Genomic DNA, 260,064 nt, shown 5'->3' on the forward strand with positions numbered 1-260,064 from the left:
TTGCAGAAAAATATATGGCAGACAAGATCATGGGCATCCATGTAGAAGTGCAGATCAAGCTACATGCCTCGAATGAGAAGTACAAGGAACAAGCGGACAAGCATCGGCGACAAAAAGTGTTCGAGGTGGGCGACCGCGTTATGGTCCATTTGCGCAAAGAGAGATTTCTGACCAGAACGTACAACAAGTTAAAAAATAAGAAGATTGGACCGGTACCAATCATCCGAAAGATCAATGACAACGCTTATGTTGTTGATCTTCCAGATGACATGACAATCTCACAGACTTTTAATGTCGTGGACCTGACCGAGTATCATAAACCAGAACATGACGAGAACTCGAGAACGAGTTCTTTTGAAGTGGAGGAGACTGATGTAGAGCGGGTCGTGGATAGTTACATGGCCAAGATGGATCAGAAAACGCCCGGTCGACGACAGAAGTGATCTAGACCATCGAACCTTAAATCGGGCATATCTTGCAATCCGGAATGAGTTACCTGACGTAAAATATATGATTTTGGGGTAGAACGAGCTACTGAAGCCAACCAACCTCGCTATGCCGGGTTGCGCAGCCCGGAATTGTGCAAAACCCCTGGATCGACGGTCGTTTCCCTGTTTTAATTTCGTTTTTACTATAAATAGTAAGTTTTAGTTTGATTATAACTCTTCATCCGTCGGGCTTTAGGAGTTGCGCCCAACATGAAAAGAGCTTAGAATAATTAGGAGAACGGTTTGGTGAAGCCAAATAGGACACTTACTATTTTTGGCCGAAAACCTCGTGCACTAGTAGACATCACGAGCGTCTATAAATAGTAAGTTTACTATTTATAGTAAGTCGCGGATTCTAGGAGTTTGAGTTGTAGTTTGATTCTGATTTCTTTCCCATTGCTTGGTACCCCTATTTAAAGGGTTGTGAACTCGTTTTTAATCATCAATTAATCAATTTCGAATTTATTAGAATTTATTTCTATTTTCTGCTTTCTTTCCTCGTGGATTCGAGAAGTCTCTGTGAGGAGTCCAGAGAAGCTTCGTGGATTCGGAGTAGTTATTCTCATCACGTTCATCCCTACGCCACGAAGGGACCAGAATCGGTTCCCTCATCGGCAGTCTAATAGTTTTTTTTTTTTTTCAATATCTCCTCCCTGCCCTGTTTCATTAGAGGCCAGGTTCTCCTAAGATAAAACTGGGTTAAGGACCATCCGTGCTCGCGCTCCCCCTCCCCTGGTTTAGTGCTGGTTTCTTCTCTCCCCCTGGGATCAAGGTCTTGTGTTTCGCTTTTGGTCTCTTTTCCGTCTCAGGCCCTCTTTTGTATAGCTTATGATAGGTGGGGCAGATCATTTTTCTCTGCTTCCCGCCCGAATGGCTTAGGTTGTATTTTTTCTATGTGAATGAAATCTCTTTTGTTATATATATATATATGTGTGTGTGTGTGTGTGTGTGTGTGTGTGTGTGTGTGTGTGTGTGTGTGGGAAAAGGTACTATGCGCTTGACCTCACGATAAGCTCCCGTGAGGTCGAGCTGTGTGGGCCCCACCGTGATGCGTGTCGACCATCAACACTGTGCATTTGATGGGTCCCCTTTAAATTATGGGATATCCCAAAAATCAGCCGTATACGGAACTTAGGTGGGCCATACCATCTAAAATCATGTGAGGACATGCCAAAAACATATAAAAACACTTGGTGGGGACCACCTGAGTTTTGAATGCTGCTGAAACTTGGTCTGAACCCTCATCCAAGTGGGACACACATAATGGATGGGCTGGATTTGCAAACCACATCTCGGTGGGCCCAAAAAATGATTATGAATGTTTTAATGGTGCACAGCTCCTCCCCACTTCTGTATGTGGTGTGGCCCACACAAGTCACGGATTGACTTGATTTTTGAGACCTAGGCCCATGATGGAATGGTGCATCTGACTGGTGGGGTAGATGTTCGAAACGCATCACGGTGGGGCCCACACAAGTCGACCTCATGGGGCGTTCCAAGCAGCTCTAGCGCATAGTACCTTTTCCTATATATATATATATATATATATATCAATTTGATCCAAAACTTTTATAGCCTACACAAACTTTTTTATTGTCTATTACTACCATTTCTTATGTGCTGAGGGAGTAGATATTAGGTGTGGCTCCCGCCTCATCCAAGAAGGCATAGTCCTTATTGTGGGGCCCACCTTGATGTATTTAATTAATATCCATGCTATCCATTCATTTTGCTAGATCATTTTAGGGCATGAGCAGAAAAATGAAGAACATCCAATTCTCAGGTGGACTATACCATAGGAAATGGTGGTGATTGTACCCCCTACCATTAAAACCTTCCTAGGGCCCACTGTAATGTTTCCATAATGTTTGTTTGCCATCCAACCTATTGATAAGGTGACACAAGCCTAGATGAAGGGGAAAGGCAAATATGGATTGATCCAAAACTTTTGTGGCACACTAATAGTCAATCACCACTATTTCCTATAGTATGGTCCACCTGAGAATTGGATCTTCTTCATTTTTGGGCTCATGTGCTTAAATGATATGGAAAAATGGATGGACAAATTAGATATAGAATACATAAATCAAGGTGGGCCCAATGGTAAGGACGACACGGTTGAGCCGGCCGGACCACACCTAATCCACTCCCTTGTGTTGAGCGCGAGTTGGCTGCAACCCTGGAACCAGCTATGTATGTTGATCCATATGCTTTTCCAGCTTATTATAGGGCATGGTCCAAAAAATGAAACATATACAAATTTCAAATGGACCACATGGCAGGAAACATTAGTTATTGACAATTAAAAATCTTTTGTTGGTGACAAAAGTTTTAGATCAAGGTGATTTATGTTATTATTATCAATATTATTATTATTTTCTTTTCATCTAGGTTTATGTGACCTTATCAACTGGTTGAATGGTGAATCAACATTATGGTGGATCATAGGGAAGTTTTTAACGGTGAGCGTTCAATGACCAATATGCCCAATTACTGTTTTTTTTTTTTTTCTTGAATCTGGGCTGGATTTAGCTTGGTTGCATTTTATTATGAACCAAAATTAAAATCAGGCCCATTTAAAATCAGGGTCCAAACTGGGTTGGATCAAGTTGATTTTGAGAGGACCTAGGCTTGACTTATTAATTAGGAACTTTTAGACTTGGAGCTGTACCATGGTCCAAATATTTGGACATAGACCCACTCAGGTCCAATGACCCTTGTCGATTCAATACATTTGCACCCCTACTTCTATTTAGGTAAGGTAGAAAATATTCTGGGCCAGCTGGCTGAATCAAAATTCTGAATAGGGCCTGCCCAACAAGCCTACCTAGTCAAATTATGTGTCTAAACCAACCCAATTCTGAAACCATTGGGCACTTAAATCCAATGTTGTGATGAGTCGGAAGTGGGCTAGGTGAAGGTCGTAGAACCACACATTCTATCACAACACCTTTCATTATTTAAATACCTATGGAGAAATGATAAGGTGGGTTGTATGAATGGAAACCTTGCCATGAACATAGTTGTACTTGGAATCGTTGACATCCACATCAATAATCCGGACCGTCCATTAGGTATAGCCCACTCTTCATAGACAACCTTAAAAGCTATTATAAGGATCAGATGATTTAAACTGTCCATTCAATGGCTTGAAGAGATTGACTAACACAGGGATGAACGTGATGAGGTTGATCACCGTCTTCCTCGAGGATAACTAATTCGAATCCATGAAGCTTCTCTGGACTACTCAGAGGAAAAGCAAGAAAAATAGAAATAAATTCTAAAGAAATTTGATTGATATCTAAATAAACGATTTTATACCCTTTTAAATGGGGATACTAAGCCATGGAAGAAGTTTCGGAATCAAATTACAACTAAAAAACCTAGAAAGACTTACTATAAATAGTAATTTTACTATTTATAGACGGTCGTGATGTCTACTAGTGCACATGATTTTTGGCCAAAAATAGTAAGTGTCCTATTTGGCTGCACGGTGACGTTCTCCTAATTATTCTAAGCACTTTTCATGTTGTGCGCAACTCCTAAAGCCCAACAGATGAAGAGTTATACTCAAACTAAAACTTACTATAAATAGTAAAAATGAAATTAAAATAGGGATTCGATCGTCGATCTGGTGGTATTTCGTAATTTCGTCATGCGCAACCCGGCATAATGGGGTTAGGTGGCTAAAGTAGCTCATCCTACCCCAAAATCATATACGGTACGTCCAATAGCTTATTTTTGTTTACGAGATATGTTTGTTTTAAGTTCTAATGGTCCAGATCACCTTTACTTCTGATCGGGCCTTTTCTGATCCATCTTGGCCATAAAACTATTCGCGACCCACTCTATATCAGTTCCCTCCACTTAAAAAGAACTCGTCCTACTTTGGTTCATGATACTCAGTCAGGTCTGCGACGTTGAAAGTCCGTACGATTGTCATGTCATCCCAAAGATCAACGACGTAAATTTGTCATTGATCTTTCATATGATTGGTACCAGTCCAATCTTATTATTCTTCAATTTATTGTATGTCCCAGTCAGAAATATCTCTTTGCATAGATGGATCATAATGTGGTTGCCCACCTCCAACACTTTTTGTTGCTGATGCTTGTCCGCTTGCTCCTTGTACTTCTCGTTCGAGGCACGTACATTGGTTTGCACCTCCGCATGAATGCCCATGATCATGTATGTCATATGTTCTGCTACAATGCTGATGCCTAAGAGCTTGGGCAGAGGGACCATCAGTTTGTGGGTGGTAGGCGCTGATGAATGGAATAAAGTGCGCCATCTTAGAGAATTGAACAACCGCCACGAACACTGAATCCACGCCTCGTTGTGTCCGTAAGAGGCCAAGCACAAAGTCCATAGATAAATCTTCCCAGGGTTGTCAGGCACATGTAATGGGGTATAGAGGTCCGTATTCTGTGATTGTCCCTTAGAAGTCTGACAAACGTGACAACGTTGCACTGCGTTTCCCACATTACGTGCTAATTACAACCAGTAATATCGCTCCTCCACAAGAGCTCGTGTCTTATCTCGCCCAAGGTATCCACTTCCATGTAGCTCCTGAATAATTTCCTCCCTCATAAAACTTTAGGGGATGCACAATTGATTCCCTTTGAAGAGAATTTCGTCTTGTATATGTAGGTCATTGGGTTTACCTTCTTGGCACTTCATCTAAGAATCTTTGAAGTCATCGTCCTTAGCATATAGCTCCTTGAGACAGTCGAAGCTGACTACCTCATTGCTTATTGTAATAAGTAGTGATGCACAACGACTAAGTGCATCAGCTACCTTATTTTGCTGCCCTGACTTGTGCTTCAAAACGAACCTAAATTTCTGTAAAAATGTAACCCATCTAGCATGCACACAGTTCATGTTAGTCTGATTATTAATAAATTTTAATGCTTGATGGTCAGTGTACAAAAAAAACTCTCTTTAAATCAGATAATGTCACCAATGTCGCAACGCCTGAACAATTACGTACAACTTAAGCTCACACATCAACCACTTCTTTCGGGCTTTACTGAGCTTCTCACTATAGAAAGCTACTATCCTGCCTTCCTATGATAATACTCCAATTTCGACATATGAAGTGTCACACTCAATCTCAAATAGTTTGTCGAAATTAGGAAGAACCAAGACTAGTGTGCGGACAACCGATGCTTGATCTCGTAAAAGCTCTTGTCAACCTCATCGGTCCACTGAAACGGTCCTTTTTTCATGCAATCTGTAATAAGTGCGACTATCATGCTAAAATTTAGCACAAATTGATGATAAAAGTTCGTCATCCTGTGGAAACTCCTCACTTCATGAATGTTTGTATGAATCAACCACTCCCTAATGGCCCGCACCTTTTCATCGTCCACACAGGTGCCCATAGACATTACAATAAACCCTAGGAACAACAGGTTGTCCGTTAAAAAGATACACTTCTTCAAGTTGAGGTACAACTTGTTAACTTATACGACCTGCAACACCTGCCTGAGATGTTTCCTGTGCTCTGTCTCATCCTAGCTATATGTCAGGATGTCATCAAATATATTAGCAAAAATTGGCCAGTGAACGGTTTTAACACTTGATTCATCAAATGCATAAAAGTGCTTAGTGCATTTGATAGATTGAAGGGCATGACCAGTTAATCACACAACCCTTCCTTGGTCTTGAATGCTATTTTCCACACATCACCAGGTCGGATACAAATCTGATGGTACCTGCTCCTCAGATCTAGCTTAGAGAACACCTTGGCCCCTTTTAGTAAGCATGTTGTCCAACCGTAGTATTGGGAACTGATATTTGATGGTAATTTTGTTGATTGCCTGGCTATCGACACACATGCGCCATCTTCCATCTTTTTTTTTGGTATTAATAACGATGGTATGGAACATGGGCTCATGCTCTCTCTCAAAAGACCCTTACAGATCAATTCCTCCACCTACCCCTAAATGATCTCACACTCTTTCGGACTTATCTAATAATGATGACGGTTAGACAGGCTAGCCCTAGGGATGAGATCTATGTGATGTTGGATGTCCCTCGTGGGGGCAATCTATCAGATAAATCTTTAGGACAGACTTCTTTGAATTCGTTTAGTAATAGTCTTTAACTTGGAGGAATGTTTGAGGGCTCTGATTCCTCGCCCTTCACCAATATGGCATATACCTCACCGATTTCCTTGAATTCCTTCATGAAATCCCGAATGGTCAGGAGGGAACTCCCCTCCACTTTAGAAGCCTCATGGTGGTTCTCTGGTGCCATAGGGGTAAGGATTATTTTTCGACTATCCTTGACGAAGACGTAAACATTGTCTCGTCCTCTCGGTGGGTCGCATCACGGTTCGACTGTCATGGTCGACCGAGTAACATATGGCATGCTTCCATATCGACCACGTCACAAAGTATTTAATCCTTATAAGTTTTGCCAATTAAAAATGAGACATGCATTATTCAGTTACCTTGGTCTCATTCACTTTTCTTATCCAACCAATTGAGTATGAGGAAGGATGTTTTGTCGTTGGTAGGTGTAACTTGTCCACTATCACTCATGAGACAATGTTCTCGCTGCTGTCACTGTCTATGATTACATCACAGACTTTGCCATTGACAGTGCACCCCGTACGAAATATATTGTGTTATTGTGGATGTAAATTCTTCCGTGGGATGTACAGTAATCTCCTCACAACTAGAGATTCGCCATGATCCTCGCCCGTCTATTCAACGCCACCTGCGCATTCCTCAGTACCTTGTTCATGTTCATCAAAGTCAGGGTCTTCTTCTGCGACATCATTTTCAATGCCCCCTTCATTTCTGATTAAGTGGGTTACAAGGCATTAAGGACATGTGTTTGATAAGTGGCTCGGTTGGTCATAACAGTAATAATTGTTCGATCTTAGATGAACGTAATGATTTAGAATCCTACTCGGGCTCGCTGTTGTGGGTGCTACATGTTGAAGCATAGATGAGCTGCTCCTCATATCATGGTTTACAGTTGGAAGAGGTTGAGGACGTTCTCCTACTGGTTCTTTTCCTCATGCCAGCACTGGATCCTGTGTGAGACTTGTCATCGGGGGTCGAGTTGAAGGATACGATGGATAGAGACTCTTACAAGCTGCGTTTCTGCCCTTCCTGCCAACTGAACTGCTTTATTCACGGTCCCGACTGGGTGCATCTGAACTCGATCCTAAATTGTCGATCACAACCTACCTATAAATTGTGATACCTTCTGCGATTCAGTTTATGACAGATCGTTTCATTTTGCCCATCGCTGAAATTCTTCGATGTTATCTGTGATGGTTCAATTTTTCTGCCTGCAATTTTGGTATTGTTGGAATAATAATATATACTTGTAATCACTAGGGAGGAATCATGATCGAAGAAGGCGTCTCATCCATGGCTATTATGATATAGGCGCCTTGTTATGTCGAGCACGTGAGAGTTGTAATTGCTCCCACCATGCGACAGTACTAGATTTTAATTTAAACGCTATTAATTTCACATTTTTATGCTCTAGCACGTTCATGTAATCAAAATATACTTCTACTTCGGCTAGCCAGTCGAGAAAATCTTCTAGGCGTAATAAACTGTTAAACCTAAGAAGTTTGGCCTTACCTCAATAATCTCTTTTAGCACGATCTAGATAATCGCCTCCATGGATTGGTCATCAGGAAAACCCTTCATTAAGGTCCTCGTTACTAGAGCTCGAATCATCTGGTGTAGCACTACGATTTACCACTGGTAGTGCTCTACGAAAATTAAAGTAGTGTCGTACAATAACTACAGGCGATGAATTATCGCCCAGGGCTCGGGGGGGGGGGGGGGGGGAAGTAACGCATCCATAAGACGGTTGAGGGTTGCTTGCAACCCTTGCATGTCAATTGACTCTCCCAGTGGAAAGCTTACATTCTTTTTGAAAGATAATGAATCCCTGGATTACCGTCCACAGGATTTTGATTTATACCATCGTTGTTTGCCATCGGCCCGAGAAAAATCCTCACTCTGATACCAATTGATGCAAGGATGAACATAATGAGGTTGATCACCGTCTTCCTCAAGGATAACTACTTCGAATCCACGAAGCTTCTCTGGACTCTTCACAGAGACTTCTCGAATGTATGAGGAAAAGCAAGAAAAATAGAAATAAATTCTAAAAAAATTCGTAATTTGATTGATATATGAATAAACGAGTTTACACCCCTTTAAATAGGGATAATAAGCCATGAAAGAAGTTTCGGAATCAAACTACAACTAAAACTCCTAGAAATTGCGACTTACTATAAATAGTAAACTTACTATTTATAGACAGTCATGATGTCTACTAGTGCACATGGTTTTCAGCCAAAAATAGTAAGTGTCCCATTTGGCCACACCATGATGTTCTCCTAATTATTCTAAGCACTTTTTATGTTGGGCGCAACTCCTAAAGCCCAACGGATGAAGAGTTATGCTAAACTTGAAACTTACTATAGATAGTAAAAACGAAATTAAAACAGGGATTCCGTCGATCTGGTGGTATTTTGCAAATTCAGCATGCGCAACCCGGCATAGCAATGTTAGGTGGCTAAAGTAGCTCGTCCTACCCCAAAATCATATATGGTACGTTCGATGGCTCATTTCAGTTTGCGAGATACGTCTGTTTTAAGTTTTGATGGTCCAGATCACCTCCGCTTCCGATTGGGCCTTTTCTGATCCATCTTGGCCATAAAACTATCTGTGACCCGCTCTACATCATTGATGGACAAGATTGTTCATTAAAGATGAGTCGGGTAAAGGATGTTTAGGACCACCTGATTGTTGTTGTAGTTTTCGTACAGTAAAGAAAGAGTATTAGACTAGATCTAATGGAATTAATGAATTCGGACATGTTGGACAGTCCATACATGAAACAAAATAAGTTAAAGATGCAAGAATGACATTAATCAGATGAGTGAACCTTCTGATCAATAGCATGGAAGATTGGAAGGTCAAGATCACGCGGAGAAAAGACTCCATGCATTTACTAATGGGGAGCTGCCTAGGGTTGTTTATGTTTTTTAAAAATCACTTTGGTTAGATGATGCTAGCCACTCAATCGATAAATTGTAAAATGAATAGTTATTAAAATTTAAAATAAAAATATTAAAAAAATTCCGGCAATTAAAGGGTTAGGATCCCTTCCCTTATAAGTCGTGATAAAGCATTACAAAGAAGCATACCGGAATGAATGGAGAACTTGTAAAAAGAGAAAGAAGGCAGATGGTTTCTGCAATCAATAGGAGAAAGAAGCGCTTTGGTCAGACGATCCTAGCCACTCAATTATCAGTCCCTTATAAGTCATAATATATATATATATATATATATATATATATATATATATATATATATAAAACAGTAGAAAGAAGTATACCGGAAAGAAGGGAGAGCTTCTCAAAAGAGGAAGATGGAAGATGGATTCTGTAATCAATCGGAGAGTTTTAGAGAGATTGGAGATGGCCAAGGCAACATATAAAGAACTTTCTACTTTAAAAACAAAAAACAATCATATAGATTAAGTCATTTTAGGGCACGAGCAGAAAATTGAAGCAGATATCAATTGGACTATACCACAAAAAGCAGTAGAGATTAAACACCTACCATTGAAAATTACTTGGGAATCATAAAGAGTTTTCAATGAAGCTATAATATTTGTCTTTTCCCTTTATCCAGGTCTATGTGACTTTATGAATAGATTGGATGGCTTAATTTAAACAGTCCATTCACTGGCTTGTAGAGATTGATGGACAAGATTGTCCGTTAAAGATGAGTTGAGTAATAGATGTTTAGGACCACCTGATTGCTGTAGTTTTTGTAGAGTGATGAAAGAAAAACTAGCCTAAATCTAATGGAACAAATGACTATTGGATGGCAAAAATATCAAACGATATCAGCTAAATAGGCATGAATCACATCAAGCAAACGATATCGTATCAACAGCATGGAAGATTGGAGGGTGGAAAACTGTTGGAAATTATACAGATTAATGTATTTCTGTATAATGTGGAAACCGAAAATTGTAAAATAATCAGAAATCAGGACACGCTGAAGCACGTCTGAAACGCTGTCCTTAAAGCGTTATTTGCCCCCACTCAAGTGAATTGAGTATGTTGATAAGTTACAGGCAAACAACTTCTAGGATACGATGAGCCTGGTGTGGGTCTGCATTCAGCAAACATGAAGGCCCACCAAATGGAACTCAATTACACGCTTTTTGGCAGTATTACAGTATAAAGGAAAAAATTTCAAAAGAAGAAGAAAAGAAGAGAAAAAGAGTTCTGACTTCTGCACAGGTCAGTTCAAATCTTCAGTCACTGGTTCAGTTGAACCATTTTAGACCACACCGCTGGTCTGTTCTTCAAGCTAAGGTTTAAGCCTTGCAATGTTGCTGGAAACACTAGAATATATGAGTGGAGAGAGGCTGGCTGTCTCAGTTCGTATGGGTTTGCTGGAGTGAGTTGAGATTGTTTCATATGACGATATTTTATATTTTTTAGATGAAATTCTGTTTATTATATGGCATGCTGCAAGCAATGCCTCTCCCCATAGACTTAGTGGCAACTTTGCTCTTATCAGCATTGAGTTGACCATTTCTACTAATGTTATATTCTTCCTTGCAGCTATTCCGTTTTGTTGAGGTGTGTATGGCGCTGTACATTGATGTATCAGTCCATGTTCTTCACAGAAGTTATCGAATTCATTGGAGAAGCATTCTCCTCCTCTATCGCTATGAAGAATTTTTATCTTCTTATTCAGTTGATTTTCTACTTCTGCTTTATATATTTTAAATATGTTTAATGCTTCGTCTTTGCTCTTTAATAGGTACACATACACATACTTAGAACAATCATCTATAAAGGTTATGAAGTACCGTTTATCTCCACGAGTAAGAATGCCGTTTAACTCACAGATATCACTGTGCATAAGATCCAATACTTGAGACGATCTTTCAACACTTGGAAAAGGTTTCTTTGTCATTTTGGATCTTATGCACACTTCATATTTTTTGGTTTCATTATCTGTGTATGAGATTAAACCATTCTTAACCATGAACTTCAAGGTACTATACCTTATATGGGCTAGTCTATCATGCCACAGTCCAGCGGTTTCAACCATATACGCAGAAGTGCTACTTTCATTCAGAGAAAACTTAACCATTCCATTACAAGCATATCCCTTTCCGACAAAATTCTCATTTTTGGACAGAATTAGTTTACCTAACTCATACACCACCCGTATTCCTGGTTTTCCCAGAAGATCCTGAGAAACTAAGTTTCGCCTCATGTCTGGGACGTGCAGTACATTAGTTAGAATCACTTTCTTTCCAGATGTGAATATCAGTTCGACAGTCCCTTTGCCGACGACCTTCGATCGGACTTCATTACCCATTTGGACTTCTTGACCATCGGTCAATTTCTCATAGGTTTTGAAGGCCGATTTGTCGTAGCACACATGTACAGTAGTGGCAATATCATACCACCAACCTGGAACTTTACCTTGGATGGTATTCACCTTAGTGATCATAGCCACAATATCGCCTTCTTCTACTGCACTTGCCTCTTTTTTAGATTTGCGATAGCGGCATACTCGAGCATAGTGCCTGGTTTTTCTACAGACATGGCATGGGCCCTTGAACTTTCTGTTCTTCTTTTGGGTGTTCTTCTTGAATTTTCCTTTATTAGGTTTCAGGGAATTGTCCTTCTCGGGATGTTTGTTATTAGTGTTTTTTACAGCATGTACCTTGAACGAGGTATTCCCGTTTTCATTTTTTCTATCGCAGTTACGGGATTCTTCCTCAATCCTGAGGTGTTTCTGGATTTGTTCCAGTGTATAGTCCTCGGTTTTATGCAGTAACTTCTTTCTATAGTCTTTCTACATCAGTGGCAATTTGGCGATTATAGCCCCGACTTGGAATGATTCAGGAAGATCGATTTTTATCGCTTTGATTTTGTTTACTATTAGCTGCAGTTCTTGGATTTGGGGTAGCAGTGGTTTATTATCTACCATGCTGAAGTCAAAATACCTGGCGATGAGAAACTTGTTGGTATCTTCTTCTTCAGCCTTGTATTTGAATTCTAGAGCGGCCCAGATCTCCTTTGCTGATGACGTCTGTTGGTACAGATCGTACAGGCAGTCGAAGAGAGCGTTCAGAATATGTCCTCGACACAAGAGTTCGTCTTCGGCTCTTTTAGTGCTGGCAGCTACTTGTTCAGGTGTGTCCTTGTCAAATGCTTTAGGTAGTGCTTGCAAAGTTGGATCTAATATGTAATAGATCTTCAGCGCCATCAGGAGAAATTTCAGCTTATCTTGCCATCTTGTAAAATTGGTTCCATTGAACCGATCAAGACGTATCAAGTCCTGATTCATCAACTTGATGGATGAAACACTGTCGGCTTCCATCAGAATAATAACGCTTTAAGAATGTTGGAAATTATACAGATTAATGTATTTCTGTATAATGTGGAAACCGAAAATTGTAAAATAATCAGAAATCAGGACAGTCTGAAGCACGTCTGAAACGCTGTCCTTAAAGCGTTATTTGGCCCTACTCAAGTGAATTGAGTCTGGTGATAGGTTACGGGTAAACAACTTCTAGGATACGACGAGCCTGGTGTGGGTCTGCGTTCAGCAAACACAAAGGCCCACCAAATGGAACTCAATTACACGCTTTCTGGCAGTATTACAGTATAAAGGAAAAAATCCCAAAAGAAGAAGAAAAGAAGAGAAAAAGAGTTTTGACTTCTGCACAGATCAGTTTAAATCTTCAACCACTGGTTCAGTTGAACTGTTCTAGACTACATCGCTAGTTTGTTCTTCAAGCTAAGGTTTAAACCTTGCTATGTTGCTGGAAACACTAAAATATATGAGTGGAGAGGGGTTGGCTGTCTCAGTTCGTATGGGTTTGCTGGAGTGAGTTGAGATTGTTTGGAAATCCATTCAGGTCCTCCTTTTATAGGCTATGGTGGCTAGGGGGTTATGGTCCAGAGACTTTGTAATAACCCGAAAAATTTCGTGTAAAGACCCGAGTACTACCTCAAATTCTTTAGAAGTTTTATGTAGGTTAATTAGCGCTAAACTCGATTGCTTGTGAAATTAGCACCATCACTTTAAATTTAATCTGTAAGACTTTAAACCTGTAGAATCGTTAGCACTATGTTATCCTGAAATCTAGGATTTAACGCTAAATCCAGTTGCTCTCGGGAGTACTTGGAAACTTTGTATCGGACCTGGACCGCGCGTCGAAAGTCCGATAGCGATGATGTTAAACAATTATGATCACCTTGTTGGGCTTGACAATCACCTCAAAAATCAAGTCCAGATGATGTCCTGAGTCGATTTACTTCAGTCCGGAGTAAAGAGTGTGAGAAATGTGAGAAAATAAATATGAATTTATGAAATCCGAGTCGTGTCGCTTGCGCGCCGATTTTAAGTAATCTGACCGTTGGATTCTGACCCAAATTTACCCTCGGATCAGGGAAGATGGCCCAGGCATGTCATAGTGCCGGTGGACCTGATCGAGTTTCGGTGACCGTTGAATTGAGATTGGTCCGCCATGAGTGATCTGTAAATCCGATCGGTACAAAAACTCAGCCTGACCTAGATCCATGGTCAGTGAGCTTAAGTCCGACCGCACATGGAAAAGGGACCACCAGAAGTGCTCCGTTGGACCGAAATAGACCCGATTTGGTTATAACCTAAGTATACCTTGGCCCTAGGGCTAATTTCATCAATTTTAGGCCTATATAAAGACCTTAAACCCTCACTCTCAAATTTCATACGAATTTCCTAAACCCTACCTAAAAGAGAGAGAGGAAAAGAGGAAGAAAGTGAGAGAGAAGTTGGTGAATCATCTTGAGATTCTTCTCTGTTTTTCTGCGTCCCTAAACCATCACTTCTGAATCGTTATTCCGGTGATTCTAAGTTCATTCTTGGGTAAGTCAATCAAACCCTAACCTGTTTTGGAGCTTAGAATAGTCTAAGTGTTGATGTAGCTCTTTTTATTCATGCCTTAGGTTATCTAGTCGCCGTTGACGAAGACTTATCGTCTGAATCTGATCTGTTGCGCACTTCCTGATTTAAGGTACGAAATATATTCGTATAAGTTATGGTTTTCAAGGCTTTCAATGTCGGTTAATGGTTTATTATTGTTGTGGGTGCAATTTTACATGCCAAATGCGATGTTTATATTTCGTTCCTGATATATATGAGCTATATTGAGATTTGTGTATTCCTTGAATATGTAGAAAGTATCATATATGTATGAAATACGAACATGTATTTGCCATGATTAATTGTCGTGTATTTGTGCTAGTTGCATGTGTATCAACTCCTTGGTGAAAGAAATTGTCCAAATGTGTATTATCACCTGTAAGACCCGTATCCTAGTCCGTATTGTTCCGTCGACTGCCGCGATCATTCCCGTCGAATTCCGGTATCATGCGACCTATAATCGACGTTTGCACGCGATCCTAGGTCATATCCTGTAGATTTGAGTCAGCTTAACCCGAGACCCGTACCATTACGATCGCACCGTCACCGCGGTTCCAACGCCGCGTCTCGTGCGCCAACCCGACGCTTAGATCATAAGATGTGGACCGTGCATTTTAATGGTCGTGGACCGCATATTGCGGGACCCACTCATCCCATGTGGCACCAATCTCTAGGTAATCATGAGGGTGATGGATGACATCACCCTAGCTATAGCCACCCTACTCTAGCTATAGCCACCCTACCCTATCTATAACCACCCTACCCCCTAGCCTTCTCACAAGCATTTATTGCTAGCCACCCTCTCTTACAAGTAATCATGGCCTACCTAAGCTACCCTCTCTCTCTTTTTATAACCCTCTCTCTCTCTCTCTCCCATTTCTCATCACTTTTCCCAAGCAAGGAAAATCCCACGTCCAAGCCATCCCATGGAGAGAAAAATGTGATTTGGTGGCCCACTTCCCATCCCAAAGATCCTTCATCCAAGCCATCCACTTCTCATCTCCCTCCATCAAAGTGAAGCACAAGGAGATCGGCTTTCCAACGGACCAAGGAGATCGACGGTGGGTGCTTGTTAAGATAGATTTTTCATGTTTTTTGATGATAGACCAAGTGAGGCCTACCGATTGATGGTATGGATCTCACTTTGGACCCTAGGTGTGGCCGATGGCCCACCTTGATGCTCATGATCATTCCATGATGGGACCATTCTCCATGGACCCCATCATGATGTTTATTTTCCTTACATAAAAAGAGGTCATCTAAACCTTACATTTGGTGGAGAAAGGATCTCCACCATTGATTTTTGTTTTAGTGGGCCGACATGTATTGGGACCCACTTGATGTATGATTGAATGCAAGGAGGGCCCATAGTGTCAGGGTCCCTCCATCACACGTGTCTTTCTTTCTCTCTCCCTCTCTTTTTATTTATTTATTTTTGTGAGTGATGATGTGGCCTTATGACCCACCCGAATGGACCCCACGATGAGGCATGCATTTTATCCAAGTGATCCATAAGTGGGAGCCCACTTTATATGTGTAGCCATGTGGTGGCCCACCTAAGCAGGGCCCACCTTAACTTTATTTGTATGCCCAAACAAAAAAGAAGAAGAAGAAGAAGAAGAGAGTCCAGCGTCTCTGGACGTGAACTGGGAAGCTGGGAAGGCACAAATATTAGCTTTTTATTTTTCAAAGCTTATTGGTGGGCCACTTGTGTAAGCTCCACATTGATGTATGAGTTCAATCCATGCCATCCATCGTATTTACCAAATCATTTTAGGCGTTGAGCCGAAAAATGAAATCCATCCGATCTTTGGGTGGGCCATAGCATGCAAAATAGCGATTTCTACCGTTGAAAGTCTCCCTGTCATTTTTATGCACCGAAAAACATCAGATATTGGACTCGTTGGGACGGTCTTGAGCCATAGAGAGTAATGGATGGGCTGGATTCAGTTGATGCGGGTCCCATACATGAAAAACCACAGAAAAACTCGGTTTCCAAAAAAAAAAAAAAACAATTTGCGTGTAGCAGACGTTGCTGCTGTCAGAGGCGTAGGCAGCGCCTGCTGCTGGCGGGCGGGCAGACGTTTAGGCAGGGACCCACGGTCCCAGCCGTGGGCCCCTCCATGGTGTATATTTGTCATCCAATCCATTCATTGGGTGGGCACTTGCTTGAAGTGGGCCCCTTCCAAAAATTGGCCCTATCTGAAACTCAGGTGGCCCACATCATGAGAAACAGTGGGATTGAACGTCTGCCCTTGAAATCCATTTTTGGGTCCACAGGAGTTTTGGATCAAGATGAAATTTGTTTTTCCTATTTGTCTGGGCCCGCACAACCTTACCGGCGGCTTGGATGTAAAGTAAACGCTATGGAGGGCCCCATGTGGGACCCACAGTGAAGTATGTGTTTCTTTAGCACCGTCCACTGATCGTGGACGGTGGAACCCATCTCTATGTTTGTGTTCTGCCCACACCGTCCAGGAGACTGGACGGTGTGTGTGTATGCGTGTGTGTGTGCATGTGTGTGTGTATATATATATACATATATATATATATATAATATTATATCATATATAATATTGTATATATATACTGTAGATAAATTATATATTATATCATACCTAATATATATATGATGGTGGGCCTTCATGTGGACCCCCACCATGATGCTTGTGTTGCATCCAAATTGTCTAACCATTTTGAAAGCTCAATCTATAGTCCAATTAGACCCCACCTTGATATATATATATATAAGGCCATAGGATTAGGCCATCTTGATGTATTATGGCCCGTTGTTGGGGCCCACTTGAGTATAGACATGGGGCCCAATTGGTGTGGCCCATCTAATGTACATAAAGCCCATGTGATTAGGCCCATTGTGCTGTATTCAAGGCCCATGGGTTATGGCCCATTGCAATGTGCACAAGGCCCATTGATGCGGCCCACTTGATTTATATAAGGCCCAAATGAGGCGGCCCATTTGATGCATCTAAGGCCTATGGGTCGAGGCCCAATAAGATGTATATAGGTCCATTGCAATGTGTGATTCCCTATGGTTTGGGTAATGATATTTTGTGACAGGCTATGCCATGGGAGCAATGTTGGTTTGACGTCCACGTTGTAAGAATAATGTTGGTTAAATGTCTGCATTATAACTCTCCCTAGGGCCCATTAGTAGGTCCATACTTGTTGATGGTTCATCACTTTGTAACATGTTTAGTATATCTCCATGATTCATGCCCATACGCATCATATGTATGCTTGATATGAGGAATGTTTGATCATTGCATAAGCCATTGGGTTGAGACATTTACGGGACTCCTTATGAGATAGAGTGCCCCACATGAGCGCGTGGTACGCGCGAGATTGCTGCATGACTGACGGTGTGACTCATGCATTTCACATTGTGTGTCGTGATTCACTGCACGCCCTAATGACATCAGAGCCGTGGCCTTCACAGACACCTCGTGGATGGTCGTATCGGATACCGAAAATATTGGCTTTAGCATTGTGGGCACTTAGGATGTCCTTGGGTGAAAATCCCAGAACCTTTTTGGTACCAGGAGATGCTCCAACGTCTAGACCGAGTGGATACATGAGTGCCCGAGTGCCGAATACCAGTAGGCCGCGTCTCCCACTGTGTCGTGGTTAGTTGGAAGGGGGTGTGGCCTTATTCGCCCGAGTGAAGGGGCTATAAGCTAGGCTGAGTTTGACCAGCTCGCAAATGAGTCCGCTATCGACGAGCCGGGTAGGTATTGGCAAACTACTGGTCAGGCGGATAGTGTGGTCTCTTCCACTTGCTTGACTGTGCAGCTAGGGAGGAGGCAGTCAGTGTGAGGTGTATTAGACCCCGGTGATATCCAGAGAGGAACTGTACTGATATGTGTACTTGACGAGTACTGGCACGCTTGCTTTGCATCTCGCATATGACATTTGGTTACATAGGCCTTGAATCACATGGCCTTGGTATGGTCGATAGCATACATGTCTTGCATCATATAGCTTTAGTACAGCTGATAGCATTCATAGACTTACCGCATACTTCTGTATTACTCTGATATTGTACACTTGGCGCTTGCCTTGCTCACACACTTACACCACCCTCTAAGCTTTTGTAAGCTTATGCACGACCGTTGCGTGTAGGTGTCGTTAGACAGCAGCAGCGTTGAGGTAGGAGCACGTACCTGATCATTTTGGAGCTTTTTGATCACCTTGTATTTCCCTTTTCCCATTGTACTTAAAAGTTTTTGATATAGTGGATATGTAGTGATGTTGTTTTATGACTTGGTTATGCTTGTGGTTATGCTCCATTATATATTAAAAAAAATCATACTGAAAACCCTCCTTGTAGGATCCCAGGATCGAAATCTGGCATGTAAGTGTCGGAATCCGAGAATGGGGTACTACGGAGGCTGTCGGCACCGGATTCGGCGATCGAAAATTTTGTGAGCCCGTTTTCCGAGTTTGGGGCGTGACATCACCAACATACATCATGTATGTTGGAATATGTAGTCTAAGTGTTTATAGAAATGTCTGAATGATCAAGTGTGTGATATATTATCCTATTTATGGGCGTTGAGAAGAAATTCTCAACTATCTTATTGATGTGTATGATTTCTTACATGCAATTTACATTTTTTGTTGTTTAAATTCAGGCACTACTTATGTGTAAATCCATGTTAAGTTGATATTCATCAAATACTCACATACTGTATGATTAGAATTGTTGATCCATTACCGTTTGAATTGCTAGTATGAATATTTGTTAAACCTGAATGTGTTTGGGACTATGAAATAGTCTAGGGAATCGGTAACAAACCTTAAGTTCGTGGTTGAGGTTGTTTTCGCCACGTAGGACGTGTTTGACGAACCCGAGTCGTATTAGGGTTGTCGGCAGTGGTTTGGCCACACAGTGTTTGCGTACTATATGTCGTTCAACTCAACGTGCGCTCGTGCTGTCGAGCTCGTCAAGTAACTCGCTTGTCCCGGTGGATGTGCACAATGTATGGACGCTATTGTTTGAATCTAGGGTACCAAACTTACCAATGCAATCCCGTTAACCATTGTACCTTGATCCGCTAAGACTCATGAGCCGGGCATGGTGGTATGGGACACCGTGGTTGAGCTGTCGGCCTACGCTGGGGTGACGAGCCTCCCCGTAGTGACCAGTAAGCACACTAGACTCGTGAGCTGATTATGGTGGTATGGGACACTATATTCATGCTGTCGGCCTACATTGATTGGTGACGAGCCCTTTGTAGTGACCTCGAGCATACCTTGATACTGCATTGAGGCGACGAGCCTTAGGGTAGTAATTAAGGTATGATAGGTATACATTAATTGCTGACGAGCCCTTTACAGCGACCTAGAACTATATGATCGTATGAGATTGTCTAGGACTGACGACCCTAGAATGGATCATCGTTTGGAAATTGATATGAGGAAAGTACCTTAGCTTCCCAATCCTACTGTATGAAAAGGACTAATAACAACTTGGTAATCATATTCATGCACCGCATTGTATGTGCTTTGGCGTCGTGGGCACTGCGGGAGGTTGTCATGCGTACCGTAAGATGAAGATGCTGAGAGAGTGCAGGCGAGAGTATGCATCATTTCTACATACATCCTTGCATTAACAAGAGTAATTAGGACGTGTTTGATTGTATTGCCTTATCATTACTGCTTAATTGACTTGATAACATGTTAACTTTTACTGTATAGTTCCACTGAGTTGATCACTCACTCCCACATTCTGGGACGGTGTTTCAATACCAACCAGACTCTGTCTTATATGCAGATGATGATGCGACCCCTGAGGCAGAGCAAGAGTATGAGAATGACGAGGACGGGTTTTCTTTTATACAGTTCTCAGGCGGGTTCACGTGAGTCGTGTCCTGATCTACGGGGATTCTGGATTTTCTTTGTAATAAATGATTTTATTTTAATACTTATATTTTGAAAACTAACACTTGTAATTATGACCTGCCAGAGCATACATATCTTAGGGACTTACATAGCTATACATATATATTTCTTTAAGTCTTCCGCTTGCGTCTTTCACTTATCCCTAGATTATGTTTACAGTTTGGTTTAATCTACTCCATATTTTATGCACTCATACAGACAACATACATCCATCATTAACATAAGTGATGTTTTGAAACTCGGGAGCTGAGTTATGCTCGACCCCTGAATTTCAGGGCGTTACAGACTTAAATTCCATTAAGCCATTTCTGGCTATTGAAAAACTAGCTGTTTTATGGCCGTTTTCTAACTGTTGTGTATGGACCATTAAGCTGCTGCATGCTGACTGTTGTGAGACAACAGCTAGCCGCTTTCTAGCTGTTGGACTAGCCATGCAGCAGTTACAGCTGGACCCTACACTAATGGTTCAGCTGTTATAGTTTCTATTACAAAGTGCGCCACTAGTGCCTTACATGCCCACGCCCTCGCACCGACCGCGAGCACGCGTGCGGGTGTTCCAATGCTACGCACTGGAACACGCAAGGTCCATAGTCCACGGACTAGATAGGTAAATATTATAATACTCCATATCCTTCATATAAACCACAATTTTTTCTCTTCTCTTTTCCATGTGGGACTATTCCCAAAAACCCATAGAAAAGTGTTTTTCAAAATAACTTTTTATATTATATATTATTTTATTATTAAAATATTTTTTATTAAAATCAATATTTTTTGCAACAAAAACAACTGGAGAAAAATAGGTCCCTTCACACATGTACTAAAAGAAGCTACTTAGATAATTTATGCTTTTAAAAAAACACTTTGGTCATGACAATGCAAGCCACTTAAGTATATATATTGTAAGATGGACTGTTATTACAAATTATACTCCCAGATTTCAAGTGGTAGGATGATCTGATCGCTCCATGTGTACAAAGCAACTAGTTGCGCCATGAGCCTCCAATACAACTAATAGCACCTGCAGGGAATGTCTCCCCTGCAGCTAGTTGCCACAAGAAGAAACTTCATAACTATATATTTGAATGTGGGGTCCAGCATTTAACCAGTTCATCAGATTTTCCCCACCGTTAAAATGAGACAGCCCAAAAATCATCCTTACCATGAGAATTTGGAGATTTATAGGTGGTTGTCCATTGTTTCCTTTGGGGGTAGTGTGTGGACCACCTGATGAATGGAGCCGCTGATTTTAGAGGCATGTGATAACACTTCCATGCTGGTCGCATTTCTTTAGCATTGCCGCATTAAATGCAGTGTGTGATGATGTGGTCCAATTAGATTACAACAAGCATGATTTTCCTTCTTGCAACTAGCAGGGGATCCGGATTCCTCATTTAGGGTTTAGTTCCAAAACTACCGCACACCTAAGTCTCAATGGGACCACTCCACATGAAGGCGTGATGATAATGACACCCACCATTAAAGCTTTCTTAAGGCCCACCATGACAGGAAATTTCCATCCAACCTGATTATAAGGTTCAAAGTAGACCTGGATGATGGGAAAACACAAATATCAGCTTGACCCAAAACTTCTGAAGCACCTAAGCAGTTTTCAATGGTAAGGGTTTAATCCCAATTGGGCGGTTCACTTGAGCATTGGAATTGCCTCATTATTAGACTTTTTACTCTAAAATGATATGGCAAAATGGATGAATGGTGTGGATAAAATCCATATCTCATAATAACCCCTTAAAGCCCTTGTCCACTCATATGTTCACTACGTGAAAAATGAGAAAAAATGACGGATTTAGAGACGGTTCTGGACCGTCTCTAAAATTGCTTGGTTTAAAGACGCTTTCGAGACGGCCGTAAACCGTCTCTAAATTTTTAGACGGCCCTTGACCGTCCTTATTATTGTCTTAAAATTTTGAACGTTGACAAATCATTTAAGACAGTCAAAAACCGTCGTTAACTGCAGATAAAAGACGGCCATTGACCGTCGGGAATAAGAGACGGTCCCTGACCGTCTTATATGGGAGAATTAGAGACGGTCAACAACCGTCCTTATTAGAGACGGTCATTGGCCGTCTCTTACTGGTAATTTGAGACTGTCAAGGACTGTCTCAATTAGAGACGGTCGTTGGCCGTCTTTTCCAATAATTTGGGACTGTCAAATAGAGTTTATCTTAGGGACGGTTCTCAGCTGTCTCTGTTTGAGACTGTCAAGGACTGTCTCTATTAGAGACGGTCATTGACCGTCTCGTATTGGTAATCTGAGACTGTCATTAACCGTCTCAGTAAAAGACGGTCATCGGCCGTCTTTTACTAGCTTCGGTAGACGGTCAAAAACAGGTTGTATTAGGGACGGTCCTTAACAGTCTCTATTTGAGACTGTCAATGACCGTCTTTATTAGAGACGGTCCTTAGCCGTCTTATTGTAGTTATTTGAGACTGTCAAAGACCGTCTGCATTAGAGACGGTCCTAAACCGTCTCTAATGCTCAAGTATGAATTTCGAAAAAAAAGGTTAAAAAACTTAGAAAAATAACTAATAATGTTTAAGAAAAAAATTTAGATTTTGAAAAAAAATGTAATTTTATAAAAATCTAGATTTTGAAATAAAAATTAAGAACTTTTAATAATGTTGATAATTTTGAAAAAAAAATTCGATAAGAAAATGATATTTTGAAAAAGAAAATTTTAAAAATTAAACAAAATTGTAAAAAAATTGTCAAATTGCAAAAAAATATATATTTTAAAAAAGAAAACTAGATTTTGTATTTTGAAAAGAAAAATTAAAAAGTTGTATAACAAAAGTGATATTTAAAAAATGATCTTTTGAAAAGAAAATTTAAAAATTAAACAAATTTGTAAAAAAATTGTCAAATTTCAAAAAATATATAATTTAAAAGAAAACTAGATTTTGTATTTTGAAAATAAAAATTAAAAATTTTATCTCAAAAGTGATATTTAAAAATGATATTTTGAAAAGAAAATTTAAAAATTAAATAAAATTGTGAAAAAATTGACAAATTGTAAAAAATATATATTTTAAAAAGAAAACTAGATTTTGTATTGTGACAAGAAAAATTGATAATTTTGGAAAAAAAAAATCGATAAAAAAATGATATTTTGAAAAGGAAAATTTAAAAAATTAAACAAAATTGTGAAAAATTGACAAATTGTAAAAAAATATATTTTTAAAAAGAAAACTAGATTTTGTATTTTGACAACAAAACTTAAAAAGTCATATAACAAAAGTGATATTTAAAAAATGATATTTTGAAAAATAAAATTTAAATAAATAAACAAAATTTTGAAAATATTGACTCTTGTAAATTTTTTATATATATATATATATATATATATATATATATATATATATATATATATATATATATTAAAAAAGAAAACTAGATTTTGTATTTTGAAAAGAAAAATTAAAAAGTTATATAACAAGATTTTGATAAAAATGATATTTTGAAAAAGAAAATTTAAAAATTAAATGAAATTGTGAAAAAATTGACAAATTGTAAAAAAATATATATTTAAAAAAGAAAACTAAATTTTGTAAAAAAATGTTAAATTTATTTATAATAAAAATGATATTTAGTTAAAAGAGTTTAAAAAAATATACATTTTGAAAAAAAAATGTTAAATTTATTTGTGAAATATAAAATAACTAAATTATTAGGCACATCCACTAATTGAACCTTTAATCGTTATTGGACAATCTAATCAGTTCAAATTGAATAGTAAATAACTTCAGATGTTTAAATCAAATTTCACTGAATTGTTGATCAATATTGTATGCCTAATATCTTTCTCATATGTAGACATGTAAAATGAGCCAAATATTCTGGTTAAAATTGAGGCGAGTAACTAGTCAAATTGAGAGTATTGATAGTAAAATAGGGTGAATGGACTAGACATGTAAAATGGGCCAAATATTCGGTTAAAATTGTGACCCAACTTACTAACCTCGTGAGAACCTAAGAATTGATGTTAGTAAATTTTGTGGGCCCCATCATGATGTTTGTCGAACATCAACACTGTGGATTTGATGTGTCCCCTTTATGTTATGAGATATCTAAAAAATCATCGGTAAACGAAACTCAAGTGGGCCATACCATTTAAAACTATGTGAAGACATCCTAAAAAATATAAAAACACTTGGTGGGGCCCACATGAGTTTTGGATGCGGTTGAAACTTAGTCTAACCCCTCATCCAAGTGGGATACACATAATGAGTGGGTTGGATATGTGAATCACATTTAGGCAGGCCTAATATATGATTATGAATGTTTTAGGAAAACCTTTCTCCATTACATTTAAGTGAGTTACTCGTTACCTTTACCAGAGTAAACTCTGTGGGGTTCACCGTTATTTATTTATTTTTTCCACTCCATTCATCCATGTTAGCAGATAATTTGAGGTCTAAAAAACAAAAAGGAAGCATATCCAAAGCTCAAGTGGACCACACCACAAGAAATAGTGTGATTGAAACTCTACCATTTAAAATTTCTTAGAGGCCATAGAAGTTTTGGATCAAGCTGATGTTTGTGTTTTCTATTAATTTATATATTTTTAATATTATGAACAACCTTTAATTGTTTTTAAACAATTTGATCAATCCGGACTTGAAGAGTAAATAACTTCAGATGTTTAAATCAAAATTCACTTAAATTGTTGATTAATCTTGTTTGCCCAATATCTTTCTCATATGTAGTATGATCGAGGCGAGTAACTAGTCAAATTGAGGGTAATGATCAGTAAAATAGAGTGAATGGACGGTGTCGATATACATAAAATATATCAAGGTGGGCCCTACACGGTTAGAGTAACACCCATGAAGGAGTTACCTAAATACTGAAATGGTACTATAAGGCACCTCATAGGAACTTCCCATGAGGTTAATCTGCGTGCGCCCCACCATGATGCGTGTAGAACATCAACACCATGCATTTAATGTGTCCCCTTTAAGTCCAAAAATCAGTCATATATGAAACTCAGGTGGGTCATAGCATCTAAAACTATGCGAAGACATCCCTAAAATATATAAAAGCATTTGGTGGGGCCCACATGAGTTTTAGATGTGTATGAAACTTGGTCTAACTCCTCATCCAAGTGAGACACACATTATGAATGGGCTGGATCTATGAACCACATCTAGGTGGGCCCAATAAATGATTATGAATGTTTTAATGGGAGAGTAACCCTCTCAACTATAGTATGTGGTGTGGCCCACCCAAGTCATTGATTGACTTTATTTTTAAGCTCGTGGCCCACCATGGAATGGTGCATCTGACTGACGGGGCAGATCCAAAGTTCAAGTGGACCCACCATAGAAAAGAGTGGGATAGTGAATAAATGAATAAATCATGGTGGGCCCCACAGGATTTACTCAGTGCACTTAGGGTACCGAGTTACTCTATACGCAATCCGCTTCCATCCAGAAACATACGTGGTTTGGCTAGTTACACTGCCACTAGCCAGGTTGCTAGTAGTCGATGCAATGTAGACCCCACCACAATGTATGTGTTTTATTCACGCTGTCCATCCATTTTAAAAGATAATTTTATGACTTAATCCCGAAAATGAGATAGATATAAATCTCAGGTGGACCACACCATGGAATTTTTTTTTGATTGAATGTCCATTGTTAAAAACCTCTTAGGGCCCACTGTAATGGTTATTTGACATCTTACCTATTGATATATTAGGTGTAAAAAATTGGATGAAGTGAAAAAATATATATCAGCTTGATCCAAAACTTTTGTGAGCCCTACTATGATGTATATGTTTAATCCATGTCGTCTATCTATTTTTAAAGATCATCTTACGGTATGAAACCAAAAGTGAGATATATCCAAATCTTAAGTGGACCACATTCCAGGAAACAATGTTAAATGAGCGTCAACCATTAAAAAACATTTTGGGGCCATAAAAGTTTTGGATCAAACTGATTTTTGTTTTTCCCCTTCATCTGGCCTTGTATGACCTAATCAACATATTGGATGTCAAATAAATAGTATAGTGCGTCTTAGGAGGATTTTTATGTGGTTCACAAATCTAACCCGTCCATTATGTGTCCCACTTGGATCAAATTGATTATTTCTATTTCATTTCAACATGCATTATTTGCATTTGATGTATTTTATTTATTAGATTGTTGAAATTTGTTGGGGTATTTTGTGAATCTGTTTAGATTATCTATATACATTAGCATTTTTTTGTGTATTTGTTGTTACATTTGGGCTTGCTTTGCATGTTATTGTTGCTATTTACAATTACTGAGTGTTGGAGAATTTTCACTAAGTAAATGCTGACAGTGGTTTCTAAATGGTTAGAGAAAAGATGATGGATGGTTCATATTTAGCATGAATGTGTGACCACCTGATGAATGTATCAAACTGATTTTGGGGTATGATAGACATTATATGGTGATCTACATGAGTGGCCTAGAACTCACATGTGCCATCCTTGAATATCCTTATGTATGTGTTGAGTATAGACCATTGTGTCTCTTTTCTCCAAAATTATATGTTATAATGGATGGATAGAGTGGATAAAATGAATAAATCATGGTTGGTCCTACAGGATGTATAAAAATAGATGGGCTACATGAATAAATCATGGGAACGGATTGGCTACTACCCTTCACACCAGCCATTGGCTGGTGGTTGGTGCTCTGTGGGGCCCACCATAATGTATGTGTATCATCCATGCCCTTCATCTATTTTTATATACATTTTATTATATGACAAAAAAAATGATTATATCTCAATCTCAAGTGGACCACGTTATAGGAAATAGTGTTAAATGAATTTTGACCATTAAAAACATTTTGGGGGCCATGAAAGTTTTGGATCAAGTTTATATTTATTTTTTCCCTTCATCTGGGTCTTTGTGACTAAATCAATAGATTGGATGTCAAATAAATAGTACAGTGGGCCTTAGGAGGATTTTAATTGTGAATATCCATTCATTATTTTTGTCCTGTGGTGTGGCCCACCTAGGATTTATATCGCTATCAATTTTTGTATCAAGCACTAAAATGATCTTTAAAAATGTATGAACGGAATGGATGAAACATGTACATCATGGTGGGGCCCACAATGCACCCAATCTCCCTCCCTCAAAATTGGGCGCGCGCTCAAAAGAAGCCGCGCCCAATCTCCCCCTCAATTTGCCCTAGCTCTGCCCTCTCTCTCTCTCCCTCTGCTCTCGCCGCCATCCCTCTGCCCTCTCTCTATCTCTCCCTCTGCCCTCGCCGCCATCCCTCTTTCCTCTCTCTCTCTCTCTCTCTTCTCTCTCTCGCCGTCCCGATCCCAGACACCAGCGCGACTCTCGCCGTCTCGGCCCCAGACACCCGCGCGACTCTCGCCGTCTCGGTCCCAGACACCCGCGCGACTCTGAGCTTCTTCCTACCCCCAACTCTCTCTCTCTCTCTCTCTCTCTCTCTCTCTCTCTCTCTAGTGATGGAGAGAATCCATCCTGGTGTGGCCAACAGCCCCTCCCTCTCTCTCAACCTCTCTGCCACTCTCCGGAGGATTTCTTCCCCAAATCTGACGACGCATCTTTCCGGCGAGCATAATCTTTCCAGCAAGCATCCCCTAAGTCAACCTCTCGACGTTGTTGGTATCTCTCTCTCTAACATTGAATGTTCAAGCCATAATATAAAGATTTTCATTTTTTTGTTATTCATTTATTTATTTATTTCCTCATCTGTAGATCTAGATATTATTATTTTTTCATATATTTTGGATTTTTATTTTTTTATCTGTTTGGGATTAGTTTATAGGTGGATGCCCTAAATCTCTTGGTGAATGGTATGATATGCCAAATCCATTTTTAATCCTTGGTTTTGTTGTTATATCTGTTTGAATTATTTTTGTTTGATTGGGAAAGCAATGGAAAATACATTGTGGACATGCACACCCCCTGTTTGATGGTTGGTGTATGAGAGAGAAATGTGGGGACCAAGAAGGAGAGAGGGAAATCACCCATCTAAGCGGGTCTATCTAAGCAGTCCATGCTGAAGCAACTGATTGTATCTTTGGTAAATGCACTGAACTCTAATCCATCCTCAATGATTGAAAAAAAGATTGTTGGATTGGTAAGCATTTTATAACCTGAGGGAATAGAGAATCCTGATGTCTATTTCTCTGAAAGGGCATTTTTCTCATCATTTATGCTTCTTTAGAATTGATTCTTAGTTACCATTATATGTATTTCGTTTTTAATCGCACAGTTAATGTCCACCAATTCAATGGTCAGATAATCAAAATAATCTTCTTCTTCTTTTTTCTGGTTAATGATACATCTAGACTGGAATATATTATTTGGATAGTTTAATTTGAATTTCTTGTATGGCAGGTATTCAATTTTAACATCAACTAAATCCACTAAATTCTTGTGAGGTTCTTTCTCTTTTTTGGGTGTTGTTGGGTTATGTTAACGGGGTTGCTTTTGCTTTCGTTTGCAAGTTATAACCAACTTGCTGCTTATCATTTGATTCATTTCTGCCTTTAAATATCCTCCTTAATCCTGGCCCCTTGAACCTAGCAGCAGCCTTAGAGAAGAAGAAAAGGAACACATGAGTTTCTATGAACACCATGAATCTAATATCCAGAACTCCCAAGAAGCACCAGATGCCGTTTAATAAAAAGAGAAAGGAACTTCAATGTATGGTGGACTATACCATGAGAAACGTTGGATTTAATATTGCTCAAGTCATTAGGGTATAACCCATGTATGGAGGATTTCATGTTTCCATGCTTGGGCCACCAATCAAAAAGAGTTCTCAACTTGTGGCTGGCCATGATGTGAGTTTTTGTGTTATTTGGATGGCAAAGAACCATCAATTGAACAAAACAATTGTTAACATATGTCTAGCAGCCCCTCAACATCTACAGTCCCCTTTTTCTGCAGGACAGGAAGCCAAAATAGGACAGGATTTTAAAGCTCAGGCTGAAATAGGTGAAATCAAGGACATTACTTGAATGCTACTGCAGGTAAATGCGAAGAAATGATCCAAAGGGCCATATTTGCTAGGGAATTGGGAGTTCCAACATGGCAGGAATCTGAAATTTAAGGCTATATCTGTTTCCTTTTGTTTGCAGCTTGATTTTGAGTTTTATGATCGATTTTCATAAAATGTGTGTGAATTTCAACATTAAGTATTTGTTTTTGAAATCTTTAACTGCACGTAATCCTAAAATTTGAATGATCCAAATGACTTTTAAGATGAATTTCCATGAAAATATATATGAATCTCGATGAAATGTATGCTTATAAAACAATGTTGAAATCCTAGGCTCTGCTTGTTACTATATATGTGCAACCTAATGGTCTTTAATAGAAATGATGTCACCTAATTCAGATTCAGAGACCAGATCATTCTAGAAGCTGTGCACCCTATGGTAAAAATCAGAGTTCCTAGATAACTTTTCTGGTTAAAGAATTATATTGCTGATTGTAACAGGAGAAAAATTTACAAAGAAAATCACATGACTTGGGAGTTATTTTTTAGAGATGTTCTTTTCAAATAAAAACAAATTCAAAACCATTAGCATCGAACATTTAGGCATTTTTCAGAAACTGAGTTATTTATTTTCTTCTTTTTGCAAGTTACAGTCTTTGTCTAACATCAATGCAAATCAATAAAAAGGAAAGAAAGGGGAAAAATCAATATTCCAATTAATCACATGACTAATATTCTTTCCCATCCTAGGATACTTGATGTTTCTTTGAATAAGAATCAAGAGAAAGCTTCTAGACCAAACCCTTCTTTTGCTTATGCAAGCAGAGAAGCTAACAAGATTGCCAACACCCTAACTAAAGTTGTAACTTGTAAGATTCTCTTGGTGGAAGATTTTGACGGCTTTTGCATAAGAAAATATTAGCTTTCTGCATTTTAATCTAGTATTATGGGACAACATTTGATATATCGGCAGGCTCTTTCTTAACAAAACTGCCCCCATTAGTAATTTTTAAAATCTGCATGCAAACTGTGTTCCTTATGTTGGTCAGTGGCATTTTTATTCCAGTAAATGCATGCCTAAACCTAAACCTAGAACCCAAATGTAAACCTAATCTCGAACCCGAACCCGATTTCCTAAACTTAAACCTTAACGTATTCTCAAATCCCTAAACCTAAACCTACACCTAATCCTAATCTCAACTCCATAACCTAAAACCTAAACTCAATTCCCTAAACCTTAACCTATAACCTAACCTAAACCTAAACCTATAACCTACACTTATAACCTAAACCTAAACATATAACTTAAACCTATAACTTTAACCTAAACATAAAACCTAAACCTATAACCTATAACCTACACCTATAATCTAAACCTAAACTTATAACTTAAACTTATAACCTTAACCTAAACATAAAACCTAAACCTAAACCTATTCTTATAACCTAAACCTATCCTTATAACCTAAACCTATTCTCAAATCCCAAAACCTATAACCTAAAACTTAACCCGAACCCGAACCCGAACCCGATTTCCTAAACCTAAACCTACACCTATTTTCAATTCCCCAAACCTTAACCTATAACCTAACCTAAACCTAAACCTATAACCTACACTTATAACCTAAACCTATGATCTTAACCTAAACTTAAAACCTAACCTAAACCTTAACCTATAACCTATAACCTAAACCTAAACCTAAACCTTAACCTATAACCTAAACTTATAACCTTTACCTAAACTTGTAACCTTAACCTAAACTTATTCTCAAATCCTAACCAGAAACGATTTGAGACGACATTCAGTGATACTTTGCTAAATATGAAATTTATGACCTTTAGTAACTTGGTTAATTAAAAAGAACTACGTAGTGGCTTGATCCCAATTTGACTTTTTGGATACGTAGGCAGCCGTTCGTAATGTACTAGAATATCAGTGCAGCTACAAATCTTTTTTCTCTTTTGAATTGTAATAGACTGTATCGGTTGCATTTTTCTCTGTCATACAGGTTGTGGCTATCAAACATATAATATCACCTCCTTATAGGAAAACATTTAATGATGTGTATAGGTAAATTCATTTTTTCTTATTCCTTATATTGTTTTCCAGTTCTATTTGTGTTGGTTTCAGAGTACAGGTAGTAATAGAAAGTGTTGGTCGATTGTCGCTTATGGACAAAGGGATGAGTAACCAACAATACGAATATGAGAGGCCTTCCCCAGGTATCTAAATGCTTTTAGATATAATTATGTTGTTTTTAAATGTATTAGATCGAAATTGATGGAGCAGACCCGGATGTGCGTCGGAGCTATCCGGATGTTGAGTGGGGGTCCCTAGAAGGTGGGAACCGCTATTATGACCATGATGAAGCTGTCCATTTCCTATGGACAGCATTGGAGTGGCCTGACCATTTGGACAGGCCATGTTTATATATTAACTCGAAATTGATGGAGCAGACCCGGATGTGCGTCGGAGCTATTCGGATGTTGAGTGGTGGTCCCTGGAAGGTGGGAATCGCTGTTATGACCATGATGAAGCTGTCTATTTCCTATGGACAGCATTAGAGGGGCCTGGCCATTTGGACATGCCATGTTTATGTATTTGATCAAAAATAATGGAGCAGACCCGGATGTGCGTTGGAGCTATTCGGAAGAGCGGGGTTCCCTGGACAGAGGGAACCGCTATTATGACCATGATGAAGCTGTCCATTTTTTATGGACAGCATTGGAAGGGCCCGGATGGCCGTGTTTATATCTGTATTTGCAGGGACCATACCCTTAACCTAAACAAAAACCTATGACCTAAAACCTTAACCTATAACCTAAACCTCAACCTTAACCTAAACCTAAACCTAAAACCTAAATGTATTCTCAAATCCCTAAACTTAAACCTACACTTAATCCTAATCTTAATTCCCTAACCTAAACCTATACCTAAACTTGAAAACCCAAATATAAACCCAATCCCAAACCCGAACCTAAACCTTAACCTTAACCTATTCTCAATTCCCTAAACCTATATCTTATAACCTAAACCTAAACCTAAACCTTAACCTATACCTATAACCTTAACCTAAACCTAAACCTAAACCTTAACCTTAACCTAAAACCTAAACCTATAACCTAAACCTAAATCAAAACATATAACTAAAACCAAAACCTATATCCTAAACCTGAACGCATTCTCAAATCCTATAACCCATAATCTAAACCTAAACCTAAACCTAAACCTATAACCTATAACCTAAACCAAAACCTATAACCTAAACCAAAGCCAAAACCTATAGCTTAAACCCGAACCCAATCTCAAATCCAAAAACCTATAACCTAAACCGTTAACTTATAACCTAAATCAAAAGCTATAACCTAAACCAAACCAAACCTAAACCTAAAACCTAAACCTAAACTTATAACCTAAACTCAAATCCCTAAACCTAAACCTATACCTAATCCTATAACCTAAACTGAAATCCCTAAACCTTAACTTATAACCTAGCCTAAACCTATACTTATAACCTAAAACTATTCTCAAATCCCAAAACCTATAGCCTAAACCTAACCTTTCCCTAAACCTATAACCTAAACTCAATTCCCTAAACCTAAACCTAGACCTAAACCTATACCTATAGCCTAAACTCATATCCCTAAACCTTAACCTATAACCTAACCTAAATCTATACTTATAACCTAAACCTATTCCCAAATCCCAACACCTATAACCTAAACCCAAGCTTTCCCTAAACCTATAAGCTAAACTCAATTCCCTAAAGCTAAACCTACACCTAATCCTAATCTCAACTCCCTAACTTAAACCTAAACATAAACTTGAAAACTCAAACTTAAACCCAATCCCGAACCTAAACCCGATTTCCTAAACCTAAACCATAACCCATTCTCAAATCCAAAAACCTATAACCTAAACCTAAACCAAAATCAAAACTTATAACCTAAACCTGAACCCATTCTCAAATCCCAAAACCTATAACCTAAACCTGATCCCGAACCCGAACTCGATTTCTTAAACCTAAACCTTAACCTATTCTCAATTCCCTAAACCTATAGCTTATAACCTAAACTTAAACCTAAACCTAAACCTTAACATAAACCTTAACCTAAACCTATAACCTATAGCATAAACCTAAACCTAAACCTAAACTTGTAACCTATAACCTAGACCTAAAGCTAAAACCTAAATGTATTCTCAAATCCTTAAACCTAAATCTAAACCTAAACCTAAACCTTAACCTAAACCTATAGCCTATAGCCTTAATCTAAACCTATAACCTCTAACCTAAACATAAACCTAAAACCTAAATGTATTCTCAAATCCCTAAACCTAAACCTACACCTAATCCTAATCTCAACTCCCTAACCTAAACCCGATCCCGAACCCGAACCCGATTTTCTAAACCTAAACCTTAACCTATTCTCAATTCCCTAAACTTATAGCTTATAACCTAAACTTAAACCTAAACTTAAACCTTAACCTAAACCTATAGCCTATAGCATAAACCTAAACCTAAACCTAAACCTAATATCAACTCTCTAACCTAAACCTAAACCTAAACTTGAAAATCCAAACCTAAACCCGATCCCAAACCCGAACTCGATTTCCTAAACCTAAACCTTAACCTATTCTCAATTCCCTAAACCTATTGCTTATAACCTAAACCGAAACCTAAACCTATACCTAAACCTAAACCTATAACCTAAACATAAACCTAAAACCTAAATATATTCTCAAATTCCTAAACCTAAACCTACACCTAATCCTAATCTAAACTTTCTAACCTAAACCTAAACCTAAACTTGAAAACTCAAACCTAAACCCGATCTCGAATCTGAACCCGATTTCCTAAACTTAAACCTTAACCTATTCTCAATTCCCTAAACCTATTGCTTATAACCCAAACCGAAACCTAAACCTATACCTTAACCTAAACCTAAACCTATAACCTATAACCTTAACCTAAACCTAAACCTAAAACCTAAATGTATTCTCAAATCCCTAAACCTAAACCTAAACCTACACCTAATCCTAATCTCAACTCCCTAACCTAAACTTGAAAACCAAAACCTAAACCCGATCCCAAACCCGAACCCGAACCCGATTTCCTAAACCTAAACCTTAACCTATTCTCAATTCCCTAAACCTATTGCTTTTAACCTAACCTATACCTTAACCTAAACCTATAACCTATAACCTAAACATAAACCTAAAACCTAAATGTATTCTCAAATCCCTAAACCTAAAGCTACACCTAATCCTAATCTTAACTCCCTAACCTAAACCTAAACCTAAACTTGAAAACTCAAACCTAAACCCGATCCCGAACCCGAACCCGATTTCCTCAACCTAAACCTTAACCTATTCTCAATTCTCCAAACCCATTGCTTATAACCTAAACCGAAACCTAAACCTATACCTTAACCTAAACCTATAACCTATAACCTAAACATAAACCTATAACATAAATGTATTCTCAAATCCCGAAACCTAAACCTACACCTAATCTTAATCTCAACTCCCTAACCTAAACCTAAACCTAAACTTGAAAACTCAAACCTAAACCCAAACCTGAACCCGAACCCGATTTCTTAAACCTAAACCTTAACCTATTCTCAATTCCCTAAACCTATAGCTTATAACCTAAACTTAAACCTAAACCTTAACCTAAACCTATAACCTATAGCCTATAGCATAAACCTGAACCTAAACCTAAAACCTAAATGTATTCTCAAATCCTTAAACCTAAACCTAAACCTTAACCTAAACCTATAACCTATAGCCTTAACCTAAACATGTAACCTATAACCTAAACCTAAGCCTAAAACCTAAATGTATTCTCAAATTCCTAAACATAAACCTATACCTAATCCTAATCTAAACTTTCTAACCTAAACCTAAACCTAAACTTGATAACCCAAACCTAAACCCGATCTCGAACCCGAACCCGATTTCCTAAACCTAAACCTTAACCTATTCTCAATTCCCTAAACCTATTGCTTATAACCTAAACCGAAACCTAAACCTAAACCTAAACCTAAACCTAAACCTAAACCTATAACCTAAATGTAATCTCAAATCCCTAAACCTAAACCTACACCTAATCCTAATCTAAACTTTCTAACCTAAACCTAAACCTAAACTTGATAACCCAAACCTAAACCCGATCCCGAACCCGAACCCGATTTCCTAAACCTAAACCTTAACCTATTCTCAATTCCCTAAACCTATTGCTTATAACCTAAACCGAAACCTAAACCTATACCTATACCTATACCTATACATAAACCTAAACCTATAACCTATAACCTAAACATAAACCTAAAACCTAAATGTATTCTCAAATCCTTAAACCCAAACCTACACCTAATCCTAATCTCAACTCCCTAACCTAAACCTAAACCTAAACTTGAAAACTCAAACCTAAACCCGATCCCGAACCCAAACCCGATTTCCTAAACCTAAACATTAATGTATTCTCAAATCCCTAAACCTAAACCTACACCTAATCCTAATCTCAACTCCCTAACCTAAACCTAAACCTGAACTTCAAAATTCAAACATAAACTCGATCCCGAACCCGAACCCGATTTCCTAAACCTAAACCTTAACCTATTCTCAATTCCCTAAACTTATTGCTTATAACCTAAACCGAAACCTAAACCTATACCTTAACCTAAACCTAAACTTATAACCTATAACTTATAACCTTAACCTAAACCTAAAACCTAAATGTATTATCAAATTCCTAAACCTAAACCTAAACCTACACCTAATCCTAATCTCAACTCCCTAACCTAAACCTAAACCTAAACTTGAAAACTCAAACCTAAACCCGATCCCGAACCCGAACCAGATTTCCTAAACCTAAACCTTAACCTATTCTCAATTCCCTAAACCTATAGTTTATAACCTAAACCGAAACCTAAACCTATACCTTAACCTAAACCTAAACCTATAACCTATAACCTATAACCTAAACATAAACCTATAACCTAAATGTATTCTCAAATCCCTAAACCTAAACTTAAACCTACACCTAATCCTAATCTCAACTCGCTAACCTAAATCTAAACCTAAACTTGAAAACCAAAACCTAAACCCGATCCCGAACCCGAACCCGAACCCGATTTCCTAAACTTAAACCTTAACCTATTCTCAATTCCCTAAACCTATTGCTCATAACCTAAACTTATACCTTAACCTAAACCTATAACCTATAACCTAAACATAAACCTAAAACCTAAATGTATTCTCAAATCCCTAAACCTAAACCTACACCTAATCCTAATCTCAACTCCCTAACCTAAACCTAAACCCGATCCCGAACCCGAACCCGATTTCCTCAACCTAAACCTTAACCTATTCTCAATTCCCTAAACCCATTGCTTATAACCTAAACCGAAACCTAAACCTATACCTTAACCTAAACCTATAACCTATAACCTAAACATAAACCTATAACCTAAATGTATTCTCAAATCCCGAAACCTAAACCTACACCTAATCCTAATCTCAACTCCCTAACCTAAACCTAAACCTAAACTTAAAAACTCAAACCTAAACTCGATCCCGAACCCGAACCCGATTTCCTAAACCTAAACCTTAATGTATTCTCAAATCCCTAAACCTAAGCCTACACCTAATCCTAATCTCAACTCCCTAACCTAAACCTAAACCTAAACTTGAAAACCAAAACCTAAACCCAATCCTGAACCCGAACCGGATTTCCTAAACCTATACCTTAACCTATTCTCAATTTCCTAAACCTATAGCTTATAACCTAAACCTAAACCTAAACTTAAACCTAAACCTAAACCTTAACCTAAACCTATAACCTAAATGTATTCTCGAATCCCTAAACCTAAACCTACACCTAATCCTAATCTTAACTCCCTAACCTAAACCTAAACCTAAACTTGAAAACCCAAACCTAAACCCGATCTCGAACCCGAACCCGATTTCCTAAACCTAAACCTTAACCTATTCTCAATTCCCTAAACCTTTATCTTGTAACCTAAACCTAAGCCTAAAGCTATACCTAAACCTGTAACCTATAACTTAAACCTAAACCTAAAACCTATTGCTTATAAACTAAACCTAAACCTAAACCTAAACCTAGACCTTAACCTAAACCTAAATGTATTCTCAAATCCCTAAACCTAAACCTACACATAATCCTAATCTCAACTCCCTATTCCAAACCTATAACCAGATCTCGAACCCGAACCCGATTTTCTAAACCTAAACGTTAACCTATAACCTAACATAAACCTAAACCTATTACTTGCACTTATAACCTAAACCTATAACCTAAACATAAACCTAAAACCTAAACCTAAACCTAAAATCGAAATATATTTTCAAATCCTTGAACCTAAACCTACACCTAATCCTAATCTCAACTCCCTAACCCAAACTTGATAACCCAAACCTAAACCCGATCCCGAACTCGGACCCAATTTCCTAAACCTAAACCTTAACCTTAACCTATTCTCAATTCCCTAAAGCTATAACTTATATACATAACCTATAACTAAAACCTAAACCTTAACCTAAACCTATAACCTAAGCCTAAACCTTAACCTAAACCAAAACCAAAACCTATAACCTAAACCTTAACCTATAACCTATACCTATAACCTAAACTTATAACTTATAACCTAAAACCTAATCCTAAACCTAAACCTAAAACCTAACACCTAAAACCTAAAACCTAAACCTAAACCTATTTTAATGATCGGTTTTATTTTTAAAAAGTGTTCACTTTTTTGGAAGAAGTTTATGCAATTCTTCATGATTCTGAATTATAATGTTTTGTTGGTTTAATATTTTTTTTTCAGGTGAAAGACACAAAAAGAAAATTGTTGCTGATTTTTTTTCTTTTTTTATTTATGATGTTAAACTTATATGTATTTATGTGTGGATGAATGTAATGTGGATAAGATTGCTTGTGTTTGGATGGATGCAGTTTATGTTTGGATAAATGTAGTTTATGTTTGGATAAATGTAGTTTATGTTGGATTTACGTAGTTTGGGTTTAGATGGATGTAGTTTATGTTTGGATGAATGTAGTTTATGTTAGATTTACGTAGTTTAGGTTTAGATGGATGTGAATGTGAATATGATGAAATATATTATATAACAGGTGTATATCAGGAAGAATATGATGATGTAGCAGGTGTATAATGACCCTTTTATAAGGGACGATTTATGACAGTCCTCTTTAAGGACGGTTCATGAACTGTGGCCGTCCTTTGAAGGCCCATAAGAGACGGACCCTGACAGTCCCTTTTAAGGACGGTCATGGACCGTCCTTAAAGAGGACGGTCTATGGCCGTCCTTTAAAGGCTCATCAGAGACGGTCTACGACAGTCTTTTTTAAGGACGGTCAATGGCCGTCCTTTAAAGGCTCATCAGAGACGGTCTACGACAGTCTTTTTTAAGGACGGTCCACGACCGTCCTTTTAAAGGACGGTTGATGGCCGTCCTTTAAACGCTCATAAGAGACTGTCCGAGACCGTCCTTTTTTAGGACGGTTCACGGCCGTCCTTTTTTAGGACCGTTTATGACCGTCTTTTTTTCGTTAATAAAAATGACGGTTTTCGACCGTCCTTTAAGTAATACGACACGTCAAAATTTGACAGTCCTTGCGACGGTCCATGACCGCCTTTTTGGTCATTTGAGACGGTTTTGGACCGTCTTTTTTTCGCAGTTTTGGCGTAGTGGTTGGGATGGCGAGGGTAGTACCTAGGGTTGCTGCTCCTAAGTGCTGTGGGTCCCACCATGATGGTATGTGTTTTATCCATGTTGTCCATCCATTTTAGTGCATGAGCCCAAAAGTGAGGCAGATCCAAATCTCAACTTGACCACACCGCAAAAACAGTAGTGATTGAATGCCCACTCTTGAGAGCCATAAAAGTTTTGGATCAAGCTGATATTGGACGGCAAATAAACATTATGTTGGGTCCTAAGAAGCTTTTAATGATGGGTATTCAATCACTACTATTTTCCTGAAGTGTCGGCCACCTGAGATTTGGTTTTGCCTCATTTTTGGGCTCAAGTCCTGAGCTGGAAAAATAGATGGACAAGTGGATTAAAACCGAAAGAAGAAGATTGGAGTTAATGGAGTCATATGATACTCAGAGATTGGAAATGACACGGATTGGGTACATGGGCATTCAATCCTATGTGACTTTATAAATACATTAGATGGCAAATTAACATCATGATGGGCCCTAGGAAGTTTTTTTTGGGATTTGTGTTGTGGAATCACACAGATTTGGATCTAGGATAACAATCCAATAACGTCAAGCAATCTCAAGAGAACACAAAGATTTAAGGTGGAAAACCCTTTCGGGAAAAAACCATGGCACAAAGCGATAAAAATTCACTATGAAAATAGAAATTACAAAGAGAGAGGACTTACTCAATTCGAACAACCTCGAATCTCACCCTTGCTACAGCCTTTGATAACCCTAGAACCCTTTTCGAAGCCCTTTAGAATACTTTAGAAAGCCTTAGCATTGTTTTAGAAAGGCCCTAGGGACTCCTATTTATAGTTTAGGAAACACCCCTTTCGCACCGACTTGGAATAATCTGGAAACCGCCTCAAATTTAAGTAGTCCGCACGCAGTCTGCGTAACCTTTGATTAGTCGAGCCAGGGCTTCGATTGGTCGAAGGACTCCTTCGACTGGTTGAGCCTGTCCCTCGACTGGTCGAAGACCTCGGGAATTTCAGATACATTGTTCCTGGATTTCGAGTCAAACTTTTTTCGACTAGTCGAGGATAACAAGATTTAGACATCTTTTTTACAACAATTTCCACCATATCTTTAATCTTCAACAGTGTAGCTTCTTGTCCTATTCTCTTATCTCTGCATCACATCATAGCTTCTCGTGCATACTTCGTCTTTCTTTTACATCATCGCCAAGCCCAAAAGAGTTACACATAACTTGAACTTCTCTGTAGGAACGACCTTGGTAAGTATGTCTGCCGGATCTGAATCCACATGCCCAACCACCTTTGCTCCTGTCTTCCCAAAAGTAAGACGTAATCTTCTGTACCTCGAATGTATCAAAGAAATCATCTCACTGTCATCCAATGTTGCTTGCCGGGGTGTTTGCTCGCAACACCGATAACCTATGAAATAACCGGTCTAATAGAGACCATCGCATATATTGCCAACCGAATTCTAATAAGGCTCATAAGACATATCCAGCTTTTTCTCATCTGTTTTGGGACATATCCTGAGGAAAACTTGAAGTGAGCCACGTAGAGAACACTCACTGGTTTTGCCTTGTCTATCACATACCTATTCAAGGTATTCTACCTGTGATTAACAAAGCCTGCTCCATTTCTTTCCAGCCAAAATGTATGTCTAGAGAATATTCGATCGGTGCAAAAGGTGGGTCAACTACCACTATTTCCTGTGGTGTGGTCCACCTGAGATCTGGATTTGCTTCAATTTTGGAATAATGACTTTAAATGAATACCACGCGCCTCACGCGTGGTATTAAATTAGCTTTAATACCAAACATTAGAGACCATTTGGGCATATTTGAGAGGATTTGCATGTGGTTCCTTGCTCTTGCTCCAGTGGTAGACTCTTAGGAGTTTCAACACCTAATCAAGGGATCGAGTACTCATAGGTGGTGAAATCCCACTAAGGCGTGAGTGTGTGGTGGTGTGTATGTGTGTTTAAAAAATAAAATAAAATAAAATAAAAAAGAGAAGATTTGCATGTAAACATAATTAAATCACTCATTCGGCACCTTGTATTTGAACATAAATGTACGCAATTTAATTATTAACCACAACACTAAAATTACATCGACAAAATTATCTAAATTGTCAAAACATTGGCCATCCAAATGGAAAGTTAAAAATTGCCGGTAAGTTACTCGTTTGTGCTCCCTACATTTGTGACTCAACCAAGGCTTGAAAATTTCTCATTTTTGGCCAAAGTATATATTTTAAAGGGCTAATTAAAATCATTCCGTCAAATATAACACATATGGCCTGATTCAGAATATTAAAGATGATTTAGTTAATCAAATTTATGACCTATGAATATCCTAAAACATTTGAATGCATTCCAAATACAAGCTCCCAAAATACACATATCCGCGTCAAGTCAACTCAACATGACCCAAAAATTTCCACTAACAAAATGGTCTGGACCGTGTTCCTTAAATCACGGCCATTGATTTTGGTCCCACTGAATAAGTGAACCATGTCTGATATAAATTATTATTCATATATTGCTTAACCTAGAATAATACAAGTGAGGCCCGCCTTTGGGATCTAAGCCTTTCAACCGGTAGGCCCATCATGACACAGGTCATGCCCCACTCTCCCTCTCCCATATCATCATACCTAGGAATCAAATTGAAGCCTGTGCAAATGAATACATACAACCATCAATCCTCACTTCATGATAAACTTATTGTGTGGTCAGGATTGCCCTAATGAGGGAGATTTTCTGCTGGAGAAATGATCACGTACAGCTGCACTGGAAGTAAACTTTCACATTGCCATTTTTTCGGACCGCGATTGCTGAAGACTCTGTGGGGCCCACTATGATGTATGCATTTTATCCCTTCTGTCCATCCATTTTGCCCGATCATTTAAGAGTATATGATCATGAAAATATGGCAGATCCAAAGCTCAAGTGAACCACACCAAATGAAACATTAGAGATTGAGCGTCTATCATTGAAAGCTGTAGGTCATAAAACTTTTGAATCAAGCTAATATCATGGTGGGCCCTAGTAAGTTTTCAACTATGAGTGTCAATATCTCCATTGTTACCCGTGGTGTGGTCCACTTGAGCTTTTTATATCCTCATGCCCTAAAATAATAGAGCAAAGTGGACGAAAGGTATTGATAAAACACATACACTACAGTGAACCATAAACCTTATAAGCAATCCCATTGATGGGCTTGTTTGGCCGGACCGATCCCACAGTATTAGGAGGGATGGGATCGCGATATCCGGGGATATGCATAATAAGCCAAATAGACCCGGTGAACTTATAAGCAATCCCATGGATCTTAAAACAATCCACTGACATCATTATCATTACCTTAAAATTGATCCCATCCCTCGGTTGGATGGATTAGAAGGTAAAATCCCAGGATATGCCGGGCATACCAAACAGACCCAGTGAACTTATCTCAGGATATAGCAATCCCATTGATCTTAAACCAATCCATTGACACCACCATCATTACCTTAAAATCCATCCCATCCCTCTTAATCCCATGGGATTCGCTCAGCCAAACAGGCCCTAAACCTTAAACCCTAAATCCTAAACCATGTGAGTCAGGTCACAATGGCAATCCACCTCCATTTCTTTCCAGCCAAAATGTACGTCTAGAGAATATCCGATCTGTGCAAAAGGTGGGCCACACAATGATGATTTCAGTATGGACGAAGGTCGGATCCTGGTGAATGTCACCCAGCATGAGAGAGGTGCGTGGGCAACAGGACGAGACGAAATCACAACCCGGATGTGGAATGATTCGTATCTACTGAGTCGTTGAATTTAATTTCTTCAAAACAAACCTCCTACTGTGAGTGCCAGAGGATATAGGATCCAGATGATTAGACAAATCACACAGTGAATCTAATCAAAGACACGGTCATTCTCTTATCTGAGGACTACGGTGATAGTGATCCAGACATCCTATGGTCGTATGAAATTAAGTTGGGAAGGAGTGAATATGGCCTATCAAAGACCAACGACGGTGAAGGCCAATAACTCGAAGAACGCATCCAACACTATCAACTCTAAGAAGAAGGCTAAAGTTTCCCAACCATATGATCACATTAGAAGTGGGATAATTGAATAGTGCAGATTATTCCAAAACTTGGTATGGTAAAAGGATTAACTTCGGAACATGTACTTTTAGTGACAAAGTTACTTTCGTAGAAAGAATTATATGGGGCAGCTTTTCTCACCCTACGGGAACATATGAAGAATCACGAGGATGAACGGCATGGATGTTTTAAGATACCAAAATAACAATCTACTCAAGGATTTGAATGACATGGATGTCGATGAGGCAGAGTAATGATCCTCATGCGTATAAGGAACCTGATTATAGGTACTATTGAGAAGAACATAACACATATGTGGCGAAGAAGGAATGTAAAGTTGAGGATAATGCCTACTTATGTGTTTCCTTGCTGATTTCTATTTGCAATCACATACTCACCTTCCCCAGTATGTTCATGTTATATCTACAACGTTCATCCATTTTATTTTATTTTTCCATATGAATATGGGGTATGAAACCAAAAAGGAAATATGATCCAAATCATGTGTGGACCCCACGACAGGAAAGAGTGGTAACTGAATGCCCACCATTAAAAAGTAAAATCCTCTTCAGGGCTAGAAAATGGGGTGCGGCTTCAGTGGATTCCCTAACTGATGTAGCTTACATTAATGCCATACGTCCATTTTAACGATTCATTTAAAGTCATTATTCCAAAATTGAAGCAGATCCAGATCTCAGGTGGACCACACCACAGGAAATAGTGGTAGTTGACCATTAAAAACTTCTTATCGGCTACAAAAGTTTTTTTAATTCATTCCGTTGGATCTCAAGAAGTTTTAGTGGTGGATATTCAATCACCACTGTTTCTTGTGGTATATAGTCCACCTGAGATTTGGATCTACTTCATTAGTGGTGATCATGCCCTAAAATCAGCTTTCAAAACAGATGGACAGCGTGGATGTAAGTCTCATATATCATGGTGGGCCCTGCAGTCAGGGGTCCACCCACCTCGGTGGATCCCATGATCCACCCAAACTGGACCCCAGAAAAAGATCCATCCACTGTGGAATTATCTCTTTGGTCCTTCATGTAGGTTTGTATGACTGGGATGAAAAGCAAAGATGGCTCACAACAGGACAGTGGACTGTATAAAAAGTGTAATGGTTGGTGTTTAATCACCACATTTTGATGATGGTGTGGTCTTCCAGGGATTGTGATCTCTTTCATTTTTGGGATCATTTATTATACGAAGCTTGCAAAATAGATGAATGGCATGGATAGATCACATCATCATGGTGGGGCCCCCAAGCACTGTCCGGTATTCCACCACCACTTCAGTAAGCAATCCAAGGACGCGGTTTACTAGTGACGCTGCCACTAGCCAAGTGGCTAATAGTCGGTGCTCTGTGGGCTCCACCATGGTGTATGTGTTTGATCCATGCCGTCCATTAATTTTTTTCAGATCATTTTATGGCAAGATCCAAAAAATGAGGCAAATCTAAATCTCAGGTGGACCATACCACAGGAAAACAGTAGTGATTGAATGTCCATCATTAAAAATCTACTGGGCTTATTATAATTTTTATTTGATATCCAATCTATTGATTTGGTGTACAAACCTAGATGAAGGGAAAAAACAAATATGAGCTTGATCCAAAACTTTTCTAGCGCCATAGAAGCTTTTAATGGTGCGCGTTCGATCAACAACTATTTCTGGTGATGTGGTCCACTTAAGATTTCGATATACCTCATTTTTGGGCTCATACCATAAATTGGAAGGCATGTATGAAACACATACATCATAATGTATGGGGCCCACAAAGCACCAACCACTCGCCATTGACGACTCGACAGGAAACAACGGTAATATATGGGTCAACTTACTTTGACATTTTGTATTGCCCATTTCCTAAGATTTATCATAAATCATAGATTTGAGAAAACAAACAAGGTAGGATGCAAGATTGCCTCGTGTGCCACACAACACCAACTTAGTGGTGAGTTGACGTGGCAAAGTTTTGTGCCCCCACCATGATGTATGTGTCATATCCATACCATCCATCCATTTTTTGAGATCAATTTTAGAAATGAGCACAAAAACGAGGCAAATCCAAACCTTAAGTGGATCACACCACAGAGGATAATGACATCCACCATTGAAGCCTTACTAGGGCCCAACAATATTTTTATTTTCTATCCATCCTGTTCATAAGGTCACACACCTGGATGAAGGGAAAGCAGAAAAATCAGGTTGATCCAAAACTTCCTGTGGTACCTAAGAAGTTTTCAATGGTAAGTATTCAATCTCCACTGCTTTCTATGGTGCGGTCCACTTGAGGTTTGGATCTGCCACATTTTTGGGTTCTTGTAGTAAAATGATTTTACCTCAATCACAACAATCCATTTATTAAAATCTAAATCACAAAACCACACATTCTATCACGACAACTTTCATTATTTAAATAGCTATTGAGAAATGATATAGTGGGCTATATGAATGGAAACCTTCCCATGCACATAGTTGTACTTGGAATCGTTGAAATCCACATCAACTACCTGGACCGTCCATTAGGTCCAGCCCGCTCTTCATAGGCAACCTTTAAAATATCATAATGGTCGGATGATTTAAACCATCCATTTAGTGGCTTATAGAGATCGATGGACAAGATTCCCCATTAAGGATGAGCCACAGTAACGGATGTTTCAGACCATGTGATAGCTTAGTTTTTTTTTTTTTTGATGAAAGACCATTAGACTAGATGTAATGGAATTAGCTACTTTGGAGATGTCGGTCAGTCGAAACATGAGTACAACAACAGCTAAAGAAGCAAGAATCACATCAATCAAAATGATTGAACCTTCTGATCAATAGCAGCATGCAAGGTTGGAAGGTCAAGATCGAGCAGAGAAAAACGGGTCGAATGATAAACTGGATGCATCTACACATCTACTAAAGGTGAGTTACAATGAATTATTTATGTTTCTTTAAATAAAAAAATAGAAAAACGGTTTGGCCACTCAATCTAAGAATTGTAAAATGGACGGTTATTTAAAAGATAAAAAAGAATAATTCGGCATTTAAAGGGATAGGATCACTCTCCTTATAAGCCATGATAAAGCAGCAGAAAGAAGCGTACCGGTATAAATGATGAGCTTGTAAAACGAGAGAGGAAGATGGATTCTTCAATCAACAGAAGAAAGAAGCAGTTTGGCCAGAGAATGCTGAACACTCAATCGTCAGCTCCTTAAAAGTTGTAATAAAACTGTAGGATTAAAAAAACAAAAAAAAAAAAAAACAACCAGTTATCTACCATCTGTAGTGTAATCTATTAATTTCTCATGAAAGAATAATAAAATTTCAAACTGTTCAATAGGTCCAACACAGCAATGTCACACCAATTTGACAAATATTAGCCATTTGATCCTTGGCCTTTAATGTAGACGGTTAATATTGTTTATAAAAATATAAATCAAATCAACGGTATGATACATCTACTTAGTAGGGGCCATCATGGATTGCTTGTGTTTCTAAAGAATCAAACTTGAGAAGCCCATCCACTGTTATGTTTATTCTCCATCCAACCCGTTGGTAAGGTCACACGTACCTAAACGAAGGGAAAACACAAATATCTACTTGATCGATAACTTTCCTGGTGAGAAGTTTTTAATGGTCAATCACCATTGTTTCTTATGATGTGGTTCACATGAGATGTAGGTCTGGTTAATTTTTGGGCTCATGCACTAAAATTAACTGAAAAAATAGATGGACGGCATAGATCCAAAATGAGCACATCAAGGCGGGCCCACAGTCAGGGCAGCACTGTGTTGGGAGAGTCCACAGGACCACAGGTCCACAGCCAACTACTGTCACCGCCACGCTGGAGGGAGCTGCGCTACAGTACCAAATCCGCATGTAAGCAAGAACGGGAGACTAGGTGAGTCGGTGGAGCTGGGCCATGACTACAAGGCCCACCTTGATATATATATATATATATATATATATATATATATATATATATGTTGCATATCCACACCGTTGATCCTGTTTGCTATCTTATTTTAGAGCACAGACCCCAATCTCAGGAAAATCACACCACAGTAAAACAGTGGTAATTGAACACCACTATTAAAAACTTCTTATGGGCCACAACATTGTTGGATTAAGCTTATATTTGTATTTTCCTTTTATCTAAATCTGTGTGACCTACTCAACAAGTTGGATGAAAACTAAACATTACAATGGCCCTACGAAGTTTTTAATAGTAGGTATTCAATTTATCATTGTTTTTCTATGTTATGGTCCACGTGAGATATTGATCTGCCTCAGTTGTAGACTCATGCCTTAAAATGGATCCTTGCTGTTGCTCGGGTGGTAGACTCTAGGGAGTTTCAACACCCAGTCAAGGGTTCGAGTATCCATAGGCGGTGAAATTCCTCTAACGTGAGTGTGTGGGGTGTGTGTGCATGTGTTTTAAAAAAAAAAAAAAAGGCCTTAAAATAATATGAAAAAATAGATGTACGGTGTGGATAAAACATAATTTTGGTGGGCCCATATTGCACCGACCAGCAGCTAGGTTAGTTGTGGTACGCACGGTCAGCATGCAATCCACGCCCGGTCAGATGTAAGAGAAGGAAGATGGCTTCTAGAGTCATTCGGAGACTCAGAGACATTATACATGGGAGCGGATTAGGTGTGGCCCGGCCTCACCTGGCTCGGTCCGGCCCTTATCATGGGGCCCATCTTGATGTATATATTTTATATCCACATCATCCATCTATTTTTCCATATTATTTTAGGGTATTAACCCAAAAATAAAACAGATCCAAATCTTAGAAGGACCATGTTGTAGGAAACAGAGGCGGTTGACCATTAAATACTTCTTGTGGGCCACAAAAGTTTTTGATCAAGTAGATACTTAGCTTTTCCCTTCATACAGATTTTTTTAACCATATCAACAGGTTGGATGGAAAATAAACATTACAAAATAAGACGGTGGGCCTTAAGAAGTTTTTAACGGTGTGGCACTCAATCACCACTGTTTCGTATGGCATGAGATTTTGATTAGTTTCATTTTTGGGGCTCATTAATTAAAATGATCAGGCAAAAATGAATAAATGGCATGGATACAAAATACATACATCAAGGGGGGCCCACAGTAAGGGTCACATCATCTTAAGGCAAGTTTGGGACACACTTACTCCACTCCCATCAGAAATGGGAGCGGATTGCCTGTGACCAGGGTCCAGGCTGTGTGGGGTCCACAGAGATATATGTGACAAATCCACTCCATCCATCCATCTATTTTTAAAGACCACAATAGTGCAGGCTTCTAAAAGTCAGGCAGATCCAAGACTCAGGTAGGCCACATCAACAAAACAGTGAGAACAGCAACATCCACCATTGAAACCTTCCCACGGCTGATCATGACGTTTATATGTCATCCAAACCGTTCTTAGAATTATAAATAGGGCTGTTAATGGGCCGGGTAGTCCCAACAGTCCTTCGGGCTTGGCCTAATTGGGCTGTCAATGGGCCGGATAGCTCTTTTCTAAACCTAATTTCCCCTTTTTCTTTCATTCTCCCCCTCTCTCTCACACATGAGACACACCAAAATATCATTTATCAACTGAGAGACTCGAGGCTCAGGCTCGGGCGGACTCATGCCGGGCTTTGTGTAAATGTCTCAGGTCGGACTCAGGCTGGACTATTTTCAGCCGGTCACAGGCCCAGGCTGGATTTAGGTTTAGGTTCAGAATTACAGGCTGGGCTTGGATAGAGCTCGGCCCAGTCCTAACCCAGCTCATTGACAGCCCTAGTTATAAACATTCAGATAAATTGTAGGAATACATATTATCCTGATTAAAATAAAAAACAAAACTTCTGTTACTGCCAGGCATTCAACCCTCTGTTTTGTGTAATATAGCCCACCTAAGTTTTGGATCCGCATGATTTTTAGAATTCCACCCTAATGTGGTCTTTCAAAATAGATGGGTGGAGTAAATTTGTCACTAACATCTCATGAGATATATGGGCAATCCGCTCCCATAAGAAATGGCAGAGGTAGCGTATAAAGCAAGTTTAACTTTCCAGTAGAAAAAAGAAAAATGGAAAAGACTTTTTACTATAAAGAGAGAATATAAAGCACTTCTTGCAAAAATATTTATTTGCAAAAATAAATAAATAAATAATAAGACATATAAAGCACTTCTTAAAGGAGAGCCGCCGCATTTCATTGGGGCATGAGCGAATGGACCCAGGTTGATGTATGTATTGCATGGATGTAGATTGCACACTCAATAACCTAATACAATCTATGGGGTCCATTGTGATGTATGTCTTGTCATGTTGTCTATTCATCTCTTGAGCTCATTTTAAAATATAAGCCCAAAATTGAAGCATATCCAAAGTTGGAGTGGACTGCATCATAGGAAACATTGGGGATTCAAAAAAAAAAAAAAGATTCCATGATGGAAACCTTTTTAACACCCACCATGATGTTTATTTGTCTTATAACTTGTTTATAAGGTCACACGGATATGGACGATGGGAAATTACAAATATCAACTTATCCAAGACTTTTGTGGCCCCTAAGAAGATATCAACAGTTCTGTGGTGTTGTCCACTTAGCTTTGGGTATACTTCAATTCTGGGACAATGCCCTACAATGAGTTGGAAAAACAGATGGACAGCCTACCTAAGACACATACATCCACACCATCTATTCAGTTTTTAGCTTATTTTAGGATGTCCAGCGCAAGTAGTAGATCCAAATCTCAGGTGGACCACACCATAGGAAAAAAGGTGACTGAACACCTACCATTAAAAACTTCTTAGTGCCCACCATATGGTTTATTAGCCATCTGGCTTGGGTAAGGTCAAACATGCTTGGATGAAGGGAAAACACAAATGTTACCTAGATTTAAAACTTTTGTGGCTCAAAATCACCACTATTTAATACATTGACAACTTTGGACGTATCGGATACTTGAAACATCAAACAACATCAGCTAAAGATGCAAGAACCACATCAATCAAATGATTGAACCTTGTGATCAATAGCATACAAGATTGGAAGGTCAAGATCAATCAAAGAAAACAGGTCCGATATCATAAGCTTGATGCATCTATTAAAGGGAATCTGCCTAGGATTGTTTATGTTTCAAAAAACCAACTTTGGTTCTTCCTGCTCAGGTGGGACCCAGACTATGGATGTCACTTTTTTCAGCTCGTCTCCGATGCATTGTGAGTCTTTGTATTCTTCCTGCTCAGGTGGGACCCAGACTGTGGTCCAGTTAATCAAAGACAATTCTTGCTCCTTACCCGAGTCCTTTTTAAACAGCCCAATTAAGCTCATTTTGCTCATTTGATCCTCGAGGGTGGATCTTGGCTTGCCCACCAGATAGATGATCCCCTCTTTAAAGGATCTGATTGAGGCATGGATGAAGGGATCATTATCCTCTTACCAACCTGTAACGCCCTGAAATTCTGGGGTCGAGCAAGATCCCAACTCTCGAGTTCCAACACATCACTTATGCAAGATAGAAAATGATAATTAAATGTTGTCTGTATTAGTGTCTTAAACATGAGTGGGATTATACCAAACAGCATATCATACTTCAGAGACAGTTAAATTTCATAAGCGGAAGACTGTGATAATTATATAAAATGTATAAATTGTTGTAATCTCCAAAGTGTGAACATGTTACCAGGTTAAATATATACATGTATACTCCCAAAATGGACAAAATGAATATACATGGGTGCTCCAAAAATGTAAAATGATTAGTGTAATGGCATCTAGACAACATCCCTGCAACCCCGTCGATTAGTACACGGTTTACAAAGACCCGCCTGATAGATGCATATAGGAGAACTCCTCATCATCGTAAAAGACCGGATCTACCTCAAAAGCATCGCCATCATCTGCATCTACAACAAGGTCTAGTTGGTGTTTAAAACACCATCCCAGAACGTGGGAGTGATCAACTCTGTGGAGCTATAAAGCAAAGGTTGACATGTTATCAATTCAGTTAAGCAGTAATGATAAAGCAGTACAACACTCATATCCTAAATACTCTTATTAATGCAAGGATGATATGCGATAATGATGTATGCCCTCCCCTGCACTTCCTCTGCGACATCATCTCACGATCGCGGCATGCAACACTCTCGCTTTGCTCAACTCCAACGCCAAAAGCACATGCAATGCGGTGTATGTGCACGATTAACCAAGTTCTTAATTAGATATATTCATATAGTAGGATTAGGAAGCTAAGACAGCTCCCTTTATATCATATACCCAAACATCCATCTGGGGTCGTCAATCCTAGTAGTCACATATGATAGGTAGTTTTTAGGTCGCTACGGAGCGACTCGTCACCTTAGCGTAAGCCTGGTTTATACTCGAGATCACTACGGAAAGGCTCGTCACCTTAGCGTAGTCTCAGTGTATACTCATGGTCACTACGGGCTCGTCACCTGATCGTAGGCCAACAGCTTGATTACAATGTCCCATACACCACCATATTCGGCTCACGAGTTTGGGTTGCTCATTGGTCACTACAGGGAGGCTCGTCACCCCAGTGTAGGCCGACAGCTCGACCACGGTGTCTCATACACCACCATGTCCGGCTCATGAGTCTTATCGAATTGAGATACCAAGGTTAAACGGAATCTTCACTGGTAAGTTGGTACCTTAGATTCAAGCAGTAGCGTCCATACATGGTGAACATATAATGGGTTAATCGGGTTACTTGACAAGCTCGGTTAGTATGAGCATACATTGACTTACTTAGTCGACATAGAGTGCGTAAGCACTCCGTGTGGCCTAACCACTGTCGGCAAATCTGCGTACGACTCGGATTCCCTGATCACATCTGATGTGGCGGAACGACCTCGGCCACTAACTCGGGAATCTTTACCGATCGCCTGGACTATGTAGCAGTCCCAAACATACTTAAACATAACAGGAAAGCATATATAATAGGCATATCAGCAATAAACAATTAATTCAAACAAGGGAACCACTTGAACATTTTTTTTATGAAGTACAAATAAACATACTTTCATACCTATACATTTCATACGTAAATCACATCAAATAATCTAAGTTACATGAATGGATTTATACACATATCTAAGGTAGTTGAGAATCTTATCTCAATACCCATATAAAATACAAATTACCAAATATTTACTCATTCAGACATTTTTACAAACACTTAGATTACACACTACAACATATATGACGTATATTAGTCATAACATGTATTAGAGCAAATCCTTTCACCAAGGAGTTGTCACCTATACAACAATCATATATCCACGACGGATAATTATGGCAAGCAAGAGTCCAAATTCCATACTCATTCAAACATTTCAACAAACACATGGAATGCATTATAAATCAACATAGTCTATATATAAGCATATGTACGAAAAACCTCATATCTAAGCACATGTGATAGCAATCAAGTCAGTCATGAATCATTACCGACATTGAAAGCCTTGAAAACCATAACCTAAACATTTATAGTCCGCACCTTTCGTCGATAAATGAGTATCGAACTCAGTTTGTATACCAAGTCTTTGTCAAAGGCACGACAGCCACCTATTGTATGAAATAGGTTAGCTATTTCATCACTTACATTATTTGAAACCCTAAAACAGATTAGGGTTATATTTTATTACCTAAGAACGGAATCAAAATTTCCGGAATAGCGATATAGAAGTGGTAGTTAAGCATGTGGAGTGGTGGGATCGAATCCCAGGAACAAACACCAACTCTCTCTTACTTTCTCTTTCCTTCTCTTCTCTCTTCTCTCTCTTAAGGTTTTTCTAAATTCGTATGGAATGAGAGAGAGAGGGTTTAAGGGGCTTATATAGGCCTAAAACTGAACTCAATGGCCCCAAGGCCATGGTTTACTTAGGTTATAACCAAATAGTGGTCGTTTCGGTCCAACGGAGCTGTTATGGAGGCCCCTTTTCTACATGTGGTCGGACTTAAGCTCTCTGACATTGGATCTAGGTCAGGCTAAGTTTTCAGTCCGATCGGATTTGTGGATCGACCGTGACAGACCAGTTTCAGTTCAATGGTCACCAGTACTCGATCAAGGTCACAAGTGCACTGACATGTGTTGAAAATTTTTCCTGATCCGAGCGTGTATTTGGGTCAGAATCTAACGGTCTGAATCCTTAGATTCATCCTGCAAATGAATGACTCAATTCACTTAAGTTTCAGTGCATTTCCTAAAAATATTCGCGTTTCTCACATACTTCGCTCCGAGCTCATGTTATGCATTTCTTAATACCTTTAGGACTTGATTTCTAAGATAGTTGCCAAGTCCAACAAGGCGGTCATAACCGTATAGATTTGGGAAAATCGGATTTTCGACGCGCGGTCCAGGTCCGATACAGAGTTTCGATGCGCTCCCAAGAGCAACTCGGTTTTAAGATGGATCCTAAGTTTCTAGGCAATATAGCGTTAGCGATCCTGTAGATTTTGGATCATACAATTCGTATTTAAAGTGATTAGTGCTAATTTCACAGATAATCTAATTTATCACTTAGTTAATTTTGTCTAATTTCTAAAGGATTTGGTCCTGAGTGATTTCTGCTTGAGGTGGTACTCGGGGCTTTGTACAAATTTTTTCGAGACGTTACAATTTACCCCCCTTAAAGAAAAATTTCATCCTCGAAACTAGTGCATTTTCGTACTTCTTGAGAATCTGAGGGTAGTTCTTACGAACCTTGGCTTCTGTTTCCCAAGTAGCCTCTTCCTTAGTGTGGTGTGTCCATAATACCTTCACTAGCGGAATAACCTTACTGCGTAACACCTGCTCCTTCCTGTCCAGAATACGCATTGGTCGCAGAACATAAGTAGCATCTTCACTCAACTGTACCTACTCTCATTTGATAATGTGGGAAGGGTCAGGAACGTATTTCTTCAACATAGATACATAAAATACGTTGTGCACGCCAACGAGTAGTGTGGGCAAAGCAAGGTACCACACCCGCTCGATCAAGTATCTGCAATGGGCCAATGAATCTTGGCATGAGCTTCCCCTTCTTTCTAAACCGAAGAACTTCCTTCATTGGGAAAACTTTCAGGAATATATGGTCCCCAACCTCGAACTCTAGCGATCGCCACCTCGTATCAGCGTAGCTCTTCTGCCCACTTTGTGCTGACAGGAGTCGACGCCTAATAATATCGATATTTTCTGAAGTCGCCTAAACTAACTCTAGGCCAATCAAGCTCTTCTCACCAACCTCTGCCCAGCAGTGCGGTGCTCGACAGAGACACCCATACAATTGCTTATAGGGGGTCATACCAATACTCGCCTGGAAGTTGTTGTTATAGGCCAACTCTGCATAAGGAAGACAGTCATCCCAACTGTCCTTAAAATCTAGCATACAAGCTCGCAGCATATCTTCCAACACCTGATTCACCCGTCCGTCTGCCCATCAGTCTGTCGATGCAACATGGTACTAAACTACAACTTCACACCCATTGCTTCCTGGATACAGGTCCAAAAGATATATGTGAATCGCATGTATCGGTCCGACACGATCTCCATACGAACTCCATGTAGACGCACTATCTCTCTGATGTACAATCTGGCCAAGTCGTCTGCCGAGTTCGAAACTCTAATAGGGAGGAAATGGGCCGATTTTGTCAACCAGTCCATAATCACCCAAATGGAATCATGACCCTTCCTCGTCTTCGGTAGCCCAGAGATGAAATCCATAGAAATGAAGTCTCATTTCCATTCTACTATGGGCATGGGCCGAAGTAATCTAGGAGGTCGGCGATGCTCTGCCTTAACCTACTGGCATGTGAGACAATGAGACACATAATCTGCTATGTGGACCTTTATGTTATCCCACTAGTACGACCTCTTCATATCTCGATACATCTTTATACTGCCAGGATGCATCGCCATCCTCGAATTGTGAGCGGCTTCGAGAACTTCCTTTCTCAAGTCATGAAGATTTGGCATGTATAGGTGGCCACGATAACGTAAGCCTCCATCCGTACTAATTCTCCACTAAGAGTCTTCTTCGTCACTATCTCGCCTCCTCATCTTCACTCCCACTATGATTCGGTCATCGATAAGTGGCTGCGCACGAACATGAGCGACGCTCTCGAATGACTCATCAACAGTAAGCTTCAGCTCAAAGTCTCGCACAAATTCCACCATGTTCCACTCGCCTATCATCAGCGGAGCTGCAAATGTTATAGCCTTCTTGCGGCTCAATGCGTCTGTCACAAGGTTAGCCTTGACGGGATGGTAAGAGACCTCGAACTTGAAGTCCTTCAAGGTTTCCATCCATCGCCGCTGCCTCATATTCAGGTCCCTCTGCGTGAATATGTACTTGAGGCTCTTGTGGTCACAAAAGAGCTCGAACTCCTCTCCAAAGAAGTAATGTCTCCAGAGCTTTAATGCAAAGATGACGGCCGCTAACTCTAGGTTGTGCGTAGGGTAGTTTTCTTCATGTTCCCTCAACTGTCATGATGTATAGGCAATAACTTTATCCTTCTACATCAGAACGCAACTCAAACCCACTCGAGAGGTATCGGTGTATATAGTATACTTGACCCCTTGCTCTTACAATACTACCACAGGGGCGGACATCAACTTGTCCTTCAGCTCCTGAAAAGTTGCTTCTGCTTTCTCATTCCAGGCGAACTTGAGATCTTTCCGAGTTAACTGAGACAACGGTCTGGCTATCTTAGAAAAATTCCAAATGAATCGTCGGTAGTAACCTGCCAGGCCTAATAAACTCCTCACCTCAGTAACTGAACCAGGCTACTCTCAGTCCTGAACTGGGCTACCTTAGCAAGGTCCACAACTATCCCTTCCTTGGACACCACATGTCTAAGGAACTTGACTTCTTCTTTCCAGAAGTGACACTTCTTGTATTGTACAAACAATTGGTTCTTCCTAAGAGTATCGAAGACTGCTCGCATGTGTTTCTCGTGCTCCTCCTGACTCTTAGAGTATATCAGGATGTCATCTATAAATATGATGATGAATCGGTATAAGTATGGCTGAAACACCCTATTCATCAGATCTATGAACACAGCCGGTGCATTCGTGAGTCCAAACGACATCACCAGGAACTCGTAGCGCCCAAAACTAGTCCTGAAAGCTGTTTTTTGCATGTCCTCTTGCCTGACGCACAACTGGTGGTACCCTGACTATAGATCAACCTTTGAAAAATACTGTGCTCCCCTCAACTGATCGAACAAATCATCAATCCTGGGCAAAGGGTACTTGTTCTTCACCGTCACTTGGTTCAACCCGCGATAATCAATATACAATCGTAGAGATCCATAATTCTTCTTTACAAACAACACAGGTGCTCCCCAAGGAGACACTCGGTCGTATGAAGCCCGCATCCAACAGATCATCGATCTGTTTCCTCAGCTCCTCCATCTCACATGAAGGCATACGATAAGTCGGAAGAGATATAGGTGTCGCACTAGGCATTAGATCGATGGTAAAATTAATCTCGCGTTGAGGTGGTAATCAAGGTATCTTTATGAATATGTCTGAGAACTCTTGGATTATAAGGGTGTCCTCAAGTGCTGGACCATTAACATCCTTTAGTAATGAAGTGTAACAACTAATACGATAGGGCCAACTGACCTGTACTGGGAATGTAAATGTCATGCCCTCTGGTCCATGGGCTGTCACCACTTTAGTATCGCAGTCGATCTCTGCCTTCACCTCCGAGAGCTAATCCATACCAAGAATGACATCATAATGGTGCAACGGAGAGACAATTCGGTCAATGCACACTATTCTGCTCTCTAAGTCTATTGAATAACCCTTACACATCCTCGGAGCGTCTGAGGAAGTCCCTGTAGCTGTAAGGATTCTCACCCCAACCATAGGACTAGTTTCCAACCCCAGTCGCTTAACTACTGTGCATGATATTATAGAGATATTGGACCCGATGTCCACTAATAAGAAGACTAGTGTACCTTGAATATGCGCAGTGACTTCAAAAGCCAGTGGTACTATGGTTGCTTTCTCGAATGCCTCAGCTGCAAGTGAGTGCACACGAGCCTGCTGAGAACGGTTTGGCTAAGGTACCATGGGCCGTTGAGGCGGTCTAAATCGAGGTGTAGGCGGCCGGAAAGATGGATGTGGTGGTGCTGACCGTAGGGGTGGAATGAGAGAGGTAGTGGCATCTGATGGTTGATCCTCTGAGGGGGTGTAAAGCCGTTGTCCCTCATCCTGGCGAAACAGTACGTGTCAGCATGGCCCGACCTCTGGCAGTAGGTGCACCATATATCAGGTCACCTCGACTGTGTCGGTGGAGCCGTAAGCCTAGGAGGCGAGTCTGTATGGGGCCTCTTACTGAGGAACGGCCTGCACGGCAACTCGAGTCGCTGCCTAGGAAGCATAGGAATACAAATGCTGGATAATCTGTCCCCATCCTGCTCCGCTCGCAAAGACATACCCGCTAGCTCAACATAGATGGATATGCTAACGCAACACATCTTCAAGCGTATCTCAGGTCGTAAGCCCTCAGAAAACTGCCGCATCCACATCGGTTGATCAGCCAATATCAGGGGAGCATATCTAGCCAGCTCTGTGAATCTGTTCTCATACTCTGCCACTGACATCCTTCCCTAATGGAGGCGAAGAAACTCATTCTCCTTCTCATTACGGTAAGTGAGAAGGAAATACTTCTCGTGGAGGCGCGTCTCAAAGACCTCCTACATCCATATATACCCCATGGGAATCGTCCGCAGGATGCTATCCCATCATAAGCTGGCTTCCTTCTCAAACATGTAGGTGACCAACTCCACCTACTCTGCTTCAGTGCAGTGCAGCGGCTTTAGCATCTTAGAGATGCGGTCTAGCTAATACTCAGCCTCTTCGGGTCTATGAGTACCCGCAAAGGTAGGAGGTCAGAAGCGTTGGAATCATTCAAACAGACCACTAGCGCTCATATAGCCAGCAGGCTGCACAAGAGGTGCAGGTGGAACCACACACATGCTCTGGGCAAAGACCCCTGCAATGGTGTCCAAAAACTGTTGCTGCTTCTATTGCTGTTGCTGTATTGCTGTTACATCAAGAGCATCATCTGTTTTAACCTATCAGTAGAGGGAGCCGACTGAGGCACGTGCGGTATCGAAGTAGACGCACGGTTCTGCTCAGGAACCGATGGTGCAACAGGTGTCGGCCCATTAGTAGGGCCAGTGGCCAGCTGAGAATCTGGCATAATGTCGTAAGTCGGGCCTAAACTGGGGTCCATATGGCTATCCCTTAGGGTAGGTGCCCCGTCAATCGAATCGCCAAGTGTGAGACATGTCGTGCTCCTTGTGGCCTTAGGTGTCATTCCCTATATACAACATAGGGTGCGACCCAGGTCAAATTCAGCATACTTACAAACTCAACAACACAACATTTACATTATAGCTCAAAGAAACTTCATGCATTTCATTTAACAAAATTGTCGCAATACATGAGATACAACGTTACATGAATCATGATAGAAGATGCATGTGAGCTAATACAATCAAGGCTTCAAACACTAAAACATACTACCAAACTACCACACTACTAGGCCTATCGAGGCTACACATAAAAATAAGAAAAGAAAGTAAAACCAAAGATAACTACATGTACGACTAGTCGTCCGAATCTGGCTATGGTGGAGGTGCACCCTTATCCTGCAAACAGCACATAATAGCTCTCAGGGTGCGAGACACTTTGCGAAGGCCTGATGCTCCTCAACCTTGGCTCGGGTCTGTGTGACCTCCTGTCACAGGGCGGCCTGGCCCTCCTCGATCTAAGCCAAATGGACTTCTAAAGTAGCCCAATCACTGCCACGCTCATGTGTAGCAGGAGGAGAGGCCACATCAGGGCCTTGGGCCTCCACTTCTTCCTCTTCTTGCCCTTCCTCCTCGCCACTATTGTCATCTCCATCGCCATCCTCGCCACTTCCTTCTTCTTCACCGCCACTTTGTTCCTCACCCTCTCTCCTTGATCTCATCACTTTCCTCCTCGGTATCGTCACTCTGCTCTCCAAGGCGGCCTCGGGGTTGTCTTTCGTCAATTCCCATATTGTCAAGTGTGCTTGCATTGATAATATGGATTGGGGCGACGTCATCCATATGGAGTCAGAAGCTGTAGTGGTGGACGATCTTGCAAATCAGTCGGCCGAATGGCAGCGCAATGCTTTCCCTATTGGACCTTGCCACTTTGATTATCTGCGTCAGGACGAGAGTGGGCAGACATACTTTGTCTCCTTTTTCAACTCGAAACAAGAAGTCTATCATGAACCTCGTGCACTCAATGCGGTTACTTGATCTGGGATACATGTTATACGTGCATATGTTGTGGAGCAGACGAAAGTCATTTAACATTTTGGTTGAAGCGAGGTCAGTCCCCCGCCTCCAATGCTCGAGCTGGCCATAGAGGAATCGCGTGCGGAGTCTCTTCTCCCGCTTACTAGCGCAATCCTTCTCGCTAGCATGCACTAATCCCTTCTCAACACCCATGACACGATCAATATCATCCACACCAATCGTAATCTCCTGCCTACCCAGATGAATGGTAAACTAGAGGGGCTTATATATCGGATTCCGAATGAGGGCATAAAAAGTGTGCACAGTGTTTGCACTCGTAGGAGCTTTTCCCTCGAATATGGGACCCCACCCATTTTTCACGAGAAAGTTGATGACTGGGTACGTCCCAAACATCTTCTCATCGACGTGTGCTTCAAACACGACCTTGCGGTTGTGAAACTTACCGAGACTAATGTTCGGTAGTAAGGATCTTTCTAATAAAATTCGAGGATCGAGGTCCCGCTTGGACCTCCGTTCTTACTCGGCACTGGCACTTGCTGCGGCGTCCGCCCTCCTCGTAGGACGATGTAGTCGACTTGAACCGGCCTCATCCGGGGCCGCTCTTTTCCGCATCATGAGAGACAAGAGCGTAGAGATGGAGAAGATGGCGGTGACCACTTCAAAGAACCCTTGAGAATAGGAGGCTTCTAGGAGAATAAAATGGGTGGGTTGGTCTTGGAGTTTTGAGACACACAAGTGGGTTTGTGTTCTCAAATGGGAAGAAAAGAGGGAGATGGTGTGAAAAATGAAGAAAAAGGTGGTGTTTGGAAGATATGAAAGAAGATTTGAGAGGGATTGTAAAAGTTAATGGGGTTTGAGCCACTTGGAAAAGGAGATAGAAAGGTAGTGATGATGAAGAAAGGAGATTTGAAGCTTTGAAGATGGGTTTGTGCAATGGGTTAGAGAGGAAGAGAGATTTAAGAGACTTGGGAGAGATATTGGAGTGGAGGGGGTTGGGATTTTGCAAAAACACCCTAAAATGGGTTTTTAGATGGAGTAGAGGGGTTCCACACGTGTGTGGAGGACCCCACAGTCGGTTGGTTGGCGGGGCCCGTCTGTCTGGCCAGCGGTGGCTCTGTACGGGGACGGTGTTCACACCCCCCCCCCCCCCCCCCGTGCATTCGTCCGGTGCACGTTCGCACTCCAACTTGTGAGTATTTAGGCTTTTGGCGTGTTTTACGAATGGAATTTACTGAAATAACGTCCATACTCGTCAATTGATGGGCTAGAGGGAGATTAAGATCGTTTTACACGATCAAAGGTACCTACAGGGTGAACTACGATGGTCAGTTTTGGTTGAATCCAACGACCGACGAAACTGGAAATCCTATAACCATTTCTACGTTTTATCGCACCCTCCTAAGTCAAAGTACATCAGTGGGTGTCGTGTGACCATAACCCAAGTCCGGTTTAATCTAAATCATGCTCTGATACCAACTTGTAACGCCCTAAAAATCGGGGGTCGAGTAGGAGCCCAACTCTCGAGTTCCAACACATCACTTATGCAACATAGAAAATGATAATTAAATGTTGTCTGTATTAGTACCTTAAACATGAGTGGGATTATACCAAATAGCATATCATACTTCAAAGACAGTTAAATTTTGCAAGCGGAAGACTATGATAATTATATAAAATGTATAAACTGTTGTAAGTCTTTAAAGTGTAAATATGTTACCAGGTTAAATATATACATGTATACTCCCAAAATATACAAAATGAATATACATGGGTGCTCCAAAAATGTAAAATGACAAGTGTAATGGCATCTAGACAGCATCCTTGTAACCCCGTCGATCAGTACACAATCTACATAGACCTGCCTGATAGCTGCATATAGGAGAACTCCTCATCATCGTAAAAGATCGGATCTGCCTCGAAAGCATCACTATCATCTGCATCTATAACAGGGTCTAGTTGGTGTTTAAAATATCGTCCTAGAACTTGGGAGTAAGTTATTAACTCAGTGGAGCTATAAAGCAAAGGTTAACATGTTATCAAATCAGTCAAGCAGTACAACACGCATGTCCTAAATACTCTTGTTAATGCAAGGATGATATGCGATAATGATGTATACCCTCGCCTGCACTCCCTCTACGACATCATCTCACGATCGCGGTATGCAACACTCCCGCTGTGCTCAACTCCAACGCCAAAGGCACATGCAATGTGGTGTATGTGTGTGATTAACCAAGTTCTTAATTAGACATTCATACAGCAGGATTGGGAAGCTAAGGCACCTCCCTTTATATCATATACCTAAACATTGATCCATCTAGGGTCGTCAATCCTAGTAGTCACAAACAATAGGCAGTTTCCAAGTCGCTACGGAGCGGCTCGTCACCTCAGCGCAGGCCTGGTTTATACTCGAGGTTACTACGGAAAGGCTCGTCACTTTAGCGTAGTCCCAGTGGATACTCGTGGTCACTACAGGTTCGTCACCTAATTGTAGGCCGATAGCTCGAATACAGTGTCCCATACACCACCATATTCAGCTCATAAGTTTGAGTTGCTCATTGGTTACTAAGGAGAGGCACATCACCCCAGCGTAGGCCGACAACTTAACCACGGTGTCCCATACGCCACCATGTCCGGCTCATGAGTCTTATCGGATCGAGATAATAAAGTTAAACGGGATCTTCACTGGTAAGTTGGTACCTTAGATTCAAGCAATAACGTCCATACATGGTGAACATATAATAGGTCAATCGGGTTACTTGACAAGTTCGGTTAGTATGAGCATACGTTGACTTGGTCGACATAGAGTGTGTAAGCACTCCGTGTGGCCTAACCACTGTTGGCAAATCTGCGTACGACTCGGATTCCCCAAACACATTTGATGTGGCGGAACGACCTCGACCATTAACTCGAAAATCTTTACCGATCGCCTGGACTTTGTAGCAGTCCCAAACATACTTAAACATAACAGGAAAGCATATATAATAGGCATATCAGCAATAAACAATTAATTCAAACAAGGGAACCACTTAAGCATTTTTTAATGAAGTACAAATAAACATGCTTTCACACCTATACATTTCATACGTAAATCACATCAAATAATCTAAGTTACATGAATGGATTTATACACATAGCTAAGGTAGTTGAGAATCTTATCTCAATACCCATATAAAATAAAAATTATCAAATATTTACTAATTCAGACATTTTTACAAACACTTAGACTACACACTACAACATACATGACGTATGTTGGTCATAACATGTATTAGGGCAAATCCTTTCACCAAGGAGTTGTCACCTATACAACAATCATATATCCACGATGGATAATCATGGCAAGCACGAGTCCAAATTCCATACTCATTCAAACATTTCAACAAACACATGGAATGCGTTATAAATTAACATAGTCTATATATAAGCATATGTACAAAAAACTTCATATCTGAGTACATATGATAGAAATCAAGCTAGTCATAAATCATTACCGACATTGAAAGCCTTGAAAATCATAACCTAAACATTTATAGTCCGCACCTTTCGTCGATAAACGAGTATCGAACTCAGTTTGTATACCAAGTCTTTGTCTAGGGCACGACGACCACCTATAGCATGAAATAGGTAAGCTTTTTCATCACTTATACTATTTGAAACCCTAAAATAGATTAGGGTTAGATTTTCTTACTTAAGAGTGGAATCAGAATCGCCGGAATAACGATATAGAAGTGGTAGTTAAGCACGTGGAGTGGCGGGATTAAATCCCAGGAACAAACGCCAACTCTCTCGCTCACTTTCTCTCTCTTTCCTTCTCTTTTCTCTCTTCTCTCTCTTAGGGTTTTTCCAAATTCGCATGGAATGAGAGAGAGAGAGAGAGAGGGTTTAAGGGGCTTATATAGGCCCAAAAATGAACTCAATGGCCCCAGGGCCATGGTATACTTAGGTTATAACCAAATAGTGGCCATTTCGGTCCAACGGAGCTGTTCTGGAGGCCCCTTTTCTACATGCGATCGGACTTAAGCTCCCTGACATTGGATCTAGGTTAGGCTAAGTATTCAGTCCGATCGAATTTGTGGATCGACCGTGGCGGACTAGTTTCAGTTCAACGGTTACCGGTACTCGATCAGCGTCACAAGTGCACTGACATATGTCAGAAATTTTCCCTGATCCGAGGGTGTATTTGGATCAGAATCTGACGATCTGAATCCTTAGATTTGGCCTGCAAGCGAACGACTCAATTCACTTATGTTTCAGTTCATTTCCTAAAGATATTCGCGTTTCTCACACACTTCGCTTCGGGCTCATGTTATGCATTTTTGGATACCTTTAGGACTTGATTTCTGAGGTGGTTGCCAAGTCCAGCAAGGAGGTCATAACTATATAGATTTGGAGAAATCGGACTTTCAACATGCGGTCCAAGTCCGATACAAATTTTCGATGCGCTCCCAAGAGCAACTAGGTTTTGAGATGGATCCTAAGTTTTTAGGCAATGTAGCGTTAGCGATCCTGAAGATTTTGGGTTATACAATTCATATTTAAAGTGATTAGTGCTAATTTCACAGATAATCTAGTTTAGCACTTAGTTAATTTCATTTAATTTCTAAAGGATTTGGTCCTAAGTGATTTCTGCCTGAGGTGGTACTCGGGTCTTTGTACGAATTTTTTCGAGATGTTACACAACCTTGCTCTCCTCCGATACATTTATGCTTTATCTCACCCATTGGAGGCAGATATTTCAGTCCTCTCATGCCTGCATTCTCTTGATATTCGAGCTAATAATAAAAATGTTGATGCTTGACTGGAGGGAAGACATAGTTTGATCTGATGGGACATGCAAGAGGTATGCAATTCACTATTTCAAACTCAAGACTATGGTATGGAATGTCCTCGTCAGCGCATTGTATGTCTATGATCGGGATATCTAGCTCTTGACAGTTGACTGCTTCTATCAAAAAGATTTGTTAAGGATCATCCAGAATAGTCAGCACCTTGTCTTTGAAAATATACTTGGCCTTTTGGTGAAGAATTGAAGAGAGAGCCTTGACTCTATGGATCCAAGACTGATAAGGGAGGAGATGAAATGAAGCTGTGATGTCAAAGACCTGAAAAGTGATGGTTGATGTTTTGGGGCTAATCAGAATCTTAACTTCAATCTCTTCCTCGACTTGTTTCCTAGAGGCGGGGACCAATCGTCCTAGACTCTTCTCTTGAAGGATCAAAGACTGAGTAGAGCTAGGCAAATCCCTTTGAGTAGCAGAATGTCCTTCTTGGAAAGTTACCACATGATTAAAGTTAAGCCCTGATTTTGTTAAGGCATATGGTATGTTGACTGGGGAAGGAGATTTCTCTTGGAGCATGACAGTTGAAGCAAGGGTTGGATAGGTAGATGGTGCCCCTTACGAGACAGAGGATGTATGGATTGAATTGATTGGGGGTGGCTCTGAGGGCACGGAGACTGGACTGGCTGGAGATGCCCCTTGCATATTTAAGGGCGCAGAGATTGGATTGGATGGGCATACCACATGCATATTTGGTGTCGAGTTGGTGGTGATTGCATGAATGGATTGAACCGGATGGTAAGGTGATTCTCCCTGAATGATATCGTTAGTAGGGGTTCCTAATGAGCTGGGGCATACTTGATACAGTGGCAGGGAATTCTAGAGGATGTAGCTGGTGGTGGCGACAGCAGGAGAAGTAACCACAATCCTTTGGTTATCAATCAGATCTTAGACCGCATGTTTCAGGGTGAAACAATGGTCCGTTGTGTGGCCTTGGGATTTGTGGTATCCACAGTACTCATTCTCATTATAGTTTGGCAGCAGAGGGTTTGGTGGGGACCTAGGCAGTAGCGGAGTAAGTATTTGCCTTTGGACTAGCATGGCTAGTATCTCACTATAAGTTTGGGCTATCGGTGTAAACTACTTAGGTTCTCGGGTCATCCTCATCTGCTGACCATGATTGGATTACTGGGGAATCTCCCTTTTCTGTTGTTGTTGCCATTGTACTTCTTGAGGAACGAATTGAGCACCTTGGGTAAAGGCAACAAGATTGTCTTCTTCTATTGGATGGAGGTCAGGAACACTTTAGTTACCATTCTTGTATCCAGTAAACCTTCCTTCCACTATCCGTTGTACTGGGGAGGCCTGATGAGGCCACCAAGAAGAGATTATCTCAGCCCTTATTCCGGCTTTGACTTGTTCCCCGGTGCTGATGAGTTGGGTAAAGTTGGCATATGGATACAAGACGAGGTATCCAGAGATACTAGGGTTTGCCGAGTGGATTATCATGTAGATTTGCTCTTCCTCATCAATGGGTATTTTCATTCTAGCAGTCATTACCCGCCACTGTCCAACGTAAGCTGACAATGACTCATCATTCTTCTGCCTTAGGGCAGCAAGATCCGCCCTTTTGGGTGCTACATTAAGATTGTACACGAAACGATCAATGAAAGCTTGAGAAAGTTGTTTCCAAGTCTTAATTCGATGGTAGTTTAATGATGTGTACCAATCTAACGCATTTGAAACAAACGAATCAACGCCCCATCATTACCTACCATAGTATTAAGCTCTCTAGAGAATGCTCTTAAATGGTCCATAGGACACCCCATACCATCATATCTCTTGAATTTTGGTACCTCAAAGTTTTGAGGTACCATCGCATAAGGGAAGGGACAAAGATCCCTGAACTTGGTGGATGGTTGATCCACTCCTTGTTGTCTCTGAAGCTAATTTTACACCATTTGCAATTGCTTTCGTAATTCCTCGATTTCTGACTTGCCTCGCTATGGATCTCTTGCCCCTTGCTGTAGGGCTTGTGCTGCTTCCTCTTTGTATGGATCGAGAATGGGGGTTGCTGGAAAGACGGTGGACTCCCGGTGGTGGGAGGTAGCTGGAATTGAATGCTGCTCCCTTTCGGAGGAGGGTGTGATTTTCAGAAATGGCTCCCACCTGGAGTATCTTCCAATTCCGGAATGTCACTCCCATTAGGGGGTGTGAATTGGACTCGAAATTGGCCCCCTTCATGGGCATCCGCCAGTTCTTGTCTGTAGTTCTTGTTAGGGGGAACTTGTGTTGTAACCTGATTGTTGTGATGTACTGAGTAGAAATGTGTGGGAGGGTTGCTCCCATTTGCTGGCTGTTGTTGATCCTGTGCCGACTCTTCTAGGAGGGGGGGAACAGGATTTGCTGGAGAAATGAGGGGGAAGGCGAAAGGGGTCTGAGGGAGTGAACTGTTCTGTACACTAGGTTGGGTTGCCTGTGAACTCAGTATGGCACTTGGTACTAGGCGAAGCAATAGCTATTGCATTGCTCGAAGTAGTAACTCTTGTGTGGTTGTATTGGCTTGTGGATCTGTTGGAGCTACTGGTAGCAGCGCAGATGTTGGTGTAGGTGCGGGTGACGATGTTTCGGGAGCTGGTTGAATTGCCAGCTCTTCTTCATGGGTAGCTTGAGAGGTCATGGCTGCGCGAGATCGGGTGGTCATGGTTCTAGTTTGTTCCTAGAAAAGTGCCAGCTAAAGATTTTTTTTTATGAATGCAGTGATGTCCCTAGAGATTAAAGTACCACCCACTTTTGAGTCGGGTCTCAGCTAGTGTGAGCTAGCAAGTCCCCAGCAGAGTCGCCATTCTGTAGACAATGAAAATCGGCACCCACGTTGATTTGTATGTTATGTTTTTGGTTTGTGAGGGTGATTAGGTTGATTTATGGATGTTGGAGTCGCCACTAGCCGAATAATTTCAGAATCCCGTGGTCGGCTAGAACTGTGGAATACGTAAGGTTGGAGAAATCTGAAGACTCTCCTACCTTAGGTTGACTCCTGGTCTGCGATCCAAGATTCCGGGTAGGGGACCTCGATTATAAAGAGGGAAGGTGTTAAGCACCCTTTTTACCCGTACGAACGTACGGTCTCTACTTTGTGTGGTAAATAATCTCAAGGGATGGATGATGTGGTCGAGATAGGACTACGCACACGTGGATTTTTGATGTGGAAAGATCCAAGATTTCGATAAACCACAGAGCATACGTCCAAGAATGTGTCTAGAGGGTGGATGTAATGATGCTTATGTATAAAGGTAAAGAAAAGTGGACTAGATCGTTATGAATTTCTGATGTGACAAGATCCGATGTACGGTAAGTCACAGAGCATACGTTCACTAGAGATCTAGAGAAGCAGGGGGTTGAGAAAGGAATAGATGTCATGATGAATGCTTGTATGTAAAATGAATGGATCTTTGGCTTGATCTTGAGTAGGCTAAGACATAGACCGAACTATGACCAATCTAGGCTAGACTTGTGGGTTGGAAAGATCAAGAGGAAGGGCTAGGAGGTGGCCAAAAGATTAGAACTTTGGAGGCTTGGGAGCTCCTTCCCTTTCCTTCACTCTCTTCCTCCCTCTCTCTCTCTCTCGGATGAGAAGGTGTGTTGGTGTGTGTTGAAATGAGAAGAGGAGAGGGCTATTTATAGCCTTCTCTAATGGCTCTATGGTAAATAGGGGGTAGGTAAGGGTTAAAATGGTGTAATGGAGGCTTGTGATTGGTTAAGAAGAGAGGAGCACCACGTGGCGCGCTCCCATTGGCTCTTGAGGCTGGTAAAATGGTGAATAGTGAACCATAGGGGTAAATTCAGAGAAAAGTTGACTTTCGGGCTAAGAGAGAGTTGTTGCTCGGAGGACACGGGCGTCTAACGAGCGACGGTAATTGGAGTACTGTCGGCGGTAGTCCGATTACCGCCAGTGGTAGTCCAACTACCGCCCGGGCTGGGTTTGGTCCAAAACTAGCGTGGCTAGCTCCGTGCATGTTTTTTGAGAGGAAGCGGTAGTTTGACTACCGCCGCCGGTAATCAAACTACCACTTCGGGTACAGTTTCTCTTGAAATTTGGCCGGTGGGTCCTTTTTTGGGTCCTGAGAGTGGAACAAAGTCCGTTTTGGATATTTGGCTTGAAAATTGCTCAAAATTAGCTCGATTGTGACCTAAAAATGGACTAAGAAATGGGTTGATTGTGGGTGAAGGTTTGGGTATGGTTTGGCTTGAATGATGGCTTGTGATGGCTCAGGTTTGGTTGGGGTTTGGATCACGGTTCCCGGATTGTCCTAGCTTTCTCAAGATAATAGCCTAGGTGGGGTGTCTACAGTAACATGTTTTGTCCATTGCGAAAATAAAGTCATACATGAAAGGTGATTTTCATTTCCATAGCTTTTCACAATTAACAAAGTGTAATTTCTATTTCATAAATAAATAAATAATCTAAAGAAAGTGTGTTTTCTATTTCTTCAAGAAACAAAACGTCTAAATGAAGTATGATTTCTATTTCAAAAAAAGAAAAAAACATTCTTATTATATTGAGATTTTCATGTGTTTTAAAAATGACTCTACCATTTTTACTATTAACCTTTCTACATTATCATGAAAAGCACCCGTGCTAAAACAAATGAGGTTTTTTTACTTTTTAATTTACTGTGATTTTTTGTTTGCTCAACAACACATATGAACAATACCGGGATTTTTGTTTTACCCAAATCAATGATAAATTGACTTGACTCACCCTATAAATGTCCCCTCCCCCTTTTTTAATGCATTTGATCAATGCTACAAAAGCTTGGAAATGAAGCCACAAGAAAACCTATTCTATAACCCAAGTGGCCCATTAATTACCACCTTAGGGAATTGTAGAGACCCCATGCAGGTGTAATTGGCAGCCTGCGTGGAAAGGGGCTAGGCTTTGTTCAGAGCCAATGTAAGGTGAATGGGTTTTCAGGACACCTGGCACACCCACCACTGGTTTTAGGTGGAGATCAAAGTTACGTGGCCCCACAACGAATCCACACCGTTCATCCATTTAGTGAGATCATTTTAGAGCATGAGCCCAAAGTGAGCCATATCCAAAGCTCAAGTGGACCATACCACAAATAACATTGGGACAATAATTTCTTAAAACATTCATAGGGCCCATCATATTGTTTATTTTCCATCCAATCTATTCATAAGGTCACACATACCTTGATAAAGAGGAAAGGCAAATATCATATTGATCTAAAACTTCTATGACCCCCAAAAGGATTTTAATGGTGGATGTTCAATTCCCCGCTTATTTTTGCAATATGGACTACTTGATCTTTGGATCTGTCTTCTTCTTTTTTTTCTTTTTGTTCAAGCCTTACAAGGATCTCCCTAATTGGTCGGATAGTTTGGATATAACACATGCCTTATGATGGAACCCACAAAACTTGGTGATGTCAACCCACCAGCCAAGTGTCCTATTCTTTGGCCCCAATTCTGCTTTAGCTTGAAATCAGGCTCAGTTTAGACAAACCTCATTTTTAAGCAATGGGAAGGCTCTGTTCATGAAAGCCTAACTCCTAAAACGAGCCTTTGGCTTGAGAGAGCCAAGCCTGGCCATACATCTCTCCAGAACTGCTATAAAAGGTCTCTGCTTTCATAAGAGAGGGAACTAAAGCGAGAGGCTGAAGCGAGACAGATTGCGAGCGAGCTCTAAAGACGGCATGAGAGAGGTAAAGTTTCTGCCCTGACCTCTTCCATCCAAAAGCCAAATCTCAGCTTCTATTTATTCTTAATCTCTTTTATTATATTTAAACTTCAAATCCAATGTTGTATTCTTAATCTATCCTTTTTCAGTCTGTATATTTCGACCATACTGCTTTGAACACCTGTGGTGATAGACTCTGCTTTGACATCATGTAAAGTATGCTCTACCATTACCTCTCTTGAGGATATTCTATATCAGAATACGTGACTTGAAGGAGTAATCAAAAATTCTGCGTTATTTTTCATTTTCGTACTTCTATCGGAAAACCCTTTTCTACCATTGTCGTTTCGTTTTCGATTTATCTTTTATAGTGTAGACATCTAAAGTTTAGTATTTTATTGGAAGTTCTTTGAATCACCTTTGAAAGCATACAGCCTAGCAAAGTAGAGACCGAGTTTGACACGGGCGGAAAAAGGGTGTTTAACCTCTTCCTTTTTTGTAATTAAGGCTCTTATTCGAAACCCATGGCGCAGATCTATCTAAGAGTTACTCAAACTGAAAATTCTTCGATTTTCCCAATATCTAAGAGATTTCACGGATTCTAGGCAACCATGAATCTTGAAACGTTCCCTTTGACTAGTGGTGACTCTGGTCAATGCATAAACACAAGTTGCATAAGGTATTATGAACAGTATAAGTATAATTACTAGCTTCTCTTCTCAACCCTTTAGTGAAGTTCGGTATGGAGGTCTTAGTTATAGGTTTCACTGTTTCTGGATAGACATCGGATATAAGCCTTTATATGCTACTGCCTATATCAACCTAACATGTAAAACCATTAATATTCTCTCTCAACCCATTCGCGAGGTTCAGGTTTAGAGATCTTAGCTATAGGTTTCACTGAATTTAAATAGACTAAAGATCTGGACCTTAATATGTTATCACATGTATCAACTATACAAGCATATAATATTCCTATATCTACTACTATATACCGAATTACAGGCTTTATTATAAAATATTATAAAATAGCAGATTAAAGCTTTATTTATTATTTTTTAAAGAAAAATATGAATGCTCATTTCAAGCATAACATGCATACAGTAAGACCTGACATGACTTGAACTCGACCATTACCACCCTGAACTATACGCAGTACAATTGAGACGACTATACAAGCATATAATATTCCTATATCTATCATTATCTACTGAATTACAGGCTTTATTATAAAATACTATAAAATACACAACACTAAAATCGTGAATTTACGATGGACCAAATCCGTCGTAAAAACGATGGATTTCGTCTGACGCCGTCGCTGTTTACTAGGTCATTTTTTTCTGACGGATAAAATCCGCCGTTTAATCTGTGACGGATAAGGTCCGTCGCATACTAGCAACGGATAAGATCCGTCGTAGATCTATCGAAAAAAACCGTACATTAAAAATATTCACGACGAATAAAGTCCGTCGCTAATATGAGGAGCGACAAACCCAAATCCGTCGTTGATTTTCAACTTGTTCAGAAATTAGCGACGGATTTGGTCCGTTGCTAAAATATCTATAAATTAAACAAAATATCATCTAAATCTGTAAATTTTAAAAAAATATATCGTCAGAATTTTTTAATTTTGTATCTTACACTTGATAGTCATTCAAAAAATAATTCATACGATTGTTTAATAAGATTTCTTCTATTCACAAAATAAATCCTATTCATCAAACTAGAAAGTTCAATCATACTGAAAATAAACTCCCTGCCAAAGCATTATATGATACCTCATGTGAAAAATACATGCACATAAATGGAATCCACTAAATATGATACCTCATATGACAACATATAACCATTGACTTGCAAAAGCCTGCAATTCCCTAATGAAATCTAATATATACTTGCATACTTCTAGGAGACGGGAGCTTTTGATGGGACACTTTTTTCTTCCAGCTTGAATCCATAGCTTTGTCTACCATGGGAACATATTCATCAAACTCTTGAGAACCCTGCCCTTCCAAATTAGAGAAGCATGTCAAAAACAACTAGAAGAAAAGCCTCATTGAGAATACATGAATCTTTGAAGTGGTTTTTCTATCGATAAAAGACTTCACTGTCCTCCACGGCAGCCTAAAACTAGGGCCAGCATTGATGATAAACATTCAGCACAATCTCTGTACAAGAGCAAGTCCAATGTTATAGGCAAGCACTATCTAGATGCACATTTCCATTAACAACTCGAATTCCTATTTAATTTCTGGTCCGAACCAAATAATGATTATAAGTGACATCAGGACTCCATACTCAATTAAGACTGCAATTTCTAATACAATTCTGCTTTATAAAACAATGTATATGGAAAGATGTTGAGCAAATCAAGACATACAAATTTCTTTTCTTGGCAATATCTGTTGGTGACTTCCTGAAAGTGTGCCAAGGCCTACACAAATACAATTCTAGCAAATCAATCATGGTGGGTGTACATATCAATTCCCAAACAAGAATTAGGAACAGAGCACAACAGAGGAAATCAAGATTTGAAAACCTGAAGTCTCGTCTGTCTAAGATGTCCAACATCTGAAACTGCAAGTTACTGAAATTTAGACTCCCAAGCCTTGAAGTAGACTCTGATTTTGCAACTAACATCAATAGAAGATAAAAGAATAAGAGGAAAATTTTGGATGGGATAAAGAGACATAGGAAGAAAAATCAAATGAAATCAATGCATACCAGATAAGCTTTTTCGGAAGGATGGTGGGGTAGCTGAAAAAGTCAGGGTTCTCTCAAATTCCACTGTTATTTCTTGCAAGAAAGAACTACAAGATATAAGGAGGAAAGCTTGGAAGTGGATAAAGACACAGAAACTTCATCCAAAATCACCCCAAGTTTCTTGGGTGGGGTTATCAAATCCAGAAGTTGCTCAAGCTTTAGATACCACGTGTGTGGGACCCACAGTTAGGCGATCCAAACTGTTGATATGATGGGCTGCTCTTTCATCCCCCATCTCCCAAAAAGTCTTCAAGATTGGAAGACCCTATCCACCCAATCTTTGGCTCTTTCTTTTCCATTGAAACTGGTCCTATATTTTTTTTCTTAACCGTCAATCTCTAGGCAATCAACTGATTTTTAGTATCTTAAAAGGTGGAAGATTTTTGGGAGCATGGTCCATCCACTGTAGGCTCAACATCTCAATGGCCTAGATCACTAGACAACAGGCCCACACATAAGGAATTGAAATCCTCAGTAAAATCCACATTTCCTGAGGCTCAACATTCCATAATTCCTCACATAAAATGCCATTCTTACATCCCAAGTTAAAGCTTAAAAGGATATCGAATTACCTAAGTTCAAAAATCTATCTACAATATTCTCCTTTGTTGTTTTCATTTACAATGGGTAGTTATTTTTCTACTGTGTGGTCTTTTTCTCAGTTTGTTTCCTTGAATATGAAGTCTCAGCTAAAAGAAATGGGTTGCAATAAATTTATATTGGGGCCATCTAATTATTTTTTTTTAAAAAGGCAACGAAACTGAAACTGCATTAAAAAGAAAGAAAACAAAGAAACAGAAAAACAACAAATCAAAGGGCCCAACTGCTGAGGTAGCAGAAGACACCTAAGGACCTAAGAAGCTAAAATCCGTATGAGTTCAGTGAGTAGTTCTTGTGCCATCTGTTTTGACAGAGAAATTCTGATGTCAATATCTTTCATTGAAATACCTTATCCACCACTAAAAATCAATGCAATTTTTAAATTCTCGAATTAATAAATCATTAGGTAAACTTGCCCGAAAAATTTTCGAATTTTGGGTACTGATTTCCTTGGAAAACGAACATGAATTACGGATCTAGCAGAGGGGCATTTGGAAAATTTAGCACGTTCTTGAATTGAAGGAAAAAGGCAGTTTTGCAATCTGCAAGAGTCAGCTTGGTAATTTCTGCAAAATAAGGCATGTAGTAAATTTTAAAAAATAAAATAAAAAAAATTGGTAAAATGATTTAAGAGATTTTGTTGGATTTAAAAGGTAAAGAGATGCTTATCACTTACTGGAAGAATCAAATGAATCTTCGTCAGTTTGGCTTATGGTCTTCTCTTTGGATGAAAATATTCTTGGAAGAAAACACTACAAGCATCATGTATAAAAAAATAATTAATTAAAAAAAAAAAAGCCCCACTATTTCAAAATAAAAATAAAAGAAGCAGACGAGATTCTTCTTCCACCAACCAAGAAATGTTCTAGAAAATTGGATTCTCAGGAATTAAAATCTAAGAAAAACAAAAGCCCTCTGAAATTAGAATCTAACAAACGATAGAGGATATACCTTCCTGAAGGTCATCCCTAAAATCTCTCCTCCTTTCAATGGAGAATGAAAAGTCTAAACTTTAAATACAATCAGACACCCCAAAACTTGAAACCTGTTATTCATGAATAAAGGATTCAGAAGAAGAATTTCCAATGAAGAGATGGGAATTGGAGAACACCCAATTTGAACAAGTTACTTTTAACTGGAAAATACGAGAAAAAAGAAAGGGAATCCTTTCAGTGCCTCCAGATTACAAGCCTTGCAACCACAAGGCATTAAGATGAAAAAAAAACCATTAAAAAAGACCAAATAAAATTATAAATGCAATAGATTTCACAGACTTCACAGCATAGACAACAACTCAAACCAATTACATAAAGTAGGAAAATGATGTGTGTGTGTGTGTGTGTGTGTGTGTGTGTGTGTGTGTGTGTGTGTGTGTGTGTGTGTATTCATGAAAGAAAATCCAGCTCCACCAATCATAAAATGCTCCAAACTGCTTATTTTGAAATGGATAATCAATTTTGGAAGATGTGGTTGGCTGGTTGCAGCTGGATATTTGGTGTAGATTCTGTTTGGTATTTTATGGAGCTATTGCTTTATATAAATAAACTAGTAAAATGCATGTGTTGCACGTGTGAGTATATCGTCGTAATTACATGGACTAATGTTGTTGATTAGTTTAATACTGACATTTAAAAAAATCAATTCAACGTAAAAATGTGTAGAGTACTAATGGGAAGGGGAAGAGCTCGTCCACCGCTCAAGTGGTGTACATGTGCAAAAATTTAGACCTTATAATTGTTGACTCCATTTTGAATAGAGATTGCATTAACACCAATCAAATAAACTATTCAAACCAGAAATAGAACATAATGAGCCCCATGGGACATTAAATGGAAAAGGAAAAATTCCATACACGAGCCTGATTTTTCTTCATTTTTCCTCGAGACGTCGCAACACCGACTCTGTGAAGATTTGTTGCCTGAAAATGTGAAACAACAGTGCTATGATATTTCCAATATTTTTGTATTAGATTGTCATGTTGCTGGTATGCTAAACTCAAGAGTCAAGACCTTCCTTTTCTTCATAAGTTGTATGATAAGCTTTATATCTATCAGATTTTCCAAGGCCACAGGCGTGCATACGAGAGCCCATCTACAAGCTGGGGACACATGCAAAGACTACACATGGTGAACAACCAAGCTGACCATCTGGTGTGCCCCACTGCATAACCACCATCTCCCAAAAATCAGACCGGTCCACTCATCCAGTAACAGGGTATGAAACGAATAGACAGCTGAAAGAACTTGTTTCATAAGTCCATTTGTTTTGTACACTGGCCCACCTGATGAATTCACTGGCCTCATTATTGAGCCCTGGGAATCCATGCCATGGGCCTACCTGAGAGATGGGTCAGATCTTGCAGTGTTCCACCATGGGCAGGGCTATACACCACAAACCTCTATATTTAACTAAAATCAGGCAGGCCATGACTGTCCATGCCAGATCCTCTATAGGTTTTTAAGAGAAAAAGATACATCTAACATACTTCTGTTCAGTGTGCTTTGGACCAGGACGAGAGTATTTCAGATATCCATCCCAAGGAACCTTTTTAAGACCAGCTCGAACAGATATTATGTCCCTAATTCTGCAACAAGAGCCATTTTATCAGACAAAAGGTTATTCCAATTGCAAGAAAGAACCAACATAGGCTTTCTTTTAGAGATTAGAACAAAGAGTGACAAATGCCCAGGATCATCTCATAGGAATTGCAAGGCAGTAAAAAATACCTTTCTGCAAATTCTATTGGCGTCTCGTCAGGTTTTAGATTTTGAGGTTCCAAGTAGCACACGTCATAGACAACAGCCCATGATGTCATAAGAGGAGCAAATGCATTGTAAATGATTGCCTGCAAGCAAATAGCTCAATGAAAGACAATAAGAATGCAGAATATAGATTTAACATGGACAACCTAAATAACTGCTTGTTCGGCTAATTTCATTGATCCTTGTGTTTTGAAGATCCATACCTGTTGGTTTTGAAAATCAGTTACAGTATAGCCGCATTGGCCACGCCCATTATGTAATGCAGCGTTTAACCAGTCCATTCCAAAATCAATGGGTCCATATCAGTGCCAATACACCCACAAAGTCTCCAATTCATTTTTTTTTTTCCAAGTTTCCTATTGTTTTATTATTATTATTATTATTATTTTCACTTGCTTCTTCATTTCAACCATGGAGGAAGTTCTAAAACTCTTTTTATATTTATATCTATTTTGGGGATAAAAACACAATTTAAATGAGATTGATGAATCAAAGTAGAATGAACCATTTTTTGGAAATTTTAATGGGAGAAAAAAAATTGGGTGAAATAAAAAAGTCTATCAGCTGATACAGGGGAACATAACGATTCCTATCCAATAGTCATATTTAAAAATAATAATAAGAAGAAGACAGGAAATACAGCCCCCCATATCCAAATCAATAATCATGGCTTTCTGGAATACAAGTTCAGCAGTGAATGTGGGCCAGGTTGGATGTTTTGGCTAGAGCTTAAGGCCCATGGGCTGGGCCCACATAAGAGTTTTGAGGCCTGATAATTAATTGGACCAGAACAAAGCTGGGATAATTTAGCAACGCCATAAGGTTATGCACTTGGCTATCATCCTCGCCTAGATGGTTTGACAGCAGGATCTGCCATGAAAAACAACAAAGATGAGAATGAAAACAACAATGATGATGATGAACGATAAGGCATAAGTAGATGCTGAAGCATGCACCTGAAAAGTGCTTTTTCGGCACCAAGGATCTGAAGTGTAGAAGCAGGGCACTTAGCTAGATTTGTAAGACTTCCAGCACGGGAAATCAAACGGGCACCAACAACTTCACCAAGAATGATATCATAAATTTTTTAAAAAATTTAAAGATAGTGGACCTTTGGAAGGTTTAAACAGTGGGCATCATTCTCTCCACTGTTTTCTGTGGTGGGGTCCACTCCAGCCTTGGATCTGCCTCATTCTTTGTATCATACCCTAAAATGACCTCTCAAAATGTATGGATGGTGTGGATACAAAACATACATCATAGTGGGGCACACAACTTGGTGACGTCAGTTCGATCTCGATCAGTCTCCCACTCTCTCTCCCTCTTCCTCTCCAACTCGGAGCTTGACGAAGAGAGCCTCAACGAGCACAACCCGGTAATTCATGGTTTGCGTCTTCTAGTGTTTTTTTTCCACCTGTTTCTCTCTTGGCAAAACCCTCTGCAGCGAAAATGGTGAAAGGGCACAAGGGTTTTTTGTCCACCTGTTTCTCTCTTGCGGCATGAGGATGTCATACATCTACAAGGCCAAGGTCAAGAAGGATGAAAACCCTCTCAATCCTTTCGATCCCTCTGCCCATCTCTCTCTCTCTCTCTCTCTCTCTCTCTCTCTCTCTCTCTCTCTCTCTCTCTCTCTCTTCCCCTCTCTCCCTCTCCCTCCCTTCACCAGAAACAGCGAGCCATTGATCTGATCGAGCTTCTGACGATCGGATTTCGCAGGTGTGGATCGACTGGAGTTCGGATCTGGTCCGTACGCTTAGGGATTGCATTCAGTCCATCCATAAGGTTTGAATCCACTTTTCCCTGATTTTTCTTGCTCAGTTTCTGTTTTCCCCCAAATTTCTGTAGATTTTGGCCAATGAAATCTCTAGTACTATTTTGATTTGTAATGGCCTTATTCACTGAACCATCGACCAAACTTGTCACATCTGAAAGCCTTCTTTGTGTTGTAAAATGTACCTCGAACGTGGCATCTCTTGTATAATAGTTGTAGTGTGCATTACCATATGTCAATCTTGATTTTCTTTTGGTTTTGTAATTAGTCTAAGGAATTCTGGAAAAATCTATGATCTACTGCCCAATTTGCAGTTCGATTCACTTTGACATCAACTGTGATTTAAAATCTGATTGAGTTTTTCTGAGCATTTCAATGTATTTATTTACCTGTTGCCTCTTTTGCAGCCGAGAAAAGCAGAAGAGAAAAAGCAGTAGTGTGCATTACAATATGTCAAGATGTTGGCTCCATCTTCAGTAGAAACTGAATCAGGTATCCATGTGCCTAGGCCCTTCAGTTTTTGGAGAAAGTAGGACAATCTTGAGCTTTATTTTTATTTTTTGAAAAGCATGATGTTGGGCTTTATCTGTTTCTTCTCAGTAGTAGCAATTTATTGTGTCAGAGAAACATCTCTACCAATATAGATTTGAGAGGCTGACTTGTCATCAACCATGAAATCTTGAACATTGTTATTTGTGATTTGGCTCTGGAAATTGGGCTGTTTGGATGCCTTGTTTCCTACCGTTGACAAGGGAGTAGTGCACGTACAAAGTGAAAGTAACAGAATTGCAATTTGGAGCTCAAGCTAAAGTGAGGAAGACATTTTATACAAATGTTCCTGATGAATGCATGCAAGCTGTTGAAGATCTGGTTGTCCCAAGGACTTATCCTCTTCTTGTTGCCCTCTTCTTATTGTCTTTTCGAATTTTGATGTTTGGAAAAAAATAAGGGCAATTTAAATAGCAAGAGAGCAATCAGATGCGTTTTTTGGCAATGTAGGAATTTTTCTGTGGAAATAGGAAATATGTGCAGTTACTCTTTGTTTTGTAGCGATCAGTTTCAATTGAGGCAAATAAACTGATTAAATAAGTGTAGTTTTTGGTTCACGGTGCATCTAAAATGCGACCTTACAATTTGGACTATTTGATTGGTTACCTGCTTTGATTGCTTGCCTTTGGTCTTGAGGGCCATATCAGCTAATTGGTGGGCAGCACAAGTGTCATTGTGCTGTGATGGTTGGTGAATAGAGGATTCTATGATGTACCTGTTTGGATTAATTGTTGGTTGCTGGTCTGCATGTGTAGAGTAATTGGATACTGTGATGTGATGGGTGCAGATTGGAAGAGTTGTGTAGCCTGTTTGGATGACTTGCATTCTGTGTTGGGATGGTTGTAGAATGGATGAAGAGTGCTTATTTGGAGGAATTGTTGGTTGCAGGTCTATAAGTTTGGAGGGGAATTCTTGCGTTGGATGAAGAGTGTTGTGTGTTTTCAGGTCTGTATTGTTGGCTGCCTTGGCTGCTCCCCACCACAGAAAACAGTGAGGAAAGAGTGACGCCCACCATTAAAAAGTTCTAAGGGCTACGAAAGTTTTCAATCAAGCTAATATTTGTGTTTTCCCTTCTTTCATGACGTGATCAAGTTCCGTAGGTCATATCATGAGGTATGTGTTATACCCAAACCGTCCATCCATATTGTGAGCTCGTCATAAGGCTTGAGACAAAAAAAAAAAAGACTTGGATGGAAAATATACCTAATGGTGGGCCCTACGAATTTTTTAACGATGAAAATCATCCCCTGGGATTTTTTATGTACTTATCCAAATAAACTCCATTACCAAATGCAGCTGTAGCTCTACTCTTCACTTGCTGCACAAAAAGACGGAAAGAAAAAAAAAAGGACAATACAGTGAATTTTAAAGACAAACATAAACAGAATTGTAAGCCGGATCATGTCAATGCATCTTACATTTGTATTAAGCCCACCTGTTCATAATATCAAAAAGATATGGATGAAAAGAAAACACAAACATCAACTTGATCCAAACTTCTGTGGCCTTCAAGAATTTTTCAATGGTAGAGGTTCAATCACACTATTTCCTGTGGTGTGGTCCACTTGAGCTTTGGATATGCTTCATTTTTGTTCTATAGACCTAAAATTATCTGTTAACATGGATAAAATGAGTGGATAAATTAAATAAATAACGGTGGACCCCACAAAGTTTACAAGGGTACTGAGTAACTCACCTAAATGTAGTAGAGAGAAGTTTCCTTAAAATATTCATAATCATATATTGGGCCTACTTAAATGTGATTCACATATCCAACCCACTCATTATGTGTGTCCCACTTGGATGAGGGGTCAGACCAAGTTTCAACCGCATCCAAAACTAATGTGGGCCCCACCAAGTGCTTTTATTTTTTTTAGGATGTCTTCACATGGTTTTAGATGGTATGACCCACCTAAGTTTCGTATACGGATGATTTTTGAGATATCTCATAACTTAAAGGGGACACATCAAATGCACAGTGTTGATGTTCAACACACATCATGATGGGGCCCAAAAAACGTACTAACATCAATTCTTAAGCTCTTGCGAGGTCAATAAGTTGGGCCACAATTTTGACTAGAATATTTGGTCCATTTTATATGTCTGGTCCATTCACTCTATTTTAATGATCAATACCCTCAATTTGTCTAGTTACTCGCCCCGATCAAGCTACACATGAGAAAGATATTGGGCATACAAGATTGATCAACAATTTGAGTGAAATTTGATTTAAACATCTAAAGTTATTTACTCTCCAGTCTGAACTAATTAGATTGTCCAAAAATGGTTAAGGGTTCAATTAGTGGATGTACCTATTAATTTATTAAAAAATATTTTTTTTTCATAGATAAATTTCAATTTCCATTTTAAAATAACATTTTTTTTTCAAAATGTATATTTTTTCTCTTAATTTTTCTTTGAAAATTTTTAACAAAATATCATTTTTATTATAAAATATTTCAAAAAAATTAAAATACAAATTCTAAATTTTATTTTTAAAATCTCAAAAAAATTCTCAAATTTTAATTATTTTTTTTTCCCAAAAATTCCATAATGTCGTTTTTTTTTCATCAAAAGCATCATTTTATTTTCAACATTTCAATTTTCTTTTTTAAAATGATAATTTTTTTTTTTCAAAATCTCAGTGTTTTTATAAATAACCTTTTCTTTTAATTTCAAATTTTGAACATTTTCAATTATTTTTCAAAATCATAAATTTTTTCAAGTTCTTTATTTTTTGTTTCAAAATGTTTGTTTTTTGTTGAAGTATCGATTTTTTAATATCGTTTTATTTTAAAATTTTCAATTCTTTCTAACTTCAATTTTTTTTTAAAGCATTTTTTTCAAACTTGTCAATTTTTATTTAACTTGTCAATTTTATTTTATTTATCAAAATACAAATTCTCATTTTCTTTTTCAAAATATTTTCATTTTTCATCATTGTGAAAATTTTCACATATTAAAAAATCTTTTTAATTTTCTTTTTGAGGATATTATTTTTTCTCGAAATCAAATTCTTTTTTTTTTCAAAATTATCAACTTTATTCAATATTCTTTTTTGTTCCCACAAAATAGATTTTTATTAAATCACGATTTTTATTTTTTCAAAATCTAATTTTTTTCTCAAACATTGTTAAATTTTTTTTAAACTTCTTAATATTCTTTTTCATGTGATATTACAAATCATTTAAATTTTAGTTTTAAATTAAAAAATAAAAATAAAAATTCCACTCATTTGATATAAAAACAAAATAAATTTTCTTTTTGCATTCAATCAATTGTTAAAAGATAATCTTATACACAAATATGTATAATTAAACAACTGAAATTCTATTAAAAAATAATTATTAGACTACAAAAAACTTAAATTTCCTCCATATTCTAAAAAAATGAAAAAAAAAAATTTAATGTTTTAAGGCGAAAATCCTTTTATGATGGACGTTCCGTCGCAAAAGCAATTGAAAAGCGTTGCCATTTGGTATTTTGGGCGGGAATTTGCAACAGATCTTATTCTGTTGCAAAATCAAGTTTAGCGACGAATTTAGTCCGTCTCCAAATTATGACGGACCAAAATCCGTCGTAAATCAGATTTTAGTCGTAAATCAGATTTTAGCGAAGGATTTCGTCGCGACGTTTGGATTGGAGGTAGGAAATAGGGACTTAGCGACGGATTAAATCCGTTATTAAACCTAGAGTTTGTCCGTCCCAAAAATACATCACAAAGTCCCGATTCTGGCGCAGTGATAGCAGATTAGAGGCTTTATTTATTATTTTTAAAAGAAAAATATGAATGCTCATTTCAAGCATAACATGCATACAGTAGGACCTGACATGACTTCAACTCGGCCATTGCCACCCTGAACCATACGCAATACATTTGAGATCGGGAAAGAAGTTGGCCCTACCACGAAGATCACTTGGTACAGAGGATAGGTGGATCTAGCGTGAGTTTTGGAGTGTTGACCATACAAACTAGGGCCCAATGGATGAACGGACTGAAAATCTTTCTTCTACGCAGTGACTCTTGTATAATAATCAACACCACTAGCATATGAAATCCCATGTGAGCTCTATGTTGGGAAAAGTATAATAAACACCACTAGCATATGAAATCCCATGTGAGCTCTATGTTGGGAAAAGTGTAGCCAACCGTAGGATGAGATTGGACGTATACATGATGAAGTTCCTGTTGCATGGAAACCGATTGTGTATTTTCAATGTATGTAGTTTATCCACGCCGTTCATCCATTTTTTTTCAGATCATTTTAGGGGTCGAGCCCAAAATTGAATTATATCCAAAGCCCAATTGGACCACACCACAAGAAACAATGAGAATGATGATTTCCCCTGTTGAAACCTTGCTAGAGCCCACAGTGATTTTTATTTGTCATCCAACCTGTTCATAAGATCACACAAACATGGATGAAAGTTTTAAAATAATAATAATAAATAAATAAATAAATATACAAATATTAGCTTGATCCAAAATTTCTGTGGCCCCAAGAAGTTTTCAACAGTAGATGTTCAATACACACTGTTTCCTGTGGTATTGTCCAATTTAGCTTTGTATATGCTTCATTTCTGGGCTTCAACCGTAAAATTATATGGTAAAATGGATGTACCGATTGGATAAAACATATAAAACACGGTGGACCCCACAGAGTTTACTCAGTACGCAATCTGTTATATGGAGCTGGATTTAGTGCCTCACGACGGACGGGAGGTAATGTGCCTTCATGTTGCTTCTACAAACGTGGCTTGCATGGGCAAGATCGGAACCGTTAACTTTAGAGTTGAAGTAGGTAACAGTCCATAGTCCAAAAATGGCAACATTTGGATATTCCCATCCCTTAAGCCAGTGGCACACAGAAATGGCTCACATTGATGAGAAAAGGGCCACTCATTTGATGGTGAGAATGGTCGGAAGAAAGTGAAATTTGATCAGTAGTCAATCAGTGCTGGATTCAGTGGGATGCCTATTTCGGATTTCTATCCCGATGAGCCACGTGCGTCAGACATAATTAGGAAATACTATTACTTAAATATTTTCGATTATAGAGTATTAATGGTTAAATAAAGCTTTTTTTCATGGCCGAAACTCAGCTTGGGAGTTGGGAGTGTGTGGGATTCCTGAATGTGGGCCGGCCCAACGTGATATATGTGCCTTACATTCACGCCGTCCATCTTCATTGAAAACTCATTTTAGGCCATGATTATTTTTTAATTTTTTTTTTTTAAAAAGCAAATTCAAATCTCAGGTGTACCATAGAACAGGAAGCAGTAGTAAATGATCATTAAAAACTTCTTCTGAGCCACCAAAATTTTGGATGAATGTTATATCTGGGTGGTCTCACGTTTTTGTGAGCTTATCAGTAGGTTTACATATCCCGGTGGACCCCATAAAGTTTTTTATGGTGGGGATTCAATCACAACCTTTCAACCATCATGATGTATGTGCTATATCCACTCAGTCCATTATTTCACCAGATCATTTTAGTACATTAGCCCAAATACAATGCAGATCGAAATCTCAAGTGGACCACACCACAGGAAAAAGTAAAGTTTGAATGCTTGCCATTGAAAACTTCTTGAGCCCACAGATGTTTTGTATCAAGCTGACATTTGTGTTTTCCCTTCATCCATGATGGAATGACCTTAGGAATGTGTTAGATGGCATATAAATATCACGGTGGATGCTAGCTTGAACAGTTTCAATGGTGGGCATTTTTATCCCCCACTATTTTCTTTGATGTGGTCCACTTGAACTTTGGATGTGCCTCATGTTTGGGATCTTGTCCTAAAAGGAGCAGGCCAAACTGATGGACACAGCTGATATAGCACATAAATCATGTTGGACCACATAGAGTTAGGATTGCAAGACCTTACAAGAGGCAATCAATGGTACTATGCCTGAATATCATTCAGTCATGCTATCCTAAATGCCATTGGTTAAATCTACACCATTAAAAGTGTCAGCAAGTCTCCCTCTAAGGCATAGTTTAAAATTGCCGCCATGACAAAAAAAAAATAAAAATAAATTTATATATATATATATATATATAAATATATATATATATATATATATATATATATATATATATATATATATATATATATACACACACACACACACACACACACAACAAATACAAATAGCTGAGCCATCAGGGTATATGCAACAGTGGGAGTCATTACTTCTTGCTGCTAGTGGTGGGGTTAATTTGATGGACAGTGTGGATTCCTCAAAATTATGGTGGGTCCCACTATCGCACGTGGTGGAACCCACACTCAAAAGGATCTTGAGAAAGAGACGTTTCAGCGGCACGTAGGTGCTTGGTCACCATCATTTGCAGTGGGGTCCACAAACTGGTGGCCCCACCGTTGATACATTAAGCTGCTGTTAGTTTTCACGTCAACTGGGTTTTTATGCCCAGCACCAAGTTGGGTTGCAATCAACCTATTATGCGACAAAAAATAAAAATTGAAGGAAATAAGTTGCCTTAGGAAGTTAAAAAGTTTTTTTTTTTAAATAAAAAATTTGTTGAAAATACTTTTGTAATTTTCAATAAATAAGTAATTGATATTAATTTTTAACCAAATTTACTTATCCTATATAAGTAACTTAACTCCTGCTATTAGCAGAAAATACATATCTGATGGATCAATTGGATGGAATACATACACTACATGGCCCCACATCTGCCCCGTACCACTATAAGCCTATGGTAGGTATTGGTACCACTAGAGGGATCCTCCCCATCAGAAAAATAAAAATAAAAATCCAGCCGTACATCCATCCTGTTTTAACAAACAAGTGTCCCATAGCAGAGGCTGGGATTGCTGAACCAATCTGAACTCAACTGAGAATCTCAAATTCTTTCAGCCCTTTTCCTTCTTTCTTTTTAAAAAAAAATAAAAAAATTTAAAAGATACAATTCCTACTTAAGTCAATCATGGGACTCATATTATTCATTCTCATATTATATCACATACATTAATACATATGGACCAAAAAGGCTAAAATTTCATTTCAAGAGACTTGGGTTAGATCTTCCAATGCGCTCTACACCCCATCACACATGTTTATTATGAACATATGGCAAGAGTGCACATGACCCAAATACTTGGCCACACTAAAAGCTTATGGACCAGCCAAGCCCTTTAATAACCCTAGTGATTGTGGTAGTCCAATTAATATGATTTCGGTATATTTTGGACCAACAAAGATTTGTAAGTCCATATTGTCACAAATAGTGAATTGGAAATCTTGATTTAGAAAAAGCTTGTGGACCATTGTTGTAGTCTAGCCCACAAGAAAAAAAAAAAAAAGCCATAGATGCTCAATGATAGCTTTTCCTTGAATTTGGGTGGGGTTGGTCAGGTTTAGTTTAGTCTTTTAACCCAAAAGGTCCATTTAATAACTATTTCCCAACCATGTTGGATCAAGTTGATTTTGAGAAGACCTAGATTTATTAAGTAACTCAGATAAAACTTTTAGACCCAGAGCCACCTCTCGGGTCCAATGACCCTTCGGTCCATTCAACACATTTGCACCCCCATATATACCTAGGTAAGGGTGAAAAACATGATGCGCTGGGCTGAGTTGAATTAAAATTTTGAATAGGGCTGGTTCAACCGGTCTAGCTGGGCAAATTATGGGTTTAAAGAAACCCAAGTCCAGCCCATTAGGCACTGATACCATGGTTGTCAGTGATGGGAAATGGGCTAAGTGAGAGTTAACGGGGACCAGCCAAATAATAGAAGGCCTATGGTTAAGCTCAATCTGAGCCCTCGTGTATCTTAATGGTCCAAATCCAACTTTTGACTTATCTGGTCCAAAACATCATTTTTTATTTTCTGAATTTACCAATCTATTATAAATATAATGAATGAAAATTCTTATTATAATGGTCCACAAATGGCCAGACTCATGCTCAACAAACAGGTCCAAGCTTGGCCCACCTAAGCCTGCTCAAGCTTGGGTCAGTTCGTTGGGTGTGCCCATCATGCATCATATGTTACAAAAATGACTTGAAATCTAAATGGGCGACATCGGGACATACTCTGGCAATTCTCGTGGTCTCTTAGCCATGGGCTTAAACTTTTGGCTAGGCTGAGTCCTTGGGCCTAATATTCCAACCCGAGCGTGGGCTGAAGTGGGCCAGGTTTGTAGCTGAAGGGCCGAGCCCGCACCAATGGCAGCCCCAGAGGAAGGAATGCTAAAACATTGTCTCAATTTTATCAATCATGGTTGATCTAAGACAGCCTATTATGTGAATGGTCCGAATCCCTTTTCACCATTGACCCCTTCCCATTGACGGTGATGATATAAACGGGGAGTTGTCAGGGACTTGGATTGCCTAGTGTATCAGACAACACCTGCTGGAAATGCTCTGCTGGCCTACCATGTATGTGTTTTATCCACGCAGTCCATCTATTTTGCCAGCTCCTTTAATGGCATGGGCTCATCAAACCAATATCAAGTGAACCACAGGATAGGAAACCGTGGTGATTGACGTGTCGTACACTTGAAATTTGGATCTACCTTATGTAATTTTGAGCATGAGCTTTCAAAATTGATAGATGGCGTGGATGAAATATGGATGCAAATTAGCTACTGACAGGTTAAGTAGCAAGACTCGATCCTGAAGTAACGTCACCAAGTCATGTAGGCCTTACTATAAGGTATTTGTTGTATCTACACCGTTAATCCATTTGAAGAGGTCATTTTTAAACACGGGAAATTTCTCACTGTATGACCTCTTTATGGCCCATTCCAAAAAATAAGCTCACTTATTTTGAGCTCCCAAGAATAAACCCCAGCTGTACGGCTGCATATCTCCAGTTTAGCTCGCTTTTACTACGGATTATAACCGTAGCCATAGCCGTAGCTATAACCGTAGCCATAACCCCACGATTGCAAGAGGGTGGACAGCGAGTCGGGGTCGACCGGGTCAACTCGGTCGACCGGGTGAGTGGGATAGAGAGTTGAGGTTGACCAGGTCCAAACCCGGTCAACCCCGCCTCGCTGTCCCACCTATTGTTTTTTTTTTTTTTTTTTGTTGAATGAGAACTTTTTCTCTCCTACACTTTTCTCTAATACATATTTATATAAATATGTATATTTATGCATATAAATTTTTTTTTTCTCTCTCTTTTTACTCATTTCCTTCTTTATTTATTTAATAAATATATCTCTTAAACTAGAATGAGTTACTTGACGTACCATATAGGATTTTGGGGTAAGAAACGCTACTTTAGCTAACCTACTTATTTTCTAAGATGCCATTAGGTCAATGGTAAAAAATCCATTTCATTCACTTCGTGGTCAATTTTAATCAGTTCATTTCACGGTCAATTCCATGCATTTCACAGCTAATTCCCCTCACTTTCACGGTCAATTCGCTTCACTTCACAGTCAATTCGCTTCACTTCACGATCAATTTCATGCATTTCACGGTCAATTTGCTTCACTTCACGGTCAATTCCCGCGACCGTGAAGTGCATGGAAATGACCGTGAATCTAAACGGAATCACCGGAAATAGCCATGAAATGCATGAAAATGACCGTGAAATGAAGTGAATTGACCATGAAATGTGTGGAAATGACTGTGAAGTGAAGGCAATTGACCGTGGAATATATGAAAATGACCGCGGATCTAAACAGAATCGCGGAAAATGACCGTGAAGTGAATTGACCGTGAAATGCGTGGAAATGACCATGAAGTGAAGGGAATTGACCGTGAAGTGCATGGAAATGACTGTGAATTTAAACGGAATCACCGGAAATGACCGTAGAATGCATGAAAATGACCGTGAAGTGAAGCAAATTGACCGTGAAATGTGTGGAAATGACCGTGAAGTAAAGCAAATTGACCGTGAAATGTGTGGAAATGACCGTGAAGTGAAGGCAATTGACCGTGAAGTGCATGGAAATGATCGTGAAGTGAAGCGAATTGACCGTGAAATGCGTGGAAATGACCGTGAAGTGAAGGAAATTGACCATGAAGTGCATGGAAATGACCGTGAATCTAAACAGAATCGCCGAAAATGACCATGAAATGCATGAAAATGACCGTGAAGTGAAGCGAATTGACCTTGAAATGCATGGAAATGACCGTAAAGGGAAGGGAATTGACCGTGAAGTGCATCGAAATGACCGTGAATCTAAACGGAATCGTCGGAAATGACCGTGAAATGCATGGAAATAACCATGAAGTGAAGCGAAATGACCGTGAAATGCATGGAAACGAGCGTGAAGTGAAGGGAATTGACTGTGAAGTGCATCAAAATGACTGTGAATCAAAACGGAATCACTGGAAATGACCGTGAAATGCATGGAAATGACTGTGAAGTGAAGCGAAATGACCGTGAAATGCATGGAAATGAGCGTGAAGTGAAGGGAATTGACCGTGAAGTGCATTGAAATGACCGTGAATCTAAACAGAATTGCTGGAAATGACCGTGAAATGCATGGAAATGACCGTGAAGTGAAGCGAATTGACCGTGAAATGCATGGAAATGAGCGTGAAGTGAAGGGAATGCATTTCACGGTCATTTCCAGCAATTCCGTTTAGATTCACAGTCATTTCAATGCACTTCACGGTCAATTCCCTTCACTTCACGCTCATTTCCATGCATTTCACGGTCATTTCCAGCAATTCCGTTTAGATTCACAGTCATTTCAATGCACTTCACGGTCAATTCCCTTCACTTCACGCTCATTTCCATGCATTTCACGGTCATTTTCATGAATTTCACGATCATTTCCAGCGATTCCGTTTTAATTCACGGTCATTTCGATGCACTTCACGGACAATTCCCTTCACATCATGGTCATTTCCATGCATTTCACGGTTATTTTCGGCGATTCCGTTTAGATTCACGGTCATTTTGATGTACTTCGCGGTCAATTCTCTTCACTTCAGAGTCATTTCCATGCATTTCACGGTCATTTCGCTTCACTTCACGGTCATTTCCATGCATTTCACGGTCATTTCCGGCAATTCCGTTTAGATTCACAGTCATTTCGATGCACTTCATGGTCAATTCCCTTCACTTCATGGTCATTTCTACGCATTTCACAGTCATTTCACTTCACTTCATGGTCATTTCCATGCATTTCACGGTCATTTCCGACGATTTCGTTTAGATTCACGATCATTTCGATGCACTTCACGGTCAATTCCCTTCACTTTACGGTCATTTCCACGCATTTCATGGTCATTTTGCTTTACTTCACGGTCATTTCCATGCATTTCACGGTCAATTCCAGTGATTCCGTTTAGATTCACGGTCATTTCAATGCATTTCACGGTCAATTCTCTTCGCTCACGGTCAATTCCCTTCCCTTCATGGTCATTTCCACACATTTCACAGTCATTTCGCTTCGCTTCATGGTCATTTTTCCATGCATTTCATAGTCATTTTCAGCGATTCCGTTTAGATTCATGGTCATTTCGATGCACTTCACGGTTAAATCCCTTCACTTCACGGTCATTTCTCTGCATTTCACTGTCAATTCGCTTCACTTCACGATCATTTCCATGCATTTCAATGTCATTTCCGGTGATTCCATTTTGATTCACCGTGAAGTGAATGAAATGGATTTTCGACCATCGACCTGATGGAATCTTTGAAAATAAGTAGGTTGTTAGCTAAAGTAGCATCTCCTATCCCAAAATCCTATATGGTACGCCAAGTAACTCATTCCAGTTTAAGAGATATATTTATTAATTGAATAAAGAAAGAAATGAATAAAAAGAGATAAATTTTTTTATATGCTTGTATATACATATTTATGTAAATATGTATTAGAAAAAAATGTAAGAAAGAAAAAATTCTCCTTGCAAAAAATAAATTCTTAAAAAAAAACAGAAAAAAAAAATACACTGGTTTGCATGCGAGTTGGGGTCAACCGGCTTTGGACGCGGTCGACCGGATCAAGCTGCTTTTTTTTTATTCCTTTGTAATTCTCATCGCTTTTTGCAGGTCCCATTAAAATGTATGTGTTATATCCAAACTGTCCATCTGTTTGGAGAACTCATATCAAGGCTTGAGACAAAAAATTAGACAGATCTAGGTATCAAGTGGACCACACTGTAAAAGGCAATAGAGGATTGAAAGTCTATCATTGAAACCCTTTTATGGGTGACAGAAGTTTTAGATCAAATATGAAATTTGTTTTTCCTCTTCATCCAGATCTTCGTGACCTTATGAATAGATTGGATGGAAAATATATGTTATGGTGGGCCCTATGAAATTTTTAACAGTGAAAATCAAGTTTCCTGCTGTTATTTGTGGTGCGGTCCAATTGATCTTTGGATATGATTTTCTTTTTTCTGATAATGCTCTGAAATTATCTTCAAATATGGATGAACGGTGTGGATATAATAAATACATCATTGTGGGGCCATGTCGAGGAGCGTCAGCACTCGTCTTCGCACACCAGCGAGTCGGCTTCCGGAAGGAAGGAATGACGGGGGTATTTTGGTCCGTTGAAAAGTCCTCCGTACCTAGGTGAGTATTCCTGGAACCTTAAAAAGAAGTGGGCTTCAAATGGCTGGTGGGCCATAAATGGGTCGTGCAGTAGGATATTTCTCTTTTAAGCACGTAAGCGGAAGAATGAAGCAGATGCAAAGCGCTAGTATACCTCACCACAGAATGAACTGGGGAGAATGACGCTGAGACCTTCCTCGGGTCCCCATGTTTACTTAGATCCAACCTGTTCATAAGTTACCACAGACATGAAAGAAGGGATTGATTGAAAACTTCTGTGGCCGTGGGAAGGTTACAACGGTGGATGTCACTCTCCTCTCTGTTTCCTGTGGTGGGGTCCACTCGAGATTTAGATCTTACTCATTCTTTGTCTCATGCCCTAAAATTATCTCTCCAAATGGATGAACAGTGTGGATATAATAAATACTTCACAGTGGGGCCCACAGAACTTGGTGACGTCACTTCAGTAGCAAGTCTCGCTACTCTTAACCTTTCAGTAGGGGCTTTTCCAATTGCACACAGGAGGGAAGAAGGTGTTGGTGTGTGCTACCTACGCAATCCTAGTCCGTCATCTCCGCTTATAAATCCCCCTCATTTTTTTATTTTATTTTATTTTAAACACACGCACACACACCCCCACACACTCACGCCACACGCACACATACCCCGCACACGCACGCCGTGGGATTTCACGGCCATGGGTATTCGAACCTTGACCCGGTGTTGAAACTCCAAGGAGTCTACCACCCACGTAAGAGTAAGGACCCAAATCCCCCTCATTTTTTAAGTTGCAGGTTGTTATGATTTTCGGCATGTTTTAATTCTCAGCAGATCTCTCTGATCATGACGATATCCTCAATGTTCCTCTCCTTCTCTTCTCTCCCCCGTCCATCATCTCTTCCTCCATCTCCATTCATCTCTCCCCAAAACTCTCCCTTCTTCAACACCTCCATCGTTCTCTCTCTCAATCCCCCACAAGAAAGAGTCCCACCACAAGAGCTTTAACACGTTGGCAAGAATACGAAGAAGCCATAAAAGACAAGGATCTCGCCCAAACACTTCGCTTGTTGAAATCCGTCCAATCCCTTCCCCTATAATCCTCTCTCGATGGCGGCAGCAGCGCCGGTCTTTTGCAGCTACATTGGCCAAAGAGGGACTGGGAAGTCCTCGACGCTTGCTTCAATGCTGATGACATGAAGCTCATCAGCAGCGCATACAAGTTCCCCCACTACAGGGGCTTCCTCCCTAATATTGGGAAGTGCAAGAACATAGGTAATTCTGTGAATATGTTTGTTTCGGGGTCTTGAATTTCTGTTGGAATTATTTTATTGTGGTGATTAAGATGGTAATTTGATGATTTTGTGGGGATTGTTTATATGAATTCTGGCGATTTTTTGTTTATTTATGCGAATGCTGAGGTGGGTTTGTGGGATTACTTTCTTTTGCATATTTGAGGGCCCTGAATTCGACTAATTTGAACAAGAACTTGTTTATGTGATTCAGGAAATGTTGAAATGCAAATGACTCGAGTAGAAGCTTGATATTTTCATTAGGATCTGGATGATTATTTAGTTAGGTTTTGCGAAATTTTAAAGGGTTGTTTGTCTCCTTGGAATCAAAAGGGCCTAAGGGGTCCTTTGGCAACCTTGAGAAAGAGATTCTGTTAGTCATGGTTGGGTACTGGGAATGTAATTCTGTGGAATTCAGAAACTGCATTTGGGTAGTGGGAAAGAAGGTGGGTTGTGCAAGTCTATTTTAAAAAAAAAAAAATTAAAATTAAAAAAGAAAAAAAAAAGTGATTGTTGGAAGAGAACTCATTTGCCTGAAATTTGCAAACTAGCCCTTTGCTAGGGCCTCAAAATTTGGAATTTGCCCCTAAAGGGCCCGTTTGCACCAAAATTGAAGCTTGGATAGCTGTATAGTCAGGCCTGTCCTAGTCTTGCATGTCTGGCTAGCCGAAGCTGTTCTAACCAGGCCGGTCTGCTGTTTGTTGGAACCTATCTAGTGTAGCAAAAACAAGCCTGTTTGTTATTTGTTGAAGCATCTCTAGGTCTTATTTTCTCCTTGAAAACACTAGGAGCTCTGTCGGGACCTATCAGGCTATCAGAGTGGAATCCACTTTGTCCATCAGGATTCTCCCCTCATAATTACTTTACAAACAAAAAATTAACTCAATAAAAAAACTCGGTTGGGCCATACAATAAGAAAATACAATGTAAAATCATGGGTTAACTTAACCCCTTAAAATTGAGTGTTGTGGCCCACCTAAGTTTTCAATCATCAAAATATTTGGTATGTCCCTTCATCTTGGTGGGAGGAACCTAATTACAGGTTGGGTTCATTTTGGACTATCTTATTCCCAAGCTGCGAATCTGACTGACATTTGATCTGAGGGCCTAAATCCCGATTCGAATGTGATTGATGGGTGGGAGGGAGGGAGGGAGTGAGTATTGTCCAGGTTTTCTAGGAACTTAAATCATTGTTTTTCTTCCTAGTGTGCTTTTCCAGTTTGCCAAACGATCACCAAAGAATATGTTTCTATGAAATAAAATTCTTGAGAAAGTGTTCTGTTTCTCCTCGTTCAGTATTGGGAATGTAATTTTTTGGAATCCAGAAATTGTGTTTATGTGTTTTGGGAAAAATTGGTATGAATTCTACTAGTTAATATTTATAATAAAAAAATGTGACTATTGGGAAGGAATCCATTTCCTTGGAATTTGTAGGCCAACATCTGACAAGGAACAAAACACAAAAGATAGAATCTGTTTCTGACTGGAAACTGTTTCTAAGTTTTCCCATCGTCCCAAAGTAGAAATTTACTCCTACTTACGGATTCCATTTTTAGATACTTGCCCAGGTAGCCAAACAACCCCTGAGATGGGTTTTTAGTTTGGTTCCAAGGTTCACGTTCTCAGGAGCTTGAAATTTAGTAACTTGAACAAAAAATTGAATGCTTTTGTGAGTATTACAAACTTGAAATACAAATAAAGTGACTGGAAACTTGTTGATCATAAGATCATCCGCACGATTGATGAATTACATTTTTTATGAGAGTGTTTTGATGGAGCAACAATCCCCTCTTGTTTTTAAAGCAATTGGACAATCCTGTTTGCCCATGTGTCGTCTGATGTAATGGGCCATCGGTTTTGGCCAACGACCAATATAAGCTGGTGTACATTGGAACTAAAAACCTGGACCAAAAGTAGAGGAAAGAATGCTTAGAAAACATAGGGAACCAATGCCACTTCCCTGTTTTTATTCTATTTGACAACTCTTCCTTTATGTGAGAGTGTTTTCACGGAGCGACAATCCCCATCATGTACAATTAGTTTAAATACTTTTGATTATGCACTAAAACATTCTCAATGTTCAATTTAAATATTTGGAAAAAAAAAACTAAGCACACGCCAAGGAAAAATACCATGTAAATTTACTAACATCATTAATGAAATGCTCCAAGCTTTCCCCATAAAAATCTATTAACATCATTCATTATATCCAACTGTAAAACAGAGTTCGTCACTAGATATAGAAAGTACAAATTCCAAAGGTTTATTGGGTACAAATATAACATAAAAAGGAACTAGAGTCCACAGATTTAATGGAGACAGGAAATTAAAAGCGAGGAAGCACGTGATGAACCGTACACATTGTTGGATGACAAGACTTTGATGATAAATGCAAGAAATTTGGGGTTGCCTCCAGATGATAGAAATCGCCTTTCTTCGAGTCATGCAGCAGTAGTCTCCCCTACCTATGTTCCTTCACAATGAAAATAGTTGGATGAAACTCAAAGCAAAGCAAATACCAATGAGCTAGATAGGGTGACCTGGATGCCAAATGCATCTGTGTGCATGTGATGGTTTCCATACACTTAGCCACCTCGATCGTTTCTCAAATTTGAACACTCCAGAGATAGTGTTCAACTAGAAGAAACCGCTGACAAGTAGGGCACGTGAGCCATTGCTATGCTCTTCTAAATCATTTATTTTTTATTTTTCTTTTTGTTATGGTCAGGAATGCAGTGGAACCATCAGATGGATCACTCATCTGTACCATACATAAAGTGGGGAGGTCCTTGTGGGCATACCACTACCAAAGGAAAGTAGAGCCATTAGAACCAGAATGTGGTAGCACCATCCCTCTACTGTATTTTCATTGGTCATGATCATGTGTCAACCGAGACCATCAAGTGAGATTGTCCATCTAGTAGGGACCCATCTCCGATCATGTTCCAAAAGAAACATTTATTTTGTTCATTTTACACACACACACACACACACACACACACACACACACACGGAGATAGAGAGCATGATAGAAGTCACATGAATCAATGAGAGTTGCAATCAATCAAACACGTTCCAACTGCCCCCTGCATTGACCAATCAATAGAAGTTTAGCCAAGCAGCCACTTCCAATATCAAATTATTTGCCTTGTTTGTTTATTTGAACGAATAGGAGATCTGGTTTGAGAATGTTATGAAAATGTAGCCAATTGAGATTACAATCATATGTTTTTCTAGCCTAAGAAAAGAAAATGAAGTTTCACCTCCCTCTTGAGGGCAATTATTCTTTGATCCTGTATCTTTTTCATCTGCATCCTTACCACACATCAAACTAAAGTACATGAATGTTTATGACATAGTTCAATCATGTTCATGCATGATGCAATAACAATTCACTTGCCACCTTGCAATTGCTTTCCATTGAATCTAGGTCCAAGGAATTCTTATATCATGCATGATTGTCACATGCACCTCTATGAGACAGGTGGAAACATGACGAGATCCAGACAGCTTTTCCAGCAGCCTCAATGTGGATGCTCATAGTCAAACGGATTGATCAAAGAGATTAATTTCAGAGTGGGATGTTAAAAGAAAAGCAGATGGAAGGTTTGAATGCAGTTGGAATCACTCTGCCATTGACCCTACTTGTATAAATTGACAAACTGAGGCTATCATGTATTATTCTTTCCAAGGATCATATACAATCTAGATCATCAGATAACGTGCTTGGTAGGCGACCCGAATCACATTATTATCGATAGTATGATCAAATGGGAGGGTCTCATCAGTCTTAGTTCTTACATTTAACAAATGTTGGTGAACCTTCAATTGTATGCGTTGCATAGTAGTATAGCACCCCGCCTCACACGGGTGGGGCTTGACTCGCACGAGCCACCTACCTCACACAGACCGCTCACCACCGGTGTACCCCTGCATCTCACAAGCCACCTCATTTGAGCCCTGTATGAAAATGTTCATGCATTAATCACCCACAATATATCACTTTAATGTAGGACAAGTAGTCGCTTGCTCTAAAAGCTCAAACTGATAGAGCGTGGTGAATCAATCATTGTATCTCATAGCCCGGGCTCCACACCCCATCAGTTAGGTCATTGGTCGAAACCCTCATGGGCCCTACATCATATGAGTTTCATCTCACACGAGCTACCCGCCTCACACGGGTGGGGCCTGACTCACACAAACTACTTGCCCCACACGGGCTGCCTACCCCAAGTGCCCCTGCATCTAATAGGCCACCCCACTCGAATCCAGTGTAAAAATGCCCCTGCATTCGTTTTTTCCTTTGAATTTATACCACTTACTATTTTCCTTGTAACCATCCATTTAATACACATTAATGGGTGATTATTGTTATTTAGAGATATACTCCATTCACAATGGGACCCTACAATTTGGATAGTGCGGATGTACATTAGTGCCACATAAAGAGGATGAGTCAATACATAGCCATAACCGAATTAAAAAATCTGTAGCCAGAACCTTAAAAAAATTGATAATAAAAAAGAGAATCGAAAAGATTTAATGTGTGTTTGGGCAAATGGTCTTTACCGTAGGTTTGCTCCCTACAGGTGAGGGTTCGATTTCCCTCCTTAGCTTTACCCAACACACTACACCAAAATCGTCATTTAGGAACGGTTTAAAATCGTTCCTAAATGCTTCAAGAACGGTTTAACACCGTTGCTAAATGAGGTGTAGCAGAAAATCAAGAACGGTTCAGAACCATTTTGGGTACCATTTTAGGAATGGTTTTAAACCGTTCTGGTGCCTACGGTCACATTTTAGGCACAATTTTAGAAATGGTATTGAATGCTTATTAATGTTGCCAACGGTAAGATTTTAGGACGGAATTTTAATAACAATTTTAAACCCCTTTGTTCATTGTATGAGAGAGCGAGTGGGGTATGTAATCTACTTGTATTATATGCCAGATAATTACACAAATAGAAGAAAAAGACAATAGAATGATTCACACATAATAATCTTCTAACTACAAACTGCAGTAGCAACTAATAACTGTCTTTGCAGCTAACCAATCAATGTAAAATCCACCAACCACATCCATCCAACCGTCCACCGATCTACTTCAACATCCTGTCCCTCCATCAATATACCCCACCCAAGAGAAGTACAAAATACAACATACAAGATCTCCCATTCCCAATTTTTTAATTCCATTTATGTCCTTCTCTGCTCTTGGAATCTTCTCAGTACCCTTCCAAGGAAACATCAAATGCATCCTTCATACCAGCCAACCCTAGCCTCTTTCGGGGCGGCGTACACAAACTTCGGTATATACTGGACTATCTTATCTTTCATCCTCTTCACTCTTTCCTCTCCCAGCCCTTCCAAAATGGCTTGAATTGAGGTTCCGTTGTTCACAGCCCTTCTATCAATGAAAACCGAGTAGGATTCCGGGTCTTTCGGTAAATGCCACTTGTACTGCAGGTAGGCTGTACGGCTCCATAAGAAAACCGGGATCGAACCGGCGATCATACAGTCAAAGATGTACCGTCTCGTGAAGCTATCACCTCACGGCTGTACCTATAAACGTGTTGAAGGAAACTAAACGTGTCAAAAGCACATATGGACATATATCCAACCATAAGGAAATTAGATTTGTGTGCTTTACCTATAAAGGCTGCTCTCTGATAACTCTGGGCTCTTCAACTTTGGCATCACTCCTTCCATCAACAAAGAGATAGACATGACTTTATTTTTAGAAGCAATTTAAAAGAAACTAGAAAGGAAGAGATGGAAGAAGAGAAGCATACCTTCACCTTGCTATGATCTTGTAAACAGGCTCCCCATAGAGAAACTTAAATTCCAAGGATAGCAAGCATTTCTCTAGGATCATACAGTAGTGGTGATTGTCCAAGATCATGCGCAACACGAACCCCTATAGCTTCTGGATTAAATATAAAGAATAACATTCCAGGCCTCTGATGCAGCAGGAATTGTCCAAGATCTCTGCTTAAGAAATGGACACTGAAAAGCTTCTGCAAGTCCCTTTTGCCTTTCATATCTATGCCGACCAGTTTTCTCACATTAATTCTGGCACCATCTGAACCAACAAGGATATGGCAGTGGATGTTTCTCTGTAGCTTTTTCCCTTGAGAAAGGAAGCACCTACCATGACACCCTGAGCAGTGCGATCAATTGATATGCATTCATGACCCATCAAAATCTCCCTTTCCCATGTGGAACCTTTATTTGGGACTTGTGACCCATCACAGGTATAAACATGAAAGTTTAGTTTTTCTAGCTGCTTGAGCAGCAATCTGGTAAGCTTGTACTGTGAGAAGTGTGCAACAGAAACTGGGCTGACTACTCGTTCAAAATCTGCAGAAGAGGAATGCAGCAGGGTGAGTTTCTCAACCATCCATCTTTAACAACCACGTTCAGGAAATAGATTAAATGCTATGAGCTTGCTATGGCCACTCAGTGGAGTAGAAGTCCAACTTTCCCCTCCTCTGGAACAAAAGTCACACCAATCTGGTCATTAGGTGGCACATGTCATGTTGAATGTGGACCTAGTTGATTCTTTTTAAGCGTCCATTGTTAACAATGTGTGGCCAGACCACTTGATTTTTTTTATTTTTTATTTTTCACAGCAAGTGGGGACCCATTTCATGAACAGCTGAGACTCACCACACATACAGCATTGGCATGTGTGGGTTGAGTAAGATTCGGAATCCTAATCTCATGAACAACCATCATGTTTCTGTGTCACACTCAAATAAGCTGATAGTTACCTTGCGGTTGCATATGATCTACTGTCCCAAGACTGTAACCTGATAGAGAAGTACATTATACAAACTTCCTCCACAAATCCACTGGTGGCTGCAATGATTGGATCTCCTCCACTAAACCATCCAATTTGCAGAACACTTGCAAGGAACAGAAATTAAAATGACCATAGTATAGGTTCGCCTGTGACACTACTTTGCTGTCCCCCCACTGGGGGTCTGTGTGTAATAGTTACGTTAGAGATCAGCACTGTGTGGGATGATGTTAGCATGCAAGTGGTATCAATATGAGCCTCTCCATTGGCGTTTTCGAGATCCCTGATAAAAGAGGAGGTTGATATCTTGTAGGCAGCTCACTATAAAACTTCTGCAATCTACCATTTAAAAGTCAACCACAAATAGCTAGGAGGGGCCACGATGATGATGACAATGATGAAAAGTTCACCCATGGTTTTCCTACAAATTTTTTAATATTACGTGAAGCATTGACAGGCTAACCTCTAGGAAAGAACAAACTACAATTTGAACAAAAACTCCATGATTCCGACATGAAGTGATGTATTCTTAATCTACAACTGCATAGCTTATGAACACGAACAATAGGTATCAGAAGAAATGGAAAATAGATAAACAATAGATAAACAACATGATATTGAACTCTTGAATTGACAAACCTGACAGCATATAATCAGTCATGATATTGAACTCTGATGCAAGAAGCAAATCTCTCTTATACAGATACCTGAAAATTGGCAACAACAATGCAGTGTTAGCCAAACTGGTAGAGTTATGTGTTTGCACAAAGAATCCTTGCTATCCATACTAGTAAAGTCTTTGTAATTTGTTGTTATGTGTTTCTTCTTTCAGAAAATTAGTTGCATGCTTGCATTAACATATAATTTTGAGTATTTTGATTCACGAATACCTTCCAAAGTTCAATCAAGCATTGATGTTCTGTATTCTCAAATTAGAGTGAACCAAATATAGAAACATTTGTTAATTGATAATTGACAGAAAAAAAAAAAAAAAAAAAAGAGTATCATTGTTGTTGTTTAAGTAATCAAGAGAATGCAGCCCAAAGAAACCAAAATAAGAACTAGTAGTCTTGCTTACCAGTCGTGCAACCACTGGCATAAAGGAAGAGAACAACCTAGATGGCAACATACATAGCAGGAGTGTTGAAGATTTCAAATATGATTTGGTTGAAGCACGAGGTGCTGGCAAAGCAGCAAGAAATCGGTCCTTGTAGCTGAAAATCAACATTATTATTCAATTACATTCAGATGAAAGATTACACAAAATTGCATACATCCCAGCAGGCTGACAGGCAAGCATGAGTGATTTATGTTTGTTCACATCTTATATAAGGGTGAACTCCCTCACATAGACAATGAGAACACCAAAAAATTATAATAATAATAAATAAATAAATAAAACAAGGAGATATCCAAGAGGTGAATCATCACACATGTGCCAACATGACACATTTATGTGACATCCTTCATCAGGTTGATCCCACCAATAACATTCCAGGCACAAAATAATGCTGGTCTACTCATTGATGGGCCATGGAATCTAGACTGCTAGTCATTTTCTTTCAGATGGTCCATATTCACCACATGCAGTGGCTAACCACTAACCAGATAAGTGGACCAACATGACTTTAGGTCAGCGCCCTGTTTTACATAGGCCACTTCAAGCATTGGCAATCCAGCATGCTAAGAGCCCGAATCCATCAATCCATTATCGAATCGAACAGCTAAATAAATGGTTGCAAGACTAATATTCTTCTGAGATTTATATGTAAATGCCTACATTGACTCACAATGCAACTTATTGCTTGTACCTGAAAGTACTAACAAAAGAATGGCAGTAAAAGCAGATAAAAATAGATCTAATCATCAACTTGAAACATCTATTTGACATGCCTCACCTTGGATTGCTAATCATTCTAAAGAAATGCTTTTGTCACATGATGATAAACATATACAAACATTTTCCAGACATTTACAATTATTTTCATGTACCTGAAATCTAAATCTTTGACAGAGGCATGGGCATCAGGCTGATCAAGAAGGACTTCCATACTAGCCACTTGAAAACTCTTAAATGACCATCCTACATTCAACAAAGCTGAAGTGTAACATACCACCTTGAAGATTAATCACATTCAACTTAATCTATGCATTCAGACTAAAAATAATGGCATGATGATTTTGCATACACATGCACACAACCAGCTTGCTACATGCTTAAATGCAAGATTGGACATAAAAATAAACTGGCCAAAGACCCACTTATCACGAACAGGCCCTTCTTAACCATGAATTTTTTGATAGTATCACCTTTTAAACATGGAGATGTTCTGACAAACTGGGCCATAAAGTTCAGATGTGGAAAATCATCACCACAGACAAATCAAAGAAAAACATGAAAAGATGGCATCTTTACAACAAATTCCAGGGAAAAAAGAACTCTAATGGCAGACATGCTGATGTACAATGTTTTGGTGACTAGACATGTGATGTACAAAACCATCATCAATGATCCAACGTAGATTGTCCTGATTATAACACTGAAGCACAATGAAAGATAATTGAATACACACTGATGTTTTTGGGCAAGGAATTGAACCCATTTTTTGAAGCTTTAAGCAGGTATTGCAATTAGCTTCAAGACTTCTGTGAATATGATACAGAAAAGCAAAGAATAGTAAATCATGAAGGTCATTACCAACATGATGTGAAAGCAATTGTATTTCATAAACACCTACCCTTTGATTGGTTCCAATCAACAAGCCTTCGCATATCCACTTTCTCATTATCCTCTAAATGTTATCATCAACAAATTATTACTGATTTTCTACTAAAAAGAAACAAAAAAAGAAAAAAAGAAAAAAAAGAAGAAGATTGAGAAAGAAATCATATTGTATGGCATATAAACATCAAGACGGAGCCTAGGAAGGTTTCAAAGGTAAGAATTCCTTTTCCCACTATTTCATCTTGTATGGCCCACTATTTCAACAGTAGGAATTCCTTTTCCCACCAACCACTTGCGTCAGGGGCAGTAGCCAATCCGTTTCCCACGCCTGCTCGTCTCTGGGGAGTCATTAATGTTTTTAACCTAAAATGCATTTCTACTTTGATTGGAAATAAAATTTAATGAGGATGAAATTCATTCCAACTAAAGAAGAAATGTATTCCAACCATAGATGAACCTTGTCCCAGCTCCAATTGAAGCATGTATAAGCAGCAAGCGAACTTGCTTGTCCCACTATAACATACACAGCTCAGAGGATACAAAAAATCAAGAAAGGATTGGAGAGATTGCAATTACCAGGCTATTGCAGTTGATGCATCTCTGATTCGGAGGAAGTTTCATCAAACCTTTGATAATCTTCTCGTTCTGCTCCTCTTCCTTCCTACTGCTCATTTTCTGCAATGGAATTGAAGAATCGGACCGAAAAAAACCCAGAGATTTCATATTTTCAGGCCGGTGATCAATGGATTGGACAGTTGTGCTCAAAATCTGACATTTCTAGGGGGATTTAGGGTTCAGATTCGAATGCAGGGTTTGAGAGCGAGAGCGAGTGTGTGATCAAATGAGAGAGGAAATTAGAAAAAATCAACATTCTGAGTAAAAACAGGACGAAACCTCTTGCATTTGCCTTTCAAAATGAGATTTCTCACGGAAACAGGCAAAAACCGAGCAATGCAGTTACAAAATCCTAAAAATCGCTCCACAAGGTAACCTCAAAGCAAGAAAAACCGCGAGATTCGAAGTTCCAAAAAGCAGAAAACGTTGAGAAAGTCGTCAGTAAGAAGCTTCTAGACTTCTCATCTCAGATAAGAAGATCTTTTTTTTTTCCAAACGAACCCTGAACAAGCATTTATTGCAAGATTCACACAATTACAAAGATGAAAACCCAACAAACACTACATATCTAACTAAAAATGCGATCAATCACAAATATATTGGAAAATCCCTAATCTCAACAAAAGAAAGAAAAAAAAAAAAAAACATTTGTAAACTATCAGATTCCACCATAGACCAATTGCAACAAAAAGCCTAACCTGACCACGCCCAACGCTGCTGCCGCCGAAACCCTAACCGGATTAACGGAACCGGTGGTGGGTGATGATGATCATTTGGGGGTAACGATGGGGGGCACGCCAACGGGAGGGATTTCTTCCGCTTTCAAACGGTAGAGATTGAAGGATCTGAGCCTTTCTAAAATGGAGGAGGTGCGGGCGAGCTGGGGTTTGGGGTTCTTTTCTTCCTTTTGGGAGGAAGAGAAGGAAATGGTGCCGATAACGACGTTGATGATGATGAAGAGGACGGTAGGGATGAACCAGCTGTGCATGGAATCCCAGATGGACATATTTTTAAATTTCTAGATGCTGGAGATGATTTTTCTTTTTCTTTTTTTGCTCTGAAGAAGAAGAAAGGGCTCTGAGACAACTGCTGCTGCAGAGAGCCTTTTTTCTCCTGACCTAATCAACTTGGTGGCCGTACGAATGTTTCAAACGGTGGTCACCCAATCCCCTCATTTCTTTCCGTGAGGCCCACTTGAATTTTCGATCCAACTCAATCTTATCCTAATGTTCTAAAATGATTTCTCAAAACAAATGCACGGTATAGATCTCTCGTAAACATCATGGTGGGCCTGATCTTAATTAACTGTTTAGAAATGTGCCCCATCTCTGTACTTGAGTACGGTTCGAAACCCTTTTGCATAAGAAGGGGCTTAAAACCGTTTGTGAACCAAAACTATAGCCGTTCCAGAACAGCAATTTTGGTGTAGTGACACGTGGTTCAGGGTGATTGGATAGGGATTAGTCTCACTTCAAAAAGAGGTGGGGACACCATGTGTCTTCGAAAAAAAAAAACGAAAAAAAAAGATTTAATGGGTTTGAGAAAATACTTGGATAAAGAGATAAAAAGAAAAATTAGCATTGAATGGCGTAGCAGGTGAGATGGGGGCATTGGTCACCACAGAGAATTAATGAGAAAAGAAATAGAGAAGCAAAGAATAATGTCAGCCACCATTAGTTTGAGTACTTTTGATTATGCAAAACATATTCTTAATGTTTAATTTAAATATTTGAACAAACACTAATTGCATACCAAGGAAAAATACCATGTAAATCTACTAACATCATCAATGAAATGCTTTTCTATTTTTATTATTATTTTTTTTAAGCGCTTTCCAAAAGAAAATTTACTAAGATCATCAATGAAATGTATCTAATAGGGAAACAAAGCTTGTCACTAGGTATAGAAAGTACAAATTCCAAAGGTTTATTGGCTAAACTAAAGTTCACATATTTAAAGGAGAAAGGAAGTTAAAGGTGAGAAAGCACGAGATGAACCATACAGATTGTTGGATGACAAGACATAGATGATAAGCGCAAGGAATTTGAGGTTGCCACTAGATGATAGATATCGCCTTTCTTCAAGTCATGCCTCGGTAATCTCCCATATTGATGTTCCTCCATAAAGAAAATAGTTGGATGAAACTCAAAAGCGAAGCAATTACCAATTAGCTAGATAGGGGGTCTTGGATGCCAAATGCATCTATGTACATGTGTTGGTTTCTATAAACTTAGCTAAATAGATCGTTTCTCAAATTTGAACACTCCAAATTAAGATAATGATTAACTAGAAGAAACCGCCGACAAGTAGAGCATGTGAACCGTTGTTATACTTTTCTATATCATTTATTTTTATATTTTTATAAATGCGTGGTCCACTTGATGAGTTGCCCTACCTGTTTTTGTTATGATCATGTATGCTTAGAAGCATCAGATGGCTTGATCATCTGTAACAAGGGAGGACCTTGTGGGCATGCCACTACAAAAGGAAATGGTAACAAAACAAGAAAGTTGATAAGGTAGAACCATCCCTTTACTGCACATGGGTTATGGTTATGTGTCGATTGAGACCGTCCATCTAGTAGGACCCATCTTAAATCATGTTCCCTTCATTTTATTTTATTTTATGGTTAGGTAAACCTAGCCTAAATTTCCTCGGACTGTTGGTTAGGAATCTGTCAACCAGATGGCTAGGATCATCCAATTTATATATTTTTAATCATGTTTCATCAACAAATAGGGGCAATTATATGAACATACTGTCAGAATGCTACGGAAAGGTCTCTGTGATCCTTCACTGGTTCCACCAGCTTTGCCATCATTTCTTCTTTCTATTAGTATTATTATATGACTAAAAGCACAACTGATGGGGGTATTTATCGAATCAGTACTGGGTCCATACACAACATATGTGGCATTTGTGATGTTTGCTGGGGTAGCTCAAATTGCCTGAAGGTATTTGAGCCAAGAATGTCCTGGGAAAAGCATGTGCATACATACCTGCTTCTTCTTCTTCTTCTTCTTCGTCTGCAGTACCTTTAAGAAGCAAGCCTGAAAAGGTAGAAAAAAGGCCGAAAAAGATGGAAGTAAGGTTTAGAAAAGTCTTCAAAGGAATTTATAGGTGGTTTGGACACTTGAAATTTGAAGAATTTACATATATGGTAATTGGATTTTTGATAATTTCAGTGTGTCAAGTTGTGTTTAACACCTTGAAATTTAAATAATCTTTAAGAATATGAAAAGTAGCTTTTTAGAAAGAATTGTAAATGGCTTAAAATTAGATTGAACTTTGGCCATATTCCAAATTGTCAAAAGTGAAAATTAGTTCTAGAATTAAATTTTAATTTCAAAGGACAATAATTGAAAAAATAAAATAAAATAGAACTCTTTAAATGTCATCAATGACATGAAGCACTTAACTTATTTAATTATTTGTCTATTGGATTGGTGGACATTTATTGGATGATTAAAAATAAAAAATATTCAATAATGTTTTTTTTCAAAAAAAAAAGTGTCTCCAACTAGAGTTAATTAGGATTCTTGGACCAATCTAACTTTTAGGCTATGACATAGAGACAGTGATTCCATAAGTTAATTGGTTTAATTTGAGTTGTTGCCAAGTGTACCGTTTCTAAATGTATGTGTATCAAGTGTCCCATGTGGCTAGAGTATTAAATGACCTGACCAGTAGCATATCAGTCATATGTCAGGTCTGTCAAAAGTGATAGTCTGACCATCGAGGTTTGCTAATTTACACGTGTGGGCGTGTATCACAACATGATACATGCGTGACATCATAGCTTCCCATGAGGTGTGGTATTGTGTTTTGATATAGATAGCCTCACACAAAAGTCGGATGGGCTAAAATATATAAATACAAATGAATGATTAGAAAAAAAAAAAAAAAAACCCATCAATTTTCTTTGTATTGCGTGGCCCAGCTGAAGAGTGATTTAGTCTGATTTAGAGAAAATCTAAATAACTCTGTGGGGCCCGCTGTGGTGTTAGTGTCTTATTACACCATCCGTCCCTTTAATTACCAGCTCATTTTACGGTATGAGCCTATAACTGAACCCTATCCAAAGCTCAAGTGATCCACACCACAAGAAACAGTGGGAATTGAATGCCTACCGTTGAAAATTTTGTGGGGGCTACAGAAGTTTTAGATCAAGCTGATATTTGTGTCTTCCCTTGATCTCTGTCTTTGTGACCTCATTGACAGGTTGGATGATAAATAAACATCACTGTGAGCCATGGGAAGGTTTCAACAGTAAATAAACGTCACTATCCCATTGTTTCCTATGGTGTGGTCCACTCGAACTTTGGAGATTGGGCTGGTGCTCTAAAGTGATGTGGAAAAAACAGATAAACAGTGGGGATAAAACACATACATCCACAGTTGCGCCACGGAGTTAACTCGGTAGGCTTCCGGAGATTGAATGGGAAATTCGCGGCACACTTGCGAGCACGGCACACGTATGAAGTAATTAAAAAAATAAAGTATGGCGTGGCATAGTGCAGTGCTCGCGAATTCGCCTCTTCAATGCCTCTAACGCAGGCTTCACAAATGGTTTTGGATATACAAAAGTAATTTAGTTAGGGTTGCCCTTTAATTACCAGAATCTTCTTCTCTCCTCCATATCTTCTCATCCCAACTATCATCTGTAACATCGAATGGGAATGACTTGAGCTTCGGACAGTTGATAACCGTGAGGAGTCTTAAAGACGGCATTGCCCTTCGCATCCTCTGCCACTCCTCTTCCATCTCTTCTAATTCATCTAGCACCAATAGCTCCACTTTCCATACCCCACTCTCGCTGTCCCAAAATCTGGGACCCATCTCCCTAATCCTTCCCTCGTAACCATTAATGTAAAGAAAGAGAAGATTGGGAAGGGAAGTAGGACTGAGCCACGCTGGTGTCCTTTCTCCTGGCCAGTTCCAAAGATACAACTCTCTCAGGGATTTAAGAGGAGGAGAAAGCTCACCTTCAATCTTCCTTACAACTCCATCTCTTTCAACAGAAATTCCCCCAAAATCTAACCTTAGAATTTGCAGATACTGGAGCATTGATAACACATTCCATTCCCCATCTTCTATTTCTTCCACTGACTTTATCTTCATCCTAAGTTCTCTGAGTTTTGTCAAGCTCTTCAACTCCGAAATACCTGATCCATTTTTATTCACAGGACTAAACCATCCTAACCGTTCGAGATTTGAAAGCTTTCCAAGCCCTTCTGGCATGCACTCTAATGACTCCGACCAAATGTGGATACCTATCAGCTTATCTAATGTTGTGATTGACATGGGAAGCCTTTCCAAATTCGGGCAGTCCATTATACGTAGAATCCGAAGATTACGGAGATTTCCGATTGAATCGGGCAGTAATCTTAAGGCAGAACTATTCTCTATGTTAAGATAAACGAGGTGCTGTAATGACCCTATCTCACTCAACCAATCGTTGTACACCACATCTCCATCGAGATTCCTGTCTGACAATGAAATAGATAACACCCTCAACCACCTTACTTTGGATAGTCTTGTTTTTAAACTTGAAATCGTCTCTTTGCTCTGAATGTCCATCCCAACCAACGTCCGCAGCTTGGTGGGACTGTCTCCGATGCTCCCTACAGCTGTATTCCCCACAATTCCCAAACGACGAGACTGCTCACTGAATGCGGGACTACCTCCACAGTCCGGCCTCACAACAAAGCTCTCTTCTCTTGCAATTCTTATTACCATATCTCGAACCATATCATGCATTTTGCACCTAACATAGCTTCTCTCGAAATTATCTTTATCCACTCCGAGTATCAAAAATCGATTAAATAATTCTGAAAAACATTCTTCTCCTATCTCAACTGCCGTTTTCCCATTTTTTCCCCAAACAAAACCCTCACCAATCCACCAGTAAACCATTTCAGTAACATAAATTTCAAAATCTTCAGGAAACATGGCAAAGCACAAAAGGCAAGGTTTTAAGTGTGTTGGGAGCTCTTCATAGCTTAACTCTAGTCTTGAAATGATCATCTCATCTTTCTTATCGATTCCCAACTCCTCCTTCAAGTGCTCTGATATTCGCGTCCATTCATGGACAGAATCACTCTTCCCCAACATCATTCCACCCACAACCTTGATTGTTAATGGCATTCCCCCGCACCTTGCAACAATCTGCTTTCCTAAGCCCTCCAAGTCTGGATTTGTGCACTTACCTCCAGTTCTTGCAAAAGCTACTTTACTGAATAAGGACCAGCTATCTTCATTTGAAAGAGTTTGGGGATAGTGAATGTGTCTGCCGGCAGCTCCCATTGATTTAGCAACCTCTTTATTCCTAGTTGTAACAATAACACAGCTACCCTCCACTGGGGGCAAACCAGACTTCAAGCTATCCCACCACATCCCTTCATTTGTTTGCCAAACATCGTCCAAAACTACCAAGTATTTCGCATCTAATTTCTTGTTGAGACTTTCCAATAGCTCCTCAACATCCTTTCCCCTCAGAGATTCCTCTTCTACATCTAGCTTTTTTAGCATCTTCTTTAGCAATTCGTCCAATTTGAAACTTTGTGAAACAGTAACAAAAACCAAGTGATTAAAAGAATTTTTCACACTCTCACTATGACATATCTTCTGAGTGAGTGTTGTTTTACCAATTCCCCCCATTCCAGCTATTCCAATCATTGTTGAGGGTCCATCTGCTTTTAAGATCCAATTTCTAACCTTTCTTGAGTCATCTTCTAATCCTACCATTTCAGCTTCATGCATTAGGATTGGGTAGGTCAATGGCATATTCCCTTCCTCTTTGCCAGGTTGGCGAGGAGCTGTTTGCAAGTAGGACTTCATATTCTCCTTCACCTTCCTTACCCCTTGATTTATTTTCATCAGCTGCTTTCCCAACTGATGACGGGATTTCAAATGAGTAGGAAAGCAATAACTTGTAAAATTAGGTGCACACCCTTTGTGTTTTTTCTGGAATAGAAGTTGGCAATCTGCAATTACCTCTTCAGCGTCATATACCAACTCTCTTAAGTTGCTCATTACCGTCTTGAGAATCTCATTCCTATCTCTTCTCTTCACCTGCTCAGCTTCCTTGAGATAGCTTTGCATGTACTGAAGCTCCTCCTTTGTTTCCTCAAACTGGTCATCAAACTCAAGTAGCTGACGACCTTCGCTTACGAGTATTGACAGCAAATTATCCAGGAGAACACAGACAACAGCATCTGCCATTTTCCTGTGAAACAGTATTATACCATTATGAAAATGGAATTCAAAACTAGGTGGAGGGAAAGAGGAAAAACTAAAGACTGTAGAAAATATTGCAATTATATTGGCTACAAGAAAGTATTTGCATCTCTTTATGAGCCTTGGATCTGCTCATTTTTTGGGCTTATAACTCAAAATGATATGGCCAAATGGATGAACGGTGTGGATAAACCCAGACATCACAGTGCCCCCCAGCCCATTTTGAGCTCGGGACAAGGAGTTGTACCCAATATGCGTCTCATTGGAAATGGTCACAGCAGCATACAAAGGGCATGAGTTTAGTCACGTTTCAGTCAGTGGTGACCGTGGGGACTACCTCGATGTATGTGTAGTATATCCATGCTGTCCATTTGTTTTACTAGCTCATTTTAGAATATGGTCGCAAAATTAAATCATATTCAAATCACAGGTAAATTACACCACAGGAAACAATGATTGTTGAATGGCCCCCATTAAAAATTTCATAAGATTTACGGTTCCAACGAATTGATAAGGTCGCACGGACTTGGATGAAGGGAGAAAAACAAATATTATTTTGATCCAAAACTTTTGTAGCCCACACAAAGTTTTTAATGGTCTATTACTACAGTTTCTTATGATGGTCTGTAAGGTGCCCACAGAATGGTCTATTAGTACCGCTTCTTATGTGCTGAGGGAGTAGATTAGGTGTGGCTCCCGCCTAATCCAAGAAGTCATCATCTTTATTTGGGGCCCACCTTGATGTATTTAATTTATATCCATGCTGTCCATTCGTTTTGCTAGATCATTTTACGGCATGAGCACAAAAATGAAGAAGATCCAATTCTCATAGTGGGTCATACTATAGGAAATAGTGGTGATTGAACTCCCTACCACTAAAAGCTTCCCAAGGCCTACTTAACGTTTCCACAATGTTTGTTTGCCATCCAACCTATTGATAAGGTGACACAAGCTTAGATGAAGGAGGAAAACAAATATCGGCTTCATCAAAAACTTTTGTGGCCTATTAATGGTCAATCACCGCTATTTCCTATTGTATGTTCCACCTGCGAATTGAATCTTCTTCAGTTTTGGGTGATGTGCTATAACGGTTTGGCAAAATGAATGGACAGTATGGATATAGAATACATGAATCAAGGTGGGCCCAATGGTAAGGGCAGCACGGTTGAGGTTGGGTCGCACCTAGCTAATCCGCGAATTGGCTGAGACCCCGTAACCAGTGATGTGGGTGGGGGCATTGTATATACATGCCATTCATCTGCCTTTTCCAACTTATTTTAGCATGGTCCAAAAAATAAAGCATATACAACTTTCAGATGGACAACATCACAGGAAACATTAGTTATTGACAATTAAAAATCCTTTATTGGTGACAAAAGTTTTAGATCAAGGTGATATTTGTGATTATTAATAATATTATTATTATTTTCCTTTCTCGAGGTTCACGTGACCTTATCAAATGGTTGGATGGTCAATAAATATTACGGTGGATCAGAGGAAGTTGTTAATGGTGAGCGTTCAATGACCAATATGCTCAATTATTGTTTTATTTATTTATTTTATATATTTTTTTAATTTTTTTTTTAATAATCTAGATGGGATTTAGTTTGGTTCTATTTTAGTCTAAACCAAAATTAAAATCAGGCCCATTTAAAACCACAGTCCAAACTGGGTTGGATTAAGTTGATTTTGAGAGGACCTGGACTTGACTTATTAATTTGCAACTTTTAGGCCTAGAGCTGCATTATGGTCCAAATTTTGAACATTTGCCCACTACTCGGGTCCAATGACCCTAGGGTGGATTTGATACACTTGCACCCCTACATCTATTTAGGTAAGATAGAAAATATTTTGGGGCTGGGCTGAATCAAAATTTTGAACAGGGTGTGCCCAACAGGCCTAGCTAGTCAAATTATGGGTCCAAACCAACCCAATTCAGAACAATTGGGCACTTAAGTCGGAAGTGACCTGGGTGAAGGTAGTAGAACCACGCATTCTATCCTTTCATTATTTAAATACCGATGGAGAAAGGATAAGGTAGGTTGTATGAATGGAAACCTTGCCATGCACATAGTTGTACTTGGAATCGTTGACATCCACATCAACAATCCGGACCGTTCATTAGGTACAGCCCACTCTTCATAGACAGCCTTCAAATATGTTATAAGGATCAGATGATTTAAACTGTCCATTCAGTGGCTTGCAGAGATTGATGGACAAGATCGTTCATTAAAGATGAGTCGGGTAAAGGATGTCTAGGACCTCCTGATTGTTGTAGTTTTGGTATAGTAGAGAAAGAATATTAGACTAGATCTAATGGAATTAACGAATTTGGACATGTTGGACAGTCCATACATGAAACAAAATGAGCTATCGATGCAAGTTAATCAGATGAGTGAACCTTCTGATCAATAGCATGGAAGATTGGAAGGTCAAGATCAAGCAGAGAAAAGACTTCATGCATTTACTAATGGGGAGCTGTCTAGGGTTGTTTATGTTTTTAAAAAATCACTTTGGTTAGATGATGCTAGCCACTCAATTAATTTATGAATTGTAAAATGGACTTATTATAAATAAATTCCAGCATTCAAAGGGTTAGGATCCCTTCACTCATAAGTCATGATAAAGCGGTAGAAAGAAGCATACCGGAACGGAGAGTTTGTAAAAAGAGAGAGGAAAATGGCTTCTGCGATCAGTCAGAGAAAGAAGCGCTTTGGTAAGACGGTGCTAGCCACTCAATTATCAGAGTCCCTTATAAGTCATAATATATAAAGCAGTAGAAATAAGTATACCTGAAAGAAGGGAGAGCTTCTCAAAAGAGGAAGACGGAAGATGAATTCTGCAATCAGTCCAAGACTTTTAGAGAGATCGGAGATGGCCAAGGCAGCATATAAAGAACTTTCATATAAAGTCGTTTTTACTTATAAAAGGAGAGATAAAAACAGAGTACATAAATCACTTTTTACTTTTAAGACAAGAAAAACAAAAGGTACAAGGAACACTATTTACTTTTGAAAAAGGCAAAAAGAAAAAGAAATAGCGGGTGGGACACCGATTGCGTGCCACACCACGGTGTTGAGCTGGCAAAGTTCTGTTGGCCCACCATGGTATGACACATATATCCACACTGTCCATCTATTTTGCAAGATCATTTTAGGGCATTAGCAGAAAATTGAAGTAGATATCAATTAGACCATATCACAAAAAACAGTAGAGATTAAACACCTATTGAAAATTACTTGAGAATCATAAAGAGTTTTTGATGAAGCTATAATATTTGTCTTTCGGGTCCGTGTGACTTTATGAACAAATTGGATGGCTTAATTTAGACAGTCCATTCAGTGGCTTGTAGAGATTGATGGATAAGATTGTTCGTTAAAGATGAGTTGAGTAATAGATGTTTAGAACCACCTGATTTCTGTAGTTTTTGTAGAGTGATGAAAGAAAAATTAGCCTAAATCTAATGGAATTAATGACCATTGGATGGTAGAAATATCAAAAGGCAGGAATCACATCAATCAATCGATTGAACTATCCTATCAACAGCACAGAAGATTAATGGGGGTTGGAAAACAACTAGAGAAAAATAAGTCCTTGACACATGTACTAAAAGAAGCTACGATTATTTATGCTTTTAAAAAAACACTTTGGTCAGACAATACAAGCAACTAAGTATATATTTTGTAAGATGGACTGTTATTACAAATTATACTCCCAGGTTTCAAGTGGTAGGATGATCTGATCGCTCCATGTGTACAAAGCAACTAGTTGCGCCATGAGCCTCCAATACAACTAATAGCACCTGCAGGGAATGTCTCCCCTGCGGCTAGTTGCCACAAGAAGAAACCTCATAACTATATAGTTGAATGTGGGGGCCAGCATTTAACCAGTTCATCAGATTTTCCCCACCGTTAAAATGGGAAAACCCTAAAATCATCCTTACCATGAGAATTTAGAGATTTATAGGTGGTGGTCCATTGTTTCCTTTGAGGGTAGTGTGTGGACCACTGATGAATGGAACGGCTGATTTTAGAGGCATCCCATTTTCAGAGTGTGATAACACTTCCGTGCTAGTTGCATTTCTTTAAATAAATCAGTCATACACCCACAGGCTGCCCTTGTTTTCATTATTTGGGAGATTTGGAAAGCGAGAAATGAGGCCAGGTTCAACACCAGGCTGCACTTGCCTCTGGTTTGTTTTCAAAGGTGAAGTGGTGGCTGATCACCCTCTTCTCTAACTTTTCCATAGCTTTGCTTCCTGCGTCTCAGGCCAGGCCCACCACCTCAGTTCCTCTCCAAGCTCCTCACCCTTCCCGCGTTGTTTCAATTGTCAGATGGATCAGTCCGAGGGAGGGTTTTCTCAAGTTAAATGTGGATGGCTCTGCTTTGTCCAATCCAAGCCCTGCTGGCGGAGGAGGTATCTGTTGTTGAGGGTCAAATATTGCATATTAGACCCCATTGATTGCATGGATTTATGATTATGATATTGCTCAATGGCGCCAAAAACTTGTTCACTCCCCAAGTATAGGGTTGTGATGTAGTAATAAACTCGGTGAGACCGAGGTCGAATCCCAAGGGACTGAAACCTGTACGTAATCTGAAGCTAACTAGAACTAGAACTAGAATGAGATGAAATCTAAATCGAGTGTGATTTGAGGAATAATTGTGGAATAATCGATGTGATCACTTTGTTCACATGCAACAATCGAGTGTGATTTGAGGAATAATTGTGGAATAATTTGAAACCACTCAATTGAGGCCAGTTTCGGTCCTCAATCGAGTGTGATTTGAGGAATAATCGATGTGATCACTTTGTTCATTGAGACTACTCAATCGAGGCGTTGAATTGTTAAACGTGTACAGCTCAGATGGTGGCCTCAATTGAGTGGTTTCATATTCCAAGATCCTGAATGTGCAGCCACAATTCCCTTGGAATCCATCTCAAGTTTGGTCCAGGTCAATGATCAAGATGTACACAAAGTGGTCGGTCATAATGAGTCACTCCCCTTACCTGACATGTCTAATTTAAAGGTGGAGGATGAGCTCCTTACAACCGACCATTCTAACTCTTGTGAAATATGTTTGGACCACGCCTCTGAATCGAATGATGATGTGATTCAGGAGAAGGACGAGTTGCTCGCTACGACCCTGGAATTTGAAACCACTCAATTGAAGCCACCATCTGAGCTGTACACGTTTAACAATTCAACGCCTCGATTGAGTAGTCTCAATGAACAAAGTGATCACATCGATGCTTACCCTATTGATTTTCAATCTGTCTGTGCAGGATTGGAGGAAGAAAGCGTACATCTGGCTACTTTCAAGGATGATGGTTTCCTTAGGCAGATTATCGCGAGCTACAATGTGAAAAATAAGTCACACTCAGCTGAACTTCCCAACTCTTTGGATGATTGCTTGGCATACTTTACAGATTCAAACGATCCCATGTCAAAAAATAAAGTGGATGCCTTGCAAGACGACATCTCAGTAGTCATCACTGACCGAGAGAACCCTTATTCTGAAGCCCCTTCTTCCTCTGATCCTAAACGTATACCAGTAAAGGAAGAGGAGCTGAAAATTGAACCGAAGTTTAGAACTTCGGAATGTATTGAGACTACATTATTTCTTAAGAAGTTTTTTAAACTTTATTTACTTGTAGTCTTTGCTTCACCATGGGATACTAACGTTGAAACTTCTTCTGTCACAGGTGAATCGTATATACTCTGGATACCTCAAGCAATTCAATAGAAAATTTCTTAAGAGGTACATAAGTTTCTCTGGAAAGTCATGCTCCAGAGCTTCCAAGCCTATTGCAAAAAGGGCTTTTGGATGATCCTGTTGAGGAACTTACTAAGAAACTTATCAAAATATTGGCCGGAAGAGGAACCTTGCGGTATGATCGAGTAGTTTTTTCCTACTTTCATAGGACTAGGGTAGTTTGTTTTATACTGCTTTAGGATAGATGATAAACTTAGCGCTCCTAGGAGCCAACCCAGCTTTTCATTCCGTTTCATTCTTCTAGTTAGTTTGTTCAATGTTTGTGGGTAACATTACTGCAAACCCTCACGAGACTACAACTCGTCCACTAGGGGTAACCTAGGGGTTTAAAGGCTTGTTGCATACGCTAAATGCAATCGAGAGCACCTGCGAAAGTGGTGTAGGTAGGATTTTATTTTTGTTATTTTTATTTTACTTCTGTTGGTTTCTCTCTTGTGATGACCCGCTCTTACGTAGATATCTTTGGAAAGCCTCTTGATTCTTTCGTCCAGGTACTATCTTTCCATCACTCCTCTTATATTTTCATTGTCCCATGTGCATTGCATGCTTATTTCTTTTACATTAAGGACAATGTAGATTTTAGGTTGGGGGTGGGAGATTAGGTTTCCTAATCAGTGTTTTCTTAGTCTTGAGCAAAAATTGTGAAATTTTTCAAAAATTTTTCTGACATTTTTGTAAATTCGAAGTGATTTTAACAACTATTTTGGATTTAGAATTACAAGATGAGTGATGTTGGTAATTTATGACTCTTAGATTCAGTTATCTATTATATTAGATTTCACAGTTAAGTTTGAAGTGTTAATCTCTGATTAGAAGTTTTAAACATTGATTGAGTTATGATTTCACATGTCACATCTCGCTTTCATATTAAGATTTCAGTTTGATATTGAAGGGTTAGCTTGGTAATCACTAAGCATGTAAGGAACCAGCTTGGAAAATTTGCCTGTCATGATCAATTGAAGAAAAAAAAAAACAGATACCTTTGAAAAACGTTGGGCGAATAATCTTCACCATAGGTTTGCTCCCTATAGGTGTAGATTTAAGTCCTCATGGATGATATATGAAAATGGTTGAGTGTACAGTCTTCACCATAGGTTTGCTCCCTATAAGTGAGGATTTGTTTTCCCTTCTTGGCGTTACTTTTAATGGAAAAATCAAAAGCTGGAAGAATGAAAAGAAGAACTGTAAGGCAAGTTCTATTTTAGGTTTTGGTTGTCCTAAATGCTCCTTGAAACATCAATGTTATCATGTAAATTAACGGTTGAATCTCTTAATGATGATAAGTCGAGACTACACTATACACCCATGGAATTCAATGTTTAGAATTTTTTCTAATTGATGGATTAATACTTTGAGCTTGATTATGAAGCTTATCATGCGCTTGAGTCCAGGAGAAAGTAATACCCAACATTCATGAATTTGATAATTCTCATATCTAGATTATTTTTCAAAAATCACTCTAGTTTATATAAATTGTCTTGTAATTCTCAACTTATTTTTTGCATACTTTGCTCGGGACTAGCAAAATGCTTGTTGGGGGTTGTGTTGAGGGTCTAATATGCAAATATTGCATATTAGACCCTAATTATTACCTGATTTTACGTACATGATGATGCTTAACACCCTGCTTTAATCTTGTTTTTGGTGCAAGGTGTATTTACGAGCCTGGACCGAAAAGGATGTTAAAAGCATGGATTTAACGCTTAGGAATTACCAAGGCACTGGACGGGACTACAGGGAACTGAGATCGACAGATTTACACGCCAGAGATCCGAGAAAATCAGGAAACTGAAGCTCAAGTAGCCCGAAATTGGTCCAAAATGCAAGATCGCGGGGTTCCCACCATCCGTTCGGCTCGAAACTTCATATATGGCCAAGGGACCACAAATTAACTATACACGTCAAAATTCAGCCCTTGGATCAGTGTGTAAGTGACTCGATGGATAAGATCAGACAATTAAGAAAGCATCTTGGACATCCTTGAGAGATCATGACCCAAACTGAACCGATGAAAAGAGCATGAAAAACGGTGGATACCTGTCAAATTTTACTTCTTTTGGATGGTATAGTAGGGAGAAACGAAGGATAGATGTTTCTAAAAGGGAGAGTGGCAAATTTGTAAATAACCAAAACTCTATATGCATGCACGTAAGCTAGAGGTTTGCTTCAACGTTCGGTATTGACTCATCACAGGTTAATAGTGGGCCCACCTAGAGTTTGGATCTACTTCATACGTTGACCCATAGGCTTATACTTTATTAAGAAAATGATGAGTGGAGTAGATCTTCGAAAATGCCATTAGAAGTGGGCTCCACCTATTTTTTGCAAACTTTCTAAATAGAGCCATGCAAAAACGTCCAGTGACGAACGTGCTATCCACTGGTTTTTTACAGTGGGCCCTGCCCATCAGTCTGATCATTGATCCAGACCGTCCATGTGACTCACGTGATTTATCTTCACCAAGAACTAGGTAACGGAATTTCAAAAGGGAGCGAGTATGGGTTCTCGGCTGTTCAAACGCAGGTTTGACGGTGGCGTAAAATATCCCATGGGCCACGTGAATGCAAGTTCAAACGGACCATTCTCAACCGAAATTCTGAGAGGAATCTGGTGGACGGAGTGGATTTCCCAAAAGTCATCTTAAGTGGGCCCCACCGAGAGTTCAGCGTCGGCTCGCGTACCGAGCTTGCCTCTGTGAAAAAACGGCTGCTGTGGGCCGGTTCCGTGATCCCGATCACGGTCGGATTAATAATCCAAACCGTCCAATGTGTATCTCATCCAAAAACTCCCCCCCCCCCCCCCGAACGTTGTGTTTTTGGAAGGATATCAAGGAAAATGGTGCTGTTTTGGCATGGTTTTTGGGCTGCGTAAATAGAATTACGCAAGGAATATTTGTGGTGCACTTCAAAGTCGGTTACTGTGCATTCCACCGACTGCTTTACGCACAGACTCTCCACCGACTCCAGCGAAGGATTGCAACACTTATAAAAAGGAGGGAATTTCTATCTAAGTCTTGGCAGGTGTGCAGCCGTGGAGCACAGAAGAGGGAGAGAGAGTAATATTTATTTTTATTTATTTCTATTGTTTCGTTTTATGTTTAGCCTAATCATGTCAGGCTAAAACCTCTTAGCTAGGGCTAAGAGGTGAAGCTTGTAGAGTGATGGGAGATTGTATGCGTGTGCCTTTTGTTTAGATTGAATGGATTTTTGATTTAATTTTATTGTGGGAATATTTGTTGTTTTTACTGGCCTGTTGTGATTGAAATTACAATGGGTTTGCAATGGCTTTGAGTATTTCTTTTTCCTTATTTTGATTATGACGTCAGGAAGCCCTGTTGTTCGCCATCGTCTCCTGGGCATGGTTGGATGGCGGTATCCTTCCCAACCTTCATAATCATCTGATTGGTTGGTAATTAGTTTAATTCTGTTATTGACTTTGTCTCCTGTACATGGTTTGGTGATGGAATCCATTCTAATTCATATACCTTTCATCTCTTTAAAATTATATCAGAGGAAATTCAGTTTAATTTCTATAATTCTTGAAGCAGGTCTAAGATCTCCCTGATCTCTACAAGTGGATCCTCTGAATCCCTAGTTTCCTACCTTTGAATTCTACATATTTTTTCAGAAAAATGTAAAAAATTTCACAATTTTTGCTCAAGACCAAGAAAATACTGATTAGGAAACCTAATCTCCCACCCCCAACCTAAAATCTACATTGTCCTCGATGTAAAAGAAATAAGCATGCAATGCACATGGGACAACGGAAATATAAGAGGAGTGATGGAAAGATAGTACCTGGACGAAAGAATCAAGAGGCTTTCCAAAGATATCTACGTAAGAGCGGGTCATCACAAGAGAGAAACCACCAGGACTAAAAAAAAAAAAAAGCATTGAAGGAGGGGAGCTTGGCTTGGTTGGAACGATGAAAGGAGAAGCTGGACGTGAGCAGAGGCAGAGATAGAAGTGGGCTGGCTTGGGTTGGGCCTGGTTTTTCTCTTTCTTTTCTTCTTTTTCCTTTGTTTATTTTGAATTCAGCCTAATCATGCCCGTGATTGGCTAAACCTCTTAGCTAGGGCTAAGAGGTGAAGCCTGTAGCGAGATGGGAGACTCTATTTTATGCTTTTAATATAAATTCATGAACTGAATTTGTTTTTTTAGTTGATTATGAAAGGAATGTTTTTTTAGTATTTAATGGTCTGTTGTGACTGAAATTACAATAGTTCTGCAATAGCTTTGAATATTTCCTTTTCCCTTATGATGTTATGACGTCAGGAAGCCCTGTTGTTCACCATCGTCTCCTGGGCATGGTAGGATGATGGTACCCTTCCTAACCTTCATAGCATGTTGATTGGTTGGTGATTAGTTTAATTCTGTTGTTAACTTTATTTACTGGGCATGGTTCGGTGATGGAATCCATTCTAATTCATATACATTTCATCTCTTGAAAATCAGATCAAGTAAGTTTAGTTAAATGTCCATGATTTCTGATGCAGGCATAAGATCTCCCTGATCTCTACAAGTGGATCCTCTGAATCCCTAGTTTCCTTCCTCTAAATTCATTAAGTTTTAGCTTAGTAATTCACCATTATTCATCAATTTATATTTGATTTCGATTCCATCTTAGGCAATTTCTATTTCTACCTAGTTTCAGATAACGTACATGTTTCAGTCCCTTGGAATTCGACCTCGGTCCCACCGAGTTTATTACTACATCACAACCCTATACTTGGGGAGTGAATAAGTTTTTGTATCTTGGACATCCTTGAGAGATCATGACCTAAACTGAACCGATGGAAAGAGCATGAAAAATGGTGGATACCCGTCAAATTTCACTTCTTTTGGATGGTACAGTAGGGAACCACACTACAACTTGCTGATCGCTCTATTCGTGTACCAAGAGGGATAATTGAGGATGTGTTGGTCCAAGTTGATAGATTTTACTACCCTGTAGATTTTATCATCCTGGACACCGAACCCATCAATAACATGAGCACTCAGATCCCCGTCATTCTTGGCCGCCCATTCCTTGCCACTTCAAATGCAATCATCAATTGTAGGAATGGTGTCATGACTATGTCTTTTGGAAATATGACATTGGAGTCAAACATCTTTTTCAATAACGGTAGAAACTTAGAGGAGGATGACGATTTCCACGACATTAACACGATTGACTCTTTAGTGGAAGATACGACACCTCTAACCTTATCCTCTGACTCTCTAGAGACGTGCCTGGCCCACTCCCATGATTTTGATGATGACATGATTAGGGAGACATGTGCCTTGCTTGATACTGCACCGGTACTTGAAGTTAACCGGTGGAGGCCACAATTTGAAGAATTGCCACAAACCGATGTAATGCCTCTACCGTCTAACCTCAAGCCACCGAAGCTTGACCTAAAACATTTGCCCTCTGATTTGAAATATGCCTATTTAGGTCAAGATAAGACATACCCGGTGGTGATCTCTACCCACCTGGAAAAAGAACAGGAGAGTATGTTCATATCTACTCTCATTGAGCATAAAGGAGCCCTGGGATGGACGATAGCGGACCTCAAGGGAATCGATCCTTCGATTTGTACTCACCGCATATATCTTGAGGATAATGCAAAAACCGCTCGGCAACCACAACGTAGAATAAATCCAAACATGAAGGAAGTGGTTAAGGTCGAAGTTCTTAAACTATTGGACGTGGGTATCATATACTCTATATCTGATAGTCAATGGGTGAGTCCAACTCAAGTGGTCCCTAAGAAGTCCGGAATCACCATCGTAGCCAATGCTAATAATGAACTCGTGCCAACTAGAGTTACTACTGGTTGGAGAATGTGCATTGACCACAGGAAGTTGAATACCGTCACGAGGAAAGACCACTTTCCTTTACCATTCATTGATCAGATCCTGGAAAGGTTAACTGGTCATTCCTATTACAGTTTCCTTGACGGGTATTCGGGCTACAACCAGATAGAGATAGCCCCTGAAGACCAGGAAAAGACCACATTTACATGTCCTTACGGCACCTTTGCCTACCGAAGGATGCCATTCGGACTATGTAATGCCCCTGCCACCTTTCAGTGATGTATGCTTAGTATCTTTTCTGATATGGTGGGGCAATATCTAGAGGTCTTCATGGATGATTTCTCTGTTTACGGTCCATCTTACAGCAAGTGCTTGGAAAGTCTTAAATGTGTGCTGAAAAGATGTGAAGAAAAGAACTTGGTACTTAATTGGAAGAAGTGTCATTTCATGGTTCAGAAGGGAATTGTCATTGGGCATATCATCTTGTCCAAGGGAATCGAGGTAGATAAGGCAAAAATCGATCTTATCTCTAACCTACCTCCACCCAAGAACATCAGAGACGTGTGATCCTTCTTAGGACACGCAGAATTTTACAGGCGATTCATAAAGGACTTTAGTCTCCTCTCTCGTCCTTTATGTAATTTTCTTCAAAAGGATACCCCGTACGAGTGGACTGAGCAATGCCAGGAAGCTTTCACCAAGCTTAAGGGCACGTTAACCACTGCACCTATCATGCAGCCACCCGACTGGAGCATTCCTTTTGAGCTTATGTACGACGCTTCTGATTATGCTCTTGGAGCGGTTCTAAGCCAGAGAAAAGATAAGAAACCCTACGTCATCCATTACGCGAGTAGGACTTTAAATCCGGCCCAAGTGAACTACTCAACTATGGAAAAAGAACTCTTAGCCGTAGTATTCGCCTTGGACAAATTAGGTCCTACCTGATCGGATCCAAGATCATTATCCATACAGATTATGCGGCACTGAAGTATCTTCTTTCTAAGAATGATTCTAAGCCCCGCCTGATACGATGGATTCTTCTACTCCAAGAATTTGATTTGAAAATTAAAGATAAAAAGGAAGTAGAAAACGTTGTGGCCGATCACCTTTCTCGCCTTAATACCTCTGATTCCCTTGAGGCGACCCATATCAATGATATGTTCCCTGATGAACAACTGTTCAGAGTCTTCCATTCTCCTTGGTTCGCTGATATTGCTAATTATCTTGCCACAGGTTCCATACCGATACAGTGGACTGCGGAAGATAAGAAGAAATTCTTCACCGAGGTGCGCAACTTTTTCTGGGATGATCCTTATTTATTTAAATATTGCCCAGACCAAATCCTAAGGAGATGTGTACCAGACGATGAGCATCAGAGCGTCATCTCCTTCTGTCATTCACAGGCCTGTGTTGGTCACTTTTCTGCTAAAAAGACCACGGCCAAGATTCTGCAGTGTGGCTTTTACTGGCCCACTATGTTTAGGGACACTCATGAGTTTTGCAAAGCTTGTGAGCGTTGTCAGAAATTGGGAGCATTGTCCCGTCGAAATATGATGCCTTTGAATCCCATCCTTATCATTGAAGCATTTGATTACTGGGGCATCGATTTCATGGGACCATTCCTCCAATCGTTTGGAAATCTGTATATTTTGCTCGTTGTGGATTATGTCACTAAATGGGTCGAAGCGATTCCGTGTCAAACTAATGACCATCGCACGGTCATTAAATTCCTAAAAGAAAACATCCTTTCTCGATTCGGAACGCCTCGAGCTATCATTAGTGATGGGGGCTCACACTTTTGTAATAAACCATTTGAGAGCCTAATGAAGAAATATGGTATCTCTCATAAGGTGAGCACCCCGTACCACCCACAGACAAGTGGGCAAGCCGAGATTTCTAATAGGGAAATTAAACACATTTTGGAGAAAACAGTTAACCCTGATCGTAAGGATTGGTCAATCCGATTGACTGATGCCTTATGGGCATACCGTACTACCTTTAAAACCCCTATTGGAATGTCTCCCTTTAGACTTGTCTATGGGAAAGCTTGTCACTTGCCTGTGGAGCTGGAACATAAAGCGTACTGGGCGATTAAAAATCTTAATTTCAATTTGGACAATGCTGGCTCGCTACGCAAACTTTAATTGAATGAACTTGAGGAAATCCGGAATGATGTGTACGATAATTCGAGAATTTACAAGGACAAGATAAAAGCATTTCATGACCAACACATTTTGCGAAAATCATTCACGCCTGGTCAGAAGGTCCTTTTGTACAGTTCTCAATTACATATCTTTCCGGATAAGCTTCGATCTTGTTGGATTGACCCTTACATTGTTGTTACTGTTTTTCCTCATGGGGCCATTGAGATAAGAGATCCCGACAATGGCAAGGAGTTTAAAGTCAATGGACATCGATTGAAACCATTTGTCGAGAAATTTGATTCAGAGGACATGTCCATGCCCCTGACTGCTCCTGTTTACCAGGATTGATCTCCTAGTCTGATGGAGGTATATGTAGGTTTATCGCTTTCATAGGACTAGGGTAGTTGCTTTATTTGTCTGGCTGAAGACGGTAAACTTAGCGCTCCTGAGAGGCAACCCAACTCTTCATTTCATTTCGTTTTTATCATTAGTTAGTTCAATGTTTGTAGGTAACATTACTGCAAACCCTCACGAGACTACAACTCGTCCACTAGGGGCAACCTAGGGGTTTAAAGGCTTGTTGCATACGTTAAATGCAATCGAGAGCACCTACGAAAGTGGTATAGGTAGGATTTTATTTTTGTTATTTTTGTGTTTCCTTCTCTCTCGTGCTGACCGACGCCCATGCTGCGATCTCTTGAAAAGTGTCTCTCGATTCACCATCCAGGTACTATCTTCCCATCACTTCATATTTACTTTTCGTTGTCCCAAGTGCATTGCATGCTCATATCTTTTACATTGAGGACAATGTAGATTTTAGGTTGGGGGTGGGAGATTGGGTGACCTAATCAGCATTTTCTTGGTCTTGAACAAAATTTGTGAGTCTTGAACAAAAATTGTGGAAATTTTTAAAAAATTTTCTAGGATAGAATTTCAAGATGCGTAATGTTGGTACTTTATGACTCTTGGATTCAGTTATCTATGAGATTTCACAGTTAAATTTAAATTGTTAGTCCATGATTAGAGGTTTTAAACATTGATTGAGTCATGATTTCACATGTCACATTTCGCTTACGCTTTAAGATTTCAGTTTGATACTGAAGGGTTAATTTGGTGATCAGTAAGCATGGAAGGAACCATCTTGAAAAAAATTGCCCGTCATGATCAATTGAAAGGAAAAGATACCGTTGAAAGAGGCTAGGCAAGGACTCTTCACTCTAGGTTTGCTCCCTATACGTGTGGATTTCATTCCCTACGAATAATACGTAAAAAGGTTTGAGTACGCAGTCTTCACCATAGGTTTGCTCCCTATAGGTGAGGATTTGTTTTAGTATTACTTTTAATGAAAAAAAAATCATCAAAAGATGAAGGAATGAAAAGATGATCTTCGAAGCAAGTTTTAGTTATCATGGACTCTCTTACTGGTTACCAATGATATCCTGAAACAGAGAGTTGCGTATTAATGTTGAAAGCCGAGATTACACTATACACCTGTGGAACTCAGTGTTTAGGATTGTTCTAATTGAGGGACTAATACTTTGAAATTGATTATGAAATGTACCGTGTGTTTGAGTCTAGGAGAGAGTAAGGCCCAACATTCATGCAACGTAACAGTCTCGTATCTGAATTATTTTGCAAAAGTCATTCGAGTTCATATGAATTGTCCTGGAATTCTCAACTTATTTTCGCATACTTTGCTCGGGACTAGCAAAATGCTGGTTGGGGGTTGTGTTAAGGGTCAAATATTGCATATTAAACCTCATTGATTGCATGGATTTACGATTATGATATTGCTCAACGGCGCCAAAAACTTGTTCACTCCCCAAGTATGGGGTTGTGATGTAGTAATAAACTCGGTGAGACCGAGGTCGAATCCCAAGGGACTGAAACCTGTACGTAATCTAAAGCTAACTAGAACTAGAACTAGAATGAGATAAATCTAAATCGAGTGTGATTTGAGGAATAATTATCGAAAACTTAAGAAATTCAGAGGAAGAACACTAGGGATTCAAAGGATCCACTTGTCGAGATCAGGGAGATCTTATGCCTACATCAAGAATCATGGAAATCAAACTGAACTTACTTGATTTAATCTTCACAAGATCAGACGGGTGTAAATTAGAGTGGATTCCATCACAAAATCATGCCCATGAGACAAAGCAAACAACAAAATCAAACCAATTCACAGCCAATCTGAGTGATGTATGAATGTCAGGAAGAGTTCCGTCATCTAACCATGTCCAAGGGGCAATAGTGAACAACAGGGTTTCCTAACTGCATAGTCACAATAAGGGATTGGACATACTCAAAGCCATCGCAAAGATATTGTAATTTAAGTCACAATAAATCATTAAAAACTTGAAAGCATTCCATTTAATCAAACTAAACTCAACGTCAGTTCGTCACATGCATCCAAGCCATATGATCAACCCCATCGGGTCACTTACACATTGATCTAAGGGCTGAATTTTGATGTGTATGGTTAATTTGTGGTCCCTTGGCCATGTATGTAGTTTTGAGCCGAACGGATGGTGGGAACCCCATGATCTTGCATTCTGGACCAATTTTAGGCTACTTGAGCTTCAGTTTCCTGATTTTCTCGGATCTCTGGCGTGTAAATCTGTCGATCTCAGTTCCCTGTAGTCCCGTCCAGTGCCTTGGTAATTCCTGAGCGTTAAATCCATGCTTTTAACATCCTTTTCGGTCCAGGCTCGTAAATACACCTTGCACCAAAAACAAGATTAAAGCAGGGCGTTAAGCATCATCATGTACGTAAAATCAGGTAGTAATCGGGGTCTGATATGCAATATTCGACCCTCAACATCTGTCGAGACCACCTGCGCAACATGATTTTCGCCTTCGGCAATGGGTACGGGAACGCCTCTAACAATTTGGTAGAATTGAAGGCTATTCATGATGGTATCAATCACTGCTTGGACCTAGGCCTTCAAAATGTGATCTTGGTATCCGACTCCAGCTGGGTTGTGCATTGCCTTAAGATGAATTGTGCTCCCTCCTGAAAGTGGTCTTATTGGCTAACCAGAATTGTTTCACTCGTTGGTAGGGGTTCCTTTCGAATCGCTCATGTCCTCTAGGAAGCAAACGGTCCGGCTGATAGCTTGGCTAAGCTTGGGAGTAATTTGCAAATAAACAAAGTCTTTTCTAACATCTCCTCCTTGCCCCGCTTCTCAAGAGGCCAGATTCTTCTAGATAAAGCGGGTTTAGGGGCCATCAGAGATCATGCATTTAAGCCTCAAAATTAGCCCCATTGCTCTCTGCTTTTGCTCTTTTGTTTGGTTCCGGATCTTTTGGGGTGGTCGGGGCCCCCCTTTGTATAGTATATGATAGGTGGGGCAAGAGTTTTTTCCCTATTTCCCTCCCGAATGGCCTAGGTTGTAATTTTGCATAGTCAATGGCAGATCCTCTTTTTTTTTAAATTTTTTTTTTTTTAAGCATGCACCCATAGGCAGTTAGTTGTACAGTTTTTTCATCTTGATGTAGAGTGGGTCGCGGACACTTTCATGTCTAAGATGGATCAGAAAAGGCCCTATCAGAGGCAGAAGTCATCAAGACTGTTTCAACCTTAAAACAGGCATATCTCGTGAACCGAAATGAGTTACTCGACGTACCATATATGATTTTGGGGTAGGACGAACTACTTTAGCTAACCGGGTTGCCCACACCGAATTTGCGAGATTCCATCATATCGACGGTCAAATTCTATGTTTAATTTTGTTTTTACTATAAAAAGTGAGTTTTTGTTTGATTATAACTCTTCATCTGTTGGGCTTTAGGAGTTGTGTCCAACATGAAAAGAGCTTAGAATAACAAGGAGAATAACATGGTTAAGCTACATAGGATACTTATTATAAAAGTAAATTTACTATTTATAGTAAGTTACAAATTTTAAGGAGTTTTAGTTATAATTTTCTTCTGATTTCTTTCTCATTGCTTGGTATCCATATTTAAAGAGTTGTGAACTTGTTTATTACAATAATTAATCAAATTACGAATTTATTAGAATTTATTTCTATTTTTTTGCTTTCTTTCCTTGTGGATTCAAGAAGTCTCTGAAGGGAGTCCGGAGAAGATTTGTGGATTCGAAGTAGTTATCCTTGAGGAGGACGGTGATTGATCTCATCACGTTCATCCCTGCGTCACATATACAACTAGTTGCAGTTTTGGGACATAGATTGCCTACTGAGTAACTAAGCTAGCGTACTGAGAAAATCTGAAGGCCCACCGTGATGTCTGTGTTATCCACGCCTTAAATCTGATTTAACAGCTCAAGTGACCTACACCGTAGGAAACAATAAGGATAATGACATCCATCGTTGAAACCTTCGTAGGGCCCACAGTGATGCGGATGGGATATATACCAGCTTGAATGCTTAGCAGAAGCTGGAGTGGCAATAAAAGAAAAAAGTGAAGGTAAAAACATATATATATATACGCTTGAAAGGTCTTCTGCCCTGAGAAGTTTTCACCGTAGGTGTTCAATTCCCATTATGTCTTATCGTGTGGTCCACTTGAGCTTGCTTGCGATATGCTTCAATTTTAGGTTGATGCTTTAACATGGAAGCAGGTGTACGGCACATCACTCACCTGGCTGGTGTGTTGAGATCACCAAGTTCTGTGGTTCCCATCATGAGGTATGTGTTTTATCGAAACTATCTATCGATATAGCGAGTCCAAGGCTTTAGCCAAAAAATAAGACAGATCTAAAGATCAGGTCAAGCAGTGGGGGATTGAACATCTACCATTGAAACCCTTTTAGGAGTCACAGAAGTTTTGGATCAATATGAAATTCGTTTTTCCTCTTCATCCAGGTCTCTATAACCTTATGAACGGATTGGATTGAAAGTAAGCATCATTATGAGCCCTACTAATGTTTTAACAGTAAGAATCATTGTCCCCTGCTATTTGTGGTGTGGTCCACTCGAGCTTTAGATATGACTCATTTTTGAACTCATGCTCTAAAATAATCTTGCCAAATTGATGAATGGTGTGGATATAATAAATATATCATTGTGGGCCCTAAGCCTATGTAACTTTAATGTCCTTTGAACCGTTTATGCCGATGGAAAGCGTGGATAATTAGACATATATATACTCACGGTGTTCCTCGTAAAGTTTACCACCTGTCTATGCGGGGCCATTTTTCTATATCATTTATGGATACTAGCCCAAAAAAATAAAAAGGCATATCCAACGCTCAAGTGGATCACGCCACATGAAGCAGCTGCGATAATGACGTCCACCCTTGAAACCATCCTAGGGCCCGTCATGATGGTTAGTTTTCATCCAACCTGTTCATAAGGTACCACATACCAGTATGAAGGGAAAAGACAAATATCAATGGCCTTCAAAATGGTTCCAATGGTAGGTGTTTGATCTCCACTATGTGGTCCACTTAAGCCTTGGATCTGACTCATTTTTAACTAGGACTGGGTACTGCCCATGTCCCTAGCTAGGACCGAACATCGGCATTGTCCATTCATTTTCACATACCATTTTAGAATCCTGATCATGTGCTTTCCACAAGCAGGAAAATCATGCTTCCCCGCATCATGATTAGTCCAACATCATCACTGACATTGTTAGCATTGCTGCATTAAATGCAGTGTATGATGATGTGGTCCAATTAGATTACAACAAGCAGGATTTTCCTTCTTGCAACCAGCAGGGATTCATCATTTTAGGGTTTAGTTCAAAAACTAAGGCACATCTAAGTCTCAAGGGGACCACTCCACATGAAGGCATGATGATAATGACAACCACCATTAAAGCTTTCTTAAGGCCCACCATGATAGGCAATTTCCATCCAACTGATTATAAGGCCAAGTAGACATGGATGAAGGGAAAACACAAATATCAGATTGACCCAAAACTTCTACAGCATCTAAGAAGTTTTCAATGGGAAGGGTTTAATCTCCAATATTGGGCGGTTCACTTGAGCATTGGAATTGCCTCATATTATTAGACTTTTTACACTAAAATGATATGGCAAAATGGATGAATGGTGCGGATAAAATGCATATCTCATAATAACCCCATAAAGCCCTTGTCTGCTCCTATGTTAGGACAGGCCAGGGTAGTACCTACGGTTGCTGCTCCTAAGTGCTATGGGTCCCACCATGGTGTATGTGTTTTATTTATATTGTCCATTCATTTTAGTGCATGAGCCCAAATCTCAACTTGACTACACCGCATAAACAGTAGTGATTGAATGCCCACTCTTGAGAACCATAAAAGTTTTGGATCAAGCTCATATTGAATGGCAAATAAACATTATGTTGGATCATAAGAAGCTTTTAATGGTGGGTATTCAATCACTACTATTTTCCTTAAGTGTGGTCCACTTGAGATTTGGTTCTGCCTCATTTTTGGAATCATGTCTTGAGTTGGAAAAATAAATGGAGAAGTGGATTAAAAACATTCATCCTGGTGGAGCCCAAATAGCACTGACTAATAGACCTGTATCTGAAAGGGTCACTGACTAATGGGCGTGTATTTGGAAGGGTCCAATTGCAATTAGCCTCCGAAAGAAGCGGATCGCGTAGAGTTAATGGAGTCATTGGATACCCAGAGATTGGAAATGACACGGATTGGGTACATGGGCGTTCAATCCTATGTGACTTTATAAATAGATTGGATGGCAAATTAACATCACAGTGGGCCCTAGCAAGGTTTGAATAGTGGGCTTTATTGTCACCGCTGCTTCCTATGGTGTGGTCCACCTTTTGCTCATTTTTTGGCTTATACCTCAAAATGATATGGCCAAACGGATAAACTGTGTGGATAAACTCATACATCACAGTGAGCCCCTAGGAGCCCTAGCCCGTGCCAAGCTCGAGACAGGTAGGGGTAGCACTCAATCCACATCTGATTGAAAATAGTCACAACAGGATATAAAGGGCAGAGTTTTGATGTAGGGAAAGATGTGATGATGTCGATCGCCATCACCATCTTCCTAGGGATAACTACTCTGAATCCGCGGAGCTTCTCTGGACTCCTCTTAGATATTCCTTGAATCCACGAGAAAAGAAAATAGAAATAATTTCTAATAATTTAAAATAAATTGATTGATGATAAAACAAAAAAAAATTTACAATACTTTAAACAGTCAACTCAAACCTAGAAGTTTTAGAATCAAACTCCCTAAAAACGTGACTTACTATAAATAGTAAACTTATTATTTATACACAGTCATGATTCCTATTAGATTTCATGGTTTTCGGCAAAAAATAGTAAGTATTCAATTTATCCTAACCATGTTATTCTCCTAATTTTTCTAAGCCCTTTCCATGTTGGCACCACTCCTAAACTCAAAGGATCAGAAGTTATGGTCAAATTAAAACTAAATAGTAAAAACGAGAATAAAAATGACTTTTGACAGTTGATTTGAAGGAATATCTCAAATCCGGTATGGGCAACTGGACGTAGCTGGGTTGGTTGGCTAAATTAGCTTCTCCTTATGATAGGGTTTCGTCGTCTCTCAAAGCTCTAAAAGGAGCACGTGATGAAGAGCTCTATGCTCACACTAATAAGTCTATACAATGCAACACTGCTTTTATTTCTTGTATTTTCTTTATCTTACTTTAGTTTTAGTCTCTTTACTTCTGTCCAACCACGTTACAGAATGTCTAAAGTTCAAGTTAGCTTTGATCTCTATTGGCTAGTATGTTTAAGAATGCCTGAAGTTAGGTTAGATCTTTATTGGCCAGTGCTATCGTTGCAGTATGCTTATTATAATATAAATATTCGTAACATTATGCTATCAGATACTAATCAACCAAGTCAGTATTTAGAAGATCAAACACTCTTATCACATTCTACTGGCTATTTGCCTTGATTGTTTATCTACACAAGCGGTTTAAGCATTTATCTCTTATTTTATTTATCTTCTCTAGTTTATTTATTTCTCTATCAATTATTGAAAAATAAAATTGGCACTATTTTTAGCCTTTCTATTTCAAATCTATTAATCTTATTTCTATTGAGAAATACATTAGCAACAATTACTGGTGAAAGAACAAGAAGATCTTTAGACACAAGGCAAAATGAATCTATTCAAAATGACTAACTCCCTCTCATTTTATAAATCGCTTGATCACTATTACTATTGGTAGCTTAGCGGGCAACTGGATCCTTAAATTCAGTCTTAAACGGTCTCTATATACCGAGATACTAGTGTTCAATCAAATTCTAGTCAAGTACGACTCGTATGCCTGCGACACTATCATAATTACACACTCTAACATGTGTGGTTTCATGTTTGATTGAATTATGCAAACATGGCAGGCCCTAAAATGGTTTCAACAGTCAGTATTAGTGTAACCATGGCTACCCACAGTGTAGTCCACCTTACCCTTTGATATGTATACTTTTTGGGCTCATGCCCCAAAGTGATCAGTCAAGATGGATGGGCAGCGTTGATAAAACACATACATCATGGTCAGCCCCTGGCAGGGCGGTCCCTCTCTTGCTAGGTCTCAGTGGGAGTATATTAGGTGTGGCTGCCTCACCTATGATGGTGCGGCCCTTACTGTGCAGCCCACCTTGACGTACGCATTCTCTATCCACATCGTCCATCCATGTTGACATATCAAATTAGAGAATGAGCCCACAAAATAAAAGAAGATCCAAATTTCAGGTGAACCATACCATAGAAAACGGTGGTGATTTAACATTAAAAGCTTCTTATGGGTTACAAAAGTTTTAACTAAACATCATGAAAACATTGCAACTTATCTTAGGAAGATTTTAAGGTGAGCTATTTAATCTCCCTTCCAATATGTAATATGGTCCACCCGAAATTTGGGTTTGCTTCTTTTTTTGGGTTCATACCCAGAAAATCAGATGGACGGCTATCCAATGTGGGCCCATGGTATGGGCTGAACCCAATCCGCTCCCAATCCCGCCAGGACTATAATCTGTCAGACAGGGCTCTGTGGGGCTCACCGTGACATATGGATTTTATCACACCATCCATTTTGAAAGATCATTTTAAGGTTTGAACTCTAAAATTAGGCAGATCAAAGGCTCAAGTTGATATTTGTGTTCACAGTGGGCCTCATGAAAGGTTTCAACGGTGGAAATCATTACCACAGCTGTTTCCTGTGGTATGGTCCATTTGAGGATCAGATCTGCCTCATTTTGAACGTCACGTAATTAAATGGTCTGGAAAACTGGATGAATGGCACGGATAAAACCCTTGCATCACGGTGGATCCCACAGAGCCCCTGCCTTGGCCGATTTCCATCCAGGCGGGGGCACGACACAATCGAAAACTTTCGTGGTGAGAAATATTTAATGGTCGATCACCATTGTTTCTTATGATGTGGTTCACATTAGATGTAGGTCTGGTTCATTTTTGGGCTCGTGTTCTAAAATTAGCTTAAAAAATAGATGAACAGCATGGATCCAAAATGAGCACATCAAGGCGGGGCCACATCAGGGCTGCACTGTCTTGGGAGAGTCCACGGGACCACAGCCAACTACTGTCTCCGCCACGCTGGAGGGAGCTGCGCTACAGTACCAAATCCGCATATAAGCAAGAACGGGACTAGGTGACTCTCGGTGGAGCCAGGCCATGACTACAGGGCCCAACTTGATATATGTGTTGCATATCCACACCGTTGATCAGTTTTGCTATCTCATTTTAGAGCACAGACCCCAATCTCAGGAAAATCACACCACAGTAAACAGTAGTAATTGAACACCACTATTAAAAACTGCTTATGGGCCACAACATTGTTGGATTAAGCTTATATTTTTATTTTCCTTTTATCTAGATCTGTGTGACCTACTCAACAAGTTGGATGAAAACTAAACATTACAATGGCCCTATGAAGTTTTTAATAGTAGGTATTCAATTTATCATTATTTTTCTATGTTATGGTCCACTTCAGATATTGATCTACCTCAATTGTAGACTCATACCTTAAAATAATATGAAAAAAATAGATGTGCGGTGTGGATAAAACATATACATTTTGGTGGGCCCATATTGCACTCAATCTATGAATTGTAAAATTAATAGTAATTAAAAAAATTAAAAAAAAAAAATCTAGCATTCAAAGGAATACATCCCATCCCTAATAAGTCATGATAAAGTGATAGAAGAATACCAGAATAAATGGAGAGCTTGTAAGCCGTGGAAGAAGGAAGATGGCTTCTACAATCAATTGGCCACTCGAGATTAGAAATGGACTAGGTAGCATATAAAGAACTAATTACTTTAGAATTTAAAAAAAAAAAAATGCATTTTTTAAAAGTAACACCCCCAAGGATTAAACCCTGGAATGCTTTTTAAATTATTTAGGGGGTGTTGGGATTCCAAGTTACTTAAGTAGCGTATATTCATTTCTACTTATTAAGTAAATAAAATATGTTTAGTAAACAATATACTTATGAGCCAAAAAATAAAAAAAGCATTCTTGGCTTCCAAGATTATAAGTAATTATCTCTCAAGTTTGTTTGGTCCCCCTCACATCCATCATTCATCATTTGGGGCCAACCTTTGATGTGGATCATTCATTGTGCGGACCCCACCTTTGATGTGGGCTATCCATCATGCAGGGCTCACCATGGATGTAAGCCATTCATCATTAGAGACTAACCTTTTATGTGCATTGTTCATTATGTAGAGTCCCTCTTTAATGTTTGTCATATCCATAATGTGGAGCCACCATCAATGTTATTGTCCATCATGTGGGGCCTACCTTCAATATTCACCAACCATCGTATGGAGCCCAAATTTGATGTGTACCTTGTATCACGTGGGCCCCACCTTTGATGTGGGTTGTCCATCATGCGGAGACCGCCTTGGATATGGGCTAGTCATCATTAGTATTGACCTTTGATGTGGACCGTCCATCATATGGGGCCTGCCTTGGATATGGGCTAGTCATCACTAATGCCGACCTTTGATGTGGACCGTCCATCATATGGGGCCATGTTGATATGGATCATCCATAATGTGAAACTCACCATTATTAATTGTCCATCATGTGGAGCCCAACTTTGATGTGGATCATTCATGATGCATGAGTAAAAATAAAAAATATAAAGTAAAAAAATATCCAGTGGTCGCATCTAATAATTAAAAGCTATGAGATTTTTTAGTCAACCTGGCTTTTTATATGATTGCCAATTTATAGTAGGCCCCAAAAAATGGACGGTCTAATTTGAGTTAATGCCGGAGACATGTACACTTCTTGTATGAGTATCAACCTACAAGATTAAGCAACCATGCGGGCAAACATGGGCCTTGCAAGTATAGGCACCGGTTGTAACATGTAAATGGCCGGGCCAGAATCAGGTGGCTGTCCATGCCCTAAGTCCAGCATGCATGCGTCCTCTTTTAGCGTCGAAGGTCCTACACGATGAATGATCACATGTGTAGCAATTGGCCTATGTGCTCAACCTTTAAGGATTTTTCCATCCTTAGCACAGCACAGCTGTCCATCATGTGGGGCCCACCTCTTATGTAGACCATCCACCATGTGAGCCTCACCTCTAATGTAGATGCTCAATCATATGGGGCCTCCTTTTATATGGCCTATGAGTAAGCCTCCTTAGACATGGACCGTGAGAGAGAAGGTAAAAAAGTCATGAATTGAAAAGCTAAAAAAAAAAAAAACTTATTAAGTAGCTTTTAACCAGTAAGTTACTTTCATAATGATGTTTATTGACAATTAAAAATCTTTTGTAGGTGACGTAAGTTTTAGATGAAGGTGATATTTGTTATTATTATTATTATTATTATTATTATTTTCCTTTATGCAACTTTATGTGACCTTATCATATAGTTGGATGGTCAATAAACATTATAGTGGATCTTAGGAAGTTTTTGATGATGAGCCTTCAATGACCAATGTGCTCAATTACTGTTTTATCTTCAATATGGTGGAATTTAGCATGGTTCCATTTTAGTATGAACCAAAGTCAAAATCAGGTCCATTTAAATTAAAACTAGCTCCAAATGGGTCGGATCAAGTTGATTTTGAGGGGACCTAGACTCATTTAGCAACTTTTAGACCTAGAGGCTAGAGCCACCCAATGGTCCAAATTTTCCACTTAGGCCCACTCAGGTCCAATAACCCTTGGGTTGATTCGGTACACTTGCACCCCCACATCTATTCAAGTAAGGTGGAAAATTTTCTAGGATGGGCTAAATCAAAATTTTGAATAGAGCCTGCCCAACAAGCCTAGCTAGTCGCATCAACTATCCAAACCATTACCGATCTGGCTGGTGTGAGTTTTGTGGGTCCTATCATCAGGTATGAGTAATATCCAAACCGTCCATCCACTTAGTGAACTCGTTATAAGTCTTGAAACGAAAAATAAGACAGATCCAAAAATCAACTGGGCCACACTGTAAAAAGAAGTGGGGTATTGAACGCCTGCCATTGAAACCATTAATTTGCAGGTCACAGAAATTTTTGATCAATATGATATTTATTTATTTATTTTCTCTTCATCCAGTTCTATGTGACCTAATGAACAGATTGGATGGAAAGTAAACATTACGATGGGCCTTATAAATGTTTTAACGGTGAGAATTATTGTCCCCACTGCTATTTGTGGTGTGGTACACTTGAGCCTTGAAAATTACTCAGTTTTGGAATCAAGATATGAAATGAAATCGCCAAATGGATTAACAGTGTAGATATGATAAATACATCATTGTGGGGCCGATGTAAGTTTGATCCCTTTGAACCGTTTGTAAAGCACTCGTTTTCTCACGACAAGTAATCACACCAGCCAATATCATAAAGGTATTTTAACCGTACTAGTACTATTGTATGGTCGACTAGAAGATTAGAAGATCAAGATCAAGCAAAGAAAACGAGATCTAATAATAAACTTGTTCATCTACTCTTCTACCAAGATTGCTTATGTTTTTTGAAAAAAAAAAAAAAAAACACAGTACTGTAAAATGGATGGTCAGTATAATTTAAAAAATAATAAAAAAAAAATTTCAGCATTCACAGTAATAGGATTCCTCCCCTTATGAGGGATGATAAAGCAGCATAAAGATGCATGCTGGAGTGATTGGAGAGCTTGTAAAGAGAGCGATAACGAAGATGATTTTTGCAGATCAGTCCGAGAAAGAAGCACTTGGGTGAGACGAGGTTAGCCACCCACTCAATCATAAGTCTTTGAAGTCATGATAACGCAGTAGAAAAAAGTGAGACGATGTTAGGTACTCAATAAGTATTTGCAGTCTCGATGATGCAGTAGAAAAAAGGATACCAGTTATCTACCCATCTGCCAGTGTACACGCAAGTAATTTACTTATCTCCAATGAAAGAATAATAAAACTCCAAACCGTTCATTAGGTCCAACACACATTTCATGGGCTACAATGCAATTGCTACACCCATTTGAACTATTATCCATTTGATCCATGGCCTTTAATGTGGACGGTCAATATTATTTACACAAAAATAATTAAAATCAACAATCTGAGCCAACTACTTGTTAGGGTCAATCATGGATTACTTGTGTTTCTAAAGAATTAAAATGGAGAAGTCCCATCCATGCCTTGGAAAGCAAATGGTATAGAAATTAAGGCTGATCATTGTGGTATTTACATGGTTCAGGTTTTGGGCCAGGAACGTGATCTGCATATAAGGGATGGATATGATCTTGCGGATTAGCTACTCAAATAGTCAGTACCGAATGCTACTGAAGTGACATCACAATCATGTGTGTTGTATACACAGCATCCATTCATTAATTGGAGACATCATTTTAGTGTTTCCCCTTCTATTTCTGTCTTAACTTATGAACAGGTTTGATCTCAAATAAACATCATGGTGGGCTCAGGAATGTTTCAAACGTAGACATCACTGTCGTCACTGCTTTCTATGGTAGGGTCCACTTGAGATTTGGATCTTTTTCAATCTTTGTCACATGCACTAAAATGATCTCTCTAAATGGATGGACGGTGTGGATACAACACATGCATCATGGTGGGGTCCACATAACTTGGTGACGTCACTTCAGTAGCCAAATTCAGTACTGAATGTATGAGTACCTAATCCGCCTCCTTTAAGAAGTTCGGGAAGCGGGTTGGCTGGTGTACCTCATACTGTACTGACGTTGTCAAGTTTTGTGGGCCTGATCATGAGGTATGTATTATATCTAAACCGTCCATACATTTTTTGAGATTGTCTTAAGTCTTGAGACAAAAAATAAGGCAGATATAACTATCCAGTGAACCACACTGCAAAAACCAGTGGGAGATTGGACATCTACCATTGAAACCCCTTTTTGGGCCACAGAATCTTTGGATCGATATAAAATTTGTTTTTCCTCTTCATTCATGTCTTTGTGACCTTATGAAAAGATTGGATGTAAAATAAACGTTATGGTGGGCCTTACAAATTGTTTAACGGTGAAAATCATTATCTACACTGCTATCTATGGTGTGGTCCATATTATCTTTGGATATGATTCATTTTTTGAACAATTCTCTAAAATGATCTCTAAAAATAGATGAACGGTGTAGATATAACAAATACATCACTGTGGGCTGATAAAACTTTGATCTCCTTTAAACTATTTGTACAACTGGGGAGCTCGAGGAGCGTCAGTGCTCGTCTTGGCACGACCCGTACATACAGTCGCTATATAACTGATGTGTGGTACACCAGCCAATCCGCTTCCGTTCTTAAATTTACAATATTTCATGTATGTGCCACATCCAACTCGTCCAGTAGGTTGGCCATATCAGCATAATCACTTTAGATAAAATTCAGGGATACCCCGTCTTTGAATAAACTGGACTTCTGTTTCATTATTTATCAATGGTAGAAATTGTTATCTAATATGTAGCCCATGTGATAAGTATATAGAATTATTTTTGTTTGTTATTTACAGTAAGGCCAACTTACTGCAAGGATTGGATTTTACTTGTACTTAATAGATTAGAAATTATTTTCAAGCTAGACCGTATCTTAATCCAATTAGTTGGACCTAAGATACTTTTTAAATTGCATGGAGACTGCGGTCAGATCTCTATTTTCCATTCAACTTTGGCGGCTAACTGGCTGTCCGCAACTCCACCACACACGTGGCTATCTATGGTTACATCTCTAGAAACATTTGCATAGATGGTTGATGAAGTAGCTAGGAGACTCAAGACACGGCCATGGGTGGATACACTGAGAAAATTGTTATAGGGCCTGTACACTATCTTTTGGTTTGGACCGATGATTCCCCTTAAAAAATAAGTTCTCCACATTTTGTTTAATCATAATTATGAATTAAAAATCATAGTTTATACAATTATTCATTATATTCTTAACCCCTACCTGGAAGAAAAAGAAAGAAATTTTATTTTATTTTTTTTAAAAAGAGGGAAAGTGAGAAAGAAAAGGAAATCTCTAAACAGTATTACAATTAAGTAACAATGAATATAGTTTATACAATTATTCATTATATTCTTAAACCCGGCATGAAGAAAAAGAGAAAAAAGAAAGAAAGAAAGAAAAAGAAATCTCTACACAGTAAGTAAAAAGAGACTAACTCAATTTTAAGAGCTCATTTGGATACCATCAAATAAGTTACTTTTTCTACTTACACCAGCAAATAAGTAACTTATTTTAAATAAATAAATTTGATTTATGATTGGTTATAAATAACTTTTTTACTTAAAGTTACATAATCACTTCTATTAATTTTTTTAAATTTATTTTTTCTATTTTTCATTTGTTGTTGAAGATAGAATAAAGCCAAACAAAATAGAAAGAAAAATATGATAAGTATATTGTTTACCAAACATACTTATATGCTTGATAAGTAAAAACTGAAATAAGCTACTTAATACATAAGTAACTTAGGATCCAAACATCTCCTAAGTGGCACAAAGCAGTCCTTTGGGTTTATGAAGGAAAGACTCATGGGGTTTAAGACCATGACTCATCCAAGTTGACTTGGACTCAATCCAAGCTGGTTTGATACCGTAAGTATACCCTCACCCTTGACTTGAGTGAGTCCAGACTTGATGAATCAATCTCTCCAAGTCTTTTAACCATGGACTAAAGTTAGACTAACCATGGACAAAAGTTAGACTATTGTGTTTTTATAATAAAAATAAATTTCAAAAATAAAAGTTATTTTTAGAAAGTAAATAAATATATTAATTATTTAAACTTTTCATAAAAAGTGTGTATATCCAGTTGGTAAGAAAAAGAATTTTAACTTCTGCAACCAGGATTTAAATCTCCTCAACACCGTCAGGGGTTTACCTTGAAGTATTATTACATTTGTGCCAATTGAAAGTAACTATGACATAGTTATACATGTGGTACTTATATAAATCCTAGATACTATAATGCAAAAGGTGATCACATTCTTTCCATTTTTTAGATAAACCATCTATTGCAAAGTATTCTCAAATCTTATCTTTTGCTATGTTTATTCAGAACTTTTTAAAGGCATGTCGGTGTCAAAAAATTAGAGATATATGTTCAACACTTAAATGTGCAAATTTTCGTTCATTGTATCGTGAAGACAATTTGTAAATTTTCTTCTTTTGCATGCACTTGCTGGAACTACCAGAAAAAGGGCAGCAAATCTATCTTGAGAAATTGACAATTCAAGTCGAGCCTTGAACCCGATAGATCTGATTGTCTCATTATATTTTTTCCCTTATCCTCATTGTGTTCTAGTTTGTTATCATTTCCAACATAGACTCCACTTTTTTAAACCCCTGTTCTTCTATTCTATTTGTTTCAGCTATAGTTGGAGTGATTGAGAAGTTTCAAAGCATCTCCTTCAAGCTTCTGTAATTTTGTTTCTTCTAATGCATGATATCTGTGCATTAGAATGTTTCTATGAGTTTTTAGCACATATTTTCAAGGAATATTTGTTTCTTCCAATGCATGATGCATCGTGCATTAGCATGTTTCTTTGGGTTTTTAGCACATCTTTTCAAGGAATTAATATATTTTATCTTGCGGTTGAGATGTCACTGCATGATATTTTAGCTTGGGTAATGCATTGGAGTGTAAAGGTTTTACTTGTGGCATCAAAAATTCCTTCAATTATGATGCCACTGCTAGTAATCTTTAGCAATGTTTCGAAAATGGAATTGGGCCTTACCATTTTTATTAGCAAGTTGAATAGTACCTAACGGACAATATGGCCGATTGACCCAAAGCATGTATTAATAAGTAAAATGACACGGATTTATAAGCTAAACATTCATAGAGCACTAGTTTGATCCTTTTATTGGTTGCGGGTTTAAACACTATGGCTTGGATTGGTGGAATTCTCTTTCCTAGCATGGAAATGAGTTTCATGAAATTGTTTTTCTCAGACGTAACATTTTTTGCCCATTGTGAAAATAAAGTCATACATGAAAATTGATTTTCATTTTCGTAGCTTTTCGAAACGAAGTGTAATTTCTATTTCATAAATAAATAAATAATCTAAAGGAAGTGTGTTTTCTATTTCTTCAAAAAACAAAACATCTAAATGAAGTATGATTTCTATTTCACCAAAAAGAAAAAGAAAAAGAAAAAAAAAAAACATTCTTATTATATCGAGATTTTCATGTTTTTTAGAAATGACTCTACCATTTTTACTATTAACCTTTCTACATTATCATGAAAAGTGCCCGTGCTAAAACAAATGAGGTTTTTTTACTTTTATTTTTTTATTGTGATTTTTTGTTTGATCAACAACATATATGAAGAATACGGAATTTGATAATTTTGTTTTAGCCAAATCAATGATAAATTGACCTGACTCACCCTATAAATGTCCCCTCTCCCTTTTTTAATGCATTCAATCAATGCTACAAAAGCTTGGAAATGAAGCCACAAGAAAACCTATTCTATAACCCAAGTGGCCCATTAATTACCACCTTAGGGAACTGTAGACACCCCATGCAGGTACTTGGCAGTCTGCGTGGAAAGGGGTTGGGCTTTGTTCAGAGCTAGTGTAAGGTGAATGGGTTTTGAGGACACCCTGGCACACCCACCACTGGTTTTAGGTAGAGATCAAAGTTATGTGGCCCCACAACGAATCCACCCCGTTCATCCATTTGGTGAGATCATTTTAGAGCATGAGCCCAAAATGAGCTATATCCAAAGCTCAAGTGGACCATACCACAAATAGCATTGGGACAATTTCTTAAAACATTCATAGGGCCCACCATAACCTTTATTTTCCAATCCAATCTATTCATAAGGTGACACATACCTGGATAAAGAGAAAAGGCAAATATCATATTGATCTAAAACTTCTATGTCCCCCAAAAGGTTTTCAATGGTAGATGTTCAATTCCCCACCTTTTTTTTTGTTGCAGTATGGAGTACTTGATCTTTGGATTTGTCTTTTTTTTTTTTAGTTCAAGCCTTACGGCCGATAGTTTGGATATAACACATGCCTTATAATGGAACCGCCACAAAACTTGGTGATGTCAAATCCACGAGCCAAGTGTCCTATTCTTTGGCCCCAATTCCGCTTTAGGCTTGGAATTAGGCTCTAAACCTATTCTTTGGCCCCAATTCTGTTTTAGGCTAGGAATCAGGCTCGGTTTAGACGAGCCTCATTTTTAAGCAATGGGAAGGCTCTGTTCATGAAAGCCTAACTCTTAAAATGAGCCTTTGGCTTGGGAGAGCCAAGCCTAGCCATACATCTCTCCAGAACTCCTATGAAAGGAGGTCTCTGCTTCCATAAGAGAGGGAGCTAGAGCGAGATGCTGAAGCGAGACAAATTGTGAGCGAGCTCTAAAGACAGCACGAGAGAGGTAAAGTTTCTTCCCTGACCTCTTCCATCCAAAAGCCAAATCTCAACTTCTATCTATTCTTAATCTCTTCTATTGTATTTAAACTTCAAATCCAATGTCATATTCTTGATTTATCCCTTTTCAGTTTGTATATTTCAACGCTTTGAACACCTGAGCTAATAGGCTCTGCTTTGACATCACGTAAAGTATGCTCTATCGTTACCTCTCTTAAGGATCTTCTATATTAGAATACGTGACTTGAAGAAGTAATCGAAAATTCTGTGTTATTTTTCATATCCTTACTTCTATCGAAAAACCCTTTTTCTACCATTGTTGTTTCATTTTTGATTTATCTTTTATAGTGTAGACATTTAAAGTTCTTTGAATCACCTTTGAAAGCATACAGTGTAGCAAAGTAGACACCAAGTTTGACATGGGCGGAAAAAGGGTGTCTAATCTTTTCCCTTTTCGTAATCAAGGATCTTATCCGAAACCCACAGCACAGATCTATCTAAGAGTTACTCAAGCTGGAAATTCTTCGATTTTCCCGATCTATAAGAGATTTCACAGATTCTAGGCAACCATGAATTTTGAAACATTCCCCTTTGGCTAGTGGCGACTCCAGTCAATGCATAAATACAAGTAAGTTACATAAGGTGTTATGAACAGTATAAGTATAATTACTAGATTCTCTTCTTAACCCCTTAGCGAGGTTCGAGTATGGAGGTCTTAGTTATAGGTTTCACTGTTTCTTGATAGACATCGGATATAAGCCTTCATATGCTACTGCCTATATCAACCTAACACCTAAAACCATTAATCTTCTCTCAACCCATACATGAGGTTTGAGTTTGGAGGTCTTAGCTATAGGTTTTACTGGATCTAAATAGACTAAAGATCTGGACCTTAATATGTTATCACATATATCAACTAAGCATATAATATTCCTATATCTACCAGTATATGCTGAATTACATGCTTTATTATAAAATATTATAAAATAGCAGATCATAGGCTTTATTTATTATTTTTTAAAGAAAAATATGAATGCTCATTTCAAGCATAACATGATACAGTAGGACCTGACATGACCTGAACTCAGATCATTTTAGAGGTTGAGCCCAAAATTGAATCATATCCGAAACTTAACTAGACCAATCCATGAGAAACAGTGGGAATAATGATATCTCGTGTTGAAACTTTTCTAGAGCCCACAATTATGTTTATTTGTCATCCAACCTATTCATAACATCACACAGACATGGATGAAGGGAAAAAAAAATTATATCAGCTTGATCCAAAACTTCTGTGGCCCCAAGAAGTTTTCAACCGTAGATGTTGAATGGACACTGTTTCCTGTGGTATTGTCCAATTTAGCTTTCGATATGGTTCGTTACTGGGGTTCAACCCTAATCCAGAAATGGATGGACCGATTGGATAAAACATATAAAACACAGTGGACCCCACAGAGTTTACTCAGTACGCAATCTGGTACAAGGAGCTGGATTTAGTGCCTCTCGAGGGATGGGAGGTAATGTGCCTTCATGTTGCTTCTGCAAACGTGGCTTGCATGGAAAAGATCAGAACGGTTTATTAAGAGTTGAAGTAGGTAACAGTCTATAGTCCAAAAATAGAAACATTTGGACATTCCCATCCCTTAAGCGAGTGGCACACAGAAATGGCTCTCGCATTGATGAGAAAAGAGCCACTCATTTGATGGTCAAAATGGTCGGATGAAAGTGAAATTTGATTAGTGGTCAATCAGTGCTGGATTCAGTGGGATGCCTAGTTCGGATTTCTATCCCGACAAGCCACGTGTGTCAAACATCATTAGGAAATACTATTACTTAAATATTTTCGATCATAGAGTATTAATGGTTAAAAAGTCGGTAAATAAAGCTTCTTTCGTAGGCGGATCTTTGGAGTGTGTGGGATTTCTGACTGTGGGCCCACCGTGATATATGTGTCTTACATTCACGCGTCCATCATCATTGAAAACTCATTTTAGGCCATGATAAAAAAAAATTAAAAAAAATAAAGCAAATTCAAATCTCAGGTGCACCTAGAGGTGTACACGAGTCAAACCGAGTCGAGCTTGGCACAGCTTGCATCGCTCGGCCACTAGCTGAGCCTGGCTCGAACTCGGCTCAGATCGGTCCTCGAGCTTGACTGGCCAACTCGGCTCGGTTTGTCAGCAGCTTGGACCAGTTCAAGCTAATATCGAGTTAAGTTCGCCTATACAACATTTTCATAAACACATGAACTACACATTCAAATTCTCACTGCATGTAAAACAGCAGCAATGGTTTTGCAAGTATTTCATCAAACACCTTGTAAGCAACATCAAAATCAAGAGAAAATGATACTTGTTTTATATATATATCTTCCTTGCCACCAACCGATACTTCATTGAGTCATTTCATCAAACATTTGGTGAGCAACATCAATATCAAAGTAACAGAGTCACCAAACTGGTGTGATCCGAGTTCGATTCGAGACGGGTTCGATTCGAGTCAAGTCAAGCTTGCGCAAGCTCGAACTCGGTTCGAAATTTTTTTGATATAAAAAAATCAGCTCGACTCGGCTTGAACTCGTCTTCAAACCGTGTCGAATCGAGCTTTTTCAAGTCAAGTCGAGCTAGCTAACTGAGCTAACTTGGATTGTGTACAACCATAGGCGCAACATAGTACAGGAATCAGTAGTAAATGATTATTAAAAAAATTCTTGTGAGCCACCAAAATTTTAAATGAATGTTATTCCTAGGTGGTCTCCTCATCCACGTTTTTGTAACCTTATCAATAGGTTGGATGATACAAATCCCGGTGCATGGACCCCATAATTTTTTTCTATGAAGGGGATTCAATCACAACCTTTCAACCATCGTGATGTATGTGCTATATCCACTCGGTCCATTATTTCACCATATCATTTTAGGACATTAGCCCAAATACAAGGCAGATCCAAGTCTCAAGTGAACCACACCATAGGAAAAAGTAAAGATTGAATGCATACCATTGAAAACTTCTTGAGCCCACAGATATTTTGTATCAAGCTGACATTTGTGTTTTCCCTTCATCCATGATGGAATGACCTTATGAATGTGTTAGATGGCATATAAATATCACGGTGGATGCTAGCTAGAACAGTTTCAATGGTGGGCATTTTTATCCCCACTATTTCTTTGATGTGGTCCACTTGAGCTTTGGATGTGCCTCGTGTTTGGGATCTTGTCCTAAAAGGAGCAGGCCAAACTGATGGACACAGTGGATATAGCACATAAATCATGTTGGACCCCATAGAGTTAGGATTGCAAGACCAGCTTCCAAGAGGCAATCAACGGTACTTTGCCTGAATATCATTAAGTCCTACTGTCATAAGTGCCATTGGTTTAATCTACACCATAAAAAGTTTCAGCAAGTCTCCCTCTAAGGCATACTTTAAAATTGCCATCGTGACTTAAAAAAATAATAATAATAATTTTTTTTTTTTAAAAAAAAAGGAAAAAGAAGAAGAAGAAGAAGAAGAAGAAGAAGAAAATCCATAAATATTTTGAAAAATCATTTCTACCAACAGATTAAGTACGGATCAAAGACTTGTCAAACAAGGTTCCTGTCACCATAGATCTGGTTCAAGTCCTCACAAAGGCATTGCAAATGCATGTGATGGGCCTATTTGACACTTCTCAGGGGCATCGCATCGACGAGCCTAAGGAGGATTCTGAATTCAATTTAACCTGGGTCAGGCCTGATACAAACCAGGGGTTTGACCTATGGCTCGGGGTGATTCGTGATTGATTGACCAATATTACTTGCTAAAAATGGATGATGATGATAGAGATACGTTCTTTATTGTATTCATGGATGGATGCCTGTGTTACAGACTTGGATTCTATCTCTAACGAGGGCATATGTCATCTTAAGGCGACTCCATGATGCTATTACTTGAAGTCAAATAATGGTAGTTGAGATACCCTCTGCAGTGAACATCATGAAATTGCCATGTGAGACGGAGGTGTATGTTAAGCTAAGCTAAGCTAAGGGGTCGTTTGGCACCTTGGATTGGAGGGGATTGGAGAGGATTAGAGGGGGTTTCAAATCCCCATGGTTGTTTGGCAGCATAAAGCAACTGGGGATTGCCAATCCAGGGGGTTTCCAATCCCCTCTTTGAGGGGGTTTGTAATCCAAGGTGATTTATTGTATGCGTGGATGGGTGCCTGTGTTACTGACTTGGATTCTATCTGTAACGAGGGCATATGTCACCTTAAGGCGACTCCGTGATGCTATTACTTGAAGTCAAATAATGGTAGTTGAGATACCCTCTGCAGTGAACATCATGAAATTGCCATGTGAGACGGAGGTGTATGTTAAGCTAAGCTAAGCTAAGCTAAGCTACCCTACAAGCACCTGCAAAGTAACCATTCTTTCGCAAGTATATTATAAGTTCTATTTTTATTATTTTATTTATTTGGTTAGGTTGACTGATTTTAAATTTTAATTTGAACAGTTTAATGTCTAAATTTTCACGATACACTATTTTGGAGGTGATTCCGTGACTCTACGGAGTGTATGGCATTTTTGCTCCTCAAATACCATATATGTGGCACATGTTTATGGTGATCTGAAATAGGCATCTTGAGGGCTCTGCCATTGATTGGCCAATAATAAAAAATAGCTTCGATTGAATTATCGTAACCATCTAATAATAAACTTCTCTTGATTAATGCCGGCCAGGCCATCGTGGACATTAGACATCTGTCTCTTAAGATAAGTTAAGATTAGTTACTTATCTTGATTAGGGCCTGTTTGGATTGTAAGTTACTTATTAGATAAGCTACTTATCTTAGTTTCTACTTATTACATGGATGAGTATGTTTTCAAAAAGTAGAAAGATATGTTTGGTTTCCAATAACACAAGTATTTATCCCCCAAGTATGCTTGGTACTCCTTACATCCACTGTCCTTGAGGTTGGACTAACCTTTGATATGGACTGGTCATTCTGTGGGTCCACTTGAGATTGGATTCATTACAATTTTGGGCCGTACTATAAAGTGAACTGGAAAGAAAATCAAAAGAAATAAAATTGGATAGCGAGCTTGGTCATACAACATATATAACAACATGGCCTGGGAGGGTTTTAATGGTGTGGATTTAAATCCTCACTGATTTTATGTTGTGGGTACATTCACTAGATCTTGGGAGTGTTTCAACAGTAGAGATTTTATCCTATTGTTTTCTGCTGGTGGGACCTACTTAATTAGCTTAGATAGCAAATACATTATAGTGGGTCCTAGCTATGGGCACCATTTTAGTGGACCTTAAGGAGGCTATGGTGGTGGGCATTGTTGGGGATTTGGGCTACGGAATCACACAGATCTAAATCTAGAATAGTAATTCAATGGCACCAAACACATACAAGAGAACACACAGATTTAACGTGGAAAACCCTTTTAAGAAAAAATCACGGCACAAAGCGATAGATCTCCACTATGAAATAGAAATTACAAAGAGAGAGGACTTACCCGATTCGAACAACCTCAAATCTTACCCTTACTACACCCTTTAGAATACCTTTTGGAAGCCTTAGAATACTTTCCCATTCTCTTTCTTCTAGAAAAATCCTAAGGACCTCCATTTATAGTTTAGGCAACTTTCTTTCACACCTTGCGAAAGACTGACTCAAATTTTTGCAGTCCGCATCAGATTCGAAAACGAATCTGTGTAACTACGACTAGTCAAGCAGAGGCTACGACTAGTCGTAGGACCCCTACGACCAGTCGAGACATCCCCACGACTGGTCAGGTAGACCGGACACCAAAAATCCCAAGTCGCTGGACTTTGAGTCGAGCGACTCCTACGACCGGTCGAGCAACCCAAAGTCAGATTTAAGACTTTTGACAACAATCTCCACCAAGTCTTCAATCTTGAACCGTGTAGCTCCTTGACCCCTTCCGTTATCCCTTTATTGCATCATAGTTTCAATCAACGCTTCTCGTGCACACTCTATCCTTATTTTCCACCATTGCCAAGTCCAGAGAAGTTGCACAGAACTTAAACTTCTTTGTAGGAACATTCTTGTTGATCATGTCTGCCGGATCTAAATTCACATGCCTAACCACCTTTGCTCCTATCTTCCTAAAAGAAAAGATGTAGTCTTCTTAACATTTCACCGCTACCCAATATTGCTTGTCGGGGTACTTGCTCACAAGATTGATAGCCTATGAAATAACCAGTCTAATCCAGACCATGACATACACTACCAACTGCATTCGAATAAGGCTCATGAGATATCCTAGTTTTCCTCATCTGTTTTGGGACATGTCCTGAGGAAAACTTGAGGAGAGACGCGTAGGGAACGCTTTCCGGCTTTTCCTGGCCCATCACATCCTTGATCAATACCTACATACAAGGTATCCCTCCTGTGATTACTAAAGCCTACTCCTCCTTCCGTCTCAATGCCGAGAACCATCTTTGCAGCCCCTCCGATCCTTTATCCTGAATGTCCCACTTAATCGAGTCTTCAGTACATTGATTTCAGACATGTCATAATTGGCGATCTACATGTCATCAATTACTGACTCATCACAAATGAATCAAACCATTGCCTATACGACAGGTCGAACCACGACCTCCTGGAAAGTCTTTTTTCAGCCCTTTTAACTTCGAACCGCTCTGATTGCTTCATGTAGATCCGCTCTTCACTTTCCCTTGCAGAAGCGCAGACTCCACATCTATCCTTTCAGCTCAAGATCACATTGGCTAACCAGCGCCAATTACGGATCTAATAGACACTTGATATCCTGTCGGCGCGAATATCTTTGACAAGTCGATCCCTTCTCTCTGAACATAACCCTTCGCTACCATCCTCGCCCTGTATCTATGTTGTATTCTCCTGAAGATCCGGCTGCATCCAATCGCTTGACGGCCCACTAAAAGCTCCACCTGCTCCCATATGTCTGTCTAGTACAACGAATCCATCACATCGCCTATGGTCACCTTTCGCTTCTTAGCACCAGACTCACCTAGAGCTATCTGAATAGAAGATGAATTCCCTGCGATATTGGAGTCGTTCATGTACCTTGCCGATATCCTACAGTCATGCTGTGTGATTCTTCTCACAGGCGGCTGATCCACCTGCTCTATATCCTTATCCGCACGTCTTGACCTTCTTGCCCTGCCCACTCATGTGACCATGCCCAACATGTCATGCACATGCAGAGGTGGACTCCGCTACATCTACTGCAGCTCCACCTTTTGAAGTGCTCCCGATCAACCTGTACAAGTTATCGAGTCGTTGCGCTTTCATGATTACCCGTGCCCCCTTAGATACCTTAAGAGTACTATCAATACCTGTGTACTTGCATCCTTTTGCCTCAAGCACACCAAGAGAAATAAGATTCTGCTTCAAATCAGGAACGTACCTGACATCAGTCAAGGTACACTTCACCCCATCAAACATCTTGATGCACACTGAACCAACAGCCACGACATTACAAGCAATGTCATTGCCCATAAATACCTGCCCACCATCGCACTCCCTGTAGCTAGTGAACCAACTCCGATGAGGAGTCATGTGAAAAGATGCCCCTGTGTCTAGCATCCACTCATCCTTACGATCATTGTATGACCGCCAGATCGTAGACACAGACAAAACATTACCATCACATTCACTCGATCCATCCGACGTGGCAGCATTGGCCTTCGTGTATGAAGCCTCAGAATCTTCTCTTTTCGATTTAGGATTTTCGCAATCCTTCTTCACATGTCCTTCTTTCCCACAGTTCTAGCACTTTACCTTTCCTTTGTCATTGCCCTTGAATTTGGACCTAGAATGTGAAGAACCTGTACCTTGTTCAGAATTCCTACTCCTTGTAAGCAATGCCTTAGAAGATATCCCCATGTTGATTTTAAACTTTCTCATAGCCTTCCCTTGAAGGGCCAAATAATCATGTCAACACTCAGGGTTTTATTCGCTGAGCACATTGTGTCCTTGAATGACTCATAAGACGCCGGAAGAGAATTCAGCAACATACATGCTTGTTTTTCATCTTTCATCACTTTCTCCATATCCAGTAATTTGCAAACTAATTTGTTGAAGTTGCTGATGTGAGCCTCCAAATCTCTACCCTCTGCCATCTTGAAGTTATACCACTGCCGCTTCAAGTGCAAGCGATTTTCAGAGGATTTTTTCGCATAGACATCCTCTAACTTCGCCCATAACTTAGACGCAGTTTTCTCTCTCATGATGTTGTAGAGAACCTCATCCGTAATACATAAACGGATCGATGATAAAGCCTTCTTATAAAGACTATTCCAATTATCATCAGTCATAGTAGACTTCTGCTCCTCAAGAGCACCATCTTCGTCTTGCTTGATTAATAAACTCATCATCTTGATCCTCCATAACTCAAAATTATTTTTCCCTGAGTACTTCTCAATATCATACCTAGTGCTTCCCATTATTACTAATCCCTCAGCTTCAGATCTGTGCCCCAACGATTTCTCTGATACCACTTGTTGGGGATTTGGGCAGCGAAATCACACAGATCTAGATCTATGATAGAAATTCAATGGCACCAAACACATACAAGAGAATACACAGATTTAACGTGGAAAACTCTTTTAGGAAAAAACCATGGCACAAAACGACAGATCTCTACTATGAAATAGAAATTACAAAGAGAGAGGACTTACCCGATTCGAACAACCTCGAATCTCACCCTTTGTACACCCTTTAGAATACCTTTTGGAAGCCTTAGAATACTTTCCCATTCTCTTTCCCCTAAAAAAATCCTAGGGACCCCTATTTATAGTTTAAGCAACTCCCTTTCGCACCTTACGAAAGACTGACTCAAATTTTCGCAGTCCGCATCAGATTCAGAAACGAATCTGCGTAACTACGACTAGTCGAGCCGAGGCTACGACTGGTCGTAGAACCCCTACGACTGATCGAGACATTCCCACGACCGGTCGAGCAGCCCAGACACCAAAAATCCCAAGTCGCTGGACTTTGAGTCGAGCGGCTCCCACGACCGGTCGTGGCTGACCCACGACCAATTGAGCAACCCAAAGTCAGATTTAAGACTTTTGACAATAGGCATTACATAAATAGGAAAACGGATGGATAGCATGGATATACAACAAATACAAAGAGATGGGCCATCAGGGTATATGCAACAGTGGGTGTCATTACTTCTTGCTGCTAGTGGTGGGGTTAATTTGATGGACAGTGCGGATTCCTCAAATTATGTTGGGTCCCACTATCCCACGTGGTGGGACCCACACTCAAAAGGATCTTGAGAAAGAGAGGTTTCAGCGGTATGTAGGTGCTTGGTCACCACCATTTGCAGTGGGGTCCTGACGCAGGGATGAACGTGATGAGGATAACTACTCCGAATCCACGGAGCTTCTCTGGACTCCTCACAGAGACTTCTCGAATCCACGAGGAAAGAAAGCAGAAAAATAGAAATAAATTCTAATAAATTCAAAATTGATTAATTGATGAATAAAAACGAGTTCACAACCCTTTAAATAGGGCTACCAAGCAATGGGAAAGAAATTAGAAGCAAACTACAACTCAAACTCTTAGAATCCGCGACTTACTATAAATAGTAAACTTACTATTTATAGACGGTCGTGATGTCTACTAGTGCGCAAGGTTTTCGGCCAAAAATAGTAAGTGTCCTATTTGGCTTCACCAAACCGTTCTCCTAATTATTCTAAGCTCTTTTCACGTTGGGCGCAACTCCTAAAGCCCGACGGATGAAGAGTTATAATCGAACTAAAACTTACTATTTATAGTAAAAACGAAATTAAAAGTAGGGAAACGACCATCAATCAAGGGGTTTTTTTTGCAATTCCAGGTTGTGCAACCCGGCATAGCAGGGTTGATTGGCTAAAGTAGTTCGTTCTACCCCAAAATCATATATTTTACGTCAGATAACTCATTCCAGGATTGCAAGATACGCCCGATTTAAGGTTCGATGGTGGTTCGATGGTCCGGGCCTTTTCCGATCCATCTTGGCCATGTAATTTTCTGCGACCCACTCTACATCAGTCTCCTCCACTTCAAAAGAACTTGTCCTCGAGTTCTCGTCATGCTCTGGTTCATAATACTCGGTCAGGTCCGCGACATTGAAAGTCTGTGAGATTGCCATGTCATCTGGAAGATCAACAATATAAGCGTTATCATTAATCTTTCGGATGATTGGGACAGGTCCAATTTTCTTATTTTTCAACTTGTTGTACGTCCCGGTCGGAAATCTCTCTTTGCGCAGATGGACCATAACGCGGTCGCCCACCTCGAACACTTTTTGTCGCCGATGCTTGTCCGCTTGTTCCTTGTACTTCTCATTCGAGGCATGTAGCTTGGTATGCATTCCGCATGGATGCCCATGATTTTGTCTCGCCATATGTTCTGCTGCAATGCTCGTGCACAGGGTGCTTGGGCGGAGGGACCAAGTCAAGTGTTTGGCGAGGCACTCGTCGTATATAATCTGGAATGGTGATCTCCTGTTGAGCGGTTCACCATGTTGTTGAATCCAAAACTCTGCTTGAGACAAGGCCAAATCCCACTTCTTCGGTTTTCTCCTGAAATACAGCGAAGGATGTTTCCCAAAGTGTGATTCACAACTAGAAATGCCCATCAGTCTGTGAGTGGTAAGCACTGCTGAATTGAAGTCGTGTATCGAATCGATTCCATAAAGTCCGCCAAAAGTGGCTAATGAACTTCGTGTCACGATCGGAAGTAATGGTCTTGGGGACCCCGTGTAGCCGTACGACCTCCCTGAAAAATAGATTCGCCACGTGTGTTGCATCGAGGGTCTTCTTGCATGGGATAAAGTGCGCCATCTTGGAGAAACGATCTACCACCACGAACACCGAATCCATGCCACGTTGTGTTCGTGGGAGACCAAGCACGAAGTCCATTGATAAATCCTCCCAAGGACCGTCAGGCACAGGTAACGGGGTGTAGAGGCCCGTATTCTGAGACTGCCCTTTGGAGGTCTGACAAATATGACAACGTTGTATCGCTCTTCCCACATCACGTACTAATTGCGGCCAGTAATACCGCTCTTCCACAAGAGCTCGCGTCTTGTCTCGCCCAAGGTGTCCACCGAGGCCACCTCCATGTAGCTCCTGAATAATCTGCTCCCTCAGAGAACTTTGGGGGATGCACAATCGATTCCCTTTGAAGAGAAAATCGTCCTGTATATGAAGGTCACTAGGGTGACCTTCTTGACACTTCATCCAAGAATCTTTGAAGTCCTCATCCTCGGCATACAGCTCCTTGAGACAGTCGAAGCCGACTACCTAGTTGCTCATTGTTACTAGTAGTGATGCACGACGGCTAAGTGCATCAGCCACCTTGTTCTGCCCTGACTTATGCTTCAGCGAACGTGAATTCCTGTAAAACGCAACCCATCTAGCATGCACACGATTCACGTTAGTCGACTATTAATAAACTTTAATGCTTGATGGTCATGTACAAAACAAACTCTCTTTGAATTAGATAATGTCGCCAATGTCGCAGCGTCTCTCAAAAGTCGACCACTTCTTTCGGGCTTGAGTTTCTTGTATAAGGCTACCGGCCTGCCTTCTGTGATAATACTCCTCCAATTGCATATGAAGCGTCACACTCAACCTCAAACAATTTGTCGAAATTAGGAAGCACCAAGACCGGTGTTGTAGACAAACGATGCTTGATCTCATGAAAACTCTTATCAGCTTTATCGGTCCACTGGAACGGTCCTTTTTTCATGCAATCTGTTATAGGCGCGACTATGGTGCTAAAATCTCGCACAAATCGACGATAGAAAGTCGCAAACACGTGAAAACTCCTCACCTCATTGTCGGGATCGGCCATTCCCTAATAGCTCGCACCTTTTCATCGTCCACACGAATGCCTGTGGACGTTACAACAAATCCTAGAAACAATAGGCTGTCAGTTAAAAAACTACACTTCTTCAAGTTGAGGTACAACTTGTTAAGTTGTAGGACCTGTAGCACCTGCCTGAGATGTTTCTTGTGCTCCGCCTCATCCTGGCTATATATCAATATGTCATCAAAATATACTACCACAAATCGGCCAGTGAACGGTTTTAGAACTTGATTCATCAAACGCATAAAAGTACTTGGTGTGTTCGATAGACCGAAGGGCATGACCAGTCACTCATACAACCCTTCCTCGATATTGAATGCTGTTTTCCACTCATTACTGGGTTGGATACGAATTTGATGGTACCCGCTCCTCAGATCTAGCATAAAAAACACCTTAGCCCCTTCTAGCATATCGAGCATGTCGTCAAACCGCGATATTGGGAACCGATATTTGATGGTAATTTTGTTGATTGCTCATTGTCGACACACATGCGCCAAACTTCCATCTTTTTTGGCATTAATAATACTGGTACGACACATGGGCTCATGCTCCCTCTCAAGAGGCCCTTACGGATCAATTCCTACACTTACTCCTGAAGTATCTCACACTCATTCGAACTCATCCAATAATGAGGGCGGTTGGACAGGCTAGCCCCAGGGATGGAGTCTATGTGATGTTGGATGTCCCTCATGGGGGGCAATCCATCAGGTAGATCTTCAGGCCAGACTTCTTTGAATTCATTTAGTAATAGTCTTAAACTTGGAGAGATGTTTGAGGGTTCTTCTTCCTCGCCCTTCACTACTATGGCGTATACCTCGCCGGTTTCCTTGTTCCTCCATGAAATTCCGAATGGTCAAAAGGAAACTCCCCTCCACTTGGAAGGCTTTAGGGTGGTTCTCTGGTGCCGTAGAGGCAACGATTATTTTTCAACTATCTTTGACGAATATGTAGACATTTTCTCGTCCCTATTGGATCGCGTCACGGTCCGACTGCCAGGGTCGACCGAGTAACATATGACAAGCTTCCATGTCGACCATGTCACAAAGTATCTGATCCTTATAAGTTTTGCCAATTGAAATGAGATAGTATATTGTCTAGTTACCTTCGTCTTATTCACCTTTTTTTATCCAACCAATTGAGTACGGGAAAGGATGTTTCGTCGTTGGTAACTGCAACTTGTCCACCATCACTCTTGAGATGATGTTCTCGCTACTCCACTATCTATGATCACATCACAGACCTTTCCGTTGACAGTGCACCGAATACGAAATATATTGTGTCGTTATGAATATAATTCTTTTCGTGGGGTATAAAGTAATTGCCTTACAACTAAAAATTCACCACGATCCTCGCCCATCACTTCATCGCCACCTGTTATTTCTTCAGTGGTTTGTTCATGTTCATCAAAGCCATGGTCTTCTTCTGCGGCCTCGTCTTCAGTGCCCCCTTCATTTATAGTTAAGTGTGCTGCGGGACATTGAGGACAAGTGTTTGATAAGTGGCCTAATTGGCCATAGCGGTAACAATTATTCGACCTTGGCCGAGCATAAGGATTTGGAATCCTACTCGGACTCGCTGTTGTGGGTGCTGCACGTTGAGGTCTGGATGAGCCGCTCCCCGTATCACGGTTTGCGGTTGTAGGAAGTTGAGGTACTGGGTCTTTTCCTCGTGGCAGCACTGGATCCTGCGTGGGACCCGTCATGGGGGGTCGAGTTGAAGGATATGGACGAGCAGGAGCTCTTGCAAGTTGTGTTTCTGCCCTACCCGCCAATTGAACTGCTTCATCCACAGTCCCGACTGGGTACATCTGAACTCGGTCCTGAATTGTCGGTCGCAACCCACCTATAAATCGTGCCACCTTCTGTGACTCAGATTCTGACAGATCGTTTCGTGTAGCCAGCCGTTGAAATTCTTCAGTGTAATCTGTGACTGTTCGATTTCCTTGCCTGTAATTTTGATATTGCTGGAATAATATCTGCTCATAATCACTGGGGAGAAATCGAGATCGAAGAAGACGTCTCATCCGTGGCCATGATGAGATGGGCGCCTTGTTCTGGCGAGCTCGTGAGAGTTGTAATTGTTCCCACCATGCAGAAGCACCAGATTTTAATTTAAACGCTACCAATTTTACCCTTTTATGATCTGGCACGTCCATGTAATCAAAATATCTCTCTACTTCGGCTAGCCAATCGAGAAAATCTTCTATACGTAATAAACCGTTAAAACTAGGAAGTTCAGCCTTACCTCGATAGTCTCTTTCAGCACGATCTAGATGATCACCTCCATGGATTGGTCGTCGAGCAAAACCCTCATTAAGGTCCTCGTCGCTAGAACTTGAATCATCTGGTGTAGCCCTACGGTTTGCCACTTGTAGTGCTCTACAAAAATCGGGGTTGTGTTGTACAGTAACCATGGGTGGTGGAGCCACCACGGGTGGTGGAGCACCGCCTAGGGGTTGGGACGAAAGTAGTGCATCCGCAAGACGGTCGAGAGTTGCCTGCAGCCCTTGCATGGTCAACTGACTCTCTCGGTGGAAAGCTTCCATTCTTTCCGAAAGATAACGAATCCCTGGATCACCGTCCACAGGATTTTGATTCATACCTTCGTTGTTTGCCATCGGCCCGAGGGGAATCCTCGCTTTGATACCAATTGACGCAGGGATGAACGTGATGAGGATAACTACTCCGAATCCACGGAGCTTCTCTGGACTCCTCACAGAGACTTCTCGAATCCACGAGGAAAGAAAAGAGAAAATAGAAATAAATTCTAATAAATTCAAAATTGATTAATTGATGAATAAAAACGAGTTCACAACCCTTTAAATAGGGCTACCAAGCAATGGGAAAGAAATTAGAATCAAACTACAACTCAAACTCTTAGAATCCGCGACTTACTATAAATAGTAAACTTACTATTTATAGACGGTCGTGATGTCTACTAGTGCGTAAGGTTTTCGGCCAAAAATAGTAAGTGTCCTATTTGGCTTCACCAAACCGTTCTCCTAATTATTCTAAGCTCTTTTCACGTTGGGCGCAACTCCTAAAGCCCGACGGATGAAGAGTTATAATCGAACTAAAACTTACTATTTATAGTAAAAACGAAATTAAAACAGGGAAACGACCGTCAATCCAGGGGTTTTTCGCAATTCCGGGCTGCGCAACCCGGCATAGCTGGGTTGGTTGGCTTCAGTAGCTCGTTCTACCCCAAAATCATATATTTTACGTCAGATAACTCATTCCGGATTGCAAGATACGCCCGATTTAAGGTTCGATGGTCTGGATTACTTCTGTCGTCGACCGGGCCTTTTCTGATCCATCTTGGCCATGTAATTTTCTGCGACCCACTCTACATCAGGTCCACAAACTGGTGGCCCCACTGTTGATACATTCAGCAGGTGTTAGTTTTCATGTCAACTGGGTTTTTATGCCCAGCACCAAGTTGGGTTGCAATCAACCTCTTGTGCGACAAAAAATAACAATTGAAGGAAATAAGTTACCTTGGGAAGTTTAAGGAAAAAAAAAAAATGTCGAAATAAGTAATGGATATTAATTTTTAACCAAATTTACTAATCCTATATAGGTAACTTAACTCCTGCTATTAGCAGAAAAAGTTTCTTATCTGGCTGCATCTAAATGGGCACTTAATGTTCTTTTGTGATCAATCAGGCTATTCTTCAACTCAGGTGGGCCCTAGTTAGAATCAAGGGCGGGCATCCCTCTTCACCCTGTTTCATGAGCTCTGGCGCACCAGAGTTTCCGATCGAGTGAATTTTCAGGCCCCTGGTTAACATGTGGGGACATATCTGATGGATGAACTGGACGGAATACATACACTACATCGCCCCACATCTGCTCCGTACCACTATAAGCCTAGGGTAGGTATTGGTACCACTAGAGGGATCCTCCCCATCAGAAAAAATCCAGCTGTACATCCCACCTATTTCAACAAACAAGTGTCCCAAAGCAGAGGCTGGAATTGCTGATGAACCAATCTGAACTCAAATGAGAATCTCAAATTCTTTCAGCCCAAATTATTATTATTATTATTTTTTTTTTTAAATGCAATTCCAACTTACCCTAATCATGGGACTTATATTATTCATTCCAAAAAGGCTAAAATTTCATTTCAAGAGACTTGGGTTAGATCTTCCAATGTGCTCTACACCCCATCACACATGTTTATTATGAACATATGGCAAGAGTTCACATGGCCCAAATACCTGGCCACACTAAAAGCTTATGGACCAGCCACGCCCTTTAATAACCCTAGTGGTTGTGGTAGTCCATTTAATACGATATCGGTATATTTTGGACCAACAAAGATTTGTAAGTCCATATTGTCACAAATAGTGAATTGGAAATCTTGATTTAGAAAAAGCCCCTGGACCATTGTTGTAGTCTAGCCCAAAAGAAAAAAAAGCCATAGATGCAAAATGATAGCTTTTCCTTAGATTTGGGGTGGAGTTGGTCAGGTCTATTTCAGTCTTTTAACCCAAAATCAGGCCCATTTAATAACTGTTTCCCAACCATGTTGGATCAAATTGATTTTGAGAATACCTAGACATTTAGTAACTCAGATAAAACTTTTAGACCTAAAGACACCTCTCGGGTCCAATGACCCTTGGGTCCATTCAACACATTTGCACCCTGTATATATCTAGGTAAAGGTGAAAAATATGATGGACTGGGCTGAGTTGAATTAAAATTTTGAATAGGGCCGGTTCAACCGGTCTAGCTACGTAAATTATGGGTTTAAAGAAACCCAAGTCCAGCCCATTTGGCACTGATACCATGGTTGTCAGTGATGGGAAATGGTAAGTGAGAGTTAACGCCTAACGGAGGTCCGGCCTAATAATAGAAGGCCTATGCTTAAGCCCGATCTGAGCCCTCGTGTATCTGAATGGCCCAAATCCAACTTTTGACTTATGTGGTCCTAAATATCATTTTTTATTTTCTTAATTTACCAATTTGTTATAACTTCCTATTATAAATGTAATGAATGAAAATTCTTATTATAATTGTCCACAAATGGCCAGACTCATGCTCAACAAACAGGTCCAAGCTTGGCCCACCTAAGTCTGTTCAAGCTTGGGTCAGTTCGTTGGGTGTGCCCATCATGCATGATTTGTGACAAAAATGACTTGAAATCTAAATGGGCCGCACGGGACATACTCTGGCACTTCTCGTGGTCTCTTAGCCACGAGCTGAAACTTTTGGCTAGGCTGAGTCCTTGGGTGTAATATTCCAACCCGAGCGTGGGCTGAAGTGGGCCAGGTTTGTAGCTCAAGGGCCCAGCCCGCACCAATGGCAGCCCCAGAGGAAGGAATGCTAAGGATTGTCTCAATTTTATCAATCATGGTTGATCTAAGACAGTCTACTATGTGAATGGTCCGAATCCCTATTAATATTCTTTGGATTGACTCATTCTTTGTCTCATACCCTAAAATTATCTCTCCAAATGGATGAATGGTGTGGATATAACAAATACTTCATAGTGGGGCCATAGAACTCGGTGACGTCACTTCAGTAGCAAGTCTCGCTACTCTTAACCTTTTCAGTAGGGGCTTTTCCAGTCGCACAGAGGACGGAAGATGGTGTTGGTGTGTGCTACCTACGCAATCCTAGTCCGTCATCTCCACTTATAAATCCCACTCATTTTTGAAGTTGCAGGTTGTTTTGATTTTCATCATCTTTTAATTCTCAGCAGATCTCTCTGATCATGACGATATCCTTAGGGTCGTTTGGATGCCTGTAACTTTTCTAAAATGTAAGTAAGTTACAGGTGACTTAGTTACAGTTGGCGTTTGGGGGAGGAAAGTCACAGGTGACTTTCTCTCAACCTGTAACTAAGTTATAGGAGAAAGAGCCAAAAATCTTACAGGCGCTGGAGTCGTTTTTCAAGTTACCTGTAACTAAGTTACAGGTAACGGTTGAAATTTTTGAAATGAAAATCGTTAGGAAGAATCGCAGTCTTCATCTCCCTCTCACCTCCGTTTCCCTCTCTCAAGTCTCCTTCTCCCTCTCTCAATCTACTTCTCCCTCTCCCATCAAGCTTCTGCAAGGTACGAACTTTCTTTCCTTTATTTATTTATTTATTTTTCCTTTTGCATTGATGGAGGTAGTATGGTGAGGTGGCTTGGAAAATGTAGATGATCTGTGGGGCCCACCGTATTGTATTTGTTTTATCCATGCCGTCCAATCCACTCTCTTGAATCGTTTTAGGTTTGATTCCAAAAACGAGGGATATCTAAATCTCAGGTGGACCACACCACCGAAAACAATAACGATTAAAAGTCCACCATTAAAAAACTAGTAGGGCCCACTGTACTGTTTGTTTGACATCCAAGCCGTTGATTAGGTCATAAAGACCTGGATGATGGGAAAAAAACAAATATCAATTTGATCGAAAACATTGGTGGCCCACCAAAAGTTTTAATGGTGGCTGTTCAATCAACATTGTTTCCAGTGATGTGGTCCACCCGAAATTTTGATGTACCTTATTTTTGGGCAGATGACTCAAATTTTTTTGGAATAATGGATAGATGGTGTGGATGAAACAAATACAACATAGTGGGCCACCTTAACACGTTTAGTCCATGATCTAGTAGAGAGTGTTTTGAGGGAGGGGCCCCACAGAAACCATTTTAGTCCTAATCTGCCACTGGGTTTCATGTAAATTGTCTCCATGACATGTTGGCACATGTGCTGTGAAATGCCTCTTCAATGGATCATTTTATCACAGCACATATAAGCACATGGGAAGTGCTAAAGCATTAACAGTCATTTGTGATGGTGTATGCAACCATTCGGCTGAAGCACTTCTCACTGGAGATGTACCCTAGTAGTTAACCCAAATTATTTTCTAGAGATTTTGATAAGGATTGAAAATTTTTGCTTGAATATGTTACTTTAAGTTTTTTGTTCATATTATTAGCATTTTGAAAATATGGGCACACTTTTATGGTCTACCTGTTGATTAGTTTAGCCTAAGAATCGGCCAAACTATTCATTTACATGGGCTTAATAAAATGGAATAATTTTATCCCAATCTTTTTAATGTGTCAATCTGGTTTTTTAACGATTCTCTATTTCAAACTCTATCTAGTGTGAATATCCAACTTATTACCTGTAAAAAAGTTACAGGTTATCCAAACACAAAAACAAAATTACCTGTAAGTAAGTTACAACTTACATCCAAACAGAATTACCTGTAACTTACTTACACCTGTATAACTTAAAAAAGTTACAGGCATCCAAACAGGCCCTAATGTTCCTCTCCTTCTCTTCTCTCCCCTGTCCATATCTCTTCCTCCATCATTCATCTCTCCCCAAAACTCCCCCTTCTTCAAAACCTCCATCGTCCTCTCTCTCAATCCCCCACAAGAAAGAGTCCCACCACAAGAGCTCTCACAGGCTGGCAATAATACAAAGAAGCTGTCAAAGACAAGGACCTCCCCCAAACACTTCGCTTCTTGAAATCCGTCAAATCCCTTTCCCTCCAATCCTCTCTCGATGGCAGCAGCAACGACGGTCTGTCGCAGCTACATTGGCCAAAGAGGGACTGGGAAGTCCTCTACGCTTGCTTGAATGCCGACGACATAAAGCTCCCCCACTACAGGGGCTTCCTCCCTAATATTGGGAAGTGCAAGAGCATCGGTAATTCTGTGAATATGTTTGTTTCGGGGTCTTGAATTTCTGTTGGAATTATTTTATTGTGGTGATTAAGATGGTAATTTGATGATTTTGTACGGATTGTTTATATGAATTCTGGTGATTTTTTGTTTATTTATGTGAATGCTGAGGTGGGTTTCTCGGACTACTTTCTTTTACATATTTGTGGGCCCTGAATTCGACTAATTTGAACAAGAAACTTGTTTATGCAATTCAAGAAATGTTGAAATGCAAATGACTTGAGTAGAAGCTCGACATTTTCATCAGTATCTCGATGATTATTTAGTTGGGTTTTGCGAAATTTAAAGGGTTGTTTGTCTCCCTGGAATCAAAAGGGCATAAGGGGTCCTTTGGCAACCTTGAGAGAGAGATTTTGTTAATCATGGTTGGGTACTGGGAATGTAATTCTATGGAATTCAGAAACTGCATTTGGGTAGTGGGAAAGACAGTGGGCTGTGCAGGTCTATTTATTTATTTTTTTTTTAAAAAAAAACACTAAAAAAGTGATTGTTGGAACCTATCTAGTGTAGCAACCAGGCTAGTCTGCTGTTTGTTGGAACCTATCTAGTGTAGCAACCAGGCCGGACTGCTGTTTGTTGGAACCTATCTAGTGTAGCAACCAGGCCGGTCTGCTGTTTGTTGGAACCTATCTAGTGTAGCAAAAACACGCCTGTTTGTTATTTGTTGAAGCATCTCTAGGTCTTCTTTTCTCCTTGAAAACATTATGAGCTCTGTGGGACCAATCAGGCTATGGAATCCACTTTGTCCATCAGGATTCTCCCCACATAATTACTTTACAAACAAAAAATTAACTCAATAAAAAACTCGGTTGGGCAATACAAGAAGAAAATATAATGTAAAATCATGGGTTAACTTAACCCCTTAAAATTGAGTGTTGTGGCCCACCTAAGTTTTCAATCATCAAAATATTTGGTATGTCCCTTCATCTTGGTGGGAGGAACCTAATTACAGGTTGGGTTCATTTTGGACTATCTTATTCCCAAGCTGCGAATCTAACTGACATTTGATCTGAGGGCCTAAATCACGATTCGAATGTGATTGATGGGAGGGAGGGAGGGAGGGAAGGAGTATTGTCCGGGTTTGCTAGGAACTTAAATTGTTGTTTATCTTCCTAGTGTACTTTTGCTGTTTGTCAAACGATCACCAAAGAATATGTTTCTATGAAATAAAATTCTTGAGAAAGTGTTTTGTTTCTCCTGGTTCAATATTGGGAATGTAATTTTTTGGAATCTAGAAATTGTGTTTATGTGTTTTGGGAAAAAATTGGTATGAATTCTACCAGTTAATATTTATAATAAAAAATGTGACTATTGGGAAGGAATCCATTTCCTTGGAATTTGTAGGCCAACATCTGACAAGGAACAAAACACGAAAGATAGAATCTGTTTCTAACTGGAAACTGTTTCTAAGTTTTCCCATGGTCCCAAAGTAGAAATTTACCCCTACTTACAGATTCCGTTTATAGATACTTGCCCAGGTAGCCAAGCAACCCCTGAGATGGGTTTTTAGTTTGGTTCCAAGGTTCACATTCTCAGGAGCTTGAAATTCAGTAACTTGAACAAAAAATTGAATGCTTTTGTGAGTATTACAAACTTGAAGTACAAATAAAGTGACTGGAAACTCGTTGATCGTATGATTATCTGCACGATTTATGAATCACAATTTTTTATGAGAGTGTTTTGACGGAGCAACAATCCCCTCTTGTTTTTAAAGCAATTGGACAATCCTGTTCGCCCATGTGTCATCTGATGTAATGGGCCATCGGTTTTGGCCAACGACCAATATAAGCTGGTGTACATTGGAACCAAAAACCTAGACCAAAAGTAGGGGAAAGAATGCTTAGAAAACATAGGGAGCCAATGCCACTTCCCTGTTTTTATTCTATTTGAGAACTCTTCCTTTATGTGAGAGTGTTTTCATGGAGCGACCATCCCCATCATGTACAATTAGTTTGAATACTTTTGATTATGCACTAAAACATTCTCAATGTTCAAATATTTTTATTCTATTTGAGAACTCTTCCTTTATGTGAGAGTGTTTTCATGGAGCGACCATCCCCATCATGTACAATTAGTTTGAATACTTTTGATTATGCACTAAAACATTCTCAATGTTCAATTTAAATATTTGGAAAAAAAAAAAAACTAAGCGCACACGAAGGAAAAATACCATGTAAATCTACTAACATCATTAATGAAATGCTCCAAGCTTTCCCAACAAAGCATCTACTAACATCATTCATTATATCCAACAGTAAAACAGAGTTCGTCACTAGATATAGAAAGTACAAATTTCAAAGGTTTATTGGGTACAAATATAACATAAAAAGGAACTAGAGTCCACAGATTTAATGGAGACAGGAAATTAAAAGCGAGGAAGCACATGATGAACCGTACACATTGTTGGATGACAAGAATTTGATGATAAATGCAGGAAATTTGGGGTTGCCTCTAGATGATAGAAATCGCCTTTCTTCGAGTCATGCAACAGTAATCTCCCGTACCGATGTTCCTTAACAAAGAAAATAGTTGGATGAAACTCAAAGTAAAGCAAATACCAATTAGCTAGATAGGGTGACCTGGATGCCAAATGCATCTGTGTGCATGTGATGGTTTCTATACACTTAGCCACCTCGATCGTTTCTCAAATTTGAACACTCTAGAGATAGTGATCAACTAGAAGAAACCGCTGACAAGTAGGGCATGTGAGCCATTGCTATGCTTTTCTAAATCATTTATTTTTTATTTTTCTTTTTGTTATGGTCAGGAATGCAGTGGAACCATCAGATGGATCACTCATCTGTACCATACATAAAGTGGGGAGGTCCTTGTGGGCATACCACTACCAAAGGAAAGTAGAGCCATTAGAACCAGAATGTGGTAGCACCATCCCTCTACTGTATTTTCATTGGTCATGATCATGTGTCAACCGAGACCATCAATTGAGATTGTCCATCTAGTAGGGACCCATCTCAGATCATGTTCCAAAAGAAACATTTATTTTGTTCATTTTACACACACACACACACACACACACACACACACACAGCATGATAGAAGTCACATGAATCAATGAGAGTTGCAATCAATCAAACAAGTTCCAACCGCCCCCTGCATTGACCAATCAATAGAAGTTAAGCCAAGCAGCCACATCCAATATCAAATTATTTGCCTTGTTTGTTTGAACGAATAGGAGATCTGGTTTGAGAATGTTATGAAAATGTAGCCAATTGAGATTACAATCATATGTTTTTCTAGCCTAAGAAAAGAAAATGAAGTTCCGCCTCCCTCTTGAGGGCAATTATTCTTTGATCCTGTATTTTTTCATCTGCATCCTTAACACACATCAAACTAAAGTACATGAACGTTTATGACATAGTTCAATCATGTTCATGCATGATGCAATAACAATTCACTTGCTACCTTGCAATTGCTTTCCATTGAATCTAGGTCTAAGGAATTCTTATATCATGCATGATTGTCACATGAACCTCTATGAGACAGGTGGAAACATGACGAGATTCAGACAGCTTTTCCAGCAGCCTCAATGTGGATGCTCATAGTCAAACGGATTGATCAAAGAGATTAATTTCAGAGTGGGATGTTAAAAGAAAAGTAGATGGAAGGTTTGAATGCAGTTGGAATCACCCTGCCATTGACCCTACTTGTACAAATTGAGAAACTGAGGCTATCATGTACTATTCTTTCCAAGGATCATATACAATCTAGATCATCAGATAACGTGCTTGGTGGTAACACATGAGATAGGCGTCCCAAATCACGTTATTATCTATAGTATGATCAAATGGGAGGATCTTATCAGTCTTAGTTCTTACATTTAACACATGTTGGTGAATCTTCAATTGTATGCGTTGCATAGTAGTATAGCACCCGCCTCACACGGGTGGGGCCTGACTCGCATGAGCCACCCACCTCACACAGACCGCTCATCGCCAGTGTGCCCTTACATCTCACAAGCCACCTCATTTGAGCCCGGTATGAAAATGTTCATGCATTAATCACCCCCAATATATCACTTTAATGGAGGACAAGTAGTCACTTGCTCTTAAAGCTGAAACTGATAGAGAGTGATTTAATCATTGTATCTCATTGCCCAGGCTCCACATCCCATGAGTTAGGTCATTGGTCGAAACCCTCATGGGCCCCATATCATATGGGTTTCACCTCACACAAGCTACCCGCCTCACACAGGTGGGGGCTCACACAAGTAGGGCTGCCCACCCCAAGTGCCCCTACATCTAATAGGCCATCCCACTTGAGCCTAGTGTGAAAATGCACTTGCATTCTTTTTCCCTTTGAATTTATACCACTTGCTATTTTACTTTTAACCATCCATTTATACCAATACCCATTAATTGGTGATTATTGTGATTTTAGAGATATACTCCATTCACAATGGGACCCTACAATTTGGATAGTGTGGATGTACACTAGTGCCACGTAAAGAGGATGAGTCAGTATATAGCCATAACCGAATTAAAAAATCCATAGCCAGAACCTTAAAGAAATTGATAATAAAAAAGAGAATTGAAAAGATTTAATATGTGTTTCAGAAAATACCCAGATAAAGGGATTTAAAAAAATAAAAATAAAAATAGCATTGAATGGCGTAACAGGTGGGATGGGGGCATTGGTCACCATAGAGAATTAATGACACAAGAAACAGAGAATCAGAGAATAATGCCATGTGTGTCAAAAAACGTTTTGAACTTCACGTATTAACTGCCACCATTAGTTTGAATACTTTTGATTATGCAAAACATATTCTCAATGTTCAATTTAAATCTTTAAACAAACACTAATTGCATACCAAGGAAAAATACCATGTAAATCTACTAACATCATCAATGAAATGCTTTTCCATTATAAAAAAAAAAAAGCGCTTTCCAAAAGAAAATCTACTAAGATCATCAATGAAATGTATCTAATAGGGAAACAGAGCTTGTCACTAGATATAGAAAGTACAAATTCCAAATGTTTATTGGCTAAACTAAAGTACACATATTTAAAGGAGAAAGGAAGTTAAAAGTGAGAATGCACACGAGGAACCATACATATTGTTGGATGACAAGACATAGATGATAGATATCGCCTTTCTTCAAGTCATGCCTCAGTAATCTCTCATACTGATGTTCCTTCACAAAGAAAATAGTTGGATGAAACTCAAAAGAAAACTCAATAGTTGGGGACAAGACATAGATGATAGATATCGCCTTTCTTCAAGTCATGCCTCAGTAATCTCTCATACTGATGTTCCTTCACAAAGAAAATAGTTGGATGAAACTCAAAAGAAAACTCAATAGTTGGATGCCCCACCCATTTTTGTTATGATCATGTATGCTTAGAAGCATCAGATGGATTGATCATCTATAACAAGGGAGGTCCTTGTGGGCATACCACTACAATAGGAAATGGTAACAAAACAAGAAAGTTGATAAGGTAGAGCCATCCCTTTACTGCACATGGGTTATAGTCACGTGTCAATTGAGACCGTCCATCTAGTAGGACCCATCTTAAATCATGTTCCCTTCATTATTTCTTTTTGGTTATGTAAACATAGCCTAAATTTCTTCGGGCTGTTGGTTTGGAATCTGCAACCAGATGGCTAGGATCATCCAATTTATATATTTTTAATCATGTTTCATCAACAACAACAAGGGCAATTAAATGAACATACTGAATTGGCACATCACCCCTGTCATGTGTACTCTGGAAAGGTCTCTGTAATCCTACACCGGTTCCACCAGCTTTGCCATAATTTCATCTTTCTATTAGAATTATTATATGACTAAAAGCACAACTGATGGTGATATTTATCGAATCAGTACTGGGTCCATGCACAACATACGGAGCATTTGTGATGTTTGCCGGGCAGCTAAGATTGCCTGAAGGTATTTGAGCCAAGAATGTCATGGGAAAAGCATGTACATACATACCTGCTCCTGCTTCTTCTTCTTCTTTTTTTTCTTCTTCTGCCGCACCTTTAAGAAGCAAGCCTAAGAAGGTAGAAAAAAGGCACAAATAGATGGAAGTAAGGTTACAAATGTCTTCAAAGGAATTTATTGGTGGTTTTGACACTTGAAATTTGAAGAATCTACATCTATAGTAATTTGATTCTTGACACTTGAAATTTGAAGAATCTACATCTATAGTAATTTGATTCTTGAGAATTTCAACGTGTCAAGTTGTGTTAAACATCGTGAAATTTAAATAATCTCTAAGAATATGAAAAGTAGCTTTTTACAAAGAATTGTAAATGGCTTAAAATTGGAAATTAAACTTTGGGCAAATTCTAAATTGTCAAAAGTGAAAATTAGCTCTAGAATTAAATTTTAATTTCAAAGGACAATAATTTGAAAAAATAAAAATAAAAATAGAACTCTTTAAATGTCATCAATGATAATCAAGCAAGTAACTTATTTAATTATTTGTCTATTGGATTGGCGGACATTTATTGGATGATTAAAAATAAAAAATATTCAATAATGTTTTTATTTCAACAAACAAGTGTTCCCAATTAGAGTTTAGGATTCTTGGACCAATCTAACTTTTGGGCTATGAGGTAGATACTGTGATTCCACAAGTTAATTGATTTAATTTGAGTGGAAGCCATTTGTACCATTTCTAAATGTCTGTGTATCAAGTGTCCCATGTGGTTAGAGTATTAAATAACCTGACCAGTAGCATATCAGTCATATGTCAGGTCAGTCAAAAGTGATAGCCTGAACATGGAGGTTGGCTAATTTACACGTGTGGGAATGTATCACAACATGATACATGCGTGACATCATAACTTCCCATGAGGTGTGATATTGTGTTTTGGTGTAGATGGCCTCACACAAAAGCCAGGCCAACTTTCCCAACTCGGATGGGCTACATTATATAAATATAAATGAATGGCTAGAAAGAAAAAAAAAAAACCCATCAATTTACTTTGTATTGCGTGGCCCAGCTGAAGAGTGATTGAGTCTGATTTAGAGAAAATCTATATAAACTCTGTGGGGCCCACTGTGATGTTTGTATCTTATCCACACCATCCGTCTGGTTAATTACCAGCTCAATTTAGGGCATGATCCTGGAATTGAACAGCATCCAAAGCTCAAACGAACCACACCACAGGAAATACTGGGAATTGAATGCCTACCGTTGAAATTGTGGGGCTACAGAAGTTGAAGATCAAGCTGATATTTGTGTTTTACCTTAGATCTATCCCATTGTTTCCTATGGTGTGGTCCACTTGAACTTTGGATATGCTTCAATTTTGGGCTTGTACTCTAAAGTGATCTGAAAAAACAGATGAACGGTGTGGATAAAACACATTCATCCACAGTGAGCCCCACAGAGTTAACTCGGTAGTCTATACTCTGGACGCAATCCGCTTTAATTTTCCGGAGATTGAATGGGTAATTCGCGGCACACGTACGAAGGTATGGCATGGCATGGTGCAGTGCTCGCGAATCGCCTCTTCAATGCCTCTAACGCAGGGTTCACAAATGGTTTTGGATATACAATAAGTAATAAAGTTTGGGTTACCCTTTAATTACCATAATCTTCTTCTTCTCTCCTCCATATCTTCCCCTTCCAAGTATCAACTGTAACATCGAATGGGAATGACTTGAGCTTCGGACACTCCCAAACCTTTAGGAGTCTTAAAGACGGCATTGCCCTTCGCATCCTCTGCCACTCCTCTTCCAATTCGTACAAAAATTGTAGCACCAAGACCTCCACTTTCCATACCCCACTCTCGCTGTCCCAAAATCTGGGACCCATCTCCCTAATCCTTCCCCCATTAATCCAAAGAAACTGAAGATTGGGAAGGGAAGTAGGACTGAGCCACGCAGGTGTCCTTCCTCCTGGCCAGTTCCAAATATGCAACTCTCTGAGGGATTTAAGAGGAGGAGAAAGCTCACCTTCAATCTTCTTTACAACTCCATCTCTTTCAACAGAAATTCCCCTAAAACGTAACCTTAGAAGTTGCAGATGCTGGAGCATTGCTAACACATTCCATTCCCCTTCTTCTATTTCTTCCACTGACTTTATCTTCATCCTAAGTTCTCTAAGTTTTGTCAACCTCTTCAAATCCGAAATACCGGATCCATTTTTATTCAAAGGACTAAACCATCCTAACCGTTCGAGATTTGAAAGCTTTCCAAGCCCTTCCGGCATGCATTCTAAAGACCAACACTCTAAAATTTGGATAGCTGTTAGCTTCTCTAATGTTGTGATTGACACAGGAAGCCTTTTCAAATTGGGGCAGTTCGATAAACATAGAATCCGAAGATGATGAAGATTTCTGATTGAATCGGGCAGTGATCTTAAGGCAGAACTACTCTCTATGTTAAGATAAACGAGGTGATGTAATGACCATGTCCCACTCAACCAATCGCTGCACACCACATCTCCATCGAGATACCTGTGTGACAATGAAAGAGATAACACCCTCAACCACCTTACTTTGCATAGTTTTGCTTCTAGACCTGCAATCATCTCCATGTTCTGAATGTCCTTCCCAACCAACGTCCGCAGCTTGGTGGAACTGTTTCCGATGCTCTCTACAGCTGTATTCCGCACAATTCCCAAACGACGAGACTGCTCACTACCTCCACAGTCCAACCTCACAAAAAAGCTCTCTTCTCTTGCAATTCTTATTACCATATCTAGAACCATATCATGCATTTTGCAACTAACATATCTTCTCTCGAATTCATCTTTAGCCACTCCAAGTATCAAAAATCGATTAAATAATTCTGAAAGACATTCTTCTCCTATCTCAAATGCGGTTTTCCCTTTTCTTCCCCAAACAAAACCCTCACCAATCCACCAGTTAACCATGTCTGCAACATCAATTTCAAAATCTTCAGGAAACATGGCAAAGCACAAAAAGCAAGGTTTTAAGTGTGTTGGTAGCTCCTCGTAGCTTAACTCTAGACAAGAAATGACTGGCTCATCTTTCTTGCTGATTTTCAACTCCTCCTTTAGGTACTCTGATATTCGTCTCCATTCCTGGATGGAATCACCTTTCCGTGCCATCATTCCGCCCACAACCTTAATTGCCAAAGGAAGCCCCTTGCACTTGGCAACAATCTCCATGCCAACTTCGACCAAGTCTGGCTTTGTGCACTTACCTCCATTTCTTGCGAAAGCTACTTTGCTGAATAAGGACCAACTATCTTCACCAGTAAGAATTTGTGGATGATGTATGCGATTGTTGGTAGTTCCCATAGATTTAGCAACTTCCTCATTCCTTGTTGTAACAATGACATAGCTACCACTCACTTTGGGCAAAGCAGACTTCAAGCTTTCCCACCACCCACTTTTATCTGTTTCCCAAACGTCATCCAAAACTATCAAGTACTTATCATCTAACTCGGCCTTAAGCCTTTCCAACAGGTCACGAACATCCCTTTCCCTCATAAATTCTTCTTCTACCTTTAGTTTCCCCAGCATTTTCTTCAGCAATTCATCCAATTTGAAACTCTGAGAAACAGTAACAAAAAGCAAGTGCTTAAAAGAGTCTTTCACACTCGCACTATCACATATCTTTTGAGCAAGTGTCGTTTTTCCGATTCCCCCCATTCCAGCTATTCCAATCACCATTGAGGGTCCATCTGCTTCTAAGATCCAATTTATAATCTTCGCTGAGTCATCTTCTAATCCTACCATTTCATCTTCATGCATTAGTATTGGGTAGGTCATTCCCATATTCCCACCATCTTCATCTTTGCCAGGTTGGTGAGGAGCTGTTTGCAAGTAGGACTTCATATTCTTCTTCACCTTCCTTACCCCTTGATTTATATTCCTTAGCCGCTTTCCCAACTGATGACGGGATTTCAAATGAGTAGGAAAGCAAAAACTTGTAAAATTTGGTGCACACCCTTCATGTTTTTTCTGGAATAGAAGTTGACAATCTGCTATTACATCTTCAGCATCATATACCAACTCTCTTAAATGGCTCGTTACCGTCTTGAGAATATCATTCCTATCTCTTCTCTTCACCTGATCAACTACCTTGAGATAGCTCTGCATGTATTGAAGCTCCTCCTTTGTTTCCTCAAACTGATCATCAAACTCAAGTAGCTGATGACCTTCGCTTATGAGTATTGACAACAAATTATCCAGAAGAACACTGACAACAGCATCTGCCATTTTTCTGTGAAATAGAATCATACCTTTATGATAATGGAATTCAAAACGAGGAAAAACTCAAGACTAAGAAGAACATATTGCAATTAAATTGGCTACAAGAAAGTAATTGCATCTCTTTATGAGCCTTTGATCTGCTCATTTTTTTGGGCTTATAAGTGAAATGGCCAAATGGATGAACCGTGTGGATAAACCAAGACATCACAGTGGCCCCCAGCCCGTGTTGAGCTCGGGACAAGGAGTTGTACCCAATATGCGTCCCATTGGAAATGTTCACAGCAGCATACAAAGGGCATGAGTTTAGTCATGTTTCAGTCAGTCATGACCGTGGGGACCACCTCGATGTATGTGTTGTATATCCATGCCGTCCATCTGTTTTAGCAGCTCATTTTAGAACATGGTCGCAAAATTGAATCATATTCAAATCTCAGGTAAATTACACTACAGGAAATAATGATCATTGAATGCCCACCATTAAAAACTTTATAAGATTTACTGTTCCAACGTATTGGTAAGGTCACACGGACCTGGATGAAGGGAGAAAAACAAATATTAATTTGATCCAAAACTTTTGTAGCTCACACAAAGTTTTTAATGGTCTATTACTACAGTTTCTTATGATGGTCTCTAAGGGGCCCAGAGAATGGCCTATTACTACCGTTTCTTATGTGCTGAGGGAGTAGATTAGGTGTGGCTCCTGCCTAATCCAAGAAGGCATGGTCCTTATTTGGGGCCCACCTTGATGTATTTAATTTATATCATTGTTGTCCATTCATTTTGCTATATCATTTGAGGGCATGAGCACAAAAATGAAGAAAATCAATTCTCATCGTGGATCATACTATAGGAAATAGTGGTGATTGAACTCCCTACCACTAAAAGCTTCCTAAGGCCTACTGCAATGTTTCCATAATGTTTGTTTGCCATCCAACCTATTGATAAGGTGACACAAGCCGAGATGAAGGGAAAAAACAAATATGGCTTGATCTAAAACTTTTGTGGCCTATTAATGGTCAATCACCACTATTTCCTATAGTATGGTCCACCTGCCAATTGAATCTTCTTCAGTTTTGGGTCATGTACTAAAATGGTTTGGCAAAATGAATGGACAGTGTGGATATAAAATACATGAATCAAGGTGGGCCCAATGGCAAGGGCAGCACGGTTGAGTTTGGTTGCGCCTAATCCGCGAATTGGCTGAGACCCCATAACCAGGGATGTGGTTGGGGGCATTGTATATACATGCTGTTCATCTGCCTTTTCCAGCTTATTTTAGCATGGTCCAAAAAATAAAGCATATACAAATTTCAGATGGACCACATCACAGGAAACATTAGTTATTGACAATTAAAAATCTTTTGTTGGTGACAAAAGTTTTAGATCAAGGTGATATTTGTGATTATTATTAATAATTTGATTATTTTCCTTTCTCCAGATTCACATGACCTTATCAAATGGTTGGATGGTCAATAAAAATTATAGTGGACCGTAGGAAGTTTTTAATGGTGAGCGTTCAATGACTAATATGCCCAATTACTGTTTTTTCTTAAATCTGGGCGGTATTTAGTTTGGTTCCATTTTGGTGTAAACCAAAATTAAAATCAGGCCCATTTAAAACCGTTGTCCAAACTGGGTTGGATCAAATTGATTTTGAGAGGACCTGGACTTGACTTATTCATTAGCCACTTTTAAGTCTAGAGCTGTACCATGGTCCAAATTTTGAACGTTGGCCCACTCAGGTCCAATGACCCTAGGGTCGATTGGATACACTTACGCCCCTACATCTATTTAGGTAATGTAGAAAATATTCTGAGGCAGGGCTGAATCAAAATTTTGAACAGGGTCTGCCCAACTGGCCTAGCTAGTCAAATTATAGGTCCAAACCGACTCAATTTAGAATCATTGGGCACTTAAGTCGGAAGTGACCTGGGTGAAGGTAGTAGAACCACGCATTCTATCCTTTCATTATTTAAATACCGATGGAGAAAGGATAAGGTAGGTTGTATGAATGGAAACCTTGCCATGCACATAGTTGTACTTGGAATCGTTGACATCCACATCAACAATCCGGACCGTTCATTAGGTACAGCCCACTCTTCATAGACAGCCTTCAAATATGTTATAAGGATCAGATGATTTAAACTGTCCATTCAGTGGCTTGCAGAGATTGATGGACAAGATCGTTCATTAAAGATGAGTCGGGTAAAAAGTGGGAAGTGAGGTAGGTGAAGGTAGCAGAACCACGTATTCTATCACAACACCTTTCATTATTTAAATACCTATGGAGAAATGATAAGGTGGGTCGTATGATGCTATGAATTGTTAAATGGACAGTTATTAAAATTTATAATAATAATAATAATAATAATAATAATAATAATAATAATAAAAGAAGATTCCAGCATTCAAAGGGTTAGGATCCCTTCCCTTATAAGTCATGATAAAGCGGTAGAAAGAAGCATACCGTAATGAATGGAGAGCTTGTAAAAAGAGAAAGAAGGAAGATGGCTTCTGCAAGCAATAGGAGAAAGAAGCGCTTTGGTCAGACGATCCTAGCCACTCAATTATCAGTCCCTTATAAGTCATGATAAAACCGTAGAAAGTAAGTATACCGGAACAAAGGGAGAGCTTCTCAAACGAGGAAGATGGAAAATGGATTTTGCAATCAGTAGGAGACTTAGAGAAATTATACATGGTCAAAACAGCATATAATGTACTTCTTACTTAAAATAAAATAAAATAACAATCATATAGACCATTTTTTTTTTTACTTACAAAAGTAGAAAAACAAAGTATCATAAAACACTTCTTACTTCTAAAAGAAGAAGAAAGTCATACAGAACACTATTTACTTTTGAAAAAGGAAAAAGAAACAGAAATAGTGGGTGGGACACTGATTGTGTGGCGTGGCAAGTGTGTTGGTCCACCATGGTATATGTGTTATATCCACACCGTCCATCCATTTTGCTAGATCATTTTATAGCATGAGTTGAAAAATAAAGCAGATATCAAGTGATATCCACACCGTCCATCCATTTTGCTAGATCATTTTATAGCATGAGTTGAAAAATAAAGCAGATATCAAGTGGACCACACCACAAAAAACGGTGGAGATTAAAGGTGAGTTGAGTAATGGACAAGATTGTTCATTAAAGATGAGTTGAGTAATGGATGTTTAGGATCACCTGATTGCTCTAGTTTCTGTAGAGTAATGAAAGAAAGATTAACTTAAATCTAATGCAACTAATGACTTTAGGCATGTTGGACGGTATAAATATCAAACGACATCAGCTAAATATGCAAGAATCACATAAATCAAACGATTGAAGATCAATAGTACCCAAGATGACAGTCGAGAACAACTAGAGAAAAATAGGTCCCTTGACACATATAATAAAAGAAGCTTCTTTTTTTTTTTTTCACACAAACCGATGTTCTATTTCATAAGAGCCGATGTACAGACCAATAAGAGCCTGTCTGAAAAGGGAGGGGGCCAGTTTATCATATAATAAAAGAAGATGTTTAGATTATTTATGCGTTTTTAAAAAAAAATTCGTACACGGCATGTTTACAGCATTTAACCAGTTCATCAGATTTTCCCCACCATTAAAATGGAAAAGCCCTAAAATCATCCTTACCATGAGAATTTGGAGATCTATAGGTGGTTGTTAAATGTTTTCTTTGGCGTAGTATGTGGACGACCTGATGAATGAAATGGCTGATTTTAGAGACATCCCATTTTCACAGTGTGATAACACTTCTGTGCTGGTGCATTTTTTTAAATACAGCAAGCACGCACCCCCAAGCAGCTAGTTGTACAGTTTTTTCATATAGCAGCTAGTTGTACAGTTTTTTCATAGACAACTAGTTGCAGGTTTGGGATACGGATTGCCTACTGAGTAACTCAGCTAGCCTACTGAGAAACTTTGAAGGCCTACCGTGATGTCTGTGTTATCCTTGCAGTAAATCTGTTTACCAGCTCAAGTGACCCACACCATAGGAAACAGCAAGGATAATGACATCAACCGTTGAAACATTCATAGGGCCCACAGTTATACGGATGGGATGTATACCAGCTTGAATGCTTAGCAGACGCTGGAGTAGCAATAGAAGAAAAAAGATTAAAAATAAATAAATAAATAAAATCCAAATTCGTAAGGTCTCGTAGACATGGATGAAGGGAATAAAAGAAATCCAATTTCTTAAGGTCTCGTAGACATGGATGAAGCCAAAAACACAAATATAAGCTTGAAAGGTCTTCTGCCCGAGATGTTTTCAACCGTGGGTGTTCAATTCCCACTATTTCTTATAGCACGGTCCACTTGAGCTTGGGATATGCTTCAATTTTGGGTTGATGCTGTTTTCAACCGTGGGTGTTCAATTCCAACTATTTCTTATAGCACGGTCCACTTGAGCTCGGGATATGCTTCAATTTTGGGTTGATGCCTTAAAATGGAAACGGATTGTCTAGTGTACAACACACCACGCACCCACTGGCTAGTGGGTTGATGTCACCAAGTTCTGTGGGTCCCATCATGAGGTATGTGTTATATCCTAACCATCCATCCATTTGGTGAGATTATATAAGACTTGAGCCAAAAAATAAGACAGATCTAAAGATTAGGTGATCCACACCGCAAAAAGTGGTGGGGGATTCAACGTCTACCATTGAAATCCTTTTGGAAGTCACGGAAGTTTTGGATCAATATGATATTCGTTTTTGAGATCACCAAGTTCTGTGGTTCCGATCATGAGGTATGTGTTTTATCGAAACTGTCTTTCTATATAGCGAGTCCAAGGCTTTAACCAAAAAATAAGACAGATCTAAAGATCTGGTGAGCTACACTGCAAAAGCAGTGGGGGATTGAACATCTACCTTTGAAACCCTTTTAGGAGTCACGGAAGTTTTGGATCAATATGAAATTCGTTTTTCCTCTTCATCCAAGTCTCTATAACCTTATGAATGGATTGGATTGAAAGTAAGCATCATTATGAGCCCTACTAATGTTTTAACAATAAGAATCATTGTCCCACTGCTATTTGTGGTGTGGTCCACTCGAGCTTTAGATATGACTCATTTTTGAACTCCTACTCTAAAATAATCTTGCCAAATTGATGAATGGTGTGGATATAATAAATATATTATTGTGGGCCCTAAGCCTATGTAACTTTAATCTCCTTTGAACCGTTTATGCCGATGGAAAGCGTGGATAATTAGACATATATATACTCACGGTGATCCTCGTAAAGTTTACCACCTGTCTATGCGGGGCCATTTTTCTATATCATTTATGGATACTAGCCCAAAAAAATAAAAAGGCATATCCAACGCTCAAGTGGATCACGCCACATGAAACAGCTGTGATAATGACGTCCACCCTTGAAACCATCCTAGGGCCCGTCATGATGGTTAGTTTTCATCCAACCTGTTCGTAAGGTCCCACGTACCAGTATGAAGGGAAAAGACAAATATCAATGGCCTTCAAAATGGTTCCAATGGTAGGTGTTTGATTTCCACTATGTGGTCCACTTAAGCCTTGGATCTGACTCATTTTTAACTAGGATTGGGTACTGCCCATGTCCCTAACTAGGACCCAACATCGGCATTGTCCATTCATTTTCACATACCATTTTAGAATCCTGATCATGTGCTTTCCACAAGCAGGAAAATCATGCTTTCCCGCATCATGATTAGTCCACATCATCACTGACATTGTTAGCATTGCTGCATTAAATGCAGTGTATGATGATGTGGTCCAATTAGATTACAACAAGCAGGATTTTCCTTCTTGCAACAAGCAGGGATTCATCATTTTAGGGTTTAGTTCCAAAACTAAGGCACATCTAAGTCTCAAGGGGACCACTCCACATGAAGGCGTGATGATAATGACACCCACCATTAAAGCTTTCTTAAGGCCCACCATGATGGGCAATTTCCATCCAACCTGATTATAAGGCCAAGTAGACATGGATGAAGGGAAAACACAAATATCAGATTGACCCAAAACTTCTACCGGCATCTAAGAAGTTTTCAATGGGAAGGGTTTAATCTCCAACATTGGGCGGTTCACTTAAGCATTGGAATTGCCTCGTATTATTAGACTTTTTACACTAAAATGATATGGCAAAATGGATGAATGGTGCGGATAAAATGCATATCTCATAATAACCCCATAAAGCCCTTGTCTGCTCCTATGTTAGGACAGGCGAGGGTAGTACCTACGGTTGCTGCTCCTAAGTGCTATGGGTCCCACCATGGTATATGTGTTTTATTTATAATGTCCATTCATTTTAGTGCATGAGCCCAAATCTCAACTTGACTACACCGCATAAACAGTAGTGATTGAATGCCCACTCTTGAGAACCATAAAAGTTTTGGATCAAGCTCATATTGAATGGCAAATAAACATTATGTTGGATCATAAGAAGCTTTTAATGGTGAGTATTCAATCACTACTATTTTCCTTAAGTGTGGTCCACTTGAGATTTGGTTCTGCCTCATTTTTGGAATCATGTCTTGAGCTGGAAAAATAAATGGACAAGTGGATTAAAAACATTCATCATGGTGGAGCCCACATAGCACTGACTAATAGACCTGTATCTGAAAGGGTCACTGACTAATGGACGTGTATTTGGAAGGGTCCGATTGCAATTAGCCTCCGAAAGAAGCGGATCGCGCAGAGTTAATGGAGTCATTGGATACCCAGAGATTGGAAATGACACGGATTGGGTACATGGGCGTTCAATCCTATGTGACTTTATAAATAGATTGGATGGCAAATTAACATCACAGTGGGCCCTAGGAAGGTTTGAATAGTGGGCTTCATTGTCACCGCTGCTTCCTATGGTGTGGTCCACCTTTTGCTCATTTTTTGGCTTATACCTCAAAATGATATGGCCAAACGGATAAACTGTGCGGATAAACCCATACATCACAGTGAGCCCCTAGGAGCCCTAGCCCGTGCCATGCTCGAGACAGGTAGGGGTAGCACCCAATGCACATCCGATTGAAAATAGTCACAGCAGGATATAAAGGGCGGAGTTTTGATGTAGGGAAGGACATGATGATGTCGATCGCCATCACCATCTTCCTAGGAATAACTACTCTGAATCCGCGGAGCTTCTCTGGACTCCTCGCAGATATTCCTTGAATCCATGAGAAAAGAAAATAGAAATAATTTCTAATAATTTAAAATAAATTGATTGATGATAAAACAAAAAACAAAATTACAATACTTTAAATAGTCACCTCAAACCTAGAAGTTTTAGAATCAAACTCCCTAAAAACGTGACTTACTATAAATAGTAAACTTATTATTTATGCACAGTCATGATTCCTATTAGATTTCATGGTTTTCGGAAAAAAATAATAAGTATTCAATTTATCCTAACCATGTTATTCTCCTAATTTTTCTAAGCCCTTTCCATGTTGGGCACCACTCCTAAACTCAAAGGATCAAAAGTTATGGTCAAATTAAAACTAAATAGTAAAAACGAGAATAAAAATGACTTTTGACAGTTGATTTGAAGTAATATCTCAAATCCAGTATGGGCAACCGGACGTAGCTGGGTTGGTTGGCTAAATTAGCTTCTCCTTACGATAGGGTTTCGTCGCCTCTCAAAGCTCTAAAAGGAGCACGTGATGAAGAGCTCTATGCTCATGCTAATAAGTCTATACAATGCAACACTGCTTTTATTTCTTGTATTTTCTTTATCTTAGTTTAGTTTTAGTCTCTTTACTTCTGTCCAACCACGCTACAGAATGTCTAAAGTTCAGGTAAGCTTTGATCTCTATTGGCTAGTATGTTTAAGAATGCCTAAGTTAGGTTAGATCTTTATTGGCCAGTGCTATCGTTGTAGTATGCTTATTATAATATAAATATTCGTAACATTATGCTATCAGATACTAATCAACCAAGCCAGCATTTAGAAGATCAAACACTCTTATCACATTGTACTGGCTATTTGCCTTGATTGTTTATCTACACAAGCGGTTTAAGTATTTATCTCTTATTTTATTTATCTTCTCTAGTTTATTTATTTCTCTATCAATTATTGAAAAATAAAATTGGCACTGTTTTTAGCCTTTCTATTTCAAATCTATTAATCTTATTTCTATTGAGAAATACATTAGCAACAATTACTGGTGAAAGAACAAGAAGATCTTTAGACACAAGGCAAAATGAATCTATTCAAAATGACTAACCTCCTCTGATTTTATAAATCGCTTGATCACTATTATTATTACTGGCTTAGCGGGCAACCGGATCCTTAAACTCAATCTTAAATGGTCTCTATATACCGAGATACTAGTGTTCAATCAAATTCTAGTCAAGTACGACTCATATGCCTGCGATACTATCATAATTACACACTCTAACATGTGTGGTTTTATGTTTGTTATACAAACATGGCAGGCCCTAAAATGGTTTCAACAGTCAGTATTAGTGTAACGATGGCTACCCACAGTGTAGTCCACGTTACCCTTTGATATGTATACTTTTTGGGCTCATGCCCGAAAGTGATCAGTCAAGATGGATGGGCAGCGTTGATAAAACACATACATCATGGTCAGCCCCTGGCAGGGCGGTCCCTCTCTAGCTAGGTCTCAGTGAGAGTATATTAGGTGTGGCTGCCTCACCTATGATGGTGCGGCCCTTACTGTGCAGCCCACCTTGACGTACGCATGCTCTATCCACATCGTCCATCCATGTTGACATCAAATTAGAGAACGAGCCCAAATATAAAAGAAGAACCAAATTTCAGGTGAGCCATACCATTGAAAATGGTGGTGATTTAACATTAAAAGCTTCTTATGGGTTACAAAAGTTTTAACTAAACATCATGAAAACATTGCAACTTATCTTAGGAAAATTTTAAGGTGAGCTATTTAATCTCCCTTCCAATAAATAATATGGTCCACCCGAAATTTGGGTTTGCTTCTTTTTTTGGGTTCATACCCAGAAAATCAGATGGACGGCTATATATAAAATACATACATCAATGTGGGCCCATGGTATGGGCTGAACCCAATCCGCTCCCAGTCCCGCCAGGACTATAATCCGTCAGACAGGGCTCTGTGGGGCTCACCGTGACATATGGATTCATTTTGAAAGATCATTTTAAGGTTTGAACTCTAAAATTAGGCGGATCAAAGGCTCAAGTTGATATTTGTGTTCACAGTGGGCCTCATGAAGGTTTCAACGGTGGAAATCATTACCACAGCTGTTTCCTGTGGTATGGTCCATTTGAAGATCGGATCTGCCTCATTTTGAACTTCACATAATTAAATGGTCTGGAAAACTGGATGAATGACACGGATAAAACCCCTACATCATGGTGGACCCCACGGAGCCCCTGCCTTGGCCGATTTCCATCCAGGCGGGGGCACGACACAATCGAAAACTTTCGTGGTGAGAAGTATTTAATGGTCGGTCACCATTGTTTCTTATGATGTGGTTCAATTAGATGTAGGTCTGGTTTATTTTTGGGCTCGTGTTCTAAAATTAGCTTAAAAAATAGATGAACGGCATGGATCCAAAATGAGCACATCAAAGCGGGCCCACAGTCAGGGCCGCACTGTGTTGGGAGAGTCCACGAGGCCACAGCCAATTACTGTCTCCGCCACGCTGGAGGGAGCTGCGCTACAGTACCAAATCCGCATATAAGCAAGAACGGGACTAGCTAGGTGACTCTCGGTAGAGCCAGGCCATGACTACAGGGCCCATCTTGATATATATGTTGCATATCTACACCGTTGATCAGTTTTGCTATCTCATTTTAGAGCACAGACCCCAATCTCAGGAAAATCACACCACAGTAAACAGTGGTAATTGACCACCACTATTAAAAACTGCTTATGGGCGACAACATTGATGGATTAAGCTTATATTTTTATTTTGCTTTTATCTAGATCTGTGTGACCTACTCAACAAGTTGGATGAAAACTAAACATTACAATGGCCCTATGAAGTTTTTAATAGTAGGTTTTCAATTTATCATTATTTTTCTATGTTATGGTCCACATGAGATATTGATCTGCCTCAATTGTAGACTCATACCTTAAAATAATATGAAAAAAATAGATGGGCGGTGTGAATAAAACATATACATTTTGGTGGGCCCATATTGCACTCAATCTATGAATTGTAAAATTAATAGTAATTTTAAAAAAAAAAAAAAAAAAAAATCTAGCATTCAAAGGAATACATCCCATCCCTAATAAGTCATGATAAAGTGATAGAAGAATACCAGTATAAATGGAGAGCTTGTAAGCCTTAGAAGAAGGAAGATGGCTTCTACAATCAATTGGCCACTCGAGATTAGAAATGGACTAGGTAGCATATAAAGAACTAATTACTCTAGAATAAAAAAATAAAAATAAAAATGCATTTTTTTAAAGTAACACCTCCAAGGATTAAACCCTGGAATGCTTTTTAAATTATTTAGGGGGTGTTGGAATTCCAAGTTACTTAAGTAGCGTATATTCATTTCTACTTATTAAGTAAATAAAATATGTTTAGTAAACAATATACTTATCAGCCAAAAAATAGAAAAAGCATTCTTGACTTCCAAGATTATAAGTAATTATCTCTCAAGTTTGTTTGGTCCCCCTTACATCCATCATCCATCATTTGGGGCCAACCTTTGATGTGGATCATTCATTGTGCGGAGCCTACCTTTGATGTGGGCTATCCATCATGCAGGGCTCACCATGGATGTAGGCCATTCATCGTTAGGGACTAACCTTTTATATGCATTGTTCATTATGTAGGGTCCCTCTTTAATGCTTGTCATATACATAATGTGGGGCCACCATCAATGTTATTATCCATCATGTGGGGCCTACCTTCAATATCCACCAACCATCGTATGGAGCCCAAATTTGATGTGTACTGTCTATCATGTGGGCCCCACCTTTGATGTGGGTTGTCCATCATGCGGAGCCCGCCTTGGATATGGGCTAGTCATCATTAGTATTGACCTTTGATGTGGACCGTCCATCATATGGGGCCCGCCTTGGATATGGGCTAGTCATCATTAATGCCGACCTTTGATGTGGACCGTCCATCATATGGGGCCATGTTGATATGGATCATCCATAATGTGAAACTCACCATTATTAATTGTCCATCATGTGGAGCCCAACTTTGATATAGATCATTCATGATGCATGAATAAAAATAAAAAATATAAAGTAAAAAAAATATCCAATGGTCACGTCTAATAATTAAAAGCTATGAGATTTTTTAGTCAACCTGGCTTTTTATATGATTGCCAATTTGTAGTGGGCCCCAAAAATTGGACAGTCTAATTTGAGTTAATGCCGGAGAGATGTACGGTTCTTGTATGAGTATCAACCTACAAGATTAAGCAACCATGCGGGCAAACATGGGCCTTGCAAGTATAGGCACCGGTGGTAACATGTAAATGGCCGGGCCCAGAATCAGGTGGCTGTCCATGCCCTAAGTCCAGCATGCATGCATCCTCTTTTAGCGTCGAAGGTCCTACACGATGAATGATCACATGTAGCAATTGGCCTATGTGCTCAACCTTTAAGGATTTTTCTGTCCTTAACACAGCATAGCTGTCCATCATGTGGGGCCCACCTTTTATGTGGACCATCCACCATGTGAGCCTCACCTCTAATGTAGATAGTCCATCATATGGGGCCTCCTTTTATATGGCCTGTGAGAAAGCCTCCTTAGACATGGACCGTGAGAGAGAAAGTAAAAAAGTCATGAATTGAAAAGCTAAAAAAAAAAAAAAAACTTATTAAGTAGCTTTTAACCAGTAAGTTACTTTCATAATGATGTTTAGTGACAATTAAAAATCTTTTGTAGGTGACGTAAGTTTTAGATGAAGGTAATATTTGTTATTATTATTATTATTATTATTGTTATTATTATTTTCCTTTCATCCAACTTTATGTGACCTTATCATATGGTTGGATGGTCAATAAATATTATAGTGGATCTTAGGAAGTTTTTGATGATGAGCCTTCAATGACCAATGTGCTCAATTACTGTTTTATCTTGAATACGGTGGAATTTAGCATGGTTCCATTTTAGCATGAACCAAAGTCAAAATCAGGTCCATTTAAAAACTAGCTCCAAATGGGTCGGATCAAGTTGATTTTGAGGGGACCTAGACTCATTTAGCAACTTTTAGACCTAGAGGCTAGAGCCACCCAATGGTCCAAATTTTCCACTTAGGCCCACTCACGTCCAATAACCCTTGGGTTGATTCGGTACACTTGCACCCTTACATCTATTCAAGTAAGGTGGAAAATTTTCTAGGATGGGCTAAATCAAAATTTTGAATAGAGCCTGCCCAACAAGCCTAGCTAGTCGCATCAACTATCCAAACCATTACCGATTTGGCTGGTGTGAGTTTTGTGGGTCCTATCATCAGGTATGAGTAATATCCAAACCGTCCATCCACTTAGTGAACTCGTTATAAGGCTTGAAACGAAAAATAAGACAGATCCAAAAATCAACTGGGCCACACTGTAAAAAGAAGTGGGGTATTGAACGCCTGCCATTGAAACCATTAATTTGCAGGTCACAGAAATTTTTGATCAATATGATATTTATTTATTTATTTTATCTTCATCCAGGTCTATGCGACCTTATGAACATATTGGATGGAAAGTAAACATTACGGTGGGCCCTATAAATGTTTTAACGGTGAGAATTATTGTCCCCACTGCTATTTGTGGTGTGGTACACTTGAGCCTTGAAAATTACTCAGTTTTGGAATCAAGATATGAAATGAAATCGCCAAATGGATTAACAGTGTAGATATGATAAATACATCATTGTGGGGCCAATGTAAGTTTGATCTCCTTTGAACCGTTTGTATAGCACTCGTTTTCTCACGACAAGTAATCACACCAGCCAATATCATAAAGGTATTTTAACCGTACTAGTACTATTGTATGGTCGACTGAAAGATTGGAAGATCAAGATCGAGCAAAGAAAACGAGATCTAATAATAAACTTGTTCATCTACTCTTCTATCAAAATTGTTTATGTTTCTTAAAAATAAAAAACAGTGCTGTAAAATGGATGGTCAGTATAATTTTAAAAAAAATAATAAAAAAATTCCAGCATTCACAGTGATAGGATTCCTCCCCTTACGAGGGATGATAAAGCAGCAGAAAGATGCATACCGGAGTGATTGGAGAGCTTGTAAAGAGAGCGATAAGGAAGATGGCTTTTGCAGATCAGTCCGAGAAAGAAGCACTTGGGTGAGACGAGGTTAGCCACCCACTCAACCATAAGTCTTTGAAGTCATGATAACGCAGTAGAAAAAAGTGAGACGATGTTAGGTACTCAATAAGTCTTTGCAGTCGTGATAATGCAGTAGAAAAAAGGATACCAGTTATCTACCCATTTGCCAGTGTACACGCAAGTAATTTACTTATCTCCAATGAAAGAATAATAAAACTCCAGACCGTTCATTAGGTCCAACAAACATTTCATGGGTTACAATGCAATTGCTACACCAATTTGAACTATTAGCCATTTGATCCATGGCCTTTAATGTGGACGGTCAATATTATTTACACAAAAATAATTAAAATCAACAATCTGAGCCAACTACTTGTTAGGGTCAATCATGGATTACTTGTGTTTCTAAAGAATTAAAATGGAGAAGTCCCATCCATGCCTTGGAAAGGAAATGGTATAGCAATTAAGGCTGATCATTGTGGTATTTACATGGTTCAGGTTTTGGGCAGGAACGTGATCTGCATATAAGGGATGGATATGATCTTGCGGATTAGCTACTCAAATAGTCAGTACCGAATGCTACTGAAGTGACATCACAATCATTTGTGTTGTATACACAGCATCCGTCTATTAATTGGAGACATCATTTTAGTGTTTCCCCTTCTTCTATTTCAGTCTTAACTTATGAACAGGTTTGATCTCAAATAAACATCAGGGTGGGCTCAGGAATGTTTCAAACGTAGACATCACTGTCCTCACTGCTTTCTATGGTAGGGTCCACTTGAGCTTTGGATCTGCTTCAATCTTTGTCACATGTACTAAAATGATCTCTCTAAATGGATGGACGGTGTGGATACAACACATGCATCATGGTGGGGTCCACATAACTTGGTGACGTCACTTCAGTAGCCAAATTCAGTACTGAATGTATGAGTACCTAATCCGCCTCCTTTAAGAAGTTCGGGAAGCGGGTTGGCTGGTGTACCTCACACTGTACTGACGTCATCAAGTTTTGTGGGTCTGATCATGAGGTATGTATTATATCCAAACCGTCCATACATTTTTTGAGATTGTCTTAAGTCTTGAGACAAAAAATAAGACAGATATAACTGTCAAGTGAACCACACTGCAAAAATCAATGGGAGATTGAACTTCTACCATTGAAACTCCTTTTTGGGTCACAGAAGCTTTGGATCGATATGAAATTTGTTTTTCCTCTTCATTAATGTCTTTGTGACCTTATGAACAGATTGGATGTAAAATAAACGTTATGGTGGGCCCTACAAATTGTTTAACGGTGAAAATCATTATCTACCCTACTATTTATGGTGTGGTCCGTATTATCTTTGGATATGAAATTTGTTTAAGAACGGTGTAGATATAATAAATACATCCCTGTGGGCTCATATAACTTTGATCTCCTTTAAACTATTCGTACAACTGGGATCTCGAGGAGCGTCAGTGCTCGTCTTCGCACGACCCGTACATACAGCAGCTATATAACTGATGTGTGGTACACCAGTCAATACGCTTCCGTTCTTAAATAAGGGGGTCTCCTGTCCAACTGGTTGTGCTATGGATAACTTACAATATTTCATGTACGTGCCACATCCAACTCGTCCAGTAGGTTGGCCATATCAGCATAATCACTTTAGATAAAATTCAGAGATATCCCTTCTTTGAATAAACTGGACTTCTGTTTCATTATTTATCAATGGTAGAAATTGTTTTCTATTATGTAGCCCATGTGATGAGTATATAGAATTATTTTTGTTTGTTATTTACAGTAAGGCCAACTTATTGCAAGGATTGGATTTTACTTGTACTTAATAGGTTAGAATTTATTTTCAAGCTAGACCGTATTTTAATCCAATTAGTTGGATCGAAGATACTTTTTAATTTGCACGGAGACTACGGTCAGATCTCTATTTTCTATTCAACTTTGGCGGCTAACAGGCTGTCCGCATCTCCACCACACACGTGGCTATCTACGATTACATCTCTAGAAACATTTGCATAGATGGTTGACGAAGTAGCTAGGAGACTCAAGACACGGCCATGGGTGGATACACTGAGAAAATCGTTATACGGCCTGTACACTATCTTGGTTTGGACTGATGATTCCCCTTATAAAATAAGTTCTCCCCATTTTGTTTAATCATAATTATGAATTAAAAATCATAGTTTATACAATTATTCATTATATTCTTAACCTTTATCTAGAAGAAAAATAAATAAATAAAAAGAGAAAGTAAGAAAGAAAATGAAATCTCTAAACAGTATTACAATTAATTAATAATGAATATAGTTTATACAATTATTCATTATATTCTTAACCCCGGCATGAAGAAAAAGAAAAAAGAGAAAAAAGAAAGAAAGAAAGAAAGAAAAAGAAATCTCTACACAGTATTACAATTAAGTAAAAAGAGACTAACTCAATTTTAAGAGCTCATTTGGATACCACCAAATAAGTTACTTTTTCTACTTACACCAGCAAATAAGTAACTTATTTTAAATAAATAAATTTGGTTTATGATCAGTTATAAATAACTTTTTTACTTATAGTTACATAATCACTTCTATTAATTTTTTAAATTTTATTTTTTCTATTTTTCATTAGTTGTTGAAGATAGAATAAAGCCAAACAAAATAGAAAGAAAAATATGATAAGTACATTGTTTACCAAACATACTTATATGCTTGATAAGTAAAAACTAAAATAAGCTATTTAATACATATGTAACTTAGGATCCAAACATCTCCTAAGTGGCACAAAGCAGTCCTTTGGGTTTATGGAGGAAAGACTCATGGGGTTTAAGACCATATGACTCATCCAAGTTGACTTGGACTCAATCCAAGCTGGTTTGATACCGTAAGTATACCCTCACCCTTGACTTGAGTGAGTCTAGACTCGATGAATCAATCTCTCCAAGTCTTTTAACCATGGACTAAAGTTAGACTAACCATGGACTAAAGTTAGACTATTGTGTTTTTATAATAAAAATAAATTTCAAAAATAAAAGTTATTTTTAGTAAGTAAATAAATATATTAATTATTTAAACTTTTCATAAAAAGTGTGTATATCCAGTTGGTAAGAAAAGGAGTTTTAACTTCTACAACTAGGATTTAAATCTCCTCAACACCGTCAGGGGTTTACCTTGAAGTATTATTACATTTGTGCCGATTGAAAGTAACGACATAGTTATACATGTGGTACTTATATAAATCCTAGATACTATAATTCAAAAAGTGATCACATTCTTTCCATTTTTTAGATAAACCATCTATTGCAAAGTATTCTCAAATCTTATCATTTGCTATGTTTATTCAGAACTTTTTAAAGGCATATCGGTGTCAAAAAATTAGAGATATATGTTCAACACTTAAATGTGCAAGTTTTCGTTCATTGTATTATGAAGACAATTTGTAAATTTTCTTCTTTTGCATGCACTTGCGGGAACTACCAGAAAAAGGGCAGCAAATCTATCTTGAGAAACTGACTATTCAAGTCGAGCCTTGAACCAGATAGATCTGATTGTCTCATTATATTTTTTCCCTTATCCTCATTGTGTTCTAGTTTGTTATCATTTTCAACACGAACTCCACTTTTTTAAACCCCTGTTCTTCTATTCTATTTGTTTCAGCTATAGTTGGAGTGATTGAGAAGTTTCAAAGCATCTCCTTTAAGCTTCTGTAATTTTGTTTCTTCTAATGCATGATATCTGTGCGTTAGAATGTTTCTATGAGTTTTTAGCACATATTTTCAAGGAATATTTGTTTCTTCCAATGCATGATGCATCGTGCATTAGCATGTTTCTTTGGGTTTTTAGCACATCTTTTCAAGGAATTAATATATTTTATCTTGCGGTTGAGATGTCACTACATGATATTTTAGCTTGGGTAATGCATTGGAGTGTAAAGGTTTTACTTGTGGCATCAAAAATTCCTTCAATTATGATGCCACTGCTAGTGATCTTTAGCAATGTTTCGAAAATGGAATTGGGCCTTACCATTTTTATTAGCAGTCCAATTTAAAAGTACCTAACGGACAATATGGCCGATTGACCTGAAGCATGTATTGATAAGTAAAATGACAGGGATTTATAAGCTAAACATTCATAGAGCACTAGTTTGATCCTTTTATTGGTTGCGGGTTTAAACACTATGGCTTGGATTGGTGGAATTCTCTTTCCTAGCATGGAAATGAGTTTCATGAAATTGTTTTTCTCAGACGTAACATTTTTTGCCCATTGTGAAAATAAAGTCATATATGAAAATTGATTTTCATTTCCATAGCTTTTCGAAACGAAGTGTAATTTCTATTTCATAAATAAATAAATAATCTAAAGAAAGTGTGTTTTCTATTTTTTCAAAAAACAAAATATCTAAATGAAGTATGATTTCTATTTCACCAAAAAGAAAAAGAAAAGAAAAGAAAAACATTCTTATTATATCGAGATTTTCATGTTTTTTAGAAATGACTCTACCATTTTTACTATTAACCTTTCTACATTATCATGAAAAGTGCCCCTGCTAAAACAAATGAGGTTATTATTATTTTTTTTTACTGTGATTTTTTGTTTGATCTACAACACATATGAAGAACATGGAATTTGAGAATATTGTTTTAGCCAAATCAATGATAAATTGACCTGACTCACCCTATAAATGTCCCCTCTCCCTTTTTTAATTCATTCAATCAATGCTACAAAAGCTTGGAAATGAAGCCACAAGAAAACCTATTCTATGACCCAAGTGGCCCATTAATTACCACCTTAGGGAACTGTAGACACCCCATGCAGGTACTTGGCAGTCTGGGTGGAATGGGGTTGGGCTTTGTTCAGAGCCAGTGTAAGGTGAATGGGTTTTGAGGACACCCCGGCACACCCACCACTGGTTTTAGGTAGAGATCAAAGTTACGTGACCCCACAACGAATCCACCCCGTTCATCCATTTGGTGAGATCATTTTAGAGCATGAGCCCAAAATGAGCTATATCCAATGCTCAAGTGGACCATACCACAAATAGCATTGGGACAATTTCTTAAAACATTCATAGGGCCCACCATAACCTTTATTTTCCAATCCAATCTATTCATAAGGTGACACATACCTGGATAAAGAGAAAAGGCAAATATCATATTGATCTAAGACTTCTATGACCCCCAAAAGGTTTTCAATGGTAGATGTTCAATTCCCCACCTTTTTTTTTTTTTTTGTTGCAGTAGGGAGTACTTGATCTTTGGATTTGTCTTATTCTTTTTTAGTTCAAGCCTTACGACTGATAGTTTGGATATAGCACATACCTTATAATGGAACCGCCACAAAACTTGGTGATGTCAAATCCACGAGCCAAGTGTCCTATTCTTTGGCCCTAATTCCGCTTTAGGCTTGGAATCAGGCTCAGTTTAGACGAGCCTCATTTTTAAGCAATGGGAAGGCTCTGTTCATGAAAGCCTAACTCTTAAAATGAGCCTTTGGCTTGGGAGAGTCAAGCCTAGCCATACATCTCTCCAGAACTCCTATGAAAGGAGGTCTCTGCTTCCATAAGAGATGGAGCTAGAGCGAGATGCTGAAGCGAGACAAATTGCGAGCGAGCTCTGAAGACAGCACAAGAGAGAGGTAAAGTTTCTTCCCTGACTTCTTCCATCCAAAAGCCAAATCTCAACTTCAATCTATTCTTAATCTCTTCTATTGTATTTAAACTTCAAATCCAATGTCATATTCTTGATTTATCCCTTTTCAGTTTGTATATTTCAACGCTTTGAACACTTGAGGTAATAGGCTCTGCTTTAACATCACGTAAAGTATGCTCTACCGTTACCACTCTTTAGGATCTTCTATATTAGAATACATGACTTGAAGAAGTAATCGAAAATTCTGCATTATTTTTCATTTCCTTACTTCTATCGAAAAACCCTTTTTCTACCATTGTTGTTTCATTTTCGATTTATCTTTTATAGTGTAGACATCTAAAGTTCTTTGAATCACCTTTGAAAGCATACAGTGTAGCAAAGTAGAGACCAAGTTTGACACGGGCGGAAAAAGGGTGTCTAACCTTTTCCCTTTTCGTAATCAAGGATCTTATCCGAAACCCACGGCACAGATCTATCTAAGAGTTACTCGAGCTGGAAATTCTTCGATTTTCCTGATCTCTGAGAGATTTCACGGATTCTAGGCAACCATGAATTTTGAAACATTCCCCTTTGGCTAGTGGCGACTCTAGTCAATGCATAAATACAAGTTACATAAGGTGTTATGAACAATATAAGTATAATTACTAGCTTCTCTTCTTAAACCCTTAGTGAGGTTCAGGTATGGAGGTCTTAGTTATAGGTTTCACTATTTCTTGATAGACATCGGATATGAGCCTTCATATGCTACTGCCTATATCAACCTAACACCTAAAACCATTAATCTTCTCTTAACCCATACATGAGGTTTGAGTTTGGAGGTCTTAGCTATAGGTTTCACTGGATCTAAATAGACTAAAGATCTGGACCTTAATATGTTATCACATATATCAACTAAGCATATAATATTCCTATATCTACCAGTATATGCTGAATTACATGCTTTATTATAAAATATTATAAAATAGCAGATCATAGGCTTTATTTATTATTTTTTAAAGAAAAATATGAATGCTCATTTCAAGCATAACATGATACAGTAGGACCTGACATGACCTGAACTCGGCCATTACCACCCTGAACCATACGTGAATCATATCCGAAACTTCACTAGACCATTCCACAGGAAACAGTGGGAATAATGATATCTTGTGTTGAAACTTTTCTAGAGCCCACAATTATGTTTATGTGTCATCCAACCTATTCATAACATCACACTGACATGGATGAAGGGAAAAAAAAATTATATCAGCTTGATCCAAAACTTCTGTGGCCCCAAGAAGTTTTCAACCGTAGATGTTGAATGGACACTGTTTCCTGTGTATTGTCCAATTTAGCTTTCGATATGGTTCGTTACTGGGCTTCAACCCTAATCCAGAAATGGATGGACTGATTGGATAAAACATATTTAACACGGTGGACCCCACAGAGTTTACTCAATACGCAATCTGGTACAAGGAGCTGGATTTAGTGCCTCTCGAGGGATGGGAGGTAATGTGCCTTCATGTTGCTTCTGCAAACGTGGCTTGCATGGAAAAGATTAGAATGGTTTATTAAGAGTTGAAGTAGGTAACAGTCTATAGTCCAAAAATAGAAAAATTTGGACATTCCCATCCCTTAAGCCGGTGGCACACAGAAATGGCTCTCGCATTGATGAGAAAAGAGCCACTCATTTGATGGTCAAAATGGTCGGATGAAAGTGAAATTTGATTAGTGGTCAATCAGTGCTGGATTCAGTGGGATGCCTTGTTCGGATTTCTATCCCGACAAGCCACGTGTGTCAAACATCATTAGGAAATTCTATTACTTAGATATTTTCGATCATAGAGTATTAATGGTTAAAAAGTCGGTAAATAAAGCTTCTTTCATGGGCGGATCTTTGGAGTGTGTGGGATTTCTGACTGTGGGCCCACCGTGATATATGTGTCTTACATTCACGCGTCCATCTTCATTGAAAACTCATTTTAGGCCATGATAAAAAAAAAAAATAAAAAAAAATAAAGCAAATTCAAATCTCAGGTGCACCTAGAGGTGTACACGAGTCGAACCGAGTCGAGCTTGGCACAGCTCGACTTGCTCGGCCACTAGCTGAGCCTAGCTCGAACTCGGCTCAGATCGGTCCTCGAGCCTGACTGACCAACTCAGCTCGGTTTGTCAGTAGCTCAGACCAGTTCAAGCTAATATCGAGCCGAGTTCGCCTCTGCAACATTTTCATAAACACATAAACTACACATTCAAATTCTCACTGCATGTAAAACAGCAGCAATGGTTTTACAAGTATTTCATCAAACACCTTGTAAGTAACATCAAAATCAAGAGAAAAGGATACTTGTTTTATATATATATATATATATATATATATATATATATATATATATATATATATATATATATATATATATATATATATATCTTCCTTACTACCAACCGATACTTCATAGAGACATTTCATCAAACATTTGGTGAGCAACATCAATATCAAAGTAACAGAGTCACCAAACTGGTGTGATCCGAGTTCGATTCGAGTCGGGTTCGATTCGAGTCGAGTCAAGCTTGGGCAAGCTTGAACTTGGTTCAAAATTTTTTTGATATAAAAAAATCAGCTCGACTCAGCTTGAACTCAGCTTCAAACCGTGTCGAATCGAGCTTTTTCAAGTCAAGTCGAGCTAGCTAACTGAGCTAACTTGGATTGTGTACAACCATAGGCGCAACATAGTACAGGAATCAGTAGTAAATGATTATTAAAAAAATTCTTGTGAGCCACCAAAATTTTAAATGAATGTTATTCCCAGGTGGTCTCCTCATCCACGTTTTTGAAACCTTATCAATAGGTTGGATGATACATATCCCGGTGCATGGACCCCATAAATTTTTTCTATGGAGGGGATTCAATCATAACCTCTCAACCATCGTGATGTATGTGCTATATCCACTCGGTCCATTATTTCACCATATCATTTTAGGACATTAGCCCAAATACAAGGCAGATCCAAGTCTCAAGTGAACCACACCATTGGAAAAAGTAAAGATTGAATGCATACCATTGAAAACTTCTTGAGCCCACAGATATTTTGTATCAAGCTGACATTTGTGTTTTCCCTTCATCCATGATGGAATGACCTTATGAATGTGTTAGATGACATATAAATATCACGGTGGATGCTAGCTAGAACAGTTTCAATGGTGGGCATTTTTATCCCCACTATTTCTTTGATGTGGTCCACTTGAGCTTTGGATGTGCTTCCTGTTTGGGAACTTGTCCTAAAAGGAGCAGGCCAAACTGATGGACACAGTGGATATAGCACATAAATCATGTTGGATCCCATAGAGTTAGGATTGCAAGACCAGCTTCCAAGAGGCAATCAACGGTACTTTGCCTGAATATCATTAAGTCCTACTGTCATAAGTGCCATTGGTTTAATCTACACCATAAAAAGTTTCAGCAAGTCTCCCTCTAAGGCATACTTTAAAATTGCCATCGTGACAACAAAAAAAAAAAAAAAAAAAAAAAAAAAAAAGAAAAAAAGAAGAAGAAGAAGTAAATCCTTAAATATTTTGAAAAATCATTTCTACCAACAAATTAAGCACAGATCAAAGACTTGTCAAACAAGGTTCCTGTCACCATAGATCTGGTTCAAGTCCTCACAAAGGCATTGCAAATGCATGTGATGGGCCTATTTGACACTTCTCACGGGCATCGCATCGACGAGCCTAAGGAGGATTCTGAATTCAATTTAACCTGGGTCAGGCCTGATACAAACCAGGGGTTTGACCTATGGCTCGGGGTGATTCGTGATTGATTGACCAATATTACTTGCTAAAAATGGATGATGATGATAGAGATACGTTCTTTATTGTATTCATGGATGGATGCCTGTGTTACAGACTTGGATTCTATCTCTAACGAGGGCATATGTCATCTTAAGGCGACTCCATGATGCTATTACTTGAAGTCAAATAATGGTAGTTGAGATACCCTCTGCAGTGAACATCATGAAATTGCCATGTGAGACGGAGGTGTATGTTAAGCTAAGCTAAGCTAAGCTACCCTACAAGCACCTGCAAAGTAACCATTCTTTCACAAGTATATTATAAGTTCTATTTTTATTATTTTATTTATTTGGTTAGGTTGACTGATTTTAAATTTTAATTTGAACAGTTTAATGTCTAAATTTTCACGATACACTATTTTGTAGGTGATTCCGTGACTCTACGGAGTGTATGGCATTTTTGCTCCTCAAATACCATATATGTGGCATATGTTTATGGTGATCTGAAATAGGCATCTTGAGGGCTCTGCCATTGATTGGCTACTAATAAAAAATAGCTTCGATTGGATTATCGTAACCATCTAAAAATAAACTTCTCTTGATTAATGCCGGCCAGGCCATCGGGGACATTAGACATCTGTCTCTTAAGATAAGTTAAGATTAGTTACTTATCTTGATTAGGGCCTGTTTGGATTGTAAGTTACTTATTAGATAAGCTGCTTATCTTAGTTTCTACTTATTACATGGATGAGTATGTTTTCAAAAAGTAGAAAGATATGTTTGGTTTCCAATAACACAAGTATTTATCCCTCAAGTATGCTTGGTACTCCTTACATCCACTGTCCTCGAGGTTGGACTAACCTTTGATATGGACTGCTCATTCTATGGGTCCACTTGAGATTGGAATCATTACAATTTTGGGTCATACTATAAAGTGAACTGGAAAGAAAATCAAAAGAAATAAAATTGGATAGCGAGCTTGGTCATACAACACATATAACAACATGGCCTGGGAGGGTTTTAATGGTGTGGATTTAAATCCTCACTGATTTTATGTTGTGGGTCCATTCACTAGATCTTGGTAGTGTTTCAACGGTAGAGATTTTATCCTCATTGTTTTCTGCTGGTGGGACCTACTTAATTAGCTCAGATAGCAAATACATTACAATGGGTCCAAGCTATGGGCACCATTTTAGTGGACCTTAAGGAGGCTATGGTGGTGGGCATTGTTGGGGATTTGGGCTGCGGAATCACACAGATCTAGATCTAGGATAGCAATTCAATGGCACCAAACACATACAAGAGAACACAGAGATTTAACGTGGAAAACTCTTTTGGGAAAAAACCACGGCACAAAGCGACAGATCTCCACTATGAAATAGAAATTACAAAGAGAGAGGACTTATCCGATTCGAACAACCTCGAATCTCACCCTTCCTACACCCTTTAGAATACCTCTTAGAAGCCTTAGAATACTTTCCCATTCTCTTTCCCCTAGAAAAACCCTAGGGATCCCTATTTATAGTTTAGGCAACTTCCTTTCGCACATTACAAAAGACTGACTCAAATTTCCGCAGTCCGCATCAGATTTGGAAACGAATCTGCGTAACTACGACTAATCGAGCCGAGGCTATGACTAGTCGTAGGACCCCTACGACCGGTCGAGACATCCCCATGACCAGTCGAGTAGCCCGGACACCAAAAATCCCAAGTTGCTGGACTTTGAGTAAAGCAATGCTCGACTAGTCAAGTAGCTCCCACGACCAGTCGTGGCTGACCCACGACCGGTCGAGTAACCCAAAGTCAGATTTAAGACTTTTGACAAGAATCTCCACCAAGTCTTCAATCTTGAATCGTGTAGCTCCTTGACCCCTTCCGTTATCCCTTTATTACATCATAGCTTCAAGCAACGCTTCTCGTGCACACTCTGTCCTTCTTTTCCGTCATCGCCAAGTCCAGAGAAGTTGTACAGAACTTGAACTTCTTTGTAGGAACATTCTTGTTGATCATGTCTGCTGGATCTAAATCCACATGCCCAACCATCTTTGCTCCTATCTTCCCAAAAGAAAAGACGTAGTCTTCTTACCATCTCACTGCTATCCAATATTGCTTGCCGGGGTACTTGCTCACAACATTGATAGCCTGTGAAATAACCGGTCTAATCCAGACCATGATATACACTGCCAACCGCATTCGAATAAGGCTCATGAGATATCCTGCTTTTCCTCATCTGTTTTGGGACATGTCCTGAGGAAAACTTGAGGAGAGACGCGTAGGGAACGCTCTCTGACTTTTCCTGGCCCATCACATCCTTGATCAATACCTACACACAAGGTATCCCTCCTGTGATTACCAAAGCCTACTCCTCCTTCCATCTCAATGCCGAGAACCATCTTTGCAGCCCCTCCGATCCTTCATCCTAAATGTCCCACTTAACTGAGTCTTCAGTACATTGATTTCAGACATGTCATAATTGGCGATCTACATGTCATCAATTCCTGACTCACCATGAAGGAATCAAACCGCTACCTAGGCGACAGGTCGAACCACGACCTCCTGCAAAGTCTTTTCTCAGCCCCTTTAACTTCGAACTGCTCTGGTTGCTTCATGTAGATCTGCTCTTCACTTTCCCTTACAGAAGTGCAGACTCCACATCCATCCTTCTAGCTCAAGATCACATTAGCCAACCAACACCAATCTCGAATCTAATAGACACCTGCTATACCGCCGGCGTGAATATCTCTAAAAAGCTGATCCATTCTCTCTGAGCATAACCTTTCGCTACCAACCTCACCCCGTATCTATGCTGTATGTTCCTGAAGATCCACCTGCATCCAACCGCTCTCCGGCCCACTGGAAGCTCCACCCGCTCCCATATGTCGGTCTGATACAATGAATCCATCACATCGCCTATAGTCACCTTTCACTTCTTAGCACCAGACTCACCTAGAGCCATCTGAATAGAAGATGAATCCCCTGCGATATTGGAGTCGTCCATGTACCTCGCCGATATCCTACAATCATGCCGTGTGATTCCTCTCATAGGTGGCTGGTCCACCTGCTTTGTATCCTCGTCCACACGTCTTAGCCTTCCTGCCCTGCCCACTCATGTGACCATGCCCAACATGCCACGCACATGCAGAGGTGGAATCTGCTACATCCACTGCAGCTCCACCTTTTGAAGTGCTCCCGATCAACCTGTACAAGTTATCGAATCGTTGCGCTTTCATGATTACCCGTGCCCCCTTAGATACCTTAAGAGCACTATCAATACCTGTGTACTTGGATCCTTTTGCCTTAAGCACACCAAGAGAAATAAGATTCTGCTTCAAATCAGGAACGTGCCTGACATCAATCAAGGTACACTTCACCCCATCAAACATCTTGATGCACATTGAACCAACAGCCACAACATTACAAGCAATGTCATTGCCCATAAATACCTGTCCACCATCGCACTCCCTGTAGCTAGTGAACCAACTCCGATAAGGAGTCATATGAAAAGATGCCCCTGTGTCTAGCATCCACTCGTCCTTACGATCATTGTATGACCGCCAGATCGTAGACACAGACAAAACATTACCATCACATCCACTCGATCCATCTAACGTGGCAGCATTGGCCTCCTTGTATGAAGCCTCAAAATCTTCTCTTTTCGATTTAGGATTTTCGCAATCCTTCTTCACATGTCATTCCTTCCCACAGTTCTAGCACTTTACCTTTCCTTTGCCCTTGCCCTTGGATTTGGATGTAGAACCTGAAGAACCTGTACCTTATTCAGAATTCCTACTCCTTGTAAGCAATGCCTTAGAAGATATCCCCATGTTGATGTTAAACTTTCTCATAGCCTTCCCTTGAAGGGCCGAGATAACCATGTCGACACTCAGGGTTTTATTCGCTGAGCACATTGTGTCCTTGAATGACTCATAAGACGCTAGAAGAGAATTCAGCAACATACATGCTTGTTCTTCATCTTTCATCACTTTCTCCATATCCAGTAATTTGCAAACTAATTTGTTAAAGTTGCTGATGTGAGCCTCCAGATCTCCACCCTTTGCCGTATTGAAGTTATACCACTGCCGCTTCAAGTGCAGGTGATTTTCAGAGGATTTTTTCGCATAGACATCCTCTAACTTCGCCCATAACTTAGCCACAGTTTTCTCTCTTATGACATTGTAGAGAACCTCATCCGTAAGACATAAACGGATCGATGATAAAGCCTTCTTATCTAGACTATTCCAATTATTATCAGTCATAGTAGACTTCTGCTCCTCAAGAGTACTATCTTTGTCTTGCTTGATTTATGAACTCATCATCTTGATCTTCCATAATTCAAAATTATTTTTCCCTGAGTACTTCTCAATATCATACCTAGTGCTTCCCATTATTACTAATCCCTCAGCTTCAAATCTGTGCCCCAATGATTTCTCTGATACCACTTGTTGGGGATTTGGGCTGCGGAATCACACAGATCTAGATCTAGAATAGTAATTCAATGGCACCAAACACATACAAGAGAACACAGAGATTTAACGTGGAAAACTCTTTTAGAAAAAAACCACGGCACAAAGCGACAGATCTCCACTATGAAATAGAAATTACAAAGAGAGAGGACTTATCCAATTCGAACAACCTCGAATCTCACCCTTCTTACACCCTTTAGAATACCTTTTGGAAGCCTTAGAATACTTTCCCATTCTCTTTCCCCTAGAAAAATCTTAGGGACCCCTATTTATAGTTTAGGCAACTTCCTTTCGCACCTTGCGAAAGACTGACTCAATTTTTCGCAGTCCGCATCAGATTTAGAAACGAATCTGCGTAACTACGACTAGTCGAGCCGACGCTACGACTGGTCGTAGAACCCCAACGACCGGTCGAAACATCCCCACGACCGGTCGAGCAGCCCAGACACCAAAAATCCCAAGTCGCTAGACTTTGAGTCGAGCGGCTCTCACGACCGGTCGTGGTTGACCCATGACCGGTTGAGCAACCTAAAGTCAGATTTAAGACTTTTGACAACAGGCATTACATAAATAGTAAAATGAATGGATGGCATGGATATACAACAAATACAAAGAGATGGGCCATCAGGGTATATGCAACAGTGGGTGTCATTACTTCTTGCTGCTAGTGGTGGGGTTAATTTGATGGACAGTGCGGATTCCTCAAATTATGTTGGGTCCCACTATCCCACGTGGTGGGACCCACACTCAAAAGGATCTTGAGAAAGAGAGGTTTCAGCGGCATGTAGGTGCTTGGTCACCACCATTTGCAGTGGGGTCCACAAACTAGTGGCCCCACTGTTGATACATTAAGCTGGTGTTAGTTTTCACGTCAACTGGGTTTTTATGCCCAGCACCTAGTTGGGTTGCAATCAGCCTATTGTGCGACAAAAAATAAAAATTGAAGGAAATAAGTTACCTTGGGAAGTTAAGGAAAAAAAAAAAAATGTTGAAATAAGTAATGGATATTAATTTTTAACCAAATTCACTTATCCTATATAGGTAACTTAACTCCTGCTATTAGCAGAAAAAGTTACTTATCTGGCTGCATCTAAATGGGCACTTAATGTTCTTTTGTGATCAATCAGGTTGTTCTTCAACTCAGGTGGGCCCTAGTTAGAATCAAGGGCGGGCATCCCTCTTCACCCTGTTTCATGAGCTCTGGCGCACCAGAGTTTCCGATCGAGTGAATTTTCAGGCCCATGGTTAACATGTGGGGACATATCTTATGGATCAATTGGATGGAATACATACACTACATCGCCCCACATCTGCCCCGTACCACTATAAGCCTACGGTAGGTATTGGTACCACTAGAGGGATCCTCCCCATCAGAAAAAATCCAGCTGTACATCCGTCCTATTTCAACAAACAAGTGTCCCAAAGCAGAGGCTGGGATTGCTGATGAAGCAATCTGAACTCAAATGAGAATCTCAAATTCTTTCAGCCCAAATTATTATTATTTTTTTTAAAAAAAAATGCAATTCCAACTTACCCTAATCATGGGACTTATATTATTCATTCCAAAAAGGCTAAAATTTCATTTCAAGAGACTTGGGTTAGATCTTCCAATGTGCTCTACACCCCATCACACATGTTTATTATGAACATATGGCAAGAGTTCGCATGGCCCAAATACCTGGCCACACTAAAAGCTTATGGACCAGCCACGCCCTTTAATAACCCTAGTGATTGTGGTAGTCCAATTAATATGATTTCGGTATATTTTGGACCAACAAAGATTTGTAAGTCCATATTGTCACAAATAGTGAAATGGAAATCTTGATTTAGAAAAAGCCCCTGGACTATTGTTGTAGTCTAGCCCAAAAGAAAAAAAAGCCATAGATGCAAAATGATAGCTTTTCCTTAGATTTGGGGTGGGGTTGGTCAGGTCTATTTCAGTCTTTTAACCCAAAATCAGGCCCATTTAATAACTGTTTCCCAACCATGTTGGATCAAATTGATTTTGAGAATACCTAGACTCATTTAGTAACTCAGATAAAACTTTTAGACCTAAAGACACCTCTCGGGTCCAATGACCCTTGGGTCCATTCAACACATTTGCACCCTGTATATATCTAGGTAAAGGTGAAAAATATGATGGACTGGGCTGAGTTGAATTAAAATTTTGAATAGGGCTGGTTCAACCGGTCTAGCTACCCAAATTATGGGTTTAAAGAAACCCAAGTCCAGCCTATTTGGCACTGATACCATGGGTGTCAGTGATGGGAAATGGTAAGTGAGAGTTAACGCCTAACGGAGGTCCGGCCTAATAATAGAAGGCCTATGCTCAAGCCCGATCTGAGCCCTCGTGTATCTGAATGGCCCAAATCCAACTTTTGACTTATGTGGTCCTAAATATCATTTTTTATTTTCTTAATTTACCAATATGTTATAACTTGCTATTATAAATGTAATGAATGAAAATTCTTATTATAATGGTCCACAAATGGCCAGACTCATGCTCAACAAACAGGTCCAAGCTTGGCCCACCTAAGTCTGTTCAAGCTTGGGTCAGTTCGTTGGGTGTGCCCATCATGCATCATATGTTACAAAAATGACTTGAAATCTAAATGGGCCGCATCGGGACATACTCTGGCACTTCTCGTGGTCTCTTAGCCACAAGCTGAAACTTTTGGCTAGGCTGAGTCCTTGGGTGTAATATTCCAACCCGAGCGTGGGCTGAAGTGGGCCAGGTTTGTAGCTCAAGGGCCCAGCCCGCACCAAGGCAGCCCCAGAGGAAGAAATGCTAAGGATTGTCTCAATTTTATCAATCATGGTTGATCTAAGACAGTCTACTATGTGAATGGTCCGAATCCCTATTAATATTCTTTGGATTGACTCATTCTTTGTCTCATACCCTAAAATTATCTCTCCAAATGGATGAACGGTGTGGATATAACAAATACTTCATAGTGGGGCCCACAGAACTTGGTGACGTCACTTCAGTAGCAAGTCTCGCTACTCTTAACCTTCTCAGTAGGGGCTTTTCCAGTCGCACAGAGGACGGAAGATGGTGTTGGTGTGTGCTACCTACGCAATCCTAGTCCGTCATCTCCGCTTATAAATCCCACTCATTTCTGAAGATTTTCATCATCTTTTAATTCTCAGCAGATCTCTCTGATCATGACGATATCCTCAATGTTCCTCTCCTTCTCTTCTCTCCCCCGTCCATTATATCTTCCTCTACCCCCATCCTCATCTCCATCTCCATTCATCTCTCCCCAAAACTCCCCCTTCTTCAAAACCTCCATCGTCCTCTCTCTCAATCCCCCACAAGAAAGAGTCCCACCACAAGAGCTCTCACAAGCTGGCAATAATACAACGAAGCCGTCAAAGACAAGGACCTCCCCCAAACACTTCGCTTCTTGAAATCCGTCAAATCCCTTTCCCTCCAATCCTCTCTCGATGGCAGCAGCAACGGCGGTCTGTCGCAGCTACATTGGCCAAAGAGGGACTGGGAAGTCCTCTACGCTTGCTTGAATGCCGACGACATGAAGCTCCCCCACTACAGGGGCTTCCTCCCTAATATTGGGAAGTGCAAGAACATCGGTAATTCTGTGAATATGTTTGTTTCGGGGTCTTGAATTTCTGTTGGAATTATTTTATTGTGGTGATTAAGATGGTAATTTGATGATTTTGTAGGGATTGTTTTATGAATTCTGGTGATTTTTTGTTTATTTATGTGAATGCTGAGGTGGGTTTCTGGGACTACTTTCTTTTGCATATTTGTGGGCCCTGAATTCGACTAATTTGAACAAGAAACTTGTTTATGCAATTCAAGAAATGTTGAAATGCAAATGACTCGAGTAGAAGCTCGACATTTTCATCAGTATCTCGATGATTATTTAGTTGGGTTTTGCGAAATTTAAAGGGTTGTTTGTCTCCCTGGAATCAAAAGGGCGTAAGGGGTCCTTTGGCAACCTTGAGAGAGAGATTCTGTTAGTCATGGTTGGGTACTGGGAATGTAATTCTATAGAATTCAGAAACTGCATTTGGGTAGTGGGAAAGACAGTGGGCTGTGCAGGTCTATTTATTTATTTTTTGAAAAAAAAAAAACACTAAAAAAGTGATTGTTGGAACCTATCTAGTGTAGCAACCAGGCTGGTCTGCTGTTTGTTGGAACCTATCTAGTGTAGCAACCAGGCCGGTCTGCTGTTTGTTGGAACCTATCTAGTGTAGCAACCAGGCTGGTCCGCTGTTTGTTGGAACCCATCTAGTGTAGCAAAAACACGCCTGTTTGTTATTTGTTGAAGCATCTCTAGGTCTTCTTTTCTCCTTGAAAACATTAGGAGCTTTGTGGGACCAATCAGGCTATTAGAGTGGAATCCACTTTGTCCATCAGGATTCTCCCCTCATAATTACTTTACAAACAAAAAATTAACTCAATAAAAAACTCGGTTGGGCAATACAATAAGAAAATATAATTTAAAATCATGGGTTAACTTAACCCCTTAAAATTGAGTGTTGTGGCCCACCTAAGTTTTCAATCATCAAAATATTTGGTATGTCCCTTCATCTTGGTGGGAGGAACATAATTACAGGTTGGGTTCATTTTGGACTATCTTATTCCCAAGCTGCGAATCTAACTGACATTTGATCTGAGGGCCTAAATCACGATTCGAATGTGATTGATGGGAGGGATGGAGGGAGGGAGGGAGTATTGTCCGGGTTTGCTAGGAACTTAAATTGTTGTTTATCTTCCTAGTGTACTTTTGCTGTTTGTCAAACAATCACCAAAGAATATGTTTCTATGAAATAAAATTCTTGAGAAAGTGTTTTGTTTCTCCTGGTTCAATATTGGGAATGTAATTTTTTGGAATCTAGAAATTGTGTTTATGTGTTTTGGGAAAAAATTGGTATGAATTCTACCAGTTAATATTTATAATAAAAAATGTGACTATTGGGAAGGAATCCATTTCCTTGGAATTTGTAGGCCAACATCTGACAAGGAACAAAACACAAAAGATAGAATCTGTTTCTAACTGGAAACTGTTTCTAAGTTTTCCCATGGTCCCAAAGTAGAAATTTACCCCTACTTACGGATTCCGTTTATAGATACTTGCCCAGGTAGCCAAGCAACCCCTGAGATGGTTCCAAGGTTCACATTCTCAGGAGCTTGAAATTCAGTAACTTGAACAAAAAATTGAATGCTTTTGTGAGTATTACAAACTTGAAGTACAAATAAAGTGATTGGAAACTCGTTGATCGTATGATTATCTGCACGATTTATGAATCACAATTTTTTATGAGAGTGTTTTGACGGAGCAACAATCCCCTCTTGTTTTTAAAGCAATTGGACAATCCTGTTCGCCCATGTGTCATCTGATGTAATGGGCCATCGGGTTTGGCCAACGACCAATATAAGCTGGTGTACATTGGAACCAAAAACCTAGACCAAAAGTAGGGGAAAAAATGCTTAGAAAACATAGGGAGCCAATGCCACTTCCCTGTTTTTATTCTATTTGAGAACTCTTCCTTTATGTGAGAGTGTTTTCATGGAGCGACCATCCCCATCATGTACAATTAGTTTGAATACTTTTGATTATGCACTAAAACATTCTCAATGTTCAATTTAACTATTTGAAAAAAAAAAAACTTAGCGCACACCAAGGAAAAATACCATGTAAATCTACTAACATCATTAATGAAATGCTCCAAGCTTTCCCAACAAAGCATCTACTAACATCATTCATTATATCCAACAGTAAAACAGAGTTCGTCACTAGATATAGAAAGTACAAATTCCAAAGGTTTATTGGGTACAAATATAACATAAAAAGGAACTAGAGTCCACAGATTTAATGGAGACAGGAAATTAAAAGCGAGGAAGCACATGATGAACCGTACACATTGTTGGATGACAAGAATTTGATGATAAATGCAAGAAATTTGGGGTTGCCTCTAGATGATAGAAATCGCCTTTCTTCAAGTCATGCAGCAGTAATCTCCCGTACCGATGTTCCTTAACAAAGAAAACAGTTGGATGAAACTCAAAGTAAAGCAAATACCAATTAGCTAGATAGGGTGACCTGGATGCCAAATGCATCTGTGTGCATGTGATGGTTTCTATACACTTAGCCACCTCGATCATTTCTCAAATTTGAACACTCTAGAGATAGTGATCAACTAGAAGAAACCGCTGACAAGTAGGGCATGTGAGCCATTGCTATGCTTTTCTAACCATAGAGAATTAATGACACAAGAAACAGAGAAGCAGAGAATAATGCCATGTGTGTCAAAAAAGGTTTTGAACTTCACGTATTAACTGTCACCATTAGTTTGAATACTTTTGATTACGCAAAACATATTCTCAATGTTCAATTTAAATCTTTGAACAAACACTAATTGCATACCAAGGAAAAATACCATGTAAATCTACTAACATCACCAATGAAATGCTTTTCCATTAAAAAAAAAAAAAAAAAAAAGCGCTTTCCAAAAGAAAATCTACTAAGATCATCAATGAAATGTATCTAATAGGGAAACAGAGGTTGTCACTAGATATAGAAAGTACAAATTCCAAATGTTTATTGGCTAAACTAAAGTTCACATATTTAAAGGAGAAAGGAAGTTAAAAGTGAGAATGCACACGAGGAACCATACATATTGTTGGATGACAAGACATAGATGATAGATATCGCCTTTCTTCAAGTCATGCCTCAGTAATCTCCCATACTGATGTTCCTTCACAAAGAAAATAGTTGGATGAAACTCAAAAGAAAACTCAATAGTTGGATGCCCCACCCGTTTTTGTTATGATCATGTATGCCTAGAAGCATCAGATGGATTGATCATCTATAACAAGGGAGGTCCTTGTGGGCATACCACTACAAAAGGAAATGGTAACAAAACAAGAAAGTTGATAAGGTAGAGCCATCCCTTTACTGCACATGGGTTATAGTCACGTGTCAATTGAGACCGTCCATCTAGTAGGACCCATCTTAAATCATGTTCCCTTCATTATTTCTTTTTGGTTATGTAAACATAGCCTAAATTTCTTCGGGCTGTTGGTTTGGAATCTGCAACCAGATGGCTAGGATCATCCAATTTATATATTTTTAATCATGTTTCATCAACAACAACAGGGGCAATTAAATGAACATACTGAATTGGCACATCACCCCTGTCATGTGTACTGTGGAAAGGTCTCTGTAATCCTACACCGGTTCCACCAGCTTTGCCATAATTTCTTCTTTCTATTAGAATTATTATATGACTAAAAGCACAACTGATGGTGATATTTATCGAATCAGTACTGGGTCCATGCACAACATACGTTGCATTTGTGATGTTTGCCGGGCAGCTAAGATTGCCTGAAGGTATTTGAGCCAAGAATGTCATGGGAAAAGCATGTACATACATACCTGCTTCTGCTTCTTCTTCTTCTTTTTGTTCTTCTTCTGCCGCACCTTTAAGAAGCAAGCCTAAAAAGGTAGAAAAAAGGTACAAATAGATGGAAGTAAGGTTACAAATGTCTTCAAAGGAATTTATAGGTGGTTTTGACACTTGAAATTTGAAGAATCTACATCTATAGTAATTGGATTCTTGAGAATTTCAACGTGTCAAGTTGTGTTTAACATCTTGAAATTTAAATAATCTCTAAGAATATGAAAAGTAGCTTTTTACAAAGAATTGTAAATGGCTTAAAATTGGAAATTAAACTTTGGCCAAATTCTAAATTGTCAAAAGTGAAAATTAGCTCTAGAATTAAATTTTAATTTCAAAGGACAGTAATTTGAAAAAATAAAAATAAAAATAGAACTCTTTAAATGTCATCAATGATAATCAAGCAAGTAACTTATTTAATTATTTGTCTATTGGATTGGCGGACATTTATTGGATGATTAAAAATAAAAAATATTCAATAATGTTTTTATTTCAACAAACAAGTGTTCCCAATTAGAGTTTAGGATTCTTGGACCAATCTAACTTTTGGGCTATGAGGTAGATACTGTGATTCCACAAGTTAATTGATTTAATTTGAGTTGAAGCCATGTGTACCATTTCTAAATGTCTGTGTATCAAGTGTCCCACGTGGTTAGAGTATTAAATAACCTGACCAGTAGCATATCAGTCATATGTCAGGTCAGTCAAAAGTGATAGCCTGAACATGGAGGTTGGCTAATTTGCACGTGTGGGAATGTATCACAACATGATACATGCGTGACATCATAACTTCCCATGAGGTGTGATATTGTGTTTTGTTGTAGATCGCCTCACACAAAAGCCAGGAAAACTTTCCCAACTAGGATGGGCTACATTATATAAATATAAATAAATGGTTAGAAAGAAAAAAAAAAAAAAAAAACCATCAATTTGCTTTGTATTGCGTGGCCCAGCTGAAGAGTGATTGAGTCTGATTTAGAGAAAATCTATATAAACTCTGTGGGGCCCACTGTGATGTTAGTATCTTATCCACACCATCCGTCTGTTTAATTACCAGCTCAATTTAGGGCATGATCCTGGAATTGAACAGCATCCAAAGCTCAAGCGAACCACACCACAGGAAATACTGGGAATTGAATGCCTACCGTGGAAATTGTGGGGCTACAGAAGTTGAAGATCAAGCTGATATTTGTGTTTTACCTTAGATCTATCCCATTGTTTCCTATGGTGTGGTCCACTTGAACTTTGGATATGCTTCAATTTTGGGCTTATACTCTAAAGTGATCTGAAAAAACAGATGAACGGTGTGGATAAAACACATTCATCCACAGTGAGCCCCACAGAGTTAACTCGGTAGTCTATGCTCTGGACGCAATCCGCCTTAATTTTCCGGAGATTGAATGGGTAATTCGCGGCACACGTACGAAGGTATGGCATGGCATGGTGCAGTGCTCGCGAATCGCCTCTTCAATGCCTCTAACGCAGGGTTCACAAATGGTTTTGGATATACAATAAGTAATAAAGTTTGGGTTACCCTTTAATTACCATAATCTTCTTCTTCTCTCCTCCATATCTTCCCCTTCCAAGTATCAACTGTAACATCGAATGGGAATGACTTGAGCTTCGGACACTCCCAAACCAACCTTTAGGAGTCTTAAAGACGGCATTGCCCTTCGCATCCTCTGCCACTCCTCTTCCAATTCGTACAAAAATTGTAGCACCAAGACCTCCACTTTCCATACCCCACTCTCGCTGTCCCAAAATCTGGGACCCATCTCCCTAATCCTTCCCCCATTAATCCAAAGAAACTGAAGATTGGGAAGGGAAGTATGACTGAGCCACGCAGGTGTCCTTCCTCCTGGCCAGTTCCAAATATGCAACTCTCTGAGGGATTGAAGAGGAGGAGAAAGCTCAACTTCAATCTTCTTTACAACTCCATCTCTTTCAACAGAAATTCCCCTAAAACGTAACCTTAGAAGTTGCAGATGCTGGAGCATTGCTAACACATTCCATTCCCCTTCTTCTATTTCTTCCACTGACTTTATCTTCATCCTAAGTTCTCTAAGTTTTGTCAACCTCTTCAACTCCGAAATACCGGATCCATTTTTATTCACAGGACTAAACCATCCTAACCGTTCGAGATTTGAAAGCTTTCCAAGCCCTTCCGGCATGCATTCTAAAGACCAACACTCTAAAATTTGGATAGCTGTTAGCTTCTCTAATGTTGTGATTGACACAGGAAGCCTTTTCAAATTGGGGCAGTTCGATAAACATAGAATCCGAAGATGATGAAGATTTCTGATTGAATCGGGCAGTGATCTTAAGGCAGAACTACTCTCTATGTTAAGATAAACGAGGTGATGTAATGACCATGTCCCACTCAACCAATCGCTGCACACCACATCTCCATCGAGATACCTGTGTGACAATGAAAGAGATAACACCCTCAACCACCTTACTTTGCATAGTTTTGCTTCTAGACCTGCAATCATCTCCATGTTCTGAATGTCCTTCCCAACCAACGTCCGCAGCTTGGTGGAACTGTTTCCGATGCTCTCTACAGCTGTATTCCGCACAATTCCCAAACGACGAGACTGCTCACTACCTCCACAGTCCAACCTCACAAAAAAGCTCTCTTCTCTTGCAATTCTTATTACCATATCTAGAACCATATCATGCATTTTGCAACTAACATATCTTCTCTCGAATTCATCTTTAGCCACTCCAAGTATCAAAAATCGATTAAATAATTCTGAAAGACATTCTTCTCCTATCTCAAATGCGGTTTTCCCTTTTCTTCCCCAAACAAAACCCTCACCAATCCACCAGTTAACCATGTCTGCAACATCAATTTCAAAATCTTCAGGAAACATGGCAAAGCACAAAAAGCAAGGTTTTAAGTGTGTTGGTAGCTCCTCGTAGCTTAACTCTAGACAAGAAATGACTGGCTCATCTTTCTTGCTGATTTTCAACTCCTCCTTTAGGTACTCTGATATTCGTCTCCATTCCTGGATGGAATCACCTTTCCGTGCCATCATTCCGCCCACAACCTTAATTGCCAAAGGAAGCCCCTTGCACTTGGCAACAATCTCCATGCCAACTTCGACCAAGTCCGGCTTTGTGCACTTACCTCCATTTCTTGCAAAAGCTACTTTGCTGAATAAGGACCAACTATCTTCACCTGTAAGAATTTGTGGATGATGTATGCGATTGTTGGTAGTTCCCATAGATTTAGCAACTTCCTCGTTCCTTGTTGTAACAATGACATAGCTACCACTCACTTTGGGCAAAGCAGACTTCAAGCTTTCCCACCACCCACTTTTATCTGTTTCCCAAACATCATCCAAAACTATCAAGTACTTATCATCTAACTCGGCCTTAAGCCTTTCCAACAGGTCACAAACATCCCTTTCCCTCATAAATTCTTCTTCTACCTTTAGTTTCCCCAGCATTTTCTTCAGCAATTCATCCAATTTGAAACTCTGAGAAACAGTAACAAAAAGCAAGTGCTTAAAAGAGTCTTTCACACTCGCACTATCACATATCTTTTGAGCAAGTGTCGTTTTTCCAATTCCCCCCATTCCAGCTATTCCAATCACCATTGAGGGTCCATCTGCTTCTAAGATCCAATTTATAATCTTCGCTGAGTCATCTTCTAATCCTACCATTTCATCTTCATGCATTAGTATTGGGTAGGTCATTCCCATATTCCCACCATCTTCATCTTTGCCAGGTTGGCGAGGAGCTGTTTGCAAGTAGGACTTCATATTCTTCTTCACCTTCCTTACCCCTTGATTTATATTCCTTAGCCGCTTTCCCAACTGATGACGGGATTTCAAATGAGTAGGAAAGCAATAACTTGTAAAATTTGGTGCACACCCTTCATGTTTTTTCTGGAATAGAAGTTGACAATCTGCTATTACATCTTCAGCATCATATACCAACTCTCTTAAATGGCTCGTTACCGTCTTGAGAATATCATTCCTATCTCTTCTCTTCACCTGATCAGCTACCTTGAGATAGCTCTGCATGTATTGAAGCTCCTCCTTTGTTTCCTCAAACTGATCATCAAACTCAAGTAGCTGATGACCTTCGCTTATGAGTATTGACAACAAATTATCCAGAAGAACACTGACAACAGCATCTGCCATTTTCCTGTGAAATAGAATCATACCTTTATGATAATGGAATTCAAAACGAGGAAAAACTAAAGACTAAGAAGAAAATATTGCAATTAAATTGGCTACAAGAAAGTAATTGCATCTCTTTATGAGCCTTTGATCTGCTCATTTTATTGGGCTTATAAATGAAATGGCCAAATGGATGAACCGTGTGGATAAACCAAGACATCACAGTGGCCCCCAGCCCGTGTTGAGCTCGGGACAAGGAGTTGTACCCAATATGCGTCCCATTGGAAATGTTCACAGCAGCATACAAAGGGCATGAGTTTAGTCATGTTTCAGTCAGTCATGACCATGGGGACCACCTCGATGTATGTGTTGTATATCCATGCCCTCCATCTGTTTTACCAGCTCATTTTAGAACATGGTTGCAAAATTGAATCATATTCAAATCTCAGGTAAATTACACTACAGGAAATAATGATCATTGAATGCCCACCATTAAAAACTTTATAAGATTTACTGTTCCAACGTATTGATAAGGTCACACGGACCTGGATGAAGGGAGAAAAACAAATATTAATTTGATCCAAAACTTTTGTAGCTCACACAAAGTTTTTAATGGTCTATTACTACAGTTTCTTATGATGGTCTCTAAGGGGCCCAGAGAATGGCCTATTACTACCGTTTCTTATGTGCTGAGGGAGTAGATTAGGTGTGGCTCCTGCCTAATCCAAGAAGGCATCGTCCTTATTTGGGGCCCACCTTGATGTATTTAATTTATATCATTGTTGTCCATTCATTTTGCTATATCATTTGTGGGCATGAGCACAAAAATGAAGAAAATCAATTCTCATAGTGAATCATACTATAGGAAATAGTGGTGATTGAACTCCCTACCACTAAAAGCTTCCTAAGGCCTACTGTAATGTTTCCATAATGTTTGTTTGCCATCCAACCTATTGATAAGGTGACACAAGCCAAGATGAAGGGAAAAAAAAAAATATGGCTTGATCTAAAACTTTTGTGGCCTATTAATGGTCAATCACCACTATTTCCTATAGTATGGTCCACCTGCCAATTGAATCTTCTTCAGTTTTGGGTCATGTACTAAAATGGTTTGGCAAAATGAATGGACAGTGTGGATATAAAATACATGAATCAAGGTGGGCCCAATGGTAAGGGCAGCACGGTTGAGTTTGGTTGCGCCTAATCCACGAATTGGCTGAGACCCATAACCAGGGATGTGGTTGGGGGCATTGTATATACATGCTGTTCATCTGCCTTTTCCAGCTTATTTTAGCATGGTCCAAAAAATAATGCATATACAAATTTCAGATGGACCACATCACAGGAAACATTAGTTATTGACAATTAAAAATCCTTTGTTGGTGACAAAAGTTTTAGATCAAGGTGATATTTGTGATTATTATTAATAATTTGATTATTTTCCTTTCTCCAGATTCACGTGACCTTATCAAATGGTTGGATGGTCAATAAAAATTATAGTGGACCGTAGGAAGTTTTTAATGGTGAGCGTTCAATGACTAATATGCTCAATTACTGTTTTTTCTTAAATCTGGGTGGTATTTAGTTTGGTTCCATTTTGGTGTAAACCAAAATTAAAATCAGGCCCATTTAAAACCATTGTCCAAACTGGGTTGGATCAAATTGATTTTGAGAGGACCTGGACTTGACTTATTAATTAGAAATTTTTAAGCCTAGAGCTGTACCATGGTCCAAATATTGAACGTTGGCCCACTCAGGTCCAATGACCCTAGGGTCGATTGGATACACTTACACCCCTACATCTATTTAGGTAATGTAGAAAATATTCAGGGGCAGGGCTGAATCAAAATTTTGAACAGGGTCTGCCCCTAGTCAAATTATAGTTCCAAACCGACTCAATTTAGAATCATTGGGCACTTAAATCTAAGGTTATGATAAGTGGGAAGTGAGGTAGGTGAAGGTAGTAGAACCACATATTCTATCACAACACCTTTCATTATTTAAATACCTATGGAGAAATGATAAGGTGGGTTGTATGATGCTAGCCACTCAATCTATGAATTGTAAAATGGACAGTTATTAAAATTTATAATAATAATAATAATAAAGAAGATTCCAGCATTCAAAGGGTTAGGATCCCTTCCCTTATATAAGTCATGATAAAGCGGTAGAAAGAAGCATACCGTAATGAATGGAGAGCTTGTAAAAAGAGAAAGAAGGAAGATGGCTTCTGCAATCAATAGGAGAAAGAAGCGCTTTGGTCAGACGATCCTAGCCACTCAATTATCAGTCCCTTATAAGTCATGATAAAACCGTAGAAAGTAAGTATACCCGAACAAAGGGAGAGCTTCTCAAAAGAGGAAGATGGAAAATGGATTTTGCAATCAGTAGGAGACTTAGAGAAATTATACATGGTCAAAGCAGCATATAATGTTCTTCTTACTTAAAATAAAATAAAATAACAATCATATAGACCATTTTTTTTTTTTTTACTTACAAAAGTAGAAAAACAAAGTATCATAAAACACTTCCTACTTCTAAAAGAAGAAGAAAGTCATACAGAACACTATTTACTTTTGAAAAAGGAAAAAGAAACAGAAATAGTGGGTGGGACACTGATTGTGTGGCGTGGCAAGTGTGTTGGTCCACCATGGTATATGTGTTATATCCACACCGTCCATCCATTTTGCCAGATCATTTTATATCATGAATTGAAAAATAAAGCAGATATCAAGTGGACCACACCACAAAAAACGGTGGAGATTAAAGATGAGTTGAGTAATGGACAAGATTGTTCATTAAAGATGAGTTGAGTAATGGATGTTTAGGACCACCTGATTGCTCTAGTTTCTGTAGAGTAATGAAAGAAAGATTAACCTAAATCTAATGCAACTAATGACTTTAGGCATGTTGGACGGTATAAATATCAAACGACATCAGCTAAATATGCAAGAATCACATAAATCAAACGATTGAAGAACAATAGCACCCAAGATGACAGTCGAGAACAACTAGAGAAAAATAGGTCCCTTGACACATATAATAAAAGAAGCTTTTTTTTTTTCACGAAAACCGATGTTCTATTTCATAAGAGCCGATGTACAGACCAATAAGAGCCTGTCTGAAAAGCGAGGGGGCCAGTCTATCATATGATAAAAGAAGATGCTTAGATTATTTATGTTTACAGCATTTAACCAGTTCATTAGATTTTCCCCACCATTAAAATGGAAAAGCCCTAAAATCATCCTTACCATGAGAATTTGGAGATCTATAGGTGGTTGTTAAATGTTTTCTTTGGCGTAGTATGTGGACGACCTTATGAATGAAATGGCTGATTTTAGAGGCATCCCATTTTCACAGTGTGATAACACTTCTGTGCTGGTGCATTTTTTTAAATACAGCAAGCACGCACCCCCAAGCAGCTAGTTGTACAGTTTTTTCATATAGCAGCTAGTTGTACAGTTTTTTCATAGACAACTAGTTGCAGGTTTGGGACACGGATTGCCTACTGAGTAACTCAGCTAGCCTACTGAGAAACTTTGAAGGCCTACCGTGATGTCTGTGTTATCCTTGCCGTAAATCTGTTTACCAGCTCAAGTGACCCACACCATAGGAAACAACAAGGATAATGACATCAACCGTTGAAACATTCATAGGGCCCACAGTTATAAGGATGGGATATATACCAGCTTGAATGCTTAGCAGACGCTGGAGTAGCAATAGAAGAAAAAAGATTATAAATAAATAAATAAATAAAATCCAAATTCGTAAGGTCTCGTAGGCATGGATGAAGGGAATAAAAGAAATCCAATTTCTTAAGGTCTCGTAGACATGGATGAAGCCAAAAACACAAATATAAGCTTGAAAGGTCTTCTGCCCGAGATGTTTTCAACCGTGGGTGTTCAATTCCCACTATTTCTTATAGCACGGTCCACTTGAGCTTGGGATATGCTTCAATTTTGGGTTGATGCTGTTTTCAACCGTGGGTGTTCAATTCTGACTATTTCTTATAGCACGGTCCACCTGAGCTCGGGATATGCTTCAATTTTGGGTTGATGCCTTAAAATGGAAACGGATTGTCTGGTGTACAACACACCACGCACCCACTGGCTAGTGGGTTGATGTCACCAAGTTCTGTGGGTCCCATCATGAGGTATGTGTTATATCCAAACCATCCATCCATTTGGTGAGATTATATAAGACTTGAGCCGAAAAATAAGACAGATCTAAACATTAGGTGATCCACACCGCAAAAAGTGGTGGGGAATTCAACGTCTACCATTGAAATCCTTTTGGAAGTCACGGAAGTTTTGGATCAATATGATATTCGTTTTTCCTCTTCATCCAGGTCTGTGTAACCTTATGAACAGATTGGATGGAAAATAAACGTTATTATGGGCCCTATGAATGTTTTAACAGAGAGAATCATTGTCCCCACTTGTATTCGTAGTGTGGTCGACTTAAGCTTTGGATATGAGTCATTTTTGGGTTCATGCTCTAAAATGATCTCGCCAAATTGATGAATGGTGTGGATATAATAAATACATCATTGTGGGGCCCATGTAACTTCGATCTCCTTACCCTTGTACAACTCACGCCAATTAGCTTCCCGAAAATTGAGCTGGTAAAATGGATGTGGATTCAGTACTACCCCACTAGTCCTTAGCTAGGACGGGTCTCTCTAAGGGGCCACCCTAATTTGTGCGTTTTACCCACCCTTGAAATCATCCTAGGGCCATCATGATGGTTATTTTTCATCCAACCTTTTCATAAGGTCTCATAGACCAGGATGAAGGGAAAACACAAATATCAACTTGATCCAAAACTTAAATGCATGGCCCTCAAATTTTTTCCAACAACAAGCGTTCGATTTCCGCTGTGGTCCACTTAAGCCTTAGATCTGAGTCATTAGTAATGAGAGGATCGAGTACTACTGTTGTCCCTAACTAGGAACGAACATCTACATTGTCCATTCATTTTGACATATCATTTTAGAATCCCTGCTTTCCTGCATCACGATTTGTTCACGTCATCATTGATATTGCCGGTGTTGCTACATTAAATTCAGTGTGTGATGATGTGGTCCAATTAGATTGCAACAAGTAGGATTTTCCTGCTTATGACGGGCAGAGGATCCGGATTCATCATTTTAGGTTTTAGTTCCAAAACTAAGGCACATTTAAGTCTCAAGGGGACCGCTCCACTTGAATGCGTGACAATAATAACATCCACCATTAAAGCTTTCTTAAGGCCCGCAGTGATGGGTAATTTCCATCAAACCTGATTATAAGGCCAAGTAGACCTGGATGAAGGGAAAACACAAATATGAGCTTGACCCAAAACTTGTAAAGCACTTAAGAAGTTTTTAATGGTAATGGTTTAATCCCCATTGTGTGGTTCACTTGAGCATTGGAATTGCCTCATTTTTAGACTATTTACTATAAAATGATGTGGCAAAATAGATAAACGGTGTGGATAAAACCCATTAGTCGGAATAACCCTTTAAAGCCCTTGTCTGCTACTATATTGGGACACGCAAGGGTTGTACCCAACCACATCCGAAACGGTTGAATGACAAGATGGCAGATATAAGCAGTCGCTATTGGTCCCACTATGATGTATGTGTTTTATGCATGATGTCCATCCATTTTTTCAGCTCATTTTAGTACATGGGCCCAAAAGTGAGGCATATCCAAATCTCAACTTTATTAGAAATCGGTAGTAATTGAATGCTCACTTTTGAGAGCTATAAAAGTTTTGGATCAAGCTAATATAGGATGGAAAATAAACATTATAGTGTGTTAGCTGAAGCCTTAAATCTTCAAATTTTTTTGTTGCTCGACCGGTCGTGGGTCGAGGGAGCTGCTCAACTTGTCGAGCACTGCACGACTCGAAGTCCAGCGAGCTCACTTTTTTTGGTGTCTGGGACTCACGACCGGTCGTGGGAATTGCTCGACCGGTCGTAGGGGTCCTACGACTGGTCGTAGACTCGGCTCGACTGGTCGTAGTTACACAAATTCGTTTCCGAATCTAATGCGGACTGTGAAAATTTGAGTCAGTCTTTCGCAAGGTGCGAAAGGAAGTTGCCTAAACTATAAATAGAAGTCCCTAGGACTTTTCTAGTGATAATGGAAAATAATTCTAAAGCTTTCTAAAGGGGTTCTAGGGAAATCAAAGGGTGTAGCAAGGGTGAGATTCGAGGTTGTTCGAATCAAGTAAGTCCTTTCTCTTGTAAGTTTCTTTTCATAGTGGATTTCTGTCGCTTTGTGCCGTAGTTTTTTTCTACAAGGGTTTTCCACATTGAAACTTTATGTTCTTCTGTGATTGCTTGTTACTATTGAATTGCTATCCTAGATCTAGATCTGTATGATTCCTCAGCACAAATCCCCAACAAGTGGTATCAGAGCAATCGTTGGGGCACAGATCTGAATCTGCAGGATTAGTAATAACGAGGAAACGGCAAGTTTGATATTGAGAAGTACTCAGGCAAAAATAATTTTGAGTTATAGAAGGTTAAGATGATTAGCCTGTTAACCAAGCAAGGCGAGATTAAGGCTCTTGAGGTGCGAAAATCTACTATGAAAGATGATGAATGGGAAAACCTTGATAGCAATGCTTTAGCCTTTATCCGTTTATGTCTCATGGATGAGGTTCCCTATAATGTTTTGAGGGAGAAAACTGCAGCTGGTTTGTGGGCGAAGTTAGAGAACATCTATGCAAAGAAGTGCTCTAAAAATCGCCTACACTTGAAGCTACAGTGTTATACCTTCAAGATGGCAAATGGTGGAGATCTAGAAGCCCATATCAGCAACTTTAATAAATTGATGTGCAAATTACTGGATATGGAGGAAGTGGTCAAAGATGAGGAACAAGTATGTATATTGTTGAATTCTCTTCCTGCATCATATGAGTCTTTTAGGGACACGATGTGCACCGCAAATAAAACCCTAAGTGTTGACACCGTTATCTCAGCCCTTCAAGGAAAAGCTATGAGAAAGTTAAACGGTGACATGGGGGCATCTTCCAATGTATTGATTACGAGGGGCAGAGATTTCGAGAGAGGTACAGGATCCTCAAGGCCTAGACAAAATCCAAGAGCAAGGGCAAGGGCAAAGGAAAATTAAAGTGTTGAAATTGTGGGTTGTCTGGACACATGAAGAAGGATTGTAGAAATCCTAAAATAAAGAAAAAAATTCAGCGGCTTCTTCCAAGGAGACCAATGTAGTCACATCTGATGAAGAATCAAGTGATGGTGATGTTCTGTCGGTTTCTATGATTGGTCACTTACATGACAATCATAAAATCGAGTGGATACTTGACACAGGAGCATCTTATCATATAACTCCTCATCGAAGTTGGTTTACCAGTTACAAGGAATGAGATGGTGGACAGGTTTTTATGGGTAATGACAATGCCTGTAATGTTGTAGCTATTGGCATGATGAGCATCAAGATGTTTGATGGGATAGAGCGTACCTTAACTAACGTTAGGCACGTTCCTGATATGAAGAAAAGTCTGATTTCTCTCGGTGCACTTAAGGCTATAGGGTGTAAGTTCATCGGTATTGATAGTGTCCTTAAAGTTTCAAAAGGGGCACTCGTGGTTATGAGAGTGCAAAGGTACTGAAACCTTTACAAGTTGATTGGGAGCACTTCGGCAGGTGGCGTATTGCAGATTCCACGTATCTACGTATGTGGCATGCTCGTTTGGGCCACATGAGCGAGCGGGGCATGAAGTTACTTTCTGATTGGTGTTTGATTCCAGTTTTTAAAATTTTTAATTTAAATATATGCGAGCATTGTATATATGGTAAACAATCTAAACTGTCTTTTAAATCTGAAAAATACGTTTGTAAGGGAGTGCTTGATTATGTGCACTCTAACGTATGGGAGCCATCGCCAGAAGTTTCCATTGGGGGGTCGTCATGGTTTATTTCATTCACTGACGACTACTTCAGGAAAGTTTGGGTTTACTTCATGAAACTTAAATCCAAAGCTTTTACCATATTCAAGCAATGGAAGACAATGGTAGAAAACAGTCAGGGCGGAAAATAAAGGTTTTAAGGACTGACAATGGTGGAGAATTTACTTCCACTGAGTTTAATGATTATTGCCAACTTGAAGGGATCATCAGGCACAACACAGTGTGTCACACGCCCGAACAAAATGGTGTGGCTAAGCGAATGAATCGGACTCTCCTGGAGAAGACCAGATGCATGTTAAGTAATGCTGCGTTGGGCAAGGACCTATGGACTGAGGCTATTAACATGGCTTGTTATTTGGTGAACCGTTTTTCTTCAACGATAATTGAATGTAAAATCCCAGAGGAAGTATGGAGTGGTCAGAAACTCGACTACTCATATTTCCGCATATTTGGTTGTGAAGCTTACTCTCATGTACCGTCAGTTGAGAGATATAAGTTAGACCATAGAGTCAAAAAGTATATCTTTGTTGGCTATGACATTAGTATAAAAGGTTACCGGTTATCCGACAAGGTCACACGCAAGGTCATCACTAGCCGTGATGTCAGATTCGATGAAAGCTCCCTATTTCGTAAGAATGATCAAAAGGAGCAAGAGGAACCAGAAAGGGTGATCGTAGACGTCCAGATTGACACAGATGATACTCAGGCAGAGACAGATGTAAAGGCAGAGGTACATGATCAGGTGGAGCAGCCACCTGTGAGAAAGAATCCACCGCGTGAACGCAGGATACCGGCAAGATACAGAGACGACTCTAATATTGCATATGCCATCATTACAGATGAGGGGGACCCGTCTACTATTCAAGATGCTCTTGATGAGCCTGATGTAGAAGAATGGAAGGCGGTTATGGACGATGAGATGGACTCATTGCACAAAAATCACACATGGAGCTGGTGGAGTTTCTTGTGGGCCGAAAAGAGATCGGATGCAAGTGGTTATTTAAAAGGAAACAGGATAGATACAAAGAAAGGTTGATAGCAAAGGGTTATGCTCAGAGAGAATGAATCAATTTCACAGAGATATTCGCGCCAGTAGTTAAGCAGGTATCTATCAGATTCGTGTTGGCATTGGTTGCCCAATACGATCTCGAGCTAACAGATGGATGTGAAGACTGCATTCCCGCACGAAAAAATGGAATAGTAGATCTACATGAAGCAACCAGAGGGCTACGAAATTAAAGGGGCAGAGAAAAAGGTTTGCAAGTTAATGAAGTTGTTATACGGCCTGAAACAGTCGCCTAGGCAGTGGTATAAAAAATTTGATTCTTTCATAGTGAGTCAGAAATTTACTCGGAGTGAATACGATCACTGTGTCTATTACAAGACACTGAGTGATGAAAAATTCATCATCCTAGTACTGTATGTTGATGATATATTGATCGCCTGTCATGATATGTCTGAAATCAATGTACTAAAGACTCAGTTATCAGGGAGATTCGAAATGAAAGATCTGGGGGCTGCAAAGAGGGTTCTCGGCATAGATATTCATAGAAACAGGAAGAGGAGCAAGCTTTGGTTGTCACAGGCAGAATACCTTGAAAAGGTATTGATCAAGTATGAGATGGATCAGGCAAAGTCGGTAAGCGTTCCCCACGCGGCTCACTTCAAGCTTTCCTCAGAACAATGTCCTAAATCCAATGAGAAAAAGCAGGCTATATCTCATGTGCCCTATTTGAATGTGGTTGGCAGTTTAATGTATGTTATGGTCTGTACGAGACCAGATATTTCACAGGCAGTTGGTGTTGTGAGCAGATACGTGTCAAACCCCTGCAAGCAACATTAGGAGGTGGTGAAATGGCTACTTCAATACATTCGAGGAACGAAAGACTACGTCTTAACTTTTGAGAAAACAGGGACAAAGTTGGTAGGGTATGTGGATTCCGACTACGCAGGTAGTATAGATTCCAGGAAGTCTACTTTAGGATACTCGTTTGTACTAGCGGGTGGAGCAATTAGTTTGATGTAGAAGCTTCAGTCCGTGGTGGCCCTTTCCACGACCGAAGTAGAATATATGGCAGTGATGGAAGCATTTAAAGAAGGTGTTTGGCTCAGAGGCATGATAAATCAGCTGGGACTTCAACAGGAGGCCATGCCGGTTAACTGTGATAGCGAGAGCGCTATCAATTTGGCTAAAGATTCTGTTTATCACTCTTGTACTAAACACATTGATGTTCGTCACCACTTTATCCGACAGGTGCTCGAGGAAGGAGGCGTCACACTAAAAAAGATTCACACCAGTGTGAATCCAGTGGACATGCTTACCAAGGTTGTTCCTATAGAGAAGTTCAAGTTCTGTGCAACTTCTCTGGGCTTGGCGATGGTGTAAAAGAAGGACGGAGTGTGCACGAGAAGCGTTGATTGAAGCTATGATGAAATGAAGAGATAAGAGAAGAGGTCAACGAACTACACGGCTGAAGATTGAAGACTTGGTGGAGATTGTTGTCTGAAGCCTTAAATCTTCAGATTTTTCTGTTGCTCGACCGGTCGTGGGTCAGCCACGACCGGTCGAGGGAGCTGCTCGACTTGTCGAGCACTACACGACTCGAAGTCCAGCGAGCTCACTTTTTATGGTGTCCGGGACTCACAACCAGTCGTGGGGATTGCTCGATCGGTCGTAGGGGTCCCATGACTGGTCGTAGACTCGGCTCGACTAGTGGTAGTTACGCAGATTCGTTTCCGAATCTGATGCGGACTGTGGAAATTTGAGTCAGTCTTTCGCAAGGTGCGAAAGGAAGTTGCCTAAACTATAAATAGGGGTCCCTAGGGCTTTTCTAGTGATAATGGGAAATAATTCTAAAGCTTTCTAAAGGGGTTCTAGGGAAATCAAAGGGTGTAGCAAGGGTGAGATTCGAGGTTGTTCGAATTAGGTAACTCCTCTCTCTTGTAAGTTTCTTTTCATAGTGGATTTCTGTCGCTTTGTGCCGTGGTATTTTCTCACAAGGGTTTTCCACGTTAAAACTTTGTGTTCTTCTATGATTGCTTGTTACTATTGAATTGTTATCCTAGATCTAGATCTGTGTGATTTCGCAGCATAAATCCCCAACATAGTGGACCTGGGAAGCTTTTAATGGTGGGCATTTAATCACTACTATTCTCAAGAAGTGTGGTCCACCTGAGATTTGGTCTCCCTTATTGTTGGGCTCATGTGGTGAGCTGGAAAAATAGCTGGACAGGTAAATTAAAAACATACATCATGGTGGAGCCCATATAGCACTGACCAATAGACATATAACTAGAAGGGTCTTATTGCAACCAGCCTCCGAAAGAAGGGGATCGTAGTTAATGGAGAGAGAAGGATGATAGCTTTTGCAATCATCAGATACTCTGAGATTGGAAAGGACATGGATTGGGACATGGGCATTCTATGCTACATGACTTTATGAATTGATTGGATGGCAAATTAACACCATGGTGGGCCGGTGGGCTTCATTGTCACCGCTACTTCCTATGGTGTGGTCTACCTTCTACTCATTTTTTGGCTTATACCTCAAAATGATATGGCCAAATGGATGAACTGTGTGGATAAACCCATACATCATAGTGGGCCCCTTGAAGCCCTAGCATGTGCCAAGCTTGGGACAGGCAAGGATAACACCCAATCCACATCGGTTGAATGGTCACAACAAGATATAAAGGGCACAGATTTTGATATAGGGAAGAACTTGATGAGGTCAATCACCGTCTTCCTCAGGGATAACTACTACGAATCCACAGAGCTTCTCTAGACACCACATAGAGATTCCTCGAATCCTCGAGGGAAGAAAATAGAAATAATTTCTAAATTTCAAAATAAATTGATTGATGATTAAAAAAAAATGAAATTACAATCATTTAAATAGTGAACTCAAAACTAGGAGGAAGTTTTAGAATCAAACTCCAACTCAAGCTCCTTGAAAATGTGATTTACTATAAACTGTAAACTTACTATTTATAGACAATCATGATTCCTACTAGACTTCAAGTTTTCGGCCAAAAATAGTAAGTATTCAATTTTGTCTAACCATGTTATTCTCTTAATTTTTCTAAGCCCTTTCCATGTTGGGCACTACTCCTAAAATTCAAAGGATCAAAAGTTATGATCGAATTAAAACTTAATATTTATTGTAAAAACGAGAATAAAAAGGACTTTTGACCATCAATGTGATGGAACCTCTTAAATCCAGCGTGTGGGCAACCCAACGTAGCTAGGTTGGTTGGCTAAAGTAGCTTCTCCATATGTTAGGGTTTTGTCGCCTCCCAAAGCGGTAAAGGAGCACGTGATGAAGAGCTCTAGGCTCACGCCAATAAGTCTATACAATGCAACACTGCTTTTATTTCTTATATATATCTTAGATTAGTAGTCTCTCTACTTCTATCCAACCACATTGCATAATGTTTGAAGTTTATGTTAACTTAAATTTCTATTGGCCAGTGTGATCGCTATAGTGCGCTTGGTATAGTATAAATATTTGTGACCTTACGTTATCAAATACCAATTAATCAAGTCCATACTTAAAATATCAAACGCTCTTATCACATCCTACTAACCATTTGCCTGGATTGTTTATCCACACGGCTGGTTCTCATTTTATTTATCTTCTCTAGTTTATTTATTTCTCAATCAATTATTCATAAATAAAATTGGCATTGTTTTTAGCATTTTTTTATTTCAAAACTATTAATCTTATTTTCATTGAGAAATATATCAGCACCAATTACTGGTGAAAGAACAAGTTCTTTAAACACAAGGCAAAATGAATCCATTCAAAATGACTAACCCCCTACCATTCTACAAATCGCCTAATCAGTATTACTATTAGTGGTTGAGCGGGTAACTAGATCCTTAAATTCATTGATTGTAAGCCGACACATTTCATTGGTCATGAGCGAATGGGCCTAGGTTGATGTATGTGTTGCATGGATGTAGATTGCACACTCCGTAATCCAATATGCTCTACAAGATCCATTGTGATGTATGTGTCTTATCATGTTGTTTAATAATTTTATGAGCTCATTTTAAAGCATAAGCCCAAAATTGAAGCATATCCAAAGATAGAGTGGACCGCATCATAGGAAATATTGGGGATAAAAAAAAAATAAAAAAATCCATGATCGGAACCTTCTCAACACCCACAGTGACATTTATTTGTCATCGGCTTGTTTATAACGCTCACATGGATATGGATGATGGGAAATTACAAATATAAACTTATTCAAGACTTTTGTGGCCCCTAAGAAGATATCAACGGTTCTGACGTGTTGTCCACTTAGCTTTGGGATACTTCAAATATGGGATAATGCCCTAAAATGAGTTAGAAAAATGGATGGACGGCCTAGCTAAGACACATACATCCACGCCATTCAGTTTTTAGCTTATTTTAGGATGTCCAGCCCAAGAAGTAGATCCAAATCTCAGGTGGCCCACACCATAGGAAAAAATGGTTATTGAACACCTATTATTAAAAACTTCTTAGTGCCCACCATATGGCTTATTAGCCATCCGACTAGTTGGTAAGGTCAAATATGCTTGGATGAAGGGAAAACACAAATGTTACCTTAATTCAAAACTTTTGTGGCTCAAAATCACCACTACTTAATACATTAATGACTTTGGGCTTGTCGGATAGTTGAAACATCAAACAACATCAGCTAAAGATGCAAGAACCACATCAATCACATGATTGAACCTTGTGATCAATAGCATACAATATTGGAAGGTCAAGATCAATCAAAGAAAATCTGTCCGATCATAAACTCGATGCATCTATTAAAGGGAATCTGCCTAGGATTGTTTATGTTTGTAAAAACCTACTTTGGTCAGACAATGCTGGTCGCTCAATCTATGAATTGTAAAATAGATGGTAATTATAAAAAAAAAAACAAAAAAAAATGAAATCCAGCATTCAAAGGAATACATCTCATCCCTAATAAGTCATGATAAAGTGGTCGAAGAATACTAGAAAAAACTAAGAGCTCGTAAAACAAGGAAGAAGGAAGATGGCTTCTGCAATGATCAGTTAGCCACTCGAGATTAGAAACGGACAAGGCAGCATATAAAGCACTAATTACACAAGATCTTTAAAAAAAAATGCATTTTTTAAAGGTAACATTGCCAAGATTAAACTCGAATGCTTTTTAAATTATTTAGGGGGTGTTTGGATCCCAAGTTACTTAAGTAGCTTATCTTCATTTCTGCTTATTAAGTAGATAAAGTATGTTTGGTAAACAACATGTTCATAACATTATAAGTAATTATCCCTCAAGTTTGTTTACTCCCCATTACATCCACCATCCATCATTTAGGGCAACCTTCGATGTGGACCATTCATTGTGTGGGCCCCACCTTTGATGTAGGTTGTCCATCATGCAGGGCCCACCTTGGATGTGGGTTTTCCATCATTAGGGACCAATCTTTTATGTGCACTGTTCATTATGTAGGGCTCATCCTTGATGTTGGTCATCCATCATGTGGGGCCCACAATCAATGTTATTGTCTATCATATGGGGCCCGTCTTCAATATCCACCAACCATCATATGGAGCCCACCTTTGATGTGTACTGACCATCATATGGGCCTCTGATGTGGATCGTCCATCATGCAGAGCTAGCCCACCTTGGATATGGGCCACTCATAATTAGTGCCGACCTTTGATGTGGACCATCCATCATATGAGGCCCACATTGATTTGGATCACCCATCATCCTATGCTCACCATTATTAATTGTCCATCATGTGGAGCCCAACTTTCATGTGGACCATCCATCACGCATGTGTAAAAATAAAAAAATAAAAAGTTAAAAAAATATCCAATGGTCGCATCTAATAATTAAAAGCTATGAGATTTTTTTTAGTGAACCTGAATTTTTAGATGATGGCCAATTTGTAGTGGGCCCCACAAAATGAACGGTCTAATTTGATATTATGCCCAAGGCATGTACAGTTCCTGTGTGAGTATCAACCTGGAAGAGTAACCAACCGTGCGGACAGACATGGGCCTCGCAAGTGTAGGCACAAGTGATTACATGTAAATGGCCTGACCCAGAATCGGGTGGCTGTCCATGCCCTGAGTCCAGCATGTGTCCTCTTTTACATACGTTTGTGTCCCAGCTAACTAATAAACATTTCTATTTTGGGGCTAGTTCATCACATCGGGCCCATCTAACACATGTTCAAGTGTGACACAGGTGGAGACATCAATCTCGGCTTGGCCAAACTTAGAATTTTAATAGCGGCAGTTAACGTGGAAGGTCCTACACGATGAATGATCACACGTGTAGCAGTTGGCCAATGTGCACTCAACCTTAAAGGATCTCTCCCTATCCTTAGCACAGCATAGCTGTCCATCATGTGGGGCCCACCTTTTATGTGGACCATTCACCGTGTGAGCCCCACTCAACCTTAAAGGATCTCTCCTTTTATATGGCCTGTGAGAGAGCCTCTATAGACATGAAAGGTGAGAGAGAGAAAAGTAGAACAATTGTGATGAGGACAATTGTATAGCCGATGAGAAAAGTAGACATGAAAGGTGTGAGAGAGCCTCTTTAGTCATGAATGGAAAAGTTTTTAAAAAATAACTTATTAAGTAGCTTTTAACTAATAAATTACTTTTATAACAATGTTTAACAAAGTAACTAAAGTGAAAAAAAGTAACTTATTGGGTAGTATCCGGACAGGTTCTTAAAGTCCTTTTTTAAAAGAAAGCAAGATGCTCAGCTGGCTGGGGATTTATCCATCCGACCAGCACGCGGGTAATCCACCCATCGGCAGTGTAGACGTAGGCAATCTATCAAAATATATATATATATATATATATATCCAAACTATTCATCAGGTCCAATGCATATTTCGTGAGCTACCTTGTTAATAACACTAATTTGGCAATTATTATCCATTTGATCCATCGCCTTTAATGTGGACAGGCCAATATTGTTTACACAAAAATAATTCTCCAATCAATCTACTTGTTAAGGCCCACTATGGATTGCCTGTGTTTCTAAAGAATCACATTGGAGAAGCCCATTCGTGCCTTGGAAAACGGATGAATATAGAAAATAAAACTGAGTAGGATGGATTCCAGCAGTGTTAGGTATGTGTTAGCTCCAAACCGTTGATTTATTTGGAAAGCTCGTAGTAAAGCTTGAGCCAAAAAAAAAAAGACAGATCCAAAAAGACCACATTGCAAAAAGTAGTGGGTGATTGAACATCTACCACAGAAACCCTTTTGGGGTCGCAGAAGTTTTGGATCATTATGATATTTGTTTTTACTTTTCATCTAGGTCTTTGCAACCTCATGAACAGGTTGGATGGAAAACAAATGTTACGATGGGCCTTAAGAATGTTTCAACGTGAGAATTACTGTTCCCCTTCTATTTGTGGTGTGGTCTACTTGAGGTTTGTATATGTTTCATTTTTTAAGCTCACGCTGTGAAATGATCTCGCCAAATGAATGAATGGTATGAATATAATAAATACATCATTTTGCTCATTTTGCATCCATGTAACTTTGATCTCCTTTGGGCCATTCCATGTAGCTTGGAGCTCTCAGCGCTCGTCTTCTCAAGACACGTACCATGCCAGCAATGTCGGTGGTATATGGTACACCAGCCAATCCGCTTCTTGGTCTCACCCAACAAAGTAAAGCCCTGACAATGGGGCTACTTAAATGTATGTATTATATTTCCATTCCGTCCATCTGTTTCGTGAACTTATTTTTGGGCATGATCCCAAAAATAAAGCATATTCAAATTTTAGGTGGACCATACTGCAAGAAATAGTAGCGGTTAAAATGCTCCACCATTGAAAACATGCTAGATCTCGCTGTAATGTTCCCGTAATGTATATTTAGCCAACCCAATTGTTTATAAACGCATCACATAGATATTCTTGAAAAATCCAGTCCGCTCATCTCTTTTAAAAGATCACAATAGGACAGGATCCTAAAAATTAGTAAAAATCAAGAAGATTAAAAGGTTAGGTGTGCCATATCACATGAAACAGTGGGAACAGAAACTGAAACCTTCCTGGAGCTGACCATGATGTTTATATGTCATCCAAACCGATCATAGGGTTATTACCATTCAGATATCATCCTATTACAAACCTTCCTACTGATTTTTCAAGCCATCTATTCAATTTTTTATTTTTTTTAAAAGCTCATTTGAGGGCATGAGCCCCATATCTAAAGCTCAAGGAAATAGTACTGGGGATAATGACTTCCATGTAGTAAATTATACAGATTAATGTATTAATTTTGTATAATGTGGAAACTGAAAATTGCAAAATAATCTGAAATCAGGCCAGGCTGAAGCACGTCTGAAAACGCTGTCCTTAAAGCGTTATTTGCCCCTACTCAAGTGAATTGAGTATACTGATAGGTTACAGGCAAATAGCTTCTAGGATACGACGAGCCTGGTGTGAGTCTGCGTTCAGCAAACATGAAGACCCACCAAATGGAACTCAATTACACACATTTTGGCAATATTACAGTATAAAAGAAAAATCTCAAAAGAAGAAGAAAAGAAGAGAAAAAGAGTTTCGACTTCTGCACAAGTCAGTTCAAATCTTCAGCCACTAGTTCAGTTAAACCGTCCTACACCACACCGCTGGTCTGTTCTTTAATCTAAGGTTTAAGCCTTACTATGTTGCTGAAAACACTAGAATATATTAGTGGAGAGGGGCTGGCTGTCTCAGTTCGTATGGGTTTGCTGGAGTGAGTTGAGATGGTTTGAAAACCCATCTAAGTCCTCCTTTTATAGGCTATGGTGGCTTGGGGGTTATGGTCCAGAGACTTAAATTCTATTAAGCCATTTTTGGCTGTTGGAAAACTAGCCGTTTTATGGTCATTTTATGACTGTTGTGCATGGGCCATTAAGCTGTTGTATGCTGACTGTTGTCAGACAACAGCTAGCCATTTTCTAGCTATTAGGCTAGCCATGCAGCAGTTACAGCTGGACCCTGCACTAATGGCTCAGCTGTTATAGTTTTTGCTGCAATAGTGCGATCGACCCTCTGTGACACGATGCGGACATGCGAAGTGCAAAGTATGCCACCAGCGCCTCTACAGCCACACTGCCTCACATGCCCATGCCCTCGCACCGAGCCCGTGCCTGTGCCCGAGTCCGAGACGGAGACGGAGACGAAAATGGAGACCGAGACCGAGTCCAAGTCCGAGACCGAGCTCGTTCCTGTGCCAGAGCGCGAGCATGAGCGCGCGCGCGGGTGTTCCAGTGCGCAAGGTCCATAGTCCACGGACTAGGTAGGTAAATATTATAATACTTCACATCCTTCATATAAACCACAGATTTTTCTCTTCCCTATTCCATGTGGGACTATTCCCAAAAAACCCACAGAAAAGTGTTTTTTCAAAACAACTTTAATATATACTATATATTATTTTATTATTAAAATATATTTTATTAAAATCAATATTTTTTGCAACAATCCCCTACTTGATTTTATAAAATATTTTCCTGGTTAAACAATACTGCCAAAATAATCAGCTTATATGCATAAAGAAAGATATCTTTCGACTTTAATCTTTTCTTAGTGTAAGTATCTCAAAACTCTGTCGAAATGACTGATAGCCGCAGCTTTGAACCAGTTATTCCTAAATAACAGAATTGAAAATACCACACATATATTTGCTATGTGTTTGTTAGAGTTCCCACAATCTTGCTCAACACAATTAATGACCATGTGCTTATCTTAATTCGTGAACGATCCCGAGAGAAAACTCCTAACTCTCATGAGAGACGGCACCATCTCTACATTCATATAGGTGAAATCCTTCCAGTGTCTCCACTATTATGAGATATTTGTCCTTATAGACTAGATTTTATTAAGAGTTCTAAGACTCAACCCTCAATCATAACGCTCAGCACTTATCTATTATGGATGAGGTTTTATAATTTTGTGCTGAAGACTTTCCACATATCAGTGACTTATTCTTACCCATTAAACCCAAAATTAAAGATTTTCTAACTTTAGGTTGGGTTACCATCACTGGTGGAACTTTGGTTGAAGAGTTTCAACCTCATCCCTCTAGATGTAGCCTTTACTACCTCTCTCGGTAGAGGTTTAGTGAAAGGATCTGTCAAGTTATTGCTTGATTTCACATAAGAAATAGCAATGATTCCATCTCGAATCAATTGTCTGACATAATCATGTCGAAGACTAATATGTCTAGACTTACCATTATAAATGCCGCTATAGGCTCTAGCTAATGTGGCTTCACTCTCACAATGTAGTGATACAACCGATATAGGCTTTACACAGAATGAAATTTCTAACTTAGCCACTCAGCCTCTTTGCTTGTTGCAGCTAAGGCTATAAATTCAGACTTCATAGTCGAATGCATTATGCAAGTCTGTTTTTTGGATCTCCAAGATACAGCTGCACCTCCTAGGGTGAATACCCACCCTAGAGTAGACTTGTTGTCCTCTGCACTCGATATCCAACTCACATCGGTATATCCTTCCAATACGGTAGGAAACTCTGAATAAAATAGTCTTAAGTCTTTGGTTGCTTTTAAGTAACCAAGGACTCTACTGATTGCATTCCAGTGTTCAGTACTGGGGTTACTAGTAAACCTACTAAGTTTACTCACAGCATATGCGATATCAGGTCTAGTGCATTGCATAGCATACATAAGACTCCCTATCGCACTCGCATATTCTAATTGTGTAACTGTTCTTTCAGTATTTTCTTTTAGCTTGATACTTGGATCAAATGGGATTTTTGCTTCCTTTATAATTAAATGGTTAAACTTGTTTAGTATCTTCTCAATATAATGAGATTGATATAAAGCATAACCCCCACAATGTTTTTTAACTTTGATACCAAGAATGGTATCAACTTGTCCAAGATCCTTCATTTTAAATACGGAAGATAGAAACCTCTTTATTTCAGTCACACCTTCCATTTTATTACTTATTATTAACATGTCATCAACATACAAACAAATAATAACGATGTAACTACCATCTATTTTAGAATATATGAATTTGTCAGCTACATTATGCATGAAACCATGAGATAATATTTTAGAATCAAACTTCTCATGCCACAGTTTTAGTGCTTGTTTTAATCCATACAAAGCTTTGACTAATCTACATATTTTGTTTTCATTTCCTGGTAGAACGAAACCTTCAGGTTGTTTTATGTATACCTCCTCATTGAGGTCACCATTCAGGAATGCGGTCTTTACATCTATTTGGTGGATGTGAAGATGATTTATAGAAGCTAACGCAAATAATATCCTAATGGATGTTATCCTAGCTACAGGTGAGTATGTGTCAAAGTAATCTATCAATTCTTTTTGTCTAGAACCTTTAGCTACTAGTCGAGCTTTAAAGGTTTGGATAGTCCCATCAATGTGATATTTCTTCCTAAATACCTACTTAAAACCTATGGGTGTAGAACCTGGAGGTAAGTTTACTAGTTCCCATGTTTGGTTTAATAGTATGGATTCCATTTCATCATTTATAGTTTCTTTCCAGAAAGCTGAGTCTCTAGAGGATACAACCTCTTTATATGTTTTAGGATCATCTTCTATAGTCATCACTATAGGTATTTTTCTTATAACATTTTCTCTATCTCCTTCTACAAGATGGAAAATGACGCGTTGTGAGGCTATGTAGTCATCTCCTAGACTCTTCTCTACTCTTATCCTTTGATTCCTACGAGGTTCAACATGAGCTTCCACTATTTGTGGAGCTGTACTATATGATTCTCTATTAGGAGTTTAGATTTCATTATCCTTTGACTCCAGGGATAGTGAGTTCTCAAAGAACTCAACATCTCTAAATTTTATTATTGTATTAGACTCTATGTCTAGAAGTCTATAAGCTTTACTATTTTGTGCATACCCTACGAAGGCGCACTTAATAGCTTTTGGTCCTAACTTAATTATTTTTGGATCAGGAGTTCTGCAATATGCAAGACACCCCCACACTTTTAGATATCCTAGGTTAGGTTTTTTACCCTCCATGTTTCATATGGAGATATTTTATATTTTTTAGATGGAATTCTGTTTATTATATGGCATGCTGCAAGCAGTGCCTCTCCCCATAAACTTAGTGGCAACTTTGCTCTTATCAGCATTGAGTTGACCATTTCTACTAATGTTCTATTTTTTCTTTTAGCTATTCCATTTTGTTGAGGTGTGTATGGCGCTATACATTGATGTATCAGTCCATGTTCTTCACAGAAGTTATCGAATTCATTGGAGAAGTATTCTCCTCCTCTATCGTTACGGAGAATTTTTATCTTTTATTCAGTTGATTCTCTACTTCTGCTTTATATATTTTAAACATGTTTAATGGTTCATCTTTGCTCTTTAATAGGTACACATACACATACCTAGAGCAATCATCTATAAAGGTTATGAAGTACCATTTACCTCCACGAGTAAGAATGCTGTTTAACTCACGGATATCATTGTGCACAAGATCCAATACTTGAGACGATCTTTTAACACTTGAAAAAGGTTTCTTTGTCATTTTGGATCTTATGCACACTTCACATTTTTCGGTTTCAATATCGGTGTATGAGATTAAACCATTCTTAGCCATGAACCTTAACGTACTATACCCTATATGGGCTAGCCTATCATGCCATAGTCTAGCAGATTCAACTATATACGCAGAAGTGCTACTTTCATTAAGAGAAAACTTAACCATTCCGTTACAAGCATATCTCTTTTCGACAAAAATCTCATTTTTTGACAGAATTAGTTTACCTGACTTATACACCACCCGTGTGCCTGGTTTTCCCAGAAAATCTCCAGAAACTAAGTTTCGCCTCATGTCTGGGACGTGTAGTACATTAGTTAGAATCACTTTCTTTTTCAGAGGTGAATATCAGTTCGATAGTTTCTTTGCCAATGACCTTCGATCGGACTTCATTACCTATTTGGACTTCTTGACCATTGGTGAATTCCTTATAGGTTTTGAAGGTTGATTTGTCGTAGCACACATGTACTGTAGCGGCAGTATCATATCACCAACCTGGAACTTTGTCTTGGATGGTATTCACCTCAGTGATCATAGCCACGATATCGCCTTTCTTCTACTGCACTTGCCTCTATTTTAGATTTACGATAGCGGCATACTCAAGCATAGTGCCCGGTTTTTTCACAGACATGACATGGGCCCTTGAACTTTCCGTTCTTCTTTTGGGTGTTCTTCTTAAATTTCTCTTTATTAGGTTTAAGGGAATCATCCGGGATATTTGTTATTAGTGTTTTCTACAGCATGTACCTTGGACGAGGTATTCCCGTTATCATTCTTTCTATCGCGTTTACGGGATTCTTCCTCAATCCTGAGGTATTTCTGAATTTGTTCCAGTGTGTAGTCCTCAGTTTTATGCTGCAACTTCTTTCTATAGTCTTTCCGCATTGGTGGCAATTCAGCGATTATAGCTCCGACTTGGAATGATTCAGGAAGATCGATTTTTATCGTTTTGATTTTGTTTACTATTAATTGCAGTTCTTAGATTTGGGGCAGCAGCGGTTTATTATCTACCATGCTGAAGTCAAAATACCTGGTGATGAGAAACTTGTTGATACCTTTTTCTTCAGCCTTATATTTGAATTCCAGAGCTGCCCAGATCTCCTTTGCTGATGACGTCTGTTGGTACAGATCGTACAAGCGGTCGGAGAGAGCGTTCAGAATGTGTCCTCGACACAAGAGTTCGTCTTCGGCTCTTTTTGTGCGGGCAGCCACCTGTTCAGGGGTGTCTTTGTCGGATGCTTCAGGTAATGCTTGCAGATTTGGATCTAATATGTAATAGATCTTCAGCGCTGTCAGGAGAAATTTCAGTTTGTCTTGTCATCTTATAAAATTGGTTCCATCGAACCGATCAAGACGTATCAAGTCCTGATTCATCAACTTTATGGATGAAACACTGTCGGCTTCCATCAAGAAAATAATGCTTTAAGATTGTTGTAAATTATATAGATTAATGTATTTCTGTATAATATGGAAACCAAAAATTGCAAAACAATCTGAAATCAGGACAGGCTGAAGCACGTCTGAAAACGCTATCCTTAAAGCGTTATTTGCCCCTACTCAAGTGAATTAAGTATGCTGATAGGTTACAGGCAAACAGCTTCTAGGATACGACAAGCCTGGTGTGGGCCTGCGTTCAGCAAACAGGAAGACCCACCAAATGGAACTCAATTACACACTTTTTGACAGTTTTACAGTATAAAAGAAAAATCTCAAAAGAAGAAGAAAAGAAGAGAAAAAGAGTTTCGACTTTTACACAGGTCAGTTCAAATATTTAGCCACTGGATCAATTGAACCGTCCTAGACCACACCGCTGGTCTGTTCTTTAAGCTAAGGTTTAAGCCTTGTTATGTTGCTGGAAACACTAGAATATATAAGTGGAGAGGGGCTGGCTGTCTCAGTTCGTATGGGTTTGCTGGAGTGAGTTGAGATGGTTTGGAAACCCATCCAGGTCCTCCTTTTATAGGCTATAGTGGCTAGGGGGTTATGGTCCAGAGACTTAAATTCCATTAAGCCATTTCTTGCTGTTGAAAAACTAGCCATTTTATGCCCGTTTTCTGACTGTTGTGCATGAGCCATTAAGCTGCTGCATGCTGACTGTTGTAAGACAATAGCTAGCCGTTTTCTAGCTATTGGGCTAGCCATGCAGCAGTTACAGCTGGACCCTGCACTAATAGCTTAACTATTACAGTTTCTTCTGCAACAGCACGACCGACACTCTACGACACGATGCGGACGTGCGAAGTGCAAAGTGTGCCACTAGCGCCTCTACAGCTACACTGCCTCACATGCCCACGCCCTCGCACCGAGCCCGTGCCCGAGTCCGAGATGGAGACGAAAACAGAGACCAAGTCTGAGTCTGTGCGCCAGTAGCGCCTCTACAGCCACACTACCTCACACGCCCACGCCCTCGCACTGAGCCCGTGCCCGTGACCGAGTCTGAGACGGAGACAGAGACGGAGACCGAGTCTGAGTCTGAGTCTGAGTCCGAGTCCGAGTCTGAGCCCGTGCCCGTGCCCGTGCCAGAGAGCGAGCACGAGCGTGCGCGCAGGTGTTCTAGTGCTACGTACTGGAACACGCAAGGTCCATAGTCCACGGAATAGGTAGGTAAATATTATAATACTCCACATCTTTCATAGAAACCACAGATTTTTCTCTTCCCTTTTCTATGTGGGACTATTCCCAAAAACCCACAAAAAAGTATTTTTTCAAAACAACTTTAATATATATTATATATTATTTTATTATTGAAATATATTTTATTAAAATTAATATTTTTTGCAACAATCCCTCACTTGATTTTATAAAATATTTTCTTGGTTAAACAATACTGCCAAAATAATTAGCTTATATGCATAAAGAAAGATATTTTTTGACTTTAATCTTTCCTTAGTGTAAGTATCTCAAAACTCTGTCGAAATGACTGGTAGCCGCAGCTTTGAACCAGTTATTCCTAGATAACAGAATTGAAAATACCACACATATATTCGTTATGTGTTTGTTAGAGTTCCCACAATCTTGCTCAGCACAATTAATGACCATGTGCTTATCTTAATTCGTGAACGATCCCGAGAGAAAACTCACAACTCTCATGAGAGACGGCACCATCTCTACATTCATATAAGTGAAATCCTTCCAGTGTCTCCGCTATTATGAGATACTTGTCCTTATAGACTAGATTTCATTAAGAGTTCTAAGACTCAACCCTCTATCGTAACGCTCAGCACTTATCTATTATGGATGAGGTTTTATAATTTTATGCTGAAGACTTTTCACATATCAGTGACTTATTCTTACCCATTAAACTCAAAATTAGAGATTTTCTAACTTTAGGTTGGGTTACCATTACTGGTGGAACTTTGGTTGAAGAGTTTCAACCTCATCCCTCTAGATGTAGCCTTTACTACCTCTCTCGGTAGAGGTTTAGTGAAAGGATCTGTCAAGTTATTGCTTGATTTCACATAAGAAATAGCAATGATTCCATCTCGAATCAGTTGTCTAACATAATCATGTCGAAGACTAATATGTCTAGACTTACCATTATAAATGCCGCTATAGGCTCTAGCTAATGTGGCTTCACTCTCACAATGTAGTGATACAACTGATATAGGCTTTACATAGAAAGAAATTTCTAACTTAGCCACTCAGCCTCTTTGCTTGTTGCAGCCAAGGCTATAAATTCAGACTTCATAGTCGAATGCATTATGCAAGTCTATTTTTTGAATCCCCAAGATACAGCTGCACCTCCTTGGGTGAATACCCACCCTAGAGTAGACTTGTTGTCCCCTGCACTCGATATCCAACTCGCATCGGTATATCCTTTCAATACGGTAGGAAACTTTGAATAAAATAGTCTTAAGTCTTTGGTTGCTTTTAAGTAACCAAGGACTCTACTGATTGCATTCCAGTGTTCAGTACTGAGGTTACTAGTAAACCTACTAAGTTTACTCACAGCATATGCGATATCAGGTCTAGTGCATTGCATAGCATACATAAGACTCCCTATCGCACTCGCATATTCTAATTGTGTAACTGTTCTTCCAGTATTTTCTTTTAGCTTGATACTTAGATCAAATGGGGTTTTTGCTTCCTTTATAATTAGATGGTTAAACTTGTTTAGTATCTTCTTAATATAATGAGATTGACACAAAGCATAACTCCCACAATGTTTTTTAACTTTGATACCAAGAATGGTATCAACTTGTCCAAGATCCTTCATTTTAAATACGGAAGATAGAAACCTCTTTATTTCAGTCACACCTTCCATTTTATTACTTATTATTAACATGTCATTAACATACAAACAAATAATAACGATGTAACTACCATCTACTTTAGAATATATGCATTTGTCAGATACATTATGCATGAAACCATGAAATAGTATTTTGGAATCAAAATTCTTATGCCACTGTTTTGGTGCTTGTTTTAATCCATAAAAAGATTTAACTAATGTACATACTTTGTTTTCATTTCTTGGTAGAACGAAACCTTCAGATTGTTCCATGTATACCTCCTCATTGGGGTCACCATTCAGGAATACGGTCTTTACATCCATTTGGTGAATGTGAAGATGATTTATAAAAGCTAGCGCAAATAATATCCTAATGGATATTATCCTAGCTATAGGTGAGTATATGTCAAAGTAATCTATCCCTTCTTTTTGTCTAAAATTCTTAGCTAATAGTCGAGCTTTAAAGGTTTGGATAGTCCCATCAGTGTGATATTTCTTCCTAAATACCCACTTACAACCTATGGGTCTAGAACTTGGAGGTAAGTTTACTAGTTCCTATGTTTGGTTTGATAGTATGGATTCCATTTCATCATTTATAGCTTCTTTCCAGAAAGCTAAGTCTCTAGAGGATATAACCTCTTTATATGTTTTAGGATCATCTTCTATAGTCATCACTATAGGTATTTTTCTTATAACATTTTCTCTATCTCCTTCTATAAGATGGAAAATGACACGTTGTGAGTCTATGTAGTCATCTCATAAACTCCTCTCTATTCTTGTCCTTTGACTCCTACGAGGTTCAACAAGAGCTTCCATTATTTGTGGAGCTGTGCTATATGATTCTTTATTATGAGTTTGGATTTTATTATCCTTTGACTCCAAGGTTAGTGAGTTCTTAAAGAACTCAACATCTCTAGATTCTATTATTGTATTAGACTCTATGTCTAGAAGTCTATAAGCTTTATTATTTTGTGCATACCCTACGAAGGCGCACTTAATAGCTCTTAGTCCTAACTTAGTTATTTTTAGATCAGGGGTTCTGCAATATGCAAGACACCCCCACACTTTTAGATATCCTAGGTTAGGTTTTCTACCTCTCCATGTTTCATATGGAGATATTTTATATTTTTTAGACGGAATTCTGTTTATTATATGGCATGCTGCAAGCAGTGCCTCTCCCCATAGACTTAGTGGCAACTTTACTCTTATCAGCATTGAGTTGATTATTTCTACTAATGTTCTATTTTTTCTTTCAGCTATTCCATTTTGTTGAGGTGTGTATGGCGCTGTACATTGATATATCAGTCCATGTTCTTCACAGAAGTTATCGAATTCATTGGAGAAGTATTCCCCTCCTCTATCGCTACGGAGAATTTTTATCTTCTTATTCAGTTGATTCTCTACTTCTACTTTATATATTTTAAACATGTTTAATGCTTCATCTTTGCTCTTTAATAGGTACACATACACATACCTAGAGCAATTATCTATAAAGGTTATGAAGTACCGTTTACCTCCACGAGTAAGAATGCTGTTTAACTCACAGATATTACTGTGCACAAGATCCAATACTTGAGACGATCTTTCAACACTTGAAAGAGGTTTCTTTATCATTTTGGATCTTATGCACACTTCACATTTTTCGATTTCATTATCTGTGTATGATATTAAACCATTCTTAGCCATGAACCTCAAGGTATTATATCCTATATATGCTAGCCTATTATGCCACAGTCCAGCAAATTCAATCATATACGCAGAAGTGTTACTTTCATTAGGAGAAAACTTAACCATTCCGTTACAAGCATATTTCTTTCCGATAAAATTCTCATTTTTGGAAAGAATCAGTTTACCTGACTCATACACCACCTGTATGACTGGTTTTCCCAGAAGATCTCGAAACTAAGTTTCACCTCATGTCTAGGACGTACAGTACATTAGTTAGAATCACTTTCTTTCCAGATGTGAATATCAGTTCGACAGTTCCTTTGCCAACGACCTTCAATCGGACTTCATTACCCATTTGGACTTCTTGACCATTGGTCAATTTCTTATAGGTTTTGAAGACTGATTTGTCGTAGCACACATGTACTGTAGCGATAGTATCATACCACCAACCTGAAACTTTGCCTTGGATGGTATTCACCTCAGTGATCATAGCCACGATATCGCCTTCTTCTACTGCACTTGCCTCTTTTTTAGATTTGCGATAGCGGCATACTCGAGCATAGTGCCCGATTTTTTCACAGACATGGCATGGGCCCTTGAACTTTCCGTTCTTCTTTTGGGTGTTCTTTTTGAATTTTCCTTTATTAGGTTTAAGCGAATCGTCCTTCTCGGGATGTTTGTTATTAGTGCTTTCTACAGCATGTACCTTGGACGAGGTATTCCCATTATCATTCTTTCTATCACATTTACGGGATTCTTCCTCAATCCTGAGATGTTTCTGATTTGTTCCAGTGTGTAGTCCTTGGTTTTATGCAGGAACTTCTTTTTATAGTCTTTCCACATGGGTGGCAATTTGGCGATTATAGCCCGACTTGGAATGATTCAGGAAGATCGATTTTTATCATTTTGATTATGTTTACTATTAGCTACAGTTCTTGGATTTGTGGCAGCAGTGGTTTATTATCTACCATGCTGAAGTCAAAATACATGGCGATGAGAAACTTATTGGTACCTTCTTCTTCAGCTTTGTATTTGAATTCCAGAGCGGCCCAGATCTCCTTTGCTGATGACGTCTGTTGGTACAGATCGTACAGGCGATCGGAGAGAGCATTCAGAATGTGTCCTCGACACAAGAGTTCGTCTTCGGCTCTTTTGGTGCGGGCAGCCACCTGTTCAAGTGTGTCTTTGTCGGATGCTTCAGGTAATGCTTGTAGATTTGGATTTAATATGTAATAGATCTTCAACGCTGTCAGGAGAAATTTCAGCTTGTCTTGCCATCTTATAAAATTGGTTCCATCGAACCGATCAAGACGTATCAAGTCCTGATTCATCAACTTGATGGATGAAACACTGTCGGCTTCCATCAAGAAAATAATGCTTTAAGATTGTTGTAAATTATACAGATTAATGTATTTCTGTATAATGTGGAAACCGAAAATTGTAAAATAATCTGAAATCAGGACAGGCTGAAGCACGTTTGAAAACGCTGTCCTTAAAGCGTTATTTGCCCCTACTCAAGTGAATTGAGTATGCTGATAGGTTACAGGCAAACAGCTTCCAAGATACGACGAGCCTAGTGTGGGTCTACGTTCAGCAAACATGAAGACCCACCAAATGGAACTCAATTACACATTTTTTGACAGTATTATAGTATAAAAGAAAAATCTCAAAAGAAGAAGAAAAGAAGAGAAGAAGAGTTTCAACTTTTGCACAGGTAAATTCAAATCTTCAGCCACTGGTTTAGTTGAACTGTCCTAGACCACACCGCTGGTCTGTTCTTTAAGCTAAGGTTTAAGTCTTGCTATGTTGTTAGAAACACTAGAATATATGAGTGAAGAGGGGCTGACTGTCTCAGTTCGTATGGGTTTGCTGGAGTGAGTTGAGATGGTTTGGAAACCTATCCAGGTTATCCTTTTATAGGCTATAGTAGATAGGGGGTTATGGTCCAGAGACTTAAATTCCATTAAGTCTTTCTGGCTATTGGAAAACTAGCCGTTTTATGGTCGTTTTCTGACTGTTGTGCATGGGCCATTAAGCTGTTGTATGCTGACTGTTGTGAGACAACAGCTAGCCGTTTTCTATAATGGCTCAGCTGTTACAGTTTCTGCTGCAACAACTTTTTTCAGTCCCTCTATTTATACTGAAAGATTTCTCTCCCAGTCCTTTAGTCTCCCTGCTAACCAGCCACCTGCCATAGCCACTTAGTCGCACCGCGACTCACACACATCTCGCTCCGGTTCGCTCAAGGTCGAGAAGGAGCGACCCTCTGCGACACGATGCGGACGTGGCGCCTCTACAGCCACACTGCCTCACATGCCCACGCCCTCGCACCGAGCCCGTGCCCGAGACCGAGACCGAGTCCAAGTCCGAGTCCGAGATCGAGCCCATGCGCAAGCGCGGACACACTGGAACACGCAAGGTCCATAGTCCACGGACTAGGTAGGTAAATATTATAATACTCTACATCCTTCATATAAACCACAGATTTTTCTCTTCCCTTTTCCATGTGAGACTATTCCCAAAAACCCACAGAAAAATGTTTTTTCAAAACAACTTTAATATATATTATATATTATTTTTTTATTGAAATATATTTTATTAAAATCAATATTTTTTGCAACAATTTACCCTTAAAACCTTCCAAGGACGGCCCCATATCTAATGATGTGTATTTGTTATTTAACCTGTTTATAATTAGGGTGCTGATAAAACAGATTGAGGGTGCTGATAGGACACATCGTGATCATAAGCCCAGCAGAATTTACTCAGTGCACTAGCTAAGTCAGTAGTCTATTGGCTGCCTATCCAACGGAAGAGGATTACAAATGAATGTCAGCTTGCCACGTGGACATGCAGAGAGGACCTAGATAGATGGCTAGTAGGCTGAGCCATATGGTGAACACCGCCATCTCCACCACATATTTGGCTATCTTTGATTACAACTGTACAAACCATTCACATGATTGAATGAAAACGTTATAATTGTGTTGAGGGAGTGGAGTAGTTGAAGCGCGGCCTCACTCAAGATAGTGTGGTCCATACCATGTGGCCGGAATTGTTGTATGTGTTCTATATCCATGTAATCCATCTGTTTTCCTAGCTAGGCCCAAAACTGAAGAAACAAATCTCAGGTGGAATATACTATAGGAAACAATGGTGTTTAATGCCCTACCGCCCACCATAATATTTCCATAATGTTTATTTTACATTGAACCCGTTGGTAAGGTCACATAAACCTTGATGAAGGAAAAAACAAATAACAGCTTGATTCAAAATTTTAGTGGCTTATTAATGGTCAATTGCCACTATTTCTTATGGTATAGCCTAGCTGATAATTGGATATTTTCATGGCTTAAAATAATCCGGCAAAATGGATGAATGGTGTGGATACACACACACACACACACACACACATCAAAGCACCCCATGGAAAACGACCGCACCTAATCTACTCTTAGCCTAGATAGATGGCTAGCAGGCTGAGCAATACAGCACAGGACCAAGGTCTCCCTTTACCATTCAACTTTGGCAGTTAACAGGTTGTCCACATCTAAACCACACATGTGGCCATCTTGGATTACATATCTACGTGTACCATTGACATGGAGTGGATGAAAACTATATAATTTTGTTGAGGGAGTAGACTAGGTGTGGCCCTTATTTTGGGGCCCACCTTGATGTAGTTATTTTATATCTATACTTCATCCAATTTGATAGATTATTTTTGGGTATGAGCATCAAAATAAAGAACATCCCATTCTCAAGTGGACCATACTAAAGAAAACAATGGTAATTGGCTAGTAATGGGTCACAAAAGTTTATGATGAAGTTGATATTTGTTTTTCCCCTTCATTTAGGTTTGTATGACCTTATCAACAGGTTGGATGGCAAACAAATATTACGGAAACATTACAATGGGCCGTAGGAAGCTTTTAATAGTAGGGGGTTCAATCACCGTTGTTTCCTATCAAATTGTCCACTTGAGAGTTGGACCTTCTTCATTTTTGGGTTCAAGTACTAAAATGATTTGGCAAAAATAATGGACAGCGTAGATATGGAATACATACACTGAGGTGGGCCCTATGGTAAGGGCGGCATGGCTGTCACACCTAATCTGCTCTCTTGTGTTGAGTTCAAGTTGGATGTGACCTGCGTGTGGGTGAGATATTATACATCCATGCCAATCCATCCGAACCATTCATGAGGTCTACCTTGCTCTTCATAGACAGCCTAGTCAATATTGGAAGTGGATTGGCTGGTGTACACTACCGATTTGGCTGGTGTGAGTTTTGTGGGCACCGTCACGAGGTATGAATAATATCCACACCGTTCGTCCACTTAATGAACTAAGGCTTGAGATGAAAAATAAGATAGATCCAAATATCAAGTGGACCACACTGTAAAAAGCTGTGGGGTATTGAATGCCTGCCATTGAAACCCTTTTGAGGGTCACAGAAATTTTGGATTAATAAGATATTTGTTTTAATAGTGAGAATATTACGGTGTGCCCTACGAATGTTTTAATGGCCAGAATCATTGTCCCCACTGCTATTTATAGTGTGGTACACTTGAGCCTTGAAAATTACTCATTTTTGGAATCAAGATCTGAAATGAACTAGCCAAATGGATGAACAGTGTAGATATGATAAATACATCATTGTGGGGCCCATGTAAACTTGATCTCCTTTGTACAGTTTGTACAGCAGTCGTGTTCGCACGACAAGTAACCACACCAGCCAATATCATAAAGGTATTTTAACCGTACTAGCACTGTTGTATGGTCGATTGGAAGATTGATCGAGCAAAGAAAACCAGATCTAATAATAAACTTGTTCATCTACTCATCTATCAAGATGTTTATGTTTCTTAAAAAAACATGACTGTAAAATGGATAGTTATTATAATTTAATTTTTTAAAAAAAATTCCATCATTCACAGTGATAGGATTCCTCCCCTTATGAGTCATGATAAAGCAGCAGAAAGATAGATACCTGAATGATTAGAGAGCCTCTAAAGAGAGCTACGAGGAAGATGGCTTTTGCAGATCAGTCTGACAGAGAAGCACTTGGGTGAGACGATGTTAGCCACTCATTCATAAGTCCTCGCAGTGCATGATAAAGCAGTAGAAAAAAGCATTCCAGTTATCTACCCATATGCGGTATACACGCAAGTAATCAATTTATCTTCCATGAAAGAATAATAAAAATCCAAACCGTTCATTAGGTCCAACACACATTTCATGAGCTACAATACAATCGCAACACCAATTTGAACTATTAGCCATTTGATCCATGGCTTTTAATGTGGACGGTCAATATTATTTGCACAAATATAATTAAAATCAACAATTTGAGCCATCTACTGTTAGGGTCAATCATGGATTGCATGTGTTTCTAAAGAATGAAAATGGAGAAGTCCCATCCATGCCTTGGAAAGCGAATGTATATAGAAAAAGGCGGAGCAGGATGGTTTGGATCATCCCACCATTGTGGTTTTTGCATGGTTCGGGTTTTAGGACAGGGAACCTGATCAACATATAAGGGATGGATATGATCTTGCAAACGGATGCCAGCTTGCTACGTGTACCCGATCACATGTAGATAGATGCGCCATACACGCGGATGGGCAGACCGAACGTCTTAAACAAGGGGTCTGCTGTCCAACTGGTTGGGCTATAGTTATTAGTCCATCCATTGGATAACTTCCAATATTTCCCATACGTAACACATCCAACTCGTCCAGTAGGTTGGACCTATCAGCATGATCACTTTAAACAAAATTCAGAGATATCCATTCATTGATTAAACTGAACTTTTGTTTCTCTATTTATCAATGGTAGAAATTGTGTTTTCTATTATGTAGTTTATATGATAAGTGCATAGGACTGATTTTTGTAATAGTTGATACTTACAGTGAGGCAAATCTATTGTAAGGTTTGGATTTATTGTAAGGAAAATCCAGGACACGACCATGGGTGCATACACACTGAGAAAATTTTAGAGTGATGCTTAGTGGTATTCGGTCTGTAGGCCATCTTGGTTTGGACCTATGGTTCACTTAAAAAATGAGTTCTCCCCATTTTGTTTAATCATAATTATGAATTAAATATCATAGTTTATATAAATGTTTTGCACTCCACATTTTTATACCCCTATTGTTTTTTTCTTTTGATTTTCTGCTATAGTTGGGAGTGATTAAAAAGTTTCAAAGCATCTCTGCAACCACAGCGGTAATGGATTAAGGAAATCGTACTTGGCCCACTTGGGTTATGGTCTCATATAAGATGTAACAGATGATAATGTGATCAAATTTGGGGTGTATAGTCTAATTTCAAGCAGAAATTAGAATTCAGAATATGGAATTGGGTCTTAGATATGGTCTGTAACTAGATTAGTTTTCATAACAAAAACATTTCTTTTTATGATATGTAATTATAGTAAAGATTTGAGTTGGGTCAAAACGAATTGATCCGGCCAAAGACTCAGTTGAGTTTTCAGGTTTTTAAACTGCAGCTGTCAGTGGACACAACAAACTAGCTCTAAAATGTAATCAGTACAACTTAAACTAAATCTAAATCAAGATCTTTAGCAATGTTTCGAAAATGAAACCAGGCTTCACCATTTTTATTGGCGGTCCAGTTCAAAAGGGTCTAACTGGCAATCTAACCAATTCACCCAAAGCATGTATTAATAAGTTAAATGAAATGGATTTATAAGCTAAACACTCATGGAGCACTTGTTTGACCCTTATATTAGTCGAAGGTTCAAATACCATGGCTTGGATTGGTGGACTTCCCTTTCCTAGTATGGAAATGAGTTTCATGAAATTATTTTCCTCATATGTAACATTTTATGTTGGTTGCGGAAATAAAGTTAGATATGGAAATTCATTTTCAATTTCATAGCCTTTTGAAATGAAATTTGATTTCTATTTCAAAAAAAAGAAGAAAAAAATTTAAAAAATCTAAACCGAGTGTGTTTTCTATTTCACCTATTAAAAAAAAAATTCTAAATAAAGTATGATTTTTTATTTTTTATTTTAAAAAAACATCTAAACGAAGTATGATTTTTTTTTATTTTATTTTTTTTAAACCACCGGAGCCTGAACAAATAAGGTTTTTTTTTTAAGAAAAATAAAAAAAAAAAAACCTTTTTTCCATGATTTTTTGTTTGATCAACCGTACATATGAACAATATGGAATTTGGGATTTTTGTTTCACCCAAATCAAGGATAAATTGACTTGACTCACCCTATTTGAGGTTGGGACCACACGAAATTGCCTTTGCCCCAGGTATTTGGGGGGAATTTTTATGAGTCCACCACAATGTCTATGAGAAATCCTCTCCGTCCGTCAGTTCTCGCTCATGTTAGGACATGATTCCAAAAACAAGGTAAATCCAAAAGTCAACTGGGGCATACTTTAGAAAACAACGTGGATTGAACACTCACTAAAAAAACCACCACGGACACTAGAAATTTCAGATTAGGCTATTATTTGCTTCTTCTAATTTTCAGAATTTGCTTCTTTTTTTTTAGTTCATCGCGATAAGAATGATCCTATGAACATTTGGATTATATGTAAACATTACAGTGGGCCGAGAAAGGTTTTGATGGTGGGGTTTCCATTCCAAATGTTTATTGCCGAGTGGATTCCTCGCCGCCATCACAATGGATCCCACATGGCTTCCACCAGGCAATTCACATCCGAACTTGGAGGTGACTTACGGTACCAACCCGTGTGGGATGGGCTGAGATGGAGTCCACTTGGTTGACCAACCATGATGATCACATATCAGTCCTCTCTACTTATCAAGAGCGCCCACCATAGAAGACAATGCTTAGATCTTGATTTTGGGCCCTATGATGGTTTCAACTGTGGAAATTATTGTCATCACTGCTTCATGTGGTGTTGTTGACTTGATCCTTAGATCTAGCTTATTTTGGCTTATGTACTAAAATGATATTGCATCGTCCATTTATGTGTGACCTTATATATGAATAGGTTGGAATGCAAATAAATATCATTGTGAGCCCTACAATGGTTTCAATTGTGGGAATTATTGTTCTCACTGCTTTATGTGGTGTGGTCCATTTGAGGCTAAGGTCTACCTTATTTCGGCTTACGTACTAAAATGATTTTGCATCGTCCATATCTGTGTGACCTTATATATGAACAGGTTGAATGGCAAATAAACATCATTGTGGACCCAACGATGGTTTCAACTGTGGAAACTATTGGCCTCACTGCTTTATGTGGTGTGGTCCATTTGAGCCTTGGATTTACATATTTTGGCTTACGTACTAAAATGATTTTGCATCGTTTATATTTGTGTGACCTTACATATGAAGAGGTTGGAAGGCAAATAAATATCATTGTGAGCCCTACGACGGTTTCAACTGTGGGAAATGTTGTCCTCACTGCTTTATGTGGTGTGGTCTATTTGAGCCTTAGATCTACCCTATTTCGGTTTATGTACTAAAATGATCTTGCATCATCCATATATGTGTGACCTTATATATGAATAGGTTGGATGGCAAATAAACATCATTGTGGGCCCTACGATGATTTCAACTGTGGAAATTATTGTCCTCATTGCTTCATGTGGTGTGGTCCATTTGAGCCTTAGATCTACCTTATTTCGGCTTACGTACTAAAATGATTTTGCATCGTTCAGATCTGTGTGACCTTATATATGAACAAGTTGGATGGAAAATAAACATCAATGTGAGCCCTACGATGGTCTCAACTATGGGAATTATTGTCCTCACTGCTTTATGTGGTGTGGTCCATTTGATCCTTATGGGAATTATTGTCCTCACTGCTTTATGTGGTGTGGTCCATTTGATCCTTAGATCTAGCTTATTTTGGCTTACTTACGCACTAAACTTATTTTTCATCGTCCATATTTGTGTGACCTTATATATGAATAGGTTGGATGGCCAATAAACATCATTGTGGGCCCTATGATGGTTTCAACTATGGAAATTATTGTCCTCACTGCTTCATGTTGTGTGGTCCATTTGATCCTTAGATCTACCTTATTGCGGCTTATGTACTAAAATGATTTTGCATCGTCTATATCTATGTGACCTTACATATGAAGAGGTTGGAAGGCAAATAAATATCGTTGTGAGCCCTACGATGGTTTCAACGGTGGGAATTATTGTCCTCACAGCTTTATGTGGTGTGGTCCATTCGAGCCTTAGATCTTCCTTATTTTGGTTTACATACTAAAATGATTTTGCATCATCCATATCTGTGTGACCTTATATATGAATAGGTTAGATGGCAAATAAACATTATTGTGGGCCCTATGATGGTTTCAATTGTGGAAATTATTGTCATCACTGCTTCATATGGTGTGGTCCATTTGAGCCTTGGATCTACCTTATTTCGGGTTATGTACTAAAATAATTTTGCATTGTCTAGATCTGTGTGACTTTATATATGAACAGGTTGGATGGCCAATAAACATCATTGTGAGCCCTACGATGGTTTCAACTATGGGAATTATTGTCCTCACTGCTTTACAATTATGGAAATTATTGTTTTCACTACTTTATGTGGTGTGGTCCATTTAAGCCTTCGATCTACCTTATTTCAACTTATGTACTAAAATGTGAGCCTTAGATCTACCTTGTTTCGGCTTACGTACTAAAAGGATTTTGCATTGTTCATATCTATGTGACCTTCTTTTTTTTTTACACACGCATACACACCCCACACATCACCCCGTAGTGGGATTTCACCACCTATGGGTACTCGAACCCTTAACCAGGTGTTGAAAACTCCTGAGAGGCTACCACCACTACAAGAAATCCTACTTCTAGCGACGAAAATTTTCGTCGCTAAAAGTCATATTTTCGTAGCTAAAAAGTTTTAGCGACGAAAATTTTCGTCGCTAAATTCGTCGCTAAAAGACCGAAGAGAAAGGGTTTTATCGGTGAAAAATTCGAATCGTCGCTAAAGGCAAGCCTTTTAGCGACGAAAATTTTCGTCGCTAAAAAAACTTTACAAGACTTTTAGCAGCGAAAATATTCGCTGCTAAAAATATTCAATCCACTTTTAGCGACGAAAATTTTCGTCGCTAAAAAAACATTACAAGACTTTTAGCAGCGAAAATTTTCGCTACTAAAAATATTCGTTCCACTTTTAGCGACGAAAATTTTCGTCGCTAAAAATATTTTGCAAAACTTTTAGCGACGAAACTTTCCGTCGCTAAAACTATTTGCACAACTTTTAGCTACGAAAATTTTCGTCGCTTAAAAACTTTTAGCAACGAATATTTTCGTTGCAAAAAAACTTTTGCAAAACTTTTAGCGACGAATAATTTCGTTACTAAAAAATATTTGTAAAACTTTTAGCTACGAAAATTTTCGTCGCCAAAACAATTTGCATAACTTTTAGCTACGAAAATTTTCGTCGCTAAAAATATTTTGCATAACTTTTAGCTGCGAAAATATTCGGCGCTAAAAAAATTTGCATAACTTTTAGCTACGAAACGTTTCGTCGCTAAAAGTCTCTTTTTTAAAAAAAAATTTCCAGCACAAAATTCCTGATATACACCTGTTACAATATATTTCATCATATTCATCCTGATGTACAACTATTATAATATTTCATCATATTTACATTCACATCCATCTAAACCCAAACTAGTAAATCCATCCAAACATAAACTAAATTCATCCAAACACAAACAATCTCATCCACATCACATTTATTCACACATAAATACATATAAGCTTAATAGATGGATTTTTTACAAGAGAGAAGTACCAGATCCTGATGATCATGACATACATAATGTCCAGATGCGACTGTCCGTACAAGTTGGATCCATATGTTTCTGCGATCCAGACCACTGATTAGTTGCAAAGTGGATCGTCCATTATACATGACCTCATTCGTCCGTGTCTATGGGAGATTGGAAAATGTGTATGGTGACAATGACAACCAGGGGTAACAAAAAAGTTTTGCTAAGGCACCTTGCAATTCTCATAAGTAGCTTTGACAATCTCCTTATTCAGCAATCTTGATTTAACTTTCTCCAAGAACTTCAAGTGTAGCTCATGAAAATTAGCTTTAATCCATACACTTTCTTTTCATTTTTCTCTTCAATTTTGGTTCTTTCTTTCTTTTTTCTGGTTTTAGTGTTTTGGCTAATGTGAAACTAGAGTGGAAGTCTTTTGAAAATGTTATGGATTCATGTGTTCGTTCATGCAGCATTTGATCAGGCTCCTGAACCAAATAAAGTTTGAGACTGATATGGCTGCCTTTAATGAAGAGTTTCTTTTCTACATGATCTCATTACATAACACATGTTTTGATAGAATGCAGGCCGTATATATAAGAGCTATCATGCAAAGGCTCATCCCCATCCTTGGATGGCATGCATGCCAGACATCCAGACCATTCATTAGGTAGCCCACACTATATATGAACATGACTTGGACCAATATAAAAAGATCACTCTTCTATGAGAAAAAGAAGCCCATTTCTCCAAACTCAATGTGCATGCCTTACTTTTCACTGCATGGTTTCCATTTTGATCATGCGCACATTACATAACATGTTCATCAAATTCAAGAACAAGGTTTATTATCTGATCAAGCTCAGAAACTTCAAGTGTCGATAACAAAATATGAGTAGAGGATGAGCATTTGAAGCAAGAGTATGCTAAATCTTTTATGTACAACATTTGATTGATCAATAGTTCGAGAGTTGTGAAATTTATACATTTATAATCTACTGGAGTAATCAGTTAATGAGTTGAGCACTTTACTAGGTGTGCGTGGACATTCCCTTAACTAGAAAATGCACATTCCCTCAGCTAGAAAATATGAAGAGAAACATTAGAAAATCAAACAATTGCAATCATGAAGAGAGTTGCTGATGGTTCTTACATAATGGGTTTTGAAAATCAAACAATTGCAACTGTCGGCAATTCTTACATAAATTTCAAAATGGGTTTTGATAGATCATGTCATCATACATAGCCCGAACTTCTCAATTAGATAAGCATCTAGGTATGAGACTGGCATTTTGTCCAACATGTCACGGGTAACTGCTCTAAGAGCTGTACTAATCTGGAAATTGTCATGGGTTACTGCTTTAAGAGTCACTAGATTGTGTCACGTGAGCTTGTGATATATCTGAAAATTGCCTATTGCCTGTAATCAATGGATGATACATCACTTATGATTTTGTTTCACCGATTGCTCTAATAGATCAACATTTGAAAGCTATCTTATGGGTTCTCATATCTTACTGTTGAAAGCTAGCTGCATGAGACCATTAAATCAAGAGAAATACCATTAAACAAAACACGTGCCACCAGGAGTTAATTTTTCTGAGGCTTAAACCCCAATCAAGAGAAATACCTTTAAACCAGCAGAATTCCAGAACTGATTTTGCACCAGTTGGTTTCCACCTTTTAGTAGACTATACTACGATGATAGTACACCACCAATTTCTAAGTTCCAAAAGAAACAATAGCCTCCATAGTAAACTAGCTCAAACTTGATGCCATGCCTCATAAAAGCCCCAAAATATTTAAAAACATAGTTTTAAAACTCGACTCAAAAATGAGATCACCTGTAATTGGATAGGGCATGCAATCTATCTCATCCTTGATAGCAATTGGAACTCTGTCCAAAACTGAGATTGGTTTGCCTATAAAAGGCCATAATGAACACTTACACGGGTAAGAGTACAACAAAAAATCTTACATCATGAGTTGAATTTTCAGTGGATGATCTAACTTATGAGTGTTTATTTGTTAGCATCGACAGTAGAAAGTGCATCCTATCATATAAATAGTTTGTATCATTGGAAAACAAACCACTTCCCAAGTCCTAATACATTGGATTGTGATACATTGGGATGTACTCCAATAGACTTCTTGTTTGATTTTAGAATGGCATCCAAGGCACCTGAAATATTCTTTTCAATGTTTTAAGTTTATCTTTATAGAATCATTCCTCCAAAAAAGATGGCCTATATGAGCTTGATTACAGCATTCAAAACAATCAATTTATTCACTATGAGACTAGAAAGTTTTTATGCTGCCATTTTCAAAAATTCCATTTTTTTTCTCTAGTTGGTTGACACACTGGATTGTAACAAGGCTCTTGTTTGATCTTAGAGAAGTATGTGAGGCATCTTAAATATTCTTTTCAATATTTTAAATTCATCTACATAGAATAATCCCTCTAGAATTTTGTACAGCTACTGGAACACATTCTCAACCTCACATAGGACCTCCCTTTATGAGAAACTAAACGACACATCAAAGAAAATTTAAGCTTGATACCAAAAAATGAGCTCGAAATAAATCTCGGGTGAACCACACCACAGGAAAACAATAGTGATTGAATGTCCCCCATTAAAAATCGGCCCTTCGGCCACAGATTAAACAGGAAAATTAACAACAAAAACCAAAAAAGAAGAAGAGAGAAACAAGAAAAGGAAGAAAAGGAAGCTTAAATAGGAAAATTAGCATTAGTCAACGATAAAAGCATTTTTAAATAGTTAAAGATAAGTACAAATGAAGTTTCTCAAATAGACAACCATGATCTTATTACTCGGTAGAATCCCCCATTAACACAGTTCAGATGCACAACAGAAACAGAATACCAGCAAGAAGACGGATGAGCCCTGCTGTGAGCATTCCTGGTCCAAAAATCAAGGCAATCTAATTGCAAGGTGGGCCACGCCTGTACATTGAGTATAATCGTCGGTCTTACTTTTCCAACCATCTATTTACTCATACATGTGGGGCCGACTTGATGGCCAGATTTTTAGGACTAGGGCATTCAAATGGTGCACCTGATCAATGGCCCAGATGTCAGACTATGTCCAAACTCTCCTCATGTGAATTTCCTTTACCAGTTCTCAAGCTCTAAGCTAGAACCCAACACTTGTCAGGTAGGCCTTTTCCAACCATTCCTTTTCTCATACATGTGTGGGCCACTTATTATGATGTCATTGGAAACAAAATAAAGAATTACATGACAATTGCATTGACATTTATATAAACAACAATAACAAACATCTCACCATTAAATCCACGGACAGTGGCAAGAACAATGTCTTTGGTTCGAGCTTTGTAAACTTCCGCAGTCTCGCAGTCTTCTCCAAAGATCTGATATGAGAATTCGAGAGATTGAGATAAGAGCATATAGTGGAAAGACACGCCTGCTAACACAGGGCGCTTGTTTACGGTAATCAGGACCATTGATTTTGTGCGCCACCACATGAATGGGCCATATCCAATGAGTTTGGACTGACATTCAATAGGCAAAACTTATATGGCGACAGTTGTCTGATTGTAGCAACCTTCAAACTATGGCCCATCTAAGTTGTGGTCCACCAGATCAACAGCCCTAATCACCATACATGTTTACATTGGGAGAAAGGAAGAGAAGATTCGACAGAGAGTGGGACGTACCAAAGTCAAATTTGTTGGAATGGTTGGAGATTCAGATGGAATTGCCGGAGATTCTCCAAGGGCTGGATTTTGCGTTCTCTGGGACAGGGGTCTTGCTTGAATTGGGGTTTGAGATGAGTTGATTTGGGGGTGTGTGAGGCTGAGGAGGATCAGGATGTTGGAGATTGATGGAAGAGAGGGAAAATGGAGGAAATTTGAGAGAGAGAGAGAGAGAGAGAGAGAGAGAGAGAGAGAGAGAGAGAGAGAGAGAGAGATTTGGGCATGAATTTGGGGCGGGATTTTTTAGGCTTCTGGGCGCGGGTTCTATACCCACACGAATTTGGGGCGGGATTTCCTGGAAGTTCCAATGCAAGGATGCTGGGTGGGTCCCACTGAAATATATGTGAGAAATCCATTCTGTCCATCCGTTTCAAGAGCTCATTTTAGGATGTACGACCAAAAATGAGGTGGGTACAAAACTCAAGTGAGTCACACAAGAGGGGAAATGAGGGAAAGAAATTCCTACCGTTAAACCTTCCTGGGCTCCACCTTGATGTTTATATGCTATCCAAACCTTCCTGACCCAAATGTCAGACTAAAATGATCTGTAAAAGAGAAGGGATGAACGGAGTGGACGAAGAACACATATCATTGTGGGGCCCACAGGGCACCCCGTCGCTGGTGGGAACGGATTGGCTACTCTCCCTGACATCAGCCAATGGCCGGTGGTCGGTGCTATGTGGGCCCCACCATGATGTATGTGTTTCATCTATGCCATCCATCTATTTTTAAAGATCATTTTACAGTATGAGTCCAAAAATGAGATATATCCAAATCTCAAGTGGACCACATTACAGGAAACAGTGTTGAATGAGGGTCGACCATTAAAAAAGTTTTGGGGGCCATAAAAGTTTTGGATCAATCTGATATTTTTTTTTCCCTTCATCTGGGCATGTATGACCTAATCAATAGATTTGATGTCAAATAAAAAGTACAATGGACCTTAGGAGGGTTTTAATGGTGGATATCCAATCACTATTGTTATCATGTGGTGTGGTCCACCTGAGATTTATATCCCTCTCATTTTTGGTATCAAGCCCTAATTTTTATTTTAAAAAAAAAAAAAAAATTTGTGAGGGAACACCAACACATCTCCCATGAATGTTGTTGCTCCACAAGGGCTCTTTTATTAATTTATTTAGAAATGCTCCGGTGCCTACGAACACAATTAGTTATAGTGCTCCCATTTTTATTCAGAACCTAGACGGTCCAAACCATTGATCAATATGGTTCATCAGGTCTAATCCATATTTCAAGAACTACCATGAAAATATCACACTGATTTAGTAAATTTGACCATTCGGTAAATGGAATTAAAAATGGACGATCAAGATCATTTACGCAAAAATAGGTCCAATCAACATTTCGATTCATCCATTTGTTAGGATTATCATGGTTTGCTTATAATTGTAAAGAATCACATTTATGCAAGTGACAATTAAAAACCCATGTAATTCCATTTTTTTTTATCATCAATTAAGCTATTTTTGAATTTACTAGAATTTATTTCTATTTTTTCTCGTGGATTCGAGGAATCTTTATGAAGAATATAGAAAAGCTCCGTGGAATTGGAATAATTATCCACTTTGAGGAAGACAGTGATCGACCTCATCACGTCCATACCTGTGTCAATCGCTATAAGGGTTTTAATAGAGAATGGTGCCCACCATACCATAGCCATCGAGGATGGGTTTAGAACTCGAAATACATCTTAGATGATGAAATAAACTGTTCATATTCTAGTCTATACTAAGAAGCATTTACTGAACTAATGATTGTCTAGGACAGAAAATTTAGAACATTGAGAACTAAAGATCAAATGGCTCATATTCGAATCCAAGCATGATAGGTTAGGATCAACAATGAAGCATTGCTACCATAACATCTATGGCATGATTATAACAAAAACAGGGGAGATCATAGTTTAGGAAGCAAAACGGATTGAAAACCCACCCCAGCAATGTATGCTGATAAGGGGCACTGTGAGTTGTCAAAATCCTCACTGCAAAGTGCATGCCAAGGGATGGATGACGAAATGCATCATGGGAAGCTCTTGTGACCAGAAGCTATGTGGGCCCACAAAAATGCAGTAACAAAATCACTTTGTTCATGATTTTCTCAAGCTCGTAATATTGGGACAGGGTCTAAAAATTGGGCAGATTCAAAACTAAGCTAGGCCACTCCAAGTGAAATACTGAGAATGGAAACGCCCACCATTGAGACTTCCTAGAACCCATTATGATATTTATACACCATCTCAACCGTTAATAAGGTTATCACCACACGAATAAAACCATGGGCACAAATATCATCCCGATGTCCTACCAAGTTTCCAATGGTGGATGTTCCATCCCGGCTGTTTTGTCTAGCGTGTGGCCCACTGGAATTTTAGATCTGTCTGATTTTTGAACTCTTCTATGGGCCCATATAGCTTATTACCATTGAAGCGGATTGCATAGTGATAACTCACTATGAGTAAACTCTGTGAGGTCCACCATAATTTATGTATTTTATCCTCTCCATCCGTTAATTTTAACAGATAAATTTTCGGATTGAGACTAAAAATGAGGCATATCCAATGTTCACAAGGACCACACACAGGATACAATTGAATTGAACATCTACAGTTGAAAAATTCTTGGGAGCCCTAGAAGTTTTGGATCAAGCTTATATTTGTGTTTTAACTTCATCTATGTCTGTATGATCTTATGAACAGGTTGGATGACAAATAAACATCACTGTGGGGCCTAGAAAGGTTTTTACGATGGAAATTATTATCCCCATTGTTTCCAGTGATATGATCCACTTGATCTTTTGGGCTCAGCTCCTTAAATTAGACAGAAAAGCGGATGGATGACTAGACCAAATAGATTCAGGGCCTGTTTGGCCAAGCAAATTAAGAGGGATTAGGAGGGATGGTAAGATCCCATGATATGCCAAACGAGCCAAACAAACCTGATGAATTTGTCCCGGGATATGGCAAACCCATGGATCACCATGATGTTTTATTATAATATATTTCAAAAAATAAAAATAAAAATACAAATTCTGAATTTTTATTTTCTAAATCTCAAAAATTTTCTCATATTTTATTTTTTTTCCTCAAAAATTTCAAAATGTTGATTTTTTTTTTTCCAAAAGCATCATTTTGTTTTCAAAGTTTTTCTCAAACATTGTCATATTTTTGCATTTTGCACCATTATTTTGTTCAAATCGTACCAAATTAGTGCCAATGGGTGAGAAATGCTTGATTTTTCATGTTTTTCCAACAAAATCAAGGATTTGAACGTTCGATTTCAAAATTTGAGGGCAGGTGATCCAATTTGGGAGAAATTGGTGAATTTGATTTAAACATATGAAGTTATTTACTGTTCAATCTGAACTGATTAAATTGTCCAAAAAGAGTTGATTAAAGGTGCAATTAGTGGATCTCCCTAATAATTTAGTAATTTTATTTTTCACAGATAAATTTCAATTTACATTTAAAAATAACATTTTTTCCAAAATGTATATTTTTTTTACTCTTTTAATAAAATATCATTTATATTATAAAATATTTCAAAAAAAATTAAAATACAATTTTAGAATTTTTATTTTCAAAATCTTAAAAAATTTCTCATATTATAATTTTTTTCTCAAAAATTTCAAATTTCCTATTTTTTCTTCAAAAGCAACATTACTTTTAGCGACGAACATTTTCGTCGCTAAAAATATTATTAGCGACAGTTTTGGTTTGTCGTTAAAAGTTAGGGCCAAAAGTAAAGTAATCGAAATACACAATACTTTTAGCGACGAAAATTTTCGTCGCTAAAAGTAAATTTCTATTTTTTAGCAACGAAACTATTCGTTGCTAACACTCTTAGAGGGAAAGAATTTTAAAAAGCGGGAAATTATTTTTAGCGACGCAACCTTTCGTCGCTAAAAATCTGGTTTGTCGCTACGAGTCAGGGCCAAGAATACACAACTCTTTTAGCGACGAAAACATTCGTTGCTAAAACTCTTAGCGGGAAAATTTGTTAAAAAGTGAGAAAATTATTAGCGACGGTCTTAGTTCGTCGCTAAAAGTCGAGGCCAAAATTTTCAAAGTAGAATACACAACACTTTTAGCGACGAACGTTTTCGTCGCTAAAAGCAGACCATTCATTTCTACCGGTGAAAATATTTATCGCTAAAACTCTTTTGGAAATTACTTTTAGCGACGACAATTTTCGTCGCTCCAAATATTAATAGCGACGGTCTTGGTTCGTCGCTAAAAGTCGGGGCCAAATTTTTCAAACTGAGATACATCACTTTTAGCTACGAAAGGGTTCGTCGCTAAAAGCAGACTTCTTTTAGCCACGGAATTATTCGTCACTAAAACTCTTCTGGAAATTACTTTTAACGATGAAAATGTTCGTCGCTAAAAAAATTATTAGCGACGGTTTTGGTTCGTCGCTAAAAGTCAGGGGCCAGAATTTTCAAACTAGAATACACAACACTTTTAGATCAGATCTGATTTTTAGCGACGAAAATATTCGTCGCTAAAACTCTTAGCTAGAAATTTTTTTAAAAAGCGGGAAATTACTTTTAGCGACGAACTGTTTCGACGCTAAAAGTCCCATACACGATTTTTAGCTACGAAAAGTTTCGTAGCTAAAAGTAATCGTCCAAAAAATGTTTTGAGCCTGTAATGACGAATATTTTCGTCGCTAAAAGTCTCGTCCATGATTTTTAGCTACGAAAACTTTCGTCGCTAAAAGTCTCGTCGCTAAAGGTACTCTTTTAGCGACGAAAATTTATTTTGTTGCTGAAAGTCACTTTTAGCGACGAAAAAAAATTTCGTCGCTAAAAGTTTCGTTGCTAAAAACCCTCTTTCTTGTAGTGCACCGGAGCAAGAGTAAGGACCTAGTATCTATGTGACCTTATATATGAACAAGTTGGATGGCAAATAAACATCATTGTGAGCCCTACGATGTTTTCATACCTGATAATTATTGCCTCACTGCTTTATGTGGTTTGGTCCATTTGAGCCTTGGATCTACCTTATTTCGGCTTACGTACTAAAATGATCTTGCATCATCCATGTATGTGTGACCTTATGAACAGGTTGGATGGCATATAAACCTCATTGTAGGCCCTATGATGGTTTCAACTGTGTGAATTATTGTCCTCACTGCTTCATGTGGTGTGGTCCATTTGAGCCTTGGATCTACCTTATTTCGGCTTAAGTACTAAAATGATTTTGCATCGTCCAGATCTGTGTGACCCTATGTATGAATAGGTTAGATGGTAAGTAAACATTATTGTGGGCCATACGATAGTTTCGACCGTGGGAATTGTTGTCCTCACTGCTTTATGTGGTGTGATCCATTTAAGCCTTACAGCTAACTTATTTCGGCTTATGTAATAAAATGATCTTGCACCGTCCATATATGTGTGACCTTATGAACAGGTTGGATGGCAAATAAACGTCATTGTTAGCCCTATAATGGTTTCAAATGTGGGAATTATTGCCCTCACTGCTTTATGTGGTGGTCGTTTGAGCTTTTGATCTACCTTATTTTGTCTTGTGTACTAAAATGATCTTGCAAAATGAATGAATAATGTGAATATAACACATACATTATGGTGGGACCACAGAACTTGGTGATGTCAACACACCACCAGGGCAGTGGTGTGTTGTGCCATCCCCTGTAATTGGTCCATGTCCGCACAAATGACGTCAGTCGAAAAAAAAATTCAAAAATAAAAATAAAAATACGTTCGTATTTCATTTTTGATCATGTAGGTAGCTCCTCTCTGGGCAAGCAAATATGTAGTTGGGAAATTTCGGGTTGTACACAACACAGGGTCACGAACCCCTGACTATGGGGCTCATCTTGATGTACATAACTAAATCCACAACATTCATCTGTATTGAAAACTCATTTTAGGTTATGATCCAAACAATGAAGCTGATCCAAATTGCAAATGGACCATAGTGTAGGAAACAACAGCGATTTACCATTAAAAACTTCTTGTGGGCCACAAAGCTTTGGATCAAGAAGATATTTGTGTGGTCTCTTCGTATAGGTCATTCAACGGGTTGGATGGAAAATAAACATTCCATTGGACTCCATGAAGTTTTTAATGGTGGAGATTCAGTCACAACCATTTCTTTGGTGTGGTTTTAAGATTTGGGCATGCTTCATTTTTAGGATCATGCCCTAAAATGAGCTTTAAAAATGATTGGCCCTAAAATGAGCTTTAAAACTGATGGGACGATGTGGATTTAAGGCACATACATCACTATAAGCCCCATAATCATGGGTCCTACCCACCTCTGTGGATTCGAGGTCTCACCCAATCCACTCCCAGAATACAACAACAGACTATATTGATGTGGAAAGCTTCTATGGAGCACAATTTCGGTGAGACCTCGGAACTAGTTGTCCCTATTCATGCCTTAGTGGTAGACTCACAGGAGTTTAAACAATAAGATCATGGGTTAAAGTACGCATCCTAGTGTGGTGTGCCTAGATGTGTGTAGAGCTAGGCACGGGACGAGTTGACTTGGTAGAATCGACCCATCCGACTTTATCCGAACCGAGTGGGTGAGTTAATCCACCCACCACCACCAAGCCACCCTCCTCTCTCTCTCTCTCTCTCTCTCTCTCTCTCTCTCTCTCTCTCTCTCTCTCTCTTCCCCCAAAGATTTGCACCCGACGGTCCTAACCCAACAGCCTCTAGCTCAGCAAGTCGGCCACTTGTCTGCACCCACCTGGCCAACCCGCTTGCTGTTGACTCTCGACAGCCACCCAGCTTTCCAAATCAACTAATTAAGATAATTTTGTATTCGAGAGGACTTTATTTCATAATTTTTATCTATTCTTATGAAATACAGTATGCTAGGGTATTTTAATTTGGGGATTATGTGAAAGTGAGGTCGGGTAGGATAAAATGGACCCAACTCAGTGTTGACTTGACTTGACTCGGTCCCTGTGAACTGGGAAATGAGTTAGCCATATATTTAATAGATGTAATTACAACACACTGTTTCAAAACTCAAGAAATCGACTCGACTAGTCAACGCTGTTTTCGGGTCAAGGTGCAAAAAAACATCATTGTGGACCCTACGATAGTTTCAACTGAGAGAATTATTGTCATCACTACTTTATGTGGTCTGGTCCATTTGAGCTTTGGATCTACCTTATTTTGGATTATGTACTAAAATGATCTTGCGTCGTCTGAATAGAAAATGAACATCATTAAAGTCTCTACGATGGTTTCAATTGTGAGAATTATTATCCTCACAGCTTTATGTGTTGTGGTCCATTTGAGCCTTTGATTTACCTTATTTCGACTTATGTACTAAAATGATCTTGCATTGTCTGGATGGCAAATAAACATCATTATGGGCCCTACAATGGTTTCAACTATGGGAATTATTGTCATCACTGCTTTATGTGGTGTGGTCAATTTAAGCTTTGGATCTACCTTATTTTCTACCTTATTTCGGCTTATGTACTAAACTGATCTTGCATCGTGTAGATGGAAAATCAACATCATTATAGGCCCTACGATGGTTTCAACTGTGGGAATTATTGTCATCACTGCCTTATGTATTGTGGCCCATTTGAGCTTTGGATCTACCTTATTTCGGCTTATGTACTAAAATGATCTTGCATCGTCTATGTTTGTGTGACCTTATAAACAGGTTGGATGGCAAATAAACATCATTGTGGGCCCTATGATGGTTT

General features: G+C 39.2%; 2 protein-coding genes, 3 long non-coding RNA genes and 1 pseudogene across 11 annotated transcripts; 2 read left to right on the plus strand and 4 right to left on the minus strand.

Annotated features, from left to right (window-relative positions):
* Positions 1-71,762: 71,762 nt before the first annotated feature.
* Positions 71,763-77,217, minus strand: LOC131242343 (uncharacterized). Its single transcript, XM_058240932.1, has 8 exons — positions 77,085-77,217; positions 76,093-76,998; positions 74,318-74,411; positions 74,043-74,118; positions 72,728-72,790; positions 72,543-72,636; positions 72,384-72,437; positions 71,763-72,006 (listed from the first exon to the last, which is right to left on the minus strand). The coding sequence occupies exons 3-8, from the start codon at positions 74,330-74,332 to the stop codon at positions 71,970-71,972; spliced, it is 339 nt and encodes a 112-aa protein (XP_058096915.1). The 5' UTR covers positions 74,333-74,411; positions 76,093-76,998; positions 77,085-77,217; the 3' UTR covers positions 71,763-71,969.
* A 223-nt stretch (positions 77,218-77,440) lies between these two features.
* LOC131242357 (uncharacterized) lies at positions 77,441-78,629 on the plus strand. Of its 2 annotated transcripts, XR_009169593.1 has the most exons (3): positions 77,441-77,503; positions 77,845-77,910; positions 78,307-78,629. It is a non-coding gene; the product is annotated as an uncharacterized LOC131242357 (long non-coding RNA). The 2 variants fall into 2 exon arrangements; XR_009169592.1 differs by lacking the exon at positions 77,441-77,503 and having other exon boundaries at positions 77,736-77,910.
* Positions 78,630-94,482: 15,853 nt separating this feature from the next.
* On the minus strand, positions 94,483-185,134 carry LOC131242309 (disease resistance RPP13-like protein 4). 6 transcript variants are annotated; one of them, XM_058240914.1, is made up of 5 exons: positions 184,997-185,116; positions 133,470-133,516; positions 106,994-109,605; positions 105,377-105,427; positions 94,483-94,708 (listed from the first exon to the last, which is right to left on the minus strand). In XM_058240914.1, the coding sequence occupies exons 3-5, from the start codon at positions 109,599-109,601 to the stop codon at positions 94,701-94,703; spliced, it is 2,667 nt and encodes an 888-aa protein (XP_058096897.1). In that variant the 5' UTR covers positions 109,602-109,605; positions 133,470-133,516; positions 184,997-185,116; the 3' UTR covers positions 94,483-94,700. The 6 variants fall into 6 exon arrangements, with proteins under 6 accessions (XP_058096897.1, XP_058096880.1, XP_058096865.1 ...); XM_058240897.1 differs by lacking the exon at positions 94,483-94,708 and adding an exon at positions 104,251-104,494 and having other exon boundaries at positions 133,470-133,513; XM_058240882.1 differs by lacking the exon at positions 94,483-94,708 and adding an exon at positions 104,251-104,494.
* Positions 98,137-103,383, minus strand: LOC131242352 (uncharacterized). Its single transcript, XR_009169591.1, has 4 exons — positions 103,076-103,383; positions 102,339-102,437; positions 99,009-99,744; positions 98,137-98,595 (listed from the first exon to the last, which is right to left on the minus strand). It is a non-coding gene; the product is annotated as an uncharacterized LOC131242352 (long non-coding RNA).
* Positions 163,673-165,474, plus strand: LOC131242367 (uncharacterized). The gene is made up of 2 exons (XR_009169594.1): positions 163,673-164,326; positions 164,359-165,474. It is a non-coding gene; the product is annotated as an uncharacterized LOC131242367 (long non-coding RNA).
* Positions 185,135-205,442: 20,308 nt separating the features above from the next.
* LOC131242373 (disease resistance RPP13-like protein 4) lies at positions 205,443-212,726 on the minus strand (annotated as a pseudogene).
* Positions 212,727-260,064: the final 47,338 nt, after the last annotated feature.

Source organism: Magnolia sinica, chromosome 1, assembly GCF_029962835.1.
Source record: "Magnolia sinica isolate HGM2019 chromosome 1, MsV1, whole genome shotgun sequence".
NCBI classification, from domain to species: domain Eukaryota; kingdom Viridiplantae; phylum Streptophyta; class Magnoliopsida; order Magnoliales; family Magnoliaceae; genus Magnolia; species Magnolia sinica.

Coding starts and splice junctions, on each gene's coding strand:
- LOC131242343 (XM_058240932.1), bottom strand. Junction 72,637..72,727: donor CTTCCGAAAAAGCTTATCTG/GTATGCATTGAT, acceptor TATTGATGTTAG/TTGCAAAATCAGAGTCTACT. Junction 72,007..72,383: donor ATTGCCAAGAAAAGAAATTT/GTATGTCTTGAT, acceptor TTGGAAGGGCAG/GGTTCTCAAGAGTTTGATGA.
- LOC131242309 (XM_058240888.1), bottom strand. CDS start 109,601: ATGGCAGATGCTGTTGTCTGTGTTCTCCTGGATAATTTGCTGTCAATA. Junction 105,428..106,993: donor GAGGAGAGAAGAAGATTCTG/GTAATTAAAGGG, acceptor CTACCTTTTCAG/GCTTGCTTCTTAAAGGTACT. Junction 104,495..105,376: donor AGAAGAAGAAGAAGAAGCAG/GTATGTATGCAC, acceptor TTCTTTATGGAG/GAACATCAATATGGGAGATT.